General features: G+C 42.5%; 1 protein-coding gene across 3 annotated transcripts; it reads left to right on the top strand.

The window, feature by feature from the left end:
• The first annotated feature begins 511 nt into the window (after nt 1-511).
• RSU1 (Ras suppressor protein 1) lies at nt 512-204,043 on the top strand. Of its 3 annotated transcripts, XM_043564677.1 has the most exons (9): nt 512-660; nt 897-1,008; nt 39,492-39,542; nt 58,334-58,454; nt 66,332-66,450; nt 68,055-68,137; nt 68,409-68,523; nt 114,774-114,906; nt 203,467-204,043. In XM_043564677.1, the coding sequence occupies exons 2-9, from the start codon at nt 900-902 to the stop codon at nt 203,567-203,569; spliced, it is 834 nt and encodes a 277-aa protein (XP_043420612.1). In that variant the 5' UTR covers nt 512-660; nt 897-899; the 3' UTR covers nt 203,570-204,043. The 3 variants fall into 3 exon arrangements, with proteins under 3 accessions (XP_043420612.1, XP_043420613.1, XP_043420614.1); XM_043564678.1 differs by lacking the exon at nt 39,492-39,542; XM_043564679.1 differs by lacking the exon at nt 114,774-114,906.
• Nucleotides 204,044-243,793: the final 39,750 nt, after the last annotated feature.

Here is a 243,793-nt window from a genome sequence, read left to right as displayed (position 1 = left end):
CTTCATGTGACACAGAGGTCCGGGACTCCGAGCTGGGTGCTGGGAATACAGACCCCGTGCAGTTCTTGCGTTTGAGCTCCTGATACAGCGGGAGGCAACGACTGCTGATAAATGGAACCTCAATTATAGAAGAAGTACAAAGAGAGGCAACTTCTCGCTTCTCTACCTCCCAAGCCCAGCTACAACACCCTCACCCCGCAATCCCCCTCCAAACCTTCCCGCTTCCGCCCAAAGCACTTAGTGCTTCGGCCCACGAACCGAGCCTGCGTCAACACTACTGCGCAGGCTCCCAGGCGGGTCCGCGCGGATTGCAAACCCAGAGGCATTCCGGGGAACGAACGAACCTCGGGGTGGGGCGGAGTCTCCAGGCCAAATGACGGACGTGATTGGTCAGCCCCCGGGTACACATTCCTTTGTGGGCGGAGCCTCACCCTAGAGCCACGTCTAGTAAACTGTTTTCCTAATTTGGAAAGGGTCAGGCGCGGGCGGGGCGTGGAGCGGCGAGCCGCAGGGTGTGCGCTTGCGCCGAGCTCCGGGACAGGGCGTGTTCCCCGTTCCGGGCCGCGTTTTGCTCCGAACGAGTGCATCTCTTGCCACTCAAGTGCGCCCTGCGGAAACCTGTGGTTCTCTCGCCCCACCTGTTAGGTGCTGCCTTCCGCGGTGAGTGTGTGTGGTTTGTACTTGGGTTCGCCTCTCCCCGCGCCACCGGAGTAGTACTGGACGCTTCCCACGCTCTTGCTCCGCCCCGCCCCCTCCCTGCACCCGGACCCTGCCGGCCGTTGCCCACCATCCAAGCCTGGGGGAAAACTGGACAGTGCCAGCCCGGGGCGTCTCCCCTTTCTCTCCCTGCACCGCCCTGACCGTCGCCCACGTGCTTGTTGTTGTCATTGCTACAGAACATGTCCAAGTCTCTGAAAAAGTTGGTGGAGGAGAGCCGGGAGAAGAACCAGCCGGAAGTGGACATGAGTGACCGGGGCATCTCCAACATGCTGGATGTCAACGGCTTGTGTAAGTTCTCGGGCAGGGTCTTCCCCTTGGAGCCGCTGGAGGGTTTACAAATTTTCCAAGTAGCTGCCGGCCGTGGTATGAGAGGTTGTAAAGATTTACATCCCGCTCCCTGCTTGTCAACCTCGCTTGTGGAGAGCTTAGCCCAGAAAGTTTGCAATCAGAATTACGCCCCGTTCCGATTGGAAGATGAACCTGAGAGTCCAGGGAAGGAATCACACAGATAGGTGTAGCTGTACCTCATTGTTATCAATGCTGATCGTTTGCATTTGGGTGGATTTCCCACACAGTGTACTTAATACCCACTTTATTTTCAATTGAAAATCATTTTGGGGGCGCCTAGGTGGCTCAGTCAGTTAAGCGTCAGACCCACTCTTGGTTTCTGTCCAGGTCATGATCTTACAGTTCTTGAGTTTGCTGCTTGGGATTTCTCTCTCCCTCTCTCTGCCCCTCCCCTGTTTGCGGGCAGGCTCGCAAGCTCTCTCTCTCTCTTAAAAAAATAAACATTGGGGCGCCTGGGTGGCTCGGGTCAGTGAAGCGGCTGTCATCAGCTCAGGTCATGATCTCACCCTTTGTGAGTTCGAGCCCTTCGTCCGGCTGTGCTGACAGACAGCTCGGAGCCTGGAGCCTGACTCGGATTCTGTGTCTCCCTCTCTCTCTGCCCCTTCCTAGCTCACGCTCTCACTCTCTCTCTCTCTCTGTGAAAAATAAATAAACTTAAAAAAATAAAATAAATAAACATTAAAGAAAATAATTTTTGAATCATGCTTCCTTTCTCCTAATACAGTCTCTGATCCTTGAACAATTGCCACAGAAAACTTATGTGATCACTATTCTTATGCCTGGAGTATGTTAAACGTTTCTTGACTCTCTACCCTTTTTTGGCTCTTTATTCTACTTAGTTGAGGCTTTTGTTACCGCCTTCTTGTGCTACTGTGATGTCTCCCTAACTTTCCCTCTTCCAGTTTTGCTGAGCCTGTTTACCCACTTTTGTTTTCAAGTGTTGCTTTTCTGCAACATACTGTGTAGCTCTCTAAACCAGAGATTGCAAAGTCGCATGTCCATTGGGGCCAGGTGAAGGTGGTCATGGACTTCATAAGAGGTATCTCATCTGAAGGGGGCGGCTGCTACACCTGCTACTCACATCCAAACAATTGTCACCACCTGGGGATGTGGATTTAGTGTTGCCAGTTGTTTTTTAAGAAGCCAAGAATCCAAATTTTTATATGAAATTTCCTAAGTTTTAGACGGTGACAACCAATTCCAAAATTTGAAAAATAATTTCCTTATAATTTTTTTAATGTTTATTATTTATTTTTGAGAGAGAGAGAGAGAGAGCATGAGCGGGGGAGGTACAGACAGGGAGACACAGAATCTGAAGCAGGCTCCAGGCTGCAGGCTCCGAGCGGTTAGCCCAGAGCCCGACGTGGGGCTCGAACTCATGAGCTGCGAGATTATGACCTGAGCCGAAGTCAGATGCTCATCCGACTGAGCCACCTGGGCACCCTGCAAAATAATTTATAGGTGAAATAAAACTCTTCTTCAGGCAGAACGTGGCTTAAGGTTGGACCTTCTCCCTTCAACACTTCTCCTGGTTGTTCATTGACAACAGTAATGCTCCAGGTTCTTTGGCGTGACAGGCAGAGCCATTCTGAATCTGACCGAAACCTACCTTAGTGCCTGTCCATTCCACGCATTTGTTTTCCCAGCCACACTGAACAGATTGCCCGTCCCGAACCAGGGCACACTCTTTCAGGTCTTTGTGCTTTCGAAGTATTGTTTTCTTCTTCTCCTTTCCCCCCCACATCTTTTTACTTATCTGTCGAGAGTCAGCTTAGTCGTCATAGCCTCTGTGAAGCCCTCTCTGTCTGTGTCGAGCAAACACCGCCCTTTCCCTGTGAAGTTGGATATGCCTTGCCTCGTGACTCTTGTTACACGGGCCTGTGATGTGTTCTTCACGGAGATGTCTCTCGTCCACATTGGAGAGTGGGGGCAACGCTGTCGTGCGGTACTCATACTTGTCTGCTCTGTAGTGCCGGGGACACAGTGGGTGCTCAGAAAAGTTGGATGGATCACGGAAAGCCTGACGGATTAGGCCCGAGAGTTGATGAGACCCAGACCAGGACGTGACTTTGGAGAAGGAGGGGAGATACCCAGGAGACCTAAAAGATGATGGATTCCTGGTCAGGCATGGAGAGAGCAGAGTCAACTTTACTGTGCACGCGTGGTTTGTGCCCAGGACAGATGGGCGTTGGTGCTCTTGAACCATCTCTGCAGAAGGAAGGGGGGCGAGAAGTCCTAGAGTGTTTGTATTTGGTGACCCTAAGATGCCTGCCCTCCAGCTTTAGCTGTTGTGCTAATTAGCATCTCAGCCTCTTGAGATGTGTCGGCCTCTCTCAAGTGGTGATGGCATCTTGTGGGCAGCAACAGAGCCACTGTCCCCGGGACTGAATTGGCAGTTGCAGACCTGGATGTGTGCCTGTGCTGCCCCTTCCCGGCTCTGCTTAGGTCATGGTGACCGCCGGAGGCTCTGCTGTAACCGAGGATGGGGAGCGCGAGCAGGAGGCCTCTCTCTGCTGTACTTGTGGCCCCGTGGCTTTCTGCTCCCCATCATGGCCGAGGAGCTTTCTAGCCCTCGGCTTTGAAGACGTTTCTTGATGTAATATTTATAAGTAGGGAGAGTGGCATAGCTATTTCGGTTCACTCGCATTATCTCTTTGAAGCCTTGGCTTTTACTGAAGAAGAAAAGATAGCCACTTGCTTCCTGAGAAAGCTGTTTCCGGTGTAATATCAGGTGGTGCAGAGCAAGATCCTTATTCTCCCAGGGAAGTAGCTTAAGGAAGAGCAAGGCTGCGTCTCGGGGAGTTGGGGGAGTAAATTCGGAGATTTCGACCTCCTCCAGCTTCTGGGGTGTGTGGAGACCCACAGAGTGGCCCCTCTCTGCTGTAACTGCCTGACTTCTGGACTCCTGGAGTCTGGAAGGTTCCAGGATGCCTCCAGAAGCCCATTTCTTGACTGGGGCTCATTTATTGGTAGTACGCATAATGCTTACTGTGTATATTTTAACAATCTAGATATTAAAGTGTTTGACCTGGTTACTTAAACTGTAGCATAAGAATTCCCCTATTTCTTTACTGGTAAAACTTTAACTGTAACCATGAGGTTTTCTGTCTTAGCATGAAGATTCACCACGGGGAACGATTCATTTGCATGGGCAGAGAATGGTCGTTGTGTCTCAAGTTTTCCCTTCATTATCCTTTACTTTGTTTAGTTTCTCAAAAGATAAGAAATAAGTTTTGAAACTAAGAATGGAGGTTTTGTACTTCCTTGAAGCGCGTGAACCGTCCGTCTTTCTGCGTGGGAGAATCGTGTCTTATAAATGCAGCACTTTGCTTTCTCTGAGACGGTAAATTGTCTTTAAAAATATTTTCAAGCGTTCAGGTCCCAAAAGCTTTGATGGGGAAGTCTTCATGGGCCAGAGACAGACATCAGACAGGTGCTACTGTTTTCCATCCAGCCAGATTCTGGGCGGAGCCAGTGACCCCCTCCCCCCTCAAGTGGGAGAATACAGTGCTTACCAGTGGGGCCCTGGAGTTGCATAGGTTGGGTTCAGATCTTCATACTGTGGAACTTCAGAGAACCTACTTAACCTCTCTGAGTCCTCATCATCACATGGAAATGTAAGTGCCCACCTCGTAGGACCGGATTAGCCACGAGGGCACTGATGCATGTCAAGTGCTCAGCACCGCGCCTGGTACTGCGTGAGCACATAGTGAATGTTGACTTTAATAGGAATATCCAGATAGAGCCCATAAGCCTCAGATGTAACCAGTTCCGTCGCAGTCGACAGTCTGGACCAAGGAAGGCAGGCTCGTTAGGCTGGGTCAGGCATTTGTGTCAGATGTTGACGTTTTCTGTGGTAACTTTACAGATCCCGAAGCATGTGGCACTTTGGCCTAGGATTCCTAAAGATTTGGGTTGCTCTTTCTTTGAAATTACTCCCTCATTTTATTTTCCTTCTTATTTTTTTTTTTTTCCTATGTGGCATGAAATCTGCACACACATTCTCCTTAAAGCTTCCAAGAGTAATGGTAGCAATTTTGTTCTCTTTATTGAAGAGATTTCGCTGCAGACCTGTGCGGTGTGCAGCTGTCCTCACCTGGATGATAAAGCCGCTTTTGAAGGGCCCTGTAATCAGCTTCTGTGGGAGCAGAGAATCCCATTAGTAGCCAGGGAGACTTTTTTCATTTCTTTTATTTAAGTCTTTTGTGACTTTTTTTTTTTTTTTTTTTTTTATCTCTTCAAGTGTATTGCCCTCTGGATGTCAAACCTTTATCAGTTTTTTGGTGTTTTTTTTTTTTTTTTTTTCAGGTTAGGCTAAAATATCTTTCAGATAAATTATAAAGAAAAATAACTCACCTTCAAGGCAGTGGTCTTTTTTTTTTAATGTTTTATTTATTTATTTTTTATTTTTTTTTAACGTTTATTTATTTTTTGAGACAGAGAGAGACAGAGCATGAATGGGGGAGGGTCAGAGAGAGAGGGAGACACAGCATCAGAAGCAGGCTCCAGGCTCTGAGCCGTCAGCCCAGAGCCCGACGCGGGGCTCGAACCCACGGACCGCGAGATCGTGACCTGAGCTGAAGTCGGACGCTTAACTGAATGAGCCACCCAGGTGCCCCATGTTTTGTTTATTTTTGACAGAGAGACAGAGTGAGAGCAGAGGAAGGGCAGAGAGAGAGGGAGACACAGAATCAGAATCAGGCTCCGGGCTCGGAGCTGACAGCACAGAGCCCGGCATGGGGCTCAAACTCACGAACCGTGAGATCATGACCTGAGCCAAAGTCGATGCTTAACCCGCTGAGCCACCCAGGTGCCCCGAGGCAGTGGTCTTTCTAAAGGACCATGCAAGATAATCAACAAACATAATCATGGGTTTTCTGGAAGGGCTGTTTCACAAGCTCTGTGAAACCTGGACGTGGTCACCCCCTTAGTACTTTCTTGTCAATATAGGCTGTCTTCGAGGAAAGATAAAGGAGCTGGAGGACATGTCACGTTAGCTATAATTCTTAGTAAGACCTTTCCTTTTTTATTTTTCTAACTTGCACAGATACGCCCACCATTGTGTTTTTAACCCTGTGGTATCCTGGCCTGGGAAGCCCTTTCCCCTCTACTCCCCAGCCAGCCTCCTGTACCCCTGTCACTGCTTGCTGACAGACGGTATGATTGATCCATCCACTTCCCCGCCCCGGTGCTGTTTTTAACCCACCATCCCATCCAGCCTGGTTTACATGTCTCCTCTGGGCCTGGTGTGCGCGCCTCTCTTGCCTCTGTACCTGGCACAGTGCTTGCAGAAGGCTCCCCCAGAAGGATTGCTCTCTGCTAAGAGCTGTGCCTCTGCCGGCTAGGGTAGAAAGCACAGCGCAGGGGAGGGAACACGACCCAGGACTCCCCTACACGGCCCCCTCCCTGACTCTCCAGAGGGAAGCCTGGTTACAACCATCAGGAACGTGCTATAAACTGCTCAGTGTTCTAGTTCTGATTTTAGGACAGTGTAAAAACGGAAAATGTCTCATCCAGATAGGAAATAAAGGAAGAAAAAATATGATGCCTTTGGTGTGACTGAACATTTAATAATGAGTCAGTTGACGTTGCGGCTTCGGTCAGCCTTGGCCTCTTATTTTTTGGAAGCAGCTTTTTTGTTACTAGCTGTGTAACCTTGGGCAAGTCACGTCATTTCTCCGTGCCTCAGGTTTCTCATCTATAAAGTGGGGATGATGAAAGTAAAGTAGCTACTTCAGAGACTCGCTGTGAGTCATTATCTGTAAAGTACCTAGTAGGGCATCTGGTGCATCATGTCTGAGTCCGTTTGGCTGTCGTGACAGTGCCTTAGACTGGGCGGCTTACAGGCAACAGAAATTTATTTCTTATAGTTCTGGAGGCTAGAAGTCCAAGGTCAGGGCGCGGGCGGATTCATTATTCCTGGAGGATTCGCTTCCAGGATTCACTTCCTGGTTCGTAGAACCTCCACATGGTGACTGGAGAATGAGCCTCTCTCAGGTATCTTTTACAAGGACGCTGATCCCATTCCTGAGGGCTCCACCCTTTTCACCTCATCACCTCCCAAAGTCCCCACCTCCTGATACCATCACAGATACGGATTAGGTTTCAATATATGAATTTTGGGGCCACACACTTTAGTTCAGTAGCATGGCACGTATTTGTCTTCATCTTCACTATTTCTAATATCTGAAAATCTGTTTTATCCATGGTTGTGTAAAAAAAAAATGCAAAGCAGTGTCTGTTTAGCTTTTAGAATTCTCGGTAATGGTGCTTCTCCAGTGACCTTCGCCTGCTTATCTCTCTGCTGCATGGTGTCTGGGCACCCAGTGCCTCATTCCCCACCCGATTGAGAATTGCCAGGAAGTTAGATGGGCATGTCTGGTGTGACAAGGTCAGAAGGAAGAACCGTGGCCTCACACGGCAAATTCAGAGCCTTGGTCAACGTGGGAGGTAGTTGGGGAGGCAGCAGGGCATTTCACAGGATGTTGGTGGTGATGTGCTTGTGTCTATGGAGAATGACAGGCATTGAAAATGGTGGCCATTTTCAACTAAGTGAAGTACCACAAATCCCCCAATAACTGTGTGTTGAACTTCCTAGCATTTTTTCAGGATGGGTGCTATCCAAGCCAAGTCTCTGGGAGTTTCCTACCTACTGAAACTTTAAACTGTCCATTGATAAATTAATATTTGCTATGTTAAGAAAACTGTGAACTATATAATCAATCTGCAGTAGTTGGATTTTTAGCATCAGAAACTGTTAACACCCACCGCTTTGCCATTACAGCCAGCTCTTAATTGTGCTAATCAGTGCTAAAATCGATATGGTTACTAATTGAGAGCCGCATCATGTCTCCTCTTTCCATAAATTTACAGGAACCTGCTTCAAAGAAATTTTATCTGGTTACAGGAGATCCACTCCTGTAGTTACAGTTTTGCCAAGCAAAAGCTAGAGATGATTTCTTTACATGACCTTTGCTTTGAATAGCACGTTTGGGCACCCTGGTTTATTTTTTACCCTTTAAAGCAATTTCAGCATAAAGATGTGGCTGAGGAACAGTCCATGTAGATGAAATGCCTGGCCCGCAAGGGTCACTGTTGAGGAGACTGTGTTTTCCTCAGGGCTTCTCATGGGACTTCCTGCCCCATGTAGATCAAGTGTCTGGCCGGCAGAGGTCGCTGTTGAACCTCTGTTTTCCTCAGGACATTCTACACCTCCTCCTGCTCTGTCATCCAGTGCTACCTAGGCGGTTGCTTCCTTTCTCCTCATGCCGCCTCCTTTGGGTAGAGATAGCCCCCTTTATGGTACTTCCATGAACTTCACAGTCAAAGCCACCTCACCTTTGTTATGTTCTGATTCCCAGTATCTTTAATATTGTCATGTTTCATAATTACCTTGCAGGCCTGAACCCTATTGGAGACCCAGGGGCTTCTGAATGGAGAGGTGCTGACCCGTCAGTGCATTTCTCTCAGTGAAACACAAGAGATATGGAATCTGCAGGGCCCCCTTTGGGCGGATTTCACCCGTGTGTGATGCCTACCGATGTAAAAGAGTACTTTGGATTGGAGGTGTTGGTTAAACCAGGAAGACAAATGATAGTATAACGTTCCCTGCTTTATTCGTCTGCCAGGGCTTCCATACAAAACCCCGCAGACTAGGGGGTTACGGAACAGGCATTTACGCCTCGCAGTTGTGGAGGCCGAAAGTCCAGGCTCAAAGTGTCAGTAGGGTTGGTTTCTCCTGAGTCCTCTCTGCTTGGTTTAAAGATGGCGGCTCCCTCACTGCGTCCTCACACGGTCTCTCCTCTGTGCGCACACGTGTGTGGTGTTTCTCTGCGTGTCCACTTTCCTCTTCTCAGGAGGACACCACTCAGCTTGGATGACAGCTCACCCTAACAGTCCTGTGTCGACTTCATCACCTCGTTAAAGGTCTTGTCTCCAGATACAGCCCCATTCTGAGACACCGGGGGTTAGGGCTTCAGCATATGAATTTTGAGGGGCCACAATTCAGCTCATAACGTCTACACCAGAGGTTCTGAATGATCTACACGTGTTTATGTCGGGGTGAGTGGTTGTTACGCTTGCATTCTATCACCCTGTGGTGCACATGGTAATTGTCAGCATCTTACAGATGGCGAGTCAGAAGGTTATGTAGGGTCTATAAGGTCCCGGTGGTGGGGTACACGCTGCAGTGTGTCGGACGCTTCTGTAACACTGTGGCACGTTTTTGCACCCCTGAAGTACAGTGAGGGCCTGGCTCAGATGTTAAGGAGTGACGATTTCCAGGGCCAACTGGGGCCACAGACCTGACCTCAAGGCCGTCAGTTTCAGAATTCCTTAAAAACACCACACTGGGCAAATAACTTATGCATTCAGCCAGTGCCATATATACATAGTATAGTAATACACACACAAATGTTCAAACACACATTGCCTACCAGGCACCAGGTACTGTACTAAGCTCTCCTTATGGATGAGTTCTTTTAAACCCACAGTTTCATTATGATTGTTGTCTTCATCCTCATCCAGTTTATAGCTGAGGAAGCAGATTTAGAGAACTTAAGTTAACTTCCAGTCACACAGCGAATGACAAAGAGAGCCAGGATTTGAACCCAGGCCGTCAGACTTCAGAAGCTGCGTTCTTAGCTGCTGTCTTGCCTCCTGTCACTAACATTTTCGATGGGCGCATGCACATACAAGGACAGAGCGGCTAATTCAGCCGGTGCACAGTGAGCGACCGCTAGCAGTCCGGTTCTGTCGTAGACGCCAGGGTACTGCCGTCTGTGGACTAACAGTTCGGTGTCGATGTAGGAGCGCATTGGGGGATGCCGACCTGCCTGTGCTCAGGCCGATCGGGCCGAGGAAGCAGGAAACTTCTTCTTCCTTGCTCACACACACTCTAAAAAAATATCCACTTTCAAAAAACTCTTGAAGCAACCATTTGGATAAGTGCACGTGTCACTGTGCAGCCTGACACATTCTTAAACCGAGAAACAACACGATCGAGAGCCCGGAAGCCTTTCTTCTCCCAGTCACTGTCCCGGACCTCAAGGATAAACACCGTCCTGACCCTGAAGGCATGGTTTTGCCTGTTTTTGCGCATCGTTAAATAAAAGACGATAATATGGGTGTTTAGGTGGCTCAGTCGGTTTTAAGTGTCTGACTCTCGATTTGGGCTCAGGTCATGGATCTCACGGTTGTGATATTGAGCCCTGAGTTGGGTTTCGTGCAGGGCGTGGAGTCTGCTGGGGATTTTTCTCTCTCTCTCTCTGCCCCTCCCTTGCGCATACTCTCTCAAGAAAAAAAAATTAAAAAGAGGATTATATGTGCACACTCTTGAGTGTCTGATTCTCTTGCTTAGCATCATGTGACAGTCATTCATGCCGTAAAGTTGGGTTTGGATCCGCTGTGTGAGTTCTGCCCCTATTTATTCCTCCACTCTGCTGTTGATGGGCATTTGGATCATTTCCAGATGAGGGTAGTTATGAATAGTGCTGCTGTAAACCTATGAGCCCATGCCTTTGGGTGAACACACACACGGTCATTTCTGTGGGTTGTGGACCCAGGAGTGGAATTGTTGGGTCTGGAATGTGCTCTTACATACTTGTAAAAATGGAAGGCAAGATTTCCCCGAATAGGGAAGATACTGGAAACTTCTGTGATGGGCAAAGGGTGAACATTGTTAACGCATAATGAGATCTCACAGACCGTGCTGGCCCGGCCCGGCCCGGCCAGGCCGTCTTCCCAGAAGGCTTGTTCACACCACACCTCAAGCCTGTCTCTGAGAAGGACCTTGTCTGTTGACCAATACCTTCTATGCTGTTAGCTTGCAAACTTGGCTGCGAATTAGACCCTAGGGGACCTTTAAAGTTTCTAATGCTTAGGCCACACCCCAGGCCAATTACATGAGAAGCTCTGAGTGTAGAAGCAGATATCAGAATTTTTGCTTCTTAAAAGAGTGTGTTTGCCTGCTTGCGCACCATAGCTGTGCAGCCATTGTCCTCGTTCAAACACCTGTTGTTCATTTTTGCCCCGTGGGAGCCTCTTCTACTTTGCTCTCCCATCCATTTGACATGGCCTTTCCGTTTGCAAGACCGTCTCCGCCAACCTCCTTGCCACGTGAGGTACCAAGCCGTCCCCGATGTGTCTGTCACTTCCTGCCCCAGACCTAGAATCGGCCAGTCCTCTGAGAAACCCTGGTTTTGTTTGTATGTCTTAGTGGGAAGTATTTTAGGCCCAAACTGGGCTCCACGCATACTTCTTCCTGCTGGGTCATTGGTGGTTTTTAGGCTTTTTTAATGGACATGGCTAAGAAGAGTATGTTTTGAAGGAGAAGATACTAATGAATTCCAATTCGAATGTAGGACCGTAAGGCTGTTATTCTTCACGCTCCACATCTGTTTCCTTCTACACTGAGCATCCTGATTCTCGGGGCTACAAACAGTGGTCGAATTGGAATATCTCACTTGCTTGGTCAATACCAGGTCCCCACTGATACTGCCGAAAACAGTTGTTTTGTGTGTTTGCTTTCCCCATTCTCTCCCCCTTCCTTTTTTTTTTTTTCTTTTTAAACTGGACTTTATTTTTTAAAGCAGTTTCTTCTATTATTAAAACCCCCACCATTTCCCCTGTCACTGGCATCTGGCATAAGTGTGGTAATTTATTAAAATTGACAGACCAGTGTCCACAAGTTAACTGTAGTCCACAGTTTACTGTTTACTCTGTGTTGTAACGCTCTGTGGGTTTTAACCAATGCGTAGTGTCGTGCAGGAGAGTTTCACTGCCCTAAATATCCCCTCTGCTCTACTTATTTTTCCCTCTCTCTTTGCTTACCTCCCTGCGAACCCCAGGCAACCACTGAAATTTTACGTCTCCGTAGTTTTGTTTTTCCCAGAATGTCATATAGTTGAAATTATATAGTATGTAATCTTTACAGAAAGCCGCCTTTAACTTAGCGTTGTGGGTTTAAGATTCTTCTGTGTCTTTTCTTGCCTTGAGAGCGCCTATCTTTTTTTTTACTTAGAAATTTTTTGAGTATAGCTGACACACAATGTTCCATTAGTTTCAGGTGTACAACATAGTGATTCAATGTCGGTATACCTTACGCTGTGCTCCCTACAAGTGTACTTCTCATCTATCAGGATACAACACTATATCACAGGATCACTGACTATATTCCCTGTGCTGTACCTTTTGTACTCATGCCTTATTCTATAACTGGAAGCCTTTATCTCCCTCTTCCCTTCCCTTCCCTTCCCTCTGGCAGCCATCAGTTTATTCTGTGTTTATAGGTCTGACCTGCTTTTTGCTTTTTTATTCACTTGTTTTTTCACATACCTTTTTATTATTGAATAATGCTCCATTGTCTGGATGTACCACAGTTTACTTATCCATTCACCTACAGAAAGGCATCTAGGTTGCTTCCAAAATTTGGGCAATTATGAATAAAGCTGCTGTAAACATTCGTGTACAGATTTTTGGGTGATTAAGTATATTTAGTTTAATAAGAAACCGACAAAATGCCTTTAGAAGTGGCTGTACCATTTTGTGTTCCCACAAATGATGTATTAAAGTTCTGTTTTTGCCTGAATGTGGTGATGTCAGTGTTCCGGATTTTAACCATTGTACTAGTGTATAGTGGTATCTTGTTTTAATTTCCGGTTCCTTAATCACATGAGGTGTGGACAGTATTTTCACATGCTAATTTGCCATTTGTGTATCTTCTTTGATGAGGGGTGTTTCTTGGTCCACTTTTTAGGTGGGTTGTTTTCTTATTGTTGAGTTTTAAAATCTGTGTGCATTAGACAGCAATCCTATACCACATACTTACTTTGCATAAATTTTGTCACAGTCTGTGGCTTTTCTATTCATTTTCTTACCATTTTCTTTCACCAAGAAGTTTTAAATTTTAATGAAGTCTCACCACCTTTTTGCTTTTGGATAGAGTGTTTGGTGTTATGAATAAAAAGTCATTTCCGAATCTAGGGCCACCTTGATTTGATTTTTTTCCTTTGTTTATTCTAAGGTTTTGCATTTTACACTTAGGTCTGTGATACATCTTGAGTTCATTTTTTGTGAAAGGCGTTAAGTTCTGTGTCTAGATTCTTTTTGTTTTTTCTTTGAATGTGAATGTCTCGTTGTTTGAGCACCCCTTGTTGGCAAATTACCTTTTTTTCCACAGAATTGCCTTTCTCCTTTGTCAAAGATCACTTGACTGTATTTGTACCTGTCTGTTTCTGGGCTCTGTTCTGACCATTGATCTGTTTGTTCTTTTATTAGTACCATGCTGTCTTTATTACAGTGGCTTTATAGTAAATTTTGAAGTTGGGTAGTATCAGTTTTCTGAGTTTGAGTTTGCTTTTCTTCTCCAGTATTTTATCGGCCATTCTGGGTCTTTGGCTTTTTCATATAGAGCTTAATTTATTGACACCCATTTATAAAGTTAATTTATTGACATCCACAGAATAAACTTGCCGTGATTTTTGATTGGGATTACATTGCATCTATGGATGTAGAGTTCTTCATGATCCTTTATTATCCTTTTTAACATTAATATGATCAGTAGTGATGACCTTCCTTTTATTTCTGGTTGCCTTCAAAATTTGGGTCTCTTTTTTTCTTCCTAGCTAACTTGCCTGAAGGTTTATCAATTTTATTGATCTTTCGAAGTACCAACTTTTGGTCCCAGGGATTTTCTCTACCGGTTTCCTGTTTGCAGTTTCTTGATTCCTGCTCTGGTATTTATTGTCTCTTTTCTTCTGTTTGCTTTGGATTTAATTTTGTTCTCCTTTTTCTGGTTTCCTAAAATGGAAGCTTAGATTACTCGTTTGAGATGATCATTCTTTTCTGATATAGGCGTCAATGCTATAAACTTCCCAGTAAGCACTGCTTTTGCTGGATTCCACACATTTTACTAAGTCATAGTTCATTTTCACTTAGTTCAAAGTATTCTAAGTTTCTCTTGAGATTTCTTCTTTGACCCATGTATTGTGTACAAGTACGTTGTTAATCTCCACGTATTGGGATTTGCTGGGTATTTTTTGAATTACTATTTTCTAGTTCAGTTTCATTGTGGTCCAAGAGCATACTTTGTATGATTTCTGTTATTTTAAGTTTGTTAAGGTGTGTTAGATATCCGGAATGTGGTCTGTCTTGGTAAATGTTCCATGTGAGCCTGAGAAGAATGTATATTCTCCTGTTGATGTAATCTGCTGAGGAAGTATTCTACAGATGTCAGTTAGGTACGCTTGACCGATGCTGCTTAGTTTTTCCTTTTCTGCCTGTTGGACCTTCAATTACTGATAGAGGGGTGTTGAATTTCCATCTTCCATAGTTGATTTGCCTGTTTCTCCTTGCAGGTCTATTAGCTTTTACGTTACGTTATTTTGATGCTGTGTTATTTACATGCACGATGAAGATTGTTATGTCTTCTTGGATCAGTGACCCCCTTATCATTCTGTAATCCCCTCTTTATCCTTGATACTATTCTTTCCTCTGAAGTCTATCTGGAATTAATACGCCTACTCTGGCTTTTCCTTTCTGTTTTTAAGTGTTAGTATGGTATGTCTTGCTCTATTACTTTTAGACTATCAGTGGCTTCATATTTAAAGTGGTTTATTTATCTCAGACAACATATAATTGATTTTTTTTTTTATTTGGCAGTCTCTGTCTTTTAATTGGTATGTATCTCCCTCTCCCCTTCACCATTTTGCCCACGCTGCCCACCCCCTTACCCTCTGGCAACCATCAGTTTGTTCTCTGTATTTATAGGTCTGATTCTGCCTTTTGTTTATTCATTTATTGATTATTTTTTTAGATTCCAGTTATGAGTGGAATCATATAACATTTGTCTTTCCTAGTCTGACTTATTTCACTGAGCATAATACCCTTTTAGTCTGTTTATGTTGTCTTAAATGACATAACACACTCCTTTTTTAGGGCTGTGTAATATTTCGTGTGAGTATGTGGGTGTGTATGTATATGTAGACCATGTCTTCCTTATCCATTTGTCTATTGATGGACACTGAGACTGCTTCCTTATTTTGACTGTTGTAAATAATGCTGCAGTAAACATAGGAGCGCATAGATCTTTTTGAATTAGTGAACAGTATCCTCATTCCCATTTCTTGTCACTTAGTGCATTGCTGTCATTCATTGTACATATCCATAAGCAATAATCAATGAAAACGTTGGTTGCTGTAATTATAAACTGTTATCTGTGTGACCATTTAATAACTTTATATAACGTTTCTAATGCTCTTCCTTTCTTTACGTAGTTTTGAGTTTCTGACCTTTATCATTTTCTCTGAAGAACTTCAATACTTTTTTTTTTTTTTTTCAAGACAAATCTCTCGATTTTTCTTAGTGCGAGAAAGTCCAGGATAATTTTGCTGGATGTAGACTTGGAGGTTGGTGGGCTTGCTTGTTCAACGCTTCAGTATTTCACTCTGTACTCTCCTTTGTTGCGTGGTTTCTAAAGAAAAGGCCAAGGCAGTTTTTATTGTTCCTGTCAGGTAGTGTTTTGTCTTCTTTTCTCTCTTTCATGTGTTCTGTGAATGTTTACTCTTTGTCTTTGGCAGAATACTGTCTGCCTAGGTGTAGTTATTTTGGCAATTATCCTTGTAGGTAATTATCCTCTCCTTAACTTTGGGTAAGTACCTACAGAGGATATGTTGGTTTGGTGGTTTAGTGTCCATCATTAATTTTGGAAAGTTCTCAGCCGGTTAGTACCTCAGATATTTCATGTTCCTTATCACCACCACCCCTGCGGTCCCCCTTCCCCTCCCCCACCTCGTATTCCCATTATATGTATATTACACCTTTTGGAATTGTCACCTAGTTTTTGGATATTCTGTTCCATTATTTTCATTCTTTTTTTTCTCAGTTTGTCAAGTTTATGTTGACGTATTTTCAAGCTCACATGACTGTCAAGTCTTCAGATGTACTCATCAAAGACCTTTTTCATACCTGTTACATTGTTTTGATTTCTAACATTTCCTTTTGATTCTTTCTTAGACTCGCCTTCTGCCTACATCATGTGTTCTTGTGTTTTTGCATGCTGGCTAATTTTGCACTTCACATATCAATGAGAATTATTTTATGTTCATTCCCGTTCTGGTAATTCTGAAGTCTCTGTCATATCTGAGTCTGATTCTATTGCTTGCCTTGTCTCTTTAACCTTTTTTTTTTTTTCCTTTTAGTATGCCTTGTAATTTTTTTTTTTTTAATTTTTTTTTTCAACGTTTATTTATTTTTGGGACAGAGAGAGACAGAGCATGAACAGGGGAGGGGCAGAGAGAGAGGGAGACACAGAATCGGAAACAGGCTCCAGGCTCTGAGCCATCAGCCCAGAGCCCGACGCGGGGCTCGAACTCACGGACCGCGAGATCGCAACCTGGTTGAAGTCGGACACTCAACCAACTACGCCACCCAGGCGCCCCAGTATGCCTTGTAATTTTGATGAAAGCCAGACATGATGTCTTAAGAAAACAAAACTGATGTAAAAAGGCTTTTAGTGTAAGGTTTGTTTGCTATGGCTACAGGATTCATAGGCTAGAATTTCCTCCAGTATCCTTGTTTTTGTCTTTCCTGTTGTCTTTGAGTTTCCCTAGAGACTCCTCCTTAGTAGGGTCTGATCATTGTAGTTTTTCAGCTGTAACCTTGTCACTGTATGGGAGCCTTATTGGTGAGGTGTGGAGAGGGAGTTCCTGGGCCCTTACCTTCCAAACTGCTTTTCAGCGTTTTTCTTTCCTTAGGTGAGATAGGAGGGTGAGAGAAGACTGGACTCGGGTATTTCTGTCTCCCGTGTTGGTTAGGGTGTGGTACATCGTTTCTCCTTTTTTAAGAAAAACAGAATGCTGTCTCCCTTCAAGGTTTTTATTTACTCCCTTCCTCGCTAGAAGCAACGGGGGATGTTTCTCAGTGATTTTTCAGCCTGAGAACCCGGTGGGGCTCCTGCAGTGGGGCCGCAGTGGGGCCCTAGGAGTTTTTCTCTCTCAAGTGATTTGATGACTCAGTCTCCAGAAATTAGCCACCCTGGAAGTGTTGCTACCAGTTGCCGGCAGTACTGGCTGTTTCTGCTGCTGGGAAGCTGTGATTCTCGATCACCTGGCTCTGCGGTTTTCCGTGTGGCCGTTTGCTCTGTGACCTCATTTCTCTTATGGATTGAAGACGAGTTGTTTATATTGTGTTTAATCAGCATTTTTCTTGTGATGATGAGAATAACGATTTCCAGGTTCTTGATGTGCTGGCCTAGAAACCAGATACAGCTTTATTATAATTCTTACAGTGCATCTCCCTGTTTTTTTAATACGTGAGTCATATCTAAACTTCTAGTGCATATATCCATTATTATACTCTCTCACTGTTTAACTACCATCTACTCTTTGTTCTACAGATATTTATATAGTTTTTACCTGTATATATTTACACCAGTCCTCAGGTCAGTCTCTCTTGCTATGTTGATGCCCTGATAAATTTCACAGGAAGGACCCCAAAATGAGTATTTTCCAGGGTTGTTTTTTTTCTTTTTTTGCATGTTCATGATAGAGGAGTATTTGTACCCTCTTTACTTAAAGGTCAGTTTTATTGGATATAAAGACTCACAGTGTCTTACCTGGAATATTCAAATGTGTATCATTTCTTTCTAGTATAAGCCACTGCTGCCCCAAAACCTGATATCCTCATTTCCTATATAAACCATAGTTCCTTATTTGAGATGCTGAGCAGATTTCTTACTTTTCCTTTAAGTCCAGTAATTTTAGTTATGTCTTGGTAAGGGACTTTGTAGATTATTTCCCAGGTATGTGGTATGCTCTTTATATTTGCACTATGGAAGATGAAATCTTCTTATTTCAGGGAATTTTTTTTCCACGTTATTTTATATATGTATATATCTGTTCCCTTACTTTGTGTTTTCTTCTTTAGGCATTTTTTTGTGTTTGTTAATCTTGCCTGCCTTTCATATATATTATTTTCTCCCAAATCTTATTTATCTCTTTATTTCTTCCTTTGTAGAAATCTCCACTTTACTTCCTATTTCTTGTAAGGCATTCTTTTGTGTTGATTTTTTTTTTTAATGTTTATTTATTTTAAGAGCGAGAGAAAGCGTGAGCTGGGGAGGGGCAGAAAGAGAGGGGGAGAGAGAGAATTTTAAGCAGGCCCTGCACTCACCGGATGTGGGGCTGGTTGCCATAAACCATGAGATCATAACCTGAGCTGAAATCAAGAGTTGGATGCTTTACTGACTGAGCCACCCAGGTGCCCCATGTTGATTTGTTCTTCTGTGCCTTTGAGTCTCATCTTTTTTTTTAAGCTCTGCATTTTAATTTAATTTTGATTGAAGTATAGTTGATAACAATATTAGTTTCAGGCGTACAACATAGTGATTCAACACTTATACACATTGCAAAATGATCACCATGGTAAGTCTAGTTACCAGTTGTCACCATTCAAAACTGTTACAATTTTATTGACTGTATTATTTATGCTGTACTTTACAACCCTGTGACTTGCTTATTTTTATAACTGGAAGTTTATTCCTTTTACTCCCGTTGAGCTATTTTGCCCGTCTCCCAATCTCATGTCTGGCAACCACCAGTTTGTTCACTATATTAATAACGAGTGTGTTTCTGTTCTGTTGATAGATTTATTTTGTGTTTTAGATTTCATATATGCACTTGTGTGGTATTTATCCTTCTCGGAGTGATTTCCGTTAGCATAATATCCTCTAGGTCCATCCATGTTGATGTAAATGGCATGATTTCATTTTCTTCATAGCCAAGTATATATATATATCACATCTTCCTTACCCATTTATCTGTTGGACACTTCAGTTACTTTCAAGTCTTGGCTATTGTAAATAGCTGCAATAAACACGGTGTATATATCTTTTCAAATTAGTGGTTTAGTTTTTGTTAGTGTTTTGGTTTTTTTTTGAGAAATACTAGAATTGGAATTGCTGGGTCATACGGTATTTATATTTTTAATTTTTTGAGATACCTCCATACTGTTTGCTATAGCAGCTGCATCAGTTTACATTCCCACCAACACTGGGAACACATCTTGTGTTCTTGTCATTTTGATGGTAGCCGTTCTGACACTTGTGAGGTGTTAGTTCATTGTTGTTTTGATTTGCATTTCCTTGATGATCGGCAATGTTGAACATCTTCACCTGTGTCTGTTTGCCATTTGTATGTCTTTGGCAAAAGGTCTATTTTGGATCTCTGTCCATTTTTTAAACAGATTGTTTGTTTTGGAATTGAGTTGTAGGAGTTCTTTATATATTTAAGATATTAACCCCTGATTGGATCTATAATTTGCAAATATCTTCTCCCATTCAGCAGCATGTCTTTTTGTTTTGCTGATGGCTTCCTTCTTTTTGCCAAAGTCTTTCAGTTTGATGTAGTCCCAGTGGTTTATTTTTGCCTTTGTGGCCCTTACCTGAGGAGATAGATCCAAAAAGTACTGATAAGACTATTGCCCAAAAGTTGACTGTGTTTTATTTTAGAAGTTTTATGGTTTCATGTCTTACATTTAGGTCTTTAATCCATTTTGAATGTCTTTTTTTATGTAGTGCAGGAAAGTGTTTCACTTTAATTTTTTTTGGCATGTAGTTGTTCAGTTTTTCCTAATACCATTTATTGAAAAGACTGTCTTTCTCATTGTATATTCTTGGGTCCTACTTTGTAAATTACTTGACCATATAAGCATAGGTTTATTTCTGGGTCTTCCGTTCGGTTGATCTTTGTGTCTGTTGTTGTTCTGCTACCATACTGTTTTGATCACTAAAGCCCTGTAGTGTAAGTGTGAGATCTGGGAGCATGATAACTCCACACTGTTCCTCTTTTTCACTATTGCTTTGGCTATTCAGAGTCTTTTTTGGTTCCATACAAATTTTTGGATTCTTTGTTTTAGAAAATGCCATTCTATTTTCATAGAGATTGCCTTGAATCTGTAAGGGTACTTTGGGCAGAATGGACATTTTAACAATATTCGTCCAAGGCATGAGCATGATATTGCTTTCTGTTAATTTGTTTTCATCACCGTCTTGCAATTTTTAGAGTACAGGTCTTTCAGCTTCTTCGTTAAATTTACTTCTAGGTGTTTTGTTTGATGCAATGATAAATGGGGTTGTTTTTAAAATTTCTTTCTGATACTTTTTAGTATATAGAAATACAACAGATTTGTATATATTAATTTTGTATTGTACGACATTAATGAGTTTATTGTAATAGGTTTTTGGTGTAGTCTTTAGGGCTATCTATTTATGTTATGTCATCTGCGAGTAGTGACGGTTTTACTTTTTCTTCACCAAATTTGTATTCTTTTATTTTTTCTTGCACGAGTACTGTGGCTACAAATTCCAGTATTATGTTAAAAATAAGTGGCAAGAATAGGCATCCTTGTCTTGCTCCCGATTTTAGAAGAAAAGCTTTCAGATTTTCACCATTGAGTATGTTTTCTGTGGGTTTGTCATACATGGGTCTTTATTATGTTGAGGTATATTCCCTCTATTTCCATTTTGTTGAGTTTTTATCATAAGTAGATGTTGAGTTTTGATAAATGGTTTTTCTTTGTCTATTGAGATAGGATTTTTATCCTTTGTTTTGTTAATGTATATCTCAGTTAATTTGCAAATACTGAACCATCCTTGCATCCCTAGACTAAATGTCATTTGACCTTGGTGTATGATCCATTTACTGTGTTTTGAATTTGGTTTGGTAACATTTTGTTGAGGATTTTGGATCTGTGTTCAGGGTTATCAGCTGGTGATTTTCTTTTGCTGTAATGTCTTTGTCTGGTTTGGTTAGGGTAATACTGGCTCTGTAAAATGAACTTTACAAGCATTTCTTCTCTTTGGCTTTTTGGAATAGTTTGAGAAGGATAGGTATTAACTCTTTTTTCAATGTTTGATAAAATTTACCTGAAGTTGTTTGATCCTGGACTTTGGTTTTGGGGAGTTTTTTGATGATCAGTACAGTTTTGTAACTAGCTTTCGGTCTGTTGAGATTTCCTATCTCTTTTTTTTTTTTGTTTTTTTACTTTTTTTTTTAAATGTTTTATTTATTTTTGATAGAGAGAGACAGAGCGTGAGCAGGGGGAGAGGCAGAGAGAGAGGGAGACACAGAATCCGAAGCAGGTTCCAGGCTCTGAGCTGTCAGCACAGAACCCGACAAGGGGCTTGAACTCAGGCTGCGAGATCATGACCTGAGAAGCTTGTGTATTTCTTGTGTATTTTTGAAGCTTGTGTATTTATCCAGTACTTCTAGGTTGACAAATTTGTTGACATATATCTATTCATAGTAGTCTTTTGTAATGATATTTTATTTCTGTGATATTGTTGTAACTTTCTCTTTGACTTCTGATTTTATTTATTTGGGCCCTCTCTTTTTTTTTTCTTGATGATTCTGGCCAGAGGCCTTATCACTTTTGTTTATCTTTTCAAAAACCAGCTCTTAGTTTTACTGATATTTTCTATTTCTTTGGTCCCTGTTTCCTATATTTGTACTCTGATCTTTATTATTTTCTTCCTTCTACTAACTTTGGGCTTTGTTTGTTGTTTTTCTAGTTCCTGTAGATGTAAGGTTAGATTGTTTATTTGAGATTTTTCTTGTTTCTTGAGGTGCGTCTGTATATTAGGTACTATGGGCACCTATAAACTTCGCTCTTAGAACTCCTTTGCTATGTTCCATAGATTTTTGCCGTGTTTCCATTTCCATTTTTGGATTTCCTCTTTGAGATCTTTGTGACCCATTGTTTGTTTAGTAGCATGTTTATCCTTCATGTGTTTGCTTTTTCCAGTTCTTGTAATTGATTTCTAGCTTTACACTGTTGTGTTTTGAAAAGATGCTTGATACAATTTTAGTCTTCTTAAATTTACTAAGACTCATTTTGTGGTTAACATGTGATCTGTCCTGGAGAATGTGCCATTTGCACTTGAAAAGAATGTGTGTTCTGCTGTTATTCGATGGATTATTCTATACGTGTCTGGTAAGTCCATCTGATCTAATGTTGTTTAAGGCCACTGTGTCCTTATGGATTTTCTGCCTGGGTGATCTATCCATTGATGTAAGTGGAGTGTTAAAGTCCACTATGATTATTACTGCCAGTTTTTCCCTTTATGTCTGTCAATATTTGCTCTATATGTTTAGGTGCTGCTATGTTAGGTGCCTAGATATTTACAATTGTCCTATTCTTTTGTTGGATTCATCCCTTTCTCATTATGTAATGCCCTTCTTTGTGTCTTGCTGCAGACTTTGTTTTAAAGTCTGTTTTGCCTAAGTATTGCTGCACATGCTTTTCTTTGCATTTCCATTTGCATGGAATATTTTTTTCCATTCTTTTCAGTCTGTGTGTATCTTTAGGTCTTAAATGAGCCTTTTATAGGCAGCATATATCAATGGGTCTTTTTTTTCTTTAAATCCGTTCAGTCACGTTGTCTTTTGACTGGAGCATTTAGTCTCTTTACAGTTCATTTCTGATAGGTACGTACTTATTGCCATTTTGTTTCATTGTTTTCTGGTTGTTTCGTAGTTCTTTTCCTTCTTTTGCTCTCTTCCCTTGTGATTTGATGACTTTCCTTAGTGTTAACAGTTTGGATTCTTTTCTGTTTGTGTACCTGGTAAAGGTTTTGGTTTGTGGTCACTATGAGGTCTGCATATAACATCCTATGTATACACCCCAAGTATTTTAAGTGATGGTTGTGTAAGTTGGAACACATTCTAAAAGCACTACATTTTTAAACACCCCCCCCCCACCAGATTTTCTTTTTGATACCATATTTTACATTTAAAATTTTTGTGGACTCTTAACCAATTATTGTAGATACAGCTGATTTTACAACTTCTGTCTTTTACCATAAGCTTTATAAGTGGTTGATCCACTGCCATTATTATACGTTTGCTTTTACCAGTGAGGTTTTTTTCTTTCATAATTTTCTTAATTCTTGTTATGGCCTTTTCTTTTTCTCTTTAACGTTTTTTGTAAGACTGGTTTAGTGATGTCGAACTCCTTTAAATTCTGTTTTTCTGGGAAGCTCTTTCTCTCTCCTTGAATTCTGAATGATAACCTGGTCAGGTAGAATATTTAGGTTTTTTCGTTTCAGCACTTTGGCTATATCATGGTACTTCCTTCTGGCCTGCAAATTTTCTGCTGGAAAATCAGCCCATGGCCTCATAGGGTTTCCCTTGTAAGTAACTTTTTGCTTTTCTCTTGAAGCTCTCTTAATATTTTCTGTTTATCTTTATTCATGACATTTTAATTAGTTTCTTGATCTGAATCTCTTTGGGTTCATCTTGTTTGGGACTGTCTGTGATCCCTGGACCTGGATGTCTGTTTGCTTTCCTAGGCTAGGGGAATTTTCAGCAATTATTTCTTCAGATAAGTTTTCTTCTCCTTTCCCTTGGTCTACTTCTGGGATCCTTATAATGCAATGTTATGTGCATGATGTTGCACAGAGGTCTCTTAATCTATTCTCTTTAATTTTTTGTTTTTTCTTCTTGCTCTTCAGTGTGGGTGATTTCTACTACCCTGCCTTCTAGGTCACTGATGTGTGCTTTTGCATCCTCTATTCTGCTGTTGTATTTTTCACTTCCATGATTGTATTCTTCAGCTCTGAATGGTTCTTTTTTTTTATTTCATGCCTTTCCCTTAAAATTCTCAGTGTTTATCCATTTTTCTCCCGAGTTTGATGGTTTTCTTTATGACCATCATTTTGAACTCTTTATGAGGTAGATGGTTTATCTTCCTTGTGTATAGTTCTTCTTCCAAGATTTTGTCTTATTCTTTCATTTGGAACCTATTCTTCTGTCTCCTCATTTTGCCTGACTCTGTTTCTCTGTAGTGTGTCAATCACTTATGGCTCCCTGTTTGAAGAAGTGGCTTTATGTAGAAGATGACATGTTGGGTACAGAAGTGCAGTCCCCTTGGTTACCAGACCCAGGCTTTCCTAGGATATCCTCTGTGTGGGTTTTGTGTATCCCCCTATTATATCTGGACTATGACTGCCATGGGCATGCTGTTTAGGGATTTGCTCCCAGTGTGGCTGGTGGTGAGGCCACTGGTCGGCATGGTTGGGATCCCCACTCTGAGTGGCAACCACTTTGGGTGGTGCAGTGGTTTCAGGCTGAGGCCACTTGCTGGGTGTAGCAGTTTGGGAACCATTTTGAAGGGGTACCTGGTGGGTTAGTGGGACTGGTCTGTTGGGAAATGCCAAGGCAGAGTAAGTTGTGCTAGCAAGGTGGATGGATAGTATCAGAAATGGCACCCACCAGTGCTGGGCTGGCTAGGCAGAAGGAGGGTAAGAAAAATGGTACCCCCCCCAGTACTTTCATTCCTGGAGAAAATTCCTATAGATCCCTGTTTCTCCAGCATACCCCTTAAAATTAGGCATAAGTCTTCACACCTGGCTCAGGTACTTTTCACACTGCTGCTCCTGTGCTGGATGTTGGAGCGAATGAGTTCGTGTATGATTCTTTGAAGGACTGAGTCTTGGTTTCCTTGGTTTTGCTAGCTCTCCCAGAGTTAAGCCCTCCTGATTTGCAAAGCAAGACATTATGGGGACTTGTCTCCCCAGTGCAGATCCCCAGGGAGGGGGTGCCTGATGTGGGTCTTGAACTTCTTGCTCCTCGGGAAGGATGTGATATCCCTCCTGCCTGTGGGTTGCTGTGTCAGGGTGTGGGTCCCAACCAGACCAGATCCCTGCTACTCCCTCCCTTCCCATTGTGGTTTTTCCCTTATATCTGTAGCTGTAGAATGGCTGGCAATTCTGGTAATCTTCATGTCATTCTCAGAGTTGCTCTGTATGTGATTGTAGCCTTGTTGTGTCCATTGGAGTTGACAGGCCCAGAATCCTCCTACTCTGCCATCTTGGTCGTCCTCCTCCATCTTTATTTCTGGGATATTTTTTTTCTTTTATTTTCAGTTCTTTCTTGAGTTCTGATCTTTCCTTCCTGAGTTTTCCCAATTCTGGTTTATGTCGTTTCTTGTCTCATACAATTTTTTAAAATGTGTTTTCCCTTGTTTTGAAAGAGTAGGTAACAGTTTTGATCTGTTTTCTGGGCACAACTTTCTGGTTGGTGGGCTTTCATTATCGATAAGGATGGATGGTATTCTACATCTTATTTTCTTTTTTCTCCTACTGACTTCATTGGATTTGCTCTTGGTACTATTATGCTGCTCATTTTTATGAGATGTTTTTGTGATCTTTCAGAGGGAGACGTGGTACTGGATAGATTTTCTAACATCCCAGAGCTCTCTCTTTTCTTGCTATCACGTAGTGGTAAAAATATAGTAGCTTGCTTTCGATGACCACCTGGCCCAGTTCCCCTCTGCACTTGTAGCTGAACCTCCTCTGTCCTTGGTATTGATTCTCAGTGATGTCAATTTCACTTTGGATCCCCAGCTATGATGGGGCACCAGTTACAATGTGGAGGGACTTTCGCCCACCATTAAGCAATTCTTTCTAGTACCAGTTGGGTGTCCTGCAATTCAACTCCGTTCTGATGTTATTCACGTGAGATGCTATTAGATCCCATAGGTGAAGGGCTCAGTCCTGTAAGACTGCCTCCTGCCCCTTCCCAGTTCAGATGCCAGTCGCATGTCCAGATTGTCACCAATGCTAGTGACCAACTGGAGATCAATAAGAGGTTACAGAGAACCCCTCTTTTATTTCAAGTAATTTACTAGAGTGGCTCAAAGAACTCAGAGAAAGGTTTTACTTACTAGATCACTGGTTTATTATAAAAACGATACAACTCAGGAAGAGCCAGATAGAAGAGATGTATAGGGCAGGTTATGATGAAAGGGGTGCAGAACTTCCATGTTCTCTGTAGGAGCATCACTCCCCACAAATACCCACGTGTTCACCCGCTTGGAAGTTCTCTGAACCCCACCTTCGTGGTTTTTATGGAGGCTTCAGGACATAGGCATGATTGATAAAATCCTTGACCATTGGTGATTGATTCAACCTCCAGTTCCCTTCCCGCCCCTGGAGGTCAAAGGGGTAAGACTCTAATCACATAGTTGGATCCACTGGCAACCACACCCAGTCTTAGGTGCTTCCCAAAAGTCACCTCATTAACATAAAAAAAGTCTTTGTAGCTTTTATAAGCTTAAGAAATTACTAGGATTTTAACACCTGTTCCAGACAGGGGATGAAGACCAAATAAGTACTTATTATAAATCATGATATTACACTGGTTCCCTTTTTTTCCCCTGTCTTGGTTAATTTTGAATATAGGCTTGTCCTGGAAGGTAGTGCTGGGTCATCAGGTCACAGGGGCTGGGCTTGTCCTGTCCAGTCAGGTCTTACAGGCCCTCCTTTGTTGCAGTGGACAGACCCTCCCCAATTTTGGCTGCTTCCCTCAGATTGGTACACTGCCCTTTCTAGTGAGCTTGGTTAGTTCTTTAGGGGTCAGTGTTCCCAGGCTTGTTAGGTTCCCTGTTGCCGGTCTCTGCTTTCATCACAGATGCTGATGTCATGTTGGTCTTGTGGGGTGTTTGTTCTGAGCCACTTGTATGTGGGAGTTTTGGGCGTTACTTTATCTTCTAGTTTTGTTGTAAATTATGTCCTTAGATTTTTTTAATGTTTATTAATTTTTTTTTTTAAAGAGAAAGTGTGCACGTGCGCTAACGGGAGAGGGGCAGAGAAAGAGGGAGGGGGAGAATCCCAGTCAGGCTCTGGCTGTCAGCACACAGCCGGACTCCAGGCTCAATGTCACGAACCATGAGATGGTGACCTTAGCCAAAATCGAGAGTGGACGCTTAACCAACTGAGCCAACCAGGTGCTCCTGTCCTTGGGTTTTTCATGGCTGTCTGTTCTCTATTCTTATGTGGGGATCAAGATTCCTAAAATGTGCTGCCAGGCTTCTGCCATCTCCCAAGAACGCACACTGTGTTCTTGAATCTGGCAGGCTCCAGGCCTTGATCGCTCGGCTTTCTGTCCTCCTGCGGACGGGCACCTGCCTGAGTCTTCCAGCCTGAGCTCTGGGAGCCTGAGCTTTGGAGTCTCCCAGCTTGTCCGCCTCCCATGGCTTGTTCTGTAACACAGATGTGGCTGTTGTGCGGGTTTCTGAAGTTTTCACTGTGGGAGGGGAAATGGCAATTATCTGGAGTCAGTGGCTAAGCTGCATGCACAGAAGACCCACCAAAAAGTTGGTGGGTGGCTTAAAGCGCGGAAAAAGTGCGTCCCTTTCACAGCACAGTCCAAGACGTGCGCTTCTCGGTCAGTGGGCATCTCTCTTCCTTGTGACATCCAGGGATCTCCGTTCTTCTCCATTCCTTTCTCTGCCACCTGGGGTATCATCCTCATCCGCTTATTCAGAGCTAGGTGGCCAGCACTTGGAGGTCTTAGCTTGGTAGGAGAGCAGACACTCAGGTTCCCTTGGGAAGAGCCCGCACAATTGTACCTGTTCTGAAACTTGTACCTGTTAGATTCCTCAGTAGGGGTCATGAGGATATTCACACCAGAATTTTTACATGTTGCTGATGGCTAAAAGCCTGTGCTGCTTATACTTGAAAGTCCATTTCACTAGATAGAAAGACTCACAGTTTCTTTTCCTGGAGTATTGTAAATGTGTTACTGTTTTCTTCTGACAAAAAGCATTGCTTTCCGCAGGTCTGCTGGTAGTCTTATTTTCTACATAAACGCCTAGTCCTTCTTAGGTGCTGAAAAGACTGTTTTCCTTTAAGTTCAGGTGTATTAGTTTCCTGTGGCTGCTGTAATGAATTACCACAGGCTGGATGGTGTAAGACAGCCGGGATTGGTTTTCTTATAATTCTGGAGGCCAGAAGTCCAAAAGTCAGGGTGTTGGCAAAGCCACACTCCCTCCTCGGGGCTCTCGGGGACGATCTGTTCCTTGCCTCGGGAGGGAAGGCTGGACAGTGGCTTCTTAGTCAGGAGCCCAGCATCCTGCTCCAGAGCCGCTACAGCGCAGGTGAGGGAGCACGGGTTTCCATGGGCAAGGGGACCGTAGAGAGGTCCTCTCACACCTGGCCCTGTCTGGCATCCTTTCTTTTTCACTTAGAGTCTTAGACCTTCTGTGCCAACAGAGATTCATTGTTGCAGTGCCAAGGAGAGAGTATCATGTCCTGGCTCAGCACGTGGACTTTGGAGGCATGGTCTTAGTTAATTATCCCAGTGTTGCTATTTATTAGTAACGTGTTCTGAGAAAGAGCTCACGGCGTCCCTATGCCTCAGTTTTGTCAGTGGGGAAATGGGAAACCTACCACGCCGTTCCTTGAATGAAAGTCGGCGTCTGTGTAGTGCCCGGTGCGGAGTTGGTGGCCGTTACGGTCAGTAATTAGGAAATCGTGTGTGTGTGTTAAGCTGAGGCTCGGGCATTTGGGAAGATCTCATTGTGTGAGCTCCGGTGGGGCAGGAAGTTTGGGGGCAAAGAGGTGAATGGTCTTGGGGGTGATGGGCGCAGGGGAGGGTGTGGTGGCGGCCCCTGGAACACATCCACTGGCCGGATCCGTGTATGGAGAGGGCGGAGGCAGATGGAAAGGTGCATCGGAGCAGGAGTGTGGGGAGACATGACGAGCCAGGGGGAGGTCTAGGGAGATGCTGTATTGGGTCACAGGAGACAGGCCCAGGTTTGAGCGTGGGTCTGTCCCGGAGGCTGACTGCCAGGACTGGTCCTTACTACACTCGGAGGTCCGTGTCTGACGATGTGGAGAGAGAGGCTGAAAGCCAGGAGTGAAAACAAGATGAACCGGCACGAGACCAAATCGAGTCTTGTGTGTGAGCGAGAGCAGGTGGCATGGGGTCCTCAAGTGTTTGGTGGCCGGCAGGACTAGCGCTCCAGCTCGGGGAACCACATGGCTCTTGTGTAGGCAGCAGGGGTAGGACTCCAGCTCGTCCTGCTTCTGAAGGGGACTTGCCTTTGCAGGGAGACGTGGGGCTTTGTGGGGGGGGAGTAAGACGTGTGGACAGAGATGGCAGTGGAAGCCGAGAACCAGAGAAATGAGGAAATAGCAATGTCTGCCGTCGCACCCTGGAAAGGAAAAAAAATACCTGTGCCCTACCTCCCTGTTTATCCGCAGGGACACATGGAAGTTGAGACTGCACCATGGTGGGGGCTCCTGGGTGGCTCAGTCGGTTGGGTGTCTGACTTTGGCTCAGGTCGTGATCTCATAGTTCGCGGGTTCAAGCCCCGTGTCAGGCTCTGTGCTGACAGCTCGGACCCTGGAGGCTGCTTCGGATTCTGTGTCTCCCCCTCTGCCCCTCCCCCTCTTGTGCTCTGTCTCTAAATAAACATCAAAAAAAAAAGAAAATTAAAAAAGGAAAAAAAAATGCACCATGTTGTCTGAAATGGAGAAAGCACACATATTTGATACTGTTAGTGTCTTGGTCTTTTTAAAGTTTTTATTTACATTCCAGTTATTTAATGTACAGTGTTATATTAGCTTCAGGGGTACAAGAGAGCGATTCAGCACTTCTGAACAACCCCCGGTGCTCATCACAAGTGCGCTCCTTGATCCCCATCACCTGTTTCACCCATGCCCCCCACCCACCTCCCCTCTGGTCCCCACCAGTGTGTTCTCTAGCGAAGACTGTGTTTCTTGGTTTGCCTCGTTTGTTTTGTTTCTTAAATTTCACATATGAGTGAAACCATATGGTGTTTGTCTTTCTCTGACTTCATTTGCTTGGCATCATGCTCTCCAGCTCCATCATATTACTGTCAGTGGCAAGATGTCGTTCTTTCTTACGGCTGAATAATATTCCATTGTACCCGTGTGCCACATCTTCAGCCGTTCATCAGACACTTGGACTGTTTCCGTAACATGGCTCTTAGAGATAATGCTGCTCTAAACATCGAGGTGCATGTATCCCTTTGAATTAGTATTTTTGTTTTCTTTGTGTGAGTACTTAGTAGTGCAATTGCTGGACTATGTGGTTGTTCTGTTTCTAACTTTTTGAGGAACCTCCGTACTGTTTTTCAGAGTGGCTGCACCAGTTTGCATTCCCACCAGCAGTGTAAGAGGGTTCCCCTTTCTCCACATCCTCACCAACACCCGTTGTTTCTTGTGGTGTTGATGTTAACCATTCTTGATTTTGGTAAAAAACGAACCTATGAATTAAGCTGCTTTTTTTTCTTTTTTTTTTTAAATCTTTCGAATGTCTTAAAAATGTCGGACAGTCGGCCTCGTGTTGACATTTATTTGCTTTATTTGGCCAATAAACACCAGAGTGAAAATTAATCAGCTTTTAGTTTGGAAACAACTTTTGAAGGGTTGTCTCTGCTGATGAGCTCTGAAACCATGGCAGAGCTATTTAACCGCCCTCTGCCTCATTTTTCCGATCTAAAATTGGGCGGGAGGTGATTAATAACAGTACTAGCATGTAGGGTCGCTGCGAGGCACGGATGAGGTGATACAGTTCCCAGGATGGTACCAGCTACCTCTCAAGCATTTGGCAAACCTGAGCTATTGTGGTCACTCCCTTATTTTAACAGTTTTGATGCTATTAAAGTGCCCGGCATAGCACATTGATGTAGTAAGCGTGACATAAATACTAGTTCATTCTTTTTTTTTTTTTTTTTTAAATTTTTTTTTTTCAACGTTTATTTATTTTTGGGACAGAGAGAGACAGAGCATGAACGGGGGAGGGGCAGAGAGAGAGGGAGACACAGAATCGGAAACAGGCTCCAGGCTCTGAGCCATCAGCCCAGAGCCCGACGCGGGGCTCGAACTCACGGACCGCGAGATCGTGACCTGGCTGAAGTCGGACGCTTAACCGACTGCGCCACCCAGGCGCCCCAATACTAGTTCATTCTTATCTCCACTCTTGCTTCTTTCACAGAGTCCCATAATTTAATTCAGCCTTTCATTTTCAAGATGAGAAGTTTGCACCTTAGAAAATTCCAGTGAGTTTCTCAGGATCTCATGGCAGTACGATTTGGATGTCACACTGCTTGAATTTGGTTATTCTTTGCTTTGAGTCCCTTCATGTAACTGTCCTATTTTATTCAGGATGATAGAACAGAGTTTTCCATTCACGTTTATACTTTTTATTATGGTTTGGAATTTCCACCGTCTTGGAAAGCAGGAGCTCAGGGTGGAATCTGAAGACCTCACTTGTCATCTTAGTTCCAAGTCCGGTGGTCGGCGGGACCCCAGAAAAACCACTTGGCTGCTGTGGGCCGCAGTTTCCTTACCTAGAAAATGGGAGGGGCTTCAGCATGTTGGTTTCTAGGATGCTGTAACGGACTTCTAAAGCCGCACCTGTTTTTCGTTACACCAATAACGTGGTTTATGCTAGAAAAAGTAGTGTAGATTGTAACAACACGCAGGTAGGTAGGTAGGTGGATGCAGAATAACATTGAGTCTGGACCGTGAAGATTTTACTAACCCTGAAAACATTTTCAAGCCTTTCCCTTTTCACGGGACTTTCAAATCAGCTTATCTCCTTTATGGCACTTACATTCCACAATGTGGCCTCGTGTTCTATTGCATCCCCTTATTATTACAGAGTAATCTTGTCGAGGGCAGTCAGTGTGCCCCACTCACGTGCTGTCCCTGTCACACTGCCCAAGTTCGGTCCTGCAAAACAGTTGCAGTGCACTGAGCGTGTGTTAATACGGCCCTCCTTACGCCTCAGGAGCAATTGATGACTGCACACCCTAGGTGACTTGGCCTATTTTTCTCTTGGATTCTCCCAGCCATCTTCAGAAGTGCAGATTTTCTTTGTATTTTTTTCCCGAAGGAGAGACTGGGAGGTGGTGCGTTTGAACAGGAATGGTGTGGCCTCCACGTTTTTAATAACGCAGTGACTCGGGACTAGTATCTCTTGACTTAACGTCCCAGTGGGCAGAAAGCCCCCCATCAGGGACCCGCTCACGGGGGTTCTCAACACCTGTGAATTCTTTGGTCACGTGCATTCACTTGCTTTCCTGTTGAATGAAAGGGCAATTTAATTACAGTTGTTAGACCCGTTATCTGCAAATAGTATAATTTAGTCAAGCAGCTTCAAAACCTTGCTACCGGAGGGTTTTCAACTCACTTTCAATAATTAGTTGTGAAGTAAGGGAAAGCTTTCATATCCTGGTGATATTTTTTTTTTTAGGTTTTAAGTTATGAGCAATATTCAGAAAAAAATGTTTTTATGATTCTGGGTGTGTTGATGAATATGATATTTGTATTATATCTTAGTATTGAACATTTTATTTTCTGCCTTCACTCTGATATATTGGCAAAAGCTGCATATTTAAGAAGATCCGATCTGTATCTTACTACCAGGGGTGAAATAATTTCAGCCATGCGACACAGGCAGGCATTTTAATCATGCATCATGGAGACGCAGAACCCAAATTGGTCAGCATTGCTTTCGGATGCTGACATCTGGCTGGCTTCCACATCCCTTTGGAGTCTCCGAATCAGGGTTATTTAGGGCTGTGGCTGTTTCCAGCCTACTGGGGAGCCAAAGTGGAAAAACCATTTGAACCGTCCTATATTTCAAGTTCAAATCAATTCTTTTTGGCCTACAACTTTGGGGGGAATTGAATTAATGGAGGGCACTATTTGTGATCTAATCTGTCATTGCACAGAATTTGAATCATGCCCCCAGAGTTGCCAAACAAGGCCGCCCTCTTTGAATATCCAGAAGTATGGTAGTTTTTCAAACATGGCGGTCTTTATCTCCACAAGAACTGTCAGAAAGGGGTAAACCATTTGCCCTCTGGTGATAGCAGTGTCTCTCGGACTTCTTCCCTTTGGGATGCAGTCTCTGAGGTAAACTGGGAATTCCAGTCCAATTTCTGTCACCAGTTAAGAACCTTTTATTTGAAATCCAGAGGCGGCCAATTCTGACCTATAGCAAGATAGCAGAATCCTTCAGGTCCCATTTCATATTGCGTGTTTTCAGGTCTCCTTCCCTGTGGTTCACACTGGCTTTGTTTTTTCCCTCTGGATGGAAATGCCATTCTGTGAAGTTACAACTTTGTCCCTTCTCTGAAGGGCTACCAGAGGAAACATTTGCCTTCTCGTTTGCCGAATAGAAAACGTAGAGACAATTTCCAGTGGGCCCATCACTGTGTTATGTTAGGTTATGTTGAAAACAAGGCTGTAATGTCATCTTATGGTGCTGTGGATCTCATCAAGTGGTTTTTTTCTTATGCTGCCTACTTTATGCTGAGAGAAGGACAAAGCCAAACTGATTTTGTTTTTTCTTATATATTTTTAAATGCTTATTTATTTTTGAGAGAGAGACAGAGTGAGACAGAGCACTAGCGGAGGAGGGGCAGAGAGAGAGGGAGACACAGAATATGAAGCAGGCCCCAGGCTCTGAGCTGTCAGCACAGAGCCCAACGCAGCATTCAAACTCACAAACCGCGAGATCGTGACCTGAGCCGAAATCGGGTGCTTCACCGACTGAGCCACCCAGGTGCCCCCAAACTGATTATAAATAATAATAATAATAATAATAATAATAATAATAATAATATCTGCTTCCATGTGTTATCTAGAAATTACGATTCTTTTCCTAGGAATATTTAGTTCTTTGAGTTTTCTGGATTGATTCCATTAAAATACTGGTTGCCCCATCCAGTCCTGTACTTTGCCTGTTTTCCATCCATTTGCTCAGGGAAACCTGGGATGGCATCCATAACCTCCTGTTGCTGGGTCCTGCAGGAATACCCTCTGCCCTAAAGCATTTTTGGATGTGTCACCCCATAATAAGTAACACCTCTTTCTCAACTACCTTTTGTCCTTTTTAATCTGCTACTCTTGTGTCGCTGTTCCTTTCTTAGCCTCCATTTTAGCATTTTGGGGCATGTTCTGTGTCCCTGAAGTGAGAAACTATGTAGTTTGCCATCCAAACCGGGACAGTTTCGAGAGGGGCAGTCCGCATAATCCAAGACGTCCCCAGACTCAGCAGGACGCATAGCCGATGGTACTTCGTAGAGAATGTCCAAGGTAGAGCCTGTTAGCATTCTGAGTGTGCTGAGTGCCCGAATGAGTCCTTGATTATATTTCTTGTGAAATTATTTAACCGGCCGGTTCCTTTTTGAGCATTTTCCTGCTGATTCCATTCTTGGCTGGAGAATAAATAGTCATAAATCACGTGTCCAGTGCCAGCAACCTCATCCATCCCTCCTTTCCTCCACTAATACCTCCTTCACAACAATTTTGTTTCCCACTGTTCGTTCTGGCCTGAAGAACATTATTCACCCAAGTGCCATTTCTAAAGGCTAGAGGCAGAATGATGGGCAAGACACCGCAGGCTTTAACTGTGTATGTCAACACACTCTGTAGTCATCTGGTTGATTTTTGAAATATATTCCGCTTTGAAAATGCCTAGGCAAGGCATAGTCTAATACTGCTTGAGGAATTTTAATAACAGTTTGTTCGCCCTGTTCTGGTGCTGCTCGTGCTTGATGGGTTGTGGCTAGCGGGACCGCTAAAGTATGTTATTCACACGGTGAAAGATCTCCTAGTGTGTGATTAAGATTTGCAAGGTAGGTCGGTGGGTACAACCTGCTTCCATTTTCCCAATGTATTTGACCATGGCGGCTTTTGTGCTTTTAAATAATCTATTCTATTTTGGTAGACCCTTTCTCCCTTCTTTTTTAACAGCACAGTTTCTATACAAGACTCACAATGAGCTCACCATTGCCAAGTGGAGGGGAGTGGCGGACTGTATAAATACGTTTGTCGCAACTCGGTCTTTGCCTGTTCCAGGCTTTGTGATTGATTCTGTGATTCTGATTCTGTCCAAATTAACTGCCCTCCCCGCATACCCGGCCTGGAGTCCTTTGTTGCCCTAAATATTTTCTCAAAGACCTTTTATTAGCTTGCTCTTCACTGCTCTAATTCCCCCCCAAGCCCCCCCCCCCCCACCTACTTTAACATGTAGCTCTGTCCCAATAGCATGAGAGAAAAAGTATGTCCTCGCGATGCTATCAGGTGAAGCCACAACTGCATTTCTCTTTATTAAACCAGAAAAAACAGCTTGTAAACTTTGTCACTTTCTCTCCTGCTAAATGCTTGCTGAAGGGACGTGAGGAAATGATTGAAAAGAATCCGCTTTCCCTAACTAAACCTTCCATTGTGAATGGTGGCTGGGAGAAAGAGCCGAAAAAGTTTTTTTCTAATTAGTTGTGATATTTTAGGAAACATTAAGACAGGAAGAGATGGGAGATTGTTCATTTTCTTTTGTAATCAGGATTGATTCCTGTGGCGCTCAAGAGGAGTGGTCTGCTAGTATGTGGGGCTGCTCGTTGTCTGCTGGTTTCAGTTTGCCCCACCTTCTGCCCCTGATTTTTAGCTGCCACAAGGTCACCTGGAACATAAGACTACGTTTCTCTGCCTCCCTTGCAGCGAGGCCTCACCGTATTACAAAATTGTGATTAATTGCTTGCAAGTCAAAGTACCATGTGCAGCTTCCTAGAAGTATTCAGAAGGAGGAAGCCTTCTTTTTTTCTGTCTTCCTGAGAGGGATGCAGACTGGATGGCTTAGCTCAGGCAGCCATCTTGAACCGTGAGGTGGGAGCCATGTGTTGGGGATGGTTGAGCAAGGTCCCTGATGTTTTCCTGCTCAGCACACACAGGATCGCCTGTGAGTGAGTGAGAGATAAACCCCCGTTGTGTGTACTCTTTGTTATATGTGGCCTGCTGTCACATGAAGGTGGCCGTAATCTTAACCTGTACATCTATAAATTTTTTTCATCTGGTTTGGGTAGCTGTTTGAGATTCTTCTCCCCGCCCCCGCATATCAGACTGTATACCTCAGATCAAGGAATGCTTCGTTGGTGGACAAGGAATCTTGACTTTTAAAATGTGCAAGATGTTTTGCACTGTTTAAAATCTTAAACGTCATGGGAGAAGCCACCACTGTGACTCTTTTGAAAAACCATGAAAATGCTCGTCTCCTCCCCCATTGCCTTTCTCTTCCCCCTTGTTAATGTTTCAATCCTAAAACCAGTCAGTGGGACAGAAAAAGAGAGGTGGTTGGGGTCAGGAGGGCCTGGTGGCCTAGAACGGGGTGTGGGAACCTGTGCGGGGAGAGGTGAGCATCTGTGCAGGTGGGGGAGCCTGGCCTGTGAAGTTCCAGCCCAAGCAGGAGAAGGAGCGTGTCGCTGTGGAGGAACAGGTGGGCAGGGGAGTCTGAGCAGAGTGCAAAGCAAAGGTGTCCCAGAAGGAGGGAGGGAGGTAGGAGAGATTGGTTACTGCATTGGTTCTTGAGTTGGATAGTGGAAAGGACACCAATTCCACAGAGGCTCTTCACCTAAGGAGTTAATGAAGGCACAGGATACGGCTTACCAGGTGTGAGAAAGCATTGGTGGACATCTGGGGCCTGAGCGGCTCACTGGGTTTGCTTCCCAGAGTCGTTTCTTAGTTGCTCAGGATGTTGCTCTCCAGATTTATGAACCATCAAGACGTGAGTGAGGAATCAGTGTTTGAGGAGAGCCTGGGCAGAAATGTCCAGCAATGTCTCTTATGCCCAACTGGGCACGTACCTCGTAGCCAGGCATAAGCCATCAGCCTCCGTATCCCTAAACAGTGTAAACAAGCTGGCCCTGGGGGTTTCAAGTTTAAGCTGAACATTGTACATCTCTAACTAGCCTGTTTGTCCCGATCTTGACCAAGCATCAGAACCAGATTTCCGGGTCCCCCTGCAAATACACATAGAGCCGTCCCCGCCCAGCTGTAACAGAATTCCATTTCATGCAGTTATATATAGGCTTATTGATTACATGGTAAGTAGGTTAGAGATAATGGAAGCCAGGGTGCTCATGTTAGAGAAGGGAATTACAAATATGGAAAGGGAAAAAGCTAGAGTGAACCGAATGATGTTGTATTAGAATTGCATGTATTGTTGTGAACTCAAGGTTTTGAATAGTGAATCGGTATAGATTGTGTGTGTGTGTGTGTGTGTGTGTGTCCATGTGTATGCGTGTGCAAGCTCTGTCCACTGAGAGGAGCTGAGAATACTGAGCCCCAAATAGCAGTGAGCACATCTGGTGTTCAGATTGTGTCTTATAAATACCATTTTCCACAAAAAGGACCCAGAGCTCATTAGAGAAATGGTGATTTCAGGGCTGTGGCAGAAAAAGGACAAGATGATCCGGGATGTCCTGTGCCAGCAAGCAGGGAGGTGCTCAGGGAGCAATGGAGACCTGTCACAAGGACAGCAGCCAGCTTGGATGGGCTCCCTGTGGCCAAATCAGACAATCTGAACACTGACATGAATAATAACAATAGATAATAATCCATTGACTGCAATAGGAAATCACAAAGCCCTACAAAAATAAAGAAGTACATTGCAGTGTCTCAACAGCCACACTGTTTGGACTGGATGATCCTGAGTAGTTGAAACCCTGCTCCACCCAACTGTTTTTGCAGGAGCGCCCACACTGTTTTTTAGCTCTGGACATTCCTGCAAGGCAGTGGGCTGCCTTGTGCCTCGTAGGATGCTTAGAAGCATCCTGGCCCCTGCCCTCAAGACGCCTCTGCTTTAGACTGGTGCTGTCCTAATACGGATGCAGTGAGAGCCACATGGGAAAGTTTAGGTTCTTAGTGGCCATGGTTGTTAGAATCAGAAATGTTCCAGACATTGCCAGACGTACCATGAGGGTAAGGATTATCCTGGTTGGGGATCATGAAATATGTGGAACAGGAAACTTGAAACACGAAGTACTCTCCCTTCCTCACCCCCCTTCTCCCCTTTATTAATTACAAAGGGGAAAAGAATACATTTTCAGTGGAGAAGCCTGGCAGGCGGAAGTGACCAAGGGGAGATCATCAGTGACAGGACGGACTGAAATCGTGTGCCACCTGATAGGAAGAAGAGCGCAGCATTTCTTCGACGCTCCTGCCAAAGATGCTTAACCTAAATCTAAGAACGGATGACAAACCTGCCCGGAGGACATAGTGTAGAATAACTTGGCCTGCAGCCTTCACAGTTGCCAAGCTCATGAAAGTCCAGGAGAGAGAAATGCAGGCGACAGGTGACCTAAGAGGGCCGGCAGCTGCGTACAGCGGGATCGTGAACCGGATTGCTTTCTCTAGAACAAATGATTGGGACATTTGGTGGAGACGGGTGAGGGCCAAGGATTAGGCGATTCCGACGGGTGACAGGAAGTCCTCGGCCTGGGTGGCCGTGCTGTGGTTTGCCATAGGATGTCATCGTACGAATCCTCTGAGCTTGGGCAGCATCTGACCTGTGGCATAATCTCTAATGGTTCAGGGCAGGAACATAGGTCTCTGTACTGCATTTTGAATTTCCTATAACTTTCTGAGGACTGAAAAAAAATACAAGTTATGGTCAGGAGTGATCTATTCATTTTCTTGCAGGCATGCTAAGACTTTGCTTGAGAAACAGTTTTGTCTTCTTCTTAGGGAAGAAATTCTGCATTAATATAATAATGTTCTTAGAGAAAGAATATTGGAAAGATGCCTAAATCTGTTTGCTCATTACGTATAATGTGTATTTAAAACATATGCTGGTCGTCCTGTGGAGCTTTAGAACCCAAAATGGAAGGCAGGTCACTTTTCTTCTTGGACTTTTTTTTTTTTTCTCTTGGTGGATCTGTGTGTATTTTCTTTCTTAATGGTTGGAAAACCTTCTTTTAAGCAAGTCTGTTCTTGTTTAGTTTAAAACTTCACAATACTATTTGAAACTGGCAAACAATGTGCAGGGGCGTGGCAACATCAACCAAAATAATTTCGGAGGAATTTTTTTTGATATATTAGTCACTTGATAGCGTGTAGAAGAATTTCTGGGTTGCCAATGGACATAGATGAAGTACTGTGCTACCTGTTTATTGTGACATGATCTTTTTGTCTTCACATGATTTAAAAAAATTTTAAGTTTATTTATCTTGAGAGAGAGAGAGAGAGAGAGAGAGAGAGAGAGAGAGAGAGAGAACATGAGCAGGGGAGGAGCAGAGAGAGAGAGAGAGAGAGAGAGAATCCCAAGCAGGCTCTGTGCTGATAGCACGGATGCGGGGTTCGAACTCATGAACCGCGAGATCATGCCCTGAGCAGAAATCAAGAGTCGGACGCTTAACTGACTGAGCCACCCAGGCGCTCCTGATGTTCGTTTGAGTACAGGTAAGGCATTGTGCCTCTCCAGGCTCTGGGGACCCTTCTTCTGACTGGCACACGTTATTGAGCTGGATGCCTCAGGCTAGGCCAGCAGAACAGGTCGCCTAGCAAAGCCAGTCGGCCCTCGTAATGTTTGATCCTGTGACATCAATCTCGTTAGCTCTAACTTGCTGTGCTAATTGCCGTGTTAATTGTATAACTTTTCTTAATTTGGCTTAACATTTAACAGTGTTACATGAAGGCTTGCTTCCATTTTTGTGAGTGGTAGCATTTCAACCTGTGAAAATAATTGAACGCTTTACCTTGTAGGAGTGTGGGGATAATTCGTGTACATTTACTGACTGTGATTTTTTTGTTCTTTTTTTTTTTTTTACAGTCTCCTTATCCCACATCACACAACTGGTCCTCAGCCATAACAAGCTAACAAGTGAGTTAACTTCATCGTTTGTTAGACTGTTTCTGACTTTGAGGTAATATTGTGATACCGTAGATTCTTTTGTTTCCTTTGAAGACACTCATGACAGATGATATTTGGGGAAACCTAAAATCGTTTTTGGTGACACTATGATGCATGAGCATATTGCCCTGGATTTTGTGCTTTTGTGAGAATTCTTGCCTAACGTGTGTAAACTGAAGACAAAATGACATTGCTTCTCTGGAAATGGTCCCATTCAGGGCTGGTAAGTGCCACAGCGATCTGAACGGCCAGGAGATTCGTTGGTATTTCATGAAAAAAAAGTACTACCAAATAATAATGTAAGAGTTCCTGGCTTTCTCTGTACTTCTCCTGAAAAGGGGAATAATTAACTGTTGTGATACTTTTCTTCTCTGATCAAAGGCGGGGGGAAACCCACAAAATTGTAGAAGTTCTATCAATCTGCATCTGTATTTTTCACATTTTGAGTCTGGTCCCCAAGAGGAATTCTCTGGGGGCGTGGGTGGTGTCATGGCCTGGTTAACCTAGAGGACATTTGATAGCTATTTTTATGACAATACCTCAGGTGAGTGATAATGGGCCATTTTATTCTTAGAGCTGTGCCTTTAAAGATTGTAATGACAGGGACCCACTCTCCTTTCTCATTCCTAATTGACTGTCACTTCCTTGTGCTTGCCTTAGCTCCTGTAGACTTGAATGATTCTCTAATCATGTGGTGAGAATATGTTAGGGAGCTTTCTGAGTCCCATGAAATTGAGCTGGGTGTCATGTTGAGGGATTTATGTCGTGAATCTGTGTGTGTGTGGGGTGCATTATATAGTGCTCGAGACATTGTCATTGAGCTGTTGATTATTGAGAATTAAGAAGGCAGTTAAGGCCCCTCATGTGCAGGAAACAGGCAGATTAGTTCCTTTTCAGCAAAAAGCACATATTTGTAAGGCCAAGGCAGAGTGGCACAATGGTCATGTTTGAGTAATGGTGGTCATAGAAGCTGAAAGTAAGGGCTCCAAGTCTCATGTGACCTTTTTTTTTTTTAAAGTTCATTTATTTATTTTAGAGAGAGAGAGAGAGAGAGAGTGAGTGAGTGAGCGCGCATCCCAAGCAGGCTCCACACTGTCAGTGCAGAGCCTGAGATGGGGGCTCAAACCCACAAACCGTGAGATCATGACCTGAGCCGAAATCAAGAGTTGGACGCTTAACCGACTAGCTGATACGCTGCCATTTTCATGGGTTTCAAAGCAAACAGCCCAGCTGTCCACTGAGACCATGGTCCTAGTTTAGAGGGTACTGCAGTTTTATCTCGAAGGGTAGACCGTGTAACCCCTGAATTCCCCAAGATTGCGTGAGAAGTTCCTGAAGCTGTTGCACAATTCATAAAAATAGCTAATTGCCAAGGTTCCCGTGGTTAGATTTGCATCATCAGTAGAGCGAAAAGAGTTTACATTTAAATGCTTTGTTCCTATTACATCATTAATTTATCTGTTCTTTAAAAAAGAAAAAGAAAGAAAGAAAGAAAGAAACCTTTCAGGTGTTTTGAGATTTTTTTCAGTTGTAGTTCATTTCTTTTTACATGTCCACAAAGACAGAAATCGTAGATGGGTGAATCTGTTTCTTTCTCCAGGCATCTAAGACGAGATGAATTTAGAGAGGCATAAACATGGAGTTAAATTGTATCTCTTAAAAACATTGACTGTGAATGGATTCAGACTTCAGATCTCTAACTTCCCTGCTTTTTGTTTTTTGTTCTTTTTTTCCCCCCCCATGTGAGACACTCTTGACCTAATCCAGTAAACTCTAATTAATCGTCTTGGTAAATTCTGTTTCAAGCCATTGTGTGCAGTGTCAGTGACACTCGATCTGTTCCACTAAGGTCAAATTAGCATCTTTTACTATTTTTCTGGCATTTAAATGAATGACTTCGCTATGGTTTTTCCAGTATTTATAGTAAATATGTCCATTTGATGGAAATATAAATATGCATGAAATCTAAGAGGCTGAGCACACCCTCCTGTCACTTTGTATTGTAATCAGTGTCTTTCACTTTCTGTGGTTTTTAATAGGACCTGGCTGACATTGCTACATTAAAGCCAGTGGGACACGAAAGATAAACCGCTCAGCCCCGCTTTTATCTTGCAAAAGTAGTTGTGTTTTTCTCTGAGCCTGCCAGTTACGCTGTTGTTTGACATTTCCACCTGTGTACTTAGCGAATGAGTGACAGGCTTGCACAGACCGGGACCTCGATTTGGGGACACCGTGTGATGCTGGAGTCAATGTCTGCAGAGCCATCAGGGACCGTATGGCATCAGACGGACTTCCTTTCGCTGTTGGTGGTTTTGACATCGACGGGTCCTCTCCACGTGGTCCAAGTGAGGCCACGGGAAGCCGGGCGTGGTCAGTCACATGATCCTTTCTTTCACCCGAGATTCTGTAGTTTTCCCTGAGTTCACAAAGAATACTTACAAATTGTCAAGCCAGTCGCTATGAGAGGTTCATCATGATTACAGCATCACTATTTAAATTTGAGCCGGGAGAATTGGGGCAGCGTGGACAGGTTTTGGTAGAGTCCGAGGGGCTCACCCTGCCTGAAACAACTCTCCTAGATGCGAGTGTCTCCCTGACGCGTTCAGAGGAAAGGCAGAGCCATGAGTGAGTCTTTCCCTTCTTTCCTTCTGCTCTGATCGGGCAGGTGCTAGCTGGGAGCCCAGCACAGGTTCTTCGTGGCCCAGGGAGACTGGTTTCAGAGCGAAGGTGAGGTTATGGCGCCGGGCTGCCCCTTCTGAAACCGCATTCGTGCTGTGATAGCAAGCACCCCTGGGGGAAGGTGTAGTTCGCCTGATTTTCAGAACCCGCCCTCATCTGGCCCGTCCTCCTCCAGCCAGTGTGTCCTCCTCCAGTGCATCAGACGGATGGGGGGGTCGGTCTCTCCCCTGGCCGGCCCTGCCTCTGCACCTGTGCCACCTTGCCTCTTCTCTTCCACTCTGCGCGGACTTGTCTCCTCATCCTCTGCCCGAGGCTCCCCTGACTGCCCTGGGCAGTGGGAAATCTCTCTTCCCCAGACTCCTGTTGTCACAGACCCTTACACCAGTGTGGCCCCGCTTGTCCTTCTCTGCTTGATATTTATTCCCTCTCTCCAGACAGATCAGAAGTTTTCTCCAAAGTGGGGACCGTTCGTTTCTTACTTTGACACCTGTCGCCCAGCACGTGGTGGCTTGCCAGCAGTTGCCTGTGTCAAGCAGTAATGATTGATAGCGGGGAACAGTAGGTGACAGGGAGGTCCTGACAGGAGACAGCTGGCCTGAGGTCAAGCAGTCTGTGTCCAAACTGCCCGGTGTCAGGACTAAGTGGGACTCAAGTCGATGTGGCCCCCACACACACTCTGTTTCTTACTCGTGGGTTCGTGCAACACCTACTGGACTACGAGTGCCCTAGAGGAGCATTATCTGGGACACCTGGTGTCCACGCTCTTGATTTCAGCTCAGGTCATGATCTCACGTTTCGTGAAAGTTGGCCCCGCATCAGGCCCTGCGCCGGCAGTGTGGAAGCCTGCTTAGGACTCTCTCTCCCCCCCCTCTGCTCCTCCCCTGCCCATTCTTGCTCTCTGTCAAAATAAATAAACTTATTAAAAAAAAAAACAAACATTACCTTATGTCCTGGAAATTGATGTCCTTATCGCGTTCCTAGTCGTAGGGACCCTTCTTGGTTGAGGAATGAGGTGCTGGGAGGGCGCCCCTCAGGTGCATCTAAGAATCCACAGGTGGGAACACTGGCGCTGATGTCAGGAGGAAGCAAGGGCACACCTTCCCCCAGAGACCCCCCTGGACTTGGCTGTCACTTCTCCGGAGGGCGTCCTTTTGCTCTTATGGATGTGACAGCTTCTGGGCCCCTTCCTCTAACACGTAAAGGTGGTTTTCTATGTTTAAGGGCCTAGGTTACTTACTGATTCCTTCACTGAGGTAATTGCATTATCATTTCCTTGAGCTGAGGAGCCCTATCAGATGCTGTTTTGTATCTACCCTCAGAAAAGTACCAAAAGCATGGTGAACATCAGATGCTGGGCCCTCAGTTAATGCTGGTTGATTAATGGATTGGCAGGTGATGAGTTGTGCTTTGTGCTAAGTCAGAGCAGACAGATGACATACCCAAGGGCTTGCCAGCTCTCCGTGTTTTGGAAGAAGGGAACGTAGTGGTGATTTCAAAGGCTGTTTCCTGTGCGTCTGTCCCTCTGTTCCAGTCCTTGTCTTTGTCATTACTCTGCTTTTTAAGTCAGTGTAAGATGAGTCTTTTTATTTGGCTCCATAATCTCATACCTGGTTTTTATGGTGGCTTGGAAACGTTAGCTTTGTAAGTGCTTTTTGTTTTCTACTTGTTTTCAGTCTTACAATTTCATTTTGAGGCTGTCATTTTAGGACTTGTCCACCAGAGGTCACTGTTGAGATATGTATTTTTTTTTTTCCCCCAGGTCTTTTGCCCAAAGATTAAAAACCAAATTTGTGTTGTCAGATTCAATTTTTTGCAGGCTGTTCTGCTGTGTCCAGTAGGGTATGTTGCTGTTGCCATTTACGTGGTGCAGCTTGTGCCATAATTGAGGTAGATCCCTCTAAGGATATATGTTATTTTTTTGTTTTGCTCCTATAATTATCATTCAGCCTCAACATACTATTTTTTAGTGTTTATTATGGCTTCTTTCTCAAGCTACAAAGTTTTCTTCTTTACGTCGGAAGAATTTTATCGCCTTCTGTAATATTTTGTATTTGGCACATGTGAGATTTTATTCCTGGGGAAGAAAGTTTAAAATATGTATATGTGTAACCAGATTTTAATAACCATGTATTTTTTCAAATGTAAAGCTACAGAATAAATTCTTAATCTTGATAATCTCCAAACATTTGAACAGATGACTATAGGCATGTATTATTTTTCTTGAATCTGCCAAATCTGAGACATTAAAAGAGATCACAGTTCTTTAAATATTTTCTTCCCTAATAGAAGTTTTAATTAAAATGACTTTGTTTGATCTGAATCAAAAAGAGAAAAACAACCATGTAAAACTCAGGGAAATGTGCATTTTGTGTGTACTTTAACAGATTCTTCTACTAAACACCACTGTGTCGGGAAGGATACTATGCTTTATGAAATGAATTACACTCTGAGTCAGTGATAAAACAATTTCTGGGCATAATTTTTTAACATGAAGCTTTTCTTAATTTTACAAACAATTTTATTTTTATAGCAAAACCCACATACAGATATTGCTAGCACCTTGAATATGACAATAGTGTTTTATAGTTTATGACTCATGCATTTTGAGGCTTAAGTACTCATCATTTTGTGTAAGGAATGCAGAGGATATCATTTCGCTGTGTGTAAACGTTGAACAGCCAGCTCTGTGTAAACCTTTCATGAGTGCGGGTCTCTGGATGTAACTGTTCACTTTTATACTTTGAACTCTGAACTGTCCTATAAAACCTTTCCTTGAGCTTTTAGGAGTTTTGCCTGCAGTATGAGGCCTTAATGTGACCGTATCTTGTCATTTAATGTATCGGAAATGGCTAGTCAGGCAGTAAACCTAAGTTTTATGGCGAAACATGTTTTATTTTTTTTAACAGACTGTTTCCTATTAGTTATAGCTTATGTATGAATTCGAAATTATAATGAATAAGAAGTGCTAGGGTTTTTTTTTTTTTAGCTATTTCAATAATTTATAGAAGATAAGGTTTTAAATACGTAGAGGTTAATACAATGTTTTAAAATTTTATGTAGATATGGGTATTGATAGGATAGCTAAAGGTAAATGTTGTTATAGATGAATTAAGTGGCGTTTTCCACATGAAAATAATGGCGTAATTCTCAGAATATGCAGATCCAATTATATTGAAGAAAATGAATCAGTTTTTTTAAAGCCTGATAAATTAAACCCTTTTCTACAGAGCTCATAGATTGTTGAGATGAATGAGAAAAATTAACTGTCCCAACTCATAAGAATGACCTTCACCAGTGTGCAGCACCTTTCTGTTCTGAAGTCTCTAGTCAGTTCTTCTTCCATAGATTATTTGTCATGCCTTATGCAAAAGTTCTTGTGCATGGCTTGTATGAAATTAAATCGAGGGGGAATATGCAAAATAAATCGTCTGTGTGTCATGAATTTATCTTGTGACAATGTCAAAACAGCTTGCTGTTTGCATTTTAAGAGAGTATAAATGTATTTATAATACAGAGGCTTTGATCAATAGCTTATTTTTTTTAATTAGTGCACATTTATCAGTTTGTTACTATGCCATCATTTGAAAGATTGGATTTGGAGAACTACATACATAGTATCTTGGGGTCTAGCAGCTATTAATTAGACAGTATCTATCCGATGATACCTGTGGTTAGTTTACTATAAAAAAAATTGACGTGCACTTGGGAGTTTGTCGTTCCTTTTGGTTCTAGTTAGTAAATGAGCCTGCAGGGTCATCATGCGCAAGAATCTGTTGCCCCTGTAGTCCGGGACCAGCCAACTCTGAGGCCACTGGGTGAAGTTGGAGAAGCTGACTCTCAACGTGTCCTTAGTTCAGAGACGGTGACCCGCTGATCCCGCACTACAAACTGATACGTTCCTATTCTAGGATCTCTTCTCTTGGGGTCCTACTCAGTGCTACAAGGAAGCCAGCTGAAGTGTAGTGTGTTAATTCTTCCATGGTCCATTTTTAAATGGAGTGACTTCAGTTATGAGAATTTCAGAACGGTGGCAGGCTGTGGAGAAAATAAATGTGGGGGCAGTTTGGATCTGTCCTTTTGCAGATCATAACTGGCCTCTCTGGGGAACTGATCTTGAAAAGCGTTTCATTTTACTATTTATAGTAAGACTCTCAAACACGATTGATTGAATAGCAAAAATTTATATCTAAATTATCTGTTGACTATTTCTCCTAAATAATGTGCGTGTGTGTGTGTGTGCACGCACGTTCATGTGTGTACTATGGAGAAGGGTGGGAGAAGATATTCTAGGAGGTACATTTCATTGGTGTATATATTCTTTACAGACGTTCTTAATATTTCATAACTCACCAGCCTTTTTTAATAGGGTGAAACTGTGTCAATGGCCCCTAGAAAAATGCACATAGGTTTTGTGGATCCTATAAAAACCATCCATAAATTCTTTAGGGGTGCATGTAACTCAGACTTAGAAACCCTAGAGTAGGGGAAAGATAACAGTATATTTGCACTGTAGATATACTGGTGCTATTTCTTAGAGATATTTGCCAGAAAATTGTACAAAACTTTAAAAAGATGACTTTCTTTTTTTTAAATAATTTTTTTAAAACTTTTATTCATTTTTGATAGGGAGAGACAGAGTGACAGCAGGGGAGGGTCAGAGAGAGAGGTAGACACAGAATCCGAAGCAGGCTCCAGGCTCAGAGCTGTCAGCACAGAGCCCGACATGGGGCTCGAACCCACAGAACCATGAGATCATGACCTGAGCTGAAGTCAGATGCTGAACTGACTGAGCCACCCAGGTGCCCCTAAAAAGATGATTTTCAGTACAATGTGAAATTCACTTTTGACAACTTGTAAAAAATGTTCAAAAGCTCCACCTACTTTAGCTACTGAAATTTACATTTTGTTAAATAAGAATTTGTAATCTTGAGTGGAATGCATATATATTGTTAACCTTAAATATAAAACTACCCATTGTTTTACCAGCAAAAATGGGCTTATTCGGGAATAGCAGAGAATTGCAATTTGCTGTGGCAAAACCGTAGACAAGTTGGGAGAACAAAGGAGAGGGGCAGCTCCTCTGTGGAGGAGAGGGAGAAGTTGGGGATGCTGTTATAAACAAAAAGCCCGTTGGTGTAAACTGGTTGCTGGAAGTATAGTGGTTTTTCATTGGCTGAGTTGTGACTGTCTCTCATTGGCTGGTCTGTTGCCAGGGGGAGGAGGTAAGCCTTTCTTCCTCCAGCAGAGATGGTCAAGTGGTATCTGTGTGCAAGGTCCAGCTCTTCCTCTTGGGGCTACAGTTGGCAAGCGGCAGGACGTGTGTGCCCCCCTGCTGGCCTCCCAAGTCCATTTTAGTGAGATTTCCCTTTGGTAATTTTCACAGTATATACATATTTCAGTTCCCTTAAAACCTTGAGAATGAATGCCTTTCCCATTTCAATTTTTCTTTCTCTTTGCCAGTCAGCCTACTAGGACAGAACGCCACTCTGATGTGATTGGCCACCAGTTAGCAAACTCATCCGCATCCTTTTCAGATATTTTTAGTATGAACCCTCTTGTCTAATTTTTGACTCTTCCTGTAGCCTTTTCCTCCTGCCTGAATATATGCTTTTCTGATCACCTGCTTCGTATCTGCAGGACCTGCCCCTCTTCAAATCTTACTCATCCTTCAGAAAGTTGAGATGAATTCTCTTCTTGCCCCACAAAGTCCGCCTGTCCCACCATGTGCACTGTGTGGCAAATGACATGTAAGGCCCTCCCAAGTTTCTTAGACTCTGAAGGGCCGACCTTACATACATCGTGACTAGAGCGTGGAAAGAAGGGAGGCAAAGAACTAGCATGTATTGACGTCCTACTCCCTGTCTGATAGAAGCCACAGGCCTGGAGCCATCAAGTAGCTGGAGCTGGAAGGTGGAGGGCTTTTCATGGCCTCCAAGCCTCTGTGCTCACCACTGCCCTGCTGCCCCTCCCAATGATGTAGGTGTGCGGTTTAAATATCCCACCCCTGTCCATCTAGGAGGAAGCTTGGCCCTGGATCTTAACATATTCAGATGGAAAAGTAGGGAGAATTCCAGAAGTGAAAAGGCACAGGTGTTATTCTTAGAGGGGGCCTTCCCAAAGCTACTGGTGCAGGTTGTGTGGATTTTTCTAGCCATGGGCATTTATCCCCCACTCTCTTTCTTCCTCATGTAATTACTCCCTTCCTTGGCATTGAAATGTAAGATGGGGAAAGAAGAGAAGCAGCCCTGCGTGCTCTCTTGCTGAAGTCATTCTTAACTGTAAAAGAAGACACAAACAGGGGCGCCTGGGTGGCGCAGTCGGTTAAGCGTCCGACTTCAGCCAGGTCACGATCTCGCAGTCCGTGGGTTCGAGCCCCACGTCGGGCTCTGGGCTGATGGCTCAGAGCCTGGAGCCTGTTTCTGATTCTGTGTCTCCCTCTCTCTCTGCCCCTCCCCCGTTCATGCTCTGTCTCTCTCTGTCCCAAAAATAAATAAACATTGAAAAAAAAAAAAACAAGACACAAACTGTTGGCAAAGCATGTTGTGTTTGTGTGTGAATTTGATGTCTCCCTCTTGATGTTAATATTCGAGGATTGAGGGGCATCTGCCTGGGTGGCTCAGTCGCTTAAGCGTCTGACTGCGGCTCAGGTCATGATCTCATGGTCCGTGAGTTCGAGCCCCACCTCGGGCTCTGTGCTGACAGCCCAGAGCCTGGAGCCTGCTTTGGATTCTGTGTCTCCCTCTCTCTCTGCCCCTCCCCCTACTTGTGCTCTGTGTCTTTCTCTCTCTCTCAAAGTTAAATCAACATTTAAAAAAAATATTCGAGGATTGAGTGTGTGTGTATCATATAATGATATTTAAGAGCCTGGAATAGCTCTTTTTATGACACTGAGCTTGCTTTCTGCATTGATTGAACTTTGGTTTTGTTTTCACATTCTCTTCCTTCTCACCGTGTCTCAGAACTTCTTAGGCATCTTTTTCTAGAGAAATCTCTGTCCTCTGCTTGTCCTTCACTACATGTCAGTCCCTTCCAGACCATCGAATGCCACTGTCTTTCCTCCCACTGCTGCTTCTCTCACCCAGCTCCCTGCTTAAAGCTGTTCGCCGACATCCTGCCTTGCTGGCAGTGAAGTCTCAAGCCCTGGACTGTAATTCCCCAGGTATGTTCCTAAAAGAATTCCGGCTTTGGAAGTCCTCCTCAAGATTGTGTAGACCATTGCTTGGTTCTCTCTGGGCAGTTAATAAAAGATTCAGAAATCAAGTAAATTTTGCATCCTCAGAGGAGCAGAAATCCGTGCTTGTCAGCTTTTTAGGAGATTTGTTTGGCCGCGCGTACACATTTTTTATAGCCCAGGGACATATATTTTTGCATGTTTGACTTTATACTGTAAAATCTGCCGTAACGCTTGCTTGTAACTTTTCTTCCCTGATTTTTGTGGAATTGATTATTCTCAATGTTGCTGAAAGAGGAGGGTTTTGTTTTGGGTTTTTTGGTTTTGTTTTGTTTTGGATTTTTGGGGTTTTTTTGGTTTGTTTGTTTGTTTTGCAGTGAATTAAGTCAGGATATTTTTGGTTAGTAAAATTACTTAAGCGGTAGAACCTTAAGGAGGCCCATGATAGGATACAATAAATGTGTACCTCTAGGTGTGGTGCTTAGTAAATACTGTTGATTAGCTGAAAGTAGCATTGCTGTTGTCATTTGTAAAGCTAATAACAGCTGGGGGGATGTTGGCCTTTATTGGGTGGACATTTAGATATTTTGGTATTTTACTTTTACCTTGAGGAACATGTAGATCCTTTTAAATGAGAACCTGTTTTACTGTTTCATAAACTTTATGTTTTTAAATAACCCATAACTACTGTAATTCACTGTTTTAATGGCTGCTTTGGGGAAAATCCCATGAAATCTGTAAAGCTGGTTAGCATTAGTATACTTTTGAACTAAACGTTCTTGGGCTAAGATACAATTAGTTCGTTACCCACTTTGTGTTTTTGGCCAGAAAACAAAAGTCATTAATCACTATAAATACAAATGACCTTTTTGGCATATAAAATTCTGAAGAGCGTAATTATTTGTATGCGAGACTAAAGAGATTCTTCTTTACCGGTAATCATTAAAATGGCATTCAAGGCTGTGATTCCTAATTTGCTGGAAGAATTGGCATCTATATAATGAGTCTAGACGTCCTGTCTGTGGTAGGAATAGACGAATGTCCCTGTTACCGAGGATTAAAGGGGCTGTCCTTTTACTCTGGCCAGGAACGCCCCAAGTTCATATTCATGTGGTTTCTGTTCTTTTGGTTTCTTCCCACCTTACCTCATTCAGAGTACAGGGGGACGGATGGTGGTTGACCAGGACTGAATTCATCCAATACTGGGGCAAGGAAACGTTTGCTTTCGCCACTTATATGATCTTTCTTCCCTCACTGTGCGGAGAATGCATAATCTCACTCCTTTGGATGTATTCGCATGGTTTTCGTAATTTTTCTAATAACTTTCTTGTAGCACTTTATCTTAGGGATCTAATAACTGGCCTCATTTAACTACCTGCCACCTTCCCTTATCCTTCTCTGTTAAAGAAATCTTACAAAGCAGCAGAAGCATGTCAAAGTCTAACCGAACATGTTCATTTGTTATAGCAATCAAGTCTCCTCTTTTTAATATAAATATAGGGTTTGGGGAAAGGTTTGGGGAAGGCGTGCTGTCTGATTTATTTTGCTCTGCCTTATCCCATATGGTGGTGTCTTTGGGCTTTGTGTGGCCTGTGGGTCAGTGGCACTCCGGAGATTGGCGCGAGTTGGTAGCGTTTCACCCATTGCAGGGCCAGGAGCACACCCACCACTGGGCCATGTGCTGGTCTTAGCCCTGGCTGTGGGCAGTGGTTCCTATTAAGAACCCTCTCTGAGTCTCCCTCTTTGGACCCTTGGGGCGGGTGGCAGTCCCTCCCCGGTTTCCCATGTGGAGGCAATGGCTGAGCCCTGAATTCAGTTTTACAAAGAGGCATGCAGGCCGAATCCTCTTGGCCTTCATGCTATAGCCTAGTGCCTTTCCTTTGTAGGAATCTCCAGATTAAATAAAACCCCCCAAAGCAAAAAAGCCTGGTGTTTCTGCAAAAATAGTTAGGCACAGCGTAGTTCTAAGTACTCAGAAGTTTGGTGGAAGGTGGCGGGTAGGGTTCACAACTCCGGATTTCATACCCGTGCTTATGATGAAAACCTACATGTGTTCTGAGCGGCTTCCGGCTTCCCAGCAGCCGTGGGTGGTAACGTGGTGCATGGTCTATTGCTGCCCTTTTGTAGCTGAAGAGGACCCGGCTGTCGGTGCCAACCATATGGCTCTAAAGACCAATGCCTGACCCGCCGGCCCTTCCGTGGGCTGCACACAGGCGAGCGCCTGTCCTTATGTTTTGCAGGGTGCCTGCTGCTCCCAGAGCCTGTCACTCTTCTCAGTTTTGTTTCTTTGCCTCGGGCCACAAGATGCTTTTGTTCGAGAAGCCCCCGGATCGGCTGCACCCCAGCTGGTCTGTCTGTGCTGTCATTACCACCCAGCATTCTCCATTTAATTCTCCGTGTTTTGACGGCCAGAAGTGTAGCAAGGGGCGTCTCTTCATAGGACCACGCTTGGTCATGATGAAGTTGCTGCTGAGTGACTTAATTCGATGAACTAGGGAATTCAGAACTTTGCCTCTTACGTTGTTCTTTTTCCTCAGTACTGATTGCACCATAAAGATTTGTATGGGTGTCACTGAAGCAAATGAGAGTTCATCCACCCGACGCACAGCACACCAACAAAAACTGACCAAGTTTTTGCAGTGGAAGAAAGTAAGCTTTATCTGTTGGTCTGGTGCCACCCAAGAGAGTTAGGGGGCTAATACCCCAAAGTCCTGAACTCCCCAGTAGCTTACAAGTGAGGATTTTTTTTAAGTTCATTTATTTTGAGAGAGAGAAAAAGAGTGGGGGAGGGTCAGAGAGGGGGGAGGAGAGAAAAAATGTGAAACAGGTTCCATGCTGTCAGCTCAGAGCCCCACGTGGGGCTCCATCCCACGAATCCTGAGATAATGACTGGAGCTGAAATCAAGAGTCAGACACCTAACTGACTGAGCCACCCAGGTGCCTCACGAGTGAGGATTGTTTTTTTTTTAATTAAAAAAGAAACTTTTTTTAATGTTTATATTTGAGAGAGAGAGAGAGAGAGAGAGAGAATGCGAGCAGGGAGGGGCAGAGAGAGGAGACACAGAATCTGAAGCAGGCTGCAGGCTCTGAGCTGTGAGCACAGAGCCCTACGCGGGGCTCGAACTCACAAACTATGAGATCATGACCTGAGCCGAAGTCAGACGCTTAACCGACTGAGCCACCCAGGTGCCCCACAAGTGAGGATTTTTAAGGGCACGGTTTGAGGCAGGGGTCTTCTGAGAAGGTGGATGCTGTTGATTGGAGGCCCATGAAGTCACGTTAACAGATACTGCTTAGTTACTTCTGGTGCTACTTCATCTGCTCCCATGGAAGGGGTTCCATCCGAAGATACTTGGAATCTGAAAGATACCTCCGTTCTTCATGTTGGAGATTTCATCAGGGGCATTTGGTGCTTCTGTGTTGAGGGCGTTGCTGGTTAGCTGCCTGTACGTGCTCAGGATAACTGGGTACGTGTGTAAGCTAGTGAGGTTGTGTACTTCCTGTTCCTTTGAGTGATAAGCAGGAAGTCCCGCCTCTTGGGCCTGGTTCTGTGTGTGCCAGGCCCAGCTGTGCCTGGGCGCCATATGACCTCTAGTGTTCCTTTTTTCCTCTGAACTGAGGATGTGGATGCTAGCTTCCTGGAGAAGCAGAAGCTGACTGGAAAGTATAGGATTATAGCCCCCAGGTTGGGTGGGTCAATCAACCATCTAGATTGCCTTTTGTGGGTTTTTTTTCCCCCCACTTTTCATCAACTCAGAGCCTCAGTAGCTTACTGAGGTGACAGAGAAGTCTTAATTTGGGTGATCTTACTTAGCATTATATCATGAAGGAAGGGACATACGTACTGGATTAATGATTTTGATGTCCCCAGTAAATTAAAAGTTTTTTGAACAAAGCGTGGTCGTCCCTGGACCAGCAGCATCAGCGTCCCCTGGAAACTTGTTGAAAATGCAGAATCTTGGGCCCCATCCCAAGCCTACTGAGTCAGGAACTCTGTGGCTTGCATTACCCACCCCCCATCTGTGCTGTCAGAAGCCTTCCAGTAATTCCGATGTACTCGAATTACAGCGAAAGTTTGAGACCCCCCCCCCCACCCTAGAGCAGCATTATCTAGAACTTTCTGCAGTGAAGGGAATGTTTTCTATCTGTGCTGTCCAAACAGCAGCCACCAGCCATTTGTCATGTGGCTTGTGTGACCAGGCGACTGAATTATTAATTGTACCTAATTGCAACTAATCTAGATTTAAATTTATTTCTTTTTTCTTTATTTGTAATACTTTTCATCCAATTCCCTTCCCTCCCCCCATCTTCCACCTCTGGTAACCATAACTCTGATCTCTTTTTTTCTGTGAGTTTGTGTGTGTGTGTGTGTGTGTGTGTGTGTGCGCGCGCGCGTGTGTGTGTTGTAAGCTTCCACGTGTGAGTGAGATCATACCGTTTTCGTCTTTCTCTGACTTACTTCACTTAGCCTGATGCCTTCCAGGTCCATCCATGTTGCTGGAAATGGCAGGATTTCCTTTTTTATGGGTGAGCTGTGTTGCGTTGTGTATACACACACCCCATTTCATTGTCCATCCACGCATCGGTGGGCATCTTGGTCCCTGTGACTAATGCCGCAGTGAACATGGGTGCAGATATTTTCTGGAGACAGCGATTTCATTTCCTCAGGATGAATACCCGGAAGTGGAACTGTCGGATCACATGGTAATTCTAGTTTCAATTTTTTGAGGGACGTCCATACTGCTTTCCGTCGTGACTGCGCCTTGGACAGCCCAGCTCCAGAGTGTACCTGTACTTTTTTTATTGTGTGGATGAACTAGTAGGCTTTTAAAAACAAGTTACTGGTTACGGAATTGTTAATTTTACATCCCCGAACAAAACGCTCCTCAAGTGAAGGTCCGATTGCCATAACAGTCATTTCTTCAGGTTTTTCCATTGCACGAGACAGCTGACTCTTGCTCGCTACTGGGTCAACTGTTGATTAGAGTTGGAGCGCTCTGGCCTGTCCATTGTGTCCAGCGAGTGGTTTCTGAGGCTTCCTGCCAGAGGGAGCCTCGCAGGGGGTGTTAATGTAGGAGATTAGGCAGGTCCCCTTCCGGCCCTGACTGGGGAGCCCACCCCGGGACTCTCGTCGGGTTGTCCCAGAACCGCAGAGTACGACTGCTAAGTCTGGCTGGCTCATGCTTCTCACGTCAAATGAGAATAACGTTCAGGTTCTGGACTTAGGAGGCCTTGAAGGAAAAGAGGCTCCTGCTGGGCTCGTTGGTCTGAATTGTTGTCAACTGCCAGAAGATAACTTGAGGCTAGTCCTGGGTATAGCTCCTGGGGTGGCAGGACCACATCTTTGTCACCTAAAATACAGCGGAAACTCTGGCCCGAGAGTGTTCCCAGTGGTCCTCTGATCCTGTGACTAAAGCAGAATGTGGCATTTAGGAGCCAGGGAACACCTGAGAGCGGTCAGGGACCTCTCTCTCAAACGTGGCAACTGGAGTCTTAAAATCAAAGCAGCCGTTTTTGACAGAAAATGACACTCAGTGCTCTGTCACAAGCAAAGTTCTACATGACTGAGCTTCCTAATTGAGGACCTCATTTGTTGCATTATTTAAATCCATATTGTTGATTTTCTTAATCCAGCTCTTTGGAGAATCGTAGAATGTTGAAGCCAGGTGGAAGAGAACTTAGAAAGGGTCACAATCCAGCCAGGACTCCTGTGTCCACACAGCACACGGCCCTCTGTTTCCCTTGTGTACTCAGCTCCTTGTTGTCTCTAGACTTTGTGCTCAGCTGGGGTCACAGTCACAAACAGAACAAACAGATCGACGAAAAGGCGTGTTGCGAGGGCGTAATTAAAAATACATCGGGGCACCTGTGTAGCTCAGTCAGTTAAGCATCTGACTCTTGTTTTGGGCTCAGTTCACGATCTCACGGTTCCTGAGTTGGAGCCCCATTCTGGGCTCCATGCTGACAGTGCGGAGCCTGCTTGCGATTCTCTCTCTGTCTCTGTCTCTCAAAATAAATAAACTTTAAAGAAAATAAATCTATCGATGCTGACCATTCACTTACATTTTGAAATACTTCATGCTAATGTGTCAGGCAGAGATCTTGAAAAATTTCACCAGAGTATTCTGACCGGTGACGTATTACTGCCATTTTTTCCCTAAAGGCTGCATTTGTTCATGTTGCATGTGTGTATAATTTAGTTATTGCACAGCTCATATTGTTAACTCGTTCTTTTTTCATGTATAATTTCATTAGAATTAGTTTTCCAAGCCCAAGAGCTGTTTCCCTTTATCTACTCTGAGACTTCTTTTGTAACTTACTTTCTTTAAATAGATCACCTTTCTCACTTTAATCCCAGACGTATTGAAATGCTAGGTGTTAAAAGTGTGGCTCTATACACATCATAAACATTCTCTAAATACTGGCTGAAAGAGTGGATGCTATCCCATCCAGCCAGGTCTGAATGTTAATTCCTTCTGATTTTTGCTACGGCCAGGTGGCGGGAATTCTGTAATTGAGAGAGAATATTAGCTGTGTAATGTTTTTCCCTTTTTAGCTTAAATGGAGTCTCAACAACAAAATTCATATGCATACAAAAGGCTGGGAGAAGTAGAGTAAATTGAATGTAGGGTTATTGTTTGTGTCCACAAAACAAAGCCCTAAATCACATTTAGCATAATTTGTGGTTTTAAATTGGACTGATTTAGCAAGGAGAGTGAAATAATCTCTCATCCTGTCAAAAAGGCGATACCTTCAGACCAGCATTTAATTGCATTGGCAGAGTAACTTGGGGAAGGCAGCAGTAATTCTGGCTGCATTATTCTTGGTTTGTGGCTAAATTGAGATCATCATTTTCTCCTGGTTGCACTAACTTTCTTTATTGCTCTTCAAACTAATCAGATGAATGCGGTGAGAGAAGCTTAGTGGTAGCTGGAGGGTGCACAGGGGAAAAGGGTGAGGTCCCCCAGCAGGGCCGACTAGCAGGGCTGTAGTCATCAGTAGAGCTGTGCCTTACACACTGAACGTTGTGGGGTGAGAAGAGTCAGCTGACAACACCCAGCGACTCAGCAGGTGCAGCTGAGTGAACTTCTCTGCGATCCTTTATGCAACGTGAATGCCGTTGATTCCCCGGAAAGTGTCTCCCCGACCACACACCTATAAGTGTGCTTTTAAGGCCAAATTGTACAGGTAGGGCTTCTATGCATTCATGTTGGTATCCAAGAGTACACTTTCTGGAGGTTAATTTCTAGCTGCCTCAAGTTTCCCATGGAAACCCACCCTTTTATCTCCTCCCCAAACCGTCCCCTTGAGTAACCGTCTGTGCCTTGTGCATTTTCCATCGGGACCGCTGCCACCTCCCAAGTGTCTGAATCCAGACTGATTCATATTCCTCACAATCCCTTCCTCCAGTGAAAGCATTTCCCTTGCCTTTACCAAGCCTTCTTCCCTCTAACGGAAGTCAGATCATCGATACCTTAGACATTTTATGAAGCTGAAATTGAGGACTCGGAACTGTAACGAACAGTGTGCCTGCCCTCCTTATTCTTGTTCCGCTGGGAGTTATGCACCAGAGCTCCCGCAGCGGCTCCCTCCTTAACTATTTCAGATGTCTGTTTGGAATCGGATGTATACCTTTGTAGTGGTTCTAAGTAAAGGTGCTCCTGGTTTTTCCCAGTCTGCAGGAGTGTGCCCTGGAAGGTGTTGGGATGGGAAGTAAAGGCACTGACTTAAGACATGACCCTTTGTTGTGCTGTACCCAAGGCCCATGTCAGTGGTTTCGGTAACATGGGTAGTCTTGGTGTTAGAATTGACATGAACCGTGGACAAGCCAACGGTTTGTATCAAATGTTTGTAGGAAGGCTGGATTAGCGATGGGGGGCATCTGTTACAGATCTCCTTGCTACCAATGGAGAGTTACTACTTTTGAGGTAAAGATGCCTTTGGCCTGCAAGTTGATATTTGCAAGTATATGCTCTAGGGAAGGAAGACTCTTTTAGATCCTCATTGGTTTATCTTAACCTTTGATCTGCATGCTAGTATTCATATCATGCTACTGAGTTGGTTTTTCATATTTCTGTGTAATAACAGTGCATTGATCTGTTGCCAATCTGATGTAAAGTGTGTGTGTGTGTGTGTGTGTGTGTGTGTGTGTGTGATCGATCAAGGTGTAAAGACCAGAAACCAAAATCATGAAAGAGGTTGGTTGAATATTTCATCATTTGAGGTTGAACTTACATTGTGATTTAGTGCAGTGTAAAGAGAACAGCTCTTCGTGTGGCCCCTGGGGTGGCTCAGTTAAGTGTCCGACTCTTGATCTCAGCTCAGGTCATGATCTCATGGTTCATGAGTTCGAGCCCTGCATCAGGCTCTGTACTGACAGTGGGGAGCCTGCTTGGGATTTTCTCTCTCCTCTCTCTCTCTGTCCTTACCTACTCATACTCTATCTTTCAAAATAAATAAAAATGAACTTTAAAAAAAGAAAACAGCCCTTCAGATATCAGATTATTGAAACACCTTGATGAATGTATCATTAACCAGGAAGGGCTTTGGCGTTTGTGGTCTTCCTTCAGGTAGAGGTGCAAGGAAACCCAAAGGAAGAAAACAGTCGTACTTGTGAGGCATCGTATGGCAGTTATAAAAGAATTTATGCTTTGGAATATTCGCCTATGGGCTATTAATGGCAGCCTGAAATTCTCTCTTGCCCTTTAAAGAAGCGTTTTCATTTCTACTCGATGGTGAGTTGTGAACCTAAGAAAAACCTACAAAAAGTAATATGTATGTATATGTGAATCAGATGGTCATACTGGAGTTTCATCTCTCTTTCCTGGGCAAGAAAAGCACAATGTGTTGCTGGCGTTCCTTACGCAGAGCGAGGTCCCTGTATTCACACCCAGCATCTTTGTTTCCCTAGCTGTGCCGCCAAACATAGCAGAGCTGAAGAATTTGGAAGTGCTGAACTTCTTTAATAACCAGATTGAGGAGCTGCCCACACAGATCAGCAGCCTTCAAAAACTCAAACACCTGAATCTGGGGTGAGTATCCCTGGAGGAGAAAAGAACAGAAGAGGAAGAGGGGGAGGGCGCGTGCAGGCTATGAGCACAGGAGGGACCGTGTCTGTTACTGACTTCTAATTTCTTTTTGTGTGGTAGGACTTTAACAAAAGTTTTACTGCTTTTAATATGTCTTTTCAGTGGGCTGCATTATGCGTATCTATTAGAGAAGTAATTGCAAAGCTAATTGTTGGTGCAGTAAGGGAGTGTGTGTGTGTGTGTTTTGTCATATTTGGTTTCTAACAAAATTTTATTTCAGTTACATTGACTGGAAAGGGACTTATTTGCATAGCGTTAACTGTTCAGACCAGTTGCATTGTGGTTGATTTTTCTCTCTGTTTTAAGTAGAAATCGTTTACAAAGCGTCTTCCTTCCACAGAAGTGAGGGGGGGGGGGGGGAGGGAAGATACATTTCCGAACACTGCTCCGTTGATTCTTACAATTCTTTTATGTAGTTGAGAGGTTATAATCCTGTGTCTTTCTTTATACAAAGGTGAAGAGAGGAGGTTCGATTCAGCTGAGGTGGCAGAACCAGGTAGCAGTGAATAATAATAATACATCTGTTGCTTTCCAGCTTTCAAAGTCCTCATGCCGGGATTTGACCCTCTCAACAATTATGAGGGACGTAGGGCGGGCAGTAGTTTTCATTTTGTGGAGTGGAAGTCAGGCCCTTTCCAAGAGCCTCAGTGACTCTTTCCTGATTGCCCCTGAGCTTAGTGACCGAGCCAGGCAGAGGACCCCATTATCTGGGGTCCGGCCCTCTCCATGAGACTCCATAGATGCCACCAGAACTTGGGCTTCTGAATCCCAGCTTCACTGTTAAAGCTGGGAGGTGAAGCTGTCCACTCATGCTTCATCTGCTGTGTGAAGTTGCATATTCATTAAATTATAGCCATTAAGTGCTTTAGTTAAGCTAGTGATTTACATGGAATGGTGATAGAAGCTGGCCAGGTATTTATCAATTTCATAGGAAGGAATCATGAAGGGAAAAAAAACATCTTATTCATGGAAGGATTTTTAGTTGAGCATATTCTTTCTAGGGGGAGTTTGGTTAGAGACTCATTTGATGTTCACTCTGCTTAGGATATAATCTTGCAAAGATCCATGAGCATTCTCTTTCCTAATGTCTGAGGGGAAGTAGAGCTTAAAGGAAAAGGGGAATATGACTTAAATCAGATGGCTTTCACCCCTACACATATGGAGATTGTGTACCCATCTGGTAAAACAGAAAAGAAAGGATCCCTCATTTATATCTTTGTTTTGGGAATTATTAAGTCTTGATTTTAATTTGTACGTAAGCAAGAAGCTAAAACTAGATGTGTATACTAGCTGTACAAAACTAGGTACATTCTTACTGTTAATTTTTGATTAATTGGTTTAACGAGTCATTTATTTATTTATTTATTTATTTAAAAAAATTTTTTTTTCAACGTTTATTTATTTTTGGGACAGAGAGAGACAGAGCATGAACGGGGGAGGGGCAGAGAGAGAGGGAGACACAGAATTGGAAACAGGCTCCAGGCTCTGAGCCATCAGCCCAGAGCCCGACGCGGGGCTCGAACTCACGGACCGCGAGATCGTGACCTGGCTGAAGTCGGACGCTTAACCGACTGCGCCACCCAGGCGCCCCACGAGTCATTTATATATAAGGTGCCAGGCACAGTACCCGGTCCGCGGTAAGCAGTACATTGTGTTGGCTGTGTCCATCGCCCTCGCCGTCATCATCACTTTCTTCCTTGTTTCGTTTACTTCAGGACTATGTAAGTGTCTCATCTGTGTCAGGAACCTTGCTAGTATTGGGGTTCAGTGGTGAAAATCACAGTCCCTGGCCTGAAGTGTGGGGGCGGAGCCAGCTGTAAATGAGCAGTGATGGTTCACAGCCACGTCCCTGACATGCTGGAGGTTGTCTGAAGGCAGGTGGGAGAGACCGCCAAGGGGGTTAGTCAACAGGTGAGGTTGTCTGAAAATTCCCATAGGGGGCAGTATTTGAGCCAAAATTTGATGCACGGAAATGAATTTCTCTGACTCAGAGGCAGAGGGAATGCATCCCAGGCTGCAAGAATGACATGATTATGGGGCGCCTGGGTGGCTCAGTCAGTTGAGTGTCCGAATTCGGTTCAGGTCACGATCTCGCGGTTCAGGAGTTCAAGCCCCGCGTCGGGCTCTGTGCTGACAGCTCGGAGCCTGGAGCCTGTTTGGATTCTGTGTCTCCCTCTCCGTGCCCCTCCCCCACTCATCCTCCCTCTCTCTCTCTCTCTCTCTCTCTCTCTCTCTCTCTCTCAAAAATAAATAAGCATTAAAAAAAAAAATTTGTGGGGGCCCCTGGGTGGCGCAGTCGGTTAAGCGCCCGACTTCAGCCAGGTCACGATCTCGCGGTCCGTGAGTTCGAGCCCCGCGTCGGGCTCTGGGCTGATGGCTCAGAGCCTGGAGCCTGTTTCCGATTCTGTGTCTCCCTCTCTCTCTGCGCCTCCCCCATTCATGCTCTGTCTCTCTCTGTCCCAGAAATAAATAAACGTTGAAAAAAAAAAATTAAAAAAAAAAAATTTGTTTTTTAAAGAATGACATGGTTACAAGCTGAGAGTACTGCGTGTTCCACGCAAGTTGTTCAGTGTTGCTGAGTGTAAAGTGTGAGGCAGGAAGCGGTGAGGGAAGAGGTGCGGCCAGGTAAAGAAGCACGAGTGTCTGCTATTTTGTTCCTGAGTATTTCCTGAGCTCCCAACTATGTGCCAGGCACCGTTCTAGGTAGTAGCCATCCAACCTTTATGGAGCGTTCGTCACAGTTGGGGAAACCAACGATAAACAAATAAATGTCTACAATGGCAGGGTGGCCCTGGGTGCCAAATAAAGGCACTCTGATTTTATCCTGCCGACCATGAGGAGCTTTTACGGCAGGCAGAACAGGAGGTATGAGAAAGGATTGGATTTTTGTAGGAAAGGTCATGCGGAGGGGAGGTTGGGGTAAGAAGCGGTCAGGACACCCCTAAGCACGCTGAATTAGTGTTTCAGGTGAACTAGGGCAGTGGCAATGCCCAGCCAGGAGAGGGGTTTTGTGTGAAAAATACTTAAGAGCTAAAACTCACAGTCACTGATGGTATGGGTGATGCCTGGGGGTCTTTCTGGGCAGCTGAAATAGAAATAAAGATGGGGACAGCTGTGGGAATAACATCATGAGCTCAGGTTTTGTTCAGTTGGGTTGGAGGTACCTTAGGACAGAGTTAAAAAGTTTTCTTTTTTTAGTCAAACGCATCTTAGTTCCCTCTCTGTTGTCTGTGGAGCTGTTTGCATTTTTGGCTCTCGGTGTTTTATTCATTGTGTAAAACTTTCTGTGTATTTAATTACATCGCTACATAGATGGAATTGTCAGAGTTTGAACAAAAATTCTTAGCTCTCTGGGAGAGGAATTAACATGAGTTTCAATAAAGGATATTTCTGTTCTCAAATGGCATAAAGAATTATACCTGCATAGCCCTGTTTAAGGAGAGTTATAGAGAGAGGACTCTTTAGAGGAAGCAGTCTGAATAAAAATAGACACACAGGAGACACCAAAAAACTCAACACGGAAAAACCCCAAATAATCCAGTTAAGAAACGGGCAGAAGACATACACAGACATGTCACCAAAGAAGACATTCAGTGGCCAAAAAACACCTGAAAAATGCTCAACATCACTCATCATCAGAGAAATGCAAACCAAAACCGTAATGAGACATCCCCTCACCTCTGGCAGAATGGTTAAAGTCAAAAACACAAGAGACACCAACTGCTGGTGAGGATGTGGAGAAAAAGGAACTCTCATGCCCTGCCGGTGGGAGTGCAAACTGGTGCGGTCACCGTGGAAAACATTTGAGGTTGCTGAAAAAATTAAAAACAGAACTACCGTATGATCCGTAACCCCACTACTGTGTATTAGTACACCGTACTACTTTCATACCCAAAGAATACGAAAACAGTAATTTGAAAAGGTATATGCACCCCTATGTTAATAGCATTATTTGCAATAGCTCAAATATAGAAGCCGTCCTTCAGTAGATGAAGGAATGGTGTGGTGTGGTGTGTGTGTTGTGTGTGTGTGTGTGTGTGTGTGTGTGTGTGCACGTACTTCTCAGCCACAAAAAACAATGAAGTCTTGCCATTTGCAACAACATGGATGGATCTAGAAGGCCTGCTGCTAAGGAAATAAGTCAGAGAAAGACAAACACCATATGATTTCACTCATATGCAGAACTTAGAGACAAAACAAACGAACAAAGAAGAACGGAGACCAGCCACAAAACAGAGTCTTTTTTTTTTTAATTTTTTTTTTTCAACGTTTATTTATTTTTGGGACAGAGAGAGACAGAGCATGAACGGGGGAGGGGCAGAGAGAGAGGGAGACACAGAATCGGAAACAGGCTCCAGGCTCTGAGCCGTCAGCCCAGAGCCCGACGCGGGGCTCGAACTCCCGGACCGCAAGATCGTGACCTGGCTGAAGTCGGACGCTCAACCGACTGCGCCACCCAGGCGCCCCCAAAACAGAGTCTTAAGAGAACAAACTGATGGTGACCAGAGGGGAGGTGGGTGGGGGGATGGGCGAAATAGGTGAAGGGCATTAAGGAGTGCACTTGTTGGGATGAGCACCGGGTGACTCATGCAAGCGTTGAATCACTGTATTGTACACCCGAGACTTAGTATAGATGTAACACCGTGTGTAAAGTGTACTGGAGTTAAAATAAAAATGACGTCTGTACACACACAGACGAGACCGTACAGCACAGCATTTAGGCCACGTATATGCATATTCTGAACAGCACGCTCAACCAGAAGTTGCTTTCAAAGTTATATACGGTATTTGCTGTTTATCCTGATGATGGCAAGGCCTGAAGGGATTTTTAGGCCCTCTGAATAAATAAAGTTTTGTTATGTTTCTTATTGTTTAAATGTGGTTCATTTTGTGGTCATTTTCTACAGAATATAAAGCCACATTGGCTACTTGCTGGTAATTATTTCTGGGATAATCTCAGTACAGTAGCACCGTGGGCTAACTCTTCTGGAATGGTTTTTGACCCCGTGAGATGCTGGAGCTCATCATGCGAAACTTAGAAGTCTTCAGTAAGTACAGTTCTGAGTGGCTGTGTGCATGAGTGGGTCACCGTGGACGTGAAAAGAATTATTACCCTTAGCTACTAACTAAGAAGGTTTTACTGAAGCGAGAGGAGCCCAAGAGGACCTCTGGAAGTCAAAACGTTCCAGAAGGGAAGCATTAGGAAGGACCTTCCTAGCTTTTGAAAAAGAGAAAGAAAAAAGATGCCAACCAGCCTTCAACCCCCTGGTTTTATAAATTTCTACATCGTGTGCAGGCGCTTTCCCTTTTCCAAAACACACTGGAAACAAGGTTCACGGGCAGACAGAAGAATTCCTACCATCATGGCACGCATGAGCGCCGTAAGCAACTTTGTGTGTAAACACTGGAGGTGATCTGAGGGTAAGCTGGCGACCCAGACAGGAAAGCCCCGCTCAGTAGTTCAGGCTGCCCACGGCGGTCTTCTCCCAGGGTGAGCTTACCGGTTGGAAACCGAGTCAAAACTTCTCTCAGGCTTCCTGAAAACCAGTGGTAGTGATGACTCTCCTTTCTCGAGGACCCTTTGCGAGCCACAGATCTTCCGAGCTGCTTCAGACGTCTCAGCTGTCAGCCCCCTGGCGATCCTTCCGGAAAGTACTGCTCTCCTCATGTTCCCGTCGAAGAAACTGGGTCTCAGAGAAGCTGAGCAACCTCCCCAAGGTCACCCAGCTAGCGGTGCCAGGCTGGACTCGGACTGTCACCCAGCTCTGTCTGCCCCTGCTGTAACCTCTCACGGACGCCCGCAGGGGCCCCCAGAGCCGCGGTCCCACGCGTGGACGTGGAGATGGCTGGGGACTACGTGCACCCCTGCGGCTCCTTGTTTGTGGCCAGCAGCGCTTCCGGACCCCCTTAAGCATTTGAGTTGGGGCTTCCTTTCTGCCTGCCAGGTTGGCGAGCCCCCTGCCGTCACTGCTGTCACTGCACGGGGGGCCTCTGCAGTGATCCAGACACCCTGGGGGTATTGGTTTCTGTCTCAAGGAGAACCACATCTGGCTCAGAATCCCCTCTGGTTCTCTTAGCAAAGAGAACCACCTCTGTCCATCAGGTGGACAGACTCAGGCTCACTCTGGGCTGGAGATGGAGATCTCCTTCTGGGAGATATCTCTTTGCCCTGAGGAAGGCTGACTGGCGCTTTCCTGCACCTCATCTTTCCAAAGTCTACTACTGTGTTTGGAAACACCAACTTTATTGGTGATTTTCAAAAAGAGGTAACTTAGAGCGGTAAAGAAACACCTAATGTGCTTTGTCCAGTATTGGTGATTTTTCTTTCAGTTTCCTCAGATCCTTGCGTTGGAATCTAGGCATCGGGGGGAGGGGCTGGGTGCTCCCAGATACCTGTCACCCTCACCAGGCGAGCCAGAAGTCCTTGTCACTTAATTCATGTCAGCTCTAAAGAGATGATAGTAAGCGCTGTCCTGCCTGAACTACGCGATCGTTCTGGTGACCCAGGTGAAACTTGATGTCAGTGTGCTTCACACACGGTGAATTGGTAGAAACAGTCCGTTGTTGTCATTACGGCAAAGGGTGGTGGAGGTTACTTTTATGAAGTGTAAAGTTAACCAGTGACTTTCCTACCCGAAAGGTAGAAATCGCTTTGACCTCGGTTTCCCCCTGTGCTATCAATTTTTTCTTATGAGGCCTGGTTGGTGGGTGATTGGCAGCTGTGGACAGGATTGTATCTAGTATGAGAGGGATCGAGGCCTCGAAGCATTTTAATGTCACAGTTCCTCCTACCCTTCGATCCTCCTGCCTTTAATCTTATATTAGACTAAAAAAATTTTGGGGTGTGCCTGGGTGGCTCAGTTGGTTAAGTGTCCAGCTTCGGCTCAGGTCATGATCTTATGGTTCGTGGGTTCAAGCCCTGTGTTGGGCTCTGTGCTGACAGCTCGGAGCCTGCAACCTGCTTTGGATTCTGTGTCTCCCTCTCTCTCTTCCCCTCCCCTGCTCATGCTCCGTCTCTCTCTCTCTCTCAAAAGTAAATATTTAAAAATTTTTTTAAATCCTCTTTTAAGTATGCTCAAAGGGAACCACATTAAGAAAAGTAAGGGTCTTAAAGAAAATAATAAAAGATAGTAACAGTATATTTACTTTAGATTTCAGTGGAAATACATACATATATATATTAGTTTTCAATTATGAAGAAATACACATAAGATTTACCATCTTAACCATTGTTAAGTCTATGATTCTGTAGCGTTAAGTATATTCACGTTCTTGTGCACCAACCTCCAGAAGTTACTCATCAGGCAAAACTCTATACCCATTAAACAACTCCCCATTTCTCCCTCCTTCAGCCCCTGGCAACCACTGTTGTAATTGGAGATCATTTTGAATGTTAGTAATTGCATAACAAGAAAGTGATTTTTTTCTTCCATTGGAATAAATGAAATAAAGCAAATGTCTAAAAACGACAAAGCTTAATCTGTATCTTTTGAGGAATTATTATTGCCACATCCGTGAGGCAGTTTTTCTCTGGATGGACAGATACTTTGTGATGATTGAAGTTTCTGTGTAACACAGGGACTGAGCTTCCTTGCAGAAAATGATGAGACATTTTCAGATGTTTAATGAGCATAGAGGTTCTCTAACTATAATTACTGTGTTGGTTAAAAGAACATAAAGTGATTGCAGAATTATGGCCTCTTCTGAGTTTTCAGTCTCTTACACACGGCTCTTCGGCCTGTGACACAGAGGTGATGTCTGAACATAAACGTTTTGTGTGTGACGTCTTGGATTTTTTTTTTTTTTTTCCCCAACCACAGCATGAACAGACTGAACACTTTGCCTCGAGGATTTGGCTCTCTCCCAGCTCTTGAGGTCCTTGATTTGACTTACAACAACTTGAATGAAAACTCTCTTCCCGGAAACTTCTTCTACCTTAGTAAGAAACTTTTAATTCTATAAATCTCCTTAAAATGGTACTTTGCGTTCTGAAAGTGAAATTTATTTGCCAGGGCCCAAACTCCAAGAGAAATTATTGGACGTATATATTTTTTTCTTCACACATTTCTTTTGAATATTCCTTCATAGCTCAGCAGTATGTATGTTTGATATATAGTTAGCTGACACCATTGAGCTCAAGTGGACTTAGTAATGTCATATTAACTTCCGGATAGAGATTATGTACCTAAATGAGATCGAGTCTCACATTTAGCTAAAGAACTTGACTTCCTTCTTAAAGAGCATGCAAAAAAATAATAATAATGTATGTGTTCTCCCATGTTGCAATTAACCATTTGTAAGCTATTTCCCCAAAGATATTTCAACCAATTATATATAAAAATATGCATTAGTAAGCTACTGACTGAACTTTTTAAGCCTCCTAAAAAATACTGTCAATGATGTGGTCTGTTTCATCTATAGAATACAGTCAAACGTCAAGAAATTGTCATAGATAAACACACTTTATCTTTTCGACTGTATTCTTTGCAAGCAGATTTCTTGCTGCAGATACCCGTAAAAATGAGGGGAAACTGATTTTTCTGAGAACTCACAAAATATTTAGGAAAGATTTGCTTTCCTTAAATGAGTGTTCTGCTTCTCCAAATAGTGACACGTATGGCATCCAGAGATTCTGAATTTTCTGAGCTGGTCTCCAAAACTTCATTTATAACCTTATGCATATTCTCTCCCCCAGATTTTCCCAAGCACATGACGAAGCCAATTCTAAAATATTTTCATGGGCCATGAAGGAGATTTTGTTGTGTATATTAACACAGAGTTCTGTCGAATTTTAAAACATTTGAGTGTAATTGAATACCTGTAAGCAAACAAAACAGACCTCTGATTATACTTCTCCTTTTTGGTCAGCGATAAAAAAGATGCGTTAGGATTTTTTCCTTCCATAGTTCGGGGCTGTGTAATATTGTGAACAAATTTCTGACCGCTGATATTCTGCCTGGGTTAGGGTTTCTCTATTTGTGAATTCCCATGTCGTCCTGTTAGCTCCTTTGTCCTCATTTATTTTTGTGGTTAAGGCTAGAGAAACAATTAATAATAATTAGCCCGATTATTAAACAATGAACTGTGATTATGGCCTTCATCACCGGAAAGCCTTTTAGTTATTTATTTTTAACATAGTTGCATTTACAGAACCTTTTTGCCTGAAGCGTTGACACCAATGTCACAGTGGTTTTCTTTGTTATACATACGGACGCAAAGCATAAATGTGAATCGGAAATGGTAGAAGAAAAGTCGCTCTCTTTCCTGAAAGCGTCTTGAAACCCTGTGCCAAAAACTGCCGATGCCCACGGTTGCTAATTGTGTCAGTCCTCTTGGATATAGATGTTTTCCTGACCACACCAGCCCCACAATAAGCCAGTAAATCTAAGTTTGACCTGCTTCTTATTATTGGGAGCCCTAGGTGTGTCACAGGCTTTTCACCGAGCCGGGGTTATTAATCAAAGCTGACTCCCTTGTATTGATCAGACCTCAAATGGTTGGATTTCATGCCACCCTGTTTATATATCGCTGTTTAATTCGCAGCCACCCTGCGTGCACTCTATCTAAGTGACAACGATTTTGAAATCCTGCCGCCAGATATCGGGAAGCTCACAAAGTTGCAGATAGTAAGTAATTTATCTAAATTCTTGGAAAATCAATTCACTTCTGCAGCCCTTGTAGGAGTAGAATCAAGTCAATTTGAGCAGGGGTGAGGTTTGTTGTGTAGGAATCAGCCACCACTCCCGATACTGTTTGTTGTTCATCTGTAGGCACTTGTAAATAAATTGAAAGCATTGAGCCTTCAAAGAAGAGAGGGCATGGGAAGGACGAGAGTTTCTGTTGAGCGCCCCTTTACGTGAAAACTGTTTTGACAACCCCTTGTTTTCTTATATTTAGCTCAGCCTTAGGGATAACGACCTGATCTCGCTGCCTAAAGAAATCGGAGAGCTTACTCAGCTTAAGGAACTCCACATTCAGGGGAACCGCCTGACCGTTCTGCCCCCAGAACTAGGTAAGGTTGCTGATGATGTCAACTCGGGGTTTCATTAATATCAGTGATCCCGGTGCGGCAGTTCTGAGCAACGCTCTCTCCTCTTGGCAAGCACCCTCCTCCGAGGTGCTCCTTCTGATCATTTCTAGAAGCATTTGTCCTTGACCAGGGTTCAGCTGTTAAGGGTTTGACCTGGCATGCTGCTGTGTTCAGCAGCCCGAGCACCCAGAGAAACTGCTGATGAAGAATAAGCCAGCTCGGCCCGGGCACGGGGTCGGGGGAAACAGCCCTAGAGTAGTCGTAGCGGTCTTGTCTCTGTCTCCTCCTTTGCTGGCTGATGGTTTCTTTAACAATTATTTATTTATTTATTTATTTATTTATTTATTTACATTTATTCAATTTTTGAGAGAGGGCACGCAAATGGGTGGGGCAGAGAGAGAGGGAGACACAGAATCGGAAGCAGGCTCCAGGCTCCGAGCTGTCAGCCCAGAGCCCGATGCGCGGCTCGAACCCACGAGCTGTGAGATCATGACCTGAGCCAAAGTCGGGTGCTTAATCAACTGAACCTCTTGGGCACCCCAACAACTTTTTAATCAACCCACCACTCGTGTTTTTTTTTTTTTTTTTTTAATCTCTTAGTTTGTAGTTTTAATCCCTTGAAAACTTTTGCCACATAAAGTATTTGTTACGGCTGTGTGAAGATACCTTTTGCCATCGTGCATTTGGTTCTAGCCTGACTCCACTTCCATGGGAATTGCTAAATATGTTCCAGCTGAGAATTCCCTCATCCTGCTTCTGTGGCAGATGAATCTTAGTCCTCTGCCTGCTCATTCACATGGCCCAGGGTGGGCTTATGACGTCCCTCGGAAATCACGTTCAGACCTGTTACTGTGTTGCCGACGTATTCTGCTCTTCTGGAAAGGTTTCATGAGTTTACTTCTCTCGTGCAGACCCTCCGTGTTCTCTCACTCCTTCAACCCATTGAACTGCATTGTTCCTCAAACTGTGAATATTTGCTTTTCTGCTCCAGAATCCCATAATTTGAAAAAAAAAAAAACCGAACAAAAAATCCCCACGTTTAACCCAGAGGTCTTTGAGCAAGTACCTCAAGTGAACCTGGCCGTTTGAAAGAGGCCAGGGGTTGCCACTTGGAACGAAAGCTCCATGAGAGCGGGGTGGGGTTTTATATTCCCTCCCTGCTGGGTGCCCTGTGCCTGCCATGCTCTAGGCTTCAGGTTGGTGCTTGAGGAATGGGTACTGAATGAGTTAATGAAATGAGGACTCACCTGGCAAGGTGCTGGGAAGGCCATGCGGAGGCAGAGTTTGACGTCTGCCCAGAGCCATGCTCCCCTTGTGGAAGCCACAGGCCACATTTCCAGTGCTCGCTATCCATGTACGGCTCGTGGCTACCCCCGGGGAAAACCCAGGTACAGAACGTTTTCATCACAGGGGGTTCTGGTGTGAAGGAAAAGCATTCCCGTGGTTTCAGCACCACTTGCCCCATCTCCTTGGTCAACTTTGTCGTTGTAAAAGGTCTGGAGGAACTTGCGCCAATTTGACGGGCTGAGAAGTAGCTCAGCACGTTCTCCTCACAGTTACAAGTTGTCATGCGTCACTTAGGAGCAGGCTGCGGGACCAAGGAAAGATCGTTGCGAACGTTTTTAAGGCGAAAAACTCCTTGTCAGAAGAAAGGGTTTGTACTGTGACTGTTGACCAGGGGTGGTAGCATTAGTGATACCTGGGGGGCTTTGGCAGAATACACATACCTGCTTCTTCCCCGACCCGGTGAATCAAAATCCCCCTGCAGGAGACGAATGAATTCTCGTGCCATTTGGAAAAGCTCCCTCCATGCTTCTGGCGTGCGTTCTTGGGTAGTGTGATTAGGAGAAACTTTTTTCTCTTTTTTCTTTCTTTTCTTTTTTCTTTCTTTTCTTTCTTTCTTTCTTTCTTTCTTTCTTTCTTTCTTTCTTTCTTTCTTTCTTTCTTCCTTCCTTCCTTCCTTCCTTCCTTCCTTCCTTCCTTCTTTCTTTCTTTTTTTTTTGAAGTGTGTTTTGTTACTTTATTTCATTTTTCAAGCAGAGAAGTCAGCGAGGGCATTGATCAGTGATTTCTATCAGGTAATACTTTGTTAGGAAGATAAACCCAAGTGAACACCTATGTCCTTACATATTTTGAAATCTTATATCATATTGCTTATCCATTTAAATATCTTGCTTAAAATCTAGTCCTACTTATCTAACATTTCTGTTAAGCTCTCCAGTAACAAATTATATATATATTAATTTTTATTATTATATATAGTTTATTAATGTGTGTGTGTGTATATATATATATATATTTATATTTATATTTCACTCAAGAGTACAGTTGAGGAGAAAGTCACTAAATGACTGTGTTTCAAGCCATACCTAGGAAAGCTTAATCCCAACATCTGCCTCATGGCAGTTTTCCCTAATGACAGGCAAGTACTTAGCTGGAAATAAATCATAAATCATGACCCCCTGGGAGTTTCTGTTAGAGGTCGAAACTAGAGATGAAGACAGATGTATTCTTTATTTTTAAATGGTGGGGTTTTTTTTTTTTTTGAGTCAAGAATAATCTAATACATAGTAATGTAATAATAATCATTATAATATTATGTATTAGGGTGCTGTGACGAATACTTTTCCTGCCCTAGCTCCCGTAATTGTCATAAGACTTGTCAGCGGACTTTTGAGAGGTAAGAACACTGAAGCTTAGCACTGTCTGTAGGGGCACAGCTAACGAGTCACAGAGGCTTGATTGGCATCGTGTCAGGCTGTCCTCCAGGTCAGTATTCCTCCCCACTGTGGTGTTCTCGTTTCCATTCCAGCCGGCAAAAGGATTCCCAGAAAGTGCGGCACCCGCTCACTCCCCCTAGTGGCAGGAGAAAAGCTGCTCTCCTCTGGCGGTTGGATGGCCAGCATGGGGACGGGGGCGGGGGTGTAAGCAGCGGGTTGTAATACTCTGCAGAGTGCAGATGAGACGGCCTCTGTAAAACAGTGCTCTTCTGCTAGACCCTCCAAAGTTGCATGGTCCCTGGGTCCACCCGACCCTGTCCCCATAGACATACAGCCACAGCAGAAATGTCTTTGGTTTGGCTTGTCCACAGTAGCTAAGATGATCGTCTGGAGTCGCCCTGGCCTAGCTAATGAGAAGCACTAGGGACTGATGTGCTTGACGTGCATTATATCTGTCCCGACAGCACCCACTGGCTACAGGCTTACTTCTGGGTGCACCCTCAAGTGTGGATGATGCTCTCTCCCCTGTATGTTCGTATTATACATATCGGCATAAGCAAGGCAAATGCCTTTGAGATTTCTGTGAAATTTCCTTTAAAAATAAATTGGGAGGTGGGGCGCCTGGGCGGCTCAGCTGGTTAAGTGTCCAACTCTTGGTTTCAGCTCAGGTCACGATCTCATGGTTTTGTGAGTTCAGGCCCCACGTCAGGCTCTGCGCTGACAGTGTGGAGCCTGCTTAGGATTTTCTCTCTCTCCTTCTCTCTACCCCTCTCCCACTCACGCTGTTTGTCTCAAAATAAATAAACGTTAAAGAAAATAAAAATAAATTTGGAGTTTAACAACTTGAAGCCTTATTGGTAAGCGTCTTTGAACCAAGCAGTGGAATCCAGATGTGTTCTGACTTGTCAGGTCTAAGAATGTTCAGGGACACGGCAAAATGAAGTCAGGAGTTTGGCTGGAGTTTTTTCTGTGTTTTTCTATTACTTTCCTTTTGTTGGAAATCCCTGAATAAGTTACTTTACTTGCTGTGTCTGATTCCTAGAAAGTAGTACACTTGATTTCATGTTGGTCCATATGCATATAGCAAATTAGGTACAAATCAGGTCTGTCATTCACCCATTCAGACATTTATTAAGTTCCAACTTTAGGCCAGGTCTTGTCTCCAAGGAACTGACTTTCCAATAAAGTCAAATTCACTAACTCATCAACTGTTTATTGGGCCCCTGCTTCATGCTTGTTTCTTAGAGATAGGACAAGGGACAGATCCTGCAATGGGGGAAGGTGGATGAGTGGATAGATGGATACCATATTAGATAGTAAATACTCTGTGAAAAAAATAAGCATGGAAGGGAGTGTCTAGATTGTGGTGGGGACAATATTACTCTGTTGACCAGAGTCAGCAGGGAAAGGTTTGCCTATAAGTTGGTGTCATTTAAGCAGAGACCTGAACAAGGGAGGGGACTTTCCTGGCAGTGGGAACAGGAAGTGCCAACGTCCTGAGATGAGTTGTGTGTTGAGGAATAGCAGGGACGCATATAATACACTTCAAGTGCGTCAGTCCCTAGCACTCCCAAGGGGAGGGTGGGGAGAGGGGAGAGGGGAGCTCAGTTAGGAAGTGGGGACTAGATCCCATGAGAATTTGTGGGCATTGTTAAGGATTTTGGCTTTTTCTCTGAGTGAGGTGTCGTGGCTGCCTGCATAATGGCCCCCAAAGATGCCCCCGTCTCCGGGCATTTGTCACCTCACATGGCGAAAGGACTTTGCCAGTGTGATGTAGAATCTTGAGATGGAGAGATTATCCTGGATTACGAAGGTGAGCCCGGTATAATCACCTGAGTTTTAGAAGACGAAGGCAGGAGGGTCAGAGACAGTAGTCAGTAGTCGAAGATGTGATGACAGAACCAAGAGGTTGGATTGTCGTGGAGGGGGCCTTAAGCCAGGGAATGCGGGTAGCTTCTGGAAGCTGAAGAAAGCAAGGCAGTGTGTTTTCCTCCGAAGCCTCCAGAAGGCATGCAGCTGCGTTCATCCAGATGGTGATAATGGTCAGATTCTGGGTCTGTTTCAAAGGCAGATCGAACAGGAACTGGTGATGACCTGGGTGAGGGGGAGAGTGGAGGTTTCAGACCCCGGGAACTAAAAGGATGGGAGAGATAACAGGAAGGGTGGGTGGGGAGACGTGGGGAGGAGAGGAGCTAGTCATTAGCCAAGTTGTGGGTGTCTTAAGATCGAGATGCTTTTTTGGATGTCTAATCAAGAGGGCAGCTGGGTAGTGCGATCTGAAGTTGGAAGTGAGGTCTGGGCTAATATATGATTTGGGGCGTTATGAACATAAATGTAATGCCACCGAGTGGACGAGACCGCTTGGGTGTGACTGTAGAAGATAGAGCCTGGGAGCACTGCGGTTCCTAGACCCTAAAGCCAGAGGGATGTGTCTGGCTCACTCCCAGGCAGGTATCTGGCCAGGTTGGGGACTGTGGCTTCCCCTGATTGGCTCCACGATGACTCCCTCGTGCTGGTGCAGTGGGCATGCTGTGCTTCGGAGGAAAAATGTTTTTCCTGACATGTGCAGTTAATTCTGCCAGTGAAAGCATGAAACAGACACAGTCGAAATCTTGTCCGGAGCCTGCCTGAAAATGAATGTCTCTTCAGGACCCGTCCTTTAGCCAATCTCTTCAAAGTAAAGCAGCGATGTGAGTGAATGAAGTTTCACCCGGTTTTAATTAGTGGCAGAATGAGTGAGTGGAGTGGAGGAAAGGCCTGCATCGGTAGGGAGGAAGGAAAAACGGACGCCCCGAGCAGTCCTCAGAACAGACAGAGCGCCAGAGTGGACAGTCTCCTGGAGGTGCTCTCTGAGCGGCGGTCCTCTGCTCTGCTCTGGCATTTCCTCTCTCGCCCGAGACCGCTGTTGTCTTGTGAACTGAGGATGTGACTTACATGTTTTTGCATGGTCTCCGCTCAGTTGTCCAGGGTTCAGTTACTTGCTCTTGCTGGAGTCATTTCTGGTTTCTTGGCCCCTAGGCAGTCCTGGGACCTCTTCTCCCATATCTGTCACCCAGATAATTGCCGTTAGAGAAGGAAATGGCCTTGGTCAGTGGGTATACAGCAGAGCAAAGTGTTTTAGGTGTTGGAACCTTGTCTACACCAATTTAAGCCGCCTGTAGGAGGGACGTGTGCCGTGCCACATACACCTGGGGCTGGCTACCTGGTGTCCTACTTTGTATGCCAGGAACCAATAGTATTTTTTATTACAGAAATAGGAGAAGTATATGTATTCTTTCTAGCATATTTGTGAAGAGTAGAGACAAATATTAATTCCACTCAAAGACTAAGTGATGTCAGGAATTGGGAATTTTTCTCCAATTATAATTCTGTAGAAGGAACAGAATTAATTAAGAAAGAGGGGATAGACCTGTCTAAACCCTTTTGTATTACACCTCTTAATCCTTTTCTTTATGGTGTTGAGAAGCTAAAGAAAAATACTTTACTGAGGCAGGCAAGAAGGAAACGCAGTTTTCTTTTTGGTCAGTCAAGTCCCAGGCTGTGTCTTGTTCATTGTCTTTTGTGTTATTTTCACTCTGTCAGTTGTTTCCCAGTTATCTTAACCCAGAAGTCTAAAAAACCAACAACACATATTTTAATGTGTACAGTAGAATGTGGACACTTAGCTCTTCATCACCAGGCTTGGGTTCAATGCTCTATGACTTTGGACAAATTACTTTCTGCGCCTCGTGTAGAATGGGGTAAGAGTGGTCCCCCCTCATAGTGCTGTCCTGAGCATCAGAGAATAATCCATCCAGAGAATTTAGCCACTTGCCAGGAGTGAGGATGACTTCCCAGGAAACCTTAGGTAAACGAACACAGGCACACAGATGTGCGTGTGTGTGTGTTTGTGTGTGTGTGTGTGTGTGTACGTGTACAGACGCTGGATTTCATACTGTAGAGTTTTCACTCTCTATAGGCTGGTTTTCTGAAGCTGGGCTCCTCTCACGCAGTCTAACCATAGGGGTTGCCCGAGTCCCACCCTTTGGACAGGGAGAAGCACTTACCGCAGAGCACCTGGAGAGGAAGAATGACCGAGAAGGTCAAAAATCCAGATTCCCCGTGGCACCCTGTGATGGGCTGGTTTATCCTGTGGGTGGAAGAATGGCTGTGCATCAGCCTCTGGCGTGGAAGCCGAGGAGAAGCACAGTAGGTGTGGGGAGAGGCATGCGGGGGTGCTGCGCATAGAGGAGAGTGTAGGTCCCGTGGAGTGGCTCCACGTGACAGACACTTGGTGTGGGACAGTCCTGGCACTGGCGTCCTTTCAATTCCATGGTCACAATTGTAATAACAAATTTTTTTTTAAGTTTATTTATTTTTGAGAGAGAGAGATACAGAGCAAGGGGGGTAGGGAGAGAGAGAGAGACAGACAGACAGACAAAATCCCAAACAGGCTCCGCACTGCCAGCACAGAGCCCAGTGCGGGGCTCGAACCCATGAACCGTGAGATCGGGACCTGAGCCGAAATTAAGAGTCAGATGCCCAACCGATGGAGTCACCTAGGTGCCCTCTGTAATTACAAACTTATAGTTTCACAAATTACCCTGGAAGGTGGAAATCCTGTCCCCAGTCTGTGGTAACTACCCCAGGTTATCAGAGGGTGGGACCATTTACTGCTTTTGCTTTACGTCTGTTCTAGGACTCAGGAAAATGTAAAAATGCAGCATTTTGTAGGGGAAAGGTCTCTCTGGAGCGGATGCTAACAGACACGCACCTCCCAAGAGGTAATTGTTAGTCTGTGGAATGGTTGCTAGATGTCATGATAAGTTAGCTTCGTAGTGTAGTGAGTGGCACGTACGTACTTCATGGAATTATAAACTGTGCTGCTTATACAAAATTGAATTTGGCAGTTGATCATAAACACTTTTTTGAAGTTACTTTTAGGCTTGATAGAATTACATACAAAACCGATTTGTACACAAGATGTCGTAATTTACAAAACGGTTCCATAGCCTTTAATCTCGGTTCTGTACTGTAGGCAAGGAAAGTTCTTGGGTCACTTTTTGAAGGTGGCAAAACCAAAGCGTATAGGGAGCTTGTGACGTGCCCCACGCTCCATTACTGACACAGCTTGTTACTGACAGAGCCAGATTTTTAGTTCAGGTCTGTCGACTTCAAAAACGAGCGTTTGTTGAAAGAAGATGTGGTAGACGTGTACAGTGGGATATTATACAGCCATAAAAACAGCTGAAATCATGCCATCTGTTACAACATGGATGGACCTAGAGGGTATTACGCTAAGTGAAATAAGTCCTAGAAAGACACAGACCGTATGACTTCACTCCTTCATGGAATCTGAAAAACAAAACAAGGAGGAGAATGAGACCTATAAATACACAGAATAAACTGATGGTTGCCACAGGGGAGTGGGGGGCTGGGCAAAATAGGTGAAGGGGGGTGGGAGATACAGGACTCCAGTTACGGGATGGACGATATTGTAATAGTGTTGTGTGGTACCAGATGGTAGCTATACTTGGGGTGAACAAAGCGTTCACATTAAGAGATGTTGAATCACTATGTTGTACACCTGAAACTTGATGAAATGTGTGCCAACTATACTCGGAAAAAACTTTTTTTAAGGAGCTAAAAGAACCCTCCCCCTCAAAAACGAAAGTATTCCTCTAAATAGTATATCTGTACATGTATCAGTATTGAACCAATTAGAAGAACATCATTTATCATTAGATGACAGATAACAGTGATTCCAAACATAGGCCTTAATTTTATTCTTTGAAAAATAAAGCGTGAGGCATAGAGAATCTTCACCAAACTTTGACTTTTGGTTTGAATTATATTACATCCTCTTACATTTTATTTCGATGTTAATATTCTTTTGACATACTTCATAGGAAATATTTCCTATTCTTTGATTCCCATGGTCTTACTTGATAATCAAAAATGATTCCTGTCCGTCTCCTACATGATATTTTTTAACAAGTTCCATTTTAGATATTCTATTTCAGTGAATTTTTAACCCCAGAAAATGCTCTAAGTGTGGGTTTTAAAAATGCTAAGTGAATTATATTTCTGCCTGGTGAGTTACTGCCTTAAAGGGGGTGGGAAGTTGCAACACATAAAACGTTTCCATTCCATATTATAAATTTCAGGAAGCCCAATGTCAGGTTCACTGTGATTGAACATGTGCATCATTCTGTGTTAACACCAGCTGGAAAGGCATGCGACTCTTTGCAGTGGACCATTCTTTGATTTAATAGGACACTAAATGTATTCTTGCCCTGGGAGTAATATCGGCAGTACTGAGATTCTAGATTTAATTTTTTTTATTCCAGTGGCATATCTGTAAATACAGTTCCTATCACCTGAATACGTATATAATATCTTACATTTATGTAGCATCTCCCTGAAAGCATCTCCTGTATATTACATTATTCCTGTATTTTCTTTTAAAGCAATTTTATACTAACTTAGTCCTGAATGGTATTGTGTGAGTGTCTTTTGGGGGTCACGGCTGGGATGGGGTGAAGTGGAGGATGATGACCTTTATGCTGGCCACACCAGAAATTTAGTGACAGACCCAAAACCTACACGCTCATGTTCATTGTCAACGTTCGTGTAGTGATTTTAATAGACCTCAGTACTCTGTTACCTTTCATATTTGCTGTTCTAAGCAGAATGGCTCTTCTCCTTGGACAGCCCCTGTCTGTGTTACCATGTCGCATCCTGACCTGCAGCTCCTCACACGGTGTATTCCTCTGACCTTTTGGGTTTGACGCAGAGCAGTAAGTGAAATAGACATGATCCCTTCCCTCATAAAGGGAACCTTTGAAGGAAACAACAAACGGTTGAAAATGACCGGCAGAAATGACAGTAAATACCCAAATCTGCTGGAATGCCAGCTCTGGTGTTAGACTGGAACATCCATCCTTGAAGACAAAGAGTGTGCCACCGCCTTCTGTCGCTGGGGTTGCCACAAGAGCCTCCTCCTGACTGGTTTCCCTGCTTCCTACCTCGCTCCATCCGATCCCTTCTTCACACAGCGCTCCAGGTGCTTTTTTGACCACTTCTGTGATTTCGAATTCTTGAAGGTACCCTGTTGAGTCTTGAGGCCCAAGATTATCTTGCCTCCCTGTTTTTTATGCTGCTCTGGCCCCTCCCTTGCTCATGGGCTACCCTCCGTGTCTGCTTCGTGGTCCTTCACGGTCTTTGCACTCTGCTTGGAATTTCCCTCTCCTGAATAGTTGCATAGGTGGTACCTTCAGGTGTCAACTCACATGTGGTTTCTCCTCAGTGATCCCTCTCCTGACCGTTCACTATCTCACCAGCCCCTTCCTGTTATTTTTTTATTATGGCGTGCTGTTTTTTTTTTTCTTCCGATCCGCTCGAATTAAACTTAATGTGTGGGATGTATATTTTTTCCCGTATAAGTAATTGCTATGGCACCATTAGTAGAGAAGAGTTTCTTCTTTCTAAAGAATTGCTTTGGTCTTAGTCAAAAGCCAATTTACTATATAAATGTGGATATATTTCTGGATTGAATATTATGTTTCCTTGTTCTGCGTTTATAGCACTGCCATGTTGTCTTGATGACTATAGCTTCATAAGAAGTCTTAAAATCATGTAGTGTAAATTATTTTTTCAAAATTGTTTCGGCTAGTCTGTGTCCTTTGTACATGCATATAGATTTCAGAGTCAGCCTGCTGGGATTTTGATTGGAATTTGACTGAACTGACAGATCATTTTGGAGAGAATTTGCATCTTAACAATATAGAGCCTTCCAATCTGTGAACATGATCTCTTTCTCCATTTGTTTAGGTTTTTAAAATTTCTCTTGGCAATGTTACAGTTTTTACTTGCATATATCTTGTTAAATTTATCCTTAAGTATTTTCGGTTTTTGATGCTATTGTGAGTGGAACTTTTTAAATTTCATTTTTAATTATTGCTAGTACTTAAAAATACAACAACTTCTTGTAAACTGACCTTGGTTCCTGTGATTTTTCTTAATTTTCTTATGAGTCTAGTTTTCATAGGGTTTTTGTTTATTTATTTGTTTGGCTTTTTCATTGTTGTTGGCAGGGCGTAGCACAGCATATCTCCTAAGATTTTCTATGTACATGGAAGTCTTGTCTCCCAAAAAAGACCATTGTATTTCTTTTTTTCTGGTTACTATTCTTTATTGTTTTTCTTGTCTTATTACACCAGCCAGGCCCTTCACTACAGTGTGGAATAGAAGCCATGAGAAGGAATATCCTTGCTTTATCTTGATCTTAGAGGGAGAGTATTATTGTTCATTGTTAAATGGATACTAGTTATATGTCTTTAGAAAAACACTTTTTTATCAGGTTGAGAAAGTTTCCTTTTATTTCTGGCTTCTTTCAAGTTTTTATGAATAGGTATTAAATATTGCCAAAAGCTTTTTTTTTTTTTTCTTTCCCCCTCTATTGAGGCAATCATATGATTTGTCTCCTCTGGTAGCCATCCTCCAGGGTGGCTTCTAATGATCCCTGTGTCCTGGTATTAATACCCTTGTGTGGTCTGCTCCTATGGGTTTCTGTGACAATATAATACAGCAGAAATAATAGCATGTCACTTGTGAGATTAAATTATAAAAGACACTGCAGCTTCCATCTCGGGTATGCTGCCTTGTCCTTTGTCTCTCTCACTCTCTTTTGAATCACTTACTCTTAGGGAAAGCCAGTTGTTCTATTGTGAACAACCTTACTGACTGAACTTGGAAGTGGATCATCCAACCCCAGTCAAGCTAGACAAGCCCCAGACTGGCAACTTGACTGTTTCCTGAGAGCCCCTGATCCAGAACTGCTTAGATAAGTCACTCTCAGATTCGTACCCTGGGAAAATGTTAAGATAATAAATGTTAGTTGTATTAAATTCCAAGTTTTGCAGTATTCTGTTCTTTAGTAGTGCATAACTAATATGTCTGCTTCATTTGTCATTGTGGCAAATGACATTGATTGTTCAATGTTAAATCAGTCTTGTATTTTTATACTAAATCCCACTTGGTATTACTCTTTTATCCTTTTTTTTTTTTTTGGGTGGAAGCTTTCTCGAGATAAAATTTACATACCATATAATTCACACATTTGGAGTATACAGTTCAGCATTTTTAGTATGCTCAGAGTTGTACTACCATCACCACAGTTTTAGAACATTTTTATTAGCTTAAAAGAAACTCAATACCCTATAGCTATCATTCCACAATTCCCCCCCTCCCCCAGGATTTTTATAGTTTGTCAGTTACATTTAGAATTTTGATCCATCTTGAGTTAATTTTTGTATGTGGTGTGATAAAGGTCCAGTTTCATTGTTTTGCATGTGGCTATCCAGTTGTTACAGCACCATTTGTTGAAAAGACTATTTTGCTCATTGAGTCCTGACATCCTTGTTAACACTTATTTGACCATAGATATGTGATTTCATTTCTGGACTCATGTTTATTTATTGATGTATATAGTTGTATCCTATATAAGCTCTACACCGTTGTTAATACTGTTGCTTTTTAGTAAGTTCTGAAATTGGGACTTGTTAGTTCCAACTTTGTTATTCGTTTACAACATTATTTTGACTATTTCGAGTCCTTTGACATTCCAAATAAATTTAGAATCAATCAGCTTATCAATTTCTGCAAAGAAGCCAACTGGTGTTCTGATAGGGATTACGATAAATCTGTAGATTATTTTGGAGAGTATTGCTGTCTTATATTAAATTTGAGATCCATGAACATAAAATATCTTTTCTGTAGATCTTTTTAAATTTCCTTCAACAATAGTTTGTCAATTTCAGAGTGTACGGTTTACACTTCCTTTGTAAAATGTATTTCTCAACATTTTATTCTATTTGACGCTATTGTAAATAAAATTCTTTTAATTTATTTTCAGTTTATTCACTGCTGGTATAGAAAAATATAGTTGATCTTCATACTGATCTTGTGTCCTGTAATGTTGCTGAACTTGTTTGTTTTAATTAGTTTTTAGTGGATTCCTTAGAATTTTCTGTGTCCAAGGTCATGTCGTCTGCAATTAGAGATAGTTACACTTCCTCCCTTCTCTTCTAGATGTCTTTTATTTCATTTTCTTGCCTGACTACTTGGGCCACAACCTCTAGAACAGTGTTGACTATAAGTAACAAGAGCAGACATTTTTATCTTATTCCTGATCTTAGACAGAAAGCTGCTGGTCTTTCTCCACTGAGTACATTTCCTGTGAGTTCTTTGTAGATGACCTTTGTCAGATGTAGAAAGTGCCCTCTGTTCTTTGTAGGATGATTTTTATCATGAAAAGGTATTAAGATTTTGTTAAATGCATTTCCTGCATCTATTGAGATGATAATGTGGTTTTTGTTTTTTGTACTTTTAGGTATTTCTAGATTTGATTTGCTAATATTTTCTCGAAAGATTTTGTGCTTCATTCAGGTCATGAGGGATATTGGTCTGTACTTTTTTTTTTTTTTAACAGTATCTTTGTACAGTATCAGGGATATCCTGGTCTCATAAAGTTGGTAAAATTGGTATTTTTAAATGTTTGACAGAATTCATTAGTGAAGCTCTTTGGGTCTTGAATTTTCTTTGCAGAAAAGTTCTGAATTATGAATTCAGTATTTTCATAGATATAAGCCTCCTCAGTTTTCTCTATTTCTTTTAGCATTGGTAATTTTTGTTTCTTCTAAGTTAGTCTGTAGCATCTATAATGATATCCCCATTTTTATTTATGGTACTAGTAATTTAGGTTTTTTTCTCTTTTCTTTGCTTTTGATTGGTCTGGCTAGGCTTTATCAATTTTATTTCTTTTTAAAAAAACTGGTGTTTAATCGAATTTCTTAATTCTTTGTTTTGTATTTCATTGATTTCCTTATCTTCTGTTCACTTTGAGAACAATTAGCTCTGATTTTTCTAATTTCTTTAGGGGAAAGCTTAGATCATTGATTTTCAGTCTTTCTCTTTTTCTACTATAAGCGTTTCTAGAAATAAAGAAATGTATTTCTCTGTAATCATTATTTGAACTGCATCCCACACATTTTGTGTTTTAACCATCATTTCATTTAAAAATATTTTCGGAGCACTTGGGTGGCTCAGTCGGTTGAGTGTCTGACTCTTGTTTTCAGCTCAGATAACGATGCCAGAGTCATGGGATCGAGCCTCATGTCAGGCTCTGCACTGAGTGTGGAGCCTGCTTAAGATTCCCTCCGTCCTTCTCTCTCTCTCTCTCTCTCTCTCTCCTTTTGCCCCTCTCCCCTGCTTACATGTCTCTTTATCTCTCTCTCTGTAAAAAATAAATAAATAAAAATATTTTCCAGTTCCCTTGTAATTTCTTCCTTGGCATGTGGGTTATTTAGAGATGATTTGTTTTCAAAGATTTTGTAGTCATTTTGTTATTGATTTAAACCTTAATTATGGTCACAAATCATAATCTGTATGATTCTCCTCTTTTAAAAGTTCATAGCCTTGGTTTATGGCCCAGTATATTGTCTGTGTTGATGAATTTTCCATATGCACATTAAAAGGTTAAGTATCCCGGGGCGCCTGGGTGGCGCAGTCGGTTAAGCGTCCGACTTCAGCCAGGTCACGATCTCGCGGTCCGTGAGTTCGAGCCCCGCGTCAGGCTCTGGGCTGATGGCTCAGAGCCTGGAGCCTGCTTCCGATTCTGTGTCTCCCTCTCTCTCTGCCCCTCCCCCATTCATGCTCTGTCTCTCTCTGTCCCCCCAAAAATAAATAAATGTTGAAAAAAAAAATTTTTTTTAATTTTTTTTTTCAACATTTATTTATTTTTTGGGGGGCTTAAAAATAAATAAATGTTGAAAAAAATTCTTTTTAATTTTTTTTTTCAACATTTATTTATTTTTGGGGGGACAGAGAGAGACAGAGCATGAACGGGGGAGGGGCAGAGAGAGAGGGAGACACAGAATCGGAAGCAGGCTCCAGGCTCTGAGCCATCAGCCCAGAGCCTGACGCGGGGCTCGAACTCACGGACCGCGAGATCGTGACCTGGCTGAAGTCGGACGCTTAACCGACTGCGCCACCCAGGCGCCCCGAAAAAAAATTTTTTTAAAAGGTTAAGTATCCTATAGTGTTATATAAATATCAGGTCAAATTAGTTGATTTGTTAAAACCTCAAGTAACAGTGCTATAATTTCTTTTAAGTCAGCTATCTTTTTAAAAAGTTAACAAGAGAGAAAAAAATCTTTAGTATTTCAAGGCACACTTACCATTTCCAGTGCTTTTTAGCCCTTGATAGAGATATGAGTGTAACTAACTTTCTTTCATCCTGAAGAATTTCCTTTTATATTTCTTGTTGTATTGTTTTGGCCACAAATTCTCTCAGCTTTTCTTCATCTGAATTGCCTTTATTTTGCCTTCATGTTGAAGAATTCTTTTCTAGATAGAGAATTTTAGGTTGACAGTTTTATTTTTTCCTTCCACCTCTCTAAAGGTAGTGCTCCGTTGTCTTCTAATTTGCCTTGTTTTGGTGTCATTTTTACCGTTGTTCTCCGTAATATGTACTGTGTCTTATTTTTCTTTGCCTTTAAAATTTTTTCTTCATCATTGATTTTTAGCAGTTTAATTATGTGCCTTCCTGCGGTTTCCATTGTTTCTTCTTCTCAAGGGTTGTGTAGAACTTCTTTGATATATGGTTTGTAATGTTCACCAAATTAGATAAACTTTAGCCATTATTTCTATATTTATGTATTTACCTACTTATTACCTATTTAGCTAGTTACCTCCTATTTCTTCCTCCTTTTCTGGAAGTCAGATTACACTTAGGTTAGATCACTTGATGTTTTCCACAAGTCAGCTGCCCAAAACTTTTTCTTCTATTTTGTTTTTTTCAACCCGTGTGCCCCTCTTTGCGATTCAGTTTTGGTGGTTTCTTTTGCTGTGTTTTCAAGTTAACAGATCTTTCTGCAGTGTCTAATCTCCTGACAAGCATATATCCAATGAAATATTCATTTCACATCTTGTATCATTGAGTTCAATTATATCCATATAGTTCTTCTTATAATTGCCCTTCTGTATGAATAGTTCCTCTTTATTTCCTTATTATGTTCACATTGTCCTTTAAATTTTTGGACACATTTTAAATATGTTTTAATTTTTTTTTTTTTTTGGTCTACTGATATAATTTCTGATTCTGTTTCTGTTGACTAATTTTTCTCTTGTTTATACATCACCTTTTTCTGTTTCTTTGCATGCTTAGTATTTTTTTATTATGGTGTCATTGTAGATATGAATAGTATGGTTTTTTTTTTTTTTTTTTTATTTTTGGGACAGAGAGAGACAGAGCATGAACGGGGGAGGGGCAGAGAGAGAGGGAGACACAGAATCAGAAACAGGCTCCAGGCTCTGAGCCATCAGCCCAGAGCCCGACGCGGGGCTCGAACTCACGGACCGCGAGATCGTGACCTGGCTGAAGTCGGACGCTTAACCGACTGCGCCACCCAGGCGCCCCATGAATAGTATGTTTTTGATGTAGAGATATTATTGTCTCCTTTTGTGGGCTGCTGAGTTTCATTTAAGGAAGCAATTTCTTTGTGACCAGCTTGATTTTTTTTTTTTTAAGGCCTGCCTTTAATTGTGCTTGGAGTTGGTCCAGACTCACCTTTACTTGTGGGCTAGATGAGTCCTTTCCTAAGGCTTCTGGAATCTCTGTCGAATGACCAGGGTGTTCAGTGAGGTATCTCCTCTCTGGCTGCTGGAAATGAATGTTTCCTAGCTCTGTGCTAATGCCAGTGATGATTGGGCTTTATCTCCTCTGTAGTTTTTCCCTTCTTATTTTGCTTTATCTTTCTTTCTTAGCCTTGAGGAGCGTTGCCCTGGACATGGTAGTTACTCTTCAGCCAAAGACTCAAAGATCCCCTCTGCAGTTTTCTGGAGCTATTTTTCTTTATAGCTACTTTGTTTCTACTACCCTGCCCTGGCTCATTATTCCTCCCTCCACAGCCTCAAACTCTGATCTCTCTCCTTTTAGCTCAACAGCGCCACCATGTTGCTTGATCTCCCACTTCCTCCATGACTATCTGGAGATGCTTCCAGGGGAAAATTAGGGTGATCGTGGGGTTCCGCACACTTGTTTCTTTTCTCTCAGAGATGATGAGTTTGGTGCTGCTGCTTGTCCAGGATCTAGAAGCAATTAACATTATACATTTTTTCTAGTCACGTTACCATGGCTGGAAGCAGAAGTCTGTATGAATTTTCGATAACTTTCAGGGTGAGCAGTTGAAATGTAAATATCTTTCTGCCTCTTTCTTGCCTGTTTACAGTGTTCTCAGGGTGTGATTTTTACTGTTTATCTGCTCAACCTTGCATTCACTGGCTGGGTACTGTAGCAGGAGTGGAAGTATTATGGTTGTCAACTTCCATATTACTTAAATATCTCAAGACCATTTACACTTTCACTCTTGGTATTACTATGTTTTTAGTCCCCAAATAAATAATCTCTTGGTCTTAACTGCCTTTTTTTTTTTTTTTAACTCTTTATTAAGTAAACTCTATGCCCAACATGGGGCTCAGACTTAATGACCCTAAGATCAAGAGTCACTTTCTCTACCATTTGAGCCAGCCTGGTGCCCTGGTCTTACCTGCTTTTTGAATTATCTCTTAATTCACTGTTGTAGATAAGACCAAATATTTAATTTGTGAAAGCTGCCATAAAAAGTACCACAGAGTGGTTAGCTTCAACAAGAGAGATTTATTTTCTCACAGCTGTGGAGTCTGGAGGTTCCACATCACGGTATCAGGAGAATTGGTTCCTTCTAAGGGCCGTACGGAAAGGATTTGTTCCAGATCTCTCTCCTTGGCTTGTAAATGGCCACCTTCTCTCTGTGTCCTCATGGTTCTTCCTCTGTGCATACACATATAACTCTGCGTGTTCAGATTTCCTCTTCCCGTAAGGGCAATAGCCATATTCGATTAGGGCCCATCCTAATCTCATTTTAAGCAGATCACATCTGTAAAGACCCTATCTTCAAATATACTCTCATCCTGAAGGACTAGGAGTTAGGACTTCATGAATTTTAGGGGGGAAGAAACAATTCAGTCCATAGCACCAATCATTTCTCTCATTTCTTTAGTTATAACCTTGGTGTAAAACTTGATGTCTTTGGATATTTCATTGTTCACAAGCTTCTTTATGCCTTTGATCCCTTTTATTTTGCAACAATAGGTCTAGCTCCCTTAAGCCATCCTTTTTAATCTTTTCAAGAATCACCCCTTTGAGAAACCAGTGAAAACTATAGAGCTACTCTCCCCAAAATGTGCATTTTAATATAGGAGATTTTAGGTATAACTTGGGGAATTTTAAGATGCCCCCAATCCATGCATGGACTCTTAAATGTAGAATTCTCATCCCAAGTATTCCTTGTTTGAACCCTTTAATTCTAGGGTTCTGTTAGCTACCTGGGATGGGCATCATTTATGTATATCTCAGATCTTCCTGTGAGTCACATGCAAATAATATTGAGCCCAAGATACATGAATGGTTTGTGCATAAAGTGATAGCTACAGAACGAGAAAAGAAATCCATCACTTATTTGGCCCGTTCTCTTTCAAATCTAGTTCATAGGTTATAGTGGTAGATGGTAATATATAAACTTTAAGGAGGTGTTGCCTTTTTCCCCTTGCATTTAAAAAGGTTATGTGCTGCAATGTGAGACAAATAAATCATGATTCACTACAACAACAACGTTGCAGTCAGTTATATAAATTGCCAGTGGAGCAGTAAATCTGTCACTTTGTGTGTTCTGACCATTTAACAGTTGGAATAGTGTTGGAAAGAGGACTGACTGGAAACAAAAGAAACAAATATAGTGGCAGATGCAATTAACAAGATCAATGGTTGGTGTTAAAGGTTCATTGTTTGGTCATTTCGGTTGACCGAAGTAAAAGCAATTGCTATCTGAAAGACTTCACTAGCTATAATTTGCTGAAATAGAATGCAGAAAAGTGAGTTGCCCAACTTTATAACAGTGTGGAGAAGATTTCTCAGCTTACTGTGTTCCTAGGACAGTGACCAGAAGATCAAAAGATCAAGACTGGTCTTTTCTTGCATGCTTTTAATTGATACTCCGGAACTTTTCCTCACTCGGTATACTTTTTTCTTTAATTTTTATGCTACTTTAGCTGTTCACCTACTTCTTTAACAAAACTCTTCCTGGTCTGTGTTTGAATCCTTCCTAACGTTTTGAACCTCAGTTTATCACAACTTTCTCTTACTCCATACTAGCAGATTTTGCTATGTCAGATCATGACCTCGACGCACGGACTGTAGCTAACACCACTTTGAACAACAAGTTTTCTGTGTTGGTAAGATTTTTCATAAGTTGCCATTTTGCTCTCTTAAACTGAGCAGTTTTTATAAATGTGTGACCTTCGGGGCGCCTGGGTGGCTCAGTCGGTTAAGCGTCCGACTTCGGCTCAGGTCACGATCTCGCGGTCCGTGAGTTCGAGCCCCGCGTCGGGCTCTGGGCTGATGGCTCGGAGCCTGGAGCCTGCTTCCAATTCTGTGTCTCCCTCTCTCTCTGCGCTTCCCCTATTCATGCTCTGTCTCTGTCTCAAAAATAAATAAACATTTAAAAAAAAATTTTTTTTAAAAATAAAAAATAAATGTGTGACCTTGAAAGTGTGCTGCTAATAATGATGATGATACTAATAGCTACAATTTATGAGCACTTACCCCTTCTGAATCAGATAGTTATTCCTAAATAAGGCATTCCCGTGAGGTGTGGGTTACTGTTTTGCCCATTTACAGGTGAGGAAACTGAAGGCTAGCGGAGCTGACTTGACAGAGTGCCACAGGGAGAATCTGTGTCTGTCAGACTCTCTGCTTTCACCCAATATGTATGTTCCGTGGCAGCCACTCGGAATCAGTTAAATGTTTATCAAGTGTGTATTCTCTAATATCTTCCCAGGCCTTGTGAAAGACACAGACTTCTCTCTTAACAGAGCCCATAGTCTAATGAAACCTGAAGAACAGTTAAGGGACTGATAAACTGGGATACCAGCTATAACTGCGATAGGGTTGCACCCAGGCAAAGACCATCATGGCTTCAGGTGGTCTACAAAGACTTGAGCTTGGGCTCTAGAGCAACGATGTCGCAGATGGAGAGGCTTAAACTCACAGTTCTGGAGGCTGGGAAGTCCAAGATCAAGGTGCTGGCCGATTTGGTTTCCGGTGAGGGCCCTCTTCCTGGTTTGCAGAAAGACTCCTTCTTGTCATGTCTTCACATGGCGGACAGAGAGATTCTCTTGTGTCTCTTCTTATAAGGGCACTAATTCCAACATGAGGGAGCTATCTACCCATAAGACCTAATCACTTGCCAAAGGCCTCACTTCCAAATATCACACTGGTGATTAGGACCTCAATAATGAGACAGCCCATAGCAGGTAGAGATGAGCATACAGCTGGCCTTTAAAAAAAAAAAAAAAGGAAATCATGATATGTATTAAATTTCTGGACTTAAACACACATTTAATCTATGGTTTTGCCATCATTCCTGTCTCCTCATATATCGTCCTCCGTCACTAACCAGAACTCCTGCCTTTCATTCAGTTACAGATTCTGTGACTGGTTGGACAACTTAGAGCATCCCAATGGTGAAACCTGTTAATGCTGTCTCTTCTTTACCATTTAGGCCAGTTGGTTCTCAGAGTTTATGAGATCCATGCACTACTTAAGGAAGCTGATGAAGGCAGTGGATTCACCCTAGGAAAAAAAATGTATATACCTGACCATTTGTTCCGAGTAATAGTAATTCAAGATAGCCACACTTTATGTTTTGTGGAGGAAAACTTTAGTATAAGGGAAAGGGAATGTGTGGAATTAATTAAAGTAAGCATACAGAGGGAGAGAGTATAGAAAAGAGCAAAGAAGGGTTAATACATCAAATCAGATACTCCCAGCATCCAACCTTCTGACTAGGGATGGTCCTCGGTGAGCAGGCTTATTGGGAGTTGCAGTTGAGGGTCCCGGGCAGAGCGTCCTCCCCTCTGGTGGGGCGTCCAGCTGGCTCTTCCCTCCAGGGCAGTACGTGCACCACCCGTGTGTGATCTCCGGTTAGTCACGAGGTTTGCCTGAGTGGAGTCCTGAGTGAGCTGGTTTTTCTCTGTTTCTTTTATCGCATCTCACAATCTCAGGAGCCTGGGCGTCTGCATGTTTCTCTGTCCTCCCTGACCTATTCCAGATAGATCTGGTCTGCCTCAAGGAGGTGAAGCGAGTTAATCCCTCTTGGCGTCAGGAACAGAAGGGCCAGTTCTGATTCCAAGGCCGGATACAGAGCAGAAGCCAACTAAGCCCCCACAATGGCGTATGTGCGGCCCTGGGCACAGAAGTACATGACAGGTCACACACAAACAACTTCTGTACAGAGCACCATTGCACCTGTGGTTAAAAATCTCTGCCCTGACCTCATCAACTTAACTCCATCTAAAGGCGTTGGAGACAAATGGCACGTGCTTTTCATATCTCAAGAGGAAAAATTAATAAGAACACATGTTTCACAGGAGACGATGGGTGGCCAACCATATGAAAAACTAGTCACCCTTACTAGCAGTCAAATGCAAGTTAAGTCATATTGCCATTTTTAAGTATGTCAGTTAACAGAGACTTTAAAATATAGTAATACAAAGTGATGGTGGGTGTTTGGTGAAATGAACATTTTCGTACATTGCTGTTTGGTGGTAAATTAGTGTGGTCATCCCAGACTGTATTTTAACTGTACGTATCAGGCACTATAGCAGCTCACCACCATGGGGCGCCTGGGTGTCTCAGTCGGTTCAGCATCCTACTTTAACTCAGGTTATGATCTCCTGGTTTGTGGGTTCAAGCCCCATATCAGGCTGTGTGCTGATAGCTCAGAGCCTGGAGCCTGCTTCTGATTCTGTGGCTCCCTCTGTCTCTGCCCCTCCTCTACTTGTGCCCTCTCTGTCAAAAATAAATAAATTAAAAAAAAATTAGAAGCTCCTCACCTTTTGGTGTAGTGTGTTTCTTTCTGGGGAAATCTATATATATAATTTATATATGTAAATTTTTTGCAGCAGTATTTATAATGAAAATTTTGAAGCCACCTTAAAGTCCAGTGATAAAATCATGGTTAAATAACCCGTGGTAGATTATGGAATATAAAATGACATGGTAAATGCTAACATCAGTACCCTCTAAGGTTGAATTTGCAGTGTGATTCTAATTATAGAGAGTGTTTAGATAGCTACAGTAAAATGAATTAATCAAAAAGTTTTTGACTAATATCTTCGTATGTGGGTCTACTTTTTTTTTAATTCTTCAAAATTTCTACAACGTATTTGTGTTAACTTTATTAACGATATCAAGTTAGTTTTTACTGTACAACAAACCGTCCTCAAACCTAGTGGATTAAAAGCAGAGCCGTTTTATTTGGTCAGACTTCTTGGTGCAGACTGCCCCAGCAGCTCGTTTTTACTTGGCTTTCTCATGGATCCGGGTCAACTGGGGGCTGGCTGATGGCTGTTGATTAAGGATGGTCTCGCTCACATGTTTGGGGGCTGGCAGGCTGTCAGCCAAGCACTTTCCAAGTCTCTGCTTGGTTCACATTTGCTAGTGTCACATTGGACAAAGCAAGTCATGTGACTAAGCCCAGGATCAATGTGCAAAGGAAATAAGGGCCTGGTTAGGGGGGTGGGGGTGTTACTGCAGCTGGTTCTGTTAAGCCATCTTTGACATAAGCAAGGATATTTAAATTCCATTAAAAAAAATTAAAAGAAACCCCTAATCAACTTGAAGTCCTAATCTGACAGCCTCTGAGAGTCCTAATATCTTTGTTTTGATAACATCATAGTTCCTCTTATATTCATTCTTGGTCATGACGAGTAGGAAGGCAGGTAGTGAGCCAATAACGACATACAGTTAGTTTTCCACTGGTTTTCCAGCCTTCCTTTCCCTTCTCCCTTCCCCAGGCAGAGTAGCCAGGAGCTTGTGATTGTCCAGTAATTTTTCTTTCTGTTTAAGATTTTATTTATTTATTTTTAAGTCCTCTCTACCACTAGTGTGAGGCTCGAACTCACAACCCCAAGATCGGGAGTTGCATGCTCTACCGACTGAGCCAGCCAGGCGCCCCTAATTTTTCTTTCTCTTTAACTGAAACTTCCTAAGACACGCAGAAGACAGCCAGTCAAATGGAAATGGCATGGAGGGTTAATAGGTTTATTAGAGGAATGCCCAGTTTTCGGGTCTGATGTGAAGTACATATTTGTTTTTATACTATTGCTAATATTGTTGTATAGCTTCTGTAAGAATGAAAACATTTCATTTAACTTGGAAATTTTCCGTGTCAGGATAGAAATGTATTATGTTGCTCTCACTTTGTGTGACAGGAGGCAACAACGTTCACAGACCTTTTGTGAATAGTATCATGAGGCACTTGGGGAAAGGTGATGTTGTGAATGAATACCTGCAAGTCCTAATGTAGTTAAGCACCCAGAATATTTTTTCACAGTGTATGAGTTTCCTGTTGGTGTCGTAGCAGATTGCCACAGATTTAGTGGCTTAAAACAATACAATTTATTCTCTTACGGTTCTGGAGGTCAGGCATCTGAAGTCAGTTGCACGGACCTGAAGTCATGGTATCAGCAGCATTGGTTCCTTCAGAAGGCTCAGTGGGAGAATCAAGCTCCTTGCCTTTCTCAGCTTTTCCGGTGTTTGCTGCATTCTTTGGTCTGTGGTCACCCCACTGATGGCTCCTCCGTCCCTCATAGCGGGACCACTGCAGTGACATCAGGCCCACCCGCGTGATCTTCCCACTTTATGATCCTTGACTTAATCGCATCTGCAGAGTCCTTTTTGCCATAGAAGCTGCCATCCACAGGTTCTGGGGATTGGGACATGAAGATATTTGGGGGATGCTTGTTCCATACCCCACATGGTAAAGTACACAAGAGCTTCAGAATGCAGCTGCTTTCATGAAAATCATTTCTTTTTCCCCGCTTCTTGGTGGGCCCACCTCCCATCCTCCAGAATCACGTAAGCTGGCTGGTCTGTAGTGTATCTATTGACTGGAGGATCCTCATTCCCCTGGGATTTGAGTCTGAGTTTGATGAAGCATGTGGGTGTATGTGTAACTTGATTTTCATTATTCAGATCGAGGAGAAATGAAGTTTGTGTTTCTTCCCTCATTCTACATATTGGTATTATGACTAATAGTTTTTAACACAAAGCCGTTTTGAAATAGGAGTCTTTTATGACGTATTTTGCCAGAAGCACTGTCGTGCTTTTAGCTGCTCTGAGAGGAGTAAGTTGCAGGATGCTAGCTTCGTATCCCGTACCTGAGTAATCAGCCAAAGACGACGGCATGTCCAGAAATACCTCTAAAGTGTCAACCACAAAACCTCGTTAAAATAATCTCATTCAGAACACTTGACTCTTCCTTACTTGCAGTTTTGAAATATCAAAGTTTTTGAAGAGACAGGGAGTCCTAAGTTATTTCTTTTTTGGGGATGCCAGATGGGTGTTGAATGAGGTCCAGTTTTTTAGTTTTTCCTCAGATAATTTTTCAAGTGTGTGGCGGGGTTTTGGATCGTTATCAGTATATCGAGGCGCTCTGACGCCCCCGCTTCCCCGCAGCCTCCCACAGCCCCCCACAGCCTGGCACCAGTGCGGTTGCCTTGGTACCTGTTCCTGAAGGATGTCTGCAGTGAAATTTGGTTGTTTAAATAGCGCGACTTGTCATCTAAAAGTAGAAGTCATTAGCACGACGCCGCTTGGCTAGAGGTGTCTTCGATACTGTTTTTAAATTTTTCTTATTTTATCACTTTACTGTTAATGTTTACTCATTTCACCACTGGAAATTTCAGTCCCTGGTTCACAGTATGGATCTGGAGTGAAAAATGCAAAATGTTCTCCTCAAGAGTCTCCTGAAACTTGTGCCAAAAACAGTGGCCATGAGTGAGACGTAGCGTGTCTTCTGAGAGATGGGAACTCTGAAATTCCAGCTCTATTATTCCCCTGCATGATCAGGAATACTTAGATGTCATCCACAGTTGAACACATAGTCTGCCGTGGTCAAGGAAAAGGAATTCCAAAATGCTTGCTGGCTTATGTTTGAACTTTAACTGGCCTTCACGGTGACTGTGAATTTACCAGAAACACATATTTATCTCAGAAAAGGTAGAGCTGGTTTTTGTTTAATGGGAAAATTGAATGGGGTGCGTTGGGAGGATTCGTATCCGTTTGTCTCCATTTTAGTTATCTGCTCCGCCAGGCAGAACGTCTTTACTCTTGCCTCCCAGATGAGTGGCCTCTGAAGTCCGTGGCTGCTGTCACCGCAGGGGTGGGGGTGAAAACCTGTTCCTTCTCTGGTGGGCCTCTCCACGGACACCGCCGACTGGCGTCTTGCGTTGGGAGGGATGTGCAGTAATCAGTTGCTTGAAACTCTTGCCTCGTTCACTCCAGGTGAGTTTTTAGAGAAAATGTTCTGGAGCGCAGAGTGTTGGTTTTGACAACAAGAAAGCAAGTTTAGCCGTCACAGTCATCAGAGTATGTCATCTTTTTTTTTAAGTTTATTTATTTATTTTGATGAGATAGAGGGCGTGCGTGTAAGAGCGGGGAAGGGGCACAGAAAGGGGGAGAGGGAATCTGAAGCAGACTGTGTGTTGTCAGCATGGAGTGATGTGAGGCTTGAACTCAAAACCTCATAAACTGTGAGATCATGACTTGAGCTGAAATCGAGAGTTGGATCTTTAACAGACTGAGCCACCCAGGTGTCCCCACGGTAATTTCATTCGTAAAACAGTCAAATCCTATACAGTTCCTTTTCTTGTGTGGGATCCTATTTTGTCATTAAGGCACCGGATCTTCCTTGAAACTCAGGGTTCACTTAGTCCAGTAGGGACGAATCATAGATACTGAGGTCTGTGTTTTTAGGTACATTAAATACTGGTTTCTTTTTCTTTTGCTCGTCTTTGGTAGGGGTAGGGATGGTGGTGAACAAAATGAAGGGACACCAGTTTTGGTACCAAATAATTCAATTTGGAAAAAAACACCATATTGCTATTATAATTTATGTTCATTGTTTTAAATAACTAAAACATTCGCAAAGGTCAAAAAATTCACTCCAAATCTCAGCGACTTAGGGGCACCTGGGTGGCTTAGTTGGTTAAGTGTCCAACTCTTGATTTCAGGTCACGATCTCGCATTTTGTGGGGTCAAGTCCCACGTCAGGCTCTACACTGTGAGGAGCCTGCTTGGGATTCTCTCTCTCCCTCTCTCTCTCTGCCCCTCCCCCACTCATGCACATGCACATGTACATTCTCTCTCTCTCTCTCTCTGTCAAAATAAATAAACATTTTTTTAAAAATCTCAGCAACTTAATTACTACGTTTTAGTGATTGTCATTGAAGACGAGTCTCAGATGTGGACAGAAGGGTGTGTCAGGAGGTAGAAAGGCAACTACATTTATAAGTAAAAAACAATATTGTTTCAAATGTTAAATTGTATTTGAATTTAAGAAAGGACAATCAAATGAGGAAATTAGGAAAATTGTACCACTTGACCAAGAATATTAAGGTATTAATTCCTAAAAGATCATGCGAAGTAAAAATAAAAATTACTGAAAAAATTGAGGTGTCCCTATACTAGGTGTCAATCTATAGATATATACCAAAGTTTTATATGTAAATACATTTATATTTTTAAACTATTTTTCAGAGTGGATTGATGGCTTTTTGTTCTGTTGCTTAATTGGCTAGATTTGTTAGGTAGTTGTTTTTCAGAGAGGCTGTTTTATGTCCTAAGTTCTTGCATACTTGAGAATATCTGTCCTGTTTTATTTGATAGATAATTTGGGTATAAAATTCTTGAATAACCTTTTCTTTTCCTGGAACTTTGTGGGCATTGTCTTTTGACATTGAATGTTGCTAGACAGACATCAGAGGCCGGTCTGATTTTTCACTGACTGAGGAAGTGTAAGAATACTTACTTATTTTATCTCTCCCTCTTTCTCCACTATATTTATTAAAGCATAACACATAGATAAAAGTCATGTGGCATATGCTTATGGCTTAGTGAATTCTCACCCTGTAGAAACTCAAGCAACAACTACATAGATCAAGAAATTGAAAACCAACAGCGTCTCAAAAGTCCCCCTCAGGCCTCTTGGTCATATGCAAGGCCTTCCTTTCTGCCCCAAGGTAACCACTGCCTTAACTTCTGATACTATTATTGAGTTTTGCTGTTTTTGAATTTCACATAAAGGGCACCATTCAGTAGGTTATTCTGTGTTTAGAGGCTCATCTATGTGGTCGCATATGGCTGTATTTCATTCATTCCCACTGGTCCTACAATGGGAATTAGCTGTGCCTGTGTCCCACTTCTCACTTGAGCTATGTATTTGCTTAAAGCAAAATCTCTCCCGCCTTCGAGACCTCCCCCATTTGGGGCCCGCCGTGGGATCGGAGGCGCTCAGAGTGCCGCTGTGGCACCACTGCCTCCGCTCCCTCGTTGCTGCCCTGTCCCCGCTCAGGGGACAAAGAGGCATCTTGCATCTCGCCCGTCAGCTCCTCTTGTGTAGTTTGCTGTGGAAGGGGGTTTCTCTGGGAAACCCTTTCCCCTGATGGAAAAGTGCTTTTACTCCATCCTGGTTAACTGGATGTCTCCTAAGTTACCTTAGATTTGAATAAGGACGTTTATTTTTAATATTTTTTAATGTTTATTTTTTGAGAGACAGCAAGCAGGGGAGGGGCAGAGAGAGAGGGAGACAGAGGATCTGAAGCAGGCTCTGCGCTGACAGCATAGAGCCTGACGCGGGGCTCAAACTTTCAAACTGAAATTGTGACCCAATCTGAAGTCGGCCACTTAACCGACTGAGCCACCCAGGTGCCCCTGAAAAAGTACGTATAAAATCTAAGGCCGATCGTGCAGATTTACCATTATGGGAAAACAGTGGCTTTTTGGTGCCATCTCGGCCTTCTTCCTAATTTACCTGGCATAGGGCCACCGCCCTTCCGTGTCCAGTCTCTTGCTGACCTGTCTCTTTTTCCCCCTGCTTTCATTGAGGCGGGTTCCCTCAGAAGAGTGCTTTCACCAGTAGGGGTAAATTGTAGTATGAGGCTAGCTTTATGTTCCTTTACAGGTTTTCAGTATCAGGGAATGGAGAATTATTGTATGCTGCCTTCAAGTAGGAGCTTAATATTATCGTTCATCATCAAATAGCATCTGAAAACTGCCATCGGAGCTCCTGCTCCCATGCCTCGCTGAACTGTAGTGAGGTGCCTCGTGTTCTGCTGTGTGCCATTTGGTACCAACATGGCGGCCCCCTGAAAATAGAGCGGTGACTTTACAAAGGAGCCGCACTTCTTTGAAGAATATACACAGTTTAAAGATTTAAAGTGGCAGCAACGTTTTTGAGGAAGCGCTTTTATCTAAAGGATGAGAAAATACTGGATGTTATATAATTAAAGAGAAATTTAATCTTTATGTCTGATAGTCTCCTTGTCTTTCTGACCCACCAAATGATATCCATAGCTAGAAATGCCAAAAGAATAACAAAATCAGATTTTTACTCCTACAGCTCACATTACGTCAATTCATATATATATATATATATATATATATATATTTTTTTAATGTTTATTTTTGAGAGAGAGAGAGAGACAGAGTGTGAGTGGGGGATTGGCAGACAGAGAGGGAGACACAGAATCCCAAGCAGGCTCCAGGCTCAGAGCTGTCAGCACAGAGCCCAACATGGGGCTCAAACCCACGAACTGTGAGATCGTGACCTGAGCCGAAGTCGGATGCTTAACCAGCTGAGCCACCCAAGTGCCCCGTCAATTAATATATTAAATTACATAATATTTTGTATAAATATATAGTAGTTTGGATTACATACAAGTAGTCCGCTCTTCAGAAAGCTTCATTTTTTTTCTCCCCCACCTGTGTTTTCTGGAATGTTGTCTGTTTGGCTCTTGCATAAATGCTAGGCAGGCCTGTTTTAAAGACACTTAACTTGCTGTGTATTGTATTACTTATGAGTTCCACCTTCATGATCTCCAGCTAGCTCTTCCTCTTACCTGAGAATGCAGGCCCTATACCCTATACCTGTGACCGTTTCCACGTTGATATCCCATAGGTCCGTCACATCATGTTTGAAATAGTGTTCTTCTCTTCCTGAATTGTGTCGAAGACACAAACCACTCTTCATGTGTTTGCCGTGTAAAAGCCAGGGTGCCCATTCTTAGGGTTTTTCACGTCACTTTTCTTGTCTTTTCTTTTCTTTTTTTTTTTTTTTGAAATTTATTGTCAGATTGGTTTCCATACAACACCCAGTGCTCATCCCAAAAGATGCCCTCTTCAATACCCATCACCCACCCTCCCCTCCCTCCCACCCCCCATCAGCCCTCAGTTCTCAGCTTTTAAGAGTCTCTTATGCTTTGGTTCTCTCCCACTCTAACCTCTTTTTTTTTTTTTTTTCCTTCCCCTCCCCCATGGGTTTCTGTTAAGTTTCTCAGGATCCGCATAAGAGTCACATCACTTTTCTAGATCAGAACTTCTCACCGTCTTTAACGGTAGAGCAGTATCAATCGCTGTGATAGTAATAGAGTATATTTCTGTTATACTGCTGTGTGTTAGACAGCGTTCCGAGAGCTGTACATTTATTAACCATTCTAGTCCCTTAATAACCCTGGGAGGTAAACACTTAACGTTCTTCATCATGCAGAGGAGAGCATGTGTGATCTGTCTAGAGTCTTAGTTAAATGTATCTGGGATTTGAATGGAAATACCGTATATGGAAATGGATAAGGATCGCCCCGAGCATTGTTTCTTCTCTTGCGGTTATCGGTACACTGGCTGTTCTCCATCCATTTCTCACCCGAGTGTATAAGCATGTTGACATTATAGAGCTGGTCGCAGATCCAGCCTGATTTTTAAAGAACATTTTATAAATCATTCGACTCTCAGTAACAAATCCGTGTAGGACATGGCTTAGGAAGCCGCTAAGGGCTGATGCCACATACCAGAGTGCCTCTGCGGCAAAGACCGTTGTTTTGCACCAAATGACTGACCTGTGTAGTCTGTGGAGATGTGAGCGTGGCTTTCCTGCTTTAAACCTTCCATTGGTGTAAGCACACGCAGATAAAGCCCCAGGTGCTCCACGAGATAAGGCTTCCGGTGATCTAGCGCCCCCTGCCTGCCTTTCCAGACAAAGCTCCCAGTCTTCCTGTTGTCATTGTGATTTCTGCTTTTTGCCCCTGTCCCCTTTTTCTGGAGACTCCACTAAGATCCTGTTAAGAGTCACGCCCTGCGTTGGTCCTACCCTCTGCCTCCATTTCCACTCTGAATCAAGGGCTTACTGTGTTGTAATTATCTCTGTTTTGTATTCATTTGAACCACTAGACCACAAGCTCATTGGGGACAAGTTTTCTTATCTTTGGGACATAAACTCTACTAAACAAGTGTTTGTGAGTGGATAAGTACCTTGATTAATCAAAAACAGATATGTAGGGCAGCCTTTCTGAAACTCCAGCCACTTGACTATTAAGAAAATGGAGACAGTGGCTGTTACAGGCTGAACTGGTTTCCATGCCCATCCATACCGCCACCCCCACCAAGATTCATATGCTGGAGACCTAGCACCTTAGAATGTGACTCTCTTTGGAGATAGGGTCTTTAAGGAGGTAATTAAGTTAAAATGAGGCCCTAATCCAATTTGACTTGTATCTTTTAAGAAGAGAAAATTTGGACACAGAGACACCAGGCTGGTACTCCCACAGGCCATGTGAGTTCACAGCTGGAAGGTGGCCATCTAGAAGCCAAGGAGCAAGGCCTCAGGAGAAACCACATCTGCCAACACCTTGATCTTAGGCTTCTGGCCTCCAGAACCGTGAAAAAATAACCTTGTGTTGTATAAGGCACCTAGTCTAGTGCTGTTTTGGACGGCAGTCCCGGCATAGGACTGTGGTGGCATATAAAATCACTTCTGAAACCTGTGTAATCTCTAAAGTCGCGTGGGTGCACATAAACAACACGTGAAAGAGAATTGCAGTCCTTGGCGTAATTCATTTTCGGTGTAGGAGTCTTAATAAGAAACCTCTAGTACGTGAGAAAATGTTTAGCGAGAAATAAGGAAGGTTTTCTCCTGAACCTGAACCTGAGTTAGCTGCAAAAGCCTCAGGACGTTTTCATTCCCTAAACATTCTTATTGGTATCATACATACTGTTTTGTATTGTGAAATGAAGATCATCTGTGTAATTCAGCTACTGTCTGTACTCAGTGATTCTGTGCATTTCTGTTTTCTATTTGATTTTTATTTGGTATTGATATTTGCAGACGTGTTTCTGAAACACATATGTATATATAAGTATTTGTCTTCTAGAATAATTTATGGGATAAGCTACGTTTTACATCACAACCATGGTTAGGTGCTGTTCTAGGCATAGTGGGCTATTTTGTGCTGACCCCAACATACTTGAAAGTGTGTTTATATTGTCACTGTGGTTTTTTCTTGAAAAGGGAAGAGAGAGGAAGGAAGAAAAATGGGCAAGAATGAGCAAACAGACAAACTAGTCCTTCCTGACGACTGACCGTGGCATGTAGGAAGGAGCAGACCTTGGTGTGAATCTCAATGTTGCCATGCGCCTTCAGGAAACGACAGAATCCTCTCTGAACCTCCTGTTCCTTAACTGTGTGGCCCCTTCTCAGATACCTTTGAGATGCTATGGTTGAGGCATCTAGGCTAGTTGGTGATGCAGAGATCCAAGAAGCATTTTCCTCATTTTCAGATTATGTGCTTATCACTTAAGCCATTGTGCACGCTGGGAATAAACACGGTTAGTCTGCTGATTCGACGTACCTGTGAGAGCCTGCTGCATTGCTGTTAGTGTTTCTTCTCCCCCTCCCAGGTAGTCTTTCCATGCCCAGCTCAGTGACGTCTCCAGTGCCAGTCATTACTGTCAAGTGGGACAGAAGGGGACACGTCGCAATCTGTGGTGGGCCTGGGATGAAGTGTCGGTAGACAAGTGTATAGTTGCCTTTAAAACTCTATCCCAGTTCAGGTGAAAGACACCCGGAGAGGGACCACCTCTCATCCCGTTGGAGAAACGCATCACCATTATGCATAAGACACCAGGAAAAGAAAAACATGTAAGACAAAATGCCCACCCTATTTCATGAAGGACTCTGAAACGGAAACAATTTGGTTGTAATTCCCCTTTGGTTATGTAATGGGAGTGTAGACACAGCAGCCGCTGCTGTGAGAGGAGCACAGAGGGTCTTGCACCTCACAGAGCAAGACCCTCGATAAGAGCTTCTGTGCCCACGGAGCTTCCAGTGGAGGTGGAAAAACAGACCAAAGGAAAAAAACAACCGAGGAAAAAATTATACAATGTAATAAGTACTGCAAAACAAATAAGTGCTGTGATAGACAAAAATCATAGGGCTCAGATTTCTGTGGAGAAGTCCAGGCAGGCTTCCCTGAAGAGGTGACATGGAATGAGGTTTTTGTCAGGAGGCACAGGGGAGAAAGCATGGAGGTAGGTGTAGAAGCAAGAAACTCTGTGGTATGTTTGCTCATGGTCGTCCCAAGTAAGTCACACATTGTTGATGGAAAGTGAGTATGAATGTCCTGTGAATGATTAAAAAAAAATTTTTTTAAGTTAATTTATTTTGAGAGAGAGAGTGTGCAAGCGGGGAAGGGGCAGAGAGAGAGAGAGAGAGAGAGAGAGAGAGAGAGAGACCATCCCAAGCAGGCTCTGAGCTGTCAGCCCAGAGCCCGACACAGGGCTCAAACTCACGAACCATGAGATCGTGACCCGAGCCAAGATCAAGAGTCAGACAGTCTTAGCCAGCTGAGCCACCCAGGTGCCCCCACAATACCATTTGTAAAACACAGTTGTTTAAAAATTGAAGCCGCCGTTCTGACCACTGCGCGGAGCCTACTTTATTTATTCTAGGTTTGCCTCTTACTCTTATAAATTTGCATTATTGAAGAGAGGGACCTGGCTCTTGCTGAAGCCATAGGACAGACACCATTTGTTGTTATTTGTTGATGTCAAATTTACTACCAAGCAAAAATGTTTCCCTTGTGAACATCTCTTTAGGTCTCCGGGTGGTGAAGATCAAATAAAATAATAAATTCAAATAGCGTCAAAAATGTCTCGTATCAATTATTTACTTGTTAAGGTGGTTATTTTGTGTTTTAAACAGGTGGTGTCATTGGAAAGACATTAATTCTGTTTCTCTTTTCTTCTGATAAGTGTTTATGATGATAATGGTTAAGGACTCTCAGGATAGTCTGACTCTTGACAGTAGCAAGATGGAGTTTGCCGATAGACCACGCTGTGTAAACCAGTAGCAATCACGACACTTGTTGCGAAGTGCCACTGCCTGGAACCAAGCCAGGACTTGGCTAATTCAAACTCTATTCTTCGGTAAATAAATTGAGTCTCTGAAACACCTTCACACACTGAAAACTGTCTCGTAGTTGTTGATTGTTTTTCCCTTGCGTAGAGTATCATAGTACTTTCCTTTTTTATTGTTTGTTAACTGTGACAGGATTTCATATTTTTAACCCAAGACAGTTGGCTTTCCAAAAATACTGGAAACAAATTCATGATGTGATCATCCTCACCCAAATCCCAAATTGTGGTAGATCTCCATTTTCTCTCGGTTATTTATAGTTAATACTTCCTTCGTGCATTAGGAATGGCAAATTGTCTAAGTAGAGCTTTGGGAAGTGGGGCAGACTTTTGTACCTTGAGTTGTATAGTCCTTTGGCTTTCCTGTCTCTTAAGGCTTATTATTAAATTTTTTTAACATAGTCATCAGCTTGTATCCTTGGCCTGTGCTTGACTCCGAATTAGCACCAGACAGTAAGGTCCTCTTGTTTATATTAGTTTGGGATGTTTATTTGCCTTATATCACTTATACTGAAAAAGAAGTATATAGGTATCTGTAAAAGTAGAAACTTACCATTTTTTGAACTTCCCCCCGCTCCCCACAACTATACGGCTTTTCTGCTTTTGGATGTAGTCTTTGCTTTTCTTTTATTTGTCAGATCCTACAGTAGGGTGAGTGTGTATGTGGGTACGTACATGCATGTGTGTATTTACACACATGGAAATACCACTTCAAGATAGTTGTGATTTTCTTTCCATTACATCTTGTTTCTAAGCTATTATTGTTACACTTGAAAATAAGCAAAAGTAAGTTCATCAAAACTTATTAAAATGGGCTGTTAGTACATTACCTAAAAAACATTTGGGGTTTCTTTTAGCATGAGTAATTTTGAGTTCACTGGAAATTAAGTTACAATTGTTGCAGTTTTTCATGTAGTTTTAGCATTTGTGTCACTCACCATTCTTAATTATCTTAGTACATATTTTATGTGACATAATATCCACACTCCTACCACCTACAGCCTCTGCAGAGAGCATGGCACCTGGCACCAAAGTAATAAAAATATAAGCTCCAGAGTGAGGAGCAAAGCCGAAACAAGCCATTTTTACATATAACTTAAGTTTAGGTTCTGTGTAGTAGATTGATCCCTTACTTAACCTTTAATAAAGTTGGATTCAGGGGTATTTATATATAAATAAAAAATAAAATTAATTTCGTTTCATACTTCCTCATGAGCAAGTACCAGGTAATATATTACAATGACACTTAAACTTTAGTCCTGGTCCTGTTGGCGGAACAATTGCCATACTTTTTTAGTAACCGTTTTTGAGGTTAGCCATTAAACAAGTTGTTGCCTTTTGGAAAGGTCATTACAATTATTATTACTGTTGTTTTTAATGTTTATTTTAGAGAGAGAGAAAGTGCAGGGGAGGGGCAGAGAGAGGAGGACAGAGATGTGAGGTGGGCTCCACGCTGACAACAGTGAGCCTGATGCAGGGCTTGAACTCAAGAACAGGGAGATCCTGACCTGAACTGAAGTCGGATGCTCAACCAACTGAGCTACCAGGCTCCCCACCATTAGTATTATTATTAGGATGATGGGGTCGTATTCACACTAATTGAATCAGTTTCTATTTCTCTGGCTTTTTATGTCCTATAAAGTTATCTAAGCAGTCATTTCCTCTTTTCACATGATTTGGAAAATAAAATCGCATAGAAATCTACGTATGTTTAAGACTCCATCCCCACAAGACCCCTCCCTCCCAACTTCCCTGAATGGGCTTCTGAGTTAAACTGACATCTCGATCTTGATCAGCTTCCGTATAAGTAATGTTACAGTCAGTGTGTTTGTACATGAGCCACCTCAAAGGATAGTTGCAGATTTTGAGTAAAAACGGCGAATAGGGAAGTGCATGCCTGTCTGTATTAATGCTACCTCTTAAAAGTAGTCACTCTGTCCTGTTAATGAAAGTGTATCAGCCTAATAATGCATTACTCTACCAGGGTGTTTTAATATAAAAAGAAAATAACCTAGAGGCAACTAGGCTTTCAACCTTTAAGATAATGGTTCTGATAATGGAATACTAGACCTGTGAGGGAGGTAAAGAGTGTATTTCCACAGATGCCTCCCTGGTGCTCATTAAACCTGGTCAAGTTATTGACTGTTCCAGTGCTTCCTCAATCAATACCTTTTTGCGGTAGGAGATGCGTGTCCTGTCCTGGAAAGACCAAGAGCCCAGATAAATTGGCCTTTGAATCCCAGCTCTGCCTTGTACTACTCATGTGACCTTGGATATGGATCTTAACCGCCCTGAATGTTGTTGCTTTTCTTAAATGAGATGATAATACTTTCCATGCAAGATCTTAGTAACTGCTTAGAATAACGTGTACGCAAAGCGCCTGAAGCTACGACCGGTATATGGTACACACTCTGCAAATAAGAGCTATTGTAATTACAGCGATGAAAATGATGGTAATGGTGAGTATTCATTGATCTGTGGGTTTTTTTTTTTTTGACGTCTTTAATAGTACTAGTAATATTGTCTAAAATTTAGATTTCTTTCTCAGTAGTCAAGATTTATTACTTTTTGGCTGCTTTATTTAAAATTTAAAAAACCTTTGATCAAATTTTTTTAACTTTATTGAGGAGTAATTGACAGATATAATTGTCTATATTGAAAATGCCTACACATTATACAGTTATTTCTAATTTCTAATTACGGTTATCAGTAGTGACTTTTTTCTGAGTGTGGTCTCCACGAGAAACATCATCTGCCCGTAAGAACTTGTTAGAAATGGAAACTCTTGGGCCTCACCCAAGTCTTTCTAAAAATAAATAAATAAATAAATAAATTAATTAATTAATTAATTAATTTTCTATATTGCTTTAACCTACTTTTTTTTTTATTTTAATCCAGAATAGTTAACATACAGTGTTCTATTAGTTTCAGGTGTACAATATAGTGTTTTTTAACAATTTTATGTTATTCATTGCTCATCATGATATGTGTACTCTTAATCCCCTTCACCTGTTTCACTCATTCCTTGGCCCCACCACCTTCCCTCTGGTAAGAACCATCAGTTTGTTTTCTAGAGTTAAGTTCCATCTTTTTGGTTGGCCTCTGTTTTTCTTTGTTTGTCTTTGTTTGTTTCTTTGCTTTCTGTTTATCTTTGTGTTGTTTCTTAGGCTGCACGTTAGAGTGAAATCCTGTGATATTTCTCTTTCTCTGACTTATTTCACTTAGCATAATGCTCTCTAGATCCTCCATGTTGTTGCAAATGGGAAGATTTCATTCTTTTTTATGGCTGAGTAATATTCTGTTGTGTGTGTGTGTACCACATCTTTTTTATCCATCTGTTGATGGATACCTGGACTGCTTCCATATCTTGGCTATTGTAAATAATGCTACAGTAAACATAAGGGTGCATACATCTTTCCAAATTAGTGTTTTACTGTTTTTTGGGTACATACCCAGTAGTGTGATTACTGGATCATAGGATACTTCTATTTTTAACTTCAGGAGGAACATCCATTCTGTTTTCCATGGTGGCTGCGCCGGTTTGCATTCCCACCAACAGTGCACAAGGATTCCTTTTTCTCCACATTCTCACCAACCCCTGTTGTTTCTTGTGTGCCCCAAGTCTTATTAAATCACAAGCTCTGTAAGTTCTAGTAAGGCCTCCAGGAAATTTGGATGCACACCCAAGTTTGAGAACCACTGCTTTAGAAAATCTGAGAAACACAGAAAGGGGTAACTTTCTTGATCCTGTCGTTTAGAAATGACCACTGTTAGGATTCTGAGTGTACTTCCCTCCCACCTTTTCTCTATTCTTGTGTGTTGGTACTTATGTGTATTTTTTTAGCCTTTTTCCTTATGTGTATGTGTAAATACCTATTTAAAAAAAAAAAACCTACCATACTTTATGAGTTCAATAGCCTATTGTGTTCAGTTCAGTATTAAGTCATGATCATCACTGTATGTCATTAAATTTTATTTGAAAACATTTTTAATCATGTGGCTACATAATATGAGTGTTTATAATTTGTTAACCAAGCCCTTAGACATCTGAGTTGTTTACAGATGTTGAGGAGGAACATAAGCAACAGAGTTGAAAATTTGTATTCATAAATCACTGGGGATATCTATGATCATTTCCTTAGCATAAATTTATTACCAGGATGGAATCACTAGGTCAAACAGTATGAACATTTTTATAGCTCTGAATATATATTGCCAAATTACCTTTCCGTAAAGAGGTGCCATTTTGTACTCCGACCAGCCATATTGGGAACTGTCTAATTCTCGACCCTTGGCCAACCCTGGGAGCCCCAGTCTTTTTGAATATGTACTAATTTGAGAGGAGGATGTTTATGAACTGCAAGTGAAGAGGATAGAACTCACTGTCTTCTAGTCTTTGCGTTTCCTTATACTTCTGTGTTCACAAGCATGAACAGTAGATGCTGTCTTGGATTTTGTTTCTTACATGCTAATGGTGTTAATTTATACAGTTTACTCTTCTTATACAGCCTGCTCCTTACTTCTTCAAGACTCCATATTTTTCATTGAAAGGGAGTTGCAGGTCTTCTAAAGGTGTGCTATGGAACAAAAATAACTAGGCAACGTGGATGTGATGGTGAGCCCCATATACCTGTAGGGATTAACTAGGGACTAGAGGGCCTTCAAGGAAGAAAACAACAAATTGTTCCTGTCTGCAGTATCACAAATCAATTAGGTAATGCTATTATAAATATTAAATCTTGCTAATGAGGGAATTGTTGAAGGAACCTGAGATAAAAGAACTGAATGCTACACTGGCTGAAAAAAAAAGTTTCATCAAGAAGGTGACCTTTCTGTATACAGTTATCTTAAACAGCTATGGTGAAGGCTGGTTTGTGATATATTTATCAATCCTGTTAAAAGTTATGATACTGAAGGGCACCTTCGTGGCTCACTCAGTCACTTAAGTGTCCAACTCTTGATTTTGGCTCGGGTCACAGTCTCATGGTTTGTTCAAGTTCATTCCCTGCATCGAGCTCTACACGGACTGTGCAGAGTCTCCTTGGGATTCTCTCCTTCTCTCTCTCTGCCCCTCCCCTGCTCACTTGCTCTCTTTCAAAATAAATAAAAAAAATTATACTGAAACTTATTCTTTGAGCATAAATTTATTTTAGTTTATGTTGCATTAATTAGTGACTTCTGGAGTCTCCAGGGTAACGGAAGCTCCCTCGGTGTTGACATTCCTAGCTTCCCAGGCAGTCATAAGGATGTCCTGAACTCGGGAATTAGAATGGAGAGAATGAGGGCTAGGGGCACGGTGGGTGCCCCCAGTGTACTCTGGGAACTGACTCCAGGAGGGTGCCTCAGACTGCTGCTGTTTAGACATCATTCAGACTTCCAGGAAATGAAATCAGTGTTGCTAAATTTTATTTTTCCTCTCCTTTCAATCACAGACCCTTGAGAAGATCATGAACAGGGCCCCTTCCTCGTAAGATTGTCACCGCATAGAAAATAACTGATTTAGGGCACCTCCTGTTTCCGGGGGTTATAAATTCATTCAGCAAACCCACTTTAGGCACATTGTTTTCGAGTATACATTTCACTCCTTTGCAGATTTCACTTGAAATAATAATAACGAGGAGCATAGTGTACATAGTGCTTTCCAGTTTACAGAACCATTCTGTACACTTGTTGGCTCTTGTCTGTAGTCCTATCAGTTGGTGCTGTTATCCCCACAGGACAGCTGAGGAAGGCAAACCTCAGAAAAAAAGAACAAAGATTGACCCCAAACGTGTCTGTCACAAAGTTGATGCGTGCTATTTGGGATCGGGAGCCAGGTCCTCTGGCCAGATCTCCTGGGCTTCTGTCTACCCTTGGTAGCATTACATAACAAAGGGAAATCTGGCAAGCACAAATGAGATTACCTCCCACATTTGAAAGGGTGATTGGGAAATCCTATGTGAGCAGCAGGTTAAAACACGAATTATTTATTTAACATCCATAGAAGGTGCCTTGCAGGAAGAAACAACCATGGTGGTGTGTATTGGGGCTGCTGCGGTTCCATTGTTGGGCCGTCATGTTTATAAGTGACCGAGGGCCCCCTTTTTCCATCTGACCCTGGAACACAGATCTCAAATGGCCAAGAAGAGTATCAGAGGGAAACCTATGTAAAATGCGATTTTTCTTCATTGGTGAAAAGGGTTTCTGAACCCTTGTACACAGGGATACATATAAATCAGAGGCCACTTTGTTGGAGCCATTTGGCAGGATATTATTTATTTTTTTTTTATTTAAATTGTACTCTTCCCCAACAAGATCGGAAGAGCAGCTGTCTATTTAAGTATGTATCCTAAAGCAGCAGTGCATTCATTGGGTGTATTAAATGAATGACGTGTTGCCAGAAAGGCTAAGCAGACAATTGCCAGAATGACAGTGTGGCCTCGAATTCCCCACGGAATAAATTTGAGAGCTGTCATGAGACATCCCAGCTTACTTTGATTGCATTGATGATGCCCAGAAAGAGAAGCAGCTTCAGATCTAGATTCTCAGTCCAGTTATGGCTTTATAGACCATCATCTACGAAGTTTGGTGTTCACTGCAGTAGGATGATGCCATTTAATTTTTTTATTTTTAATGTGTATTTACTTTTGAGAGAGACAGAGACAGAATGTGAGTGGGTTGGGGGCAGAGAGAGAGGGAGACACAGAGTCAGAAGCAGGCTCCAGGCTCCGAGCTGTCAGCACAGAGCCCAGCGCGGGCTCGAACGCGCGAGCTGTGTGAGATCATGACTTGAGCTGAAGTCGGCCGCTCAACCGACTGAGCCACCCAGGCGCCCCATGGACGATGCCATTTTAAATAAGATGGGCTCCTTTGTGCTAATTAATGTGCTTCATGTATTTTGAAATTGTATTTGGCATTTCCTTTCAGAGTACTTTATGCTTTTCTTATAAAAATAATCCATACTTGTAAGCACATGGAATTCTCAAAAGAGAAAATGAGTAGTTTATCCTTTGCTCTGCTGGTTCAAATCCCTGTCCTGCCTTACCTTCCCCTCTTCAGGGAAAGCCACATTCACAATTTGACGTATGTGCCTTCTTTTACTTTTCACATAAACATTTACTCATGCACATATATGGGATTTTTTTGAGGTACTTTTTTCAAAAATAAGAGCAAATTTAGAATACTCATTATTATTATTATTTTTAATTATACTGTAGACCTCTTTCTAGGCCAGGACATGCAAATAAATCCATTCCATACCTGTAGGGCTGGAACATACATTATTCTGCTTCTCACCTGTTGGTGAACGTTCTGTTTGTTTCCAGTGTGTTTTATTACCACAAACATTTACTGTTACAATGTAAGCATTATTTTATGAGCCATATGATCATTTTCCATTCAGTAAAGTGTTTTGCTAAAGAAGGGGAAAAGTAGGAGCCTTCCATGTTGAGTTGTTACCTATAATCATGTACTTTTGCGATGAGTGGTATGGTATGTGGTAATAAGAATTATAGAGATTTAGGTGTAGAATATCTCTTTATGTATGGAGCAGCCGTAAATGTAGCTTGTATTTTGTGTTGGAGTCATTCGTGGTTAGCTTCAGTGTGTGGATTCACTGAGGAGCAGGGGTGATCTTTCAGCTGTCATAATGCCCCATCTAGACCCCTTCCAGAGCAAATCAATTATCTGCGTGTGGGTGAACCTAGTACACTAATGATAGACTGCCCAGTCAGCCATGGTTTGCTACTTTTACCTTGTTAGACCATGGCCTTAGATTTCTGGGAGTGAGCACCTGGCTTTTAGAGTGCATTAATTTAAAAAAGCGCTCCGTGGAATTTTGGAATTACGAAAGAAGGGAATGCCGCTTCGATGGTGTGAAAAATTGGCCCAGATCCTCTGGATTTCCTAATATATGATAAATAATATTTACCGGCCACATGTTTCAGAATTTCAAGTACACAGGAAGAATTCTGAACAGAGTGATTATGAAAATAACCAATTTCCGTAAGTGAAAATGACCATGTTTATTAATGGGGCCGCAATTGCCTATTGCATTCAATCCCATCTGTAACCAGCAAGGAGAACGATTGTTTTGCATGATTTAGTGCTTACAAAATTACGGTGGCACGGCAAAGCTTACTGTACCAGCCGCTTTGGAAAGAAGCATATGTGGTCCTTTTGCAGGTAATAAAATGGCAAATCCAATTTGCGATTGCAGAATAAGCCTCTGAGTGATATATGATCTTCATAGCAGCCTCGGTCAGGGGGTCACCGCTAATCACGGAGCTGGCTGGCTTCCCCTGTGGCCCGGGCCTTCCCACCGAAGAGTGAGCAGAGTGAATCTATGTCTGGGAGCCAGCCAGCCTGTCTGTAGATGCACCACTTTCTAGCTTATTAGATCCTCTTTGTCACAGTGCTTAATCCTGCTGCCTGATCCTTGTTAGAACACCACCAGAGCGCCGCTCGGGCTTCTAATAAAGGAGCTGGGCGAGGGCGCCTAACTAGACGCACTGAAGCGTGCGGCAGTGAGGGGGATTGCATCCTGACTGACAGCGGGGGCGAGACGCTTCCTGCATGTTATTACTTAAAAGGGAACCTACCTCCGACAGCTGACAGATGAGCTTTGCTGAGGCAAGGGTAACTTGTTGCTAGGCCAATATGAGACGGGTGTCATCTTTTCACATAGTATAATGGCCCAGCTTTACTCTAATTATATTAACCCCCTTCTGAAATTGCTGCATTCTGGGCCGGCACACCGGCAGGTAGGGAGGCCGGAGACAAATAGCCGGCTGGGAAGATTCCAGCCGCACAGAGGCGGGTATTGTGCTCTCCGCCGATGACATTAAGTTGAAAAGCAAAATAAGCACGTCCTGTTACCCCGAGCCGGGTTAGAGCTCCTAAGAGGCAGTGCTCGGGTTTGGCTTGCACGATCTCAGTCTCTGTCACCTACAGCAGTCGTCTGCTTTTAGGGTTTGCTGTGGATGTTAAACATGGTCTTCCTGCTTCTTTGTTTACAAGGAAAGAGCAGCTTCGACCACCAAGCTATTGTTTGGGGTCGCCCCCTCCCCCCAGGGAACTTGAATCACTCCCTGCCAATTCTGGCAGCCCGGTGAAGATCTGGGAATCTGACTCAGTACCTGTGTTTGATACTAAAATTAAGCACATGGGGGTGGGGGAGAGGGTGCCCCAGGTCCCCTCCCCCTCTGGAATGCACAGATGAGTGTAAAGTGGTAGAAACGAGAATGCTTATGAATATCCCATGATCCTTTGTGTTGTACCCCGACTTTCGCACTCCTTTTCCCCAAAGGGTACGTGTCTAGCTGGCATCCAGCGTCTCCTGCTCCTGCGTGCTCCAGTTAGCAGACGTCATTAGCAGTCCCCTCCGTCTCTTCTGTCTCCGTTGACAGCGCTTAAATAGAGACATTGCTAGGGACTGACAGATCTCCAGGGGGTTAGAGGCTTCAGACAAAAGGGCCCAGAGAACACGGCTGACCTTTCTTGGCATTACTCCTCTAGCTCTGTCTTCCGTGTGTGGCAGTCAGGGAGCATAGAACTTTAGTATGTGATTTTCAGAGGATTACCACTAAAAAGGCTGCCGGCTTCGTAAGAGGCTGCTAATAGGTTAACAAGAGGCCCCGTGCATTCCCGAGTGGGTAGGTGGTAGGAAGCAGGCTCTTCCTTCGCACAGAGACATGTACTTGTATCTCAAGCTCAAAGATGATCCATTAAGATTTGCTTCGCTCATAGCATACCTGTACTCCCGCATTTTCGGGACAACCCTTGGACCTTGGTGGAAGCAAGCTTATGATGCAGCCCAGGAGAAAAGAGAGTCTTCTTTCTCTCACTGTCCCATGGACGTCATCCCCGAGCTGAGGATTGCCTGTGGGGTCTTTCCTGGAGACTGTCTCTGGTCCACAGTTTTCTCACATGGACCCAGGGCCCTGAAAACACAGCATGGTGAGAAGTGCTCTGTGCTCCAGGTATCGAGTTCCCTTCCCTCGTCCTCCCCCTCTTCTTCTGTAGACTAGTCTGAACCACATGTTAAGAGAAAGCAATCCCGTTGAATTAATTCCTGGTGATATGCGAATGTTGGGGAGTCCCAGATGTTCACCAGATTAAATTATACCCATTAGAAATTCAGACTGTGTTTCTCAGTAGGATAGATGATTTGGGGAACAAGGAGGAAAGATCTTCAGGTCAGAGTAGCCACTAACAGGGAGATCCCCTTGTTTAGGAAATGGTTTGCTTCCTTATGCAATTCATGCCTTTTGTGGCTTCTCTTCCTTTTTTTCTTAGCCACTTTGGAATACGTATATTTTTCCAAATGTCTGTTATTTATTGTTTCATAGTTGATTTCATGCTGATGTCAGTGGGCAGGCCTCAGAGGCAGGATAAACATAGCTTGTTTATGGGGTGAAGATTTTAAGAGAGGTGTTTACTTCCACTGCCTCCACCCCCAGCTTATTAGTGAATTTGCTATACCATGGTGACCGTTGCCTGCTGTGGGGCCTTTCCTCAGTGACCATGCTTCCTAAGAACAATGGACAACATATTCACTGTACGTTTAAAACAGGCCACTTAAGAAATACGGGATTGTTGGGGTGCCTGGGTAGCTTAGTCGGTTAAGCGTCCGATTTCTGCTCAGGTCATGACCTCACAGTTCGTGAGTTCAAGCCCGGTGTCGGGCTCTGTGCTGACAGCTCAGAGCCTGGAACCTGCTTCGGATTCTGTGTGTCTTTCTCTCTGCCCCTCCCTTGCTCGCATGCGTGCGCTCTCTCTCTCTCTCTCTCTCATAAATAAACATTAAAAAAAATTTTTTTTTTAATATGGAATTGGTTTTGTTGTCTCTTTTAGAATTGTTTTTATTTTTATTTTTAGAGAGAGAGGGAGAGAGCAGGGGAGGGGGGAGAGGGAGGAAGAGAATCTTAAGCAGGTTCTGTGCTGTCAGCATGGGGCCTGATGTGAGACTCGATCCCACGAAGTGTGAGATCATGACCTGAGCTGAAATCAACAGTCAGCCACTTAACCGACTGAGCCACCTAGGCACTCCTAGAATTGTTTTTAAACGGAAGACTTTTTTTCAGATGTTATATTCATTTTTAGGAAAAGAAAAAATTGGAAAAAGTAATAGAATTATATGGAAGAGAGGACAGAGTACAGCAAACAATATCCTAAAAGAAAAAAATAATTACAGGGGAATTTAAACAAGATACAAATTTTTATTCTTAGAAAGCTAAAACCCCTCCCCAGGAGAAGATAAAAACAAATAGCTCAGGACTTACAGCTCACACCCAAGTAGGATATGCAGCTAAGAGAATTTGGACAACTCAGGGATTTTGACTTGTCTGAGGCAGTTTTCTGACTCCTGGTTTAGAGAATAAAGCCTATTAATTTACCCAATGATTTAATATCTGACTAATGATGTTTAACCATTAGGATGAGGAAACTGACAATATTGATAATCTTGGAGAGAAATTTATCTGCTTATTTTTGTAGTTGACACCAACAAATTCTAAGTAGCTTTGGAAAAATGATGAATTACTCATTATATTTGGTAATATCTGTTTTCTTGAGAAGCATTTTATTAAATGTAATCACTTTTATCTTGGTCTTTTCTTTATTTTTCTGAATAGTTACAAGTTCGTATAACAAGAAGAAGACAAATTGAAACCATCAATCGTTTTAAGAAGAAATATTACACCATCTTCCCAGTACAAATGTTTGTGCATTTCTTAAGTTCAGATCAGCTAGGACATTATGTGCTTCATGGTATACTTGCATCCCAGAATGTGTTTTCCTTATCCTGAGTTATCAGTTATGACACAATTGACAAGTAAAGTTTCAAAACTGGACAGGCAAGGCACGTTGGATGTATCTTGGGAAGAATAATCGGTGAATCTCTTGTCCTGCAGGCTGGGAGTCTGAAAATGGACTTCCTCAGTAGGGCCTTTAGGGGAAGGCTTTTGGTGAGTCTGATGCCAAGCAACCTGAATATGCTGCTGCTCCAACACCGTGCTGTCCTTATCTCTTGCGTAGGCAAGCGTGTGGTGGGAAGCTCTTTCACACGTAGCCTTTACCATTTTTGAATATACCAAACGGGGGGAAAAAGGTCAACTGACTATTAACAGATGATATTCAGATGGGTGGCACTTGCTGACTTTGTTATGCTACCTTCCTTAACTCATCCATGGTTGATCTAGAATATGTAACCTGAAAGCTTCACCAGACAGTGTAGAAAGAATACAAGATTTGGGGTCAGGAGCCTTGGGTTCAAATCCCGACTTTGACATTTTCTGCTTGGACATATTACTTAATTTTGTCATGTTTCCATTTTTCCATCTATAAGCGATGTCAATTATTGACCTTAGGGATTGGTAGGTAATCAAATGAAGAAATGGTTTTTAAAGCTAATTCATCAGCTGGTAAGGAGTATACAGATGTGAGTTTCCAGCATTTCTGTGTTAATGAGATTCATTTAGTGCCGATTCTGTGATGTGCTTATGGTCCCTGAGTAATACAACAATTTTACTTGGGCAACGTTCTTATCTTCCTTCACTCATGGTCTACTTTGATGAATGGTGATGTTGATTGGATTGGGTTTAGATGAGATTGGACAAGCAATAATATACATTGTCAAACAGAATTTCAGGAGGTTCTAAAAGGATTGTGTCTTTCAGTCTTGGATGGGTCATTTCCTTCTCTGTAACAAATACCTAGAAAAATAAAGTATATGCTGCATTTGCGAGAACACCTTCCAGGTTTCCTTCCTTCTTACCTTTTTATCTCCCTCCCTCCCTCCCTCCCTCCCTCCCTCCCTTCTTTCCTTCCTTCTTTCCTTCCTTCCTTCCTTCCTTCCTTCCTTCCTTCCTTCCTCCCTCCCTCCCTCCCTCCCTCCCTTCCTTCCTTCCTTCCTTCCTTCCTTCCTTCCTTCCTTCCTTCCTTCTGTTGTTAATTTCTTGGGCCAGGGTACTATCACTAACATTTCTTGCATACCAGTAAGGACTTGAAGTAACATTTTTAAAAAATCAACTCAAATGATCCAAGAGGTATTTTGGGTTGTGCCATGGTTACTGGGCAGGACTCCTTAGACCTGATTTGTGTTAGATGAAATGAACATCACCTCTCCTCTCTTCCTTCCATCATTTCAGGAAACTTGGATTTAACTGGTCAGAAGCAAGTGTTCAAAGCAGAGAACAATCCCTGGGTTACCCCCATTGCTGACCAGTTCCAGCTTGGTGTGTCCCACGTGTTTGAATATATCCGTTCTGAGACATACAAATAGTAAGTAGACTGTGATTCTCTAAATTAGTAGACTGTCGTTTTACAGTATTTGTAATTATGCCATTTTTAAAAACTATCATATGACCTTGTCATATTGGTGGCGGTTAGCTTATAGTATTTTTAAATGTTTTATTAATAACCACAGGTAGTAATTGCCCCTGTTATTTATAGATTATTCTTAATTGACGTTTTCAAGGGGAATTCACACCACAGTTGTTGAGAAAAATTTTAAGGCATTAAATTGGTTGCATATTCATGGCACTAACGAAATTCACCAGACACATTAAGATCAGCACGTACTTTTTTCTCCTTTGAATGCAAAGAATAAGAAATGTTATGAAAAAATTGTTAAGCAGTTTATTTATAGCATTAGGAGGAGATACTAGGAAAGCATCATTCTATTCTTTAGAAGCTCTTACTCTAGCAAGATGATAATCTCTCTAAGAGAAAAAGAAAAGGCAGAAAAAGAGGAGGAGGAACCAGCCAGCTTGAGTCACAGCATCAAAATCCCTTAAGTCCTTGCCCTGGGTCAAGGGCGACCTTGGGGAGCCAGCCCTAGGGCCTAACTGTCCACACCTCTTTCTTCCTCATTGTGTCAAAGGGCTGCTGGAATTCTTCCCTCCCCACTTGCCCTGTTGGTTCCTGCATCTTCTGACGTTATTTCCCCCTCATCCCACCCCCATCCCTCAGTTGAAATGATATTTATCGTAGTGCTTCCCGATCCTTAATGGTGAAATCTAGTCCCTTCTAGTGTTAAACAAATACAGAAGAGACCCGAAAAAAAAAAAAAAATCCATACTCTGATTTAATCAGATTTTGTGTCCAGCACCATCCTTTGAGAATTTCACATCCCAGCTACTAGAGAAGAGCGCGAGAATCATTAAAGGTCACATTCAGTTAGGAGTTTGCTTTTTGGGGCTTAAAAAAATCCCCCCCACTCAACACAGGCCTCACTGAGTCCGTGCTGGGGCAGCGGGTCAGGATTAGCCCACAGGGCAGAATCCCTGCCGGTAGATTGTCAGCTGTGTGCTTCTGGACCCTCCTCCCGTGTACCGTGTTCCTGGTCCCACATCTAGGACTTGGTGTAGTCCTGTGTGCCTCAGGCAGAGCCACAGAGAAGATGAGCCGGGAAGAACGATGGTGTTAAAATTAAATACGCTTAAATTGCTGAAATGATAGCATATCCTCATATGTGAAAGCCGCTTAAAGCACGATTTAGGTTTCTTTTAAGATGATACCGTGACATTTACAATATGCCTTTCAAGACTTACCTCAAGAGTAAACTGAGAGAAGTAGAAGATGTGTTTTATTGTTTCATGAGCCTCATAGTTACTTGCAATGATATATATAGTGTCTTTAAATATGAATATAGCTCAGCCTTGGAAATTAGTTCATTATGAAAATGTGTGAAAATATAATTGCAAATGAGCAGCGTATTGTTCATTTTTTTCCTCTTAAATTGTTAATCATTGCTATCATCAGTTTTAGATAGAGGTCTGATATTTTCTCAGTAAATGGGAGTCTCCATAGATCTTCATTTGTAGGTTATCTTTTCAGAAAATCATTGTCTATACCTTAACATACAGAAAAATACACAAACAAGCTTTTATGAACTCAGAACTGGGGAAAATATTTGTTTTTCATTCTAGATAACCCTGTTTTATTTTATCATCCATCAATTTATAATCTATAGAGTATTAGAGCACATTGCCTATAAAAGCACTTCTAATTTTAATTTCATTTTAAAAGATTACGTTTTGAATTGATGGATATTGTGTTAACTCCAAGTCCTTGACTAATCACCAGCATACGGAAACTATTGTATGTTACGAACTATTTCTGGTTATTTGAACATGGTTAGGATGTTGGATGAATGAGGCTCATGGCTTCGATTGAGTTCGTTAGTGGGCTCTTTGAAAGGGACTGTATATGACACAGCATTTTCATCAGTAGCATGTTTGTTGCCTCTGGCCCCGTCTCTCTTACTAGCATCCTAGTTTTGAGGATCAGAGTAATGTAAACAATTTGCCCACTGGCTTATGTTCTGATTTCCTCCTGGAGAACGAAGTTATCCTTTATACAGTGACATGAGCATCCACAAGCTTAAGTAAGCGTAGGGGAGTCATCACCCCCTTTCTTGGGGGACCAGTTAGTACAACGTTCACTGCTTTTAGAGGAGTCTGTGGGAGCCTCAACTGGGAGGATACACTTGATGTGACCTCCTTAAGGGCAGGGGCCCTCGGTGAATTCCCTCAGAGTTCTCCCCTTCTCCTTAGGAAGGAGAGAAGTGTTAGTGGCTTGGTATTTCAGCTTTCTGTCCTTCACCCATTCTCCCACATCTTCTGTGTTCACTCCTTTACTGAACGTACTAGCTGAACACGTGGCCTATTAACTAAGTTAGATGCTAAGTCAGACTCAGTCTTTTTTAAAATAGTACTTACACAAAAATGCCACCATTATGTTTCACTGAGTGTTAAAATGTAAGGCCTTCTTGGGGCGCCTGAGTGGCTCAGTCGGTTAAGCTTCCTACTCTTGGCTTGGGCTCAGGTCATGATCTCATGGTTCGTGGGTTTGAGCCCCGTGAAGGGCTCTGTGCTGACAGTGACGATCCTGCTTGGAATTCTCTCTTTCTGTCCTTCCCTGACTCGTGCTTTCTCTCTCTCTCTCTCAAAATAAGTAAACTTAAAAAATAAAATAAAAGGGAAGAACCTCTTTTTTATGAATAGCTGTACATTACTGTGTCCTCATGTAACTAGAACCCAACTTAATTCTTTAATTTTTTTCAGCAGCCACTTCCTAATTAGAGGACCTTTTGCATCCCTACCAACTACCTGAAAAAATGTTATTCTAATTAAGCAGGTGCTTGGCTACTTTTTTTTTTTAAAGCTGGGCATGTGATGACTTTGAAGGAGCCGGTTTATTCATTACAGATATTTTTTTCAAAAAAGCCAATTTCACATTCAGCACCTTCACCTTAGATATTCCGTTCCAAAAGCTGCAGTTTCTACTCTCGCTTGTCCTTTTTTGTGTAAGCCACATAGACCCCTTCCAGCAAAAAGTCCCTTTTTTGTGTATCGATCTTGAGACGACTCCCATGGAAGCACATTTTCATTTTGCTTTGGCACTTACTTGCCAACGCCTCTGCTTCCTTATTTTCCTTTTTTCTAACCAATCGACCCATTCCTAAGTGAGATCAGTAAACACCTCACCGGCATGTCTCGTTTTCATTCATGTCTGCGGTCGACTTTCACAGCGACCTTCACGTTCCAGGCACATCCTCAGAGGCCTTCTGAGTGTAGAGCAGCGACAGGTGGAGAAGACGGATTATCTGATTTCCAGGCTCTAATGGACTCCAAGAGGAGCCGCGGACATTGGAAACCAAACAGTGCAATCAGTGTTGAGGAAGAATTAAAATGTTCCGAGAGGATTTGACACGAGGAAGATAGGAACTTGCGCAGTGGAGCAGGGGCCGGGGAGACGCGGGTAGGTGTGGCCGGGAGCATGTTACGGTAGCGTGCTGTAGAACACGCTTGGGGCATTCATCATGCCTTCCAACTCATTTCTCAGGTGGGGACTGTTCTTTGTTATTTGTCATACTTTCAGCCAGGGGAACATATTGGCTGGTGTCATTGCATAAAAAAAGCCGCTCATCCAGTTTTTGAGGAGCAAACCCTGCAAGTACATTAACATTTTTCAGGCTGTCCTTAGGCCATAGGGTCACCTCCTAACGCTGTATCCGGTGGTGGTTTTCTCCTTGTTTGACCTCTTTTATTTCTGTGAAGCAGAATTATGATAGAATAGTCACCACTTGTTTAGTTTCCAGAAGGTAGTTTTTTTTTTTTTTTTTTTTTTTTTTTTTTACCTCCAGGAGGAGAAGTCAGATTAGAGTCAGGATCCCTGACAAGATTCTTTGTGAAAGGGAGTAACTCACACTTTTCACATTTCCATCAAGGAAGGTGGATGGGAACCGCAAGCCATTTTAAAAGCTGACAAGTTAACTCTTAACAAAAGAAGAGGTTTGACAAATGTTAGGCTGAAAATGTGTTGGTTGAAAGAGGCATTTGGAAAACAGGCACCCTCATGAAGGCTGCAATTTGCGAAGCATGGCGGTCCTTAAGCCTCATTTCCAGAGCGGCATAACTCAAAGGATGCTTCCCTGGCATTTTCCTGTCTCGTGACTTGCTTTTGTCTCTAGGGGAAGGCGCCACACTCACTCACTTTATTTTCTTTTTTAATCTTCAGTGGAGACTGGCCATACTATTATTCATGCCGGTTCTCGGAAACATTTTAACAATGTTAGCAGTATTTGGTGGATGGTGGGCAGTGATGAGAAAAATGCCAGCAATTTCTTTTCACTACAAATCTAGCAAAATAAGTCATCCTGTTCGGCTTATAAGGAGGAATACTTTGATCTTCTGGGTATCCTCTCCAAACTTATTTTACTCGTACAGTTAAAACTAAGTAATGTTTTCTTTTTTTCTTCACTGTGTGCCAACCTGTCACAGGCTGTAGTGGACGTAAATGGGCTTTATTAAACAACTATCATATCCTCTAATGCCTGCTGAGTCTGTGACGTAGAAGATCCTTAGATAACAGATATATCTGGTCTACCAAAAGGCTAAAGCATTTCAAACCTAATTGGTGACCCCCTCCCCCCCACCACCCATTCATTTTAAGACAGGCCTTTCAGGAAGGAAATCCCATATAACAAAACTTTCCAAACCTTATTATTTCCTGGTGAAGTATAAAAATGGATGCACAGAACTAGCAGATGGTTTTATAAATATCATGGAAAGATGAAGGAGAGTGTTAAACTTCCAGGACCTTTTTAGCAGTTAGTGAATTTTACGTAGTGACTTAGGAATGCAGAAAAAACGTAGACTTCTCTTTCATTACTGTATCTGAAAACAGCTCAAATTAAGTCAGAGAAAAACAATATTTCCTTAGAGTAGACGTGAAAATGAAGAACCGGTTTTGGTTTTTTTTTTTCCCCCCTAAAGCTTTGGACATAAAAGATTGTTTTTATTTTTAAAGGTTGACTGTGTATTGGGTGCCTGGTAATTTATATTTCCTCTATAGATGTTATATATGTATATATTTTTCTTGTTAATAAACATATTATCACATTTGTACCATAACATAAAATATGGTTCAAATTCTTGACATCTCCAGATCTATTTGCATGCAAATATGTTGCATTTATCTAACATCGCTAAGAAATAGCAAAGAGAAAAGGGAAACTGTCCATAAAGTATATTTTGGGTAGTATGAGGTCATATCCCTTATCTGATGTTACCTTCAGTGGTAAAATTACACAGTGCTCCTTTTTCTCCAGATACTATGTTACCAGCACAAGTTATTCCACTGAACAGACGTAATTTGGGATGTAGTATCAGCTGTCGTCCTTGGACATACTCATTCACCTGTTGCTGTCTGTGGCCATGAGCGTTTCATTGCTCTGGTAAACTAATACCTCCCTCTTAAGGTAACAGGAAGAAAACAGATCACGTGAGAAAAGAGTACATAACAATTTTCTCTCTCTTACAAGTTTTTTGATTAGATTAATGTAATTTACACTTAAAAGGATTTTTGCTCTCCTGCTTTTAACTTGTTTAGCGCTATTCAGGTAAACTTGAGAGGTAATTAGTAATTTTCCATTTTCTTTGTACATGTGCACATTTCTTTCAATACATGAAGTTTTTACATGCCTTGTGAAGCTTTATTTTTCTAGTTTTATTTTATTTTATAGTTCGTGCAAAATGGTTCGGTTTTTTAAATGGAAGGTGTTTCCCATTCGATATTGCCGGTGCACCTGAAGTTTGGGAGAGTTAAAGGAGGGAACCTCTACCCCCTAAACATAGTAAGGTCAAAGTTGAACCTTGCCAGGGTTTACAAACTAGCTTCAGGATGCTACCTGTTATTCCTGAACGCGTCTGGGAAACCCTGTCTTATACATATTTGGGGATGTTTTTTACTCTGACTTGAATATACGCGCACACTTGGAAAAGCTTCCCTCCCAAACCCATGTTCGCTGTGGTCCTCCAATGTGGTCACGCCGTAGCCACATTGTGCTGGCCTGCCAGCCCTGTGGGGACAGGTTTGGGCATGTTTGGCCGATGGGCAGGAGCTGTGTCAGTCTTTCTGCATTTTATGTAGCCGCTAGTGTCCTTACCACTAAAAGGTTGAATACATTTAAGGGCGCCTGGGCGGCTCAGTCGGTTAAGCATCTGACTTCGGCTCAGGTCATGATCTCATAGCTTGTGAGTTTGAGCCCCGCGTCGGGCTCTGTGCTGACAGCTCAGAGCCTGGAGCCTGTTTTGGATTCTGTGTCTCCCTCTTTCTCTGCCTCCCCTGCTCATGCTCTGTCTCTGTCTGTCTCAAAACTAAATACGAACACTAAAAAAAAAAAAAAAAGTTGAATACATTTAGAATAAATGGGAAAAAAACACAACTTCCACGTCAAAGGGAGAAGAGTGATGTTTATCCTGAACCTCACACCTTTATGTAATACTGTAAAGAACAGAACCTTCATGTCCTCCCTCCCCCACCCCATCTCCTCGCTTGTATGTTGACTGTCCAGCTTGCATTAAGCCTGTCTTGTACAGCTGTACTGTTATGTACAGCGTGATTCGTTACAGTTTCAATTTAAGGTAAATAGAATACAGATAATTTGTTCCACTTGACAGGAGAAAATCAACATAGCCTAGACCCAGCTTGCCCTCTGAAAGAGAAATGTGTCAGGTTACTTCCTCTTCAAGAGCTATTTTGAGTTCCATTTTTAGATGGTATTCACTTGATAGAATCACATTGATCTATTGAGTATTGACCTCCTCAGTGAAATGAAATTGATCAGCCTTGCATATTGACAACTTTTTTTTTTAACTTCCATTCGTCTTAAGTTCAATGCTTGATGCTTTCTGTCCAGCTAAGATGAGTTATTGCCTGTATTTGCAGTTTTTATTTGAGAGATAAATTAATAAGTGGTGCTTTTATAATAAAGAAAAACCTTGTGGTTTCTATTCTCTACACAGCAATACCTTGTTTTATTACATGCGGGCTTTTCATTGAGGCCTGGTCTCGTATTCTGGTTGTGAATTACTGGAGGGTTTTGAGGAGGAGTTTTTGGTAAATTTTTGGGAGTTCAGTACTGTCAGCTATTCTGCTTTAGAATGTTTACAATGTGAAAGGAGTTTCAATCAGCTTTATCCTATAAAAAACTCAACTGTGAGTTACGTTTATAGGCATTTGTTGATGTTCCAATTTATTTGTCAGCCATTAAGGCAACAACTTTTCATATTTTATCCTCTTCTGTTTGTATATTATTTCACGTATATTTTTAAGACTCATGGTATCAGGGTGCCTGGATGGCTCAGTTGGTTCAGCGTCCAACTTCAGCTCATGATTACACAGTTTGTGAGTTTGAGCCCCGCAGCTAACAGTGCAGAGTCTGCTTGCGATTCTCCCTCTCCCCCTCTCCATTACCTCTCCCTCAATTGTTCCTGTGTGCTCCCCCCACCCCCTCTCTAAATAAATAAACTTAAAAAAAAAAAAAAAGACTCATGGTACAAAAAGTTTGTGGTCAAGAAATACTATTTCCGGGGCGCCTGGGTGGCTTGGTCGGTTAAGCGTCCGACTTCGGCTCAGGTCATGATCTCACGGTCCATGAGTTCGAGCCCCGCATCGGGCTCTGCGCTGACCGCTCAGAGCCTGGAGCCTGTTTCAGATTCTGTGTCTCCCCCTCTCTCTGCCCCTCCCCTGTTCATGCTCTGTCTCAAAAATAAATAAACGTTAAAAAAAAATTAAAAAAAAAAGAAATACTATTTCCACTGTAATAGTTTGTCGTAGACTCTGGGTCTGAAGTTCTCTCTTGTCCAGCAAGAGAGCGGACACAGGATTAAAATGCAAGAGAGGCTAATGTTCAGGAGGAGACAAGAGCCCAGAGTGAGGGTCCGTGCTCCATTTTTATTAGGATCAGAAGGCTTACAAGCGTGATAGATGTGCAGAAAGAGACAGTGAAAACTTGAACATTAACTCACGCGTGTGGGGAAATAAGGATTCGAAGATATTGCTGTGTTAGGGGTTGGGTCAATACGAAACAAAATCCTGGAGCCTGGCAGATGGTTGTTTGGGTGGGCAAGAGGCTCCACTTTGGGTCTTTTTATCTTAGCTAGCCTAGGGGATAAGACAGAGCATGCTACCTCAGGGTCAACAAGGCACCTTTCTTTTGCTAATTAGCTCTGCTCCTGGCAATTTCACCCTGCTTTGGTCTAGAGCCCAGTTTAGGTGTTTACCTATTTTGGTCCTTCTCTCCTGTGAAAGCAGCTATTGTACTAAATTGGGGGGCGTTGTCACCCAAAATACGTAATGTTGATTACCTAATCTTGGATGCTTACATTCTGTGGCTTCCTAATTCTTTATGCCTTGTTAACCCACGGGTGCAAGCTCCGGGAGTTCCTCAGGCATATTCCCCACAACAGTTAATTTTTAGGTAGTCTCACTTGTAGCATACACTGTTTCATCACCTTCAAAATGTATATCTTATTCTCCATCCAAGTAGATAGTGTGTTTTTAGAAAATAAATAAATTATCATTGAGGATGTGGTTGTTTTAGATGTCACGTTTACCAGATAAGCACATAGCTTTTTTCTTTTTCTTCCTGCTGATACCTAGTTTTGTCTAATTGTGGCTGTTGAAGCCATTCAGCAGAACTTTATTATCTTACTGTCCTGGAGGCTGGAAGTCTGAGATCAAGGGTTGGAGGGGTTGGTTTTTTCTGAGGGGTGGATCTGTTCCAGGCCTTTCTCCTTGGCCTGCAGATGGCCATTTTCTCCCCATGTGTCTTCACATGATCTTCCTTGCGTGTTTATCTGTTTCTGCGTCCAAATTTCCCATTCTTGCAAGGACGCAAATATCACATTCTGAGGTGCTGGGGGCTAGGACTTCAGCAGATGAGTTTGGGAACGGATAGGGGTACAGTTAACCCATGGCACTCTTGTTACTCAGACGCCCACAAATCGCGTTCAGTTCTCTATTTGTCCACCACCTTCTCTATTCTTTTCCTCCGCCACCCCCATAGCTTCACCGTAGGCATGTTCTGTTTATTAGTATGTTTCACTGACTGTGTGAGGCTTGATCTACCCCCCCCACCCACCCCATGCCTCTCCTAATGTGCTTGGCTTTTGGGGTTCTGTTCCCCCAAAGCATGCAGATTGACTCCTGTTTCATTTCAGGGACACATGTGATAGGCTCTTGTTCCTGGCAGAGGAGTCAGTGTTTTTTACTGCTCATCTTCCTGTAACAGCAGACCACATTAAAACAGAAACTGGTCAGGATTTAAACGTTCCTTGGGAATGAAAGGCACCTAACACAGCCCCTTCCTTTGTCCCATTTGGCTAGAGAATTCAACAAGGAAGGCTTACATAGAGCACCAACCCCTGGACCCCATGCTATTTCTTTCACAGAATCTTCTAGAGGGGAGATGTTGTGCAGGGGGCCTTTGTCCTCCTGTCTGCTTCATGCCGTGGGACCCATGCTAGTAAGTAAGGAATCTTCTCCCTGGGACTTTGTGGTCTTGAGTGGTAGCTCCTAGCATTGTACTCAGTAAGGGATCAGGGATTTCCTGACTCGTCTCAGAGTTGCGGTAACCACATCTGGAGCCCTTGTAACTTTGCTTCATTTTCTTTACCTTATCTCCAGAGATCTCCAGAGTCTTTACAGGCAAGAATGAGACTACTCATAACAAAGTAGGGAGTTCTGTTCTTACCTAATTAAGACAGGTTTGCTTTCCCAGCAGAGGGAGAAAGACATCGGAGATAGCGTGCATATTTTCTTATGATGCACCATGACGTAAAGACAAAGGCATACTCTGGCCTGAGGAAAAAGAAGTCTGTTCTTAGTGTATGTCCTGGTCCTTAGAGGTGGCTTCTTGTCCCACCTTCTGGTCGGCGGCAGACGGCCTCTTCACACCCACTTTCAACTTCCCCATCTCAAAGTGAGTGATGCAAACTTGATCATCTCATAGTTGCCCCAGCAATGATTTTTTTTTAATGTTTATTTATTTTTGAGAGTGAGAGAGAGAGACAGAGTATGAGCGTGAGAGGGGTAGAGAGAGAGGGAGACAGAGAATCCGAAGCAGGCTCCAGGCTCTGAGCTGTCAGCACAGAGCCCGACGCGGGGCTTGAACTCACGAGCTGTGAGATCATGACTTGAGCCGAAGTCAGTCGCCCAAGCTACTGAGCCACCCAGGCGCCCCCCAGCAATGATTTTTAATTCCATTTTTCCCCCTCTAGGAAACATGTTTTATTGTCTATATTCATTATTTTTAAAAAATTTAGTTTAATTCCTTAATTTGCCCCACCATATGGCTTTACTTCATTGATTTTTTTTTTAAGGCAACAGAAGATGATGATGACCCTGAATATAAATTGTTACAGGAAAATGGATACAAGATAAAATTACCAGATCAACCTTTTTATTCTATATTTTATGGAATACCTAATATATGTTTGGCAGTAACTTATTCCTACACATGAATTCCTGACACTTTCGATTCTTCAGACTTATTAATCAGTGTTGTCAGCACCAGAGCAATTTTATGAGACTTACCAGTCATCAAAAATTTATTATCAGATAAATCAAAGAAACAACGAGCATCTTAATAGGGTAGAGAAAGTGGCATGTAAAGGATCGTTTAAGACTGTGCTTTTTGTCGGTTGTGTGTTATATTTACAACCATTATCAGAGAACTTACCTACAATTTCATGCGAAGAATCAGCAGGGTGATCGTTACCTTCTTAGGTGAAACCTCTTTTCTTTGTTTTTGTCCAGTAGAATATTCCGTTGGGTCTGACTGTAGGACTGGGGATGCTAAACAGACAGAAAGTAGGAAACATCATGTTCCAATGATACGCTTACAGCATTTATTTTAAAATAGGATCTACATTTTTCTTTGGGATTTTGTTACCATTGTCATCCAAAGTTCAGAACTGTCAAGCTCTGTCCTTTCCAATCGGAGCGAGATTACTAAGCTTGAACTCTTCGAAGTGGCCTGGGGAGGCAGCAGTAGGCAGACTGCCGCTCTTGTGGACGGGCTCCGCGTGTACCTTCTGAGAAATGAGGCACAGGTTTACGTCTGCTGTATTCTTGGCACTGTTTTTGACACCATTCTGACAGTGTGGAAAAAAAAGATTGGATCCTCATCATGTGAGATGAGCTGTTGGGAGGGGAGCTTTTCCATCACCTGAGCCCCGGCCTGAGGGTACCAGACTCCCAATTGTCTACAAGACAGAAGGGTCATGGCAGTGGCCCAAGGAAGAGCTGAGCTGCACTGAGGAGCTTAATACGGAACCACTGGGAGTGGACCCAAAAGATGAGGCTGGGTTGCTTCCCATCAGAGATACAACCTGCTTCCCACCTCGCACCTCCTTAAGTGCTCTTTTCTCTGCCTGGAATGTTCCTTCTTCCCGTACTTCCCTATTGAATGCCCAAGTGTTTTTCAAGTATCAAATATTGCTTCCTTAGAGACCTTTTTGTGAATATTTCCCTATTGCCCATCTATTCCAAATCCCTTTTATCATCCTTCTTCAGTGCCTTTTCTTTTTCCTTAGTAGCAATTTTAATGATAATAATGATCAGTTATTGAGTATTTACCATGTGACAGGCATTGTGCTAAACTCATTATAAATGCTGTTGATCATTTCTGTGAATACTACCTCTATTTGTTGGCGAAGGGAACTGAGTACATGTTTTCTTTCCCTTAAGAGGCTGTAATCTTTCTGAGAGCATTACTCAAGATTCCCTCATGCCTGGGCTTTACTTGTGGCATAGTCTCTGTGTCTTCTATAAATGACCTGCCTCATGCAGAGGAGCCTCAGATAGGCTGCCCTGATTCCTGAAAGAAAGAAGAAAAACAAAAAACAAAACACCTTTCTGGCATCTAGAATGCACCAAGTTACAGTTTTTTGTTTTTGTTTTTGTTTTTGCTGTGCACAGTAAACAATAGTCAAAACATTAAAATCCATTCTCACTATACAGTATAGTATTGAGTGAAAATTCTGTCTTCACAGTAGTCTTTTATTGTTTCTATTGATCTCTTTTTCCCGCCATACTCCCATATTAGAAATGAAATTGTGTTTTAACTTCACAAACAAATGAATTGTATTTGGAAAGCGAGACCTTCCTCTATGTGAATCTGCAGACTCTGTGTTCATTTCTTGTGCCTTCTCTTTGTCCATCAAGAAGAGTGTTTCATGCTGTCTGGGGTGTGTGGTTGTGTTGTAAATATTTGGAATATTTTTGAGAGAGACGTAGTGTACCGGCTGGTACAGGTGGTTGTCTCCAGGCAGGGAAACTTTATGGGTAGAGGCAGGCAGGGCAGGACATAGTCTCCCTTTTTACCATTTGGAACCAATTGAATGTTCTATTTTGTCCATTACTAGCTGTTATATCACTCTGTATTTATGTACACAATGTATACATAGATGTTTATGTTTACATATATACATACATGTTTATTATGTGTATATATTACACATATATTACATGTATATATAATATGTATCACTTTGTACACTATTAAATATTAATATCACTATTTAACAGATTGTTTAAAAACCAAAGAATAACCAGTAGGGCCCTTGAAGCTAAGAAACCACAAAGCATGTAGCTGTATGCGGGCATGCTTCGTTTTATTGCACTTTGCTGTATTATGCTTCTCACATAATGAGGTTTTTTACATACTGAAGGTTTGTGGCCATCCCTGTGTTGAACTACTTTGTTGGTGTCATTTTTCCAATAGCATTTGCCAACTTATTATCTCTGTGTCATGTTTTGGTAATTCTCACAATATTTCAGGCTTTTTCATTATTGGTACATTTCTTTTTTTTTTTTCAATATGAAATTTATTGTCAAATTGGTTTCCATACAACACCCAGTGCTCATCCCAACAGGTGCCCTCAATAGCCATCACCTACCCTCCCCTTCCCCCCCCCCTCCCCCCCCCCCCCCCCCCCCGTCAACCCTCAGATTGTTCTCAATTTTTAAGAGTCTTTTATGGTTTGGCTCCCTCCCTCTCTAACTTTTTTTTTTTCTCCTTCCCCTCCCCCATGGTCTTCTGTTAAGTTTCTCAGGATCCACATAATGAAAACATATGGTATCTGTCTTTCTCTGTATGACTTATTTCACTTAGCATAACACTCTCCAGTTCCATCCACATTTCTACAAAAGGCCGTATTTCTTTCTCATTGCGACGTAGTATTCCATTGTGTATATAAACCACAATTTCTTTATCCATTCATCAGTTGATGGACATTTAGGCTCTTTCCATAATTTGGCTATTGTTGAAAGTGCTGCTATAAACATGCATCAGTACTCCTGTATCCCTTGGGTAAATTCCTAGCAGTGCTATTGGTGGGTCATAGGGTAGATCTATTTTTAGTTTTTTGAGGAACCTCCACACTGTTTTCCAGAGCGGCTGCACAGTTTGCATTCCCACCAACAGTGCAAGAGGGTTCCCGTTTCTCTACATCCTCTCCAGCATCTGTAGTCTCCTGATTTGTTCATTTTAGCCACTCTAACTGGCGTGAGGTGAAATCTGAGTGTGGTTTTGATTTGTATTTCCCTGATGAGGAGTGACGTTGAGCATCTTTTCATGTGCCTGTTGGCCATCTGGATGTCTTCTTTAGAGAAGTGTCTATTCATGTCTTCTGCCCATTTCTTCCCTGGATTATTTGTTTTTCGGGTGTGGAGTTTGGTGAGTTCTTTATAGATTTTGGATACTAGCCCTTTGTCCGATATGTGATTTGCAAATATCTTTTCCCATTCTATCAGTTGCCTTTTAGTTTTGTTGATTGTTTCCCTTGCAGTGCAGATGCTTTTTATCTTCATGAGGTCCCAAAGTTCATTTTTGCTTTTAATGCCCTTGCCTTTGGAGGTGTGTCAAGTAAGAAATTGCTGCGGCTTAGGTCAGAGAGGTTTTTTCCTGCTTTTTCCTCTAGGGTTTTGATGGTTTCCTGTCTTACATTTGGGTCCTTTATCCATTTGGAGTTTATTTATGTGTATGTTGTAAGAAAGTTGTCTAGTTTCAGTCTTCTGCATGTTGCTGTCCAGTTCTCCCAGCACCATTTGTTAAAGAGACTGTATTTTCCCATTGGATATTCTTTCCTGCTTTGTCAAAGATTAGTTGGCCATACTTTCGTGGGTCCAGTTCTGGAGTCTCTATTCTATTCCACTGGTCTATGTGTGTGTTTTTGTGCCAGTACCATGCTGTCTTGATGATTACAGCTTTGTAGTAGAGGCTAAAGTCGGGGATTGTGATGCCTTCTGCTTTGGTCTTCTTCAAAATTACTTTGGCTCTTCGGGGTCTTTTGTGGTTCCATACAAATTTTAGGATTGCTTGTTGTAGCTGCGAGAAAAAAGAAATGGAAAAACATTCCGTGCTCATGGATTGGAAGAAAATATATTGTTAAAATATCAATACTACCCAAAGCTATCTACACATTCAATGCAATCCCAATCAATATTGCTACATTTCTTATGGCGATCCATGATCAGTGATCTTTGATGATACTAGTGTCATTGTTGTGGGGTACCATGAATCGCGCCTATCTAAGACACAAACTGAATGGATAGATGTTGTGTGTTCTGACTACTCCACTGATGGGCTGTTCCCCTGTCTCTGTCCTACTCCTCTGGCCTCTCTTCCCTGAGAGATAGGGTAGGAATAACAAGAGAACTAGAATTAGCAGTGGAGCCTAAAGATGGAACTGAATGGCTACAGTCTCATGGTCAAATTTGACTGGATGAGGAGTTGCTTCTTATGGATGAGCAAAGAACGTGGTTTCCTAAAGCAGAATCTACTGGTGAAGTGAAGGTGCTTTGAAGATGGTTCAAAATGACAAAAAAGGTTTAGACAGTTACCCAAACCTAGTTGATACAGCATCTGTAGGGTTTGAGAGGATTGACTTTTGAAAGAAGTTCTCCTGTGAATAGCATGCTCAAACAACATCGCGTGATACGGAGAAATTGTCGGTAAAAGAGAGTGAGTCGAGACAGCAAACTTCATTATTGTCTTATCGTAAGAAATTGTCTCAGTCACTCCAGTATCAAGCAGCCAGCACCCTGATCAGTCAGCGGCCATCAACATCGAGGGGAGACCCTCCACCAGCAAAAAGATGATGATTTCGCTGAAAGCTCATGTGATGGTCAGCATTTTTAGCAAAAATATGCACTTATTTAGACATAATACTATAGCACCCTTAGTAAACTACAGGATAATGTCAACGCAACTTTTACATGCACTGGGAAACCAAAAAATTCGTTTGGCTTACTGATTAAAATAAGTAAATAAGTATTTGCTTTATTGTAGAGCCTGGAACCAAACCCTCTCACTATGTCTGAGGAATGCATGCCTGTGATTGGTTTTTGTCTCCTGTGATAGCTCTTTTCCGTTCATTTGCCTCAGTTGAGTAGAACCCTTCTTACAGTCTCTCTTTAACCAGGTACACCCAAACCTTCTTAAAGAAGGTTCATAAGAAAGAAGTCCTGAGTCTTAGAAAGGGATTCTCTGAGAGAGCTTGAAAGAAGGTTTCTTACTTAATGAGGTTGATCATTCCTATTCTTTGCTTAAGTATTGTGAAATCCTATGTTTTTTTATAACATGTCACAGATACAGCATCAGGCTTTCCTGCGTCCTTGGAAGAATCTGTAACAATCCATTTTTCTGTCATAATCCAATGTGAGATGGGAAAAGGTGGTCATTCACAAAGATGTAACAGAGGAAAATAAGGAAAAAACAAAACGTACTTAAGCGCTGAGTTTCTTTAAATAGAGGTATTTTCCCACCTTAGAGTTGAAGTGACTGAAAGTAAGTTTTTCTATATTTGAAATGTCATGAGAGTTTGAAATAAGAAAGAATGGATGTTCGAAGAATTCATTACATATGAGATGATGAGATTAAGCTTCAGGTTCCCATATAAGACATGGATTTTTTTTTGTTATAGTTCTTCTCTCTCATTTAATTTTTTTTTTGGCTGTAAGTTAAGATGACGTGTGTGTTTCAGACTGTTTATGTGAGATTATGAGCATTTTTAATCTGTTCCTGTGCATTCTCAATAGAAACTGCGTGAGTGGTGATCTTTTAATAGACTATGTCTTGCAACTAGGGAATTTATTTTGGTACTCAATTCTAGATAATTCCTAAGGAATGCAAATTTTGTTAATAACAGTTTTTGCTTTGAAATACTTAAAATCTTGGAACTGTATTTTTTTTCTAGTTTTCTGAAACAGACTTTTTTATTTTTATATAAACTTTTAATAAGATCAACAGGGAGCATACCAGTCATGAGGTTGATTGAATGAAAATGTCTTTATTATCTTTATTATTTTGATACTGAAACACGGTTAGAGAAAGATACAATGGGATACGAGGCAAATGCTCCCTCGAGACCAGCATGTGAATACATTATACAAGCTTTTACCAGAAACATTCGGAACATGAGGATGTCCAGTACCCTCTCCGCTTCCTCCATTTTTCTTTTATTCATGGACTAACATCCAGGTGGATTAGTGAGTGAGAGAAGTTGCCTTAGTTACATTGAGGAGAGAGAATTGACATTCATGGATGTCCTGCTGTGTTCGAGGCCCTGATAGGTTCCTTGCAGGCTTCATCTTCTGCAGTTTTATGACTCCGTAAGATGTAAGTGTCAGTTCAGCTGGCTTTCAGATGTGAAAATGGAGAGTTGCAGATTAAGTAAAATGACCAAGGTTTACCCGAGTGGTAGAGCCAGACATCAAACTCCATCAATCTTACTCAAAAGAGCACTCCTGGGTGTGCCTAGGCGGCTCATTCTGTTAAGCGTCTAATTCTTGATTTTGGCTCAGGTCATGATCTCACAGTGTATGAGATTAAGTCTCACTTTGGGCTCTGCACTGACAGCGTGGAGCCTGCTTAAGATTCTCTACCTTTCTCTCTCTGCTCCTCCCCTGCTCGCTCACGTGCATGCTCTCTCTCTCTCAAAGTAAATAAATTAACACTTAAAAAAGAATTTAATAAAAAAAAAAAACACTGTCTCATATTCTGCCTGTTGCTTTTTGAGTATTATTTAGGAAGAGAAAGGAAATGCCGAGATTATACCGACGTTCTCAAAAGGAAGTTAAAGTATGACACTTAATGGTACAGTTATCATCATTCTGGTTCTTAAATCCAGCCCTAGTCGGTTGAGCATCCTATTTCAGCTCCGGTTCGTGATCTCACAGCTTGTGGGTTCAAGCTCCACATCAAGCTTCAAGCTGACAGCTCAGAGCCTGAAGCCTGTTTCAGATTCTGTGTCTCCCTCTCTTTCTATCCCTCCTCCACTCATGCACTGTCTCTCTCTCACATATAAATAAATGTTGAAAAAAAAATTTAAATCCCAGTGCCCTACAGGGCCTTATCCCCATCCTATAGTTGAAAGCATAGGATATAACATTCAGGTACCAGCGACTGAAATCAGATTGGCTGCTACAGCCCCTCCCAAGTTTTCCCTGTGATCTCTTCTTTGTGGCTTGCTTTTCTTTCTTTTTTAAAAAGAATTTTTTAACATTTATTTATTTTTGAGAGAGAGAGCACAAGCAGGGGAGTGGCAAAGAGAGAGACACAGAATCCAAAGCAGGCTCCAGGCTCTGAGCTGTTAGCACAGAGCCTGACGTGGGGCTTGAACTCAACAAACCGTGAGATCGTGACCTGAGCCGAACGAAATTGGACGTTTAACTGACTGAGCCACCCAGGCTCCCCTGTGTCTTAGTTTTCTTATTAGCGCCAGTCCCAGGTTATAATTCTCAACAAAAGAACTGACTTTTCTCCAAGGAGTCTTGGTTCTTTTAAGTGGCAGATAACATTAGAATTTAAAACCTAAGGTCCAGAAGAATGTATCTTCCAAACAGGCATCAAAGTTAGAGTGACATGAGATCTGCCAGCCATTAGAGTGACAAAACAGAAAAATTACCCGTGTTCAAAGGAGCGTGCAGTTCTGTTGACCATTCCAGTTTACCTGAACATTAAATCTGTCTCGGCTTTACTCTGTTACTGGAGTTTATTTTTATTTTTTAAAGTATTTTTATGTTTATTTGCGAGAGAGCGAGAGAGCGAGCAAGCAAGCAGGACAGGGGCAGAGAGAGAGAGGGAGACACAGAATCTGAAGCAGGCTCCTGGCTCCGAGCTGTCAGCACAGAGCCTGACACGCCTCAAACTCACAAACTGCGAGATCATGACCAGAGCCGAAGTCGGACGCTTAACCGGCTGAGCCACCTGGACACCCAGTTATTGGAGTTTATTAACCCAGTTCCCCCTTTGCCAAGTGCCACATACTAAATCATGCATGCGTTTACGTGACTAGCGACCCCACATTTGCATGCCATCAGTTTCTTCCTTACCCGGCCTCAAGCGTTCTGGAATGAACTGCTAAGTGTGTGAAGTCTAGGGAACCTTGTCGCTATCCCCAGAACACCCCAAAAGAGAAAGAAACAGTAATTTCCTTTTGGGTTTTATAGTGAAAAAAACCAAAGGTGTGAGCCGCTCAGTAACACTAAGGTGTGGATCACCTGGTTTCTAGATAGACTCCCATTCGGTTAAAAGATAGAAACACAGAAGCAGGAAAGACATACCAGTACAACCTTTTGAACTTCTGATGTGTGTTCACCCTCTTTGTTTTCTTGGGCACGAATATTTGTCTGTAAACACACATAGTTTTGCTCTTGGATTTAACCTCCAAATGACGTCTGGCTCCTTCTCATCCCATTCAAGTTTTTGCTCACACGTCAGCTCAGCAAAACACCTTCTGTATCACTGTCTCTAAAACAGACCCCACCATGCACCCCTGCCTGTAACTTCTAGAGTGAAGGTTCCCCCGAGAGCTGGGACTTTGTTTTGTGCACTTGTGCGTCGCCAGGAGCCTCAGACTGCCTGGCACCCCCTCAGCTCTCGAAATCCTCGGTGAATGAGAGTGGTGTTTCTTTCAAGTATACGTTGCTGCCTGCAGGTTCGACGTTGCTGCTGGAGGAACAGTTTTAAAAACCTTCTGTCGCACATCCATTACACATTCTTAAGTGTTTCCCTTTTTCTTCTCGTGTCTGAGTTGCTAAGATTTCGTGATATTATTAGTGTCGCTTCCATCACCATAAATGTTTCTGTGATGTTTCCAAGGCTGCAGCCTTCCCTAGCCAGCCATTCCCCATCAAATCTCGTAGCTCTTTTCAGCTAGGCTCTGAAAGAAACCCCACACGTGGAATGTTTGAGGGTAATATGGAAAAAACTAGCAGAGCCCTCAAGGGGGTATTTGACCTAGGTTCAGCCCGTGAGCCTGTTTGTGTTTCTATTTTTTGAATCAGCCAGGCTCCATCCTCTAACAGATACCTTTGTGGGGGGTCAGTGGGAGGGACCTAGCTCTTGGCCACTTGAGCACCCCACGATGCAGGTGTGGCTGCTGCCTTCCACAATGATGGCGTGAGAGACTCTGTAGAAGGTGAACTGGCAGGCTTTGAACTATAACAATTGCTTAGAAACATATAGCAAAGCCCAAGGAAGGGAATGGGAGATAGTTCATCCCCCCCTAGCCCCAGCCCTCGAAATAAGTTTGGTGGACAGGTCAGAAAAAGTACTTAGAGCCCATTCTCTGAATGTAAAAACCTAGATGTGAAAGGGTATAGAGAAGCCCTCAGTAGTTGCTCGGCTTTGGGGAACCAATCGACTTCTCATCAGCTGCATTGAGGAGGAGCCATAGCCTGGAGTAGGCTGCCTGCCATTACTTACCTCCCTCACCCGTGTCACTGATGTGCTGTCTGACTTGTTGAACTCAGGAGTTTCCCAACAAGGGTGAGGAGTAGTGTGTGTGCTCGTAGAAATATTTGGCTTGTCTGCACACAGAACGATTCTGCCACGGCACTACTTCCAAGTTTGATATTAAATTGTCTCACAAGTTTCATTAGTTTTGTAGGTTGCAAACAAAATTCTCTGTCAAATTTTTACTGCTACTTGTGTGTTGAAGGACAAAAAAATGGCATTGCATGTGTTTTTCCTAAGAGACGGCAGCAGTGTGACTTAGTTTTAATTTACGTGCACCACCAAAACAGAGCACATGAGTGAAAGAATTGTCACCGCTCTGTTTACGTTATGCCAAGATTCCTGCTTTCGAAAATAAATGTGACTGCCTCCATTACAAAAGAGAACTAGAGGCTGCACGGCAGCCATCAGAACCACAGCCAGGATCAGCCTACTTCTGGCTCAGAGCCTTGCCGGCTTCTGGAGGTGCACACTTGTGCCAGGCGAACTTGGGACCCTAGAGAAGCATTTTCCTGAACCCAAAGGGCTTCTGGATTCTCCCAAAGGAAATGTAAATAAACAGTGAAATGTCTCTTGGTACTACCTGGGAGGGAACACAGGAAGAGGAGGGCTCAGTCACTTAACATCAAGCCTGTGCGGCTTTGGTGCATAAACGCGCTCCAGGAGGCATGCAGGAGACCAGTGGATGTGAGCACTGGCTCCAGAGGCAGGTTCCCTGGTCCAAATCCCACTCTTAACCTTTTGCTAGCTTCGTAACATTGGGCCAATTTGATTTTTTTTTTAATTTAACATCTTTATTGAGTCGTTGTTAAACAATAAACTACATATATAAGGTGCATAATTGAATACATTTTGATGTGGGTATATACTTGTAGAGTAGTCACCAGAATCAGGAGAGTCAACTTATTTGTTTAGTTCGGCATAATGATTTTGAGAGTTGTTCTTGCATGCATCAGTAGTTCATTTCTTTGTATTGGTTAGTAGTAGTCCATGGAGTGGGGATACCATAGTTCATTTATCCAGCTGCCTATTTGTGGATGTTTGGGTTGTTTCCAGTTTGAGGCTATTGCAAATAAACTTGTGATGGGTTTTTGTGTGCAGTCTTTGATTGGATATGTGCTGTTCTTTTTTTATGTGGAGTGGAATGGATGGATCATATGGTAAGTATAGATTTACCTTCCTAAGTAACTGCCAAACCATTTTCAATATGATGGTATCATTTTCTGTACCAACCAGCAGTGTCTAAGTGTTGTTCCTCCGTATCCTTGTCAACACTTTGCATGGCCAGTTTTTTCATTTTTATCCATTAGAGTAGGTTCCCATTATGGTTTTGATTTGCATTTATCTGATGAAAAATGATGCTGAGCTTTTGCAATCCCTCTATCTTCCTTAGTGAAATTTTCAAATCCATCCATTTTTAATAGTTTATTATTCTTTTGAGATTCTTTATGTGTTCAGATAGAAATCCTTTTTCAGTTGTATACTTTGCAAAGCTTTTCTGTCTTTCTGTGATTTCTCTTTTCGTTCTCTTTGCAGTGTCTCTTGAAGAATATTTGTAATTTTGTTGAAGTCTAGTTAGTCCTTTTATGGATTGTACTTTTGGTGTCCTATCCAAGTATTCTTTGCCTAATTCAAATTAATAAGATTGTCTCCTTTGTTTTAGTCCAGAAAATTTATAATTTTAGGTTTTGCATTTAGGTCTGTGATGCATTTTGAGTTCATATTTTATATGGTGTGGGGTGTGGATCAAAGTTCATATTTTTTTGCATATTCAATATTTTCTACCCATTTGGGTGCAGATTGGTTGATTATGTTGTTTAAGTTTTCTGGATCCTTTCTGATTTTCTTTCTGCTTGTTCTATCAGTTATGGAGAGAGGGGTATAAGTCTCAGACTATAATTATGAATTTGTCTGTTTCTCTTCTCAGTTCTGTCAGTTTCTGCTTCATGTAGTTTCAGGCTCTGTAATTAGATTTATAAATATTTAGTTTGTTTATGTCCTGTTGATTGACTCCTTTTACATTATGAAGTGAAATTATTTAGCGATAGTAACATTCTTTGGCCAGAAATCGACTTTGCTAAATATTAATGTAGCTGTACTCCATATTTATTTTCACTAATGTAAGCATGGTATATCATTTTCCTTTTTTGCTTTTTAACTTCTTTATATCTTTATGTTAAAGTGAGTTTCTTGTGGGCAGCATATAGTTTGGACCCATTTTTCCATCTCATATGACAGTCTCTTTTAATTGGGGTTTGTTAACCATTTACACAATGTGATTAGTGATGTGGACAGGTTTGAATCTATCCTTTAGTATGTTTTTTTCCTATTCCATCTGTTTTTCCCCTCTTTTATTTTTTTGTGCCTTTTGGATTGTATATATTTGAAGACATCATTTTATCATTATTTTGTTGACTTACCAGTTGTAATCTTTTCTAATTTTAGGGTGTGCTTTAGTGTTTATAATTTACATCTTTGACATTTCACAGTGATGTTATCACCTCACAGAGAGTTAGGAGAACTTTAACATATAATATACTTGGATATCTCATCCTCCAGATGCTTTTGTTGTTATACATTTTACTTCTAATGTTATTAACTCCACATTACATTTTTGTTATTTTTATATCAGTGAAATCTGTTTTGTAGAGATCTAAATAGAAGTGAAGCATCTTATACATTTTGTTATGTATTTATGCATTTAGGTATTTACGCATTTTTAGTGCTCTTCACTCCTTTGTGTAGGTCTGTATTTCTATCTATATTTTTCCTTTTATTAGAAGGACTTCTGTTAGCTTTTCTTATTGTGTGGATATTCCATGTATGAATTATTTCAGATTTCATATACCTTCAAAACTCTTCCACGTTATTTTTTGAATGATATTTTCACTGGTGTAGAATCTTGGATAGACAGTTTTTTGTCTTTCATTAAAGGTTTTGTTCCACTGTCTCTCACTTGAATTGTTCCTGACAAGAAATCTGCTGTGTTCCTTCTGTTCCTTTGTATGTAACCCTTTCGCCCAACCTTGGATGCTTTCAAGGTTGTCTCTATCACTGGTTTTGAGCATTTGATTTTAATGTGCCTTAGTGTAGTTTTCCTCGCTGTTTGTTTGTTTGTTTGTTTGTTTGGGGTTTGCTGAGCTTAATGGATCAGTGGGTTTATAGTTCTCATCAAATCTGAAAATTTTCAGCCATTGTTTTTACAAATATTTTTTTCACTCTCCCTCCCCATCCCTGTCCCCCAGTCTTGACTCTCTTTTCAGGACTCTGTTTATACATGTTTTATTTAGCCTCTTGTAGTTGTTCCACAGCTATGTTCTGTTCGTTTGTTTAATCCTGTGTTCTGAGTGTCATTTTAGATCTTTTTTGTTACTTTGAATTAAAATTTGATAACTATCTCATTATAGTTTTCATCTCATGATTATTTGGATCTTTTTTTATCTCTCACAAAAGTCAGGATACTGATTAACTCTGGAGGAAAGGGAGGAGATGTCAGGGAGAGTGGCTCTACCTTGTTTTCATTCTTGTCCTAGGTAATGGTTACACGATTATTCATTTTTAAGTTCTTGTTAAATGAACTTGCATTGTTAAATGGATATATATTTTATGCACTTTTTGGTAATACTTCTTTTTTACAGTTTAAAAACTGTTATAAATGACTTGAAAATACAGTGATTTGGTTTTACATTCTATTAGGTTAAACTCCCATGACAGAAAGAACTGGAGGAAGTGATATGTTTTCATATATATTATTAGTAATAACATTTTCATTGTTTTTGAAATGATTGCGTATTTATTATAGTATAAAGCAAAGAGTAATTATGTTAGTGTAATTAAGGATTAAAATTTTCAGCAAAAGAGCAAGGAGATAACAAAAATTAGAGAAGTTAAATCCTACAATCATAAATTAGAATTGGAAATACAGGAAAAACTAATGATTTTTTTTCCCTTAAAAAATTTTTTTTTTTCCTGCCCACCAAAGAGACCTAGAAAAAAAAATGACTAATACAGTAGCGATACCCTTCTTAGCTTCTGGACTGTTGTCTTTTTTTTTTTTAATATCTATTTATTTGGGGGAGAGCACAAGTAGGGGAGGGGTAGAGAGAGGGGGACAGAGGATCAGCAGAGATCCCAATGTGGGGCTCGAACTCACAAACCATGAGATCATGACCTGAGCTGAAGTCAGATGCTTAACCACCCCGGTGCCCCTGGATTGTGTCTTTAAATACCATTTCCCACTGAAAGAAGTCTGGGATCTTTAAAAAAAATAAAATAAAAAAGCCAATTCCAGGTCTTTATGAGGAGAATATACAATGGAGCCTGTAATATCCTGTCAATCTAGAAAGCAAGGAAGCTATCAAAGACTGTGTCAGAAGAATTTGAGATGCCAGGTTGAAGAGGGTCCCACTGGCCAAAACTGGGACTGTTTGGATTATCAGTAAGAATAATAACTACAGTTTATTAAAACACATTCAGCATGTTTTCAGAAAATCTCATTCAAACAAAATGCAAATATCTATATATATCTATATATATCTATATCTATCTAGATAGATAGATATATTAGATAATCAGGAAATTTGGATAGTGGATATTTGATGAGAGTAAGGAATTTTTAGATTTGGTCATAGTTATGGAGGAGGGAAGTAGAAGTGAAAATAAATGAAATAGAACATGCCCTGTATAGTTTTTGAAACAGGATGGATGGGTACATGGAGACTTATATTATTCTCTTGACTTTTGAGTATGGGTAAAAATTTTCCAAATAAAATTGACAGTATTTTAAATGTAATGAATGAAGAATTATTAGTGCCACTGTCATAGAATGGTTGTGGAGATAGTGCCTGTTAAACTCCATGTTACATTATTTGACCTTAAAATAATAAAAATAGCTCAGATCCCATGCCCTCCACCCATTTCTTCCCACCAAGCTGTAAAAGATTGTTTTTTCATCCCACAGTTTGGAGCTAAAAGTGCCTGTAGAGCTATCCGTGGTGCTCACCAGTGCTATCCAACAGGGACCCAGGAGGAAAGGGAGGAGGCAGGGCAGGAAGGAATGAAAGATGAGTTTGGTGTTATATACCCTGAATTTGACTTTTCTGGACTACCCTCAATGGAGAGAGATCTAATAAGGATGATGTTTTATGGTCCTAGAATTTAGGAAGCCAATTAGGCTAGAGATAGAGTTCATCTTTCTTTTGGCTAAGTCTTCCCAGGGCCTCTCCTTTAACTAGACACCAGCCTGCCAACTAAGGAGGAAAATTTGGTCATAAATATATATAACGTCATATCAGCAATTTGGTAAATGTAAACATAAATTTAAACATCTGGCCATATTTATATACAACAGTCCTTTTGATAAAACATAGCCACCTGGAATCATGTCGATGGATGATACTCCTGAAGGAGAAAATTAACATTACAGTTAGAGAAATGTAAACCACCTTCACAGGTGGAAAACAAGGTTACTGCAGCGTGATTACTTTTATTTTCAGATGTAGGAAAGTTAATAATGAGGGAAACCAGAACAAGGGGAGTAGAAAGGAGATAAAGTGGGAATGGTCTTAAAATTTACATCTAAGGCCTTTTGGGCTGCATTTGGAACTGAAAAAGGAGTAAAACCTGTTTGTTTCAAATCTGTTTCCAATGCTTTGTTTTACTGTGTTCAAATTTTATAGAAGTGTAAGTATCATGAAATCATAGAGATTATCTCATTTGCCTCCTTATTTTTCAGGTGATGAAATTGAATCCCCAAATGATTAAATGATCTAAGATTAGCTAGCTAGTTCATGTCATATTGTGTTCATTGAACCTCTTCAAGTGTCTGAAATATTTCTCCTACCCAGCACCCCTCCTCCCCCACAGACTGGTTAATTCCCACCATTCTGAAATTTTTAAGTTAGGGATCCCTTTATCTGAGGAGTCTACCCCACTGCCCTCACCCCTTGATAAGATCAGATAATTACAGTAGCAAGAAAGCACCCACATCTGTTTATTGAAGACTTACTAATTAATCATCATAACAACTCTATGAGGTAGATAGAGGTTAGCTGCACTTTGCAGAGGGTGAAACTGAAATACAGGGGCACTAACTAACTAACTTGCCCAGCGATATAATTACATGTGCTAGAACCAGATTTCAAACGCAGTCTTACTCAAGGTCTGAGGTCAACTCACCACACTTTTCTATTGTCAAGATACCTTGTGCCTGTCTTGGCACTTACTGCTCTTATAATGTTATATTTATCTGTGAGATTATGTGATACAAGGCTCATTGCATATATTTTTTCATATGTAGAGTTACTACTGTATTTTTATAGTATTATTCTCATTGCACTGCACTGTCATACAGTTGCCTGTGGTACCATAGTACAAGTGCATTGTTAGAAGAACTCTGAGAAAATGCACACCTGGTGCACCCTAGGTCGTGTCAGTTGGTAAGTACTCAATAATTGAGGGGCTTTAATTATAAACAGGCTTAGAGGTGACTTAGCTTGAGACCCAAGACAGAGTCTCACCTGGTATCCAAGGCTCTTAACTTTTATTCCCTACTTCTTTTTGGTACCCGTACTAAATACAGTTAGAAAAGTGAATCTGGAAAAATTTGTTGCTTTCCAGAGCTGATTTTTTAACTAGATCGGCAGCTAGGTATAAGTTTCATCCTTGCTAAGGATGAAAAACTTGTTGGTTTTATCCTTGAGAACAAGATGGATCCAGGGTCTTTATGATACGGTGGTAGTTAACATAACTGTCTGAACCAGTCTTTTGGGTATGGACCATTAGGAAAGGCTAGAGTAAATATTATCAAATTAGCATGTAATTCGACGGTGTAGTTGTTAATGTCCTCATTCAGTTACAGCAAGAGGTGAGTACTTCTTTGTCCTTTCTTTGGTCTTTAAGGTGCATTTGCTTCTGTGTGTATTCCATGTCGTCGTGTATATATTTTGTGTGGTGCAGATAGGATTTATTATTTCAAATCATATCCTTGAACTTAGTTCAGCGGTGTTATCTCTAGGGTATAGAAATGCATTTGGCAAGTGATCAGCAGTGTATTCTGGTATGCAAAAACCTAGCTGTAGAATAAAAATTGAGTTATAAAATTAATCTATAAAATAGTCACAGATAAAATGGTGAAGAGACTAGAATTAATCTTAAGAAAGAACAAGACAAAATGCAGATATCCTAAAATCAAAAATAGTAGTATTCATGAAAGTGACAATCAATTATTTAATTCCAAGGACAGATACATTATAGTCTAAAAATATATTTCAGATTCACAATTGCCTAGCTATTTTATGTGGCAGAATACCAGCTTTGCATATTTATTAAAATTATTCATAACTGCGTAGCTGCCCAGATGAACTGTTGAGTTCTTGTTCCTTGATTCAATATATTATCTTGTCCATTTTATCATGGCACTGTAATAGAACTTTGTCTAAATTTTAGAATGATCCATGGAATATTTTCAGTATCACCATCTCCTAAATACATATTTTATCATTTCTATTTTGCCTAATGTGATCTTTTACATAGCTTTAGAAGAAATCATCCGTCTCCATAGGAAAATCACAAGTTGTTTTTTTTTTTCTTAAGGGAGTGTATTTCAGACAGAAATCTTTATTTAGTATGGAAAGTTATTGTATCATTAATCTTCAGGTATCGAAATATTCCTGTTACCTAAAAATTCGGACAAGATGTGTATTCTTCAGAATAATAGAAAATAGAAGTGCGCAATCTTTATGTAGATTTTTATGGAGAGCTGTGTTTGCTTTAGGTATTGTTGAGTCGTGTGTTGCTGTGGCCAGTCAGTGTGACAGTAGTTGTGGTGGTGAGTTCTGGAGCTGAAATGCCTTCATTTCATATCCTAAGCCCACCACTGATTATTTATTTATTTAACTTTTTGAGCACTATCTCATCTCTCGTATTGAATGATAATGGTGTCTGCCTTGCAGGGTTATTAAAGAAGATGCAGATAGAGCACTGAGAACACATGTCTAAATTGGTACAAACTCAGAAGATGATGTTAGGAAAGAAGAATAAAAGCTTTTTAAACTAGAGAATATGAATTATACTAGAGTTCATAGTAGTCTCAGACAGTCTAGTTTAATCCCCTCTCTCTTTGTGTGGATGAAAAAGGCAGCTGTAAAAGATTGAGTGACCTCTTCAGGATTATCAAGCTAGGACAGCAGACTCTATAACCCAAGTCTTCCGGCTCAAAGTTAAGTGTTCCATCTATTTTACTAAAATGCTGACTTATCCACAGGCACATGCATTGAACCTGTCCTAGAAGTCATTGTGTTATGTATGTGACTTCTTATCCAGTATATAACACTTCTAGCTCCTCTTGATTTGATGTCCTGGTGGTTGTTAATCCTCTAGAAATACATTTCTGTACACCCAAGAGTCATGGAGAAAACTATTGACTGTCCTCGAACTAGCAATGTCCTCAGTGAATGTGAGCAGCTCTATCTGAATGCCTCGATGGGACAATAGCCGTATCCGTCGGAAAAGGGAATGCCCTTGAAGTGGTGTAGAATTTCCCTGGAGATCTCATAAATTTCTAACATTAAAATGAACCCTTTCTTCCTTATAAATCAGAGTCATGTGTTAAAGGAGATGTATTAGATGCTTCTCAGCTATTATGTTTTAGTGTGTTCTATAAAATTCTCAGTAAAGGAAAGGTCAGTGTTTGTACCGTAAACAGTGTTCACGGGGGCATATTTAACCCCAGTCCCTTTTGGAATTCCTGGAGTGTATATTAATCGAACTTGCTCCTCTTTGAAAGTGCCCATTACTCACCACCTCCCAGATTGACCCCACTGCCTGCCTGGGCATTCTCTTTGTTGGAGATACTGACCACCCTGAGTCTGGGGCCAGTCTTTCATCAAGGGAAAAAATGAAAAGGAGTGATTTCACCTCTTTAACAGCATGGGGTTAGGCTCTCGCCTTCCCACTCAGCTGCACTTTTGTATCTGTGGTTAAAGTAACAAGATTGTCGTCACACTGCCTTATGGGGTGTGCCGAGTGGAGTCCTTCTTGTGTGTTTTCATGGAGACCACGTGTGAGACTGAGAGTGACCAATGGCTGACCTTTGCATACTGACGACACAGGTGGTGGTTCCTGCTCCACGAGTGGCGAGTTTTGTGACCTTTCTGGTTGTCAGCACCGCTCCCAGCCTGCCAGCCTCCTGCTCTGAGCACACGATGGGAGAGCTAATGGCCACAGGCTTGCTCTGCAGAGCAGTGTTGAGGCTTAATTGAAGAATATTTTTAACCCATTACCAGGAGCAGTAGGAGGAAATGTTCAGAGTCTTGATGAAGCTTTGCAGCTCTTTCCATTTAAGAGAGTAGATCCCCAAATGAACAAATTATAACCTAAAATAGTAATCCATCTTTATTTTTAATCCCTTCATCTTCCCAAGATAAAGACTCTTCACTTGGAGGGCACAAAGAGGGACAGAACGAGGGAGGCAGTTACAAATGATTCTTCCTCCTGGTGGATGTGAACACACAGTGCCCCTGGTTTAGAGCAGGATGGCTTTGGATGGACCATTCTGAAAAACCTGTTTCAGAACGGTAGTGGACATGCGTGCTAGTCTAGTCATGACCCATAGAGAGGTGACTGGTGGATACTTCAAGGTGTACAGGCCACGTGAAGAGAAGGCAACAGTCCAAGGAACAAGAGTGGGCTTTTCATTAGGTCATGATTTCTGACTCCTTTCTTGTTTTCATGAGTAAATATGCTTTCATGCCTTCAAATTTAGAGGGGCTTTTCAAAGACTGCTGAGAGATGCCCCCCAAACTATCCTCACCGCCAACATCCCAGTCAGCCTTGGCTTACATTCAAATTTAATCTTCTCTTTAACGCCACCGAATAGTCTTCTTTTGCTTGATTCCTTTATTTTGTCCCTTCATTTCAAAACGGCAAGAAAAAGTGCTTCCAGTTTTTTTCTTTAATTAAAGTAAGCATGAATTAGCATATGAACTATCAGAGAATATCTAACTAATTGATGTCTGGAAGCATCTGGGCTTTAAACACACAGAATTTGAAGGGCGTTTTTCGTTTATTGATTCTTCTCTACAGTCTCTGATTTTTTTTCATGTTTCCAATAGCCAAAAATATACTTCTTTTTTTTTTTTAAGTTTATTTATTTATTTTTGTGAGAGAGAGCTTGGAACAGAGAGAGAGGAAGACAGAGAATCCCAAGCAGGCTCCATGCTGTCAGTGCAGAGTGCTGTGTGAGGCTTGAACTCATAAATCATGAGATCATGACCTGAGCTGAAATCAAGAGTCAGACGCTTAACTGACTGAGCCACCCAGGCCAGACGCTTAACTGACTGGCCACCCAGGCCAGATTATGGTGTATCTTAAATATTGGATCACAAGGATTTCTGGTCTTTAGCTTCATGAGATATTCAGTCACAGAATTCACCTATGTTTCTCAAAGAAAAGTGCTACCTATAGCTACCCTGGCCACATGGGGTAAGATGATAAGTGAAAATGGTTTGTCTTAAGCGTTTGTTCACAGGAACATATAAACGTCAGCCTGATGAATGTAGTATCAGACCAGCTGCATGGGCGCTGCAGAATGCTTTTGGTCTAAATGTTGTAGTTTACAGAAAAGCTGTTATTTCAGTCTCTCTTGCCTACTTGCATGGTCAGCTAAATTCGAACATCTCTAAAAGGCACTTGCAGAACAAAAGATGACCATGGTTTGGCTGGGTGGACGAAAAGGAAAACACGGTAAATGGTAGTGTATGGGAAAGCAGATATTCTGGAAGCCTTTTCACCCTGAAAGACTAGATGCAGAAAAAAATCAGAGAAACTTGCCTTGTAGATGTTCTGTTCAACTTGGAAGAGAGTAAGGGAAATCTGTAAGGCAAAAAGTCTGTATAGTAATTTGAAACCAAAGTGGTATGGTGGAGAGGCCAGGACTGCCCTACTGGGACTGCCTGCATCAGGGACTCGCAGCTTAACTGCCTTGGGCAAAAAGAGACGAGGAGTTCTGGGGTCTGGGTACAGTCGGAAGGCCAAACATGAAACACTCTCACAGAGCAAGAACCTTCACAGAAACTGTACCCTCAGGTGCAGGTGCAAGTGAGAGCTGGACAAGAAAATGAGCTCCCCAGGAAAAGGGAGCAGTTGAGGAAAACTCTTTTGCTGTTGGTCTAAGGGGAAGGAAGGTAGTAACATTGTAGTCATCATCTTTGAGCATTTGTTACTACAAGCTTGTTTTCAGTGAGTCTGGGGCATAAATTTACAATTCTTGCAAGGTCATGGAAACCCTAGCCTAAGAAACTTAAATAACAAGTTTCTGGATTGGCAGAACCCTCTGAACCTGGTAAATATAAGCATTTAAGTCCTCTCTGGAGGAAAACATTAACAGTCCTGTTCTCTCAGAAGGTCCTACAGATTCAGCTTATACAAGGTTACCTATTAAAAAAAAAAAATGGCAGACACTCAACAGAGAAATCCAGAAATTACCAAATGGGGAATAACACAAGGCATATTTTCACAGAAGTCAACAGAAACAATAAACAGATTAGATCCACCATGCCTAAGAACACTGAGATGCTGGCTTTGGATATAAAACCAATGTACAGGAAGTCCATACGAACAAAACTGAACAAGGAATAAGAGACCATCAAACATAGAAAGATCTGAAAAGGAAGCAAATAGAATTACAAGAAAAAAAAAGAATAGTTGGAAATAAAAACTCACTAGTGGGTTAAGTAGAAGATTACACACAGCTGAAGAGGGGTGAATGGCCTCAAAGATTAGGAAGGACATCTGACATGAAGGGCAGAGAGACGGCGGGGGTGAGAAAGAGTCGAGAGTAAGTTAGAGGGCGGATAGAAGGAGAAGGTGGAACATGTGTCCATTTGGAATTCCAGATGTTAAAATCTTGAAAATGGAGGGAGTGGTCCAGAATTGAAGGATCTGAAACTTCATCCAAATAACAATTTAATAAATAAGGAAAATTTTGTCTTTATTTTTGTAAATGAGCTTGCTACAATTTCACAGATGGTTTTTGAAGATGCAAGACTCCTGGGCCAAACGCGAAGGATCTTAATTACAGCGTAGTAAGCAGCGTGAGCTATATGTTCAAGCCAGCTCCCCCTGCCCCCTATGTCCCCTGGGGGTGATGCAGAGTGGGACATGCAGAAAGTCAGAGTCACATCCAGAGACCCCCCAATCTTTTAAAATGGACTATAGAGGCACCTGGGTGGCTCAGTCGATTAAGCATCTGACTGTTGACTTCTGCTCAGGTCATAATCTCATGATTCATGGGATGAAGCCCTACATCGAGCTCTGCACTGATAGCATGGAGCCTGCTTAGGATTCTCTCTCTCTCTCTCTCTCTCTCTCTCTCTCTCTCTCTCTCTCTCAAATAAATAAAACTAAACTTTAAAAAAAATTTTTTTGGAGAAAATAAAAATAAAATGGACTATAAGCAAATCTGCTCTTTGTTTGGCCAGGAGGGAGACATTATTTTATCTCCAGGACAGTAAACAAATCTCTCTGCTCCAGAGGGAGACTGTCTTCTAAGGTTGTTTGCTATACAGATATCCTTGGAAAGTTATCCCAGAGCCAAAGCTGTCAGTGTCTGTGCTCACAAAACATGCAGAAATAGGAGTCCAGTGGAAAATTATTTCCTAGTAGCAGAGAGGTAATTTGTTTAAGGTATCAAGACAGAATTTTCCAGAAATGTTGCAAGTTTAGAATGCTCATACGGAGACAACACCCTGCATAACAAGCAACGTAAATACATATTTAGACATATCATGGTGGTACTGCAGGCTCCCAAAGAGAAAGCATAGTTCAAATTGACAGGCTAGTTCTAGAATTCTTTGGAATAGCAAAGGGTCAAAAATAACCAGGACCTTTCCAAAAAAGAACCAGAAAAGGAGAGATAAGATGTCTTGCCTTATGGAGACCAAGGTCTGTTATAAACCTATAGTATTTGGGGGGCCTGGGTGGCTCAGTGGGTTAAGCGTCTGACTTCCGCTCAGGTCATGATCTCACGGTTCTTGAGTTCGAGCCCCATATCGGGCTCATTGCTCTCAGCACAGAGCCTGCTTCAGATCCTCTGCTCCCCCCTCTCTCTGCCCCTCCCCGACTTGCGCTCTCTTAAACATTAAAAAACAAAAACTACTGTAATCAAGACTATGGAATTAGGGTATTGGTGTAGACAAAGAAACCACTGGAACTATATAAAAAGCTTATACACAGTACCATGCATACATGCAAACTTGCTTTATGACAGAATGCATGTTGCAGATCAGTGGGGAGAGGATGAACTGTTCATTAACGATGCAGTTACAAGATTATACGTGTGAAGAAAAAAAAAACAGACTGTGACATACACAGAAAGTCAGTTCCAGGTAGATTAAATAGTTGAATCTTTAAATTTTTTTAATGTTTATTTTTGAGAGGCAGAGTGTGAGCAGGGGAGAGGCAGAGAGAGAGAGAGAAAGACACAGAATCTGAAGAGGCTCCAGGCTCTGAGCTGTCAGCACAGAGCCCGACGTGGGGCTTGAACTCACAAGCCGGGAGATCATCACCTGTGCCGAAGTCGGATGCTTAAGTGACTGAGCCACCCAGGCGCCCCTAAATAGTTGAATCTTTAAATCATGGAGCAAAGTTTTAAGAAGAAAGTAAAACTGGAATTTTCCTTTTTGTAATTAAAAAAAAATTTTTTTTAATCTTTATTTTTGAGAGAGGGAGAGAGAGGCAGAGTGTGAGCAGGGGAGGGGCAGAGAGAGAGGGAGACACAGAATCCAAAGCAGGCTCCAGGCTCCGCGCTTGAACCCACAGACCGCGAGATCATGACCCGAGTTGAAGTCAGAGGCTTAACTGACTGAGCCACCTAGGTGCCCAAAAACTGTGGAATTTTCAATGAACCAAAAAAGAGAGAGAGAGAGAGATTAAGACTGAGATTCTCTCTGGGAGTTTAAGGAAGAAACTGGCAACAAAAGTGATGTTTTAAGTGCTGTCTAGCTGCAGGTATGGATCCATGGTTTTCAGACTGTATCATACACCTTATGACAGAGAGTGTTAGTGAAGATGAGGCTGAAAATTTAAGACCTGAGGCAAAGCCAGGGGATGGAAAGTTTGTGGACATAATTTCTTTAGCTGAAAGTGCTCTGCAGAGGAGACGAGGTGCTGGGGGCTGGTGAAAGCCGAGTGAACACGAGGTGTCTCCCTGTGCTCCAGCACTGAAACATGCAAATACAAAGCCGTCTGAAGGATCCTTCCTGAAACTCGAAGACCTAAGCATGGTGGTCATACGTTTTTATAAATGAGACCACCAGACTTCCTGCACTAAGACTTTGTATTCAACTTAGTTTAATGTAGATTTGAAATTAGCCTTATCATAAAATAAAAGAAACTGAATGCAAAAAAAAAAAAAAAAGTGGGGGGGGAGGGGGGAGGATTTCTCTTACCAAACCCAAAATACACAAACTGCTAGGGAAAATAATTGATAAATTCAACTATATGCAAAATAAATGCTTTATCAAAAGGATATCTTTTTTTTCAACGTTTATTTTTGAGAGATAGAGACAGAGTGCGAGCGGGGGACGGTCAGAGAGAGAGAGAGACAGAGAGACAGAGACATAGAATCCCCAGCAGGCTCCAGGCTCTGAGCTGTCAGCACAGAGCCCGATGTGCGGCTCAAACCCACAAACCGTGAGATCATGACCTGAGCCAGTGTTGGACGCCTAACCAACTGAGCACTCGGGCACCCCAAAGGGTATCTTGAACAAATTGAAAAGACAAGCCCCAGTGGGGAGAAGTAATCTCACAACATATATCACTGACGATGGATTAGTATCTAAAACAGATAAAGAAATCATATGAATAAAATAACAATAGGTCAGAGGTATGAACACACATTTTTAAAGAAAAGGAAACATGACTGGTGAATGAACATAGAAGACAATCAGCCTCTGTAATCTGAGAGCCGGAAATTAAAATCACAGTGATACCATTTGATATCGACCAGTTTGGCCAGATGAAAATTTGGGGCAGTACTGTTGGTGGGGAAGGACGAGAGTAGAGGGGATTCTCATGTTCTCATCATCTTATTCCCTTCCAAGACCCAGGCAGCCAAATACAGTCTGACTTTCCTTGCGTTTTATCACAGGTAAGGAGAAAAGTAACTTAACAAAAAAGTTACATTGCTCTCTTAATAAGCACTAAGTTATCTTTGAAGCCAAAATATTCTCTGCTCAAACCTTGAACACAGGGGTAGATTTGGTTTATATTTTCAAGACGAAAGAAAGATCTGCTGAGAGATTCACAACATACCAGATGACACCAGGTTTTTGTTGTTGTTGTTGTTGTTTGTTTGTTTTTAATCCCAACCCCCAAGTTTAGAAAATTCAAAAGAAAATGTTAAGGAATAGTCTTCTGTATCATGCTTTTATTTCTGTTGTGATTTAACTTGACATACAAGTTACGTGCAAAATGAAAAATCAAAACACAAGACGCACAGTGATTAGAGGAAAGGAAAAGGCATAAGCCACTAGAACTCCTTGTGTTTGAGATGAAGACATTCATGCCACAAAACCCGATTATCCACTAGAAAAAGAATCCTTTGGAAAATCTTGTGCCGTGACATGGGCCAAGGAGGACTGAAGACTCAGACGACCACGGTTTCAAGAGCGGTCTGTGGGGATGACCCTGGGGCAACTAGAGGAAACTGTAGGAGAGGCAGGATGAGAATTTTCCAAACTCTCAGTTAGGCACGCACCAAAGTCTAATTTCAAGCTCTAGAATTGTTTACCGAATAGTTGCTGTCATTGAGCATGGTTAAGATGTGTGGTAATGTTAAAAAAAAATGAAGAGAACCACCCCCCCCCCCCCCGCCAAAGCTAAAAATCTAACCTAGAATAACTACATGGACACTGTTGCCTGCTTCTTTCAATTGGTAGCTTTTGAATAACTCAGTATCTGTGAAATCTGTGTATACATACTCTTATTATCCAGCAGCCTTTTTATTGAAGAGGTCTTAATGCATGAATTAAACTAGACCATCAAGTTAGTTAGCTGGTTAGCCAGATGAGTTATAAGAAGTGCAGGAAGTTACCATTTTGGGGAGAAATTTCCCAGCTCAGATTAGAATACTTGTCAAACTTGGTGGCAGGAGACTAGGTCTGAATCAATATTTCTGCCTGGAAGTCACATAACCTCTATGAGAGATTAATGTGGTTACTGTTGGACTCTGTATTTTCCATCAGCTAAGTATGTGCACTTGTCATTCATATTTTGTTTTTAGCTTGTAACACTGACAGAAAAATCTCTGCGGAATAAAGAACCAGTTTCCTGAGTGTACGAAGCTGTATTGTATTTGCATGTTTCCAGGATTTAAGTGAAGGGTGTTTTTTCCTTGAAACATTATTTATCCTTTTGATTCTTCTATTTTTATGGTACTGAAAAACATTATAGACAGCTACTAAGATGTTTAGTGTCTCATTTTGTTTCTGCTGATTCTAATTTTGTTGATTAAATAGTACAAGAGATTTTTTTTATTATTATTAAATGACATATTCTCACAATTTTTTTCCGTAAAACCCTGAGTAAAATTTCTCACTTTTGTTAAAGCTACTCTACTTTGTGTATTACATAATGTGTTTATGGAAGTACATCATAAGCCATTTCTGTTAGGTCAGGTGAGTCATTCCAGTTTTACCTCTGTTAATTCAAGTACGTGATTGGGCATATGGTTTGCATGCTTGCTTGGCCAAGGATGCATGATGGAAGGGAGTTTTGCAGTCACCAAGAAATCATTTGTACTTCATCACAACCCCACCCGAAAGTCACTGGCTAAAGCCTTAAAAGAAGTGGGATTCTTTAGCTTGCTTTATTTCACTTTATTTTGTACATGATTATAGTACTCTTAACAAATAAACAAGTCAACAAAAACTTAACCTCATTTATAATAGCAATGGTGGGAAATACCAGAGGCCCCACCATATATGATTAAGGAAATAATGATGCAGGAATATGATTGAATGCTACACAGCCATTTAATGTATAAAACGAATGGCTTTGGAGAATTTTCATAATATATTATGAATTTAGAAAGCAGGCTATATACCTATACTTACAAGCCCATTTGTATTTAAAAAAAAAAAAAAAAGCTTTGAAGGATGGACCTTAAATATCTATAGTTTTCTTGGAGTGCCTGGGTCACTCAGCCGGTTAAGTACCTGACTCTTGATTTTGACTCTGGTCATGATTTCACGGTTCATGAGTTTGAGCCCCACATTGGGCTCTGCACTGACAGAGTGGAGCCCGCTTGAGATTCTGTCTCTCCCACTCTCCCACTCACACGCACGCTGTCTCTCTCTCAAAAACAAAACAGAACTATAGTTTTTGCAAGTGGTAGTATTGTATGTGGTGTCTATTCTTTATGCTTTCTATTACTGTCTGATATTTCTCTAACAACATAAAACTAAACATTTTCAGTCACATCATATAAATAGATGTTCTAATAAAATTTCGTAAAGTATTAAGGGAAAAAAGGAAACACACACTTAGTGCATTTTTGTTACTATAGCACTGTTCAAATAATTGTTACAGAGTTAGTTATATATGCGTTATTACGTATACACATATACAAAATTATATATAACAGTTATATAACTACTGATCATATATGCCACATGTTTTATTGCTAAGCCCTTCATGTAAGTTTTCTTATTGATTCCTCAGAATAATTTATGAAGTTGAAAGAAAATGTAATCATCCCCACTTTATAGATAAGCAAACTGAGGCTTTGGCCAGTTGGATTTTTTGCCCTCAGTCATGCAGCTACTGAGTGACAGAGCCCAGCTCTGAACAGGAGTCTGAGACTCAAGCCTGTGCTCTTAAGCACCACACTTTTGTCATGTTGCCCTTTTTTGGTTGTCATTAAATGTTAGCAGTGGTTTTGCCTTTATCATCCTATAACTGGTCTCCATTTCTCATGGTGGAAGAACATACAAACTCCATTTGAGAGTTAATATTACAGATTGTCACAATTGAATTGAAATGGGTGGTTTGCACCCATATGACATTCTGAAACATCCACTGAGTAGTCAGTAGATTGTATTTTGCACATTTTACAGAGGAATGCAAAATGTATGTTTCTATTTAGGAAGGAAAGATATATGGGGGTTGCATCAATGACTGTGATTTTGAAATTTATACCGATTTGCTTCTTGGTGGGGGGGGATGTGTGTTTTAAGTTTGGAGTAAGTGCAGTGAACCACATAGGGCAAATTATTTGTGCTTCGAGGTCATGCGGTGACTGAGGCTGGGCAGCTGAGGTTACCAGAGAGCATATGGAAGGAAGGGCATTGCTAGTGCAGAATCGTGTGTGTGTAGGAAGCTAAGGGGTATACGTGAGAACACTGCTTCCAGGACCAGCCAAGGCATCCATTACCTCTGGTGTCACATTTGGGCCTCAGTGAGCTTCTGTGTAATCCCTTTGAGAGTCCCATTCTTTCCCACTTTCTGTGAGATTCCCAAAAAGCACATCTTGGTAACTAATCCACGGAAAACGCAGTCTTGTCTGGCATTTTCTTCTGTCTGCTCTCCTAAAATCAAGTACAACTAACTTTAATCAAATTGTAATTAAAAATTGTGCTAAGAGAATAAAATTATACTCAACATATCTAGTCAGAGAGCTCTTAGGCTGTTAAGCGTTTAGCTGATATATATTTGCATACCCAAGTATAATGTTGCAGATTTGAAGCCATGGAATGAATGAATATTTAAGAAAAAGAACCCTTGATTGTTTTAGTTCATGTGCATAGTTTCCAGCACATTTATACTCGCCCATCCTGTGTGGAGGCGAGGCGGAAAGCCTCATCTCTACTATATGAAGCTAACAGTGGTCCTTCTTTTTATGTTTTACACACCACACACACATTATGCACACAGAGTATTGTTTTGTGAGATGAGTTATGTGTGGGAGTCTGAGAGCTATTTGCATCCTGGCTCGTTCCTAATTGTGTATCCTTAGGCACATCACTGAACTCTTCTGTGTCTTTCATCGACTTTACAACGGAGATGCTCCTCATCGCCTAGTTTATTAAACAAAAGCTTCTTTATTAACTGTAGATAATGTATGTCAAGTCATACAAAAATATGAGGCATCGTTCCTTCCCTTTTTTCACTTGCTCCCGGGAGCACCATTTGAGTCTTTGGAAAGATTTTTTTTTTTTCAATGGTGACTCAGAGTTTGATGGTTTATCTCTCTGCTCCATTCCTGTTTTTCTATCTCCCCCCCCCCCCCCCCGCAGATGTTCTCAGTTCTCCCTTTTATATTTTTCTTCTCTTTAAGAAAGTTTAAAAAAAAACTAACAGAAGACTGTTAATTTTGCATCTAATGCAGTAAAATAAATATATGTTTGGAATACATCTGTAAGTTTTTTTTTTTAATTGAAGTTACATAATATAATGCGTAGACCGTAAGCATGTAGTTCCCTGAGTTTTGACAAATGAATATATCGAGGTCCCCCCTGTCAGGATATAGAACATTCCTGTCACCTTGGGAGTTTTGGCAGAAGCTTGTCTGTGTTTGGGTATGGTTCATTTTCTCCAGATTCCTCCTTGATCTTCTTGCTTTGGGGCATTGTCCATCACCTCCTCATGTTGACTGTCCCTCGTCCATAGCCTTACAGCAGACTTTCTGAATTAGCCCCTTTGGCTGAGGACATGACTTTTGAATGGGAGACAGTTTGCTTGCTTTTTCTGTATGATTTTTCCCGTGTTCATTCTCCCCACCCCGCTCCAGGTCTCTCTTCCCATTACTAAATTCTGCTGGCAATATGTTTTATGGTTTACCACTACTGTGATTCAGCCTCCACGGAGGTCATGTAAGGGTTTTGGAATGTTCCATATCAGAAACGTTTTGGTGTTTGACATTATCTGACCCCTTCCATTACCCAGAATTTCCATAGTTGTTGTGTACAGAAGTCTTTCTTCCCCTCAGAAATTAGCAAAATGTACTAAGAGTCTGGGTGATTGTCAATTTTAGGAAATTCATCTCAGAGGCAAACCAGTACTTTGCTTATTTGCCTTATTTTTCTTTTTCCTCCTGCAGGTAGATGATGGCTCTTGATTAGTACAGAACTCTCCGTCTTGTGTTTTAAGTCACTTATCTGTGATTTTTTAAAAGCATTCCTTAGATATAAAGGATGACCCTAAGTAAGGTTTTTAAAGTATTACTGAATATTGCCAGCCATCATTCTGTTTTTATCTTTTGAATCAGTGACTGAACTAATACTTTTGGAATAATTCGTCAAATGAGCATTGCTTATCGGAACTGTTTTAAAAAGATCGAAAGTATGTTTGTTCTACCTTCCCTGCGTATTTACACCTATTCGATTTTGCTTTATGAGCAGCAAAAGCAAACTGTCACTATTTGCTGTAAATTGAAGCTTTTAATAACTATGTCTGTTCTACAACATTTGTCAGCTTTGAATATTCTGTCAGTAGAAAATAAAAATAGCAGGGGAAACTCAGCAGCAGTGACATGGAGAATTTATCTGCTTATGCTAAAGGAAGGTAAAAAATACAATCTTGAAGGGTGAGCATTTGGCATTTTTCCTTCAAATGTAAATTTGAACTGGCTCTTCCTCGAATAAATTCTAGATGAAAAATAGGCAAAATAAGTGAATAAGTTTTGTCATTAAACACAGAACACCTTTTAGCCTAGAGAGAATAGAGCACCTTTTAACCTAGAAAGAAAAGAATGAAGAGGTAATTTTGTGTCATTGATTCAATCGCACATGCCTTGTTTGACATCGGCTTGAAAAATAAACTTTAGACGTAACATAAAAAGAAACATGATAGCTCAGTAGTAAAAACTTAGACTATAGCCTATAGCATTTAAATTTTTAAACTATTTCGTAGTAAAAATTCATGGGCAGAGAATCATCTTGGATATGTGACAATAAAAAATTAATTTATCTAATAAAGATGATGCTAGTAAATCAGATCTAAATAAATTCCATAGTTCACATTTTTGTTCATAAATCATATGCATCAGTTATAAATATTAAAATCCCGAATGAAATATATATTATGAAAAATTCACTGCCTTCTCTTTTTTAGACAAAAACATAAAAAGTCTTTCAGGGCTTCCTGTCGTTGATTTTCAGAGTGTTAGTTTAAATTCACTTCTTGCCATCGTGTCTCTTTCTTTCCGGTACCTGTCTGTTAGAGTCTCTCCTCAGAAGATACCCTTTTCACTATGGTTATCAGTAGCAGCGAGTGTTTACGAAGCAACTACTGTGTGCCACGTTTGACAAACACCGACAGTAGGTCATTATTTCGAGTAGGAAGAAAAATGTTGCTAAACTCATGCTTTGCTGTCTATGCTACTACTTACCGTGCAGTCTTTATTCAAACCTCTGTTGTATCGGGAAGGTGATAAATGGAACAGTACCAGCCTGCTTATTATCTTCTCAACCTTGTGACGTGCCCGCAGATACAGAGGATCTTTAAAACAACCAAAACGAGCTAAGATGATGGTCTCTGCTTTCACAGAGTGGACATGCCTTCATGTTTCATTTGTTTTTGTTTTTGTTTTTTTAAACATAATTTATTGACACAGTGGTTTCCATACAACACCCAATGCTCATCCCAACAAGTGCCCTCCTCAATGCCCATGCCTTTGTGCTTTAATTTAGTTTTGTATTAGCATTATTCCATTATTACGGATTGAGCCTAAGGGAAAGAAGTAAGTTAGTTATTGTCTAAAGTAATGAGATAATTGCATACGTGTAAGTTGACAAAGCATTCTACAGGTGTGTTACTTTGTGATGAGAAATGCCTGCTCCAAATTCATCCTTTGTAGGGAGTGGAGTTGGGGAAGAGCTTTAGAGAGCAGAACAGGTCTTGTTTTTTAAACAGAAGTCCTGAACTAGTGTTCAGTACTATAAAAAGTTTTCAATGGTTATGAAGTTGGGATTTCATTTTATCACTGTGTGTAAATGGGTTTTTTTCCAATAAATGTCCTTAATGTCTTACCAAATTTCATTTCAATCAAGATTAAGGAGTGATTTCCAGTAACATTGGGCCAGTCAGTCAACCACTCATGATGTGTGAAGATCCTTGTGTCTTTTTCCTGCCCAGGCTTTTCATACTGAGCTCAGTGAAGAACTCAGTTGTGTTCCATCCATCCCCCTACAGAAATCACTTGCCTGTGAAGAATTTAGTGGGGAGGAGAGGAGAGGATGTTTCTACTCCTTGGTGCATTTTTCTCTATCGTGATTTGCAAGATAGTGGTAGCAAAGCCTTTGATTTCCTTTTCTTTCTTTTTGTGCCTCTCCCATGTAGCAAAGTTAAAATCTTCCTCTTTGTCTTCTTTTCTTAGCTCTGATTTTAAGGACCTCTTAGGGTTTACAAAACTCTGTCTTGGGTTCTTTCAGGTACCGTACTCCTTTTTAAATGCCGATAAGATTCTTCCCTTTGAACGCACTTTTTCTTTTTAATTTTGTTAATTGACTTGGATAAATAAGTTATCCTAGTTGTTTGGATATTGAAGGAATAAGATGCGTATCTCAGAGAGGGAGAGTAATTTAATTCTGTTTTCAAACACGCTGAGTATTGTGTCTTTGCGATTCACAAGGACCCCTCCTAATCTACATTTTGTCAGGGTGTTTGTCTTGCTTATGAATAAATTTGAGTGAAAACGCGTTTTAAGTTAAAGCTGCATTGATGGTTCAAAAAATAAATTAAAAATAAAAATGAGATTGTTAACGTCTTTGATGTAGCAGGTTCATAAAGTTCTTGTGGTATTTTTTCAAGAAATATTTAAATGGATTTCCCTTAACTATTTAGAAGTCTCAGGACAGAATCTCATTTTAGAGGACACTTAGTGGAAAGAGGAAGAGGAATATACTACCTCCTTATAAAGAAACCTAAAAGTCATCTGCCATAACTAATGCTTGTATACTTTAAGACTTGGACAAATGTAGCACTTTTTACCCCCATTGTTCCCTGTTTTTAATAGTTGGGTTAAGGGGCGCCTGGGTGGCGCAGTCGGTTAAGTGTCCGACTTCAGCCAGGTCACGATCTCGCGGTCCGTGGGTTCGAGCCCCCGTCAGGCTCTGGGCTGATGGCTCAGAGCCTGGAGCCTGTTTCCGATTCTGTGTGTCCCTCTCTCTCTGCCCCCCCCCCCCCCCGTTCATGCTCTGTCTCTCTCTGTCCCAAAAATAAATAAAACGTTGAAAAAAAATTAAAAAAAAATAGTTGGGTTAAGCAGAGCTAGTGATTGGAAAACATTATCTTGCTTTTCAACAGCAGTTATGGAAACCCTTGTTGGAAATCTTCTGTATAGAATCCAGGTACATTTGATTCTCTGTAAAAAAAAAAAAAAAAAAAAAAAAAAGCCATTGCTTTTAAGTATGAGAGTGAATCATTGAAGTTTCTATTGAATTTTGGGGGAAAAGTGAATGTTGGTTGTCTATCTCCGCCATCTGCATACCTGCCTCCCTCACCCTTGTGTCCTTCCTGGTTCCTCAAGTTACGAACCTGACCGAAAAACGTGATTCGAAGAGCATCAGTCAGACACCATTCCAGTTCTTGCTTATGGGCCAGTCAGAGAACAGTCACGTGCTAAAAACTCACCTGTTGTTGCTTCTTTAACGGCTTTCTTGAGATAATAATTGACAGACCATACGACTCACCCGTTGGAAGTGTACAGTTCAGTGACTTTTAGCATATTCATACAGTTCGCATCCAGACTGTTCTCCAGAGGGTGTGCGCCATTTTACATTCACACCAGCGATGTGTGGGGGCTCCGGCGTCTCCACATCCTGGCCCTCACATGTTCCTTTTCGTCTTCTCTGATGATAGCCATCCTAGTGGATGTGAAATGGTACTGTGGTTTTAGTTTACATTTCCATCCTGGCTGTGGTGTGGAGCATGTTTTCATGTGCTTATTCACAGGTTTTCATGTTGCGACAGTATCTTACAAACTGGTACTCACTACCGTGGGACCTGATGAAACTACTAGCCAGAAGTATCTGCTACCGTGTGCCATGCCTGTACCTAAGCTGAGAAGAGCTTTGGGCGCTGCCTCGGTGGCATACAGGGTAAAAGGAAGGACAATGCTTGTTAACGAATATATGGAGTAAAGTCTTTGGGGCGTGGTGGTGGAAGGAAGCATGAACACAGAACAGTGGGAACATAAGGGTGGAAGAGTTTACTTCTGCTGGAGAGAAGGGCTCTGATCAAGAGGGGAAAGAAAAACATGGCAGAGGCCATATTCGTTATACCGTGAACAGTTCTGTCTCAGTCATTGAACCAAGAAGGGGGGCAATCAGAATGAAAAGACACAGCTCCTGACTCTTGAGAACAGCGAGTGGCCATTGTGGATCTTGGTTTTCTTGACTGTCAAAATGTTGTAGGCGACGGTTTTGTATAGTACTGCTGGGCTGGTGTCTTTCTCCTTTACGACAGCCTTCGTGATGGGGGAGAGTGCTTTCTCATATCTGTTAAGACGGGACAGGATCTCACTCAGCAGCTGAATAAGAGCTGTGTCCATTTGGTCCCGAAGCTGCTTGTGTTACTTGTCCTTTTTTTAACGGGCATGAGAATCCCTTTTAGTGCCCAACTGATATCTGAGCCCCCCCCCCCAAAAAAAAATCCTTTTAGAAAAATGTGTGATTTGTAGTCTGAAATTGATGAAATATGAAATGACCTCCCTGGGTCTTTTGTGTGTGTAAAAGAATTTTTTTCTTTTGTAAAATATTTTACTCTTTTCCCTGATTAAATATTTATTTTCAGGTGTTTTGTTTTCTGTTCTCTTTCTGATAGCACTTATAATGGTTTTGGAGAAAAAGATCAGCTTCTGTGGAGCTTAACAGATAAAACCACCTTTGGTACTAAATCTCACCTAGTACACTTCTGCCTCTTAAAGACACTCCAAGATCATCTTGAAAAGATGTACAGGAGAAGCAACTTTCAGCATCCCCAATGAGCTCAAATCCTCATTTATGTTTACTAAATTTGCAACTCTGACATGATATTTTACAAAGCCATATAACATGCTTTTGCCAATTGGTTCTGATGTTTGATGGCTTAAGGAGAAATAGATTTGTGTGTTGAAACTTCTGGAACCTTTCCAGCATTACTTTTTCCCCCTGAAAGAGGGTGCTGAGGATTCAGAACTATTAACTATTGTCACACAATTCCCCAGATTTTATTTTCCTGTAGATAAAATTAGATCCAGAACAGGGAATTTTCTGGAATGCTTTCACGGCAAATAAGCTCTTGCAAAAATGCCATGAAATAATTGAAGCTCAGTTATTAGTACAAGTGTTTTCTTAAATGTAATTAAATATACATCATATTACATATTTTAGCGTAAGATCGCTGTTAATAGCGATGAGAAAACTCTCATTCCTAGTGCTTTGTGCTGTGAACATTACCCTCCAGTTCACCATAAATAATTCCTCTCCCTTCCCTTCCCTTTTTTCTGCAGACCCATTCAGTACACACACGTCGGAACTCTGCACTCTGTGTGGCAGTTAGTTCCAAGGCCTTGGAGACCCACAGAGTCTGGTTCCGATCCAGCATTGCTGCGTGACCCTGAGCAAGTCCTTTAACCTCACCTACGTGTCGATACCCTCTTTTGTAACACATAAAATCAGAAATACTGCCTACTTCCTAGGACTGCCGTGAGGAATAACTGAGATCATGCACGGCAAGCCCAGGGCAGGGCACCTGGCAGGTGGGACAGCCCACTTCCGTACCCTGTCCTTGTCACTGTGGTTCCGCTGTACTTAGTGGGAAAGGCCCACAGAAGCTTGAATTTAAGATTTAAATTCAAATCTGTTAGACTGTACGGAAACATTACTGTTGTGGTGATAACTCACTTTGGAAACATGAATCCCCTGTGTCATTTGTAGGTCGTCTTCATCCGGGTGCGTTGTGGGCACGTTGTCGATCGTTGACACGGCTTCTCTTTATTGAGGGCTGGGCTGTGCAAGGCACAGCTCAGGGGCCAGAGGTGGGAGGTGATGGACTTGTATTTTCTAATTCAGCCGAACCACAACCCTGTCAGGATTATGTAGATTTGGAAATCGAAGCAAAGAGAAGTTAGGTGATTTTCCCAAGGTCACATGGTCAACACAGGTGGTACCAGGATCTGTAACGAAGTGGATCATTTGACGTATTATCACTTTTATATGTTACTTGGGTGGGAGTGAATTATGACACAAGTTGTCGTTTTAATTCTTGGAAGGAGGTGGAGTAAGGTGTAACAAGAGTTTATACCATTTTTCACATAGCAAAAACCATTTTTACATCTTCAAGGGTCCACATTAAACCCACTCTGAGGTAAAGGGTAACCCTCTTCTCGGTAACAGATCACATCCCTTACCCTTCTCCACAAATCATCACTGTGTGTTTGATGTTGTCCAGACAAATCTATATGATTCACATGGCAGGATGTTATTGGATTTGCTTCTCATAAAAATCTCATCCTGATTTTTAAATAAAGGAGCTCTGTACAAATCCTTAACAATCCTTCATAGTAGTATCTCTGAATAGCCATCCTGTTTTATACATCCCTTCACTATGAAAATATTGTTCAGCCTTTCTTTTTTGTTTGTTGGTTGGTTTTGTCTCCTGTGTACATTAAGCAATAAACACATGTGTTGACCAAAAAGAACTTTTTACCTTTTAGAATTAACATTTTAATTTTAACACACTGATAAATTTCTCTTTTGGCTTATTAAAGATTAAGCGTGAGATTTTTCTGTGCTGCATATATTATATACCAGAAACCTGGTATATATATAACTTTTAAAAAGTAAAGAAAAGCATAAATATTTGAAATCTCGAGGCTAGCAAAGAATCGTATATAAATTTCAAATGGAGCATTCACAAGGATGTTGTTCTATGAGGTGGTTAGTCTTTTGGAAATAGGCTTAAGGTTGGTGCTTTTACCTAATCGATTGTTCTTCAGCATCCTTGAAGAGACTGTCTATCTGTATGAATGGGAAAGAATGTTACAGAATGGGTTTTATGAATAATATAATTTTACATAACACTGATATCCCTCCAAATCCAGGCACGATATTTCTTTGTTTACCTACTGTATGACAACATGCCATCCTGGATATAATTAATGGCCAGAAAACTTAAGACAAAAGAAAGCGGATCTTCCTCAGCCTACAGCACGCAGTGTGTGAAAAAAAAAATGCCGATGAAAAAAATTAGAGATCCAGATGCCGTAGCTGGTGGGAGATTTCTGTTGCCAACCAGAGTTCAAAGTCGGAAGCTGGTACTGGTACAGTTTCTACCTTTTCTACCGGTTTCTGTCCAGATCTCTGGGTCTCCACAGAGCAGCGCCTGGTTGGTCTGCGGTTCTCAGCCGATCATTCACTGCTTTCCCAAACCGTCTCTTCCCATGTCGTTTGCTTCTTTCCCTCCTCCCCTACCTGCCTTTGCACACCCATCTGCTTTTTTGTAACTTTAATAACGTCAGTGTGCTTTTCTATCACCAGGTAATGTGTGAGATGATGGAGGAAGTAAAAATCAGACTAAAATCAAACTGATTTCCATGAGCACCTCCACACAGACCAAGGCCTTCTCTATGACTGTCTCAATAAAGATGTGTCCACAACAGCCCATACCATATATAGGGGTGTGTGTGTGTGTGTGAGGGTGGGGGGAGAGAGAGAGAGAGAGTGTGTGTGTGTGTGTGTGTGTGTGTGCGTGCTTGTGAGGGGGGGGAGGGAGAGAGAGAGAGAGAGAGAGAGAGTGTGTGTGTGTGTGTGTGTGTGTGTGTGTAAATAGCCTTGTTTAATTCTTCCCTCCACTTTGAGGCAAAAAAAACCCTTGATAACCTAAACAGTTTGCTGGTGACAGGCCATCCCGTCAAGTCATTGCCTGTGTGGCTCTGCAGAGTCCTAGTTTCAATGGTGGTGGTGGTGGGAAGGCTAGTAGGCTTCCTGCCTAATATTGAGAGGAGGGGACCCATTGTTCGGCTCCCTGCTTCAGTTGCATTGATTGAGCGCCTGTTCTGCATTCAAGACAGGGACTCATGTGAAGCTAGATTTATCCCCTGCCCATGTGAACTGTACAGTGCAATAGGGAAGTCACTCTCTACACAATCTCAAATATAGATATGTATCAGAAACTCGTTAAGTATGGAAAAGGAGAAGTCCACTGTGCTGTGAGAGCTTGCAGCAGGGGACCTGAGAGCCTAGAAAGCTGTGAGAAGTGGCAGGAGCTAACAAGTGAAGGAATGAGAAGGGTAAGGGGAGTCCAGCAGCAAGTGTGGAAGGGCATTCCTGGCGGAGAAAGCTGCACGCGCCAAGGCCTTGTGGCAGCAGAGGGCAAGGCTCATGTGAGGAGCTGACTCTGCCTGTAGCAAAGAGACTGGTCCCAGCTGAGGTCAGTGCTGGGCACGAACCACCTTGTGCTAGCCGGTAGCCCATCTGAGGATTTTTATCCCGGAGTGAAGGGAAAATGGCCAGTGCGGCACGGCGGGAGTGTGAGCGGGTTCGCTTTTGGAAAGGTCGCTTTTGACTCCGCACACCGAACAGAGTGAGGGGGCTGGTGGAGGTAGAGAGACCACTTGCTGGGCCCCAGCAGGGGCCCAGATATGAGGCAGTGTAGCTTGGACCAGGGGATGATGAAGAGGTTGAGAAAGTTATTGAGGGGAAAAAGTTGGAAGCATGTATGTGATGATTGGATAGGAGGAAGGGTGAAGCGTCCAGGGCTGTTTTGAGGGGGTGTGTTCTCACTTCAGACAAAATAAATTCAGTGTCTAAAATTAAAAGTACCCTTCAAAATGACTGGAATCCAACAAGCCATGTATTAGGTTCTTCCCCCTTCTCTTTCGCCCTCCTTCACTTCCTCCCTCCCTCCCTCTCCCTCTTTCTTAATTATTTAACTTTCTGGTACAACTCAAGCAAAAAGATTAGCTGCTTGCAGAGGAACTTTGGTCTCTAACTTTGCAAGTGCCCCATGCCAGATCCGTTCCTATTAATATGAATTGGAGGCTTGATATGAATTTTTCCCAAAATATATTGTCTCATTTATGTTAAAAACATATAACTTCGGAGCACTTTACTTTAAACTCTCTGGGAGATAAAACATGAGCTGGCTAGGTTGTTTCTCAGTGCTAAAACCAAACGTCTGCATGAATTGCAATGTTGCTGTAAATATTTCCAGGCACAGACAGGTAGATACAATAGGAAAAGCCCGAACAAATTCTTAGGATGCCAATATTGTCACAAAGTCTCCATGCAGAATGAAGTTGTTTGACAAAGTGTTTCCCTGGTGATTTGGCTGCAGATGAAAATGTCTTCGGCAATAAAATTCCGTGCTGGAGCCTCAGCTCTGTGCACGCATCAGTCAGCAAATGACATATCAAGGATCTTTTTTCGCTGTATTAGTTAATATGTTGGCAGAAATATGTGAAACATTGTTATTCCCCTCAATTTCTGTGCCTGGATATTTTTTCCCCCTACCTTTAAACACGCATTCACTTTACCAAAATATTTTCCAGCCGTAAATCTACGACTAATCAATAGGATTGCATTAGAACAGAGATAAAAAGTTTTTTATTACAAGTGTTTTCTTAGTTACCAATGCCAGAAGACGTATAATAGCAAGAGCTGCTGTCTTGCCATCATTTGTGAATAGTTTCGGGGAAATTTAAGGGTTGGTAAGGCAATTAGTGATGAAGCATATTTTAATTATAGGAACTGGATAAGCTGCGTACAGCTTTATGAATTAATACATTATTGTTTAATAGGTCACAGTCACGTGTGGCTTTAATCACACTTCTTGTAGCCACGGTTTTATTAGCAGTCGTGTTTCATAACTTAACAATTTATGCATAATGAATTCAGAAGTTCCATTTACGTGATATCAGGGAAATAATTTACCCCATACGTTAGCACTCGTAAACAGCAGCAGAGTCCTGCCGGATCACAACCGAATAATTGTCCAAGATCATTTTACATTCAGAGGTACTTTTAATAATGAGATCATTCTGTACGGCCTTCTGTTATTTCTGTGGACGCCAAGTCTGGCTTTCACGAAGTGATTTAAGAAACAGGAGTGAAGATGTATCACAATCATTTCATGTGTATTTAGTATTTAGTATTTACGTGTATTTAGTAAGCATGATTACCCGGTGAGGTCCACATCCATCCTTGCAGTTGGGAAAACTGTAAGGGATTGAATTTATGCTGCATTGTAGAATTTTCTTGTCTAACACTCTTCCTCCAGCCCAGCATCTCCAGGCTTCAGTGCATGTCAGAAGCTATCAGATGGACTAGATTGTGCTCTGTGTATCTTAATGGCACGTGTGGCATACTTTAGCTCAGGCTTTTCAGAGCCTCCTTACGTGCTGGCCTCTGGGTAGCCACTGTCATCTCAGGGAAAGCACAGTCTCATCCCACCCCAAGCTGCTTCTCAGCAAGCCCCTGAGAGAACACCTCCAGCCCCTGTCCTTACACAAAAGCAAAGAAACTCACACTTGGTGATTGACTACTGTAACAGCAGGCACCCGGCTAGTTGATGCTTGTCATTTTCATCAAGATTTTATTTTAAATCACAAACCCACTGGGGCCTCAGTTCTGGAAAGTCTTTTGAGGCCACCCAGTGATATTGGAGACTCTTGAGGCTAGGGTGATCTGTGTATGTTGCAAGGATATTAATAGGCCCGTTAAAGGGCGTTCTGTTCAAAGAAGCTTGGAAAACTTTGGGGAAAACTGTTCGCTGATAGGTGAGTGTTCATCTTTGGTGTCTAGGTAGGGTATGCAGGGTGCAGCATTTCCCAAACTTTATTGACCCTAGAGCGTTTTTGTTTGTTTTTGTTTTTGTTTTTGGAAGTGTCCTACCCTCAGTTTCTTTCTCTATGAAATATACAAATCAAAATATATAAAACATGTAAAAAGCATACGGAGTTCAACAAAGTTCAGTCAGGTAAATCTGAAGACGTAATTGGCTTTATTAAGCCATTTGTGGTTTAATAATCAATAAATAAAATTATTAAATCATTAAATTAATAATTAATAAAATAATAATTAATAATGTGGTTTAATAAGTAAACCATTTGTGGATCAGACAGCATCCCATCCAGCAAGTAGAGGGGAGTTTCGCGGAGCCCAACAAACGGAAGGCTTTTATAGGTATTTTTAAAATCATTTTTAATGTTTATTTTTGAAATAGAGCACAAGCAGAGGAAGGTGGGGGGGTGGGGGGAGACGCAGAATCCGAAGCAGGCTCCAGGCTCCAAGCTGTCCACACAGAGCCCGACGTGGGGCTCGAACTCACCAACTGTGAGATCCTGACCTGAGCTGAAGTCAGAGGCTCAACTGACTGAGCCACCCACAAAAGAAAGGCTTTAAAAGGCAGAGAAATTTTTTTTAAAAAAAGAAGAAAGGAATGTATTAGCAAGAAATGCATTGTTGAGGCAAAGTTGCCCCCCTACGCCGAGCCGAAGGGGTCTATCAGTAAAATTTCCTAGTACTAAGCATGTTAACTCGTTGAAGGCTACATTATCTAGAAGGTTGAAACTGCAGTTAGGTTAAGTGGGAAGTCTTGATTTACCGCCATGGGGCCTTAACCTAAGTGATGCCATTTTGGGTCTGTGGTTTTTATTTGTTTATTTGTTGTTGTTGCTTTAAACATTAGTTACACTGTGCTGTCCGCAGCACAAATTTTGTCAGGGTAGAAGACATAATGATGATTGTTCATGTGATTTTCAAGGCTGTGAAATACCATAAAAAATACAACCAATTACGGTTATTTTTCTGCTTTGATCTTTTTGGAAATAGAGTGTCAGAGAAACCGTGTGCCAGATTCTTTAATTGTTCAGATTCTAGTGGTCTGGACACCGTTCTCTGTGTCTTCCATTCTTCCCGCCCAACTCTTTTGTATGCCGGGAAAATCTCTTCTTTAAGGGTCCACATTACTAACGGCAAAAAATGATCTTTATAGCATGTGGTTGATCTGAGCGTTAGTTTTAAGTGTTTTTTACTAGTTGTGTTTATACTGTCTTCTAACTGCTCGCTGTCAGTTATTAATATTGCCTAATCAGTTTTGTCTTTATATTAACACAACCCTATAATGAGCTGTCTGTTTCCCACACTCAGCTTTTCCAGATTGGCTTAAACTCTAAATAAAGGGTGAGGGGGGCAAAGGGAGTGAAAGTCACGGCAAATCCCTTGCTGTGCAGTTGTGTAGACAGCCTACACTACAAGAAACCTCCTTCTGGCTCCAACCGCCTCATTTTTTTCTCTTCAGCTAGTTTATGCCCACAGTTGCCTGTTCGGAAATGTTTATCAAATTAATAAGTAACTTTGCATACCATAAAGGCTGTTTTGATTTCACGTGGAGGCAAGATTGAATTTCTTCATGGTTTGATTCGCTGCTATTGATTCTCTCGTGGCGATTTGGAGAACAGAGCTCGGATGGTCTCAGCGAGCTAATTTGTTGCTAATGTAATTTATTTATAATGCTTTGGTTGCAGGAAGTAGAAGGAGCGTGTTCCACTCGATACAAAGCGTAGTATTCCTTTGTTATTCGTTTACTCCACCAAGATTTATAGTGCCTATTACTGGCCCTGGGTCCAACAGGGAATAAAATACAATACCTGTCCTGGGGAAGTTTGCATTCTAGTGGAGAGAGACAGTCAGTGAACAAATGTTAGATGGCGGCAAGAGAGCGAGAGGGTGGGAGGTGTCAAGAAAGGCCTCAGGGACCTGAAGGACGTGCAGAAATTGAGGCGAGGAGTGGTCCGCACAGGTACACCCACGCGGGAAGAAAGAGTGAAGCCACTGTGAGCTCAAAGAGATGATGGTGACAGAAGTTGGCTTTGCTCTCCGTGAGACAGGACGCCATGGGTGTGTTTTGAGCAGAAGAGCGACAAGATCTGGTTAATCATTTAGAAGGATCACTGGTCCTGGGGGGTGAAGGGGGGAGCAGAGGAGACAACTCGAAAGCCATTGCAGTAACCTGAGCATGAGGGTGGTGGTGGGGTGGCTGAGATGGAACGGATTAGAAGCAGCACAAGGGGAGAGGCTGACAGAGTTTGCTGGTGAGTCGGACGTGGGATGGAAAGCCAGAAGTTGGCGTTGCCCGAATGGAATCCTGGGATTGGAGTGGATTTGAGAGAGTGGGGGAGCTTGGATGTGCTGAAGGGGCTGGTTGGCAGGTGGCTGTCATATCCTGGAGGCAGGACAAGGACCTGGCTGGAGATCCAAGTGTGAGCGTCCAGGGTGGGTAGCATGACTGAAAGTCATGAGTCTGAAGACCATCATCTAGGGAGTACAAAGAGAAGAGGTCCAGAGACCAGGCCCCAGGCTCCCCAGTGTTTGAGAGGCAGCAGGAGGGGAAAAAACAGTACAGGGAACTGAGAGCCAGCCCTCAATCATAAAGCAAGCCAAGAAAGCATAATGTTCCAGAAAGCATATAAATTAGTGGTGTCAGAGAGGTGGAAATTTATCAGTTTTTCCAGCTGCCGTGGAAAACTGGGGTAAGATAAGACTTGAGATTGCCCTTTGGAATTAACAATGCCGAGGTCTCATCAAAACTAGGAGCTTGTTTTGTTAACAAAGAGGTTGGAATAGGAAGATTAGCTTAGAATGGGTTAAACACAGATATGTCTTTGGAGAGTTGGCTCCGAGGGAAGGCAGGGATGGGCGATAGCTGGAGGAAGATGTTGGGTCCAGACAGGCAAGAATAAAGTGTGTTTTGTGTTAATGTGAATGGTTAATGTGGTGGGGGAGGGATCGATGATGGAGGAGAGGGGACAGTTTCTAGAGCAATGGCATCGTGAAGGTGGAAGGGCTGGGGGTCCAGAAAGCAAGCAGAGGGGTTGGCCCTGGCTAGGGATCCAGGCCCTTCATGCAGGGTAACGAGAGGAGGCAGGATGGATGAGGAAGTTGTAAAGTATTTGAGGTTTGGGAGAAGAAGGTATAAAATCGGCTAGCAGTGGGAGAAGGGATGTACCAAAGAAATGAGTGAAGATGGCCAGGACTACAAAGGACCCTGGTGATAATCCACGCGAATTGAACTTGCCTCTTTGTGCTCACTGCCTCAGGAGAGCTTGCCCAGAATACCTGCAAAAATAACTAATGTTCCAGTTTATATATACACCACAATTTGTTTATCCATTGGCCTATTATTGTACATTAATACTGTTTCCAGTTGGGGGGTATTATGAATACAGCTGCTATGAGCATTTTTGTACAAGTCTTTATATGGACATATGTTTTCATTTCCCCTGGGTAGGTTCCTAGAAACAGAATCACTGGGTCGTAGAATAGACATATATTTAACTTGGAAAGAAACTGCCAGTTTTCTGAAGTGGCTGTTCTGCAAAAGTAACCAGGCGAATGCTTCACCCTGTTGGGTAGAAAATAAACATATAGTAAATGGGAAATGCAAGATAGCAGAAATTCATGGTCTCGGCTTAGTCATTACCGAGTCTTAGCAAAGTCACCGAACTATTACAGACTCAATTTCCCCAGAAGCTCCACGGAAGATATAAACGAGGTCATCTGCAAGTTCCCTTTTGAGATCCCACATTCTGTGAGTTTTGCTGAAATTCAACCACATGGTCATAAACAGAGAGCCTGATACCTGCACATTTTTATTCTGCGGGAGTTGAGTTGCGTTTAATGTGCAGGACCTAGGAAGAAAATCTAGAACGTAAGGTGCAGAGGCAAAAGGATTAGGCTTATATGAAGCACACAGTTGCATGTGGAAATGATGTAGTCTTTAGAAGAAAACGTAAGGTGACAGAGAATTCAACTCAGAATTTTATATTAAAAAGTTGTGTGCTTGTGAATAGCTCCCATTTTGCTTTTGTTAGGACGTACATCCTGGGAGACACAGTTGGGTGATTTAAGAACAAACTCCCTACATGTGCACTGTTGGGATTGCTGTGGCTTGCTTGGAGATGAGAGGAATGCAACATTGGCCTCTGTTACTACTGCAGAACCGCTGGACAAGTGTCCTGCTCATCTGGGCACTCTCCGGCCAAGAGCAGAGAACATTTCTGTTTCCTTCCAGCGACGGGAGAGAGCACCCCATTGCCGTCTTTCTGTACGTCTTGTCCATACATGGACCTCCGTGTACGTGGCTGCATGTCTCCGAGACATCTCAGCTGTCTGTTCCCACACTTCAGCACTGCACGGTGAAGGATGTGCTTCAGCAAAGACTGGGGCGCCATGTTCCCGTGGTTGAAGCCATCTGATAAATAGAGGATGCTAGAAAAGACAGGTTGAACATCAGTGTGAGATCACATTCTCCTGTATAGTTTGCCTTTCAGGGTAATGAGAATTAGGGGAGGGGAGGGGACAAGCCACTGGGAGACCGCTCCAAGCCAGTGGGGAGTCTTGACTAAGCTGTGATTGGCGGTGGAGGCAAATGGCCAGTTGGTGCCGGTCACCCCTCGGGGTCCTGGGGTTGTGAGGTCCTCATCCACTCAGGGACAGATGAATGCCCTCTGCTTTCTCAGAAGGGATTCTGAAAGACCTGAGTTTTGAAAGGCATTCATAGGGGATCTTGGATTTGAACTTCAGAGGTCAGGCCGAACTTTTGCAACGTGCGAAGTGCCTTCCACAGCATCCCTGGCCTGATTGTCAGCCAGCCTCTGCTTGAGAACCTAGAGTGACCTGGAACTCACTACCTCAGCACATTCACTGTAGGACACACGTACTTCTCAGGACATGCCCACAGGGTACAACCTTACCGAGCCGGTGCCATGGGACCTTTCTTCTGTGACATGGGGAAAGAATCTAAAGCCAAAAGCATCTGCACCGCTAGCATGGAGTGGCAGCTTTGTCTGGTTTTGTTTCTCTCCCTAGGGGGGACTAGATCATGGGCATTTTATTTTTGTTCTTTCTCAGTGGGGTGAAGAACCACCCAAGTAAGCGTTCTTTTCCCCAGTCAGGGACCATCATCTGTTAAGTGGCTCTGATTTATCTTTACTTTGATCTCTGAAGATGACTCCTTTCTTCCATTGGGCTTCCATTCTTCATAGCTGTTCAAAAGTCCATGTATTTGTAATGCAAAAGCAGTGATTTTCAACCAGGGCAGTTTGGTTCCCAAGGGACATTTGACAGTTACTGGAGACCCCATCGTTGCCATATCTGATGTGGGGATGCTACGCGCAGCTAATGAGTAGAGGCCAGGGATGCTCCTGAACAGCCTTCAGTGCACCGGAGGGCCCTGTGCAACAAAGAAGTACCTGGTCCAAAAGGTCTTTGCGGTGGGAGTGGGAAACTCTGGACTAAAGGAGCCACTGGTTGCAAGCCCACCAGTAGCCCCTTCCGTTGGTGGCCAGCACAGTTCACGGGGTTGTGCTGTGGCACTCAGCTTTGTTGGTATCTAGGGAGATGCAAGAGTCTTAATTTCATGAGCAGCAGAGGTTCTGCAGTTATTTATATTCTCCGTGGCTCTTACAGAAGAGTTAGAGCGGAGCCAAGTAGTTCACCATAGAAAGAATTCATTGAGAATCAGTGGTGGGGTGTGTGGTTAGAATACGATGTTGGCGGCTTTGCTCTTCGCTCGCTTTCATCCGTAACTTAACTCAGAGTGGCAGACACCTTTGAATCCTAAACAGGGACTTATTTTTACAGCCCTCTTGGGATTTTTTTAAGATACATCCAACTTCTCGCGAATAAACCAATGAGGTCTAGGTTACCTCTAATTAAGAGAAGAGTGAGCAGTCAAGATGAAAGAGATTTAAAAGGCCTTGTGTTTTCACTCCTTTATTCATACATTCCAGAAAGCAGTTTGTTTTCCATAGTTGACGTAGTTTGCGAAATCTGGTGCATTGTTGGTTATTTGGTGGAGGGCTTGTTTTGTGGGTTTTGTTTTGTAGTAGGGGAGACAGAAGGGGGAAAAATCACGTGAATGTGTTTTTCACGTTGTCAGAAGAAGGCAAACTCGACCTCAGTGCAGGTTTTGATGTGTAATAGTAGGAGAACAGACACAGGCATTGAATAATTTCCCACCCACCCTTTTTAGGGGTAGAACCCATGCTGAGAGGCGACGCAGAAGAGCTTGTCAGTCAAGGCAGAAGCTAATTAGATTAGCTCCAGTGCCTCTCTGGACGGCTTCCAGAAGCACACACCCTGTCACATTTGCTGTGAGTGTCAGTGAAGGCTCCCTCTTCCCCCATTTCTTTGACTCCATCCAAAACCAAACTTGAAAATGGTGGGAGTGAGCACTGCTGGGGTCCCCCCTGTGTGCAGGATGGAAACAGGAAACACACACTCTTTAGGGGTATAAAAGGAGGGTCCGGGGGGTTCCCCGGGTCCACAGTGAATGTAACTCAGGGAGACAACACCGTGGTAGGAGTATATTGGCAGCAGAGGCCGACTGGGGGATTCTGAATCGCCCCACCCGCCGAAGTTCCCTTTCTCTTTCCTGGCTGGTTAGCATGAGCATCGAATGACTGTTGTCACCTTTAAATGAAAACTAAGATTAGTGAGCTGTTGTTGAGGGAGTGGGGACCATTTGGGATTTCAAGGTGTTCTAGAAATCCTCCTTTGGTAGTGCTAGTTATTCATGTTAAAAACACACACACACACACACATATATATATATATGTTTATTTATATATAAAATTTATATTTTATATAATATACTAAATATATATTATATAATATACAATATATATTTAATATACAATAAATATAAATATATTTATAAATATTTATATATAAATATATATATTTATATATAAAATTTATATATATAATTTGTATATATTAATATATATATATAAAATCACCCTTCTCTGTTTCCTTTTGTGAGACTCACAGTAACACAGGGTCAGCTGAGGTCCCGATAGTGCACAGCACTGGGCAAGTGCGCTCTCCGAAGAGTGAGTGCTCCCCGCCGTGAAGGCAGGACCCAGCACCGATGTGCCCTGAGCTTGTTTGCGGCTTCAGTCATCTTAGTGCTGGAAATTCTTCCCTCTGGAGACGTGGTCTGAACCGTCCCTCGCCGATGACGGCAGTGCAGCTCTCAGGCAAAAGCTTGTCTTCCGATCCTCTCCCATGGCACATGACAGTTTTGTCTGTGACGGCCGGATTAATTATCACAAGTGGTTTGCTGGCAGACAGCTGGATGCTAATTATGATTGGGACCCCTGGGCCCTTGCACCCAAATCTGTTGATGTTTGTTGGTGGCGGTGAAAAGGAAACGCCATAAAATATGAAAGGATTTCTTTTTTGTGGGTTGGGGCCTGGGGAACAACTCAGAGCGAGGCAGATCAAGCCAGGCAGCTTTGGTTAACCGTGACCTGAGCCAACAGCTTCTCCCCCTGTGTTCGCGGGGAAAGGACTGAACAAGTGGTTAATTAATTGTTACTTCCCGGTGAAGAGGGGTTTGAGTTTGGATATTTCAATGCAAAGGCAAAGATAGGCATTGATTAAATTTGAGGTGACATTTGGGAAGGTGTTCTCATAATGTCTGAGTTTGATTATCCAATCTGACTTCATGCTGTGTCCTGGGTTTGTGTAAAATTTCTAGCAGGTTCTACCTGGGAAGAATTATTTTCAATTAAATGGATCATGAGCACTGGAGAAAGAATCATGAAACGCACCTGTAGCGTGGAATCATGTAGTGAACAAAGCTGCCCAGCTCACAAAGGGATGTTTTGGGAGTTGGCTTGCGCTAATACGGGCTTTGGGTACCATGTCATTCTTTCTCATCATCGGTTACGTTAATGAGGTATAGACATGAAGGCAGGTGCGTACTTCATGGGGTCGTGTGACGCATGGCGGATGCTGTCGCTGGCTCTGGTTGGGGACAAGCAAGGAGGAGGCCAGCAGATCCTTGATCGCTGGAAAGGATGATAACCTGTTGGGAGATTGCAAAAAGGCAATCCAGCATTAGTGGGGAAAGTAGAGAAAAGAACAGGAAATGTCTTAATTATTTCAAGTAGGTATGTGAATGGGCTGGCTTTCTTTAGTAAGGCTTTTTGATAGGATACAGGCAACGTTCCAGCATATGTGCTTGAATCATCTTTAATGACTAAGTGAATAAAGGACACCCCTACGTACTTTTTTTGGGATTCCATGGATTTTTAAATAGTGTTTTTTCCTCAAGGAAAGTGAAGTGACTCATAATTCCTATTAAATTCGGTGGCTGATATATAGTCACAATATACAAAATAAATTTTGTCTAATGTTGCATTTCCATAATCATCAGATACGATTGTCTGGCAGAAACAAACTTGCCTTTAGGCCTTACCTGGGGAAGTCAGAGTACAGCGAGTGCCCCCACTCCTGCACCACTCTTAGCCCAAAAAATGTAGACAGAGGCAAAGACAGGTCCATAAAGATCCACTGCTTTGTTCCCTGGCACAGTTGAGGATACAGTTGTGTCAGAAGGAGCTATTTGAAAGCTTTGAAATTTTTCTGCAGTTACCCTTTCGGTTGAATTTCCTGAAAGTTTTTCCTGCTTCCAGGGTATAAGTGCAAGGTATGATGAACAGGAAGTTTAAGGGAATGACACTCATTAAATCTCATTTCTCTGTGCCTCTTCCAGCCTTTTCTTGATGATTTTAATTCTTACCGGGCAGCAACTCAGCGACCTTACCTCTCCCTCTCATGAGCCAGAGAGGAAACCCCTCTGTGTTTAAAGAGACTCCGAGCCTCCCATGCATCCCAGTTCTGCTCCAGGGAAACCTGGGCGGTGGCAGAGTAGCCCTGCACTGGGAGAGATGGGCATTTTCGTTCTGATGAAGGGGTGACGAGGCCAGGGGCCAAGCCAACAGCATGAACACTGGCTTTGCTCGGGAGTGTCTTCGTTTATTCTCACACTCGTTCATGCACTCACTCGTTCACAGAGACTTGCTGAGCATTGCTTCAAGTAGGTATGTGAATGGGAGCCCTGCCCATCCTGGTAAAGAGAGCATGGGCCCCACCCTCGGGGTCCGTTCCCAGCTGTGCATTGCAGCAGCCCTGTGTCCTTACAGAGCCCGCGGACGCCAAGTTAATACAGCCCAAGAGCTGTATCACCAACCGGGCGTGTTCCTTTCTTAAATGGACACAAGACTTACCATTTTGCGCTCCTTAGTTTTTGAATCTTCGATAATCACACACTGACGGTGGTTTCATCAGGTGGCTATCTCTGGATCCTGTCAACTCGCTTGAGACCTTTTGGGTGACTTCGGGTAGGGCCAGGCAGTCAGACTGACAAGAGCCCAGCCTGGGGTTTCCGGGAGTTTCTGAGCACATTTCTGCCATCGACCACCTGTCACTTTGGTCGACTCATTTGGCCCAACCACACCCCAGTTTCTCATCTGTGGAACAACACATTTAACCGAAGTGAGTTTAGGTCACCCTCATTTTTTAAAATCTATACTTTTTTTTTTTTAATTTTAGTGGGTAAAAATGTGATTTTCAAGTTTAATGAGTCTAATAGTTGTGCTACCAAAATGGAAAAGAAAACCAAACAAAATTACTTTTTTCCATTTGGGACAAGTTAAATTTCAAAAATAGCATCCTCTGTGCTGCCTGAGGTTAGAGTCACTATTTCTAAGAACAGCTGCCTTTTCATGAGTAATTAGATGTGTCCAGACTGACAGAGACATGATCTCATTCATTCTTCACAACCTTAAGAGGGAGGTTCTGTTAGTGTCCTTGTACCTGTAGGGTGTATGTAGGTACTGTCCCCGTTTGCAGATGAGGAGATAGAGACCCAGAGAGACTAGGGAACTTCTCTGGGTTTACACATCAGGGAATGTTAAGATGGGCTTGGAATCCAGAGCTTCTATATGACTCACAGAACCATCACATAATGTTCCGATCAGCTTGCTAGCGACACCACCTGTCACAAAGGCAGGGCTCAGTAATTGGTGGGTGCAAGGCGGGTGGAATGAGATGGAAACTTGTAATGTGATCACTTGGAAGACATGTACTCAGGTAGCCCTCTGTTTTTCCTGTTACTGCACGTTCTGTGCCACTGTGCACTGAGGCCACACTGTTCCTAGATCGTCTTGTTGCCAATGGGTCTTGTGCTAAACCTTTGCTAATTAATACAAGGACCCGATCTCAGGTCCCCTGATACTCAGTGGAGTGCCCTGACCGGCAGCTTGGACGTCACCTGGTAATGCGTCAGAAATGGAAGATCTCGGGCCCCTCGACCCGCTGACTCAGAATCGGCACATGCCCAGATCCCCCAGGTAATTCCCGTGCACACAGAAGTTTGGCAGCTTTGCACGTCTGGCAGGACTGCACATGAACCCTGCGCTACTTGGCAGAAGAGCACAGTTGATTATCACGCCACGATAACCATATTAATAGTGTTGTGGCCAGGAGTGAAGAATTTGAGGAATACGATTCTCAAATCGCCACAGAAGACCGTGACACTCAGGAGGAAGGCATAGGACCTGAACGCCGGAGAAGCTGGAAAAAGAGAAATCTTTTGCCGTGGACCTTGCTTTTTATGGAGTTGAAGAACACAGGGTTTTTTTCGGGTTTGTTTTTACTTTGGAAAAAAAACCCATCCCGGGTTGCTTGGGAGTTCAAACAGTAAAGTCCAATTAGTAAAAAGTAAGAATTAATAAAAAGAGAGAAGGCTAAAACTTAGTGATAAGCCATACTTCTCAAGGTTATTATTTTAGGCTAATTGCAGGACTCCCCGGCCCTCTGTTTTTCCCCTCAAAGTTCGTATTTCTTATAAAACAGCTCCAAAGTGAAAAATCCTATGTCGTGTAAAATAATTACTCATATTTATCGTTAAGAACGAATACGCAGCATGCAGCAACGAATGTTTTTCTTTCCTGTCTCATGTGGCTGTTTCTTAAATGCACAACGTTTTATAGAACATACAGGAAAAATGTAACATTTCTTGCAGTCACTGGATTCTACCCAACCAGCGAAAATTGAAACTTAGCTCATGTAGAGGCAGTTATATTACATGTTCAATGAGGGTTTTAAGATATATATTGAAAAAAATTAAGTATTACGTGCAAAAAACATAAACAGAGGACACTATAAATCGAGCCCCCTGTGAAACGTATGTAAATGTGTTAATACGTGTGTGTACATAATGTGATATGGAGGAAGATTATTACCAGCTCCTTGTTTTTATAGTGTGTTGTTGATATTTTACAGAAAGGTTAAAGCAAATGAAGTGTTGCCAGGATCTCCAAAACTATCCATCCTAACTTCTAGGATCATGTTCTCCAAACTGCTAATTAATGTAAAGTCAGTTTCATATATTGAGATGTTTAATCAATTGGCAGATTGCTGTCAATAAATATGTGTCTGAAGTGGTTTGTAATAGACAGGCTAATGAAGTACCCTCTGTGAGTGTCAGAGCTATTGGGAAAAGTCTCTCTCCCTTCTGGGCGTCTTGCCATATGTTATTAGTCTCCCTCTGATGCAGGAAAGAATGCCCTTCACCATTGCCGGTCTCACCTCTGGATGGAATTAGCCAGAGAACCAGAAGGTGAGTTTCATTTTATACTAGTGGCTAGTCAAGCAGCGTTAGGTGAAAGGGGTGGTTCCTGGTAACGTTACCGATACGAAAAGTCCCTAACGTTTCCTGAGCAGTTACTACACGCGAGGCTCTCTGTGCAGTGCTCCGATTTCAGTTACCACATTTATATTCCCGGCAGCCCTAAGAGAAAGTGCAGTGTTTCCCAAACCTCTCACATCATTTATGTGACCATTGTTTGGGTCCTGCCACTGCGGTCCTGAAACAGATTTGCAGCTACCGTAACCAACACGCGTAGTTTTTTCAAAGTCATTGTAATTTTCCAACTGTAACATAGTGGAGAAATGAAAAGAGTGTGGCTTATTACTGAATTCATTGAATATATAAAAGCCTGCTCCTGGCTACCCTGGGGGATGGGTCATAGTGGTCAGATGTTTGCAGCTGTGCATAGAAATCCTATCTGGATATCTGACAGCTCTAAGCAGGCAGAAAGAGATAGGACAGATGAGCTACCCAGATACTATAAGATGTCTCGATGTCAGTGATGTGATTTTCCAAGATGGCAAACGAATCTTAGCAAAGCTCCAAAAACATAGCAAAATATGGCCTCATCTCGATTTGCACAAAAGCTGCATGGCTGGAATATCCAGACTACATCGATGCTGGACAGAAAATACTTTGTGTTCCTCCATGAAACAAATTGAGGTTCTAGGATTTCCATCTACACGAATGTCCCACGGATGTTGAGAACTCCTGGGGCCTGGGAGACCGCTCTCAACATACCAGGTCTGGCTTTATCAGAAGACATCTTCTCCCCAGCCTTCATCCAGTAAATGCCACTATAGCTTTCCAGGCATGAGGACAACCACAGATGCCCCCACCAATTTCTAGAAAAGGTCTGCAGGGGGTTATGGTCACCCCATGAGGCAAGGATACCCTGGTTTCATCTCTGTCTTTCGCGAGTAGCAACTGAAGCCTCTGTCATTTTCCCAAAGGCACATAGGCAGGAAATAATGAAGTTGGGTTCCAGACTGTCCTTGACACCAGAATCCCTGCATTTAACCCGCGTTAAAACACATGTAGGCTTTGCGGGTCATTTCTCAGAATTGCGATGTGAGATTTATTGAACCCCCCCCCCACACACACACACACACCCACCCTCACCCCTGGCTGTGGCTATCTCCTTTGGCCAGGTGCTTTGCATGCATGACCTAATGTTCACGACCAACCTGCAATGCCATTGTGTTGATTGCCTTTTCACAAATTGGGACGCTTGAGTGTGAGCCTCTTCCCCAAGGTCACTCAGCCGGTGAGAAACAGAACTGGGCTTCGAGTTCATTTTAACTGCCGAGAGCAGCTCCCACACCTCGTTAGAGCTGGGCCGTTAGAAGGAGGGAGCGTGCATAACCTGTTGATAACCACTCGCCCACCTTTTCCTGATGTCCTTTTACTTTCTCATTTCCTCCTCAGTAAGGTGACCAAATAGTTGATTGGCCAAAAGAGGACACTTTTGAGAATGAAAGCGGACGCTCTTCTTAGCAGGACACGGATGTGGGTCACTCAGCGATGGCCAGCTTAGAGGTTTGAGGAAGGGAACACTCACCAGTTGGTGACTGATGATCACACACACAGCTAGAAAATGCCATGCGCTTCCTGGTCAGAACACGCTGGGGACTCGGCTCCCACAGGAACTCTGCTTTGCTACCCACGGTGACTGTGTGACCATCATGAAAGGGATAAGACCTTTTTGTCTTTCGAGATCTTTCCCCGGTTTGCAAAGTTGACATTCCTGCCTTCCCAAGGGCACAGGTGGTTTGGACAGGCAAGCCTTGAATCAGTGCCCCTCAGAGCAGCACAAAAATAGGTGGGGGGCGGGCCTGGGGACCCCACACCAGACCCCCAGGGCACAGAAGCTCTTTGTAGGTGGTGACTGGGGCAGAGAGCTGCTTCCTGCACGACAAGAGAAGGCTTCCTTCTGCTTCCATGTAAAGCTTGTGCTAAAGGAGTGCGGCGACTAATTCTGCCTGAATTTCCCCCAAGCTTCTGCACTTGTCTTTGTTTATTATATTAATAAATACTATGCAGCTAATGTTCCCATCTGGCAGGCCAGAGAAAAGAGCATAAAAATGAAGTCGTGGTACAGCTCTTAAATACTAATGAAGGTGAGATCTACTTGGCATGGTAGGAAGGTGGGTCTTTATTTTAGAGTTCTTAATTAAGAACTGCCAAGTGACTAATATTAATTAGGAAGCCAGCTGTATCCTTCAGCTTTATGGTGTATTTCTTCTTAGGAACCTAGGAAGGGAGTGAGTCGGAGCTTCTTTTAATCCATCAGCACACGAGCAATTTTGTATTAAGTATAGTTGGTGTGTACGAGACCAGGCTGTGTGGACAGAGATTTATAAGATACTGTCTTGGCCTTCAGGGTCTCCACCGGATTGAGGAGTGCAGTATCGGGACAGGAAAGGGAAAGGCGGCAGAACAGGAGCGTGGCAGTGTGGTGGGAGACAGCTTTCTCTACGCAGTGTCCTCCCTGTGCTGGGGTCCCAGTAGTGCGCCAGTATAAAGGGCTGGGAGAGCATCACGTCCCCAGTTACAGTGGCATGGACAAAAAAGTTTGAGGACCAGCTGGCAGACCACAGTTGTAGGCAGAAGGAGTTGGGATGACCACAGCTGAGCTCCGAAGAGGAGTGGGAGACTTCCAAGGGGTGAGGAGCCCTGGGCAGCCCCAGGGGAGGAAGGGAGCAGGGCCGGTTGAACCTGAAAGGGAAGTCACGGGCGGCACACTGGCACATTTGCTCCCGCTCCTCGGTGCCCAGTCTGTCCACCAGCTGTTTTAAGAGTGACCCTGCTGGGGTGCCTGAGTGGCTCAGTTGGTTGAGCATCCAGCTTTGGCTTAGGTCATGGTTCGTGGGTTCGAGCCCCATGTCAGACTGTGTGCCGACAGCTCAGAGCCTGGAGCCTGCTGCGGATTCTGTGGCTCCCTCTCTCTCTGCCCTTCCCCCGCTCACACTCTTCATATGTCTCTGTCTCTCAAAAATAAACATGACAAAAATTAAAAAAAAAGAGTGACCCCATTGGCGCTGCTCGTACCTGCGCTTGGGCTCAGGCGTGGTCTCCTGTAGGTTCCTGGGTCCCTGAGCTGGAGGGCAGAGGTGGTGGTTGGAGCACAAACTCAGTGCTCTGTGTATTCGTGAAGGGACCACTCAGCTCCTTAATAAACTAGTGCCCAGAACAAGGGGCTTAATAGGAAGCCCTTCAGAACCTCTGTCCGTGTTTCTGTGTTCCAAATCTCTTTTGACATTGATGTGGTAATATCCATCAAATTCTAGTTCCTTGAATCACTAGCGATTGAAGGATTATATGAAGATTAAGTTGTAATAGGCTTTTATTTATTTATTTATTTTTTTACTTTGCCCGACAGAGTGTTAATTTTCTGCGCGAGTTTGTTTGCATGTTTGTTCTTCAAGCTCAAATTGGCCAATTTTCAATTCTCTCTTAATTTCATACCTAGAAACTCAGGTTGCAGCGTTGAATCTGTAAACCGACAACTCCGTGAAAGCACCCGACCCAGCGCCGTGGCGGGCGCAGCGGTCCCACAAGTCTCCACCCTGCTTCACGGTCTTTCTTGGGTAGCGCTTCCCTCACACCATCCAAGGAGAGCTCTCAGTCAAGAGTCCTGACCTTTGAGCCTTAGACGTGCTCATTTTTGTGTATAGATTCAGACTCGTCTCAGGGGGCTGAGTGTGCCCCCTCTCTGTCCTCACACTGCCACAGAGCTCGTACCTTGTACATCTCTTCGCGTCAGTGACTTCCATCCCGGTTGTACCCGCGTGTGTGTGGGCATGAACCCTGCCCAGCCTTGCTTTATAAACGGCCTTTTCCACTAAATCCAGATATCCAGAACAGTCCTTGGCCCAACTAAGAAACTCTTGGAGCATTTTCCAGAATCCTACCCTCTGCTTTTTTTTTATTTTTTTAAAAAAAAATTTTTTTTTAACGTTTATTTTTGAGACAGAGAGAGACAGAGCATGAATGGGGGAGGGGCAGAGAGAGAGGGAGACACAGGATCAGAGGCAGGCTCCATGCTCTGAGCCATCAGCCCAGAGCCCGACGCGGGGCTCGAACTCACGGACCACGAGATCGTTACCTGAGCTGAAGTCGGACGCTCAACCGACTGAGCCACCCAGGCGCCCCTACCCTCTGCTTTTGATACAGACCCGAACGGTTCCTGTCTTTGGCATGCCGCCCTGATGGCCCGGTTCTGACATCTCTGAGCGTCACTAAAAGCACAGTTCCCTTCAGAGAAAAAGAAACCTTGGAAACAGTAGGGCTGTGCTGTTTCCTGCTCTTTCCATTATGTAACTTGGAGAAATTTACTAACCTCATGTCACTGTCAGCCTCGAATCTGTTAAAGAGTATCTGTACAAAAAATAAAATGTGTACAGAAACCGTGTTGTCTAAGGGAGTGACTTTCACCATAGCCGGGTAGCAAGCACCTCTGTTGTTACAGGTTTAATATTTTTCCTTAAATCCGTTCTCATTCTTAAATTTATTTTTAAATGAAATGGTTTAGGAGTACTCTAGATGATAAGTTGGCATCACTTACAATTAATAAACATACATAGTAATTAAAGCTGGAATCTCCACACATAATCATCTCACAGAACACCCTTGGGAGACATTGCTTGGGGGGAGATGTTCCGTCCTCGGGGGCCGAGTGGGGTTCGGGAAACAGACCCACTTCTTCCGGGCTTTAATATTCAGTAAGGGCCTCTGGTTTCATTTGAATTGTAAGTTTTGTTTACACCAGGATTTTTCAACCTCAACTATTGACTTTGGGGCTGGATAATTCTTTGTTCTTGGAGACTGTTCTGTGCATTATAGGATGTTGGGCAGCATCCCTGGCCAGCCACACACACCACACCCCCACTAGATGGGAGATGCCAGCCACACACCCCCCGGGTGCAACAACCAAACATGTTTCTACACTGCCAAAAAGAGCCCTGGTGGGGGGCAAAATCGAGCCTGGTTGAGTACCACTGTGTTATATATGAGTCATGTTGTTGTTGTCTTAAATTGTCGGTTTGCTAAGTATGTATATTTAAAATATACTGTACTTTTTTGGGGCACCTGGGTGGCTCAGTTGGTTGAGCGTCCAGCTTCAGCCCCGGTCATGATCTCACAGTTTGTGGGTTCGAGCCCTGCGTCGGGCTCTGTGCTGACAGCTCAGAGCCTGGAGCCTGCTTCGGATTCTGTGTCTCCCTCTCTCTCTGCCCCTCCCTAGCTCGCTCGCACTCTCGCGCTCTCTCTCTCGCTCTCTATATGTATATGTGTGTGTGTGTATATATATATATCAAAAATAATTTTAAAAAATAAAATATAAAATATACTGTACTTTTTGTGACCACATTTTAGTTTTTTTGTGACTGTGCCCATAAATTTCCCTACCCCCAAAATGGAAGTGGCCCTGGCCTCTCCTGATACCTGCTCAGGAAGCACCTGGTCCCTTCACTGTAAGAGCAGGTTGGATCTCCCTTACCCCCCTCGTGTGTTTCTGACTTAGATGCAGATGGGCTCATTGTGAGAAATGATTTCATTTGTTACCACCAGTAATTAACAGCAGTGGAGACCTGTGTATTTGGGAGATACTTACTGTTTTAAATGTATTCTCTTGAATGATGCTGGTTAATATCATTTATTCCTGTTTTTTGTTTTGTTTTGTTTTGTTTTGTTTGTTTGTTTGTTTGTTTTCACTGAGAAAACTGAAGCTTGGCTGGGTTACATGATTTGCCCAAAGCCACACTGCTAAAGATGCAATTCTGTTGAAAACAATATTGGAAGCAGTCTGTCCCCATAACAAAGAAATGTTTGCTTCAGTTATGACATACAGTATGGATTCACGGGTGGCCTGTCAATAGTTGTGTTTATGATGTGGCAAATACTAATGCAGTAACATCTATTTAAGATTATTCAATCTAAGGGCGCCTGTCTGCCTCAGCCGGCAGAGCGCGTGCCTCCTTATCTTAGGGTTATGAGTTCGAGTCCCATGTTGTGTGTAGAAATTATTCAAAAAATCTTCAAAAAAAATAGAAACCTAACTGTAATATAAACCATGATGATTACTATTAAAACATATATACTCTGGAAGAAAACTTAAAAAATATTCACAAAAAAATGCTAGTAGAATTTATGTTTAAGTGAGAGACTTCTGGCTGTTTTCTTTTCAACCTGTTCTGAATTCCTTTTTTTTTTTTTTAATGTTTATTTTTAAGAGAGAGAGAGAGAAAGAAAGCATGAGTCTGGGAGGGGCAGAGAGAGAGGAAGACACAGAATCCAAAGCAGGCTCCAGGCTCTGAGCTGTCAGCACGGAGCCCTATGCGCGGCCCGAACCCATGAACCATGAGATCATGACCTGAGCCAAAGTCAGACGCTTAACCGACTGAGCCACCCAGGCACCCAACCCTGTTCTGATTTTCTAAATGGGTTGTAATATATTCTATTTGTTTTAAAAGTGAAATTTGTAACTTAAAAATGAAGGCAGATACAGTTTAGATTCCTGTCACAGTTACTTTTTCTCTACAATTCCAGCCAAGAAACGTCCATATCCTGCACGTTACAGATAAATGTACGTGTGTCCTGGGGTCTGGGGTCAGCAGTCTTTCAGAGCTGATTTGCTGTCCCTTGGGGCAGACAGCTGAAGGAAGCTACTTTTTTGTTGAAGGAAGCATGCAGGCTGCTTCCTTGGGGTACACAGCCAAAATACTCCTGATGGGAAGCAGGTGGTGGGGCCGCTCCCTCTGTTGTGACTGGTTTTTAATATGAATGCCTCTGGGATGAGATTCGGCCTTACCTGTAAAAAGAAAGGGTGAGGAACTTGCCGCATGCCTAGATCAGTTCACTTTTTGTGACAGCGGCCATTCATGTTGCTGTCACAGAAGGGTAATTAATTATGGACCATGTCACCATCAACTTTTTCACTAGTGAAGACTTGTAACTGGACCAAATCGACGAGACTGGAGTAGAAACATGACTGGTACTGCTACATAAGCCACGGTGATAGTTGTTTGCCGGCAGAATGTATAGAACATTTTTTATTATTTTTTTCAAAAAAAAAAAGGTTTAACAGTTATTGGCTCGGAGCCACAGAGAGACAGAGCACGAGCAGGGGAGGGGCAGAGAAGGAGGGAGACCCAGAATTGGAAGCAGGCTCCAGGCTCTGAGCTGTCAGCACAGAGCCCGATGGGGGGCTGGAACCCCCGAACCGCAAGATCATGACCTGAGCTGAACTTGGACGCTTCACCGACCGAGCCACCCAGGCACCCCTAGAACATTTTTTAAATGACAGGACTGTTACCTCACGTATTTACTTAAGCATCCTTCCACCTATGCGTTCTCATTCACTTTTAATTTCTTAGTATTTGACAACAAATACATGTACTTTGGGCCATTTGGATAGTAGTTATTCCCTTAATGTTCAAGGGGAACCATATTAAGGTGCTGAGTACCTGACATTAGGTCCTCATAACTAACCCTATTAGGTGGCACAGAGAATGCCTCTTTCATGTACGAGTAAAATGAGCCTCAGACAGGTTCTGTTTGCCAATAGATTCCTTAATGATTCTTCTTGAACGTGGGGTAAATCTGTACCATTGTAAGCAAGCTTTCTTTTTAGCTTCTGCGTATAGTTATACTTGTCAAATGCTAGCTGTTTCCTAATTTATATCTGCTAAAATTTTCTGATGCTTTTGCTTGTTTACTGGTTCCATGTGTTACACCTAATGTGAAATTGAGATTTTGGTTAATTAACTACTCAGCACGATTATGTCCCTTAAGTGGAGGGGAACTTCGTTTAACAATTTTGTCCTTCTTGTTCGTTATGTTAGAGTCCATATGGCTCACCTCACCTTTAAAGAAATTAGCCTCCTTACCCTTCTCTTGAACTCTTATTTTGTGGCCTTGATTCTATGCCCACCCTCCCCACAACCACAAAATTCCCAAGGAGTACCACCTGGCACGGGATTGTTGGATACTGGTTTGCAGTACACGTTATCTTCATATGCATGAATAGATAGCCTTCTGCATTCACCAGAAGCGCTGTATCATGTCTGGGGGAAAAATTTTTAATGTTTCTAAAGAGCTGTAGACATTTTAATAAAAGCTTCTCCTCAGCTTTTGTCTGCTGTGTATCCGGAGAAAAGTACAGTAAAAGAGAATATGGCATTACTGTAGCCTGCCTGTCTGAATCCATTTCAATTCATTGAGCTAGATTTCTCTGAAAAGGGAACATCCCCAGCCAAGTCTGCCCTAAAAAGATATCCAGGGTGGCAAACCCAGAACTTTGGTGTCTGCAGGTGCCATTTTTTTTATTCTTAATATTTTAAATTAAATTGCCTGGCACCATGGCAAACACGATCAAACCTGATGGCCACAGGAAAAGTGGAGATGCCCAGTATTAGCTGGGGATGGACGGAAGCCTCAGACTCAGTAAGCGTGGTGAAACCTGCAAGTGTTCGTGGCCAGAGGTCCAGCCCACCTGGTCTCTAAGCCATTATGCTGGGGACCTCTGAGGTAGGGCGATGACGTGGTCCCTCTGAGGACTCCCAGCCTAGCCGTAAGCACGTCCAAGAGCACGAAGCACAGAAGCATATGGAAATTCCACTCTCGAGCTTAATATACACCATGCAAAATGAATTTTTCATACTGGGCTTTTAAGAAATGGAAAACCTCCAGCTTTCCCTCACTGGTGTGCCTTTTGGAGTTAGTGCCCTTTAAAGCAGCCGGAGGGGGGAATGACTGTAATGTAAGCAGAGTGGTGTTTGCAAGTGAGGGCTACATGAAAGGCGATGATGATTTGGGAAACATTATTCTGGGTGTGGAATTGAACAAAGAGTCATTACCGAAGGAAAAACTACCCAGAAACACTTTAATAGTGTCTCAGATTTGGGTCCAAAGAACCATACTGTGAATTGAGTGGAAGATAAATAGAGAGGAAAATAGCAAATTAAGGGGACAAATAACCAGGGAGGGGCGGGTGCCCGCTGGCATTGGCAAGGAGAACATATAACCAGCGTCTGATGCATTTCCTTGAGAATCCGTGTGTTTGCAAATTGCTTCGTTGCATCTTAGCAGAATGTAATCTGAGTAACGAAGAGCTGACTAGCGAACATAGTTGGATGAATTCCCTCAGTACTCCTGAAATATAACAGAGCAAGGAACAGTATAATGAAAAATAACAGAGAGAGTAGCTAGGGGCTTAACTTATGATCAGTGTTCATTACAACAAATGACACTTTCACTGCAGAGTTACCATAAAGATTATTGACTCTTACGTAATGTGGTTCCCATCTGAATAGATCTGAGAATAGCTTAGCCTGTGAATGGGAGAGCTGAAGCAAGAGGAGGACCACAATGTGCTCAATGCCCTTATTCATTTTTTTCACTTAGTCCTGGGAAGCCGCCCATTCAGGACCCCGGACAGAGCAAAGGCCCGTGAACCTTCTTGCAGGAAGATTCGCCATGATTCTCTTCTCTTTGACTAGCATGGCCCTGTGTAATATTCAGTGAAGACCAGGGTCAGAAAGTGACCAGGCTTGTTAGCCATTTTATATTGAAGGTCCTCACCTGATTTTCTCTGCCATTTGCCTTTTTCCTCAAGCACACATGTGACATTTTAAAAAACCATCTCTTTGGGACAAGACTGTTTTGTGTGAAACTTGTAGCACACAACCCCGTTTTTCAGCTCTGGCTTTCAACCAAGCTTACAGTGGGCAATCCCAATTCAGGGCACAGTGTGCATAACAGCCTTGGTTTACTGAGCACCTGTGTGGTACCTGCTAAACACTCTGGTTTCATCCTCCTAGTGACCCTATGAGGTAAGTACTATGAGTGTCATTCCCACTTCCCAGATGGCAGAGCATGTTCAAAGAGGTTAGGTAAGTTGGCCAAGGTTACCCAGCTGCCAGTTGTTATAGATGAACTTCAAAACCAGGACTGACGTCTGCCAGGTGTTTTAACTTCCTCACAGATGCCGAGCACAGAGAGAGCTACCCTTTCTCTTGCTTTCTCTCCCTCTCCTGCGTGCACTCTCTTGGACTCTCTTGGGCTCTTTGTCGATCACTTTCCCTATTTCTGGAAAAGCTGACTGGGTTTTGAAATCAGACACATCGGGACTTGGGCCCTTCCTTTTTCATTTGCTAGAAATCCTGAAAACCTGACCTAACCTCTCTTAAGAGTAGTTGTAATGAAAAAAATAGTTCATGCTTAATGGGTGGCGAGACACGGTGATAAGCTTTTTGCATGATTGCTTCATTCATGCCTCACAATTGTAGACAGTGTAGGTCTGATTAAAATTCCTATTTTATAGATTGAAGAACTGGGCTTAGAATAGTTCAAGCTACACAGCCACTAATTCTGTCTGGAACTTTTATATCTAGCCAGTATTACACTGTTCACTGTGGGCAGTTTCAAAGTGCCCCCCATAAGAGACGGTCACCATCAGTGTTAGCCAAAGACAGTGATGACAGGCCCCAGTAATATGGGAGACACGAGCAGGGCAAGGGAACCCAAAGAGGCTAGTGGGTAAGAGGACTGTATTGTTGGGTGGAAAGAAGCCAGGTGGCGTTTGGCAACAAGTCAACAATTGTCAAAAGAACGACAAAGGCATGTCTGGGAGCTCCATAGTAGACAAGTCTTTGGCTCTCACCCTTCCTTTAGGTTTCAATTTCTTATTTCTGAGTTCCATAGAAAAAATATCCTGGTGAGGAATGGAGAATTTAAAACTACTGTCAGCCATGGGAGAGCCAGCACATTGAACATTTGTCCCCAGTCTCTTGTAAGCACAGCCATGACTCGGATGCCGTGCCTCGTGGACATCTGCAGTGAGCTTCTGTAGACCCACCCTCCAGACTCCCTGGCCCAGAGATCAGAGACGGACATGGAGACTGAGCCAGAGTCTAGACTTGGTATTTGCCACTTCCCAAGAAGCAGCTGAGTGAGGAAGCCTGGCTTGCTTGGGAAATGGCAAAACTCGTGAGTCCACATGACCTACACCTGCTTCTCTTTGAGCCCCTGCTAGGGAAGGCCTTGTGGAAAGCGCAGCCTGGTCAGCTGTGAGCTCAGGACCTTTGGCTCCTAAAGCCGTTTTTATGTGTTGTTGCTTTTGGGAAAGAGAAGGCCCAACTATGCTTTCCTCCAGCCAAGTAGTGTTCATGGGCTTTAGGACTTACTTGTATTGGCCTGAAGACTCATACTCGTAACTGTTGTAAGCAGTTAAAAACAGGGAAGAACCTACTAGCTAAGTGGGATTACTTTTTTAAAAAGTACTGTGTGTGTGTGTGTGTGTGTGTGTGTGTGTGTGTGTCCATCCTTCCTTTTGCTGAAGCACAAAAACTAACCAAGCACCAAGAAAGAGTCCCATCAGCTTTCAGAATGCCTTTCATCTAGTACAAGAAAGGCTTGACCCCACCGTATTTACATGGTGTGTCTCTGTTGTGCAGCATGTGACCACAAACAGCATGCAGCTCTTGAGCTCTTGAATTGTTAACCTTCCTGATTAGGATGTGCTGTGAAATCCTCACCAGGTTTCAAAGACACTTAGGGCAAAAAAAAAAAAAAAATCATTAAACTTACATGATAGATTTGCTAAGTCTTTTGTCTGTAAATTAAGGATAAAATAGGTCATTACTCACATTTATATTGATTACATGTTGAAATGATCATATTTTAGATATATTGGGTTAAAAAGTATATCAAAGTTGATTTCATTTGTTTACTTTTATTTTTTTAATGTGGCTACTAGAAAAGTGAAAGTTATCTGTATGGATTTTATATTTAGGACAGAGCTAGTCTATAGATATATGAAAGTATAGAGTATGTGTCTACAAATTAGAAGTACTAATATGTGTTTTAAAAATAAGATTTTAAAAATAACTTTCTGAAATATTGATGAGGGGAATCACTAGGTATTCAGTATAGTAAGTACTGACTAAAAGGGGCTTTTGCCATTCTGGAGGAAATATATTGGATAGAAATCTTTTTTTTTTTTTTTTGAGATAATGCACAAGTGGGGAGGGGCAGAGAGAGAGAGAATCCCAAGTAGGCTCCACACCGTTAGCTCAGAGCCCCACACCGGGCTCGATCTTATGAACCATGAGATCATGACCTGAGCCTAATGCAGGAGTCAGATGCTTAACCAACTGAGCCACCCAGGTGTCCTGAGCAGACATCTTGAATAGCTATTGAATAGCAGGTATTCAGGGGTATTTTTCCCTGAGAACATAGGTCAGTTTGAGTCAATTGTTGCAGACAGTTTGTCAGTATTTGAAATAACTCCTGTGCCCCCCTTCCTTCATCATTTTTTGCCCAAGTGTCATCCTGTTGGCCACATCATGGCCACAACCACTGGATATCCTGGAAAGCATAAGAAAAGAGCAGCCCTGGGCGGTATTCCACAGATACCCTGGTCCTTTGGCATCTCCACCTCCTGCTTTGACTTTCACCATCTGTATTTAGAATGCTCTCACACCTTCCAGGAGTGTTTTGTGGGTGAGATTCCTAGATGAAACACTTGAGGTTCTTGGATGAGGTCTGTTGTGACAAGCGTGAGCTCTCCCCTCCCCGCCCACGGCCACAGTTTTGCTCTGAGTCTACAAGGCCTGTCGAGGGCATCAAACAACTAAAACCTGAGCCCCGAGACAGAGTCCTCTCCTCTTCTTGATAGGTTCCTGGGGTCCCCACTCAGATTTATTGCTAGTGCATGGATGGATCCTTGATATAGTTTTTAACATCAAGCACAAACCACAGACATCTTCATTTTTAACGTTTTTGCCCTTGAAGACCATAAGTTTCTTCGAGACTCTTAAAAATCTGATTTACAAAATCTAGGAGGAAATGGATGACACACACTAAGTCTGATGAATACATCGGGGCTAAAAGTATTTTTTAAATGTTCCATTCCTTTTGGGCGTAGGTTTTCTCCACAAAACGCAGAAACATGAAAGTGTAACCAAAGAAGGGTGGGACCTACAGGCTTGTCTCCTGTCGAGCTCCCATACGTGTCTTCTCCGTTATTCTTTTGACAGTTGTTGGCTTGTTCCCAAATACCACTTTGTCTCAGCCACCAAAAGCTGGTCTCCTCCCCTCCTGCTAGTCTTTCCTTATTCATGGCCAGTGATTCAAACATTGGTATCAGGAATGGATGAAAAGCACAGTTCCACTTGATAGGCCATGTTGCAAGGGTGGGGTCTGCCGCTTTAGAGAGAGCTCAGCTTATCTGAGGCTTTCTGCTTCGCCAGGGAAGCAGGCTGGGGCATTTGGGCAGCGTTTACTGGTCTGTACCTGCCGCTTCCTAAAATCCCTCCGGTGAGAGCCTCATGGATAAAGCATTGTGTGCATAAGTCCACCTGTACGTAGATGGATGCTTTCTGGTTTTTATTTTTTTGTTTTCATCTTTTCATTTTTTATTTTAATGTCTTGGCTCTGTCTGGGAGCAGAACATGAGTCACCTCACAGAAAATCCTCGCACAGAAAGTAGGGGCAAATAATACAGTGCGGTCTACAGACCGCAAGCATCATGCCTTGATCTGAGCAGAACATAAAAGGAACCTCAGAGATGTGAGCCCTGTAAGGTTTCATTTAACATAATTTTGCTTAAGGGTTAGACAAGTTAATAAAAGCAAAGTGCTTACGCAAGCTTCATGTGTAAAGTCGGCAAGTTCCATTCAGATGTCCAACGCTGAGGGGGTTGAAGCCGTGGCCTGGACAGTTCAAGTTGGACAGAGGTTGAGGTACCGTCAGGCTGTGCTCAGTCATTGCGTGAGGGGTGTGGCAGCATCCAGGCTGGACAGTTACTGCCCCTATTTAGGTCCAAACACCCCATCTTCCATCTGGGGAAACAGATTACCCAGATAACAAGATTAATTCCAAAGACTTGTGAATCTAGTTCAGAGTTCTTTGCCCTGCATCTGGAACCTATAGGCTTGTACTTAAATTTGAAGAGATGGCTAGCTTTCCGTGGACTTGGCCATGAGTCCCCTGCCATGGCCAAATCACCAAGCCAGCTGGACAGAGAGAAACTGAGGAAGGAACGGTCTCAGGAACAGAGAGTCCAAATTGTTAGCCACAAAGAAAAGGGTTGGGGGGGGTGAATAATAACCTCTCAATCTGCTTTTACTGTTTTTCCTTGTCTGAAAGATGGAAAAAAGAAAAAGCAAAGCTTCTGTTTAGACACTAGTGTTCCTAGTCCTGTGCCATTAGTTCTTCATTTGTCGTATCACTTATATTTGGAGTCACCTGGCTTCAGTCATTCATGCGATACTGCTTAAAGCTTACGCGAGTTGCTAGATGGAAAATGCCACAGAAGCCTGTTGAAGAAATGCTAACGTACAGTAAGTGCTAGATGAGTTTTGCTATTGTGCTCACTCACTAGCTTAATCATGTGAGAGGTCGTGAACAACCTTGAGCCATTCGGGAAGGAACCACGTGTGGCCACAGAGACTCTTACCTTTCCATGACCATAAAAATTTATTCCGATTTTTAATTTTTCCAAAGGAAAAGCAGGGGGGAACCCACTGGTTTCATCATTTTCATTTCAGCTTAATTCTTTTTTATAAAGTTACTATCTTCAGTGAGTTCTTACTAATATCAGATAGGATTAGTATTCAATAAAAGTCCACCGTGCTTTAAAGGAATTTATGGCAGACCCTGGCCACAGTGCTATGGAAGAGAGTATCCACAAGAGGGTGGCAGACTGGGGTCCCAAGAGGCCGCACAGAATTGCGCGGTGATGCGCTTACTGAACTTGCAGCCTCACTGTCAGCCTTCCAGCCTCAGAAATGCTGCAGAAACAGAGGAAAACACATAGGAAACTGATGTACAAACCAAGATTCCTTAACAGAGGGTAGCTGCTTCCAAAGGCCAGAACACTTGCCTCGGTCTGCATAGCACATATTCTCTCAGTAGTCAGCTCTCAGTGGGAAGCTGATGTATACTCAGCCCGAGGAGCATGGAACTGAGGACATTGGGAAACGTATGCGTTGGCTCAGATACTCTTTCAGTCTGACACTAAATATGTATTAGGTGACTAGTGGCTGGTGGGCCCTAGAGAAACAAAATGATTAAGACAGTCCCTGTTTCAGAGGCACTAATAATCCAGTTGGGAGGAAGCCCACATAGATACTTTGAGTATACCCTAGTAAGTGCGATGATGTATGCTTTTATTCGCTCCGTCAACAAGTGTTCATTTCATGCCCGTGGTGTACCAGTCACATAGGATACCAAACAAGACAGAAGGGTTCCTACTCTCCCACAGTTAACCTTCTGTTAAGGGAGGCTGGGAAGAACAAACAATCAGATAAATAAAATAATTATATTGCGACTCTTGATATGAAGGAAAGGAATGTGATGGATATTGTGGGCAAAAGGACCTCCCCTAGGATTTCGCATTTGAAGCAGGTGAGACCGATGTGTCCTTCAGGACTCAGCGTCCCTTTGATTGCAAGAAACACAAAACTAAGAGGAGTGGCGATTATTTGGTCATTTTCTGCTAAAAATAATCAGCGATAACGGTACACTTCAGGCCTGGCATGGTGCGAGGGCTCGATGTCGTCAGACCCATGTCTCTCCGTCTTCCAGTTCTGCTTTGTCTGGGCTGCTTTCTCTCCCAGGAATGCTCTCTTCACAAGATGTCAGCAGGTCTGACAGTAGCTCTGGGCTCCTGAAATAAATAGAAAACAAAGGACTTTTCTCCATGCAGTTTGAGGGAAAACCTTAAGTCTTTCTCCAGTTGGCTTAAATTAGCCATAGGCTCATGTATGAATAGTCACTGTCCCCCAGAAAAAGGGAAAGGTTTCAGACTGAGTCATGTTTTTATTTTTAAAGTTTATTCATTTATCTGGAGAGAGAGAGAAAGCATGAGCGGGAGAGGGTCTGAGAGAGAGGAGAGAGCGAGAATCTGTGAGCCCAGCGCAAGGCTTGACCCCACAGACCACGAGATCATGACCTGAGCCGAAGTCATATGCTTAACCGACTGAGTCGTCTAGGCGCCCTGTGACTGAGTTGTGTTTTGACACTAAAACTGAGGCAGCATAGCTATTCACCTCAGAGGCATTTAATCTCTCTGGGCATCTATACCTTCATCTGTAAAACGGAGATGGTGATAGTGCCTGTCTCCGGGACACCAGGAGAAGAATATTCCAGGTAAATAGCAAGTACAAACTTCAGAAGTGGGCAGGAGCCTTACCCATTTGCCCACATGCTGGGGGTTGGGAATGTGGGAGGGTAGAAGTGGAAGAGGGGAGAGAGCTGACAGGTGTGGCTCAGAGTGTGAAGGGTGGGGGCAGCTGCGTGTTTGTTTTCGCTGCTTCCTCTTAGAGACAGCCCTGGCCGGGCATGCCCAGAACTCCCCTTTCTCCAGAAGGCGCCTCAGATGCCCACTGTGAGCATTTATCCCGTTGTTTGTATCGCTGACCAAAACCAACACTCCTGAGGGACAGATTCTCTCTCCAGCTTTGTTAATGCCATCAGTCAGTTTACTGTCTACGCTCATTGGAGTTGAGCTGGTGATATTCAGAAGGACTTTTCCCGTTACTGCTTTGATTCATTTTGTGTCCATGTTATCATCGAACACCTAGCTAGACAGTCTTTTTTACCTTTAAATTCAGGATTTTGCTTGGTGCCTCACTCTTGCCCTAACTGATGTGATCTCCCCAGTCAGGTCTGTTTGGCAGGTCGTGAACTCTAAAGGAAATTATATAGGGGCTTCTGGATGGCTCAGTAGGTTAAGCACCCAACTTCAGCTCAGGTCACGATCTGGTTCGTGAGTTCAAGCCCCACTTCGGGTAAACTCAAGCCCCACGCCAGGCTCCACACACGTTTGCCCTCGCTCCCGCCTCTCTCTCTGCAGCTTGTGAGATTCTCTCTGCTCCTAGCTCACTCTCTCTCCCTCTCAAAAATAAATGAATAAATAAATCAAAATTTTAAAAAGTAAGTTATATAATCTCAACACATAATTCACGGTTATGTAGTATTAATATCCAGCTGTCCGCATTAAGGGATCCATTATATAATTACTTTATTATTTAGCTTTTGAGAGTCAGATTCCATTTAGTTAATTTTAATAGTAGTGTTTTTTAAGTGTAATTTTTGAAGAGGGTGAATTGCACATATGAAAATAATTTTTCCTTTGTGTTTATGGTGAAGTCTGTACATATATGTGTGTTAGAGACACACACATATGTGGTTGGATGTCTCTTTTTTAATCTCTACAAGTGGTAAGTATGAAATCAAAAAATAATTCTCTCCATCAAAAATATGCAGTCCAGGTATGAAGTCTATTAAGGAAGGTTGTTTGGGAAACTTACAAATGCCCTTAGACTTGTTTCCTCTTGCTTTTTAGTTTATTCTGGAAATTGCACCATTTAGCACTTCACAGTTTAATTTAAAAGGATTACCTATTTTCTTAAATGCTTAAGCAGGGAAGCAAGTTGGAATTATTGATTTTGCTCTGCATGTATTCCGTGAAAGCTGGATTTGCTCCTTCCCCAGGGAACATACCCCCTGAACTGCATGCTTGCTCGTGACAGCTCGGACCTCTGATACATAACCAAAGACCTTGCCTAATATCCTTGCAACTGCTCGGGGAATTTTTATTAAGTAAAAGCATCATTAGAGTAGACAGGATGATGAAGTTTAATGAGCATCTTTTGTGCATGAGACTGTTAGCTTTGCTCTGCCAGAATCCTCATTTCTCCCCTCCAGTGGGGCAGAGAGTAAGTCTAGAATGTATAGGGTGTTTTAAAACCCAGTTTATATTTTATATTGTCGTATAGCTTAATCTGTATCTTAGGCCATCTGCAAATTCCTTTTGGCTATTTCCGTGGATTTCAAATGCATGTTTATACTTTCCTTTACACTGGGTGTTGGGGAACGGAGAGTGGTGAGGGTTGTAATGGAGAAAAACGTGAAAGACACATACTGCCATTAGCGACCTGCACGGAACCATCTCTTGGAGGCTTGATCTCAAAAAATCATTGCCTTTTGAATTAATGAGATTTCTCCCGGGAATATGGTAACTATTAATTTTTTTTCTTCTTTAAGACTCAGCAGTTTCTGTGCTAAAGGTTCTGTCACCAGCCCCTCATAGCTGCTAGATAGGATAAATTAAGATACTGCAAACGCTTGTTAATAATCTAGGCTTCACACTTTGTCCACAGATTTATTTGCAGACATGTTAAATTTAGCAACCTACCATAAGATTACAGATTATAAACAGAATTATTTCTCTCTATTATTGTCACTGGCCATATAACTTGGATTCTCAAATTGGTTCTTTTCTTGGTCTGTATAAGGACTTTCCATGGAAACACCCAAAACAACAGGAGGGAGGCATATGACACGAGCAAATGACTTAAGAACAGCATATTGTACCTCTCATATACCTGGCATTCGGAAACACAATATTTACATAGCACACAACATGCTTCTACCAGTGCCTTGAGTATACAGAATACAAAAGAAGTGAACTCTTCAGTCCCCACCCTCAAGAAAATGGCAGGCTTATTGAGAAGACAGATCTAGGAAATCCAAAAAAAAGATGGGAAACGAGATAACATAGTGCATTAAGGATTCGAACTTCGGCGTAGTTGCCTGGGTTTGATCCGGGTCTAAACTTGCTGAGCCTCAGTTTCCTCCTTTGAAAAACGGAGATAAGAAACGCCCCTTCTTCCCTGGATTGTTGTGGCAGCGAACGCTGAATGGCTGGTAGCCATAACTGTAACGTGTCGCTATCACGGCACTCTGCTGGTAGTTCAAACCAACAAGCCAAGAGCAGGAACCTGTGTATCATCAAGGACTTAATGGTGCAATCCTGATAACTCGAGTAGTGTTTTGTGAAGGCAGAAATTGGGGCAGGGGGCGAAAGCTCTGAAAAGCCTAAAACTACGGATGGGATCTAAGTTGCAGAGAAGGACCCAAGCAGGCAGGCATTCCTGATGATACTAACCCAGATCAGCAAGAAACAGACCAAAAGGAATGCTGCCCGGGAGGAAGAGCTAATTCCAGGGCTTGGATCGATTTAGCACCATTTTATTTTTCACACACACGCATGAGCCCAAGCCGGTCTGACTGCACGTATTCCCATTTTCCAGTTAAGGTAACACACATTCGGGAAAGAGAAAGGACTCTGGGTTACTCAGTTAACAGGTGGCAGAGCTCACCCTCGGTTCCCCTTTACTGTGCTCCCCTCTGCCTTCCTCCAGAACAGCCTTACTATGCTCCGGTCTGCTGGTGGACAGAGAGACAAGGTTGGCAGAGTTAAGCATCACATGATACGTTTTGTGGCTGCTTTATAACACATACCAGGTTGGGGATACGACCTGGTGGACAGTGGATGCCATTTTCCATGCATAAACCAAGGAGATGTTATTCTGCCAGTTGTAGGACACATTGGAGGAATGAAAGGACCCATTATAATAATCTAATGACCATCTGATAGGGGCCTCTATTCGGGAAGGCGAAAAAGAGAATAGATAAAATCACACGTTTGTGAAAATAAGAATAAGCACTATAAAGTGACTGATTAATCCATTGAGTTATATAACTGAGCCTTTTGAGAAGCTGTTGAAAGTTGCGTTCTCCTTCTGCTGAAAAAACACATAGAGCTTTGCTTGGAGCTTTGGATACTTCCCTGGGCCCAGACTCAGAATGCCTGTTGCAGGGGAAGCTTCACTCAAACTTCAGTCATGGGATAACCAAAAAAAAAACAAAAACAAAAAAAACAGGTGTCAAAACCACTGAAGTGATTTGATCCTGAAGGTCTGGAGACACAGAGGGACAGACCTGTGAAAGTCAGGGTAGGGAACTGTTCCATGCCCTGGTTGGATTTAATAATAGTTCAGTGTCCAGGTGGGAATAAGGCACAGCAGGGTTTGAAGACGGTGGTTGGCTCCGTAGGGGGTGGGGACGTGGAGGTGTTTCTAAGAGGTAATCATTGAAGCTGGAAAATTAGATGTCCTTTCTAGGAAAGAAAAAACAAAGATGACAGCAGAAACATAAGGACTTGAAGAAATGTCAGAAGGAGAGACTAAGAACCAAGATAGTATATTTGCAGCCAAGGGAGGAAATTTTCAGGAAGGAATGGGGCGGGCCCACGGTGGTCTTCTGCCGCAACTTGGAGGGACTGAGGGTCTGTGAGAGAGCCTGGGATCCAAAAGAAAGGATAAGACTCGAATGGATCTTTTCCCACAGTGAAAATGCCCATATACATATGGCAAGTTTACATAGCAGTAATTGAAAAGTGTGCATATCACCTGCCCTGATATTAGTTGCAAACTTTATTCTGATTCTGGTGGGCTGGAATTTTTTGCTGCAGTCCCAGATGTCAACGGGCAGGCATGTTCACTTGCTTCAAGCGGCCGGTGCGCAGGCTGCTTGTAACCAGATGCGTCCAAAGTGATCAGTCAGATGACCCTGGCTCTCCCTGGATTCGTTTCACAAGGATTCCTCCAGGGGTGGTCTTCAGCAGGAATTCAGCAGCTGTTCGGGGCAGGGCCCACCCCCCACCCCCCACCCCCACCCCCCCACCTCCTGCACAGATGAGAACAGAGAGCCCCTGGCAGAGAGCCCCCGGGGGGCCGATCGGTGCTGGCTTGCTCATCTCCCACAGCTGAGAGCAGCCATGGGAGAGCCTTTGAGATTCTCTTCAGTGACAGAAGCATGCTCGTCACACTCCTGTGCATAATGGAACCTTTCCTGTCACTTTGGATTGTTCTTTGTTGGTTTTTTCCACTCCTTTATCATCTCCAGTTTCCCCCCATAAACCTCAGATGTCAGGGGAGAGAAGAGTTTCTAAGACTCTGTGACATGGAGTCCCCCCACTTTGTGGGTCGAACATTTCGTCCACCTGCAGTGGCTGCACTGTTGGTGACCTTGAGCCAGGCTCCTTTTGTCACCACTGTCAAGCTGGCAGGGCCACGTTCCTGGATCTGCTGTGTGCTCCAAGGCAACTGTGTGCTCAAGTGGAAGGGGCTGGCCAGCTTAGCCTGAGTCTCCGACCTCCTGTGAGAGGTTAAAGGCGGCAGCTGCCATTCTGGAACATCTGCTAAGTACCTGCACAGACCAGACCTTTTCTGTGTCTGATTTAATCTTCCCCCAAGCCCTCCAAGGTAGCTGGGCATTTTCACCCTCATCCTTGCAGATGAGGACTTTTGACGATGGAAAGTAGTCACTTTCCCAAGGTCACACATCTTTGAGGGTGAGCAGGGTGCCAGAATGCAGAGGTAAGTGAAGCCCCAGGTCTGTTGTCTTGGGTCCCCCAGGCAGGGTGCCATGGGCTCACGTGGGGCCGGACAGGTGCCACCTGAACCGAGCATGAGGGAGACATGCTGGCTTGGGAAGTGCCTTGTGCCGGGGTCTGAGGGCTGGTGGGGTATTTCCCAGGTGAAAGAGGTAGAACTAGCAGGTGGGGCAAGAGAGAAGCCATCTTCAGGAAGGCTGAGAGGCAGGTGTGTCAGGAGAGGAAGATACAGGGTCCGGGAGACAGAAGCCATCCTGAAGGCCGTGACTGCATTGATTAGTCATGTTGTTTATTTTCTGTCTTTTATGATGTTTTGACATCGTGGAGGTCTTGCTGGCTGGAGAGACATTGCCCTTTCCAGGGCTAGCTTAATTCCTAGAGATAGCGACCAACTTATCTGCTACTTTGCCTTTGATACGCAAACCAACCGATCCAAAGCCAACACCTGACCACCTCCTGTATCAAACTCCCACTCCAAGCCAGTATTTCCCCTGCCCTAAATCACCCCAGGACCAGGTCCCCTACACCTGGAGACCACCGTGACAGCCTTGAGCCCCTGGGAACTATTCAAACTGTGCAATCCTAAATCCACTCAACCCCGTCCTTTCCTTCCCATGAAACCACCTTGAAGTACTTGGATTCTGCTTCCTGCTTTGTTCCTTCTCCCTCCTGATGGACCCTGGTACTTCCCCTCGTGGCCTTGTGTGGTGTGGCGTGCACCCTCCCCTTGAGAAGCTTCGTTCAAAGGCATTGACCTCTCCACGTCTCGCTCGTTCACCTCTAGAAGTTAAATCTGGGTCCATTCAAAACATGGGCCGAGGCATTAGCTTCAGACAACAGAGGGGGCAGGGAGCGTCCGATCCTTCTGTAGTGCAGAGAGGACAGTTTTTCCACTTGTTCCCTTTTCTTCTGATAGAAACAGCACCCCTGCCCCTGCCCCCTTTGGGACATCCTTTGTCCTTTTTGAAACAGTTTTTTAACTTGTCATTCTTTTCAATGAGCTGCTACCCCAGAAGTCTCCCATTCCTCCTCTGCTGAAGGTAAGCAGACTTCTCACTTGCAGGCTGCCCTGTCAGGCCCAGAGAGGTTCATTTCCTGTATGAGGTCCCTGTTGTGGTAACAAAGTACCATGAACTTGGTGGCTGAAAATAAAACAAATATATCTTCCTATGGTTGTGGAGGTCAGAAGTCTGAAATCAGGGTGTCCTCAGGGTGGCTTCCTTCTGGAGGCTCCAGGAGAGAATGCATTTCCTCGCCTTTCTAGTTTCTAGAAGCTACCTGCATTTCTTACTGGTAGCCCTTTCCCTCCTTGAAAGCCATCAGTGTACCATGTTCAGATCTCTCTGACTCAGACCTTCCAGCCTCCCTCTTCTAAAGACCCTGGTGATGACACTGAGCCCACCAAGAAAATGCAGGGTAATCTTCCAGCTCAAGATCCTTAGTTAACCTTTTCCACAGAGTCCCTTTATGATACAGGTTTCAGGGACCAGAATGTCCCTGTTTTGGGGGGCCATTATTCTGCCTACCACACTTACACAATGGAAGCCCCATGGCTAATCACTGGTAGAGCCAGGAATGGAACCCCAGACTTAGGACCCTAAAATGCTTGTCATTACCGCTCTGCCCCACTGACGTCTCCATGTGGGAATGGCCACTTAGTAAATCACCACTCTCCTCTGCCCACTCAGCTGGAGGAATAAGGGATCACCGGGAGGACACGGCATCATCCCGGCTCTGGCAGTGACTCACCGAGGAAGTGGGTGGTGGGTGTTGGGGGGTGGGGGATGCATTTAGTTCTGCCTTAGTTGCTTTCTTCAGAGAGGAATAAAACCTTTCTCCTAGAGACACTTGGGTTTGGCACTGATAGAAAATACCATGTCATTTTTTCAGAGCAAAAAGTCCTAAGGAAGTAATCATTTAATTATCTTTATTTAATTCCTCCGACTCTAACTCTACATCAGTCCTGTGTCTCAGGAAGCATCCACTGACCGCTTCTGGTAGACATCCCAGGTACTGGGCTTATTTCACTAGTGCAGCCTCCTTGCTAAGAAAGCAGCATCGTTTTTTTGTTGTTGTTGTTTTGTTTTGTTTTGTTTTGTTTTGTTTTGTTTTTACAGATGAAGAAACTGAGGCACAGCGAGGGGATGGGAAGGGGGGGGATGCTAATCATTTGCCCAGAGTCAGCAGCTAATAACTTGCAAAAGGAGGATTTCAACGTCAAGTTCAGGAATGCTTTCTCTGATCTGGCCCTCTGTAGGGACTCGCTGTGTCGCCCCGGGAGATCCAGGCACAGTGGGGTCTGAATATAAAAAGGCAGACATTGAAACATTGGAACATTCCGGTTCCTTCCTAACAAGGGGAGCCTTGCTGAGTTCCAAACAGCTTTTGCACCCCCTTCTAAAATGACTTTGCTGGATTACCACCGTCAGGCCCAGCGAAACCCCCACCTCTTCTGGGAACCCTTCTGTGCCCACTTCGGCTCTTACTCATTCAGGATGTGATTGATACGTGGGGCCCTTATCAGATCTTTATTCTCTTTTCCCTCCTCTGACCTCTTATTTGTGTCGCTGTTGCCGGGTTTCCCAGTTCATAAACTATTTCTGCAGATTTTTGTAAGCCTTAAAGTTAAATGCTATCTGTGAGCAAGAACATGCATACTGTTCCCCCTTATGGGGGTAGGGGTTTGCAAACTAGAGGAGAGATCCTTGAGGCCGGAGGGAACCTATGAATGCACAGACCAGAATCAGACCTTTGCCATATGCCGGGTGAGAGGAGCTTGGACAGCAGAGGCCTCCCGGGCACACCCCACACCACACTGCTGTGTTAACGGAAAGAAAGCCGCATCCTGGGATGAGGGGTTAGGCCGGGGCTGTTAGAGGAAGAAGTACATTTCAGGGCATGTGTTGCTAAAGCTGAGGGATATAATAGATGAGTCTACCGTGGCTGTTTCTTTAACCTGTTTGATGCATGTGGTGGGAGAGATGCTGCAGGACTGAAGGAAGGGGGGGGGGTCCCCAGATAATAGAGGACAATCTTGCCATCACCAAGATGCTTAATTGCTTCCACAGAGCCCCTTTGACTGTGTAAGTCGGTAGTCACAAGTCCCAGGAACTGGGACAGGGACATCAATGGGGTCTGGGCAGCAACAGCAGGACAGCTGGGCAGAAACTTCCTCTTTGCTGAAACCAGTGGTTCCTTTCCTGGGCTCCAGGACGTCTGATTGTCCGTGACATAGACGTCAGGGGCATCCGTGGCCCTTTTTAAAGTGAGGAGCACTGGGAGGGGGGCTCATGTTGATTTCGAAAAGATCCATTTTCCTGGAGGACAAGCTGTCCTGGGGAAGGTATTTCTCCTGTAGGGACACGCTCTCAGGCTGAGCAGGACTGGGCCTCTCCGTGAGAGGAGCAAGAGTCTTTAAAGCTCATTTCTACAGAAGTTGAAAGCGAACTTGCAGTTTCTAATGTTACCTGTCAGGCATGTGGTTAACAACACCCTCCCCACCCCACTTCACCTGGAGAACATTCCCAGGACCTGGCTGCTCATAGGTCCGTGCTGCCAGCTCCAGACCCTGCATTCTGAACTCTTTGGGAGCAGAGACCTATTTTCATGGCCACTGCTGGTGGGACCTGCTTGGAGCACTCCTAGGGAGACGTTCGGAAGCCTCTGGAGAAGATAGACCACACTATCACCTGTCAACCCGCCCTAACTGCTCCATCAGTTGGCCAGCTCTGTGTGCTAGGTCCATCCCTTGGCCTGCCAGCCACACTGTCCACGTCCTCAAGAGCATTGGTAGATGCCACCAGTTTGCCTGGCAGGGTGCGAGCATCAAGAGAGGTGTCGATGGGGGCGCCTGGGTGGCGCAGTGGGTTAAGCGTCCAACTTCAGCCAGGTCACGATCTCGCGGTCCGTGAGTTCGAGCCCCGCGTCGGGCTCTGGGCTGATGGCTCAGAGCCTGGAGCCTGTTTCTGATTCTGTGTCTCCCTCTCTCTCTGCCCCTCCCCCGTTCATGCTCTGTCTCTCTCTGTCCCAAAAATAAATAAAAACGTTGAAAAAAAAATTAAAAAAAAAAAAAAGAGAGGTGTCGATGCCTTGAGTGGACTTTAGAACGAGGGACACCTTGTGCCGGGAGGTCAGTCCTTGTGTCATCCCGTCCCATTCAGTTGGCACAAGACCATCACAACAGGCAGATCAGGCATTGCCTTTCCCCGGAGGAACTGAGACACACGCCAGGCTCTCTCTCGGACACAATTATATCAATAAGGGGGGTTAAGATTGAGCCGTATTTATTTTAGGGTGGCTTTTAATTTTGTTTAATCAGAAGCACTCATAAATTATCGATTAATTATTATCTGCCGTTTGGTTCAATCCTCGTCGCCACAGGCTAGCGTCGCTCTGGGATGAATGCCACCCGCTGTAATTGTCGGGTACTTTGTCAACATTTAATCAACGGTACTTATTAACGCGGCATTGATGTGTGGTCGCCGTCCCACTGCCATCAATCACGTGTGAGCAGCCTGAGCAGGCTCGGACACCATTGCTCTCTGTCACATTATCCAGCCCCTGGGCTTTCCGGCCAGGCATGATGCTCGCTTTTCACCAAATGGACACTCTGTCTCTTCAGTTCGACCCAGTTTTTGTCATTGTCGACTTAAACGCTCACAGCCGTTAGAGCTTCATTCCGGAACAGCTGGGCTGAGCATTACCGGTTCTCACAGCCCCAGATCTCTTCTGCCTTCGGTGTTGTCACACTCTGCCCAGTGAACGTGAAATTCCGGGACACTTGTCCAGAATTGACCTCATCATGCACTGCGCGTGTGTGCACGCGTGTGGAAGAGAATTTCAAATTCCTAAATAAAAGGTATGAGCCGGAGACAGCAGAAGGCATCTTTTAGTCTTCTCTGGCTTCCTGAATATTCCTGGATAATAATAATCTGTTCTCCAAAGCCCTACCAGTAAAAGCTTTTCCTGTGTTAGCAAGGTGTATCTCACGTTTCTTCCTCTCTCTTTTCAGCCTCTACGGCAGACACATGCAGGCGAACCCAGAACCGCCGAAGAAAAATAATGACAAATCGAAAAAGATCAGCCGGAAACCCCTGACAGCCAAGAACAAATAAAGGGTTGGCATGGGCTGGACTTCTCGTTACTCCTCTTCCTTGTTACTACTTCTGTTCCCTGTTACTGTATGCCACCAATAAATACAAGGTGTGTGTCGCTTTTCCACTCTCTCCTTCTAGCACTTAGCACTTCACCTCTTAACATGCTTTTGGTAGGTGGTAGATTTTTATAAGTTCTCAAAATCATTTCCATTTGTTTCCTTACCACTGCCAAAGGCAGGAAACAAAGCTCTAATTCAACTGCAAATTCCAGAGGAGGCACAGACCTCAGCTCCTTGAATAGATGTTCACTAAGGTGCGTGTTCTCAAAAGAATAATTAAAAAATCAGGCGATCACTTAAATGTCACCACTAACACTGTTCGCTCTTCTGTTTATTCACAGAACTCATTATTTTGCTTTGTGAAAAGCTTTCCTTAACCATCAAGGTATTGTGTTAACTTACAAGTCGTTTTTAATAAAATCTTGAATTTGTATCACATGGTGCTCCTTGAATAGAGAATGATCTGGGGGTATACACATTTTTGTTTCCCTTCTCCCTTCAAACTGTGCCGTCCAGATTGTATTGGTCGTAGATGATAAACTCTGAAACTTTGTGGGAAAGAAATACAAAATTACATCAGAGTTGGTGTCTTCTCACATGGATTTGTTAGGTTGGCTAGTTGGGGTGTGTGTGTGTGTGTGTGTGTGTGTGTGTGTGTGTGTGTGTTTCCTTTGAAGACTGTTTCTAAATTAGGAAGGAGCAGAAAAACAAATCTCTGGGAGACTCTGCCAAAGGATTTTGGAAAGCAGCATCTCTTAGCTGAAGAAATGGTGACTTCTGCCAGTGGCTGGTAGACAAAAGTTGTGAAACGGAGGGAGAACAACTCAAGTATGTTTCTCATCACTGCAGAAAATCTCACATCAGAGCATTCTTCCGCGTGGCTTCGCTGGTGCCAGCGAGGTTGTGTCAACGGGCACGCGCTCCCCCCACCCCACTTGTGGGGTAGAAACCGCAGCAGCAGGGTCATTAAACAACCGATTGTTTAGCATCTGCGATAGGCAGCTGTGTTCTTACCAACAGTCATGTGGATGTAAGTGAAAATAAACCCAGGCACAGGACCCTTGTGCTCAAGAGGCCTGCCAACACCAGTGCCTTGGAACAAAAGGAGTGGGAAGGCATAACGCTGTCAGATCGGGGCGTCTCTACCTCTGTATCCCCTCCCTTCACTTTCACAGCGGAACCCCCAAGACCAGGACTGCCAGGAAGTAGGAAGAGCCAGAATCAAAACACGGCAACAACGAATCCTGAATTACTTAGGAGTTGGCCGTGGCACTTAAATCAGAAAGACCATGGATCACAGGCACTGTTTCTGGAAAAGGTCTTGATAGAACATTCCTGTGGGCTAAGGAATCCCCAGGTGTCCTCACCTGTTTGGGGTTGAGACTGACTGAAGTTTTCTAGGTGCAATCTTTGCGGCGGCCTGAATTGTTTAAATTGACTTTTTAGCCCATAATGCTGGAGGAAAGACAATGCCTGTGTTGTGGATTGGAAAGACTTTTGTCTAAAAGTGAAGTGGCAACAAGGCATTAGTAAAAATATCACAATATACTCTTACGAATAATTTCTTTAAAAGATGAACACTCTCAATAGAAATGTAGGCAGCACACATAAATTCACGGAGAGGAAATCTCTCTAAGGAACATGAAAAAACGTCCAAGCTCACTGGTAATCAAAAAAATACAAATCAAACCAAAAATAAAAATGTGTAACAATGAGAAATGTGCAACTATTTTTTTAAGGCCGTAGTTAGTGGTGGGGAGTCACAGGAGCTAAACGTTCTTAGGCACCTGCTGTTGGGAATATAAATTTCTCTCCAGGAAGGTGCTAGCATTTTGATAGCATGTAGCAAAACCTCAAAATTGTGTGCTCGGACCCAGAATTTTTATTTCCGGCAATTTATCCTGAGGACCCTGTCAGAGATGTGCGCAGAGAGCTGTGTTTGAAAATTGCCCTTTCAACTCTTTACACAGTGGACATGGGGGTAAAGCCATTGCCCCACCCCTCTTGGAAGAACACCCACCCCCACCCCCCATGTATCCACATGACAAACTTTTCTGAAGACAGTAAACTTACGGAACAATATCTAAGGGCAGAGGGAGATGTCCTATCCAGTTCAGTAAAAAAGGAAAAGTAAAAAATTATATGTATGGTCCTCGTTGTATAAAAAGGAAATTGTGCTTGTAATACGTACATGTAGAAAAATTAAATGGAAATGGACCAGGATTTTATGGTTGATCAATTATCTGTAGTGGGCTAAGATTGTTTTTTAATTTTATTTTTAAACCTTTTTGTATTTTGGGGTACCTGGGTCGCTCAGTCAGCTAAGCATCCAACTCTTGATTTCAGCTCAGGTCATGATCTCGCTGTTCACGGGATCAAGCCCCACACTGGGGCTCTGTGCTGACAGTTCAGAGCCTGCTTGGGATTCTCCTTCTCCCTGTGTCTCTCCACCCCTCCCCTCTTCACTCTCACATGCACTCTCTCAAAATAAATGTTTTTAATTTTTTTTTATTTTTATTCAGTTTTTTAGTTTTAATTCCAGTACAGTTAACATACAGTGTTACGTTTCAGGTGAGTGACCCAACAATTCTATACGTTGCTCAGTGCTCATCATGTTAACTGTACTCTTTAGTCCCCATCATCTATTTTTTTTTTAATTTTAAATACTCTGTACTTTATTTTTTTTTTAATTTTTTTTTCAACGTTTATTTATTTTTGGGACAGAGAGAGACAGAGCATGAACGGGGGAGGGGCAGAGAGAGAGGGAGACACAGAATCGGAAACAGGCTCCAGGCTCTGAGCCATCAGCCCAGAGCCTGACGCGGGGCTCTAACTCACGGACCCCGAGATCGTGACCTGGCTGAAGTCGGATGCTTAACCGACTGCGCCACCCAGGCGCCCCAAATACTCTGTACTTTAATTTTCGATAGTGATAATGTATACTTTTGTAGTCAAAAAATATTAAATATTTGTTTTCAAGATGAAATGCATATCTTAAGCAGTCCAGAAAATAACATATATTTGAATTCAAGCATAGTATAAAATCTCAGGGTGTTTTTTTTTTCCTTGTCACTAACGTGGGTTTTCACATGTTTTTCCACACACTCTTTTTGGTTACTTGATACCCTAATTAACATTTTATCCACAGCTTACAAGGTAGTTTTTATTACCCAGTTTTATTTAGATATAATCGATACGCAGCACTGTGTAAGTTTAAAGTGCACAACGTCATGATTTGACTAGCACGTATTGTGAAATGATTACCACCATAATTTAACGTCCATCATTTCATATCGATTAAAAAAAAAGTTTTCTCCTTGTGATGAGTGTTCAAGACTTACTCTCTTAACTTTCAAATAGACCATACAGCAATGTTAACTGAAGTCCTTCTGTTGTACATTACATCCCCAGGACTTCGGTGATCATATAGCTGGAAGTTTGTACCTTTTGAGTATTCTCATCCAATTTCCCATCCCATGGTAACCTCAAATGACCTCTTTTTCTATGGTTTGGTTTGTTTTCGTTTTTTAGATTTCACAAATAAATGAGATCACACAGCATTTATATTTCTCTAATTTCACCCTCAGGGTCCATCCATGTTGCAAATTGCAGGATTTTCTTTTTTTATGGCTGAATAATATTTGGTTGTGTATATACCCCACGTCTTCTCTATTCATTTGTCTATCACTGGACACTTAGCTTGCTTTCCTGCCTTGGCCACTGTAAAAATAGTGCTGCTGTGAACAAGGGGATGTAGATGTCTCTTCAACATAGTGTTTTCTTTTTCTTTGGATATATTCGCAGAAGCAGAATTGATAAATATATAGTAGTTCTCTTTTTAATTTTTTTCAGGAACCTCCATACTGTCTTCCATAGTAGCTGCACCAACTTACATTCCCACCAGCAGTGCATGAGGCTTCCCTTTTCTCCACATCCGGCCAGTGTTTGTTATCTCCTACCTTTTTCAGTGATATCCATTCTTAACAAGTGTGAGATGTCATCTAACTGTGATTGCAATTTGTGTTTCTCTGGTTAGTGGTTAGTGATGTTGAGCACCTTTTCATCTGTTGGCCATTTGTATATCTTCTTTGGAAAATTGTCTATTCAAGCTCTTGAATAGAAGAACCCATTTTTTAATTGGACTATTTGATTTTTTTGCTTTTGAGTTGTATAAGTTCTTCATATATTTTGGATATTAACCTCTAAGCAGATATATAGTTTGCCAATATTTTTTTTCCCATTCTGTATGTTGTTGTCTTTTCATTTTGTTGATTGTTGTTTATGCTGTGCAGAAGTGTTTTGGTTTGATGTAGTTACACTCGTGTATTTTTAATTTTGTCGCTTGTACTTGGGGTGTCCCATCCAAAAAATCTTTGCCCATGTCAAGAAGCCTTTTTCCTATGTTTCCTTCTAGGAGTTTCTTGTCTTACATTTAAGTCTTTAATCCTTTTTGACTAATGTCAGGGGTCTAGTTTTATTCTTTAACATGTGGATATCCAATTTCCCAGCACCATTTACTGAAGACAACATCTCTACTGGGTGTTCTTGGCTCCCTTGTCAAGTATCCATTAACCGTACATGCGTGGGTTTATTTCTGGACTGTTGATTCTTTTCCATTGATCTATGTATCTATTTTTATATCAGTACCATACTGTTTTGATTACTATAGTTTTATGTAATTACTGTAGCTTTATAATACAGCTTGAAATCAGGATGTGTGATGCCTCCCACTTTGTTCTTTCCCAGGATTGTTTTGGCTATTGGGGTCTTTTCTGATTCTGATATATTTTACAATTGTTTTTTCTACCTTTGTAAAAAATGCCATTGGAATCCTGATGGGGATTACATTGAATCTATATAGATGGCTCTAGGTGGTATGGACATTTTAACAATAAAAATTCTTTCAGTCCATGAACATGGGATACCTTTACATTTATTTGTGTCTTCTTTGATTTCTTTCTTCACTGTTTTGCAGTTTTTATTTTTTATTTATTTATTTTTTTTATTTATTTTTTATTTTTTTTTTCAACGTTTATTTATTTTTGGGACAGAGAGAGACAGAGCACGAACGGGGGAGGGGCAGAGAGAGAGGGAGACACAGAATCGGAAACAGGCTCCAGGCTCCGAGCCATCAGCCCAGAGCCTGACGCGGGGCTCGAACTCCCGGACCGCGAGATCGTGACCTGGCTGAAGTCGGCGCTTAACTGACTGCGCCACCCAGGCGCCCCTGTTTTGCAGTTTTTAGAGTAGAAAATTTTCAGCTCCTTAGTTAAATTTATTCCTAAGTATTTTATTGTTTTTGATGCTATTATAAATGGGATCGATTTCTTTATTTTTTTTTCAGAAAATTTGTTGTTAGTGTATAGAAATACTACTGATTTTTTGTGTTAATTTCGTATACTGCAACCTTACTGAATTTATTGATAAGGTCTAACAGTGTTTTGGTTGAGTCTTCATGAGTTTGCATATATAAAATCATGTCATCTATAAGAAAGTCAGTTTTACTTCTTCCTTTTCAGTATTGATGTCTTTTATTTATTTTGCCTGATTGCCCTGGCTAGGACTTCCTGTAGGCTTTTCATGAAAATATGCCCTTTATTCTGTTAGTATGTTCTTTCTATACCTAATACCTAATTTGTTTAGTGTTTTTTTTTATCATGAATGGATGTTGAATCTTGACAAAAGTTATTTCTGTGTCTTTTGAGACGATTATATGTTTTTCTCTCCTGTTGTATTAACATGATTTATCATATTTATTGATTTGTGTATACTGAACCATCCTTGCATCCCAAGGATAAATCTCAGTTGATCATTGTGCTTGCTTCGGCAGCACATATACTAAAATCTCAGTTGATCATGATCAGTTAACCTTTTAATGTGCTATTGAATTTAGTTTGCTAGTATTTTATTGAGAATTTTTTTATCCATATTCATTAGAAATATTGATTTGTCGTTTTCTCCTACTATCCCTTCTGGCTTTGTTATCATTCAGGGTAATGCTGGCCTAATAAAATGAGTTCAAGAGTGCTCACTCCTCTCTGAGTTTTTGGAAGAGTTTAAGAAGGCTTGATGTTAATTCTTGTTTAAGTGTTTGGTAAAATTCATCAGCAAAGCAGTATGGTATTGGACTTCTCTTTGGGAAATTTTTGATTATTGATTCAATCTCCTTGCTAGTAATTGGCCTGTTTAGATTTTCTATTTCTTCCTGATTCAGTCTTGGTAGATTGCATTTTTCTGAGAATTTTTCCACTTCTTCTAAGTTGTCTAATTGGTTGGCATATAGTTCATAGTAATTCCTTATGACCTTTTGTATTTCTGTGGTATCAGTTGTAATGCCTCTTTCATTGACAATTTTGCTGATTTGGGTCCTTTGTTTTTTTCCTTGGTCTAGCTAACGGTTTGCCAAATTTATCTTTTCACAGCATCAACTCTGGTTTGTTTTTTAACTGTAAGTTTGTCAATCGTTTCAATCGCACTCCTGCTCTACGTTTCATTTATTTCTGCTCTGATATTTATTATTTACTTCCTTCTGCTAAATTTGGGCTCAGTTCTTGTTTTTCTGGTTCCCTGAGGTATGGAGTTGGGTGCTTTCTTTGAGATTGTTTTCAAGATGGGTATTTATTGTTATGTACTTTCCTCTTGGATCTGTTTTTGCTGTATCTCATAAATTTTGGTATGTTGTTTCCATTTTCATTTGTCTAATAATAATTTATTTCCCCTTTGACCCATCAGTCGTTCAGGAGAGTGTTGTTTAATTTCCACTTATGTATGAGCTTTCTAGTTTTCCTCCTGTTACTTCTAGTTTTATACCATTATGGTCAGAGAAGATAGTTGACACGATTTTAGTTTTCTTGTATTTGCTAAGACTTAAGACTGTTTTGGTTGCCTAACACATGTTCTCCCCTAGAAAATGTTCCATGTGCACTTGGTAATTATGTGTACTCTGTTGTTGACTGATAAAATGTTCTATATATGTCTGTTAGGTCCATTTGGTTTATAGTAGTGTTCATATGTGCTATTACCTTATTGATGCTGTCTGGGTTATCTATCCACCATTAGAGAGTGTAGTATTGAAACCCCCAAATATTATTGTATTGCTGTTTCTTTTTCCTTTTAGCTCTGTTAGCTTTTGCTTTATGTATTTAGGTGCTCCGTTCTTGAGTGCATAAACGCTTACATTTGTTAAATCTTTGTGATGGATTGACCCCTTTATAATTTTATGATGAACTTTTCTTCTTTTACTGTTTTTGGTTTAAAGTCAATTTTGTCTGCTCTAGGGTTTTCTCAGTGGTGTCTCTTACAGGAACATTTGTTGTTCTTGTGAAGGGGAACAGTGTCAGGGACAGTCTATGTTGCCATCTTGGTAATGTCACTCTCTCCAAAGAGTAGCTTTTTAACAAAAATAACCTGACCTTTTCAGCACAATGATGAGAGTATTTGTCACTGGGAATGCTTTGCGGTCTCAAGGTTGCCTTTATTCCAGTGTTCTAAGCCTGTGTGGGAACCCAGACTATTTTTGTTTGTTCCTGGTTTGAAGCGTCTTTCCTTGGACTTCTCTTCTTTATGTAAAACACTTACTTTGCCCATGCGCTAGATACCTTAGACAGTGTGCAGAATACTTCTGTGTACGTAGTTGCATTTGCAACTACTTTGCGAAATAAGCAGGACAAGATTATTTGGGAATAAGTTGTATAATGCTTCTTAGATCTAGAAGAGAAGTGTTTCTCTTTCTCGGCTAGAAGTTAAATCTTCTATTTATCTTGAGTCCATGGAATTTTTTTTTTCCCCAGTCAGGATAGGAGCAAGTAGAAAAGGTGGAAGCAAGAGAAAAAGGTTAGGGTTAAACAGATTTGTGGGTAAAGAAACTCTTTTTCCTGCAGGGTTACAGAGTCTTTCCCATCTTACTCTGTGTTTTGAGTCTCTGAGAAGGAGCTAAAGTATTCAGGAACATTTGACACAGAACTACTTTTTCACTAAGCATGATGCCACACTTATAATTGCTGGAACTCGTATTGGGATATATTGTCTGTAGGATCAAGCAACTGGCCTAGAGTCACATCAGAGTTACTCTGTCGGATAGGAACTGCTTAGAAACCACTTAACATAGGTGAATCCTCATGATGATAATTTGGAGTAGATACAGAATGAAAGTTTTCTGAATCTAAAAGGAATTGGGTTTTCTCAGTCATTGTGTCCGTGTTAATTGCTAGAAATACAGAACAGAAGTTGACCCTGACTTTCTCTGTTTTTACTTTCACTTATCCACGATGTGCTAAATAACGTGTGTGTTACATTCGATTGCAAGTTAAGTTTTTAGCAGTTCCCAATAAAACTCTACAGTCATAATATCCCACATGTACCCTTCAGAAGTTCTTTTGGGCTCTTCCCTCAAAATATAACCAGGACTGCAGACTTCATACCATTTCTTCCACCCTGGTCCAGGCCCTCTGACTTCTCACCTGGATTATTAGAATCTCTTCCAGAATAACTTTCTGTTTTCGCTCTTGCTCTCTTACAATCTCTGGTCAGCAGTGATCCTTTTAACACAGACATCAGAGCACACTTCTCAGAATCTTCCATCGGTGTCTTCCAGTTACATGGTTTGCAAGACCTCACATGATCTATCTGCCTTTCCTCTTCTTTTCTCACTTGCTTTTATTCCAGCCTCACTGGCCTCCAGGTTCTTCCCATGTTAGTGCTTTTGTGCCTTCAGTCCTTTTCCTGAAATGTTCTCCCAAATATAACTCTCTCACCAACTTCAAATCTTTGTTTCGAAGTCACTTTCTCAATAAGGCCTACCTTGATCACCCTGTTTTAAATTGCAGTTTATTCGGGGGCGCCTGGGTGGCTCAGTCGCTTACGCAGCTGACTCTTGATTTTGGCTCAGGTCATGATCTCGTGGTTCGTCGGATCGAACCCAACGTTGGGCTCTGTGCTGACAGCTCAGAGCCTGCTTGACATTCTCTCCCTCTCTCTCTGCCCCTCCCCTGCTTGCACACCCTCGCACTCTTTCTGAAAATAAACTTAAAAAATTAAAAAAAAAAATAAATTGCACTTATTTTGTTTGTTGCCTGTCTCTAACCCCAGAATGTTGGTTGTGTCATCCTTAGAATAGAGTCTCCATGAGGCCGCTTTGGTGCCACTACAGCAGAGCCGGCTACTTATGACAGAGTATGACGTATTTACTCTGTAGCCCTTCACCAAAAAAGTCACCCGATTATTCCATTCCATTATGTCCCCGGCACTTAGACTGATGCCTGGTACACATTAAGAGCTCCATAAATGTTTGTTTAATTGAATTCAATACTACTGCCATTTGGATAATATAAAGCTAATACTAAGGAGGAAAGAAAGGGACGTTCTTAGGCATACCTGTAGACTTTTCTGTTGCATGGTTTGTGTCCATTTTATTTATTTTTTTCAAATTTGCACAAGAGAAAAATAACCTCTGAATGCTATAGGTGGCACTTTATTCAACCCTGGAAAATCTCAAACTTTTACCTGAATTTTTGGTTTCTCTTGCAATGACCCAACTGTTTCATACTTGGTTATTTAAAGTCTTCAAATAACCATTGATTTCTCCTGTAGCAGCTTGAACTGGAAGGGCCTTATACCCCTATTACGACTTTACATTTAATTTACCTGTTAAGACATCTAGAGGAAGGGTCCCAAAGCAAAACCCATGTGCTCTAAGGGCACCTGGGGTGGCTCAGTTGGTTAAGCGTCTGGCTATGGCTCAGTAATGCTCTCGCGGTTTATGAGTTCAATCCCCGCATCAGGCTCTGTGCTGACAGCTCAGAGCCTGGAGCCTGCTTCGGATCCTGTGTCTCCCTCCCTCTCTGCCCCTCCCCACTCATGCTGTCTCTGTCTCTGTCTCTCTTTCTCTCAAAACGTAATAAACATCAAAAAAAATTTTAAATCCATGTGCTCTAGAGACCAGTGTGAGTCAATTTCAGAAGAACCTGTGGATGTTCCCCAAAATACACTTGTCTGGAATGTGACGTTTAAAGACAGAAGCAGCAGCAACCCAAGTACTTCTGGTCTCTGTTGTTACCCTGGACCCTCTGTGACCTCAAATTAGGCATTAATCATTCATGTATATTTTTGATTATATATGTGTACATATAGTGTAATGTGTGTAAGTCATTGCATGTTCTCTCTCTGTGTATGTATATGTGTGTGTGTGTGTATATATATACATATACATACGTATATATACATATACACACACACAAGTATATATACATATATACATCCACATGTATGTGGCTACGTGTCATTCGTCTTTCCATAAATAATAATAGGAGACGAGGAGATCCCTGTGGTCTTTAGAAATGTCAAGTTTCTATTAGTACCACATATAAATATTTTGTGGTATTGCTTCTCACCTTATACTCATTTCATACATAATAGAATGTGGTAATTTGCCATTGCCTCGTTTCCTCCTGAATTTATTTCATAGGACCCATATAACTTATTTCCTGAGGGACTTTCATGTCTCGGGCACAGTATGTTGGTACGGACATTGTCATTCCCTAGGAAATTCAACCCCGGAGAAACGAGAGAGCTTTCCCAAGGGCCCAAAGCTAGTGAGTGGTGGAGGAAGGATGTAGGAGAAGATTCTTCTGATTCCTAGAGCAGACGTCCTTTTCTCCCTCTGACATTACCACTCTTCTGTCAAGCAAGACTCCTGTAGTCTCTGTAAAAGGCAACAGTTTCCCTTCACATCATCTCTTAAATTGGAGTTGCTGCTTTTGGTTTCCTGAAGCGTTCATTTTATTAACACATTCGAGTGAGTACGTGATGACAGCAGGGTTGGTGAAGCATTATCCCGCTTCTCTAAATGCTGACTTCTGGCTTCTACTCTCTCTCTTCTCCGTGCGTGGTAAGGTGACAGCATCGCTCTGATGGCCAAGTGATGTATTGACCAAAGCAGGTAAAGCCTCCCTCCTGAGAACAGCTCTGGCCTTTTTTATCTCGCTCAGAAATGCAGCACTTCACATACTACTCCACGAGGAACTATTTTACTCCAAAGGGGATTCTCTCACGTGACCCACCCAAGGAACATTCCCTCCCGAAATAGGAGGCAAGTTTCCTTGGGTTTTCTTTTCAAGTAGTTTTGGCCTGACATGATCAGGCCACCTGTGACTTTGTTTGTAGCAGCTCAGAGACTGAGGAGAGACCCCACCTTATTCACTCTGTTGCCCTCACACCTAGCAGATTTCCTAGAGCATTTTGGACATTCGAATATCGGTGGATAAGTGAATGCTGTTTCCACAGGATAGTGCAAACATCTTGTTACTATTTTATCTGAGCGTTTATACTAATTTTATAAATGGTGAGGTCGTGTCTCCTATTGGGATACTTAGAGACTTGCTGAAGAATCGGGCGACACCTCTAATAAGTTTGCAGGGCCAGGAATTGGAGGTGAATGGAGGAAACGGGGTTGGATAAGAATGTGGTGGTGTTAGGAAAGGCGCCTAATCAGGGAAATGGGTCTTTACCGCTACTAAGAGAACATGTTGGGTTCCTCGCGTAAGAACGGAACAGGCTGTTGATTATCCAGCTGACCACGCACACAGTTCCTTGAGGTCAAGGATTCTGCTTCACCACCTCAGAAATCATCCCAGTGTCCACATTCACTGTGGGCCAACTTTATCTTTCTCTGGAGGTGTCGTCTTTTCGATGTTTACACTGCCCAGCGGGCTCTGCAAGTGGTATTTTCTGTGCACAGGTGTCGTCAGCCAAACAGGTTCGTTCCTGCCCCAGGAGGAAAGCAGCTTCCACTGGCTAACAGTTGAAAATAGGGAACGCAGCCCAACCCATTCATAACTCCCCCAGAGTACCACCCAAAATATCCCCATCACACCAGGCGGACAGTCTCGCTGCTTGTGTGGGTGGTGTATTTTTCACTTGTATAACCGGGATCTTAACAAAGAGCCACTTCTTAAATCACAACGCAGTGCGAGACCAATGTTTCCATCAGGGAAGGCCCTGCCTGGAGGCGAGGTCTTAGCTCCAAGATTGTTCAACCATTGAAAACTCCAGTGTAGGATGGAGCTTTGTTGTTGCTGTCTTGCGAGGATCAGCAGTGAAAAAGATTTTTGTGAAAGGCGATAAAAGTCATCCTCGACCTAAAAATAAGCAGTGTGAGAATGTGGTGGTGTTAACTGTAGGTGCGTGGGGGACACGTGTGAAGAAACTTGGGTTCTGTGGGCTGGGAAGAAGCTGCAGTCGGCGGGAGCCGCCATGTTTGCGTTTACGGAGACGTTCAGTTGGGCGCTGACATCCACTTCCCTCTGTCACAGGTCATCAGCCTTGGGTACTAGGTTGAGTTGTATAGTGTCCCCCAAAGATTCATGCTCACCTGGAACTTTAGAATGTGATGATATTTGGAAATGCAGTCTTTGCAGATATAATTAAGTTAAAATGAAGTCATACTAGATTAGGTGTGCCCTAAATCCAATGACTGGTATCCTTACAGGAAGGCCATGTAATAACACTGGGGGGGACCGTGGGGCAAAGGCCATGTGACAGTGGAGGCAGAGGATGGAGTGATCCAGCTGTATGGCAAGAGATGCCAAGGATTATTGGCGACATCAAAAACTGGACAAAGAACGTTCCGTAGAGTCTTCGGAGGGCACGTGGCCTGCTGACACCTTGATTTTGGACTTCTTACCTCCAGAACTATGGGACAGTGCGTTTCTGTTGGTTGAAGCCACCAAGCTGGTGGTATTTTGTGATAGCAGCTTTAGGAAATGTATCTAGGCATTGGGAACCAGCTCAGAACAGACCTTCTCGGAACAAAGAGGCCAGTGAGGACCGCAGAACAGAATGTGAGGCCGGCAGTGATTGCTCCTCTGGTAGGATTGGAGAAACCAGAGCAAACCAGAGATGTATGTGGTTTTTATTCTGTTGTTGGCTGAGCCAGAACTGTGTGTGGCCAACATCCTAGGATCTAGCTTGGACTGTGAGTCCCAGGAGTGCTATGTAGAGATGCCGTACCTCATTCCTGGCTGTGCCTCCAGTTCCTCAGTTAAGAACCCGAATGGTTTCTCTTTCATCAGGAAGTTTCTATTACGGGGGGTGGGGGGGGGACATGCTAAAAATGTCATTTTCTCTTTTGAGGAATGAAAAACTTTTTTGGTCACCTCATTAAAGAAATCTCATTTCTTTACAGGTGTTGGGTGACATTCTGTATTCATGCTTATTTTCTAATCCAGAGCTATAAACAAGGACAAAAAGAATCAATATGACAAGGTTTTCTTGTTTTTCTGAGCTGGCTAAACTATTTTTTTTTCTTTGTTGCCTAGGTGAGACTTATTTTATATAGTTTTATGCACAAAATGAAAAGCTCTCATCCAGGTGCCCCCTAAAAACTTTCATAATGGGTTTGTGAAAATAGAAGTGATTTACTAATTCATTCCTCAGAGAACATTTACTGGATATAAATGTGGATATGAATATGTGCTTATTCTCACAGATTATCTCTGGAAGGAGATACATATATATAGATACATATATCATAGGAGAAGTCACTTCTGGGGCTAGAAACTGGGGGACTTGCTTTTCACTGTCTCCTCTTTTTTAAAAAAAAACTGTCTACATGTGTTACATATTTAGGATAAGTAAATAAAAATTTAATTTTAGCATGCCAGTGGTTCCTCTGAAATAATTTTTTGAATCAATATTTATTGAGCATGCACTATATATAGACTGTATTACTTACAGAATATACAGTTTTGAAGCTGGCACAATCTCTGCCCCCGTGGAAATTGATCGTGTAGCCTAATGGGAGAAATTATAAACTAATATTCAAATAAGTAATTATGTAATTAGAAATTTGGTCATCTTGGGGCTCCTTGGTGGCTCAGTCAGTTGAGCATCCGACTTTGGCTCAGGTCATGATCTCGTGGTTTGTGAGTTCGAGCCCCACGTCAGGCTCTGTGCTGACAACTCAGAGCCTGGATCCTGCTTCGGATTCTGTGTCTTCCTCTCTCCCTGCCCCTCCCCTACTCGCCTGCATCTCTCTCTCTCAAACATAAATAAACATTTAAAAAAATAAGAAAAGAAAAAGAAATTTGATAATCCTCTGAAATTGAAGAATTTGGTGCTATAAGAAAGAACAATACAAAGGACGTGATTACAGCATCCCTGAAAACCTGAGAGAATGATGTTTTGTCTGGAAGAAGGTAGAATTTAACCAGACAGAGAAAAGGGGTTCAAGTTGTAGCCTGGTGTAGAACAGGAGCTTGGCACAGTTCTCACTGTAAGAAGGCCACAGTGGCTGGAAATGAACAAAGAGGAGAGATGAACAGGGACTAGACGACACAGGATTTTCATTAATTCAGCAAAAGTTCATCAGATGCAGACTACATGCCTTGCTCTGTCCCAGCACTGGAAACACGCAGTAAATAAACATAGGGATTTTTCAGCCATCATATGGAATGTGTGGTTCATCATGAGTGCCAAAGGAATACACAGAAGGACTTGAAAGAGAGGATTCGTATGATCTGATGTAGATATTTAGAGGGCCACTTTGAGGAAGCAGAAAAATAGATGTACTGTGCTTTGGCACAGTAGTACCTGGGTGATAAGCTTTGTCAGGCCCCTTTGCTGTGTGGATACCAAAGGTTAACAGTTCCACCATTTATTTCTCTGGCATTTTCAAAATGATGGCCATTCTCTTCCACAGTAGTGGTTTGTCCATTCTGAAAAAGTCTTCGTGGGAAACCAAAAGCTGAGATGGTGATATTTAATCTGATTGTTCTGACCCCTAACTTTTTTTTTTAGTGTTTATTTATTTTTGAGTGACAGAGCATGAGCCAAGAAGGTGCAGAGAGAGGGAGGGACAGAGGATCCAAAGCAAGCTCTGCGCTGACAGCAGAGAGCCCAATGCGAGGCTTGAGCCCACGAACCATGAGATCACGTCCTGAGCCAAAGTCGGATGCTCAACCATCAGAGCCACGCAGGCACCCCTTGACCACTGCTTTTAAATAACCTAATAAACTTAATTCCACCATGAAGAGCAGCTAGCACAAATTAAGTTTCCCATTGCACCATCATTTAGCAAACCATCATAAACCCAGGGCTATATAATGACACCAGAACAATACTAGGCACCAAATCATCACCCTCAGTCAATTAATGATATTTCTTTTATAACTTTTAGTTTGCCATTTTACTCTTCAAAGGGCAGCAACACAGCCCCCCTAGCTGCTCACTGATTTTTTTTTCTTGTTGATTTCTGGCCGCAAGAGAACAGAGATCACCAACTTTGTAAAGTAGAGATCATATGTATGCATCGTAAAAGAGTTCTAACCACATTGACATTTTTCACATTTTCTCAAGAAATGCTTCCTTGCATATAGTTAGCAACTTATGCCATTTTATATGGAGACGAGAGTGGAGATACCAGTTCTGTACTCAGACAACTTAGTTTGATCAAAGCTTTGGGAAATGAAATACTGCCGTCCTATATGCATCACCACCACCCCCCCCCCCCCCGCCTTAAATAAAAGAGATCCTAGCATGAAAACAGGATGTCAGAGAACCTTGGAAGACTTGTTCAGGCAAGGTTTTTGGAAGCCATCTTGTCCAATCCCTGCACTTGACAGGAGGCAAAAACTGAAACTCAGGTCAGTTGACCCCAGAAATTTAAGTCTTCTTGAAAGCAAATTAGCTAACACATCAAGACAAGAATCTGGATGTCCAGGCACAAGTCAGGGATCGGGAAATAAAATGCTAGAAGAGAAGACAAGACACAAACTAACAGAAGGTGTGCTCATGTGGTGGGTCCACAAGACTTGCATAGTCACCGTACATAAGTGCGCCTCACTCCTCTTCCAAAGAGTGACAGTGACAGAGTGATTTAGAACTCTGATGTCTGGGCAAAGTTTAGAGTTACCAAAGGCAAATCATCAGTAGCCCAAGAACATGACATTACAGTTATTCTGTAATCCTGCTAAACTCAGTGCTAACACCACCCATGGAGGCAAACTTCCCAGGTCAAATCACAGCTGGCTCAAGGCCCATGTGGCAAAACGCCCCATATCCGGAACGTGATGTAACAAGGTGTTTATTTGGATAATCCCAGAGATTTGTTTGGGGATGGGCGGAAACAACCCCCAAAAGCAAAGACAAACCCCCTTCAACAGTTAGCTGAGAAAAATAGACCAAACTCTTCCAAAGACGAGCCTGGTTGGTTAGGAAACTTAGAGAAAGATCCAGTACATTCAAGGGCTAAGTGAAATGAAACTGGCGGTCTCATACACATTTTGAAGACTTCCTAAAACAGAGGACTGTATTTGAGTAAAATTCTAATCCACCATAACAGAGACACACACTGTCAGTGGATCTCTGTAGACCAACCTGTTCGTGTCGGGACTAGATTTCTTTCCTTCCCGAAGTAACAAAGAGGTGGAGGCCAAAGGGAACTATCTCCCATTTTCCCAGGTGCCTGGATCTTTGTGTGCTGTCTCGTGGAAGTTTAAGTAATCCCAGCATAACATGGTAGTGCTAAATGATAGGTTTGCATATCTCCGCTCGGTGTTCTTTCTCACTGTTGCAGGATGGCCGAAACATTCTGCGAGATGCGCAGAAACATCGTAATTGTAGTTCCGTCTCCCCTGCTCTCTCTTGCCACCCTTGGCATCCTCCTTCTCCTCCAGGAGAAGGTTCCCAGCCCTAAGCAGCTCTTCCGAACTAAGGGGGAGCCTGAGAAAATGAAAAGGAAGGAATGACCAGAATGAATAAGCATCTAGAAAGATGTTCGAGTGGAAACTGTTGAGTAGGCTGGTTTGTGGGCATCGGAAGCCTAGCACTACTAGAATAACATTGAGGAGAGAGACAGGGGTGGCAGAGAAATGGTCATGAAAAATCTGCATGTTAATAAAATTATTTGGGGAATTAACACCTGGGATCGTGGGAGTTTTCATTCAGTATTATTTGAAGTAACAGTAAATACTAATGGAGCCTCCATCACACCTCCATTCTGGACATGCAAATTAGGTTAAATTATTTTTGGTTTCCAGCCACATCAACCGCAATCCTCTTGTTAAAGGATGCAAAGCACTTTACAAGTGCAGTGTTCCTCCTCCCCTGGGAATATATAGCAAGGCAGTGGATTTCCAGAAAGTTTAAAATGGTAGAAGTTTTTAGAATGATGTCGTCTGCCATAATTTTATGCCTAGATCTGCGTGTGGCACAAGTGGTTGTTAACCATCAGTAAAGGCTAAAGCTAAATTCCAGGGCTTAAAAAGGTGCCTAGGGGGTGGGATCTGAAGCATAGAGAGTCACAAAAGGGTTCCACACTCCATTGAGGGGGTTTATATTACAGAAGAGTCTGTTATAGATGTGAATCTATTGCTGTATTTCAAAGGCTGTGTTTCTTGAAACATTTTAATGTCCTCCCTCGGTTGGAATCATCTGTGTCCAAAATAACAAATGGTCCCATACTTTTTCCCCCCTCTGTACCTCAGGAGGCTTGCTTTTTTGATGTAGATGGAAATTGGTGTGGAAATCATGAGGGAGGTCCAGAGAAGACTAAAATCAGCCATTCAAAGCTGCCAACAAACCCTGGACCCCCCTCTAAATTGCTATTTCCATGTCACAGAATTTTTTTTTTCATTTTAAAACATTCTGAGATATTTTCATGGTGCTGTGGCTAACCATTTTTAGTCAGTTTAAAAAAAATGCCTTTATCACCTCCCACCAGGAAACTCATGGAACACACTGTTGGAGATGCTAAAACTTTTTTTTCGTTTCTTCTTACAAAATATTAATGGTAAGCATTAAAAAAGAAAGGAAAAGTATTTAATTTGGTTTTCAGAAGCTTAGTTTGAAATTAAAAATTGTACCTGGAAGTGTGAATAGGGCATCTGCGAGTAATCACAATTAGCGAACCCGATCGTTTTAATTGAGGAGCCGGGCAAGCGCCCAGTCCTTCATTTCACCAAGCGGATGCAGAGAATGTGCTGGTAGAAGTGCCTCTGGGTTGGATGGCTCAGATTTACAAAATTAAAAACCCTGGTTCCCAAACACTAGTAGGTCTGGTGGAAAAGAAAGGGGAAGGAAGAGGGAGGGAGACAGGGGGCTGGGCTTGGAGAAGGAGCTGAGACCAGACTGCTTCTCAGCTTGGTGTAATGAAGAAGCCTGAGGTCCTGCTGAGGAGCAGGAGGGAGAATCCCTATTAGGTGCCCGCTCAGCTTTTCTCCCTTTCCAGAAATGAAACCCGGGGCTCTTCTCTATCCATCTTCCCTCCAGGCCAAGGACAGAGTTGCTATGGCCCCAGATGAAAAAAGGACAGACCATGCAGATGGTCTCGGTGTTTCCCTCGAGCAGCTGAGAACACTCACTCAACTTTTAATAGCTTACAAATTCCTCCTGCACCCAGGAGAACGTAGAAGTTGGTATAAAGTATTATGCTTTGTTTTAGTCTGTGGTTGGCATCAACCATGGCTGAATTCCAGGCACAGTCTCTTAGGAAAGGATGGCAACAAACAAGAATGCACTCACCGTCTCTTGGCCATTGGGTTTTCCCCCCATGTTGGGAAGTCTGCAAATGAATAAAGCAGAAGTTTTTTCTTTCTTTTTTTTAAGTTTATTTATTTATCTTTTTTTTTTTCAACGTTTATTTATTTTTGGGACAGAGAGAGGCAGAGCATGAACTGGGAAGGGGCAGAGAGAGAGGGAGACACAGAATGGGAAACAGGCTCCAGGCTCTGAGCCATCATCCCAGAGCCCGACGCAGGGCTCGAACTCACAGACCGCGAGATCGTGACCTGGCTGAAGTCGGACGCCTAACCGACTGCGCCACCCAGGCGCCCCTTAGGTTTATTTATTTATCTTGAGAGAGAGAGAGAGAGAGCTAGTAGAGGAGAGGCAGAGACAGAGGGAGATAGAGAATCCAAAGTAGGTTCCACACTGTCAGCACAGAGCCCAGTGTGGGGCTTGAACTCGTGAACTGTGAGAACATGACCTGAACTGCAATCAAGAGTCAGGTACTTAACCAACTGAGCCACCCAGGCACCCAGATTTTTTTTTTTCTTAAAAAGAACAGGAAGTAAATGAGATGAAGTTGGAGGTGAAAAGAGTAAAGGAAATAAAACCAGGGAAAGATAATATAATTCTTTTTAAAAAGAGCTCAGGGGCGCCTGGGTGGCGCAGTCGGTTAAGCGTCTGACTTCAGCCAGGTCACGATCTCGCGGTCCGTGAGTTCGAGCCCCACATCGGGCTCTGGGCTGATGGCTCAGAGCCTGGAGCCTGTTTCCGTTTCTGTGTCTCCGTCTCTCTCTGCCCCTCCCTGTTCATGCTCTGTCTCTCTCTGTCCCAAAAATAAAAAAATAAATAAATAAATAAACGTTAAAAAGAGCTCAGTTAATGGGAAATATCCTGCAATTGCTTTCATCTCCCAGTGTATGATAAATCCACTCCTAGAGAAAGAGAATTTGCTAACTGGAAGGAAGATCTGATACATAGAACACTTGGCCAAATTCCTGTTTCCCCACTTATTTCCTCTCTCTTTTAATTTCCTCTCTTTTAAAAAAGACAGGTCTTTGTTTTTTTTTTAAGTTCATTTATTCATTTGGAGAGAGAGAGAGAGAGAGAGAGAGAGAATATGAGCAGGAGAGGGGCAGACAGAGAGAGGGAGAGAACCCCAAGTAGGCCCCGTGCTGTCAGCGCAGAGCCCAACATTGGGCTTGAGCTCACAAATCATGAATTCATGACCTGAGCTGAAACCAAAAGTCAGATGCTTAACTGCCTGGGCCACCCAGGTGCCCCTAAAGCACTAGTAAATAAAGACACCTAAACTAAAGCACATTGATGAGCAGTAATATGGATCGATATGTTCTCCCCCAAATTCCATGTTTAAGTCCTAACCTCCTGTATCTCCAAATGGAACTTACTTGGAAATTGGGTTATTGTAGATGCATTGTAGATGCAGTTAGCTAAGATGAAGTCATACTAGTATAGGATGAGCCCCTAATCCAATATGATTCGTGTCCCTACAAAAAGAATGCCATTGAAGAGAAAGACACAAAGAAATGAGATAAAGTGAAGAGACCAAGAGAGAAGTAGACATCCGCAAGCTAAGGAAAGAGGTTAGAACAGATCCTTCCTTCACAAGGAACCAATCCAGGTGACACATTGATTTCAAACTTCTAGCCTCCAGAACTATGATACAATAAATTTCTGTTATTTAAGCTACCCAATGTGATACTTTGTTGTGTCAGCCGTAGCAAACTAATACAAGCATTTTCTCTGGCGCTAAATAGTGTAACATAATTCCAAAAATAATAATAGCCAACATCCGTTGAGTAATTTCTATGCATCAGGATCCATGGTTTATATGTGCATTGCTTCTCTTAGACTTAACAGTTTCAATCTCAGTTGCCTCAGGACGTGATGCCTGGAACTGTGGGCAGCCATTTTTATCCATGAATAGAGACAAGCCTACATACTGAAGCCATCATTGTGAGGATGTCCGAGTGGAAAGGCAGAAAATACCTGGGTCCTTATTGATGACACTGGTTGACTGAATTAACCAACTTTGGAATCTTCTATTTTGAGGCGTGTTTTTTTTTTTTTTAATCTGAGATAGATAGTATCTTTACTATTTAAGCTACACTTTGTTGGACCTTTTGTTACTTGTAGTCAAGAGCATCCTAACTGATAGAATCCCCTCCTATTTTATGTTATTTTACCAACTTCCTGTGAAGGTAAGGGTTATGTTGCTTTCATTTTTACATTTCCCTACCCGTAAGGACCGGCATATGGAGGTAAAATTAAATCAGTGTTTGTTAAAGAGGCAAAGGGATGAGTGTGTTCTCAAACAGATAGTATCAGTAGCGTTGAGCAGATAGAATTGAACTTATTTGCTTAAGATCATGGAGTAGATCCATTATTCAGGTGGTGGGGGACCCCTGCCCCCTCATTTTTATATTGCATTGCCTTTGGGTACCATTTTGTATGATTGTGGTATCCTCTCCCCAATACCACTCTCCTCTCCGATGCTTTCAACTTATACCCAATGTGCATATTTCCTATTTCTGCGTTGTTTAGAATTTTGTATTCCATCTGTGAATACTTTATCTATTTGTAAAAGTAAGTCTAGAAGCCAGGGACCACATCTGTGTTACTTTGTACAGTAGCTGATATAGCTCCAGTTTAATTTGGCAGTAAATAAATCTCTGTGGATGATACCTAAAAACATAAAATGAACTCCTCAGAGAAATAATCTCGTCTTCTCAGCCTGTGTCCTATATGTTCTTCAGGAGGGAATGGCCGAGTGAGAAATGAATAGGATTGGAAACATTTTGTACCTGTGGTCTGGGCCTCATGGGTAGTTTTTTTGTTTTGTTTTCTTTAAGTTTGTGAGTTCAGGTCTTCATATTTTGTGTCACTCACATTTGCAAAAAAGAGATTTGCAAGCCCATAAGCCATCCACAACATTGGTCTCACCATTTTGAGATCATATCTCCACATTTGGGACTGGTAAATGTGGACTACATACCTTCACACTGGCCTGTATTTCCAGTTGTCTAGTGGTCACTTCCATTTGGATGTCTCCTCATAACTTCAAATTCTTCAAATAATGGAGACACTCATGATTACTGATGAATGAAAGCTGGCTTCCTTTCTTGACTTTTCCCGTAACTGTCCCTTTTTGCCTTATTCTTGTGGTCACGCGGTATCAGAAACTTTGTCATCTTTGATTAATTCCTCTTCTTACATATCAAGCCAAGCCCAGTTCACGTTCCCTTAAAATATATTTAATCTATTGCCCTCCCTTCCTGTCACCATTGCCACCACCCAGTCGCACTCCCTTAGCTGTCAGGGATATTGTTATTTGTTCACAACTTGTTTCCCCAAATCCAGTCTGTTCCCCATAAAATCTATCCTTATGTTGCACACAAGCCAGCCTCCCTTAAATGTTATTTCATCGTGACAATTCCCTATTCAAACTTCACAAAGACCTTACATTTCCTTTTAGGTCTAGGTACATCTGTATTTCTAGAGTCTTATCCTACTTTGCCCATGTAACTGTATTTTCTACCATTCGCTAATATATATTGGTGTAGTACTGAATACACCCGACTCAGACTGTCTCATTTCCTGCACATGCCCCTGAAATGGATAGCATATTTGACCATCTCATCCCCTATCTTAAATGCTTCCTCTTTTCTCATAATCTATCAAAAATCAGCCTGGTCTAGTACAGCGTTCCTAACCGGGGGTAGTTTTCGGCATTGACATTTTTGATTGTTACAGCTAGGCAGTGGAGTTTGACTCGCACCTGCAATGCACAGGACAGCCTCTCACAACAAAGAATAAGGGGCCCCAAATGTCAATAGCACCGAGATTGAGAAAACCCAGCCTAGTGGAAGGGGCACAAGAAACAGAAGTCAATCTGAGCTCTGCTAAGTAACACCAGTTAGCTCCCTGAGGCTGATGCATCTCACATGTCAAACGAAGAAAATGCGCTGCCATGCCATGAACACTGGCATCTCTTCTGACTCCCTCTGATGGCTGTAATGCTTGTTGACCTCTGTTACACCGTTTAAACCTTCAGATTATGTGTTGGAGATTGCCTGCTATTTCTCGTATGGGTATTTCTCTGCTCAGTTAGATCCTGCTCTTCCCCTTAAAGATGAGTATTGTGTCTCATTCTTGCATTCGTTGAGAGTACCTTGCCTACTGAGCGCAACAAATGCTTAAGAAGTCTGTGTTGAGTGACTGAATGATCGTAGTCTCAAACAAACACTGCCAGGCCACCTGAGACATAAGAGAATGTCTATATATGCTCACTTTACTACAGCGGTCCGCTTTGTCGGTCTAACTGTGGACAATGCATTGTTTTGCCTCAAGAGGTAAAGGACATCCTACTCCTTCGAGCTAACCCATTTTGTGGTGGCTGGTAAAGCCAAATTCCAGAGAGAAGGCTGTTTCCCCAACAATCTATTATGATTAGGAAATTAACGCATATTCCTTAAAGAAAATGTTAAAGTATAAAAATGTGGAGAGCACAAGATTAAAAGTAAATCTTAGCCCCCACCATCCAGAGATAACCATTGTTAGCATTTTGATCTCTCCAGTTATTTTAATGAATATATATATATGAACATGTTATAAAAAGCAAAGAGCACTGTAAATTCAAATCCCTCTATTTAAACACACACACACACTAGCACGGCAAACATCTCGGAGTTCCTAAGGTGACAAAAGATTCCCCTCCCTTCTTATCAATATTTTCCCACAGGGATAACCACTGTTAACAATTAGCATCTATCCTTCCAGATTTTTCTATCCATACAAATAGATATCTTCTACTTTTACAAAAATAGTATACATATTGTTATGCAACATATGTTTCTACCTAATATATTTTGGATAACCTCCTACAGCATGTAAATCTACCTCTTTCTTTTAAACCTACATGGTAATGCAATTGAATAAATAGAGCAAAACGTTTTAAACCAGTCCCCAGTGATGCCTTCTTGGACTATTTCAATTTTTGCTCCTATAAGCAACTTTGCAAAGAATGTTTTTTATGTGTATATATATATATATATATACATATATGCTTTCATATATGTATATATATGTATATATACATATATATGTATGTATATTTCAATACTTGTGTAAGTTTTACTGTAAGACAGATCCTAGAATTAGAAATACTGAGTCAAAAAAAAATACTCTAAACTTTGTTGGATGCTGCCAATCTAACCTCCAAAATATTTATTGATTAGGTCTTAAAATAATGAATTTATTTTATCAACCTTATAAATTAGTAGAGTTTCAGTAGAGGATGAATATATGTAACTACTATTCTTATTCTAATTTCTTTGCAGTATATTGCAAGGTCAAAACTATATCTCAGATTGACTTTTAGATTTAGTGTGAATCTATTCATATTCTCTGTGCAAAATCTCTCTCCCATTGAATGTGGTTGGACTGTCCTTGATGTCAGAATAAGTCGCCACCAAGTTTCCTGATAAGAAAGTCTCGTGCCTTAGTGACTTGGGAATCAGACAGATTACATTTGACTCCTACCTCTTCTAATTATTAGCTGTGTGTCCTTGGAGGAAATTATATAACCACTCTGAGTCTCAGTTTTCCTTTGTGCAAAATGGAAAAAAACAACAGATAACCCTACTTTGTAGAGAGGTTCAGAGGATTAAATTAAAACCCTTTCTCCAGCACCTTACAAACAAGGGGCACCTGTTGGTTCATTTTAAGGTAGTGATAAATTTGGCTCAATCAAGAATGAAGTCCATTACTGAGTATGACATAAAAAGAGATACCAGAGGTGGATGCCAGACCAAAAATCCTATTTTCCACATGAGGTAGGGTTTCCATATTGGTTAACTCTAGAAGACTTTCAGTTTATCCTTAGCATTCGGTTTCCCTAATGGCTGTAAATCAAGGAGAAAGTGAGGTCCCTGCATCCCCCCCCCCCCACTGAAAGCCACTGTAAACTGGCACAAAAGGGGACCATTTCATCACATGTTGGTTGACAGGGTTCTGATCAGCACCTTTAGGTTGAACCAGAAAAGGAACACTCTGCGAGGATTAAGGCAGCAAGGAAATATTGTCATTCTTGGGTAGCCGAAGTCCGTTATTTTTGCTATAACCAGCACTCTCTGCAGTGGCACAAAAATCCTTGCTCCCCGTGGATACACCGGATCCACCAGAGCTCAAACTTGTCATGGAAAGGTAATGGCAAGAAGTTCCACAAAAGAATGAGTGACAGTAATTGGAAATAATTGGAGTAAAAGCGATATGAAAAAGTAGCTTTTGATTATTAATTCTCTTTCCATAATATAAATGATCGTTGGTAACACATTTATTTTGACAATAGTCCGAGACTTTTACATTTGTCCCATGAACCAGTTATAAATGGTGATAATCAATTTGTTGGAGATTATACCGATTAAGGAAATTCTTCATCTACTATATTTTTCATCTCAGGTATTTTTCAAATGTCACTTAAGTCTCTTAAGCTTAAAAAACCTTGTTATTAGCCAGCATGCGCAGTCAATGTAAAACTGATGGCACAAATATTATGAATAGTACCTCTTAGGACAAAATTCGATTTGTTTGAAGGCAGATGACATTATAAAGGATAGTCAGGATGTCAGTAGAGGGAGTTGGTATGCTATTTGATTTACTTAGCATCTTTGTCACTTTATAGATTGAGATATGATTGATGGTAACATTAATATAGAAAGTATGTTAATATTAGAACAGGCTTTAAGATCCCTTAGTAGAAAATTCTCCCCCTCCTCAAATTGATAGAATTTGGAATAAAGTACCCTAAAGATATACGGTGCTTCTTAGACTGCAAGCCCTTTGGTGTAAGGATTGTTTTTTGTTTTTAGAAAGTTAATCAATTTTTGAGATGTATATATGTGTGTGTGTGTGTGTGTGTGTGTGTGTGTGTGTGTAATGCACCCATTTTAAGAATACATTTGTATTCTTAAACAAAACAGTAAGTTTTGACAAATCTGTATACTGATATAACCACTGCCACAGTCAAGATATAGGACGTTTTCATCACCCCAAAAGTTCTCTTTGTCTCCTCCCAGTCACTTCTCCTCCTCCTCAGCCCTAGGCAACTGCTAAACTGTTTTCTGTCACTATAGATTAGATTTGTCTTTTCTAGAGTTTTATAGAAATTGAATCTTACAGAGTGTGGTACTTTGCATCTGACTTCTTTCACTCAGCATAATGCTGTTGAAATTCATGCACATTGTCGCACATATCAGTAATTCATTCCTTTCTTGTTTGTTTATGTTAGTATTCCATTATGTGAAGGTAGCACATATGTGTATCCACCCTCCATTCACTCGATGATGAACATTTAGTTTGTCTCTACATTTTGCTTACCATAAATGAAACTGCTTTATACATTCATGAATAAGTTTTTGTGTGAACGTATGTTTTTATTTCTCTCGGGCAAATATGCAGTAGTAGTTACACTCACTTATTAGTTCTAGTGACTTTTTTGTCGACTCTAGGATTTCCTGTATTGGAGATCATGTCACCTACAAATAAAGAAAGCTTTACATCTTAAAAAATGCAGTAGTAATGTGGTAGGATGCATAACAAGTGCATATTTAACTTCCTAAGAAACTGTCAAACTGTTTTCAAAAGGGCTGAATGATTTTATATCCCTACCACCAGTTGTTCCATATACCTGCCAATACTTGTTATTGTCAGGTCTTGTTAGTTCTGGTCATTATAATGGGTATATAGTGATATTTAATGGTGAGTGGTGGCTACTGATGTTGAGCGTCATTTCATGTGCTTACTGGCCATGCATATATCTTTTCTTGTGAAGGTCTATTTATATCTTTAGCTCACTTTTTAAAATTAGGTTGTTCATCTTATAAAATTCTTTATGTATATTTTTGGGTGTAGTCCTTTGTCATCTCTGTGTGTGTGTGTGTGTGTGTGTGTGTGTGTCTGTGTGTGTATACACATTATATATATTTGACAAATATTTCCTGCAGTCTGTGGCTTGCTTTTTCATGTTCTTAACATTGTCATTGGAAGACCAGAAGTTGTGAATTTTGATAAAAAGGGACTCTTTTTAACACCTACGCTTGTCTCCCCCACAGCTTTGAATTTCGAATAGAGTGTTTTAAACACAAAAGTAGTCCCTTAGTGACTCTCTGTTTATTGACAAACTGAGAAAAGCAAAAACATTAGCTCTCAATCGAGAATTCTATTTTAAATATTGACATTCTGGCTTCCTTCAAATAAGTTATGCAAAATTTTTAAAGCAGTGCTGTGAGGTAGAAAAAAATATTGCTGCTCCCATTTTATGGAAAAATAATCTGAGGTGTGAGAAAGTGAAGTACATGACCCGAGGTGAACAAAAGTGGCTGAGGCATAGCCAGGAATGCAGTGAAACTAATTGATCACAGTGATGGGTCTGATTCAAGCCCTTTGGGGTTCACCTTCTGGTGCCCAAACCCATTGAGCTAAATAATTACAGCAAGGCTGGGGCCTGAAGGGATCAACCCACATCTGCTGGTATTGATTCTTTCCATTTTCTTTCCTTTCTTTTCTTTTTCCACCCTCCCTCCCTTCCTCCTTTTGTTTTCTTTTTTTTTTTTTTTTTGTCTTCTGCCTTCAGCTCCCTTATGTGCCTCCACCAGCTGTACTTAGTTTTGCAATTCTTTCTCCTTTACTTCTCCTCGCTCTCCCTCCCCTGGACCCCCTCCCTTTCCTCTCTCTGTCCGTCTTCAGTGAGGAACTACCTTTTATACCTAATCACAGCTCCATTTTTCCGCTGTGCCGGGGAAAACACAGATGAGATTATGTCTGTGTAATCTCCTAATGGCGGCAGAACCAAAAGCAAAAACCAGAACCCACTTCAGAGCCACAGAAGCCAGTCAGGGTGGAAACGCTGGCTGCATAGACGAGTCCAGCAGGACTGAAAAAAATTCACGTCATTTCAGGTGAAACTCCTGGTATGTTCTGGCTTTTTTTTTTTCTTTTAAAGTTTGCCAGCGATGAATATATTCCATTACTAATCCTCTGTAAACAGCAGCCACCTCGGTAGGTTTGTAAAGGAGGGATCCTTTTATTTCACAACTCTCATCATTCCTTCCTGCTTCAAACTCACATAAAGTCCTCAGTCCTTGAAGCAGCCTTCAAGGTCCTAGGTAATCAGGATCTCTCTCTGCCCTCATCTTGTCTCTGGCCACACCCTCATGCTCCGTTTTGTATGTGTGTGTTTTCACACCAACCTGGCTATTTCCCCGGAGTTCTCTCATTGCATCAAATGCTTCTCCTCTTGACCCTCTTCCTACCCCACTCCTCACCCCCTTACCTCTTCATGATAACTGTGTTGGTTTACAAAAAAGTACACATGCCTGAAAGAAACTCAAGCAACACAGTGCCGTCCAAAATATAAGTTTTAAAAAGTAACTCACCGCTAGGATATAACTATCATTTACATTTAACCTTATTTCAGACCTTGTTTATGTATAAACGCACACACACAAATATATATGTGTATTTTATATGTATATATGCACACATACACCTAGCAATATATATTAGACATAATACAACTCATGTGCCACGTAAGTAAAATGTACTTCATGAGGGGGCCCCTGGGTGGCTCAGTCAGTTAAGCGTCCAACTTTGGATTTCAGCTCAGGTCATGATCTCAGAGTTGTGAGGTCAAGTGCTATGTCAGGCTCCTTGCTGAGCGTGGAGCCTGCTTGGGATCCCCTCTCTCTCTCTCTCTCTCTCTCCCTCCCTCCCTCCCTCCCTCCCTCCCTCTGCCCTTCCCCCACTCACGCACATACATGCTCTCTCTCAAAAAAAAATGTACTTCGTGTGTATTTTTACATGCATGACAGGATAAATTCTTAAAACTTTATTAAAATCAGATTATATTATACATAACATTTTAAGTTGAAACTTTTACATTTGGGAGCACCTGTTGGCTCTGTCGGTGAAGCATTTGACACTTGATCTCAGGGTTGTAAGTTCAAGCCCCACCTTGGGCGTAGAGATTACTTAAAAATAATAATAAAATAAAATCTTTTTTTTTAAGTTTTATATTTGTTTGAATTTATAAAAATATAAATAAGCCAAAAGGAAACTGAAAGAAGAGCTGAACTTCGGATAAAGGTTTTTCACCATAACAAATATTACTTCCTAGAAAAGCTCTCTAAAGGTAATAAAAACACAAAATAATAATGGAATCATTGCTTTGTAACAGCTTTATTGAGGTATAACTGACCTATAATAATCTGTACATACTTAAAATGTACAACTTGGTAAACTGTACATGTATACACACCCGGGAAAGCGTGACCCTACTCAAGATAGTGAACACACCCTTCACCCCTATAGTTTCTGTGCACCCCTTTGCAAATCTCTTCCCTTCACCCTCTCTGCCTCCCTTCCTCAAAGGAATCTATCACGTCCATGGGTTTGAATGTTCTAGAGTTTTCTTTAAGTGAGACAATTGTCTGTACTCTTTTTTGTCTGCCCTCTTTCACTCAGCATAATTACTCTGAGATTCATCTATGTTGCTGGATACATCAATAGTCTATTTCCTTTTATTGCTACATAGTATCCCATTGTATGCATATACTACAATTTGCTTATCACTACCTGCTGATGGACACTTCAGGGGGGCGGGGGTTCCCCCCAGCTTGAGGCTGTTACAGTGATAAACAGTTTTATTAAGATGTACAAGTTATGCTCTTCAAAAGACATTGTTAACAAAGAATGAGAATCCAAGCCACAGATTATGACAAGGTGTTTGCAAAGCACGTAACTGATAAAAGAGTTGTATTCAGGATATACAGAGATCTCTCAAAACTCAAGAATACAAACAACCCGTTATGATTTTTGTTAACTACCTATTTTGATTTTAACAGAATCTGCTTCCTATTTGTTACAAAATATGAGGGAATTATCACTTGTACTTCCTCCTGTGATTTCTCCTCCTCTCCCTGTTTTTATGGTTATATCACTGTTTTTATATTGTCAAGGCTTATAACATTTTCTTTGTGGTCATAACCCTAATTCCCAGTATATTTATATCTGTTCTTAGCCCTTTATCTAAATACATTCAGTGCTCGTGGCTAGTTCTCCCACTGTATCTTTCCTATTTTCTAAAGGTTTAATTTTTATTAATTCATGACTAGCTGGATCTTGCCAGAAAGCAACTTTGTTCAAGAATAGCTCTGGCGCTGTGCTCCCAGGTTCTTGCATGCTTGGTCATAGCTTGTGGGACATTCTTCTTCCTGACCATTGCCTGATCAAGTGGCCTTACCCTAAATATCAGTGTCTTTTAAGTGAAGCCTTCCGTAACTTGAGCATTAGGTAATACCCCTGTACTTTTCCTTTAAATTACATAAAATTATAATTAACGGATTCGTTGTGCGATTTTTGTTTTATAGCCTTCCTAGACAATATAAATTTTAAGGGTAAGAATCATATCTGTCTTATGATATTAGTGACATATCTCCTAGCACAGTTTATAGCTCAAAATAGGTGCTTGATATAGTTGTTCATTTATTTAACAAACATTGTCTAAGAAGTGGGAGATATAGTGATAAGTAAAACAGGCCAACACTTTTTTTGAATCCCAATCTTCATGGAACTTACATTTTGGTGGTGGGCAGGGGAAGGCAGAAAATGAGGAAGTAAACATACATAGTATCCAGAGTACTTTGGTGAAGAAATATATATATAATTATTACTAGACTTTAGTAGCAGAGTGGTATTTCAGAAAACACCTGAGGGGCACCTGGGTGACTCAGTCAGTTAAGCATCTGACTTCAGCTCAGGTCATGATCTTACAGTTCATGGGTTCAAGCCCCATGTTGGGCTCTGTGCTGACAGCTTGGAGCCTGGAGCCTGCTTCAGGTTCTCTCTCTCTCAAAAGTAAATAAACATTAAAAAAAATTTACAAGTACCTATGACCAAGTAACTACAACAGAGTTTAGTGGTTTAATAAAGAAAAGAACTGAAAAGAAAAGAAAAGAAAAAAGACAAGACCAGACCTGAAGGAGGCAATATTCAGTTAGTATGAGAATGGAGATAGTAATGGGAAAGAAAAACTATAGTGGATAGGAAGAAGAAGGAGAAAGGGGAGGAGGAGGAAGAGGAGGAGGGGGAGGGAGGAGAAGAAGAAGGCAGCAAGTTGAGAATGGATCACTAATCTCTTGCTCATTACACAATCTACATTCAACCAGTGAGTGATTTATAGTGAACAAAGCAGAATTGTGAGTTGGGTTTTCAGATTCACTTCTTTCCTTTAACTATCCCTGTTCTTGACCAAGGAAGGGAAAGGCATTAAAAGGTACCCAGGATCCTCTGTCGGGATTGCCAGATCTGTCACAAATCGGGAACAGGACTAACCATAACCTGCTTGAAACAAGGAATTTTAATAAAATAAAGCATGAGGAGCTTCTGATTTCTCTTTATTTCAGAATAAGGAAGGAAGGGAGGACTTACTCATTCTTTCGATGAGTATCTTTTCAGCATCTGCCATGTGGCATGAACTGTACAAAGACCTGGGGACACAGCATAAAGCACAGGAGACAGGATGTGTCTTGCCCTCATCAGGCTTCCAGTTTAGAGATAAACACTTGAGGGTGATGTACTAAGATTTACACCACAGAAATCGATAAGCACTACAGATGTGAGTGAGATTTATTGTTTTGTTGTTTTTCTAGACTACAGATTAAGTGATGCAGAAAAAGTTAACCCTGAGAATTAAAACTTAAACATTTGTGGTATGTGTAACTACTCCCTTGTGAGTAGCACAAAAAATCGAGGCAGCATTTTAGGATTCAAGAATTATTACCTGATTCTGCGAAGAAGTCACTCATGTCATTGACAAACGAATGAAATCCCAACGTATATCTTCTCTGTTGTTTCATTTTCCTCTTACTCGTTAACATAAACGAAAATATCAACCAACATTCATGTCAGCACGATGCCCATGTATCATTTGCAGCCACAGCCTGGCTCCAGATACAAGAATTCGTCAAAAGTCAACAAAAGCATTCTGTAGAAACAATAGGCTCATGTTGGAACCCATTGTTGTTGGTTTACGTGTCCACAGCATCGTTGTGCGTTCCCAGTCAAAGGTCAGAAAGGCAAATGCTCTGCCCTGACTGGCGATTTGTAACCCAACATTCCTGAGGGCATCTCTTCATGGCCCAAGGTGAGTTACGGCAAAACTGATTTACACACTGAAGTTGATGATTCTCCCTAGCAACGCTGGGTAGGCCAGCCTGCGTAAAATGAAACGTGCCTATCAGGAGGTGGCTACGCTGATCCTCTGTTAGGAGTTAGAGCGCATAAATCATCCTTTCCTTTTCTGTCTAATGCTCCCTTTGGGCCATTGATGGGCGAGACATCTGCGTAGGTCTAGTGACTGAGCATCCATGTAAAAGTTTGCCCTCTGAGAACCAGAGAGCCAACGTGGAGCCCTAATCCACAGTCCAGGCCACCGATGGACCTTTCGGTACATGTGCAGGTGTTAACTGACCGGATGGTGTGGCCGCTTCACTTGTTCGGTCATTGAGTCTTTGTGTCTGAGGGTCCCTTCCTCTTTACCTGTTGTTTTGTTGTTATCAATTTAAGCCAGAAATGGCATGCCATAAAGGGACAAGAAAGCTGAAATTTTAATAACGGTCTAAGAATTCGCCCCTTTGAGGAAGTGTCTCCACTTTATCACAAAATTTCCCAGCATAACCAAACAAGTAGGTTTTGGAAACATCTTATTTTACTTTGTATGAGATACATTGCTGAATGGCCGGGGTACCCTGGGTGTCCTTGGTTCCAGTGCTTGCAAATTCTGAGCTTTGTCACCTGGGGCCAGTGATGCAAGTTCATACTGAAGGCATGAGAAGATGGTTGAGGAAGGGTAGAATATTTCTTCAGAGTCCTGGGCATTGGCTCAGCTTCTAGCACAGAAGACTGAGGATGCCCAAAGGTTTGTGATGTCATAGACTAGTTGGTAAGACTAGACTGGGCATTCCCGATTAGATGAAAGAACCGTTTGTGAAAGCCTTCAACATGTTATTTTACTAAATGCAAACAAGTGTATTCTTTTTGAAGTTTATTACCAACCTGAAAGCATCTGGTGGTAGTCCTTTGAATCTGCTTTGACTCATTCTTCTACAAAAAAAAGTTCACATATATGCATATATATTTATATGTGTGTGCACATATAGGTATATATGGGTGTATATATACCTATATACGTGGATGGATGGATGGATGGATGGATGGATGGATGGATGGATGGTTGGATATATAGGTAGATAGATAGATAGATAGATAGATAGATAGATAGATAGATAGATCGATCTTGCTGATAGAAGTTTCTAATGTGTCTGACATTAGAAAGGAAAAGAAGGAGGGGGTGCTGTGGGTGGGTGAAGATAATCTTATCTGACTGGTCACCTGATGGCAGCTGGAGCCACTAAAGAAACACAGTGACTACCCCAGTGCTCATCCGTGGCAGGGAGGCAGGGAAAACACTCTGGTTTCTTGCCCTCCAGCACCTCTGTCTGTCTGTAGCCCTTCTCATTGAGTGAGGAGCCTAGATGACATGGGAGCCTAGACAACCTGCTTCCCAGAATTGCCTCTCTTATGTTAATTTTCTGTATGTGTAAGATGTCACCACAAACTTAGGAGCTTAAAAGAACACATATGTATTTGTCATACTTTCCCTGGGTAAGAGTCCAGGCAGGGTCAGCTGGGTCTTCTGCTCAGTGTCTCATCTGTTGAAAGCATGGTGATGGCCAGGGCTGTGGTCTTCCATGTGCTCCTGTCCTCTTCCACACTCATTCAGGTTGTTGGCAGGATTAATCTCCTGTGGTTGTAGGACTGAGTTTTTTCACCAGCTATGGAGTTTAAAAAGGCCCCTCGAAGTTGCACTCAGGCCCCAGCCATCTGGCTCTCTCACAGCACGGTAGCTTCCTTCTTGCAAGCCGGCAGGAGAGTCTCCTTCCCATCTGCTAAGGCAGAACCTCCTACAACAGGACCCAATCCACTCCCACTCACGAGGAGGAGATGGTAGAGAGCATGTATACCAATGATTGGAGACTTGAGGGCCATCTTAGAATTCGGAGATAGTGGACAAAGGGGAAGGGGGGGGTAAAAAAATGGATCTGGGGGCAACCACGCCTGGGACCAGCACAAATGCAAAAATCAAAGCACCTTTATTTGCCATTTGCTTAAATGTCCTCAATGAGTCTCCTTAATTGCTTACCTCGGATGAAAATGTTAGCAGACCTCATGACTTCTCAACACTCTCAGGTCATAACACACGAAGTCAATTTAGTGATGCCAATGTCCACTTTCAAGTAAGAGTCAATACTATAGTTGATCAAAGTTGATATTTGGCCGCCTTCTCCCAACTCAGGACCAGTGGAGTCTGGAAGCTTCCCTCGGGGAAGAAGGTGATTGGCTTCTGCTCTGTCACCTTACTTTGCTCTTCTCCTCTCCCTTCTGTTGCTATGTGCACATTCTAGTACCCACTGGGGTAGAGGAGAGGGAGGATCCACAAAGAGGGGGGGGAAGGTGGTCAGAAAATTTCTTATTTGGGACTACAACAGCTGAGCTCATGCCTTCTGGGCCTGGCAGATGTTGAACACTTACTACCTTGTGGGTGCTTCTGGGGTTCTTTGGAGGCGTCTTCAGGGCTGTCCCACCCATACTCCCTTAATGAGGGAGAATGAATCTTTCTTCCCCCTGATCTCTGAGGCTCTTTTCTCACCCTCTGTGAATCTGGATTCACCTCAACCCTCTTTCCCTTCAAGTCCCTTCTCCTGCTATGTGGTCATCTTAGACTGGATTGAGACTATCAGCTGTCAGCTCTCTCCTACACAACCCATTTCCAGCCTTCTTCTTCTAGGAGACACTGGTGGATCTTCCTGACAGACTCAGAGGCATGGTGATTACCAGCTCAGCCCCCTTCTTTCAGCAAAACAGCCTGTTTCCCATTTTTAGGAGTAGGAGCCAGATGACAGTATATCATTCTAGTGGTGGGGGTCCTGATGAAGCCCCACTAGTCTTGAAGTGCAGGACACAACCCCTCCACCCTGCTCCCCTGGGTGGGTGTGGTGAACTGAGGCTTAAAGTACCCTAATAGGGCTCTTTTATACCCTTTTATTCCTTAGATTTTGGGTAAGGGCTTAAAAATCATGTAATACTTTGCGGGGTTTTTTTCTTTTGGAAAAACTTGCCTCTTGGCCTGGCCCCTCACTTAGGAATGTCATCTAATGAACTCAGTGCTTCAGTTGAAACTTTATTTCTTCCAGATGGGGAATCTTAAAATCAAGGGAATCCCCTGACTGCGTAGAGAGGACATACCCACGTTTCAAGGGAAACCGATCTATCTCCCAGCCCCCACTTTTTCTTCTACAGAGAGTCTCAGCTGCTGGGAGAAGCTGTCCCAGATATACTCCCGGGAAGATCATTTGATTTTAGAGACTAGAATCCAACACCATGCTCAACAGCTTTCAGACCTATGCAGTAATTCTAATAAACTTAATAAGTTGGACAAGTGTCTGTGAACATTATAAATCATGTTTCATCAGCAAGCTGTCATAAGCAACTTTAGCTGACTTCCAGCTCAAGAAAAAGGATGGAATCAACTTTCTTTCCCTTGCAGCATTCTTGTTATGCCGTTGGTGTTTCAAAGATTTCTCATGTCTCGACACTGAAACATCCATCTTGACTAATGGCAAAATTATACCCATAAGGTTTGACAAAAGACAAAAATGCGTCCTCATCTTCTATGTGAGTGTCTCCTAGAATGTTTCAGTCCTGCGTCTCTGGGACACCATGTTTCTTGGACCATGTGTTTAATCTTTGTGTAGCTGGGAGACCCTCTATGATTTTCCTTCCTCCTCTTTTGCTAATAAAATTGCACATGAAGACATTGTCCATGCTGCAAATGAAAAGGAAAATATCCAGGTGGTATCAGGGGAAGAGAAACAAGTTGTTCACACAGTAAAACAAAAAAGCGGCCCACAAAAACTGTAAAATAAACCACACCTGGAAACCTGTTATTTGACAATAAACTGTTGGTTAACATAGGCTCAAATCCCACTCTCCAAACTTGTTCTCTGTCGTTGTCTCATACGCCCCTTACCACTTAACAATTTCCCGTCTTTCCCAGTTATCCATTTTCTTTAAAACCTCACAGTGTTTAACTGTGAATTGTTTTTTTTAGTGTTTATTTATTTATTTTGAGAGAGAGAGAGACAGAGAGGAAGAGAGAAAGGGAAAGATGGAGAGAGAGATGATCCTGAGCAGATCCACACTGTCAGTGCAGAGCCTGACGGAAGGCTTGATCTCACAAACTGTGAGATCATGACCTGAGCCGAAACCAAGAGTCAGACGCTTAACTGACTGAGCCACCCAGGTGCTCCCAAACTATCCGTTTTCTATCCGATGTCCCCGTTCTCAAACACGTGTCTCTCTGTTGGGTGTGCCTTTCTCCTTTATTGCCTGACAGCCAAGACTTGATTCAAGTGTCTCCCCATCACCTGTAGGCAGCATTGGTACTCGATTCCTCGGAATCCCCTCACACAGAGCACAGACGTTGGCAAACTGCACTCTTGTGGGTCAAATCCAGCCTGTCCCTCGTTTGTTGTTTTTGTTTTATGTTTTTTTTACTGTTGTTCATTTATTTTGAGAGAGCGAGTGAGTGTGAGCAGGGGAAGGGCACAGAGAGAGGAGAGAGAGAATCCCAAGCAGATCCCACTCCACGGAGAGCCCGACACGGGACTCCGACTGACGAACCCGTGAGACCATGACCTGAGCCGAAATCAAGAGTCTGATGCTTAACCGACTGAGCCACGGAGGTGCCCCAGCCCGTCACTGTTTTCGTAAAGTTTTATTGGAACACGGCCACCTCATTCGTTTGCATATTGTCTACCGCTGCTTTCTTGCCACTATGGTAGACTTGAGTTGTTGCAACAGGGACGGTAGGGTTGCAAAGCCTACATGTTCATTATCTAACCCGTGACAGGAAGTTTGCTGACCCCTGCCCTAAAAACACTTGCATATGTAGAGTAGGGCTCTTGACATCTTGGGTGAAAATGGTCCTGCTCATTTACCAGTTTGCCCACTCATGCCACTATAATCTTAGTCATTCAAGGTGTAGATCACGAAGAACAGGGGCTGTGCAGGTGGGCAGTCTGGTTTCAAGCTGTAGCTCTGCCACTTTACGAGCTGTGTGACTTTGAGAAAACCGCTTCATTTCTCAGGGCCTTGGGTTTCGCTCTGGCAAAACAGGGATGATAAACATAACCTCATGGGGTTGCAATGAGGATTAAACAAGATATTGATAAAAGGTTCACATGACACACGGAACACAAAATCTTGTGGGATACAGGTAACCCTTGTATCCCACAGGCTCATAACGTGGCCCGCACCGGTAGACTCCTGAAATCTAGTATGTTCTCCATAAAGGTTTCTTGCATTTGCAAGGAATGAATGAATAATAATAAAAAAAAAAATTTAAAAAAAAAAAAGACACAGGTACTCCTGGAAGAAAAAAAATAACGGAAAATTCCTGAAGTTGTCGACTAATTCCACGCACAGAGCCGAAGTTTGACTCAGCTTCCTTACAGAGGGGCAATAAAGCAAAGACGTAAAAGTCTTTGTGGAAGAAATGGAAAAGAGGAAACTGGAAGCTTTTACGAAATAATAGAAATTCTCCCGGAGTTACGTGGTGAGTTAAATAACAGCAGAAAAACAGACGCGCTGTAGGAAATCTTGCCGTCCACTGCCCTCCCCTCTTGGGCTGAGTTTCAGGGAGGACGGCAGCCCCAGCGTAACCCTCTCTCTCAGTATTTTTTTTTTAATTTTTTTTTTCAACGTTTTATTTATTTTTGGGACAGAGAGAGACAGAGCATGAACGGGGGAGGGGCAGAGAGAGAGGGAGACACAGAATCGGAAACAGGCTCCGGGCTCCGAGCCATCAGCCCAGAGCCCGACGCGGGGCTCGAACTCACGGACAGCGAGATCGTGACCTGGCTGAAGTCGGACGCTTAACCGACTGCGCCACCCAGGCACCCCTCTCTCAGTATTTTGCAAAGGCAGGAGTCTCTCCAAATCCTCACGTGCCACGACTGTGAAATCAACCACATACGTGCCTGCAGGAAGTACCAACCGCCTGGCCCCACATGGGACGAGATCGTTCTCTAGCTTGTGTATGTATATCCAGGGCGTCCCCTGCCCATCTCTTTCCTGAGCCACTGGTCCCTATGCTCTGTTCAACCCCGCAGCCTCCGAGCAGAAACCAAAGCCGCGGCCCTCTAGCTCTTTCACTGCGAAGCGGAGCTGTGCTGAGTTGCCATGATTAGAAGACCTTTGAAGGTCTTTGCCAGTTTTCATCAAGGCATAAAAAGCGATCATTACAATTAATGCGATTTACCATGTGCTACTCTTCCGGAAAAGCTATTGCAGGGTGGCTCTGCCATCTGTCCCTTTCAGAGTTAAAAACTAATCATTTAACTCGGTCCACCATCCCAGGTTTTCCATAGAGGACCTCGGAGAGAATCGTCAGAGGAACCTGCTCCGGCATTTTCCTGTTGCGCTCTCCAAGGCCCCTCATTCACTGACGGTCTTCACCTCCATTGTGAGAAAGGCTTTCATAGCCGGGCCAGAGGAAGGGTCCAGGCTCTTAATGGACATTCAGACATCTATTTCTTCAGAGGCAGCCCACAGCCGGCAGAGGGAGCTTACTATTTGCCATCAGCACCCCTTTCCCTTAGCAGCACATGGACGTTGGAAAACGCAGTGGACCAGCAGCGTGGCTTTGGACAACCAAGAAGCATGGAGGAAACACTGTGGCTGGCACATGTTGTCACTCAAGCCAGGGAAAATAGAAGAATGCTTACCAGGCTGAACAGGAAAGAAAGGAAAGAATGGAAAGAAAAGCACAGAAGGAGGGAAGGAAGGAAGGAAGGAAGGAAGGAAGGAAGGAAGGAAGGTGGGAAGGAAGGAAGGAAGGAAGGAAGGAAGGAAGGAAGGAAGGAAGGTGGGAAGGAAGGAAGGAAGGAAGGAAGGAAGGAAGGAAGGAAGGAAGGAGGGAAGGAAGGAAGGAAGGAAGGAAGGTGGGAAGGAGGGAAGGAAGGAAGGTGGGAAGGAGGGAAGGAAGGAAGGAAGAGGCAAAAACATGACTCCCGAGTCTATATGAACTATGTGTTAGAAAATTAAAACATGTCTAAGATCGAAGTTCAACCATCAAAGATCAAGTTAACATGTAAAACAGCTACTTGGGATTGGCACCCTTTTGCGGGGGAAAAGCCACGCTTGATTTCTGTCTTTGTCGCCGTTTCTTTTTAAATAGATGATTTGGGGTTCCGGGGAAATATGAAGTGATCTAACCCATTTTTTAAAAGCAGGGTGCCAACCAAATGGCTGGAAAACGCATACTTTGCTTCTCACCAGTCTCCCTCAATCGTCTGAAAGAAATCTGGCTGCAGTGCTGCTCAGTGTATAGTGAAAGAAGAAACAGGACAGCCTTTTCCCAGTGAAAACAGGCTCCACAAAGGCTGTGAGAAACACATCCGCTTTTCTCCCCGTTCACGCATTTGGGGGAAGCTGCCATTTTCAGGTTTGGCGCTTCTTTCCTTCCCAATAACCAAGAAGATTTCATGGAAGATATTTACGTATCTATAAAGTACTATCTAATGTTTTTTAATGACTAAGTGACTAAATGTCTTTATAATTTTACAAAGCTTTGGCTTGTACAGTAACTTTCTTTGTCACTGAGATCCACGTAGCCCCCCAGGGTTTACGAGAGGTTGCTGGAAAATAAATTAGGTTCTTTGAGATGGTGTTTGGAGCCTTTAGAATTTGATTTTCAGGAGACACTCTTTCATCCCTTACCTACCTTCAAATAAAGCCAAGGGACTGGGACGGGGGCATTTGTCTGAGATATAACGACAGCGTGTCCTTTTTCAGTCACAAGGGCCGTGGAGGGGCAGAGTTATGCTCACTGTTGCTGGAAACTGCGTCATGTCCTCGCTTATGTGGCAAGAGAAACAGACACGTCAGTTTTCGTCGTCAGCTTCTTAAAACATTATTTACCTGGCAGTGTTTTAACCATGTATTCCCTGTCACATTTTATATTTGCTACCAAGCTTCTGTTTACAAGTTAAGATACATATTGAAAAATGACTCTCAAGATGTTACATCCATGTTAAGATGCGTTTGAAGTTTTTAAACAAGACTGGGTTTTGCATATACTAGCTATGCGCAAATGAAATACAATTTGCAAAGTAAATTAAAGTTCATAGATACGAAGAGACTGTCATTGTGGTCTTAAGCTTCTATCCAACGCTTATAAACCATTTCAGATGGCGAGCCTTGAAATAGAGCTTCGGTGGCAACCAGGATTCAAGTGAATGGGTTACGAAAGTAAGGCATTGTGGACAAGTCCATCATGGTCACGGACATTCCAAGTGTAGCTCCTTCTGAAAAAGCAGACTCTGGCCCATGGGCAGCCCCAGAATCGCTGTGCATGACCTCCTGAGCCCTGAGAGATGGTCTTGGGCAGCCTGTCCATGAGTCCGTTTAATGACTTGAGGTGGTGTCCTACAAGGGACTCTGCCCAAAGTGACTGTAGTCAAGCAAAAAGACTCAGTCCCTCCAG

Source organism: Prionailurus bengalensis, chromosome B4 (genome assembly GCF_016509475.1).
Source record: "Prionailurus bengalensis isolate Pbe53 chromosome B4, Fcat_Pben_1.1_paternal_pri, whole genome shotgun sequence".
Classification (NCBI taxonomy): domain Eukaryota; kingdom Metazoa; phylum Chordata; class Mammalia; order Carnivora; family Felidae; genus Prionailurus; species Prionailurus bengalensis.
Note: the sequence above shows the minus strand (reverse complement) of the source record. Positions and strands in the feature narration are given on the sequence as shown.

Bases quoted from the DNA above. Each gene is read 5' to 3' on its own strand.
- RSU1 (XM_043564677.1), top strand. From the start codon at position 900: ATGTCCAAGTCTCTGAAAAAGTTGGTGGAGGAGAGCCGGGAGAAGAAC. The intron at 58,455-66,331 runs GTGAGTATCCCT...CCCCAACCACAG, and splicing joins CTCAAACACCTGAATCTGGG to CATGAACAGACTGAACACTT. The intron at 114,907-203,466 runs GTAAGTAGACTG...CTCTCTTTTCAG, and splicing joins CGTTCTGAGACATACAAATA to CCTCTACGGCAGACACATGC.